Source organism: Geotrypetes seraphini, chromosome 1 (assembly GCF_902459505.1).
Source record: "Geotrypetes seraphini chromosome 1, aGeoSer1.1, whole genome shotgun sequence".
NCBI lineage: Eukaryota > Metazoa > Chordata > Amphibia > Gymnophiona > Dermophiidae > Geotrypetes > Geotrypetes seraphini.
In genome coordinates, this window is record NC_047084.1 from 168,494,528 (window position 1) to 168,721,624 (window position 227,097).

The window sequence follows — 227,097 nt, forward strand, 5'->3', positions numbered from 1 at the left end:
TGATAAATTGTAGCTGCTATCTGGATAATTTAAAGTTTAGGCCTGCTGTACAGATGAGAAAATCCTTTGAGTCACTCCCGTAGTCTTATTTATAACCTACATTTATTTATAACATTTCTATACCGCTTCCAACTAAGCCTGATTTTGCTGACCACTGCTGGTGTTAAGCCAAGTTTCCGGAACTGGCTAATACGTGGAGGGGCATTTTAAATAAATATATCTAAGTCCAACTGGGACGTTTCCAGCTGAAGGTCCAAAGCTGGAGGTACAAAAATGGCCATTTTCGAATGGCAAACTGCTGGACATCCAAATATTATTATTATTATTTTTTATTTTTTTAAATCGTCTACTTAGATGTCTTGGCCACTGGGACGTCTAACTTTATATCCCATTTTCAATCAGAAAAACATCCAGGTTGAAAATGTCCTAATCCATTTGGATTAGGATCCATTTCGACATGGGTGGGGCCATCATAGTAATGGACTGGCCACATAGTCATCCCTACAGAGCAGTGGGACACCTTAGAAGGCACTACTGTGAACTTCACATAAAGGGTGTCATCTGTATATCTCACCATTACCTCCTTATAATTTATAGTGAGCCCCCCCCCCCCAGCCGACTATATCCTCATGTGTATCACCCCAATAGCATTTATGGCTACAGGTGACACCTATATGGCAGTATAGTACGGTTTGGGTGGGCTCACACATTCTACCATAAATGTAGTGGTTCAAGTGGCTTCTGGGCCTGGATCCTCCTCTCTATGGTTCACTAACCTACATACCAGGCTTCTTACGACACCTGTGTGCAGCTCTACTAGGCTCCCCCATACCAGAAGCTGCTGATTTAGAGACAGGGGGAGTGTGGGGATGTCTTACCTTGCATGCATGCAGTGGTCATCTGATTACTGTATTTTCTCGCATATAACGCGCGCGTTATACGTGGTTTTTACAAACCGCGCATACCCTTGCGCGTTATACGCGTGAGCGCGTTGTACAAAATTTTTTTTACATAGTTTCCCCCCCCCCCGACTCCCGATTCATCACCCGGAAGGAGCGCTCGCACTCCCACCCCAAAGGACCGCTTGCACCCCCACCCGAAGGACCGCTCGCACCCCCACAGCCTCCCCCCCTCCCCCTTGGAGAAGCTGTCTACCTTGTTTCCGGATGCCAGCCCAGCTGCTTCCTCTGCCGGCGGTCCTGCCCCTTCTCAGAGCCCTGTGCTGTGCTGCTTCCTCTTCAGGCGGTCCCGCCCTTTCTCTGATGTCAGAGAAAGGGTGGGACCGCCGGAAGAAAAAGCAGCGCAGCAGGGCTCAGAGAAGGGGCGGGACTGCCGGCAGAGGAAACAGCTGGGCTCGCTGGCATCCGGAAACAAGGTAGACAGCTTCTCCATGGGGGAGGGGGGGAGGCTGTGGCGGTGCGAGCGGTCCTTCGGGTGGGGGTGCGAGCGGTCCTTCGGGGTGGGAGTGTGAGCGCTCCTTCGGGGTGGGGGTGCGAGCGGTCCTTCAGGGTGGGGGTGCGGGTGCGTGCGAGCGGTCCTTCGGGGTGGGGGTGCGAGTGGTCCTGCGGGGGGGGTGAATCGGACGTCAGGGGGGGCATCAGGCTTTCAGGGTAGGGACAGGACTTCAAGGAGGAAAGGATAGTCGGGGCGGGCAAAAAGAGAGTCGGGGTCTCCAGAGGAGAGTCGGGGCTGGCGAAAGAAGAGTCGGGCAGCATGCGCGGTATATGGGTGTGCGCGGTATATAAAAATTTCTGTACATAAATTTGTGTTTTTCGCGCGCTATACCCGTGTGTGCATTTTACACGGGTGCGCGTTATCTACGTGAAAATACGGTAGTTTGGGCACTTTTGTGCCACTGAGACCCTTCTAAAAAGGTCTAGTTCTAAACGTATAAATTCCACCTAGGATGTCTTGCAGAATGTTTGATTATATCGCTGCAAGATGTCCATGTCTAACCCGCCCTTGAGACCACCCAAAGCCATGTCCATGTCTAACACGCCTCCACCATGCCCTTCTGGACTTATAGAAGCTGGAACACCTCGCTAAACGTACAGAAAGATTGTTTCGATTATCGGCACTTGGATGCCCGGGCGATTAGGATGCTTTTTGGGCATCTTATGTTTTTTGATTATGAGCCTGATAGCCATTAAGTGCTATTTTCAGCACTTAACCAGCTATGGTTTATCACAGAAAGATTGCACCGACTTTGATGTGGTCCTATTTACATGGTTACCCTGGCTGGGCAAGGCTCTCTTTTACTAAGCCACAGTAGAAGTTTTTACCGCGGCCCGGAGCGCTAAATGCTCCGAAGCTGCTTTAAGACTCATTGGAATTCTATGAGTGTCAGAGCAGCATGAAATCATTTAGCGCTCTAGGCCACAGTAGGAACTTTTACCATGGCTAAGTAAAATGGGGGGATAAGTGCTTTAATATCAGCAATTACTAATTTAGGGGTTCTTTTACTAAGGTGCGCTAACCGATTTAGCACGCGCTAACCGATTTAGCATGTGCTAATTGATTTAGCATGCGCTAAATGCTAAGGCACCCATTATATTCTATGGGTGCCTTAGCACTTAGCGTGCATTAATCTTTAGCGTGCACTAAATTGATTAGCACGCACTAAATCAGTTAACGTGCGCTAAATCGGTTAGCGCACCTTAGTAAAAGGACCCCTTATTTATTTAGTAGGATTTATTAACCGCTTTTATGAAAAGATTCACCCAAGGTGTTTTAATCAACCAAGCGCCGAATCTGCTCCCAGAATGTCCCCAAAATAGCTGGATTATTTTCAGCGACACTAACCAGTTAGGTGCGACTGAAAATTAGCAGTTAGCCCTGAATAGGCAATATGTCCAGCCAGGAACCGTTTCTGGCTGGTTAAATCACATTAAATAGGGAAAGAGGATAGGATTTGATATACCGCCCTTCTGTGGTTACAATCCAAGCAATTTACATTTATTGAACCCATAGAGGTGGGGGGTTTTCTATTAAATATAAAGTAATGTAACAATATTTGCTCATGCCAATACTCTCTGATCCTTGAGTTGTATAATCCATCCAGTCTAAACTTTGTCTCTTATTGTATACCTTCCCCATCAATTTGGGGGGAAAAAAAGTAACTAGAATAATTTGTCCTGTAGTCCATAGTTAATGATAAATTTTGGGTCTCTGAATGCTGACAGCAAGAGCCCAGTTTCAGACCATAAATTTGACTTTTAGTGAGATAAAATCAAAAGTGGCTCATTGGTGTCACCAGAAAATTGTTAAATAGAATTTACAGCAGAATGAAAAGTTCTGGGTTTTATCTGGAATTCTAAACTGAAATGCGCTGCCATGCCTGGAATGGCAGATTAGAGGCAGACGAGTAGCCTAGTAGCTAGAGTGCCAGGCAAACAATCAATAAAAGTCAGGACCAAATCCCACCCTCACTTCTTGCGATCACGGCCAAGTCATTTAACCCTTCATTGCCTCAAGAACCAAATTAGATTGCAACCCTTCTGGGGTTAAGAAAATGCACATTGTCCCTGAATGTAACTCACCTGGAACTAATACTGAAAAAAGGTGCGAGCTAAATCCAAACAAATTGTTAAACGGGCATTTATGAGTCAAGAATGAGGGACCACTGAAAAGTTCTCAGGCCGACCGAGAAGAGAATGATGTGGAGCCATGAAACTTTACAAGTTGTTCCATCCTTTTCTTGACTCTTTTCGTTTCAATGAGATGAAATGAAACAAAAAGTGTCAAGAAAAGTGTGGAATAACTTGCAAGTTTCATAGCTCCACATCATTCTCTTCTAGACTGGGCTGTGATCTTTTCAGCGACCCTTTGTGTTGTGATGTCATAATGCTTCATTCCACCTGAGAGCCAACCTCATTGGTGATGTCACAGTGGCTTGGTTTCCCTATACTTATGCCATTTACTAGATTCATTTCCCTCATTGAAATGAAAAGTGACAAGGAAAGTGTGGAATAACTTGTAAGATTCATGGCTCCACATCATTCCCTTTTTGGTTAGGCTGAGAACTTTTCGATGAGCCTTTGTATTGTGATGTCATAATGTCTCATTCCATCAATGCCTAAGAGCCAACCTCATTGGTGATGTCACAGTGGCTCGGTTTCCCTATATTTGTGTCCATTTACTAGTTGCATTTGCCTCATTGAAATGAAAAGTGTTAAGAGAAATGTGGAATAACTTGCAAGTTTCATGGCTCCGCATCATTCTCTTCTAGACTGGGCTGAGATCTTTTCAGCGGCCCCTCATAGGCAGCTATATTTTTTACATCTTGAACCTTCTCACTGATTAAAATCTTAAAACCATTTTCTATTTTTTATTCATATTCCACTGATTGATCCTTTGCAAACTTTCCTTCCATTAAAGGTATTTTTTTTATTTTGAAACAGGTTCTTAAAGTTTAAGTTTAAGAAATGTCATTATTTTAAATTGATCTGAACCCCATGTTCTATTAGTCACTGAAACGTAAACCACAAGGGGTTTGACTTGATTTGAGCTCCTGAAGTAGTCACAAGAATATTTTAAAAGACTAAATATATTTGTGATACACTATGAAATCCTCTTCAAATTACACTTCCTAACTGCTCCTGTAAATTTCCTCCTTTTAGGCAGCCCAAGGAGCCACTGTGAAAGCCTATTCTAAAACCGCATCTGAGTCCCAGTTTATGTATTTAATTAGTTTGTTTTCTATCCCATTCTCCCCAAGTTCAGAATAACCCGAATCACAGTTACCAGATGCTAGGGTCTACCTTGGGGGTTAGTGCCCAAGAAAAGAATCTGGGTGTCATCATTGACAATACAATGAAACCTACCACCCAATGTGCGGCAGCGGCCAAAAAAGCAGAGGACACTAGGAATTATTAAAAAAGGGATGGTTAACAAGACTAAGAATGCTATAATGCCCCTGTATCGTTCCATGGTGCGACCTCATCTGGAGTATTGCATTCAATTCTGGTCTCCTTGTCTCAAGAAAGATATAGTGGCGCTAGAAAAGGTTTAAAGAAGAGCGACCAAGATGGTAAAGGGGATAGAACTCCTCTCGTATGAGGAAAGACTAAAAAGGTTAGGGCTCTTCAACTTGGAAAAGAGATGGCTGAGAGGAGACATGATTGAAGTCTACAAAATCTTGAGTGGATTAGAACAGATACAAATGGATCGATTTTTCACTCCGTCAAAAATGACAAAGACTAGGAGACACTTGATGAAGTTACAGGGAAATACTTTTAAAACCAATAGAAGAAAATATTTTTTCACTCAGAGAATAGTTTTTTCACTCAGAGATTATCTCTGGAACACATTGCCAGAGGTTGTGGTAAGAGCGGATAACATAGCTGCTTTTAAGAAAGGTTTGGACAATTTCCTGGAGGAAAAGTCCATAGTCTGTTATTGAGAAAGACATGGGGAAGTCACTGCTTGCCCTGGATTAGTAGCATGGAATGTTACTACTCCTTGGGTTTTGGCCAGGTACTAGGGACCTGGATTGGCCACCGTGAGAATGGGCTACTGGGCTTGATGGACCATTGGTCTGACCCAGTAAGGCTATTCTTATGTTCTTATGTTAACATACAAATCGTGCATTCGGGACAGGTTAACTTACATAGACAGACAACAGTGTGATGTGCAGTGCACAAAACGTTTTCAGGTCCTGGCTTTATCACACACAATTTTGGATGCTCTTTTGCAAGGTTCAAAGAAGAGCGACCAAGATGATAAAAGGGATGGAACTCCTCTCATATGAGGAAAGACTAAAAAGATTGGGGCTTTTAAGCTTGGAAAAGAGATGGCTGAGGGGAGATATGATTGAAGTCTACAAAATCCTGAGTGGATTAGAACGGGTACCAGTGAATCGTTTTTTCACTCCGTCAAAAATTACAAAGACTAGGGAACACTTGATGAAGTTACAGTTTGGTGCTAAATAATTGCAATGTAAAACAGTGATCTGACCAGCTAGTTGGAAGTACTCGGTCTATAGTCCACTGACTGACAAGAATAGTAGATATGAATATAAAATCCAAAATATTTCCTAGAAACAGAAATATAATGGCAGATAAATGACCCATCCACTGCATCCAATATTTGGACCCCTGAAGAAAGTATTTACAGCTGAAACACGGACCATGTCGGGTCCGCACCACAATTTTTGTTGTGTGTTATATGTACTGCATCGCATGGATTTATTTTTACCTGTGAAGTATTTCTGTAATTAAAATTTTTATATCAAGAACTTCATTTCCACAATACATAGAATACAGTCAAGATCGTTAACATATTTGGAGTACAGTCAAGTTGGGTTGCAATTGTTCGGTTTGCAAAACAATATGTTTATCCTGGCTTGACTTATACAGAGGATCTAGGGGGCAGAAAGGAAGAGAGACATTGGTGGAAGGACAGGAGTAGAGGCATCGGTGGGAGGTGCCGAGAAGAGGAGAGGCACTGGTGGAGGGAGAAGGAGAGGCACAATTCATCATGGTTTATCACAGCTATCGTGGTGAAGATGATTTATTGCCAGCATTTCATTGCCACCATGATGAAACGTCCTGCAAAGAAACAGCCATAATAAATCATCCATTCCATGGTGCTTCAATATTATGTTTGAATTGCTAGGGTCAAGCAGGTTCCCTGAAGTTCTGCAGAGCTTGCCTGTCCCTCACTATTGAGAATGTGATAGTGAAACAGCGCCTCCCACCTGTAGGTCTGTAGATGGAGGACTCCTGTTCAGCTTAGAGGGAATAGTGGGCCAGGCCCCCTTTTGAGTTAAGCACTGGTAGAGTTAGGTGCCAAGTCTTATGAATAGCATGCAGCCAGATGAATGGGAAATTCTAATTGGTGACAATTAACTTACATAATTTTATTGGTTGTTCATACTTAATTATTGGTAATTAGGGCTTGATTCTCATCTAAGTTGAAAGTGCATTTTGGGCATGCACCCAAATTTTGGCACACACATCTGTGTTGAATAATGGACTTCCAAAAAAAAAAAAAAAACAGAAGAATGCTCAGGATGAAAATATAGCTTATTGTATAATTCCAAGTGTGTGCATACTTGGAAAAGCACATACTTGGAATTATACAATAAAACTATATTTTCACCCTTGTGCATTTTCCTTTATTAGCTATTAAGCTAATCCTCAACTTGAAAAAATTTGACCACTTAACTCCATTTTACCAAAAATTACATTGGCTTCTGGTAGAGGGAAGAGTTCTCTTCAAGCTCGGATCCCTCTTCTTCAAAGCGCCACATAGCCTACTGCCTAACTTCCTAACAGTCCAGTTCCTGTTTTTGTGGCCTAGCTGTTCCACAAGCCACCAATCATTCTTCACCTTCCCCTCCGTCAAAGGCTGTACTCAGAAAAGGTTTAACAGACCCTTATCATACCAAGTCATTTCCAAGGATCCCGAATTGGGTCAAATGGTTAGAATATCTGCCTCATTCATGCACTTTAGAAAGCTTCTAGAAACTCACCTTTTCTCTAAATTCTTGTAACCCCTCCTAAGAAGTGCACAGATGTATATCTATTGTTACCTGATCAATGTTTAAGTTCTATTGTAGCTCACTGAGAATGGTCAGTCCACCTCTTTTGTAAACCACATAGAACTGAAAGGCTTTTGCAGTATCTAAATAAAAATTTATTTTATGTTATATTTGTTTTTGGAAGTCCCTTGTTCAGCCCTACTTTTTTATTGATCTTCTCATCATGGGGCTTCTTCTCTGGACTTCGCTTCTGGCACATATCTGGGTGCCACATATGGAATCCAAGAGTAAGTGGGAGCCCTGCCCATTAGTTAGTTGGTTAGATGACACCAACTCATGTTCAAGTGCTAGCAATTTGATGAATTACAGATCTAAAACCAGATCGGTTTTGTGCTAGTCCAGTAAGATCCTCCAGCGTCATCCCCATGGTTGTTTTCAACATGTCCAGCTATCTGATTGCAGGTTGCCCTCTTCACCTGGTTCCTTTGATCTTCCCAAGCATAATGGCCTTCTCCAGTGATCTTTCTCTTCTGACAATGTGACCAAAATAAGACAGTCGTAACTTCATCATTTGTGCTTTGAGTGACATAGCCAGTCACACAAAGTCATTTATACTCAACCATACAGAATAGCCCATAAGCACCATGATTACAATAGTGCTAGTATTCTGTATATTAACACATACAAAGTACACACAAATACAGTTGCCCAGTATAGAAATGCCCTTCATAGCCATAGTCTTATAATATTAAATAGAAATACTACTGATTATCATGTGCTTACTTCTGGCTTTGATATCTCTGAATTATCAGCCTGGTGGTCATGTAAGTGTCATGGTCTGTTGTCAGATGCTTTCATGGGCACTTCAATGCACAAATACTTGCAAGGCATCTGCATTGATTTCTACTACTGCCACTACCGTCAACAACTGTAAACCTTGTGATGTCTTGTGAATTTGCGGTATATCAAGCTAAATAAACTTGAACAATAAAATGTCACCATTAGTCTGTTACACATGCAGAGCAATATCTGACTAGAAATAGGTAGAAGCTGGGAGTGACATTTTATAACCAGAGAGAAAACCTGGTTGTGGAAGGAAACTCCCCTGTCTGTAAAACCTTGACTCATTGTTGAAACCCTGTCTTATGTTCCTGATCCTCCCCAGCCTTTGACCCTAGTCATAAGGAGAGAGTCTTCAAGTCTAAGCCATAGCCTTATAGCCCAGACATTATAAGAACAAAAACTAGAATGCATTACATTTTGACTGCCAATCATTTGACCAAAGAAGTGCAAAGTGATTCACTTGGGGGTGTAGAAATCCAAAAGAGCAGTATGTACTAAGGGATGCGAGACTGACATGCACAGATCATGAGAAAGATCTCAGGATGATAGTGTTTGAGCATCTCAAGGTGGCAAGAACTTTTATGCACAAAAGAGGAGTGAGACTTGGGTGTGATAGTATGTGATGATCTAAAGGTGTCCAAACAAGTTGAAAAGGCGATGACGAAGGGTACTTGGGTACATAGGGAAAGGAATGGCCAGTAGGAAAAAGGAGGTAATGATGCCCCCTGTATAAGACTCTGGTGAAACATTATTTAGAATATTGTGTATAATTCTGAAGACCACACTTTCAAAAATATATAGACAAGATGAAGTCGGTCCAGAGGAAGGCTACTAAAATGGTCATGGTCTACATTATAAGGCTGATGGGGACAGACTTAAAGATCTCAATATGTATTCTTTGGTTGAAAGGTGGGAGAGGGAAGATATGATAGAGACGTTTGAATACCTATGTGGTATAAATATTCGAATGCATAAGGTAAGTCTCTTTCATTTGAAAGGAAACCAGAGTGAGAGGGCATGGGATGATGTTAAGAGGTGATAGACTGAAGGGTAATCAAATGGAAATACTTTTTTACAGAAAGGGTGGTAGATGCATGGAATAGTCTCCTGGTAGAGATGGTGGAGACAAAGACTGTGTCTGAATTCAATAACATGTGGGATCTCTCAGGAAAGGAGGAGATAGTGGATGCTACAGATGGGCAGACTGGCTGGACCATTTAGCCCAGGCACCTGGGGAGAGGAAGAAGCGATATGGATCGCTCTGAAAAGAGAAGATGGAACTTCTATCTAAGTGGGTGTAGTCTACAGACCTCTGACTCAATCGCAGCAAATTGATAAGGATCTGATTGTGGATATCCAAAAGTTTGGAAGAAAAGAGGAGGTGCTGCTGTTGGGAGATTTCAATCTGCCGGATGCGGACTGGAATGTTCTGTCTGGGGAATCGGAAAGAAGTAGAGAGATTGTGGATGCCTTTCAAGAGGTTCTGCTCAGACACGAGGGAAAAAGCAATATTGGATCTGGTCCTCACAAATAGAGAGAGTATCTCTAATGTTCAAGTGGGTGCTCACCTGGGAAGTAGTGATCGTCAAACGGCTTGGTTTGATATAACGGCTAAAGTGGAGAGCGGCCGCATGATACTTAAAGTCCTAGATTTCAAACGTACAATGGGAGAGTACCTGAAGAAAGAGCTGTTAGGATGGGAGGACATAAGAGAAGTGGAAAGACAGTGGTCTAAGCTGAAAGGAGCGATAAAAATGGCTACGGACCTTTATGTGAAGAAAATAAATAAAAACAAGAGAAAAAGGAAGCCGATATGGTTCTCCAAAATAGTGGCAGAGAAAATAAATGTGAAAGAGTTGGCGTTCGTGAAATATAAAAAAAACCAAGAGGAGTTCAGAAAGGACTACAGGGTGAAACTGAAAGAAGCCAAGAGAGAGATACGTCTGTTGGAAACCCTTCAGTCCGTCCCAGTATGGCACTTCTTATGTTCACCTTTATCTGCTATGTTTCTATGTTAGCTTTTATCTTCTATGTTTCTATGTTTTTGTTTCATTTTATGTTTTATGTTTCTATTTATAGAATCAGGGCCTTAGTGTGTGTTAATTTTTTACCTCTGCTGTGCACTTCTAGGTCTTATCATCACTTAGGGCTCTTTTTACTAAGTTGCGATAGTGGTTTTAGTGCGTGCTAAATTGCTATGTGCGCTGGACGCTTACGCCAGCATTGAGCTGGCGTTAGTTCTAGCCGCATAGCGCGGGTTTAGCGCGTGCTAAAATTCTATGCGTGCTAAAAACGTTATCGCAGTTTAGTAAAAGGAGCCCTTAATGCGCATTAAGGCCCTAATAGTGTTTGAAGAATCCCCCCCCCCTTTGAGAAAATAAAACATGTTTTACAGCCAGCACCTACCCATATCATATTAGTGGTGGGATATTGTGAAAAAGCATGGAGACATGAAACAGGCTGGAGGAAGCCCAGGGCAGTCAAAGCAGCTGGTACGTGGCAGTCAGAGGTACGTGGAGGGACAGCCCAGATGGATAAGGGAATGGGAAGAGCTTGAGCTGCCTGTTTCAAGCCCACTCTGGTAAGTGGAACTAGGGACAAATAAACCACCGCTTTGTAAGAGAAGTGATACAGCCCCAAAATTCCATTCTTTTCCTTGCTGTTGATAAGCATTCCTAGGGATGATAAGACCATAGCAGAGGTATCAAATTCACCAAGGTTTAGCAAGTGTGGCTTGTCTCTGCAAAAACAAAGTCTCTGCTTGGATTTCAATTTCTTTTTTTCTTTTTTAACACTGTGGGAGTAATAGCACAGGCTGGGAAAGCAAGCCTATGAATGATAGGTTTCTGGGCATAAATCCAAGGCTTGGTGTGAGCCCATGCAGCCCACATTAGGGAGCAAAAAGAATTACATTCCCCAGGAAGCTCGTGTTGAGATAAACTTGAATAGCTCTCTAAGAAAGGATCTTTATGATAAATATAGAGAGAGAGTTGAGGAAAGGAGCCTCAGTTGCAATATACTATGAGCAAGCAAGAGGTCCATTGTGCCTGACTATGACGTATTGTTTGTAGAGAAAGTGAGTAATGAGAGGTCTTGAATACCTGGGGAAGCATGAATGTTGGCAGTAAAGAGTTATACAGATTGCTTCCTATTGAAACAATGCAGAAAGGAGAGGTGTTTCCACTGCAGAGATAGCACTTGGAATAAAGGGAAACATGCGCCAAAATTATTACGTAGAGGGTATATACATTTTATTAAAATAAATAGCATGTGGAATAATGAATGGAATAACTAGAGCAATTCTATAGAGGTAATTCTTTTTTTTTTTTTTAGTTCAAACTTTTTTTATTAGTTTTAGTAAGTACAAAAAAATATAACATGTAGAAAATGGATAATTCAGGGTGTACATCAAAGCAAAAAACATACAAGTAATGCAGCTGAAAAGAATAATAAGAGATCATAAAACGTAGTATCCTCATATTATGATCTGCACATATATATACCAGTAACCCAAGGCTTATATATAGTTCGGTATATATTAAAGATTGTCAGATGAAATGTTAATACAAAAAGTCAATCTCCACAATAGTCAATAAGAGGTTTCCATATTTCTTGAAATCTATGCAGTGTATTTGTTTTTACCGCACGTACACGTTCATATTTGCCAATTAGGCATATAGTATTCCACCACGTGTGGTAATCTGCTTTGGAGAGATCCTTCCAGCAATATAACACAGATTGTATTGCTAAAGAAATCATTATCGTGAGTAAGCGTGATATATCTTTATGAACAGGAGTTGAAAGAGCTTGTGTCATACATATAACAATAGGGAATGATAAATCATCTTTGAACCCCAGCACATCACATATGGTGGACCATACCCTGCCCCAGAAGGTTTGAATGAGTGGACATGAGAAGAGAAGGTGTTCAGATGTACCGGTTGCCTGATTACATGACCAGCATAAGGAGGACTTGTTAGGATCTATTCTATTAGACAAGACAGGGGTCCAAATTGCTCTATGTAATACAAAGAAAACTGATTGAAGTAGTGAGGCAGAACGAATAGATTGGAAAAAAGTCAGCCATATGTCTGTCCAGTCTATGGCATCTGAAGGAAGATTAAGATCCTTATGCCATTTCAATTCCAATTCCAGGGGTTCAAGATATGTGGCTTTCTGTAGTATTTTGTACCACACTGAAGCTTTAGTTGTGCTCAAGTTTGTAGCTTGTAGCAATAGGTAAAGACCAGGTTCAGCAGATCTGTGTAGAACATCAGGCAAAGAATGCTTTATGCAATGGAGAAGTTGAATCCATCTATATTGCTGGGAAGCATCCAGATCATGTGAGTGTGAGAGATCTTCAAAGGAAATCCAATCTTCTTTATGGAGGAGATCACGAACCAGCCATATGTCTCTATGTTGCCAGTCATTCCATGACAACCAAGTATCTGAAATTCTGAGTTTGTCATTTTTCCAAATAGGAATTAAGGAGGAGTCATTCCATCTAGATGGAAAAGTATGATCTATGGTGTCAACAGCCGATTTGTAAGCCAGAAGTATTTTATCCTTTTTTTCTGATTTAGAAAGTGTAACACCTGCCAGGAATTTCAAACGTTGCTTCCCATATAATTCGTGTTCGAGAGTAATCCAGGCTGAAGGACTACTCTTGGGATCATCATAATGACCAGTAGACCAATGTTTCAGTATAAAGGCATGATGGTACATGTAAAAACAAGGGAAGTTTACTCCTCCCGCATGTCGGGGAGCCTTCAGTTTGGATAACGCTATGCGGGCTTGTTTATTCTTCCATAAGAATTTCGTGAGTAGTGAGTCAACTTGTTTGTAGAAAGAGGTAGGCAAGTGGAAGGGTAGCATGGATAATATGTAGTTTATTTTGGGAGTTAGTGTCATCTTGATAGTTTCAAGCCTACCCCACCACGTTAAAGACAAAGGGGACCATCTGGAAGTTAACGTTTTTATAATGTTCAGTAGGTACTCTACATTTAGTTGGATAGTATCTTCCAAGGAAGGGCCAAATAAAACTCCCAGGTATTTCAACGTAGTGGGGATCCATTTCACTCCCTGATTAGTTATTTCTGTTTCAGCTGCGGGACAGTTAAGAGGCATCACCTCCGTTTTGCAGGTATTCAACTTGTACCCAGACACAACCGAATACTTAGCAATAGCGGATAAAAGATGTGGAAATGAAGCTGGTGTGATGTATAACAGTATGTCATCAGCATATGCCGAGAGCTTAATTTCTTGATCGTTAAGAGTAAAGCCAACAATATTAATATCATGTTTGATGCGTAAAAGTAAGGGTTCTAATGCAAGATTGAAAAGCAAGGGCGATAATGGGCATCCTTGCCTGGTTCCCCTTGTAGGTCGGAAAATAGGAGATAAGGAACCATTTATAAGTGTTCTGGTGGTGGGAGCAGAATAGAGAACTTTGATTTTTGCAATGAAAGAATCTGAGAAGCCAAACCATTGTAATGCATTAAATAAGAAGGGCCATTCTACCCTGTCGAAGGCTTTCTCAGCATCGAGCCCGACTGCAATCAGTTCACGATCATGACACTGCGCTCTAGTAATAATATGGGAAAAAGTTCTAGTATTATCATTGGAGAAGCGTCCATTAATGAATCCGCATTGATCTGGAGATATTAGTTTGGTGATAACCTGTTGTAAGCGGTTAGAGAGTAGCTTTGCAAAAATTTTAGCGTCTACATTTATCAAAGATAGTGGCCTATAGTTGGCAATATAGCGTGAATCTTTTCCAGGCTTTGGCAGGACAATAATAGTGGCTTCTGTGAAAGAACCATTAATCTCCCCTGTTTCAATTAGATGTTCGATGAACGACAGATAGAATGGTACTAGAACATCTTGAAATTCTCTATAAAATTCTACTGTCAGACCATCCAGCCCTGGTGTTTTTTTGAGTGCCATAGAATGTATTGTCTCAAATATCTCATTAGGTGTGATAGGTTCATTTAGAAAGATATTATCTTCTTCGTCTAATCTAGGATGTGGAAGCCCATCCAGAAAAGTCGGTATTAAGTGCGGTGAACAGGGTTCAGACGTGTATAAGTTCTTGTAAAATTCCATGAACGCATGTGAGATGTCTGAAGTCTCTGAGAGTTCTTCGTCCAATTCTGATTTGATGGAGGAGATATAAGAACGTTCCCCACGTCTCTTAAGATAGTTGGACAACAGATGACCACACTTGTTGTTCTCTGCGAAGTAAGATGCAGATTGTTGAAAAATCGCATTTGACGCTTTATTACTTAAGATAGCGTTATAGCGGAAACGGGCTCTGTTTAGGAGGAGGAGTAAATTAATATCAGATGGCGTTTGTTGATGTTGTGTCTCAAGTCTTCTAATTTCCCCTTCCATCTGTTGTTGTTCTTCTTTCATTTTTTTATGTTTATTGGCCGTGTGAGTGATGATAATTCCTCTGATAAAAGCCTTAAAAGCATCCCAGCAGCATGTCCAGGATGTTTGATTCGGCGTGTTAAACAAGAAATACTCTTGGATTTGGGCTCTAAGAAATTCACAAAATGTCTTATCTTGTAACAGAGTATTGTTGAATCGCCATTGTTTCGGTACCCTATTAGGAGCCTTAGTTTTAATTCGTAAGGTGATTGCAGCATGATCCGAGACAACAATCGGTAGTATTTCTGCTTCCGTGACTGAGGAACACATGGTGTCACTAATGAGAAAAAGATCAATGCGAGAATAGGATGAGTGTGGAGGGGAGTAGAAGGTGTATGCTTTCTCGTCTGTGTGGATGTGTCTCCAAATGTCAATGACCTTAGCGTTGATAATTAGATCCTGTAACGCATACCAAGATCTAGATTTTTTATATACGCAATTTGATTTTCTATCAACGATAGGGTTTAGGACCATATTGAAGTCACCAGCCAAGATGAGATTTGATGCAGCATCATCCAGCAGAGGCTCAGATATGGAATGAAAAAAATCAGGACAATCTTTGTTTGGACCATATACATTAAAGAGGCAATATCTCTCACCGGCATGCGATATAGTAACTTTGACCCATCTTCCATTCAAGTCGCTGGAGGAGGATAATATAGAGATGGTGTTAGATTTCCTTATCAGAGTTATCACTCCCCCTTTCTTCTCGATGGCAGGAGAGAAAAAGGATGGCAAGGCCCAGGATAGGCGGACCTTAGCAGATGCGGTTACGTCCAGGTGTGATTCCTGTAACATAATGACATCAGGGTTTTGGTTGTCTAAATAATCTAAAATTTTCTTCAGCTTGATTTTGTTATTAAGACCTTTTGTATTCAGTGATATTATTTTAAATGACATTGCATTGGGAAAAAAGACACAGATATGTATGTGCAAATGTTGTGAGCAATATGGTATAACATTTCTTTTCACAATGTAGAGATCTCAGCAACATACAAACATGGTTTATGCATTTTCTATCAACGAATATTGTACCCTCTGAATTAAAAAAAGTGACAATAATGTCACAACAGTACAACAGTGTGAGTGCGGCTGAGGGAATCAGGACAGCAATGGGATTCCCAAGCACCCTCATCTATGAACATTATATAACAAGCAAATCATTTTTAAACAGAACACAGAACGCATGTGATATTTAGAGCAAGAAAACATGGAAGGATGTCAGTTACATTTTACTAGGTAATGGCGCTTCCAACAAAACATATATATGTATGCTAATAGACACATATATAAACAGTCCCAGCTTCAGCCTATTCAATCATCAAACCTGATTAATTGGGGTTGGTGCTTGCTGTTCAATGAAAGTGGCCAACTCGTCCGGTTTGGTGAAATCTTTGGTGATGTTGTTCAATGTAACTCTCATACGCGCCGGATACATGAGACCATACTTTGCATTCAGGGATTTGAGCTGTGGCCTGTACGAGAGAAGCTGTTTGCGGCAGAGAGCGGTGGGCTTGCTTAGGTCTGGAACAAACAATATGTAATGTAATGTAATGTAATGTAATGTAATTTATTTCTTATATACCGCTACATCCGTTAGGTTCTAAGCGGTTTACAGAAAATATACATTAAGATTAGAAATAAGAAAGGTACTTGAAAAATTCCCTTACTGTCCCGAAGGCTCACAATCTAACTAAAGTACCTGGAGGGTAATAGAGAAGTGAAAAGTAGAGTTAGAGGAAAAATAAAAATAAAATAAACATTTTAACAAGACAGCATTGATCTAAATACTTTGGAAGGTAGAAGAGAGGAGAGAAAGGAATAGAAGCAGAAGGGGGAGCCGTTGAACAGTAGAATTCTGGAGAAATTTAAATGATAGAAATAGAACAAAACAAAGACAAAAGACAAAACAATAGATAAGATTAAAGATAAATCATAAGCTGGAAAGAAAAATAAAATAAAACTTTGTCTTCAATCCACGGTTTCAGCGTCAGTGATGAAGTGGAGCAAGTAAGTTTAGGAGGAGCGATTGACGTTTCCAGAAAGGGCTTCTTCAGGGAAGAGACTTGGCAGACAGTCCCAGGATGCCTATGTCTCCTCCCCTGCGATGTTCTCCCATCCATGCATTCCCTCCCAGACACACTGCCTGTGCCCCAGCCGCTCCAAGGAGGCTGCCCCAGATGAGGCCCACGGTGAATGCAGGATTCTCTCCTCTGCGTGAAAGCCGCCCGGAGCCGACAGTCGATCTTCTTAGCGGATTGCATGGGGGGAAGAGTTCACACTCTTGGTAGGATCGGGTCTGTGTGCTCTCGGTGGTTGTGGCTGGTCTCGTTGCTGCTTAGGTGTAAAAGCAGTTGATCTCCACTGCTGCTGATATTTAAAAGCAGGCAGATTGATCTCTCCAATGGACTGCAGGGGGAGGAGTTCACACTCCTGGCAGGATCGGGTCTGTGGGCTCTTGGTGGTTGCGGTAGGTCTCGCTGCTGCTTGTATGTAAAAGCAGTTGTTTTTCTACTGCTGCTGATATTTAAAGCAGGTAGATTGATCTCTTAAACGGGATATAGGGGGAGGAGCTCACATGCCTGGTTGGATCGGGGCAAGGGCTCCTATTATAGGCTGCTTAGGTGTAAAAGCAGTTGATCTCCTACTTCTGATAATATGGTGGATCCCTCGTGTTTAATCGGAGCCCGGATCTTTGCTCTCTGCATAATATCAAGGACATGTTGGTATCTTAACACTTTGATCACGACGGGTCTAGGCCTGCGATCTCCCGCTGCATGAAAAGAAGGCACTCTATGCGCCCTCTCTATTTCGAATTCTCTGTGAAAAGTTATTTCCAAAAGTTGTGGGATCAGAGTCTCCAGTTGTGTGATAAGGTCACCATCTCTACCATTCTCGGGCATACCCAAAATGCGGATGTTGCAGCGCCGAGACCTGTCGTTGCTGTCTGCGAGTTCCCTTTCCAATAGGGAAATCCTTCCTGTTTGCCTGCGAAGCTCAGTTAACTGAGTCGTTGTCGCCTCCATTTTGTTTTCCAGCAGACCTACACGTGTCTGCAACTGGGCGAAATCTGCTGACATGCTTGTTATTTTATCATTAATTTCATCTGTGCAGGCTTTCGTCTCCGTGGCTAGTTCTTTTAACTCGCGCAGCTCCGCTAAGATCTCGCGGGAGGAATCGTCAGAGGTAGAGGGGAGCGGCGTCTTTGAAGGGGAAAGCGGCTCAGGCTTATGCCGCTTACCCACTTTTTTTTCCGACATCGCAGCGAGTGTACCAGGTGAGATAATTAGCAAGTACCTTCAAAGTGGTGCTCCAAAGAAGTGAATCGTGTGTTCTGCCGTGTTTTTAATAACGAATTTGGTTATGTTATTGCTCAGGAACGAGGGTAAACGCGGGAGCTCAAAAATCCGCCGCCATCTCGTTCGGGCTCAGCAGCGCCCCCCCGAGGTAATTCTTAATATTTTAAAAAAAAAAAAAAAAAAAGAAAGCTTGCAAGCAGGAATTTTTGGACAAAGTCCCAGGAAAAGTGAAATCATTTATCATCTATCATTTATTTGTAATTTTGTATTATCACCTAAGTCACAATGCAAGTCTAGGTGGATTAACAATAAAATTGATATTCTGGAAGCAGTAAAGAACTCAGTTGTTGGACATCTATATCCTTCTCTGCATTCGTCCACCGTCCACAATAAACAAATATAGAGAATCCTGAATATCTAATATGTTTTATATATCACATAGAGTACTTATGAGTCTCGTTTCAATGTATGACTTTGCTTCTTGTTTATCGTCTCTTTTATTTTTTTTTAGGTACGTATGAGGGCATAATTTTTCTGGCTTATGCCTCCACATACTTCCTTTTGTGTTTATATTTCTAGTGCTATATTCACAGATTATTGTACCTAAATCTGCATTGTTTATGTTGTTTCTAGCGTTTTATTTTGTTGGATAGTTGAAAAACTAATAAAAAGATTTAAAAATGAATGAAATGAAATAGTTTTCTGAATTGTCTCCATTGTAAAAAAAAAAAAAAAATGTGTCTTAAGAATTGTCCATAATTGAGTCAATGAAGTTTCGGACTGTAAGCAAAGGGGTAGATTATTCCAGAAGGCAAGAGACACGAAAAAAGAAAGCTGAATTTCTGCTCTCTTCCTAACTTGCATGCTTTGGACCTGGGAGGACCAATTTATGATCATTTTAATGAGCACAAAAAATATGAGAGCAGAATTCTAGAGGCCCCACCTCCAAAAAGATATAAAAAGGATGGAGTCAGACCAGAGGAAGGCTACTAAAATGGTGTGTGGTCTTCATCATAGCACAATAATAATTTTCAGTCACGCTGCAGGTAAATTTGTGCTAGTGCTAGACCACCCCCTCGAGCAGCATAGCTCGCTGGGGTTCAATTCCTCATTCATCCCAACATGGCAACAACTTTCTTATTTTATAATTTTAAGTCTCGGAGAGAGTGTGAATTCGCAGGCCTTGAGCATGGGCAGATGCTCAAGGCCCAGCAAAGAAGAGGAGGCCGATTTTCGGGCACCGGCACCAACGCACAGGACATGCCGGTGCCGGTGGCCAGATGCAAATAAGAAGCCTGTTCGGGTGGGTCTGGGGGATTTTAGATTGCGGCGGGGGGGTGCCGGATTGCGGGGGGAGGGTGCCGGATTGCGGGGGGGAGGATGCCGGATCACGCAGGGGGGCCTTTGGGGGGAGCAATGCTGGTTCTCGGGGGGGGGGGGTAGAGCAGCGCCGCTGGCCTCGGGGGTTGGGGTGGGTGGGAACGTATCAAGCGAGTTTCCCTTAGTTCCTATGGGGAAACTCGCTTTGATATATGAGTATTTTGGTTTACGAGCATGCTTCTGGAATGAATTATGCTCATAAGCCAAGGTATTTACTTATTTCATAATTTCAATAATTTGTTTGATATATAACTTAGCTTTTCAGCCGTTCAGTAGAAATGTCCCCTTAACCAACACGTTTCGCTTATTCTTTAACAAGGTTGGGGAAACTATATAACTCTAAGGGCTCCTTTTATCAAGCCGCGCTAGTGGTAATACCGCGCGTTAAACTGCCAGCCGCACTAGCCGCTAATGCCTCCCTTGAGCAGATGTTAGTTTTTACACCAGCGCTTGATAAAAGGAGCCCTAAGTTGTGCTAGCAGTTTTAGCGCATGCAGGGTATTACTGCGCGCTATGCAGCTAGAACTAATGCCAGCTCAATGCTGGCATTAGCGTCTAGCACGCTTTGACACGCAGCTCCTGATTGGATAAGGCCCGACTTAGTGCAGGAAGAGGCGGTCAGAGCGTACCGCAAGTGATTTCCTGCACTCACAGCGCTCCGGCTGCTTTCTCCTGCATCTCCCGCTGCCCTCTCCTTGTTGGCGGTTCGCGGTCAGAAAATACCGCGAATGACCGGGACCACGAACCGCCAACCGCGAACCACCGGGGGAACACTGTAATTACTTTTGATACTAGCAGAAATGGGAAAACTACCTGTTCTATAAAGCAGAAGCTAATATGGTTCTTGACAGCAATCCCTTGTTCCCTACAAAACACAGAAGTAGAGGAACCTATATCCTTTTTCGTATTACAGGCTATAAGGGTAATTCTCTATAAATTGCTTAAAGTTAAGTACCGAGATGATGCGTGCTAAATACAAATTCTATATTGGCAATTGTGCATGCAATCATCATTATAGAATGCTAGTGTAAGTCCACAGTTGTGTGCCTAATTTTAAGTATCGACACCTTTGCCAGCTCAATGGCTGGTATAAATGTCTGCACCTAACTCTAAACCATTAGGTATGTAGCAGATAGTACTCTAGAAGAGGTGCACGTAAGTGGTAGGCATGCCCCCCCAAACCTCCCATGCCCTACTTAGATCTACCTCCCCTCCCCCCACCTTTCAGTTGTACGCTATTGTGTCTATCTTATGATTAAGGGCAAATACTCTATGGGCTAGATTCACTAAAGTCCACATATCTATCCGATTCGTGTCCTATCCGTTTCCGAGTCATTCTGGCCAATCGATTCAGTAAAGCTTGTCCATGCAAATGATCAAATCATAAACACGCCCCCATTCGCACACACGTCTCGCTGTAACATCTATCGATGTGCGTGCGCACTGTATCCTCGTTGGTTTTGAAGCACATAATGCATGCGCTAGCTCTTTAGGACTTCACTGCATAGAAATGGGGCAGGGTTTAATCACGGACATTATTGGCGGGCTCCGAATGCGCCTACCGCATAGCATTGTTGTCGTAAAAAATGCAATATAAGAACTGTAGTTTTTACCAACCTGTCTATTTTTCTTAAGTGCTTTTGCAAGCTGTATAAGCTGTGACCGTAGCTTTTTTGGAAAAATTTGTTGGAGAGGTTTAAAGAGAAATATCATTGGAGATTTGTGAGCGAACTGTGGAATTCTTCGAGTTCGTCCTTTTTTTACGGACTGATCTCGAAGTTTATTGCGTGCTTCCAAACAGCTTAATAACTTAATTCCAAACAGCTTAACAACTCAGGAAAAGAACTAAGTTGGTATAAGGCGCAACAGTTAACAGCAGTTGAATGCACTGGAATCACGCACTGTTATATACAGCCTACGAATCCCAGGAGACTGTGCAGCTCTTTCTGCCGTGAAGCACGAAGCAACCAAAGGCGACCCCATGATGTCAGATGCACGCAACAATGTAGCTGGAAGGGGGGAGGGATAGCTGGCCCTTAAAAGTTATTTTTGATATTTGATTTTTTTTTAAAATTTGGCATTGATATATATGAAATGTACAATGTACAAGGAGAGCACGGGATTAATCCGCGATTTTCTCGCCATGCACATTACAAATCCGAGATTCACTCCTGCGCTCGCTATGCGCATTCCCAAAAAATTAAAAAAAATATTTCTAACGCTTATGTACATGAAAGTTTACATATATTTAAAGTTTAGATATATTTTGGATTTTTTGCGGGGTAGATATATATATTTTTAATGAGGTTCTTAACATGCACGCAGCAGTTGCTAGGCAGGAATAGTCGGCGAGGATGTAAAGTGACTGGTTCTTAGCAGTCGAAACTTTTGGGATCGGAAAGGCCAGTCGGTTTGGACGAAATGGTTTCATGAATCGATGCCTTAAGAAATTTACATGCCTTTTTACTCATTTGCATGCGCAGATCGGATCGGGTGCGGATGGGGTCTGGAGGAAGGTTAGTGAATCGAGCCGTTGTCAGAAAGTGATCGCTAACCGATCGGTATACAATCGGTTTGCTTAGTGAATCTAGCCCTATATGCATAACTACTAATTTGTGTCAATTAGCAGCTATTAACACCAATAATAGTCAATTACTGGTTAACACTAATTAGCTGCTCATTAAACAATTAAATTGCACATGCAACTGCCTGGAAGCATCAAGTCACAGCTTTGAGACCAGATGACCCCAGATCGGAAGATCAATGTATTCAGCATTTCTTCCTCACTTACAAGTGTTTGCAGGAAGTGTGCTAACATTGTTAGATCTGTTGTAAGCTTCATAGAAAGCTGCTGACCCAAAGGAAGATGTTTGCATGCTATTTCTTTCCCAGACTGTCACTTCAGAGAGGAAAACTTTCAACTTTTCACACCACGAGTTGGATTGTCTTTTCCAAATCCAAGCTCATGGTGAGTTATATATTCAGATGCAATTGATAGGTCCAAGAAGGCTTACAACACTATGGGCTCCTTTCACGAAGGCGTGTTAGGGCCTTAACGCACGGAATAGCATATGCTAAATTGCCCCATACGCTAGCTGCTACCGCCTCCTTTTGAAGTCTTCCTGCTCTCTCTGCCTTTGGGACATCAGGGACATAAAGGCACACTAACAAATGCAGGACTGGCTACAGGGATCTGAGTTCTCTGCAGGGAGAAATAATGTCAAATGGGAACCACTGGTAGAAACATAGAAACATGATGGTAGATAAAGGCCAAATGGCCCATCCGCAGTAACCATTATCTCTTTCTCTCTCAGAGAGATCCCACATGTCTATCCCAGGCCCTCTTGAATTCAGACACAGTCTTTGTCTCCACCACCTCTTCCAGGAGACTGTTCCACACATCTACCACCCTTTCTGTAAAATAGTATTTCCTTAGATTACTCCGGAGCCTATCACCTCTTAACTTCATCCTATGCCTCTCAATGCAGTTTCCTTTCAAATGAAAGAGACTCAACTCCTGCGCATTTACATTACATAGGTATTTAAACATCGCTATCATATCTCCCCTCTCCTCCAAAATATACAGATTGAGATCTTTAAGTCTGTCCCCATGCGCCTTATGATAAAGACCACATACCATTTTAGTAGCCTTCCTCTGCAAATCAAATTGGGCCTAATGATACAATTTGTCAGAGCCGGCAGCCTTCAAGTACCTTCAAGACATCTTCCCTAATATGTCAGAGGCGAAGGTCAAAACTGGTGTTTTCATTGGACATCAGATAATGAAGATCCTGGTCTCCTTATCTCAAGAAAGATATAGCGGCATGAGGTTCAAAGAAGAGTGATCAAGATGATAAAAGGGATGGAACTCTTCTCGTATGAGGAAAGACTATAAAGGTTAGGGCTCTTCAGCTTGGAAAAGAGATGGCTGAGGGGAGATATGATTGAAGTCTACAAAATCCTGAGTGGAGTAGAATGGGTACAAGTGGATCGATTTTTCACTCCGTCAAAAATTACAAAGACTAGGGAGACACTCGATGAAGTTACAGGGAAATACTTTTAAAACCAATTGGAGGAAATACTTTTTCACTCAGAGAATAGTTAAGCTCTGGAACATGTTTGCCAGAGGTTGTGGTAAGAGTGGATAGCGTAGCTGGTTTTAAGAAAGGTTTGGACAAGTTCCTGGAGGAAAAGTCCATAGTCTGTTATTGAGAAAGACATGGGGGAAGCCACTTTTTATCACAGATATATAAAAGAGCCCCTGTGTTCAGCTAATTTTTGGAGTACACTGCCATAGGTAAATTTCTTCCACAAGTTGATAAATAAATCCTAATAAATAATTATAAGAACATAAGAATTGCTGCTGCTGGGTCAGACCAGTGGTCCATCGTGCCCAGCAGTCCGCTCATGCAGCAGCCCTCTGGTCAAAGACACTAGCCCTACCTGCGTACGTTCCGGTTCAGCAGGAACTTGTCTAACTTTGTCTTGAATCCCTGGAGGGTGTTTTCATCTATGACAGACTCCGGACCCTGGAGGGTGTTTTCCCCTATGACAGATTCCAGACCTGTTTACTTCAAGATAAATATCATATTTCCATTTAAATTGCTAAAAAAAAAAAAAAAATAAGACACCTGTGACTACTTTTATACTGATTTTTACCTGCTGAAAATGCTTCAGTCGTCACCCTTAAAATGCCGGTGTATCACATGAAACTGTTTGCATTCTATCAGACTGCAGAAATGTTCTGATCAAATATTTGCAGTCTTATAAGCCCATGTGCTTTAAAAGATGCCATTCTCGTTCATCCTATTTCCTCCCCTGGTTAGGAGAAAGGGAGATTCTGGGGGCAATATTGCATCTTTGTTGCACATTCTCAATATATGTGTCAATGGTTTTAACCGAGGCACAGGGCAGCTGTTTAAATGTCAACTATCTTGTCTGAGGCACAGCAAACAGGACCTTTCCTGGTGAATGAGATGTGCTCGTATGTCGATATCTGGAACTTCCTAGCTCTTCTTACCATAAACCGTGCAGGGGGGGTGTGCAAGTGGGGAGAGGGAGAGATGCACACACACACACACACGGCGAGGGAGGGTGCTTGCCTTTTAATCTCCAGAAGGCTGCAGTCAGAAGCAACACACACAGTAAGTGCTGTGTGACCCACAAAACGCAGAAGACGTGAAATACATTCCCTTTTGCTAACTACAGATGTTACCTGCCTTCTTCCTCACCTGGATTATTGGAATGAACAGTAAGTACAATGGGCTTTTTTTTTCCTACATATCTGCCGTGTCAGGTTCATATATTCACTTTTGAAAGGCAAATAGTGAAACTCTTCCTAATGACAGGAGAAAAAAAATTGGCTTGTTAAATAAATATGACAGGCGTGCCTGGTAAAGTCTTTGTGATTTCTTGCTGCATATATTGACACTGGGTGTATATGCATTGCTGTAACCCATCACTAGCCTTCCGTAGCAATGTACTGTCTGTGTAGCTGACAGCAATCTGTGTGCATTTCACTAGCCACCTGTAACTTTGGCTAATCTCAGCAACGTGAATAATTAACCGGGGGGCAGAATTTGTGAAGGAAGGGCTGTCCTGGAAAGGAAGATCGTGTACTGCACAGAGCCAACAAACCCGCAGTGAGACTCTCTCTTTAGACAAGCTATCTTTGTCTCGTGGACTGTCAGTTGCTATTCTTCAGAAGACATACAGCAATCATAGTCACGACATTTGCAATAAAAGCCACAGCGATCAGCTGAGACCTCTGCTGCTGCTGAGTTTTGTATCCTGTTCCCGAACCTGAGCGAAACTAGCTTCCTTCATGGCACCTACCTGCTGCAATGTGTATATTTATTCATTCCGTTGTTTATACCATGGGAGCTCAGAACGGTTTACATAAATTTATTCAGGTACTCAAGCATTTTTCCCTGTCTGTCCTAGTGGGCTCACAATCTATCTAATGTACCTGGGGCAATGGGGAGATTAAGTGATTTGCCCAGGGTCTCAAGGAGCAGTTGGGTTTGAACCCACAAACGCAGGGTGCTGAGGTTGTAGCTTTAACCACTGCGCCACTCTGGAAATCAAAATGCAGTAGAACTGAGCCAAGTATAGGACAATGAAGTCATTGTGACATCATTGATGAAGTTGGCTCTTTGGCATTGGTGGAATGAGGCATTATGATGTCACAAGACCAGCTCTGGTTATCAGAGGCTGAAACTTCTCACACTGTTTATTTATTCTTTTTTTTTATATACAATTCTTCCAGGGGAGCTTAAAATGGTTTACATTAATTTATTCAGGTACTCAAGCATTTTTCCCTGTCCAGGTGGGCTCACAATCTATCTAATGTACATGGAGCAATACAGGAGATTAAGTGACTTTCCCAGGGTCACAAGGAGCAGTGTGGGTTTGAACCCACAATCTCTGGGTGCTGAGGCTGTAGCTTTAACCACTGCGCCACTCTAGAAATCAAAATGTAGTAGAAGTGAGCCAAGTATAGGACAATGAAGTCATTGTGACATCACTGATGAGGTTGGCTCTTAGGCATTGGTGGAATGAGGCATTATGATGTCACAATACCAGCGCTGGTTATCAGAGGGTGAAACTCTTCACCCTATTTATTTATTCAATTTTCTATACTGTTCTCTCAGGGGAGCTCAGAACAGTTTACATGAATAGAAGTAGAACATATAAATTCATGTAAACTTTTCTACCACTATTTATTATTTCTATAGTGCTGAAAGGCGTACAGCGCTGCGTATGCCTTTCAGCGCTATAGAAATCCTAAATAGTAGTAGAACAGTTTACATGAATTTATTCCGGTACTCAAGCATTTTCCCTGTCTGTTCCGGGTGAGCTCACAATCTATCTAATGTACCTGGGGCAACAAGGAGATTAAGTGACTTGCCCAGGGTCACAAGGAGCAGTATGGGTTTGAAGCCCCAACCTCAAGGCGCTGAGGCTGTAGCTTTAACCACTGCGCCACACTCTTTCATGTTTATTGATCTCGTATGCTTTATTGCATATTTCAGCATTTCAGCTATAGAAATGGGAATTTTTTTTATCCATATGGGCAGAAAAAAGAAAATATAAAATTAAAAGCATATAATAGTAACATAGTAACATAGTTACTATTATATGCTTTTAATTTTATATTTTATATTTAATTTTATATAATACATCCCTATATTTAATTTTATATAATACATCCCTAATGTTAAAAAGACTCACAATTCAATTGCTAATTCCCGGTTTGTGTAGAGTTAATAGTTTAATTTGGGTACCACGTTGCAAACTTTATTCCATCTTATGTAAAGGAGCAGTACCTTAACTTTTTGCATCTCATTTGACTGGGTGGTTCTGATCTTTATTCTGAAGCTAATGAGAATGACATTATTCTAGGCATCACTTCTGTTTTCAAGCTCTGTGTTCTAATCATATAAATACATCTGCCTAATTGTACTGTACAAATCCGGTCTTACTCCGTCTATGACTCCTAAGACCCAGTAGAGTTTTTGAAACATAAGGACATCTCTTCTAAGTGAAGATGGATTCTGAAGCAATCAACAGGATATTCTGATTTTACATATCTGTTGATTCTTAAAACGATTTCTGTAACAGCCTTAATATTAAGAATGCCATATTCTGTGTATTTCATTGAGAAGGACCTGAGTGCTTCATTTCTATCTAAACATATTTTACCCACAATGACCTGATCGGTGAAATCTGGAAGGGTGCATACATTACACATACATATACTAGCGGACACTCACAAAAAAACTTGCCGTGGCCCCAGCATGTGCCACACTCTCTACCTAGCTGCACTAGTGAAGTTGTGCAGGTGGGACACAGATGCCTTTGGGTGGGGGGCAGCTGCCACAAGGGTCCTGGGTGTGTATATAGGAGCCTTTTCACTGATTTCATCAAAAGGTGCCCTGCATGACAAGCAGTTCCACAGCAGAGGGTGCATTTATGATACTGTACAGGTGCACTCTCAGCAGACATCATCTAAACTAATTTTAGATTATATATATAAAAATAATAATAACTTTATTCTTGTATACCGCCCATCCATAAGGGTTCTGAGCGGTTCACAAAGAAGAAGAACTGTACAATCGGTGAAGTATACATTAAATTCTGTAGAACAAATGATGGAAAAGAAAGTAAAAGTGCAGTTATGTAACAAACTTATCAAACAGGTATGTTTTTAAAAACTTTCTAAAAACATTATAAGAATACAAAATTCATTTTTCCTAATTGAAAGGCAAATGTCTTATTCAAAAATCTCTTGTAACGACAAGCCTTAACAGAATAATAATAATAATTTTATTTCTTATATACCGCTATACCATAAGTTCAAAGCGGTTTACAATGAGAATCGTGCAGTGAGAGAATGCAGTGATTACAGCAAGAGACATATGTTTGGAACAGGATACATAAGATACATATGTTTGGAACAGGATACATCTGAATAGGGCAGCTTGCAAGAAGATACATGCAATGAGAATACAGGATGTTTGCACCATGAAATAAAATGTTTTGGGTCAGGTTACAGTACGAAATGGTTTAGAACATGGTACAAGAGAACAAAGCTGTTTATAGGAAGATATTTACAATGTGAATAAGAGAGGATTACAGCAATATACGTCGGAAGGGGAAGGGTAATGGCAGAGGAAGGGCTTTCAGGGAGGTAAAGGTGACAGAGGGGGATAACTCAGGAAACGTTAAAGAGACGGGTCTTCAGTGATTTTCTGAAGTCAGCGTATGATGTGGCCTCGAGTATTGGTTTTACTAGCCATGTGTTCAGTTTAGCTGCCTGGAATGATAGCATTCTGTCTAGGTACTTCTTGTAGTGACATGATTTCAGTGATGGGTAATTAAAGAGGATTGCTCTGCGAGAGGTCTTATTCGGGCAGTTGGTGAAGAATTGGGAGGCGAGGTAAGTTGGTAGCATCCCGAAGATCGCTTTGTAGCTGATGCAGGCAAACTTGAAGAGTATTCTGGATTCTACTGGCAACCAGTAGAGTATTTGGTAGTATGGGGTGATATGTTCCCATTTTTTTAATCCGAAGATGAAGGATACATAAACATAAAATCGTTACGGGTATTTTTTGATGATCTGTAAAAATTAAATTGGGAGGATAAGTATCCCAGGGCCAGACCAAAAAGAGTTTTAAAGCAAAAACAGCCAAATTTTAAAAGGATGCGTTCTTCGAAAGGTAACCAATGCAATTGCTGGTAAAAAGGGCTGATGTGGTCATATTTCTTTAGGCCAAAAATTAGGCGAACTGTAATAATCGAATACGGTTTAAATTTTTCTTATAGGATGCCAAATAGATAATATTACAGTAGTCAAGAGCAGACAGAATTAAAGACTGTACCAGAAGTCTGAAAGACGCAAAGTCAAAATATCTTTTAATAGTTTGAAGTTTCCAGAGAATCGTAAAACATTTCTTTATCATAAGATCTGTATGAAAGAAAATGCTACAGGCTGATCATCTACTGGTTGTTGACAACTGGTGAGATCGCTGGTTCTGAAAACAAAAGACATGAAACGTTTAGAAATGTACTAAAAAAAAAATCCTTTGTTCCTTTCCTAAAAGCCAAAGGGTATCCTTATTTCTCAATTTATTATATTTTAACCAAATACAGAATGCTAAATACTAAAACTATCCCCTCCCCCTTCCCCCCAAGGATATGACCCTCCAGCTGAGTCCCAAATAGATGCATGCATTTACAATTCACAAAAGGCCTCCATAGGAGTCCACAGTTTTTTAAACTGTCAAGCTCTTTGCATCTTAAGTAGAGAATGACACGGTGTCAAAATTCATCACCGTTCCCGTCCCCGCGGATAACCGCGGGAAATAATCCCATGTCATTTTCTAGTGTCTATTTCAACCTCGGTCCTTCTACACCAGCATTCTTCAAAGCAAAGCTTGCGGGTCAGTGGTTGTGGCCATTCATACTCTGATTCTTATGTGAGCCAAGGATAATGAAGCCATTGTGACATCACTGATGTGATTGGCTCTTAGGCACTGGTGAAATGAGGCATTATGACATCACAATATCTGCTCTGGATACCAGAGACTGTCATTCTGTAGTGTCTGTTTCAACCTCGGTCCTTCAACACCAGCATTCTTCAAAGCAAAGCTTGCAGGTCAGTGGTTGTGCCCAATTATACTCTGATTCTTCCCTCTCTCCTTAAAGAATGACATGAAGATGGTTTCCCGCGGTTATCCGTGGGGACGGGAACGGTGATGAATTTTGCCACCGTGTCATTCTCTAATCTTAAGTGCAAAAACTTCCTCATGCTTTCTAACCAAACAAGTAGCCTTCCACCATGCATTCCTTGACAGAGCCGTTTTATCTTTCCACTCAGACAGGACAAGTTGAAGAGCTACGCCACTAAGCATATCACACAGTTGTGCTCTAGCCTTGTTCGAAAGATAAGAAAGAGCAGCTGAACGCAGAGCAGCAATTTTATAAGCAAGTTCAACCTGAATAGTTAACACATTTGTAATCCTCTCCCAAACTGAACCCCAGACTAGGTTTACCAGACATCCGGGAAAACCTGGACATGTCCTCTTTTTAGAGGACGGTCCGGGTGCCTGGAGGGATTTCCAAAACCTGGCAGTTTGTCCAAGGTTTGGAAGTCCCCGACCTCAGGGCCATATCTGGAGGACGTCTGCACATGCACAAACATCGATGCAATGATGCCATACGCATGCGCGCATGCATGGGATATCATCGCGTCAACGTCCTTGCATGCACAGACACCGTCCCGGTGCGGTCCCGAGCTCAGGGAGGTCTGTGTGGGGCGGAGCTTGGGGCGGAGTTGGAGGTAGAATTGGGCGGGGATGGGGGCAGAATGGGGAGGGGCCAGGTGTCCTCTTTTTTAATAGAGGAAATCTGGCAACCCTACCCCAGACTGCCTTAAATTCAGGCAAGCAAATAACATATGATAAAAGGCTCCCACAGCTGACTGGCAGGACCAGCACAAACTCGATTTTTTCTCAAATAATTTTGACACCTTAAAGGAGTCCATAATGCCCTGTGCATTGCATAAAATAAGTACTGAGTGATCCATGCCGACAGGGAAGGCCTACAAACCCTCACCCAAAAATTCCTCCCACTCCTCCTCCAGAAATCCTTCCTTCAAATTATGCTCCCAAACCTTTTCCAAGCAGCGCACCTATATGTACTCTTGAACTTTTCCTTTCAGTACACTGCCAATGCTTTCCTTAGTCTGCAAGAATCCCTCAACACAGAGTCCACCCAAGCTGCTCATCCTACCAAACCTGAACTCTGCAGACAATGCATCTCTTGCAACCACTGGAGGTAATATTTCAGCCATAATCCATACTCTCTTCCAGTGGCATACCAAGGGTGAGAGGCACCTGGGGCAGTGGCACCCCTCCCCCTCTTCTCTGCCCACCTATCTTCATGCGTTCTTTCCCCACCCCCTCCTGCCGCCCGCGCACCACTTCCCTTCCCCTGTACCTCTGTAACATTGCTGGCATGAGCAGCAATCCCCAAGATGATGTCATGCCAGGGTCAGCTCTTCCTCTGATGTCACTTTCTAGGCACGGGTCCAAGAAGTGACATCAGAGGCAGAGCCGACACTGGCATGACAGCAGGTTGCCAATTATGTGCTTGTTAGCACAAATAATTAAATCATTGGAGCCCATTAACTATTTTGGGTGACGTTTCCAGAATCCAGAGCTGTATGCCCAGACTGTATATTCCAAAAGCTGAAAGAGGAATGAGTTTATAGAAATAGATATAAGTAAATCACTGTGATCAACTTTGTATGACAGAAAAGTATTCACAGTTTCTATATTAGCAGAGCATTGCAAGGATTAGCAGAAGGATCTTAAGAACCTTAGGACTGCCATACTGGGACCGACTGAAGGTCCATCAAGCTCAGCATCCTGTTTCCAACAGTGGCCAACCCAGGCCCCAAGTACCTTGCTAGATCCCAAGTAGCAAAACAGATTCTATGCTGCTTATCCTAGGAATAAGCAGTGGATTTCCCCAAGCCATCTCAGCAATGGCCTGTGGACTTCTCTTTTAGGAAATGATCCAAATCTTTTTTAAACCCTGCTAAGCTAACTGATTTCACCATATTCTCCAGCAACGAATTCCAGAGTTTTATACATTGTGTGAAGAAATATTTTCTCCGGTTTGTTTTAAATCTACTACTTAGTAGCTTCATTGCATGTCCCCTAATCCTAGTATTTTTGGAAAGAGTGAAGAATTGATTCACATAAACCCTTTCCACTCCACTCATTATTTTATAGACCTCTATCATATCATATCTTGTGAGATTATGGCACTTATTTTTGAAGAATATGGATATCCCAAAATGCCAAAACAGACACCCAAGTGCTCGAAATATCCAATTTTGAAACAGCAAGATTTGAACATCTAACACTGTCATATGTCCAAGTAACAAGGGGGAGTGTTGTGGGTATGTTTTGGATGGGACTAGGGAGGACCCAAAATCAGGACGTCCGACAGCGATTGCCAAAGGGAAGAAAATGTCCAAGTCTAAAAAGAAGTCAGCCAAACACATCTACTCAAAACTGTCAAGTAAGCAGATATCAATAAAGGTTTATATGTTGCTGAATGAAAAAGCAATTAAAGATATACCCCCCTTTTACAAAACCGTAGCACAGTTTTAGAATTCCTATGAGCGTCGGAGCTGTTACTGCTGCTGCTGGCGCTAAAAACCGCGCTTCGGTTTTATAAAAGGGGGATGATAATACATTAAACATACTAGCAATCAAACAAACCCACAAACATATACTACCGATGTTAAAGGGAGGAGAAACATGAAGATATCACTTGTGAGGATTGGGAATGCAGGTCAGATCACACCTTGAGGCAGCTAGGATTGCGAAACGTTGGCCACTGACAGTGTGATTGATCTCCAGTATAAGATAGGCACTGTGATCTTCTTTTCTTTGGTTTATTTTGCATTGCACAGAGCTAGCGATTTCATTTTAATACAGGAGGTTTTTTTATATCAATGAGGTTTCCTATCCTGTTCCGCCTGGTCTCAGTAGGGGGAACGTAGGGTTCTGAGGCTTTTTCCTCCAGGCAGCAAGCTGGGAATCAGAAATTCATGCTTTTTTAAATTAAATTCTACATCTTAGCTACAATTTAGACAACTGCTTACAACCTACTTGTTTAAGAAATTTTTAGATGTATTAATTAATTTACTGTATATGAACAGTTTCTTTTATTGTTACTCACCAATCCAATCCTTGGTCTTGTATACCGGTCATCTCATTTAAGGGCTCGATCTGGTTCACAAGAAGTTATTAAAAGAACAAGGAGAGCGAATGATTAGGTAAAGAAGTCCTCAATTGCAATCCCTTATTTGTCAGCTACAATTTTTTGATATAAATAAGTCTTTAATGTTCTCCGAAAGATTATCAGAGAAGGAAGAAGTCTAATTTCAGTCCGAAGATCATTCCAGATTTTTGCCAGGAAGAATGTCAAAGAATGATAGATCCTACCTAATGCTTTGATTCCCTTAATAGAAGGGAAAGCTAGTTAGAATTTATGGATTCCCCCAGCAAGGTATTGCAGGATAGAAATAAAGTTTTATGTTATTATTGTTTTTTGAAAGCTTCTATACTGCTACTAATGACTGGATAGGCAATTCAGAGCGGTTTACATGAGCTTCTACAATGGTGTTTCTATGAATGAGCTTCAGTAATGGTGTTATTATACATGAGGCATAATTTATGAGCTTCTATAATGATGCTACAGTACACGAGCATCAATAATGATGTTACAATACATGAACTATGTTTTATGAGTTTTTATGAGTTATATATGTCTAGCAGCACTATAGAACTAATAGGTAATAGTAGCATTGTTGCTTCTCTCTCTCTGGTTTCCTGGTTTCAAGAGACCTTGAAAGCACTGCGAGAAGGTGCAATGTGAAATCCTGGTTTCTGTTAGGCTTACTTTACATTTGCTATAGAATGATTGTGTTTCCTTCCTGTCTTAAATGAAGTTCTTTTCATTCTCTATATCATTTTAGCATTATGTGAACTGTTTTGACCTGATTGACAGAAAGAGGTAGTATAGCAAATTTCTAATGCACAATAAACAATAGTTTGTTATTGAGACAGCCACATGGGGAAGCAACTGCTTGCCCTGGATCGGAAGCATGGAATCTTGCTACTATTTGGGTTTCTGGCAGGTACTTCTGATCTGGAATTGCCACTGAGGAACAGGATACTAGGCTAGATGGACCATTGGTCTGACCCAGGGGCTATTCTTATGTTAAATCGTTGAGATAAATGGATGGGTGGCTAAACTGTACATACCGTTGAATAAGATACAATAAGACAAATTGGTCTTAATTACAGGGTGTACAGGAAGCTAGTCCAGATGCAGGACAGTGAATAGTCAGTCTCCACGTATATTGGGAGAAACTAATGAGTAGCAAAATGAAAGCAAATCATGCCAAGGGTCTTTTCTTATGCAATGTATAATTAAGCCGTGGAATCTGCTGCCAGAGAACATGGTTAATGCGACCAACAGGGTGAGGTTCCAAAATTTTTGAACAAGTTCCTGGGTAGATATTGGACAGCCGTTGCTTATCCCTTGAAATGGGCTATGAGAAATGTAATCTTCTGTGGTGGTCTCTCCCTCTATGTAATGGGCTTCAGTATTTTTTTACTTGCTAAGTGGAACTGAAGTAGGATATTTAGTTGCTGCCAATTGTGCACCGAAAACAAACAAAAAGATCCACCAAAAAAGTTCCACAGAAAAAGTGGGAAGACAATAGCAAGAAGAACAACTGTGGAACTGATGATCTTGATAAAATCTTTTATTCAAGTCTTATATTCAGTCAATCTTAGCGTACATGGTACAGTCCAGAAAAACCAAAATAAGAATACACAGTAAATGGTATGTGGTATGTTTCGGTCATAAAAGACCTTCTTCCGGGGTCCGGTACTTCTATGAACCACAAGCAATGAAATGCAAATGTGGAAAAAAAAATACTATGTGCTGATAAATCGTTGCCAATCAAGCCCGTGTCAGGTCTATACCACATACCATTTACTGTGTATTCTTATTTTGTTTTTTCTGGACTGCACTATGTACACTAAGGGCTCCTTTTACAAAAGCGCGCTAGGGCCTTAACGCGCGGAATAGCGTGCGCTAAAATGCCGCATGCGCTAGCCACTACCGCCTCCTTTTGAGTAAGCGGTAGATTTTTGGTTAGCGCGTGCTATAGCGCACGCTAATCCGGTGCGTGCGGTAAAACCCATAGCGCACCTTCGTAAAAGGAGCCCTAAGATTGATTGAATATGAAACTTGAATAAAAGATCTTATCAAGATCATCAGTTCCACAGTTGTTCTTCTTGTGACTACCATTTAAGCACCACCATTTAGGGATAAGACAAGGAAGTTGGACTTAATGGCTGTGTTCCAGAAGACTGATTCCAGCTATTTGAGATAAATGGCTTCATACTCTTTTTTTCCTCTGGACAGTATTTCTACCAATTTTTGATAGAGTTGCTAATACATGCTAATTAAGAGCACTTTCAAAACATTGCAATACGCCCACAATTGTAGCTTTCACTTTGAAGTTTATTGGTGTAGAGCCCTGATTTCAACAGACTCACAGCGATAAGGAAGATTTTGATAAATATCAGTGTGTACGATTGAGTTATATTGATGTTGTGGAGTTTTTTCATTCGAGTGACGATACAGGCTCCTTTTGGGTACCTTGCAGCCTGGGAACCACTGTATTTAGGTTTGTTTTCTCCACAATTAATTACTTATTTTTTTATTATTTGCGTTTTTGTTTGAACATCTGTACCAGTACTAACAGCGGGACCTGGAGTGACCCGCTCCTATCTAACACTTTACCCCCCTTCCTACCATACCTTTCCTATCTCAATGAGACAATACACTTTTGTTGGTAGTACCTGGCCGCAGCCCTGTTTATTGAATATTAAACATATTCATATAACATTTTAACATACATAAGTATATATAAATTAACAACCATAAATACACATAAACAATAACCCATAACAATGGTATCACCATTGCGACCTGGATCCCGAGCTACCATTGGATGTAATTGGCCCCCGACCCTGCCATCTAAGCAAGGGTCCGAGGGGTGGCATGTCCCCCACATGCCCCATTATCCAGGGTCATCCGACCCACCAGGCACAGCTCCCAGCCGGCCCACCGCTCATCCATTGATGAGCCCATTAGCCAGTAGCTCGGGATACCGCCACAGGCCTGTAACGAGTTACAGGCCCCCCCCCAAACAAATAAGTAACAGAGCTGCGGCTAGGAAACCAACACACCCTCACAACAGGTGGCGAAGTCGTCCAACAACAGATCACTGCCTATATCCGACAAATGCACTCGATCTCTGTAGAACAGCCCCGAACAAGACACGTCGACCCACTCGTGTCTTATCTGAATACCACCCCGTGCCTCCACCCATCGACCCACTTGTCGATTTACTTTAGCTAGCCCTCTGGTCCACCGCTGAGACGCTAGCCGGCTCGGCCGAGGAATGATATCCGACCAGACCACCCGCGTCTCCGGGAACCATCCCTGAGCTACCCCCAAGTCCCCGATAACTGTGTCTATAAGGTGCTTTCCGCTAAGGGCGTCGACATCGTTGCCCCCCAGGTGAAGGAGCAGTAGATCCGGACGCCGAGAACGCCGCCGAAGGTCGTTCAGCAGATGCATCAACTGGTGCCAGCGCATGCCCCTCTGTCCCCACCAGGACACGAACACTCCGCGATGCCCGAGGCCCAAGTGTTGACCGCCGGGCCAGACTATGGCACGTTCCCCTGCCCAATGGACGAATGAGTGCCCGATAATCCATACCGACAGGACCCGCTGCACCACACCTGCAAAGCAAACCCAGCAATTAAGTTACCATTTTGTAAGAAGGGGGCCAGGCAGCGACCCCTTCCCACCATAAACACTCCCCAATCCCATCCCGTAATGTCCCTACTAAATCAACCCTCCAGACTGAGAATCCCCCCGAGCAGCACCCGGTGGTCGGATATATCCTCGATAAGCATCCGAAGACCACCTACCCAATCGCCGAATGACCGCCTCGGGCACCCCCGCCGCGAAGGCACTTGTAGCCGCCCCAATCCGAAAGGAATGAGTGCCATAACGAGCAGGATCCTCACCGCAGAGTCCCAATGCTAAACGCAACACTGCCAGTAATTGATACCGCGTGAGCCGGGTGCCATTCTCGTGCACCATCAACGCTAAGGCGGACTGAGGACGGACCGCCATGTAGGCAACCAGAGATTGGACGGGGCAAGACGTACATCCCTCCACTTGATGCAGGATTAACGTGCGCCCCCTGCCCAGCTGATCCGTTTTTGAACGCGCAATGAAAACTCGCACCGTGTTCCCGACTATACACACCTGCCTGCCTAGTAGGCCTCGCTGACCCCGCGCGTCCGACGGATGGACGAGCAGCTCGCCCACCCGGAGCGCTCCGAAAAAGGATAACGAGAAAGCTGCCCGAAACAAACATGTCTCGTAACCGGAGTTAGTCACCTGTGGTAAGACATTTGCAAGGGTGACTAGCAAGGCATGCGTGATCGGCAGCCGTGGGTCGGGCCCTTGCGGGGCTACCCTCCCCCAGGCCGCCAACATTCGACGCGGCAAAAATCCCGATGAAGGACAAGTCCACCCGAGGGCCCTACAGAAGAATGCAAAGCCCGCTAGATGACCCGCCGCCGCGCTCCGTGAACAGCCCTGCAGCTGGGACGAGGCTAGGAAATCCGCTAGCAGGATCTCCGACACAGGACCCGGAGTCCATCCCCGAGACTGAAGGAATCTGGACACCAGTGCGAAGCCTCGGTTGTACCGGGCCCACGTAGACGGGGCTATGGAGTTTTGTAGCAATCCCCAGATCCGTTCTCCACCAGGCTCCACAAATGCTCCGGCATCAGCGATCCCACCGTCTTCGCTGCCGGCGCCAGCTGCCGAAACTGCAAAAAGTGGAAACGAGAAAGAGCATCAGCTAGTCTGTTTTGTACTCCGGGAACGTGACGTGCCCGAATGAACAGGTTGAGACGTAGGCAGCGCACGACGAGCTCGCGCATCAACGCCGTCACCCGTAGGCATTTCGCCGCCTGCCGGTTGACCACCTCCACCACCCCCATGTTGTCGCACCAAAACACGACTCGCCTATTCCGTAACCTGTCGGGCCACAACTCACAAGCCACCAGCAAAGGAAAAAGTTCCAGAAGCGTGATATTACGGGTAAGACCGGCCAGCCGCCAGGCCTTGGGCCAAGCAGCTGCGCACCATTCTCCCTGGAAGTAGAGCCCGAAACCAATGCCACCTGCCGCGTCTGACTGCAATTCTAGATCCAAATTAGTCACCTCGGGCTGTTGAATTGGGAGAGACCCGTTGAAGCGTTCAAGAAAAAGTGACCACATCCGCAAGTCTGCCCGGATCCCCGCCGACATCCGCACAAAGTGTCTGCGGTCCCTCACTCCGGCTGTCGCTGCCGCTAGACGACGGGAAAAGGGGCGACCCATAGGTAGAACCCTACAGGCAAAATTAAGAGACCCTAATAGAGACTGAACTAACCGCAAGGTGGGCTTGCGAGCACCCCGTACCAGTGATATTGACTCTAACAACTGCCTGACCTTGCCCTCCGGCAGCCGAGTCACCATCGCTACGGTGTCTATCTCGATCCCCAGGAACGTGAGGCACGTCGTAGGCCCCTCAGATTTTTCTGCCGCCAGCGGCACCCCAAATTCCACCGCTACTTCCTCAAACGTAGTCTTCAACAGCCCGCAATCGCCCGAGTCCTCTCCCCCGACAAACAGAAAATCATCCAAATAATGAACCACCGAGTCCCTTCCTGCACGCCGCACCGTGACCCAGTGCAGAAAGGAACTGAACAATTCAAAGAAGGCGCAGGAGATAGAACACCCCATAGGCAAACATCGATCGTAATAGAAGGCTCCCTCAAACCGGAAACCCAATAATGGATACGAGGCCGGGTGAACCGGCAACAACCGAAACGCGGACTCAATGTCCACCTTCGCCATTAAAGCCGCTGGCCCCGCTCGACGAATGAGACAAAGTGCGCTGTCAAAGGACGCGTATCGCACCGTACAGAGGTCCCGCGGTATGCCTTCGTTCACCGAACGCCCCGCCGGCCTGGATAAGTTGTGTATCAATCGATATTTGCCCGGCTCTTTCTTAGGTATGATCGCCAGGGGAGACACCACCATCACCGGAAATGGTCGATCATGAAAAGGCCCGGCTATCCGCCCTCGTTCAAGTTCCACCGTCAACTTCCGTCGGACCTCCCCCCGCAGGTGCGAAACGGAGGACGCGTTGACCGTCTGCGCATTAGCTAATGGCAACGCGTACGGTATCACAAAACCCTCGCTGAACCCCTTTAACAAAAAGTCCGTTGCTCGTGAATCACGATACTGGTCGAGCCACGGACGCATGGCGCCTATCTCTACAGGGGTAGGCAGCCCGCGGGACCCTCGCTCACTTAGCCGGGGCTGGAGGTAACCCGGCTCCCTTCTTGGGGCACTTGAGAGCTGAGTGACCCTGTCCGCACAGGGAACAAGCGTGTCGGAAACGGCAATCGGTGAAGGAGCAAACTGATTTATTGTATTGCCAGCATAGGCCTGGCCCTCCCCCGGCACCTGGTCCTCCGGGCGTACAAAAGGAGCGCGTCCCCCCTGCCGCTTGCGAGACCGGCTTTCCCGACGGTCCCGTGCTCGCACCTCCTGGCTTCGCCATATGGGTGAGCCAGAGGTTAATGTCCTGTGTGCCCCAGGACATATGCCGGTTCTCCTCCATCTTGTCTCGGAATGCCTCGTCGTAATTCAGCCACGCCCACCCTCCGAACCGCTGACAAGAGTCGAGAATGGTATCTGCATACGCCAACAACAGACCGTAATCCTGTGGGCGCTCCTGTCCCCAGACGCTGGCGAGCCGTAAAAACGCCCGGGTCCAGTTAAGGACGTTACGTGAAATTGCGCCTACTTTAGGTTTTTCTCCCTCTTTTTTGCTCTTCTTTTTACGGCCCCGCGCCCTGCCCTCTAGTAGCTTGAAAATATCCACGCACGCGCGTCTCCGTATCTTGCGCCGCAGTGACCGAGGGACTTTCTCCCACAGTTCTGACAACGCTACGAGCGCAGGGGCGCCCCGATCTGTGCCCTCTCGTGCCTGATCCTCTCCCTCCACCCGCCGACGTGACCCAGAGGAGGAAGACGAAGAAGAGGAAGAAGAGGTTGAAGAGGAGGAAGAGGAAGACGAAGAAGAATCTCTGCCCCCCCGTCTCTTTTTACCCTTACCCTTTTTCTTCCCCCGTTTTCCCCGAACACTAACCCCAGCCCCTAGGGCCATGTTACCCGTGATCCGGTCATCTCCAGGTCTGTGTCTGCCTCCAGCCGCTCCCGAAGTGGCGCCTTCCGCAGCAGCCACCGTAGCTGGACGCTGCTGGTCTCGAGCATGCTCTCCGCCACCAATCTGTGGAGTTGCAGCCGTTCCTCCACCAGACTGTCCAGTATCCGAAGTCCCAGCCAACTCGACAGGTCCCGCAGCGACGTCCTGTGGGAAGAAGTCCAAACAGGGGCCAGCAACCGGCACAGCAGAAGGGTAAGTTAGCCCCGTATAACCAGCCCCAACATGAGGTCCCCCGCTACGCCCCGGCCTCCCAAGCACCCCCGGGCCCCAAGGATAAGGAGGAAACAGAGGAGGGACTGACGCCCAGGGAGTTCCACTCCAGGGCGCGCACCAGGGACCTGTAGACCAGGGAGCCCACCAGCCCGCTGGGCCCGTTGGCCCACCTCCCCCCATTCCTGATGTCGAGGGGGTACCAGGAACAACGGCAGACTCGAGCGCATTCCCCCCCCAGCCCGATCTCATGGGGGACGCGGGCGCCGCCGCAGGCTCTCTCCCCGGCCCTCCTCCCCCCCTGCCGGCCGGCTCCGGGGCCACCGCTCCCGGGTCCCCGACGGCCGTACCCTTCCCGGCCGGCAAGGCACCCGTATTCTGTGCCCCCACTATAGCCGCGCCGCTCCTCCCCCTTCCCGCGGTAGGGTTCCGGCTCCTGCCCCTGCGGGTAGACCCCGCACCGCGACGTGCACCCGGCGCCACCCCCCACTACCTCCAGCGCTATAGCAGCCCGTGCCGATGCACGGGAGCGCCTCGGAGGCAACTGCCTGCCCCTCCCCACCGCCGCACTCACCAAGAGGTCCTCATCGAGGGAGTCGCTTGCCAGTAAGGAGATCTCCGCCGGGTCCGCAGCGGCAGCCTGTGAATTCGCCATGCTCGCCGGCCACGTGGCAGCAGAAAAAATTTTTTTTTTTTTTTATTATACCTTGGCCGCGCGCGCCGGCGAGATGGCTCGCAGGCCCGACACGAAGCGAGCGACGAGGTAGGCCTAACCCGCGCGTTCGAACCCGGCCGGAAAGCTGATCCTTGCAAGCCGCTTTGGAGGACCGAAACTGTTCGGGTCCTCCGAGTGCCGCCTTTTAATCCCTCCCACCCACAATCCCCTCGGCTGCGACGTGGACCGCCCCCCCCTCGGGCACGCTACCTCGCCCCCCTTTCCTGCCTCAGCTAGTCCCACGGGCGACACCGCGGGCCACCCAGTCCCGCGTTAATGCCGCCCGTCGAGACTAGCTCTTGGGCTTTCATTACTAGTAGTTCGTTTTTCATATATTGTGTGATATTGCTTAGAGCAGGGGTGTCCAACCTGCGGCCCAAGGGCCGCATGCAGCCCCATGAAGTATTTTGTGTGGCCCCGGTCGAGGGCGATGCAGTGTTTTCCTTTGCTGCCTCCGGGTATTTACCATCTTGCCAGCTCCCTCCTCTGTCTTGCTGCAGTGTTTGCGCGTTTGTGCGGCCCCAGAAACATTTTTTTTGGGCCAATGCGGCTCAGGGAAGCCAAAAGGTTGGACACCCCTGGCTTAGAGCTTGACCACTACGCCCCCTTTTTTTCAGTTTTCCACTATTTACTGTAGGTGTCAGTATATTTAGGCTTCAGGAAATTTAGGCATCAAATTTCCCTCTCCTTTCTAATGTTTGCGTATACCTATCAAGCGAAGCAAAAAAAAAGTCTCCGATTCAGTCACTGAGCTGTCAGAGTATTGGGTTGTTGTTGTTTTTTTTTAAGACAGCTTTGTGCGGTGAGACACTTTTTTTCGAGTCCCGGTTTGAAAGCTCATGATCGGATTGGTTACACCCTGAGGCAGCTGAATGTGTTCCGACCGAGCTTAAAGATAAATTTGAGTCAATTTCACTTTCATTACTTTGACCACTATTTCATATATGCTTTTATTGCACCGTACAGAGCTTATTAATTTCCCACGGAAGGTTTTTTTAATGCCTATGAGGTTCTCCACCTGAACACCTTAAGCCACTGCTGTGGCGGTGGGAGGGCTTCTGTCTGCGGCTTTTTCCTCCAGTTTGCGGTTTAACTGGCTTGTGTTTTAGTTTTGATCCTTCGATTGGATTGTATGTCTAGCAGCAGTATAGAAATAATAAGAGACCAGTAGAACACTTTTTACTTTTGAGAATGAAGCAAAAACAATTTTTTCTTTAGGGAAAATGTATATTTTGAATCCGCCACTGCAAAAACAGTCCTTCTCAAAGTGTGCACGGTGCAGGAAAGAGAAAAAGTGGATAGTTGCAAGTTATGATCTTACTCAAAATCTAAAAAACCTCATTATGGTGTTCTGAACTTTTTAATTTAAGAGCTCAATATAGTCACTGAATTAGCTTAAACAAAAATGCCAGTACAGAACAAGTGAGTCATGACTAATGCTGGTCAAAAGCTGTCACACCAGCAGGGAACCATATAGAAAGGTCAAGCTCCTAAGTTGTGATAGGAAGAAAAAGAAATACAGAAATAAGTCTTTGGCAGATTTACCTCAACCATATTATTACTTTCCTGATGAGAGAAAAAGAGGATAAAAGTCATGTCCATCTTTCTAAAGCCAGTAACTTATGTACTATTTAAAGCAATATTTGCTGCAGTAATTCTCCAGTTCCTTAAAACACTACCGTATTTTCGCGGATATAACGCGCACCCGTATAAAACGCGCACACGGGTATAGCGTGCAGAAATCACGATGATATGTACAAAAACTTTTGTATACCGCGCTCACGGGTATACCGCACATGATGCCCGACGCTCCTTTCGCCCGCCCTGACTTTCCGTGCGCTGTCCCGACTCTCCGTTCACCTCCCCTGACTTCCGTGCACTGCCCTGACTTTCCGTGCGCTGTCCCGACTCTCCGTTCACCCCCCCTGACTTCCGTGCACTGCCCTGACTTTCCGTGCGCTGTCCCGACTCTCCGTTCACCCCCCCTGACTTTCCGTGCACTGTCCCCCCTTGAAGTCCTGTCCCCCCTTGAAGGTCTGTCCCCATCCTGAAAGCCTGATGCCCCCCCCGACGTCCGATACATCCCCCCCCCCGGCAGGACCACTCGCACCCCCACCCCGAAGGACCGCCGACTCCCCAACAATATCGGGCCAGGAGGGAGCCCAAACCCTCCTGGCCACGGCGACCCCCTAACCCCACCCCGCACTACATTACGGGCAGGAGGGATCCCAGGCCCTCCTGCCCTCGACGCAAACCCCCTCCCCCCAACGACCGCCCCCCCCAAGAACCTCCGCCCGTCCCCCAGCCGACCCGTGACCCCCCTGGCCGACCCCCACGACACCCCCACCCGCCTTCCCCGTACCTTTGTGTAGTTGGGCCAGAAGGGAGCCCAAACCCTCCTGGCCACGGCGACCCCCTAACCCCACCCCGCACTACATTACGGGCAGGAGGGATCCCAGGCCCTCCTGCCCTCGACGCAAACCCCCCTCCCCCCCCAACGACCGCCCCCCCAAGAACCTCCGACCGCCCCCCCAGCCGACCCGCGACCCCACGACCCCCCCCACCCCCCTTCCCCATACCTTTGGTAGTTGGCCGGACAGACGGGAGCCAAACCCGCCTGTCCGGCAGGCAGCCAACGAAGGAATGAAGCCGGATTGGCCCATCCGTCCTAAAGCTCCGCCTACTGGTGGGGCCTAAGGCGCGTGGGCCAATCAGAATAGGCCCTGGAGCCTTAGGTCCCACCTGGGGGCGCGGCCTGAGGCACATGGTCGGGTTGGGCCCATGTGCCTCAGGCCGCGCCCCCAGGTGGGACCTAAGGCTCCAGGGCCTATTCTGATTGGCCCACGCGCCTTAGGCCCCACCAGTAGGCGGAGCTTTAGGACGGATGGGCCAATCCGGCCTCATTCCTTCGTTGGCTGCCTGCCGGACAGGCGGGTTTGGCTCCCGTCTGTCCGGCCAACTACCAAAGGTACGGGGAAGGGGGGTGGGGGGGTCGTGGGGGTCGGCCAGGGGGGTCGCGGGTCGGCTGGGGGGGCGGTCGGAGGTTCTTGGGGGGGCGGTCGTTGGGGGGGGAGGGGGGTTTGCGTCGAGGGCAGGAGGGCCTGGGATCCCTCCTGCCCGTAATGTAGTGCGGGGTGGGGTTAGGGGGTCGCCGTGGCCAGGAGGGTTTGGGCTCCCTTCTGGCCCGATATTGTCGGGAAGTCGGCGGTCCTTCGGGGTGGGGGTGCGAGTGGTCCTGCCGGGGGGGGGATGTATCGGACGTCGGGGAGTCGGCCGGGCAAGAGGGCTTGGGCTCCCTCTTGCTCCGATCGTGGATGCGGGTGGGAGCGCGTGCGAGCGGTCGTTCGGGGTGGGGGTGCGAGCGGTCCTGCTGGGGGGGTGAATCGGGCGTCGGGCGGGGTGGGAACTATGTTTAAAAACTTTTGTATACCGCGCTCAGGCATATAACGCGCGAGGGGTATGCGCGGTAGGTAAAAACGCGTATAACGCGCACGTTATATCCGCGAAAATACGGTAATAGTGCTTAACACACTTGTAATCTTAAAAAGTTGTTTCTCGTACATTTATAAATCTATATATATAAAATCGGAGGTATGTATGTGTGTATGTATGTATGTGTGTGTGTGTGTATGTGCCGCGATCACGCAAAAACGGCTTGACCGATTTGAACGAAACTTGGCATGCAGATCCCTCACTACCTGGGATGATATGTTCTGGGGGTCTCGCGGCCCACCTGCACACGTGGGCGGAGCTACAAACAGAAAATCAGATTTCACCCATTCATGTCAATGGAAAAAATGGAAAAAGCTGCCATTCTCACAGTAATTCAAAAACGGCTTGACCGATTTGAATGAAACTTGGTATGCAGATCCCTCACTACCTGGGGTGATATGTTCTGGGGGTCTCGCGGCCCACCTGCACACGTGGGCGGAGCTACAAACATAAAATCAGATTTCACCCATTCATGTCAATGGAAAAAATGTAAAAAGCTGCCATTCTCACTGTAATTCAAAAACGGCTAGACCGATTTGAACGAAACTTGGTATGCAGATCCCTCACTACCTGGGGTGATATGTTCTGGGGGTCTCGCGGCCCACCTGCACACGTGGGCGGAGCTACAAACAGAAAATCAGATTTCACCCATTCATGTCAATGGAAAAGATGTAAAAAGCTGCCATTCTCACAGTAATTCAAAATCGGCTTGACCGATTTGAACAAAACTTGGTATGCAGATTCCTCACTACCTGGGGTGATATGTTCTGGGGGTCTCGCGGCCCACAACTCTATGTTGCTTGCTCAAGGGTGGGTTCACCCAAGAATTTATATGTTCTTGCTCCAGGAGATGAAACTAAAATTGTTGTTTATAATCACGTTTTGCGTTAGTTGTATTGTATTCATTTTGTCAAATATTTCACATTATAATTTGAATATTGTACTTTTTATTAAGCTGTAAAAAAATAATTTCATTCACCACTATAAAGTATCTTTATTTGAATCCATTTACAGTGTTATTGCTATAATTAAATATCCGTGCAACGCCGGGGCATCAGCTAGTATCTTATAAATTTCTTCAGGGGCCTAAGCGATGTCACCCTTATTGAATCAAAACTTCATTATCGGCAGGGATTCAGACATCATATCGCCACCAGCTCCACTGCTTTACTTATCTCTCTTGAGAGATAAGTAAAAATGTTTTTGGATATAAGATTTTCTGAACAGAATTTGAGATATTTTTTAAATAGAAGATACAAGGAAACCCACCAATTCAGTGGTGAGCTAATAACTATGGCCGATCTGTATGGTATGAGCTGGGATTGGGTGGGTGGGGGGAATGAGAAAAGAAGGGGTTAAATGAGGAAGGAATATGAGCAGGATGAGGTGGTGGCTTGGGATTGGTCAGTGAGGGGTTGCTAGGTGGAGAGAGTTGGGTAATTGGCTGTGCGGGTAGGGATTTGATTGTTACAAGTTAGGCGGGAAGGTGGCGTTGTGTAGGACTGTTTTGTCAGGGGGATAGCTAGGCAGTGGCAGATCATGTGAGATTAATGGGAGGTAATTTGGGGTGATCTTGGGGGTTGGTATTGTGCTGGGGGTTTTGGAGATTTGACCACCCACACCCACCCATTTGCTTTATTAAGTGGTTTGTTTACAGTATTTGGTGAGGGGGAATTGTTTTTGTCATTGGGGAGCATGGGAATATGGTTGGGGTGTTGTTGGGTGGGGGATTTGGGGGTCACAGCACGGGAAAGTGAGGAGCTTCCAGAAGGCCATGATAGTTGGTATAAAGGTGTTTAAAGGATTTATGGGATTAGAATTACTTGTGTGCAACACCGCCACAAGTAGATGAGGCTGGGAGATACCACAGATCTAATGGGGGGGGGGTAGTAGAGGGAAAAGATACTGTGGTATGAATATTGTATAGTCCAACTACTGAGAGTAAACACAATATATACAAATAATACAGCCTCACACGCTGTTTCTACATTTGAACAAGTACAATGGGTCTCATATACTCAAGACACTAATAATAATAATAATAATAATTTTATTTCTTATATACCGCCAAAGCCATAGTAGTTTGAGGCAGTTTACAACGAAGAAGGGCTGGACAATCAGCGAAAATGGTACAATGTTACAATCAGATAAAATTAGGTGGTAGAAAAAAAAATGGTACAACAGAGTTAGGTATTAATCATTACTAGTTAGGTGTACTCATCATTGGTCCTTAATGTACTGTCCAAAATTTTTCAATATTTATTTAGTGTATGCATGTACCTTCAAAGATGACTGAGCGCATGGCATGTAAATAAAGAAACAGCACTTAACTTGCTTAGCCTGACGTAGCTTAACCGTTTCACATCGCTGTTTCCTCAGGGGCAGTGCTGCTTCCTCTGTGCTCAATTCTGTAGCGTAACACTAACAGCCATCTGTTGATTTATCACACCCGGCTTTTTTGTATGAAAATTGTATACATTTATGAATATGAAGGTGCCACTAGGTCATTACCAATTAGTAAGTAGTGAATATTGATTGTAAGGCCAGCCTGGAAGAAGGGTTAGTTTGGGCAGGTTTGTTGCACTATTATTGCTAGAATTATTAAATAAAGCTGCGGCCAAGTAATTTGTTCCAAATATGTGTACTTTGTGAATTCATTGTAGCTCTTTTAAATTAAGGTCATGGTGGATGTGAATTAAATGTATGAGTGCCAAAGTTAAGAGTGGAGCCAGTGATAATATGATGTCTGTATCCCTGCCAATAATGAAGTTTTGAATCGGTAAAGGTGACATTGCTGAGGACCCTGAAGAAATTTATAAGATATTTATATACGTATGTAACATAGTACCGTATTTTCACGCATATAACGTGCGCGTTATACGTGTTTTTACCTACCACGCATACCCCTCGCGCGTTATACGTGTGAGCGCGGTATACAAAAATTTTTTTACATAGTTCCCACCCCGCCCGACGCCCGATTCACCCCCCCCAGCAGGACCGCTCGCACCCCCACCCCGAACGACCGCTCGCACGCGCTCCCACCCGTACCCGCATCCACGATCGGAGCAAGAGGGAGCCCAAGCCCTCTTGCCCGGCCGACTCCCCAACTCCCCGACAATATCGGGCCAGGAGGGAGCCCAAACCCTCCTGGCCATGGCGACCCCCTACCCCCACCCCGCACTACATTACGGGCAGGAGGGATCCCAGGCCCTCCTGCCCTCGATGCAAACCCCCCTCCCTCCAACGACCGCCCCCCCAAGAACCTCCGACCGCCCCCCCAGCCGACCCGCGACCCCCCTGGCCGACCCCGACACCCCCACCCCCCTTCCCCGTACCTTTGGTAGCTGGCCGGACAGACGGGAGCCAAACCCGCCTGTCCGGCAGGCAGCCAACGACGGAATGAGGCCGGATTGGCCCATCCGTCCCAAAGCTCCGCCTACTGGTGGGGCCTATGGCGCGTGGGCCAATCAGAATAGGCCCTGGAGCCTTAGGTCCCACCTGGGGGCGCGGCCTGAGGCACATGGGCCCAACCCGACCATGTGCCTCAGGCCGCGCCCCCAGGTGGGACCTAAGGCTCCAGGGCCTATTCTGATTGGCCCACGCGCCTTAGGCCCCACCAGTAGGCGGAGCTTTGGGACGGATGGGCCAATCCGGCCTCATTCCGTCGTTGGCTGCTTGCCGGACAGGCGGGTTTGGCTCCCGTCTGTCCGGCCAACTACCAAAGGTACCAATGCCCTCTAGTTTTACCAACTTTCCTTCTCTGGAAAACATTTGTTTCTATATTAATACCTTTCAAGTATTTAAACATCTGTATCATATCTCCCAATCCCTCTTCTCCTCTAGAGTAGTTTTGCCTTCATCTGAATCGCAACAGTAGAGACTGATTGATTTTGCTCCCTTCTCGCCAGAATCCACTGCTTCAAGTCATCCTCCAGCTGAGGCCATTTTGGTTTGGCCCCACGATGTGGGCACGAGTAGAATTAATGTAGGCCTGAACATTTTTTTCTTTGTGGGCAGCCATGGCATCCAAAATTAACAAGGATTTTTTTTGCAAAGAATCCACCCGGTCTTGCCCTAAAGCATTTATCTACCCACAATCTCATTACGTCGCAGTCCATCCATCCCTTCTTGTTGCAGTGCACAACCACACTGGTGGGCAGCTTTTCACGGGGCATAATGACCCTTTTGAAAATGAGCATGGGCTTTAACTTAACCCCGCTAGCTGAGCAACCAAGAACGACTGTAAAACACGTTCTTTCATGCCCAGTTGTGGTGATGGCAACAGATTTAGTACCTGTGGGGGCTATGGTTCTTGTTGCTGGAATGTCGAATGCCATTGGAATTTCATCCATGTTGATGACGTCCTTTGCAGTGATGCCAAGTTCAGATATTTCTTTGGCGACAAAGTCACGGAAATCAATCAATTTTTGCTGCCAGTCATCTGGAAGTCGCTGGCCAACAGTTGTTCTCAATCTAACTGATAGTCCGTTCCTTTTCATAAATTTTGAGATCCATGTGAAGCCAGCTTTGAAGTCGGGTATTCCTCTTCCATTGGCAAGTAGTTTTGCCTTCATCTGAATCGCAACAGTAGAGACTGATTGATTTTGCTCCCTTCTCGCCAGAATCCACTGCTTCAAGTCATCCTCCAGCTGAGGCCATTTTGGTTTGGCCCCACGACGTGCCCGTTTGCGCGGATTGCATTTCTCCAGTTCCTTTTCTCCATTCACGCACCGATGTTTCTCCAACATCGAACTCTCTCGCTGCGGCCCGGTTGCCTATTTCCTCAGCTTTCGCAACGACTTGAAGCTTAAAGTCCACTGTATATGACTTTCGTCTTATTCCTGCCATTATGGCGGTACATTTAAATTTAATTGATAAACTCTACTACCGGGTAGATAAATGCAGAATACCAATCTGAAGAGATCAAATTAAAATGTGGGCTCTACATGCAGCATTACTCTTTTATAGGCTTACCCAAAGGCTGAGATGCTGTTGTATAGTCAAAATAGTATTCACTGGGCAAATTACAAGGCCAGATAGAGGGGGGCCACAGCCACGTGGTGAAAAGCACACCACCAGAAAAACAGCCTTGGTGAAAACTAAGCGGCAAGCATGCTCAGACCATTGCGCATGCTTACAGAGCTGGGAGCAGGGCAGGGCGGGCGAAAGGAGAGTCGGGACAGCACACGGAGAGGCGGGGCAGTGCACGGAAAGTCAGGGCGGGTGATCGGAGAGTCGGGACAGCGCACGGAGAGTCAGGGCAGTGCACGGAAAGTCAGGGCGGGTGAACGGAGAGTCGGGACAGCTCATGGAGAGGCGGGGCAGTGCACGGAAAATCAGGAAGGGTGAACGGAGAGTCGGGGCGGGCGAAAGGACAGTCGGGCTGCATGCGTGGTATACCCGTGAGCGCGGTATACAAAAGTTTTTGTACATAAAATCGTGGTTTCTGCGCGCTATACCCGTGTGCGCATTTTACACGGGTGCGCGTTATCTGCGTGAAAATACGGTAAATGACGGCAGATAAAGACCTGAACGGTCCATCCAATATGCCCATTAGTTATACCCATTAAAAATACATGAATAACTCAACTTGTCTCTTCTTTGATATCTCTGGGTCATAGACTGTAAAGTCTACCTAGTATTATCCTAGGTTTCAAATGCTGAAGTTGCCATCCAAGCTCCCTCAGCCTCTCCAACCATCCTGTTTACAGGATATCTACCATAAAGTCTGGCCAGTAAAATCTTCATGTTCTAAGTTAGTGGAGTTTCCATTGATGCTCTCCTTCCAGACCATCATACACCAAATCACCACATATGGGACACAGACCCTGCAAGTCTGTCCAATACCGGCCTTAGTGCTTTAATTTACATCCTTTGTAATTAGAGATCCTCTATGTATATCCCACTGTTTTTTTAATTCCATCACTGTTTTCTTCTCCACCACTTCCCTCGGAAGGGCATTCCAGGTATCTACCTACCTCTCCATGAAAAAGAATTTCCTAACATTGCTCCTGTGTCTTCCTCCCTGCAATCTCAAATTATACCCTCTAGTTTTACCATTTTCTCTTATCTGGAAAAGATTTGGTCCTATATTAATACCTTTCAAGTATTTAAACATCTGTATCATATTTCCCCTATCCCTCCTCTCCTCCAGAGTATACGGTACATATTTAGGTCTTCCAGTCTCTTCTTATACTTCTTTTGGTTCAAACTCCTTATAATTTTTGTTGCCTTCCTCTGGACCACTTCAAGTCTTTTTATATCCTTCACCAGATACAGCCTCCAAAACTGAACACAATACTCCAAGTATGGCCTCACCAATGACCTATACAGAGGCATCAACACCCCCCTTCTTCTTCTGGTAATTCCTCTTTCTATACAGCCTAACATCCTTCTGGCTACATCCACCGCCTTATCACACTGTTTAGATGCCTTTAGATCAGTGGTCTCAAACTTGCGGCCCGCCAGGTCCTATTTTGAGGCCCTCGGTATGTTTATCATAATCACAAAAGTAAAATAAAACAGTTTCTTGATCAGTCTCTTTAGCTATAAATTACAATATTATTATTAAGACTTAGCCAAAAAGAAAGATTTATAAACTATAAAGAGTTTTACCTCATGCAAAACTGTCATTTCTTTAATAAGACATTAACTATTTTTTCTGCGGCCCTTCAAGTACCTACAAATCCAAAATGTGGCCCTGCAAAGGGTTTGAGTTTGAGACCACTGCTTTAGATCCTCAGACATAATCACCCCAAGGTCCCTCTCTCCGTCAGTGCTTATCAGCCTCTTACCTCCCAGCACATACGGTTCCCTCGGATTTCTACCCCCCAAATGCATCACTCTGCACTTCTTCATAGTAAATTTTAGTTGCCAGACGTTAGACCATTCTTCTAACTTTTGAAGATCCTTTTTCATGTTTTCCATTCTCTCCGGGGTGTCCACTCTGTTACAAATCTTGGTATCATCTGCAAAAAGGCTAACCTTACCTTCTAACCCTTCAGCAATGTCACTCACAAACAGAATCAGTCCCAACACCGATCCCTGAGGCACTCCACTAATCACCTTTCCCTCCTCTGAGCAAATTCCATTAACCACCACCCTCTGGCATCTGTCTGTCAATCAGCTTCTAATCCAGTTCACCACTTTGGGCCCTAACTTCAGCCCATGGAGTTTGTTTAAGAGCCTCCTATGAAGAACCGTGTCAAAGGCTTTGCTGAAATCTAAGTAAATTACATCTAGTGCACATCCTTGATCCAGTTCTCTTATCACCCAGTCAAAGAATTCAATCAGATTCTTTTGGCATGATTTATCTTTAGTAAACCCATGTTGCCTCGGATCTTGTAATCCATTAGATTCTAAGAATTTCATTATCCTTTCCTTCAGCAACGTTTTTAAGATTACAAGTGGGTTAAGCAGTATTAGTGTTTTGAGCATCTTTATAAAGCAACATAAATGCACTCCATAAGTAGGTAAAAACAGCATGGTATTACACACTATACTAGGAATTTTAAAAGAATCATGCCGAGGGTTGATTCATAAGTCATGCCAACTATTTTTTTCTCTCAAAAATGTGCCAACACTGGAAATCTAATATATATGTTTGAAAGTGTGTGACATGTACTTCTTAATGTTGCCACCAGATAAGAGATGAGTGCAGGAGTCTCTGGTAGGAGAGAAGCAAAACACATGATATTTGAAATCATCGTTTTATTATGACAGTGTACAAGTACAAACTGTTTAACTGTTAGCATCCTTCACAGTAGTCTCAAATGCATCTGATGGTATTCACCACCTTCCCATTTGATGGCAATGAACCATGGACAACCTGAGAGAGAAATAAGATGGTCAAAAAATGCATACACAAAGAACATGTGAAAAATGTATGTAAAATGTAATGAGTGCATATGTGCTGAGTGAGTGAATGATGTTTGTGAAGAGAAAGAAGCAGGCCAGAGCGACTAGTGAGGCCTGCCACAAAAGGAGAGGCCTCCCTGGTCAGAACAGATAGAGGCGTAGAGGAGAAGGAAGGAGCAGAGGAGCCAATAGGGGAGAAAGGGGGGTGGGGCAAGGTGAGTGGCAGGCCTCCTTTAAAGTGTGTCATCACCCAGCACAGCCATCTTTTCAGCAGCTTGCCAGAAGGAAGAGAATATCCCTTCTCGAGTGAATGGCATTCCAAGATGAGACAGAAGTACCGCTGGTGTGAGGAGGAGGAAAGCAGAGTACACTGCCGGGCAGGCGACTGAGGCAAAACATCGCCGAACATTGGAGACTGATGCTGGAAGGAACAACGCAGGTCGTGTGCCTGCACAGTGGCATAGCACTTAGCATACGGGCAGCTGCATTAAGTGTGCGGGCACATCAGAAGAACGAGTGGGACTGCAACCGGTAGTCGGTCAATGGCCTTATCACAGGTGGAGATTGCCAACAGTGCTATGCATGATTGGCAGTTGGATTTCCAGTGAGGAGGCATGCTGGTTTGCTAAAGCAGGTACTGTTCTGGCTTACCAGATCCTGGAAGGGTTGTTTCCTCGCTGGTTGGGTCCCTTCATGAGCACAAAAGGGGTGCCGGGGTGCTGTACCCTGAGCTGTGCAGCCATGTGTTGGGTTTGAGGTGGACAGTGCATTTCACTTTCATTCAGGGCCCTTCATCTCCGGGCCTCCATGTGATTTTGGTTTCCTTAATTCTGTACCTCGGCAGGCTCTGTATATGTTAATTAGTTAGGTGTATGAGGGAGTTGTGCTGCGAGATATCTTTAGGGCTTGGAAGAGATGGTGCAAGAAACTGACAACAAAATTGGTTAAGATGGATTCATGGGTAATTTGAGGGAAGTTTCTGAAGAACAGATTTGGAGGGTAGCATCTGATGACAATAAAAATTAATTAATTAATTAATTAAAAGTGAACATTTTATGGAGGATGGCAGAGTTAGGAGTTAGTTAATCCCTGCCTTTTTAATTAAATGAAGTAGTTTAATTAAGAGAAAAAAAAATTATGGTATGCATAGGCCTTGTGTAAATTAAGCATAATCGATGGAATTCATTGCTTGATGAAGGACATGGGTCATGGAATTAATCAAGCCAGGCTTGAACTTTAGGCAAGTAATTTAATTCCTCCTCATAAATGTAAATTAATTAGTAAGTCCAGTGTTTTAATTAATGCAGACGTAATTAGTTGTGAGTCAGTGTTATCAAGGTAGTACTGCGGTTTAAATCAGAATGTTCATGTCCTCTGTTCATGATTCAGACTAGGTCGTGATATCTGTTTATGGGTATTTGTTCAGGTATATATATGGCTGTCACTCATTGCAACATATGTGCGAGCCAGCCCCAATTAGTCGAACAGTGCTTAGCGGGCATGGCGTCACCCTCAGCCCAAAGGGCATGGGTAAGCATGATATATAGTACCCTAATACTTGGGAGGCTGTTCCACAACACATGTGACCATGTTTGTTGTCCTTTAGTGCTTTGTATATAGATATGCCACCTGTGAAGAAGCGTTCCATAGATATGCCTAAAGCAGCCACAGAGATGCCACCTCAAGCTCTGATACATCAGTTGCAAACACAAGTAGGGGTGAGTTGGCAATGGCCAGTGGAGGTCATGTATTCCCAAGCTGCTAACAAGAGGAAGCCATCACAGGAAAGGCACCTCACATAAGAGGACGGTGATAAACACGCATGGGATAGGTAATGGTTCGAGTGTCTTTAGAGTATCTTTCCATTACTCCCATTTTTGCATGTTGTGGCAATGGAACATCCCACTTGTTAGCGCTTCAAGAGAGCTTTCTTAATAGGGATCTCCTTTGGATGGTTACTAAAGCCACAAGCCCCAGTGGATCGTACAGACTATTAACTGTGGATAAGATACCTCTGCATGTATATGGTTTCTCTTGGGTAGACACTTGAAATGTGAAATGTCTCCATAGGTCCCAGTGTAGACTAAGACTTCTCTGAAGTGGAATGCATCTGTTCTGAGATCTAAGTCCTTTAAATCCTTGGTATTATACAGTTTACAATAAGAATTAGATCAAGTTTTGGAAGTTACAATTTTAGAGTGGGAGGTGATTGTTGAGAGGAGGAATTCTGGTTCCTCCCAGATGAAAACCTTATTTACCTGCAGAAGGTTTTGGCAAGGTCCATAACAAGGTGGTACATTCATTTGCCATTTCCTCAGCCCATTCAGGCAGACATTGCCTAGGTGTATGGAACATCAACTGGTCCCAACTTTGGCACAAAAGCTCTGACCAGGATTGGTTGGTATCTTCCCAGTAGGAGTAGGATCTTGGTCTTAGGACCTGCTGGCTGCAGATGTTTTGTAGCTGGGGTGATGAGATGCATCCTCAAGTGTAAGGATTCCTTCCCTGTTGTCTGGTATCGGGTTACATTCAATCAGGATTGGTAGATCTCTTTGATGCTGCCATCTATGGCTTCTATCAAGTAGCCATCTGTTTTTCTCCCTTGTCTTTCCTAAACAGTTTGCGAGGTGGCAGGGGTAGCGGTTCCCCTGGACGTTAGCCAAGTCAATGAACTCTGACCTTGCCAGGAACAGATTATTTTGTTTGTCAATGACAACATACATTTTCACTGTTTTCTCTTGGTTCAATGACATTCAGCTGTGGTTTTCCACACACCACATTTACATTGGTGTTCTATGGCAAAACTTGCCCTGTCTCCCTCTCCAGGTCGTGGCCTAACTTGCTTTTGTCACGTAAGGCACTGGCCACTGTCGCTCACTGTGTATGTAGTCCTGAGCCATGTGCCGGGATGAGAAACAACACATGTTGCATACTCCATAGTTTTCTCCACAATTCTTGCTTCTCTCTTAGTGGCTTTTCTCTATGTATCATTTGGATCCTCTATTTCCTCCACAGTAGGAGGACAGTAAATTGATGGAGTCCTGTAGAAGCTTTGATGTAACCCTTTGTATGCCACAAGATGTATCTAGGTAGCTCAGGCCTCGGTTACTTGGATCAGCTTCGAGTGCTCCCATTTCATTGGAGAGAATCACCTAGAGCAGGGGTGTCAAAGTTTCTCCTCAAGGACCGTAATCCAGTCGGGTTTTCAGGATTTCCCCAATGAATATGCATGAGATCTATTTGCATGCACTGCTTTCATTGTATGCTAATAGATCTCATGCATATTCTTGAGGAAATCCTGAAAACCTGACTGGATTGCGGCCCTTGAGGAGGGGCTTTGAAACCCCTGACCTAGATCCAAGCACTTGTCATCATCTCTGCTTGTGATTGTTAGAAATTATTCCCTCATCAAGGCTCATTGGCTTCTGGGTGGCCATATCGTTGCTTGAGCCCCTACCACACTTCTGGCTACTGAAATGCATTTTTAGACTTGTTACCTTCTCTGATGATTCAAGTCCCAACTATTTTGTCATAGGCCCATCTTTTGTTTTGGTGTGGGCTTCATTACCACTAAGACATCTTTAAAGTCGGATTTCCACCCTCAATAACATTTCACCAACTGTGCGTTGTATGTTGCTAGAACTTCCCTCTTCAAAGTCTGTCATACCTGCAGTAAATATCAGGGTTACATAGAAACATGATGGCAGATAAAGGTCAAATGGCCCTTCCAGTCTGCCCAGCCACAGTAATCATTATCTCATAGATCCCACGTGCCTATCCCAGGCTTTCTTGGAATCAGACATAGTCTCCATCTCCACCACCTCTACCAGGAGACTGTTCCAAGCATCCTACCATCTTTTCTGTAAAAAATGTATTTCCTTAGATTACTCCTGAATCTATCACCTCTTAACTTCATCCTATACCCTCTCATTCCAGAGCTTCCTTTCAGACCAAAGAGACTCGACTCAAGCGCATTTACATCACATAGGTATTTAAATGTTTCTGTCATATCTCCCTCTCCCACCTTTCCTCCAAAGTATACAGATTGAGATCTTTAAGTCTGTCCCCATACGCCTTATGACGAAGACCACACACCATTTTAGTAACATTCCTCTGGGCTGACTCTATCCTTTTTATATCTTTTTGAAGGTGTGGCCTCCAGAATTGTACACAATATTGTAAAGAGGTCTCACCAGAGTCTTACAAAGGGCATCAATACCTCCTTTTTCCTACTGGCCACATCTCTCCCTATGCACCCTAGCATCATAAGAACATAAGAACATAAGCAGTGCCTCCGCCGGGTCAGACCATAGGTCCATCCTGCCCGGCAGTCCGCTCCCGCGGCGGCCCAAACAGGTCACGACCTGTCTGAATCACCAGAAGGGGCTCCCTTGCCACCTTGGTTTCTCATTGAAGTCCTATCTTCCCATCGAAGTCCTAACCCTCCGGTCTTGCACATGCACGACCTGGTTGGGTTTCTATACTTATTACCTGGTTAGCTTTCTATACTTGTGTTACATCCCAGCTCCTCCCTCAGTATCCCACGATCCCTTTATCCCTCAGGAATTCGTCCAATCCCTGTTTGAATCCCTGTACCGTACTCTGCCTGATCACTTCCTCCGGTAGCGCATTCCAAGTGTCCACGACCCTTTGGGTGAAAAAAAACTTCCTTGCATTTGTTTTGAACCTATCTCCCTTCAGTTTCTCCGAATGCCCCCTCGTACTTGTTGTCCCCTTCAGTCTGAAGAATCTGTCCCTATCCACCCTCTCTATGCCCCTCATGATCTTGAAGGTCTCTATCATATCTCCCCTGAGCCTCCTTTTTTCCAGAGAGAAGAGCCCCAGCCTATCCAACCTCTCGGCGTATGGGCAGTGTTCCAGCCCTTTTACCAGTTTCGTTGCTCTCCTTTGGACTCTCTCAAGTACCGCCATGTCCTTCTTGAGGTGCGGCGACCAATACTGAACGCAGTATTCCAGATGTGGACGCACCATCGCTCGATACAATGGCATGATGACTTCCCGCGTCCTGGTTGTTATGCCCCTCTTTATGATGCCCAGCATCCTGTTGGCTTTTTTCGAGGCTGCTGCGCACTGTGCAGATGGCTTCAGTGATGCATCCACCAGCACACCCAAGTCTCTCTCAAGTCTGCTGTCTCCCAACAATGCCCCCCCCCCAATTTGTAGTTGAACAACGGGTTCTTTTTCCCTATATGCATGACCTTGCATTTTTCCACGTTAAAGCGCATTTGCCATTTGTTTGCCCAGTCTTCCAGCTTGTCCAGGTCCCTTTGCAGGTCCTCACACTCCTCCCTGGACCTAACTCTGCCGCACAGTTTGGTATCGTCTGCAAATTTTATAACCTCGCACTTTGCCTCCTTTTCCAGGTCATTGATAAATATGTTAAAGAGTAACGGCCCCAGCACCGATCCCTGTGGCACACTGCTTGTGACTCCCCGCCAGTCAGAATATTGGCCCTTCACTCCGACCCTCTGCAGTCTACCCGACAACCAGTGCTTGATCCATCTGTGCACATCCCCTCCCACCTTGTCGAAAGCCTTTTGAAAATCGAGGTAAATGATGTCTATGGGTTCCCCATTGTCCACCCGACTGCTTATTCCCTCAAAGAAGTACAGAAGGTTCGTTAGGCACGACCTTCCCTTACAGAATCCGTGCTGGCTTGTTCTCAGTAGGCCATTCCTCTCGATGTGCTCGCAAATGCCATTCTTGATCATAGCTTCCACCATCTTCCCTATAATTGAAGTCAGGCTCACCGGCCTGTAGTTCTCGGGGTCACCCCTCGATCCCTTCTTGAAGATAGGTGTGACATTCGCCAATTTCCAGTCCTCTGGTACCTCACCAGTTTTCAAGGATAGGTTGCAAACATGCTGGATTGTGCCCGCTATTTCTTGTCTTAGTTCCTTCAGAACCCTTGGGTGGATCCCGTCTGGGCCCGGTGATTTACCGCATTTTAACCTGTCTATCTGTTTGAGGACATCCTCCTTACTTACCTCTATGTGCTCCAATTTTTCGGCCTGTTCCCCACTCATGAGCTCCTCTGAGTCCGGTATATTAGATGTGTCTTCGCTCGTGAAAACCGACGAGAAGAACGTGTTCAACCTCTCAGCTACCTCTTTATCCTCCTTAATCACTCCCTTCCTATCCCCATCATCCAACGGCCCCACCTCCTCTCTCGCTGGTCGCTTCCCCTTTACGTAACTGAAGAATGCCTTGAAGTTTTTTGCCTCCCTGGCCAGCCCCTCTTCGTATTCCCCTTTCGCTTTTCTAACCTCTTGGTGGCATTCCTTTTGGCATTTCCTGTGCGCCTGGTGATTTTCCTCCGTTGGGTCCTTTTTCCATCTCCGGAAGGATACTTTTTTATCACTTATTGCCCTCTTTACTTCAGTTGACATCCAAACCAGGTCCTTTGATCGCTTGTTCTTGCAGCCTTTCCTGAAACTGGGGATGTACATTCTTTGTGCTTCCTGCAGGGTGTCCCTGAATAGGGTCCAGGCGCTTCCCACAGTCTCCATCCTAAAGATGTTTCTGAGCTTCCTCCCCACCATTTCCCTCATAGCAACATAGTTCCCTTTCTTGAAGTTGAGCGCAATTGTTGCGGTCCTCCTTACTATGGGTGTCCCCCTTTCTAATGTGAATCTGATCGCGTTGTGATCACTGTTGCCTAGTGGTCCTCCCACTTCTACCCCTCTTGCAGGCCCCCCTAATCCGTTTAGGATGAGGTCAAGAGTAGCACCCCCTCGCGTCAGTTCTTTGACTAGTTGCTCCATGAAGCAGTCCCTCACAGCTTCTACAAATCCTGTTTCCCTAGTGCAGTTGGAGTGACCCGTACTCCAGTCTATTCCCGGGTAGTTGAAGTCCCCCATCACTGTTACACTTCCAGTCCTGCATTCCTGTCTCAGTTCCGCTTCCAAGTCGTGTCCGACTCCTTCTGGCGTAGTAGATGGTCGATAGTACAGCCCCAGTTTTATGCCTGCACTCTTGTTTCCCGGCAATTTGACCCATAGCGATTCCAGCCCCTCTGCCTTCGTTGCCATATCCATCCCGACCGAGTGGATAGAGTCCTTTATATATAGTGCTATGCCTCGCCCCTTCTTGTGGGTCCTGTCCCTCCTGTAGAGCTTGTACCCCAGCAGCGCCACATCCCATTGATTTTCCTCTGTCCACCAGGTTTCTGCAATTCCAATTATATCTAGGTCCTCCCCCTTGGCCACGACTTCTAGTTCACCCATCTTGGCCATGAGGCTTCTTGCATTTGCGTATAAGCACCGCAGGTCCCGTAGGTCCCGTCGTTTTTTCCTCCACCTCTGCATTTACCTGGGCCGCCTGCCCTTGGATTTCGGGCAGTTCTCCCGTTCCCTGTGCTTCTGCTTTGCCCTCAGCCTTTACCCTCTTAGCTTTCAGCTTCCCTACATTCCCGCCACCCCACTTCCCCGCTTTTCCTCTGGGTTTTCTAGCCCTACCGGCCCCCTCCTGGGCTATCATCCCTTGAGCCTCTGTTTGATCCCCCTCGCCTTGTGGTACCTCTATATTGCCCTCAGCTTTCGCCCTCGTGCCACCCAGTCCCCCTGTGTCTCCATGCCCCTTAGTCTTCTCCCAGCAAGCTCCCTTTACCTGATGTTTCCCTCGCTGTCTGATCATAAGATCCTCCGGTCCCTCTGCTTCCTCCCTGCAGTCAGCCCGTTCAGCATCTGTTCTGGATACTGTTGTCCGAAGCGTCAACATCTGATCAGCTGTCGGCTTTCCCCCTCTCCTCAGTTTAAAGCCCTCTCAATCTCCTTCCTCACATTGGCTGCCAGTAGTCTAGTTCCCGCTGTGCTCAGGTGCAGGCCGTATCGCCGGTAGAGCTTGCTCTTTCCCCAGAAGGACGTCCAGTTCCTCACAAAGTGGAAGCCCTCCTCCTGGCACCATCTCCTCAACCATGCATTCACAGCCTGGAGGTCTGCCTGCCTCTTTGCATCTGCTCTCGGTACAGGCAGGATCTCCGAGAATGCTATCCTCCGTGTGCTCCGCTTCAGCTTTCGTCCCAGGACCCTGAACTGGTCAGTCAGTGTGGCCATGCTGAAGTTCCTCCGGCTCACATCATTCGTTCCGAAGTGGATTATTACCGCAGTCTCCTCTGTCTCTGCTCCGTCCAGGATCCTCTCGATCCTATCAGTGATGTCTCGTGTCTTGGCCCCTGGGAGACAAGTCACTAGCCGGTCCTCCCTTCCTCCAGCTACGTGACTGTCTACCTCTCTCAAGATCGAGTCTCCCACCACAATAGCAGACTTCCCTTTCCTCAGCAACCTCCTCTGCCTCAGGTCCGTGTCCTTGGTGTAGCGCAGTGTCTCTCCCTCGGGGTCCCGGTGAGTCGCGGTCTCCTCCTCTTGCATGGTTCCTCCGCTAGGTCCTTCCCCGGTGTCGCCTTGTGGATCCTGGGTCTCGTCTGCTGACATCCGTCTGTGCAGCTGCTGGTCCCGTTCCTCCACCTTCCTATAGGCCTCCTCGATGAATCTCTCGAGGTCCCTCACCTGGTCCACAATGGGGCCTGCTCCGTCTGTGTTCTGGGTTGACCAGCTCGTCTCCTCTGTGGTGCGCAGTCCCTCCAGTCCCTGGACCCTGACCCTCAATCTGCCGACCTCCATCCTCAGGCTTTCCAGTTCCTGACACCGACTGCATATGTACTCCCGCCTTCCCAAGGGGAGGTAGTCGTACATATTGCACTCTGTGCAGTATACCGGAAAGTACCTCTGGGATCCTGGGTCCTCCTTCGCTCTCGTAAAGTGCTGGTGTGCTCCTGCTGATTGGAGCCTGTTATTTTGTTAGCTTCAGAATCCAACTGTCGTCACTGCAGGCGCTTCACAAAGGCGCGCACTAAGGCGCTGTGGCGCCGTTGGCACTGTGCTCTTTTAAATGTTCCCTTTCGGTCAGGGAGAGGGGCGGAGCAGGGCTCCCACGCTGCCTCTCTTCGGGAACAATCTGGATACGCTGTCTCCCGCTGGTGGCCTGAAAGGGGGCCCGGCTGGCTGCTGTGCTCTTTTAGATGTTCCCTTTCGGTCAGGGAGAGGGGCGGAGCAAGGCTCCCACGCTGCCTCTCTTCGGGAACAATCTGGATACGCTGTCTCCCGCTGGTGGCCTGAAAGGGGGCCCGGCTGGCTGCTGTGCTCTTTTAAATGTTCCCTTTCGGTCAGGGAGAGGGGCGGAGCAGGGCTCCCACGCTGCCTCTCTTCGGGAACAATCTGGATACGCTGTCTCCCGCTGTCTCTCCTTCTAGCTTTCGCTTCTTGGTTGGACTAAAATCTTTTCAAGCACCCCCTTGTATGTAATAAAAGTGGCACAAGTATAGGACAATCAAGCCATTGTGACATCACTGATGAGGTTGGCTCTTATTGATGGAATGAGGCATTATGACATCACAATCTCAGCTCTGGTTACCAGACACTGAAACTCTTCACATTACGAGGGGTGCTTAAAATTTCTCAGCCCAACCAAGGAGAGAATGATGTGGATATGTTCAATCAATGGTCTGAAACAATGTCAAAACATAGAATTCTGTTTCTGCAAATTGGCACTTAACAAAATAAGATAACACCCTTTTCAGCTACAGTGGAAAAATAACGCTCAGAGGGCTCCTTTTACAAAGCTGCACTAGCAGTTTTAGTGCGTGCTATATTGCCATGTGCACTACATGTTAATGCCTCCATAGAGCTGGCATTCGTATTTTCCACATAGCGCAGGGGTTAGCATGCGCTCAAAATGCTAACGCAGCTTAGTAAAAGGAGCCCAGAATTTAGGAAGTTGGTTGGTTGCACTGAGAACCTTTCAGCACCCTCTCATAGAATTCAGTCCTTTATGTCCAAAATACAAGAGGGGCTTAGTACAAGAATTTGTATGTACACAATGGACTGAATTTTATAGATAGTGCATTTAAAAAAAATCAGCACAAAAACAAAACAAAACACTGAGAGCTGTCCTAATTCTCTTCTAATCTGAATCCTCTCTTTCCTTTCTTCCATATTTCTCATTTGCCTCCCTCCACAAACTCTCTATCAAAAAATAATTTTTGAATTTTTCTTGTGGAATGAGTGAATTAAAAAGAGGTGTTGAGGGGTCATCCATTTCCTCCGAATCACTACAGATTCTTTTTCTAGTGCCTTATCTTTCTGAACAGCTTTCCTTAACTGCAAAATTTACTGAGGAACTCTGATTTTTAAATGACACTTCACTTGTAATTGTTACTCTTCTATATATTGCCATGGAAAAAAGACACCCTTGACACAATCATATGTCTGTTTTAAATTTGTCATATTTGACCTTTTATAATTCTTTTTTGAAACATGCTAAGCTATCATTATAATATGTTAATAGCATCTCAAAACAGGAGTTTACCCTTTGCAATGTTTCTAATTCTGAATCAAGTTCCTGTTTGACCTTTTCAGCTTTCTTTTTTGAAAAATCTATATATATAAAATCGGAGGTATGTATGTGTGTATGTGTGTGTGTATGTGCCGCGATCACGCAAAAACGGCTTGACCGATTTGAACGAAACTTGGTATGCAGATCCCTCACTACCTGGGATGATATGTTCTGGGGGTCTCGCGGCCCACCTGCACACGTGGGCGGAGCTACAAACAGTAAATCAGATTTCACCCATTCATGTCAATGGAAAAAATGTAAAAAGCTGCCATTCTCACAGTAATTCAAAAACGGCTTGACCGATTTGAACGAAACTTGGTATGCAGATCCCTCACTACCTGGGGTGATATGTTCTGGGGGTCTCGCGGCCCACCTGCACACGTGGGCGGAGCTACAAACAGTAAATCAGATTTCACCCATTCATGTCAATGGAAAAAATGTAAAAAGCTGCCATTGTCACAGTAATTCAAAAACGGCTGACCGATTTGAACGAAACTTGGTATGCAGATCCCTCACTACCTGGGGTGATATGTTCTGGGGGTCTCGCGGCCCACCTGCACACGTGGGCGGAGCTACAAACATAAATTCAGATTTCACCCATTCATGTCAATGGAAAAAATGTAAAAAGCTGCCATTCTCACAGTTATTCAAAAACGGCTTGACCGATTTGCACGACACTTGGTATGCAGATCCCTCACTACCTGGGGTGATATGTTCTGGGGGTCTCGCGGCCCACCTGCACACATGGGTGGAGCTACAAACAGTAAATCAGATTTCACCCATTCATGTCAATGGAAAAAATGTAAAAAGCTGCCATTGTCACAGTAATTCAAAAACGGCTTGACCGATTTGAACGAAACTTGGTATGCAGATCCCTCACTACCTGGGGTGATATGTTCTGGGGGTCTCGCGGCCCACAACTCTATGTTGCTTGCTCAAGGGTGGATTCACCCAATAATTTATATGTTCTTGCTCCAGGAGGTGAAACTAAAAATGTTGTTTATAATCACGTTTTGCGTTAGTTGTATTGTATTCATTTTGTCAAATATTTCACATTATAATTTGAATATTGTACTTTTTATTTAGCTGTAAAAAAATAATTTCATTCACCACTATAAAGTATCTTTATTTGAATCCATTTACAGTGTTATTGCTATAATTAAATACCCGTGCATCGCCGGGGCATCAGCTAGTGAATTAGTAAAATCATCAAGTCTGAAGAACGTTTGTTAGGAACAGAGCTCCATTTGAAAAGGAAATCTTCATCATCTTCAAACATTTTAAATGAACTCAGCATATGCAGTCCTCTATGGATTCTCTGCACCCTATAGGAGTACTCTAAAAGGATCTAGTAGGGTTGTTCTGTGTGTGTGTGCCTTTCGTTGACATGAACCACCTTCTCTCATTTATCAACATTCTGGTCCAGTTTTCCAGGTCCTTCAAACATGGATTCATTGAAACTAAGGATATTGTTCCATTTTCACCTCATAAGCATCTCAAACATATCATACACTCACTGATCACATAAGCTAAAACTGAACTCCTTATCCAGTGGCGTACCTAGGGTATGTGGCACCCGGGGCCCATCATTTTTTGACACACACCCCCCCCCCATGTAAAAAAATATTTTTTTGTAATGACCATGAAATGGAATAAATGGTCAGAATAGAAACAGGCAGTGAAAATTTTCTTATATTCCAAACATAACATAAATTATGTCTGAATTGTCATGACATCAGAAGTACATATGGAGTAGTTGCAGGTGATGCTTGGGACAGTTCTGATTGTGTTAGTTCGGTTTTATGTGTTTTTTGAATAGAAGGGTTTTTATTTCTTTTTGAAGGTTTTGCAGTCTGTGGTCGATGTCAATTGGTTGTAGAGTTGGGGGTCGAGTGTTGCAGCTCGAATGGCTAGGAGGTTGTCGAACAGTTTTTTCTTTTGACGTTTTTGGTTGGAGGGTGTGTGAATGGTGTGCGAGTTCTCCTATGTCTGTTTGAGGTGGATTGAATTATTTAGCTGAAGAAATTAGTTACCCCCTCATCCCACACACATTAATTCTCTTCCATTTTTGTTCCCATTATAAAAAACACTGATAAGTTCCCAGAAAAAAAATACATTAAAATAAGAAGTAAAAACAAAGGCCCCTACAGAACATAAGAATAGCCTAACTGGGTCAGACCAATGGTCCATCATGCCCAGTAGCCCATTCTCATGGTAGCCAATCCAGGACACTAATACCTGGTCAAAACCCAAAGAGTAGCAACATTCCATGCTACCGATCCAGGGCAAGCAGACACTTCTCCCATGTCTTAATAACAGATTATGGACTTTTCCTCCAGGAATTTGTCCAAATCTTTCTTAAAACCAGCTACACTATCTGCTTTTACCATAACTTCTGGCCACTTCATTTTTAAGTTTAGATCTTTCCTTTCAAACAGAGACCTTGCTAGATGTCAAATACAGCACAAGGTAACTTCACATGGACTTAGCTGTGCAGGAAATGTGAATCTCCTCATACACCCACCATATAGTGCAAAAATGTGCAAAGGTCTGTTTTTTTCTTTCGATCACTACATAGCCTAATGCCACACAAGCAGCACTGTTACAAACATATTCTGTAGGTCAATGCTAAGGATAACAAAGTTTCCTTCCTTGGACCAGAAGGAGATACTGATAAACCACTGGAAGAGATCCCAAAACAACACCCAAAGACCCACTCAGTTGTGAACCAGTTGAGTGGAGTGGACTAACTGGGGGGTGGAAATGGGCCCGGAGTTTGCTCAGCAGAATTTCCCAGACCACCTCTTCCTCTCAACACATTGACACGCTGCCATCATCACCACTAGGAACACCTCACTGAGTAGGCCAGCTATGCTATAAACTTTATAAAACACATTATTATATTTTCTTATAAAGCATATATTTTAACTGAACTCTCTGACATCCTCAGCCTTTCCATTCACAAAAATAGAAGGAAGAAAAGTTCCCATTTCCTGCTGTCTCATGTCCCCGGCCTATACAATATTTTTTTTCTGCAGACCCTTCAAAAGTCTGACCAAATCCTCGTTTCACTTGCATTATAAAGTACTGAGGATGCCATCTCTCTCCAATCCCAGGTCCTAAAGTCTAAGACAGTAGCACAAACTAATGCTGCCAGATTCAGGGAAAAAAATTTCGATTCGATTCAGCCTATTGAATTGGTTTTTCAATTCGATTTTCCTGCCCAGTTGGGTGATTTTTTTCAAAACTCCTGGTGGGTTTTATAGCTTTTTCACCCCCTTTGGCTTTTCCTAACCACACTGGCGCTGTGGTGTAAATAAAATAAAGAAACAAAAAGGACTTTTCCTCTCTCTGTTAAATCCTAGCTCACGTTTGCAGTCCAACACCAGCTCTGGCAGGATACACATTTCAAATCTGACATATTATAATCACAAAACAGAAAATAAAATTAATTTTTCTACCTTTTGTTGTCTGGTTATATTTCAAATCTTGTTGGTCCAAGGCTCTGGTTTTCTTCTGATAACTTGCTTGCCAGGGTCTCCTTCTTTCTTCTTTCTGCGTGCTAACCATCCATCTGCCAACTCTGTCATCCCTTTCCATTTCCCTTCCCTCCCCAGGAAGTCTGGTATCTTTCCTTTTTTTCATCTCCCTCCACAGATCCACCTTTTCTTAACTACCCTTTCATCCGGCATCTCTCCCTCCTTCCCCACCACCCCAGAGTCCACCATCTCTCCCTTTCTTTTCCCAATTACCCTCCTATCCAGTATCTCTATCCCTCCTCCACACCATCCCTTGTGTCCAATTTCTCTCCCTTCCCTCCCTAAATCCCATGGTCCATCATCTCTCTCCCTCTCCTCTATTTTCAGACCCATTATTTCTCCCCCCCCCCCAAAGTTTGGCATATGCACGTCTCTTTGAACACCCCCTTACCTCCGTGTACTTCTAAACCAGGGTCCCCCCCAAAGGCCTGTCCCCCCTTAAAGGTCTGCCTGTCCCCCCTTGAAGGCCTGTCCCACCCCCTTGTAGGCCTGTCCCCCCCCCCTTGTAGGCCTGTCCCCCCCCTTGAAGGCCTGCCTGCCTGTCCCCCCCATTGAAGGCCTGTCCCCCCCTTGAAGGCCTGCACCCCCTTGAAGGCCTGTCCCACCCCCTTGTAGGCCTGTCCCCCCCTTGAAGGCCTGTCCCTTCCTTGTAGGCCAGTCCCCCCCTTATAGGCCTGCCTGCTTGTCCCCCCCTTGAAGGCCTGTCCCCCCCTTGAAAGCCTGCTCCCCCTTGAAGGTCTGCACCCCCCTTGAAGGCCTGTCCCACCCCCTTGTAGCTTGTCCCCCCCCTTGAAGGCCTGCCTGCCTGTCACCCCTTGAAGGCCTGCACCCCCCTCGATGGCCTGCCCCCCCTCGAAGGCCTGCACCTCCCTCGAAGGCCTGCACCCCCTTGAAGGTCTGCACTCCCCCGAAGGCCTGCACCCCCGAAGGCCTGCACCCCCCCCGAAGGCCTGTCCCCCCCTTGAAGGCCTGTCCCACCCCCTTGTAGGCCTGCCTGCCTTTCCCCCCCTTTAAGGCCTGTCCCCCCTTTAAGGCCAGTCCCCCCTTGAAGGCCTGCACCCCCTTGAAGGCCTGCACCCCCCCCAAAGGCCTGCCCCCCCGAAGGCCTGTCCCCCCCTTAAAGGCCTGCCTGCCCCCCCCCTTGAAGGCCTGCACCCCTTGAAGCTCTGCACACCCCCCCGAAGGCCTGTCCCCCCCTTGAAGGCCTGTCCCCCCTTGAAGGCCTGCCTGCCTGCCTGTCACCTCCTCCCCCTTGAAAGCCTGCCTGCCCGCCCACCCCACCCTGAAGGCCTGATGCCCCGACCCACCCCGAAGGACCGCTGGCCTCCCCGCACCACCTATGAAGCAGCCGCAGCAGGATCGCGACGTCAGCGATCCCTGCGCTGCTTAGGCGCTGCTTCCTGCGCCGCGGTCCTGCCCCTCCTCTGACATCAGAGGAGGGGCGGGACCGCGGCACAGGAAGCAGCGCCCAAGCAGCTCAGGGATCACTGACTTCGCGATCCTGCTGCGGGTTGCTTCACAGGTGATGCAGGAAGGTCAGTGGGGCGAGCGGTCCTTCGGGGGTGGGGGAGGACTGAACGGCAAGGCCGGGAGCACCCCCTCAGGTCTGGCACCCGGGGCGCACCGCCCCCCCGCCCCCTCCCTTGGTACGCCACTGTCCTTATCTTTCCGCCTAAACTCAACTCCCCCCTCCCACCGTTCTCTATTTCGGTGGATAATCCTCCTCCCTGTCTCGTTGGCTCGCAATCTTGGGGTGATATTTGACTCTTCTCTCTCCTTCTCTGCTCAGATCCAACAGACTGCCAAATCCTGTCACTTCCTCCTCTATAATATTACCAAAATCCATCCTCTTCTCTCTGAACACACGACCAAAACCATTGTCCATGCTCTCGTCACCTCGCGCTTAGACTACTGCAACGTACTTCTCTTGGGCCTCCCGCGCACCCATCTCTCACCTCTTCAAACCATTCAAAATGCTGCTGTGCGACTCATATTCCATGAGAGCCGCTATTCTCACATTTCCCCTCTCCTCAAGTTGCTTCATTGGCTCCCGGTCCATCTCTGAATACAGTTTAAACTTGCTGACTTACAAGTGCATGCTCTGAAGCATCCCCCCCCCCTCATATCTCTCTTCACTTATCTCCCCCCTATGCTCCTCCCCGTGATCTCCGTTCGTCAGGCAAGCCCCTTTTATCTGTACCCTTCTCTTCCACTGCCAACTTCAGAATCCGTCCCTATTTCTTGAGGCGCTGTATACCTGGAACAGGCTGCCTGAATCAATATGCCGTGGTCCCTCCCTAGCAGCGTTCAAATCCAAGCTAAAAGCCCACTTTTTTGAATCTGTTTTCAACTCCTAACTCCCACTCACGGCTGTCAGATACCTAGACCTACTGTATCATTTCCTCTATCATAATCTCTCAACCCCAAAATGTCCTGTCTAAATTAGATTGTAAGCTCTTCTGAGCAGGGACTGTTAAAATGTACAGGGCTGCGTACGCCTTTCAGCGCTTTAGAAATAATAAATAGTAGTAGTAGTAATATGTGTTTTTTCACACATCAATTGTGCACACATTTTTCAACCACCTTGTCTCGCATTCTTTTGACAGTACTGTGTTTTATTCGACGCTACCTTCTTTGATTTTTTTCCATTTTTTAAAAATATATTTTATTTATTAATAGTATTAATTTCAGGGTCACACAGCATTCCTAGTCATTTTACAGCCGTCTTCTCTGCCAAGCAGAATAGTGACACTCATTTCATAGAGACTTCAGAAAGCATTAAAGATGTTGATATATATTGCTTCAATCTTCTCACTGTGTATTTTTTTTTTTTACATGGTATCTCATAGTGTGTCATTTTTTAACTAACCCTAACCCTCAGTACCCATCTTTAAAATGTGTTATGATAATATATCAATCACTTCTTATATTGGCTTAGAATTTCAAAATATGGCAAAGTTAGCCAATCAATATCCAAGTAAATGTTCTACCATCAGTTATCTTCAAAGTATACTTTTGATTTAAAAGTTCATAGTGTAATTCAAATATTTAAACCAAGACCTCAGGGGCTACACTAAAAAAAAACCCATTAATTTTGTTTTATTTTGAGTTCAACTTAACCAGCCTCCTCATTGGTTTTAAATTATAATAAATTTAACTCCAATTGCATAAATATTTATAATTATATTTATGCAATTGGCGTTATTTCCATGCAACTTCATTGAGTGCCCCTTATTCTTTGTAAATTTTGAAAAAGTGAAAAATTGATTCAATTTTACCCATTCTATACCACTCACAAATTTGTAGACCTCAATCATGTCTCCCCTAGCTGTATTTTTTCCAGACTGAAGAGTTCTAACCTCTTTAGCCTTTCCTTATAAAAGTGGAGTTCCATTCCCTTTATCATTTTGGTCGCTCTTCTTTGAACCTTTTCAAATTCTGCTATATCTTTTTTAAGATATGGCAAATAGAATTGTACATAACATTTTTGCCATAATCTAGTCTGCTATTACTGTATATACTCGAATATAGGATGGTATTTTTGGGCCAATAAAATGGTCCAAAAATGGGGGTCTCGTTCCATATTCGAGTCATCATCTCGACCCCCTCCTGGACGAAACAGTAGGCCAGGACAGGAGGAATGCCTTATGTCTCCCGTCCTAGCCAACTTTTTTTTTAAACCCCCCCCCCCTCCCCTGGCGCATGCTTACCTGCCATTTTTAATCCCTCATGGTCCAATGGTGTATTGGGCAGGAGCGATATTTCCGCACCCTACCCCATGCTGAGCCTCTCCACCCCCATTTCCTTTTCGTGGCCAGCAGCACACCAGATAAGGCCAAGCTTTTCCTGCTTCCTGCTCGGCCCTGTGCTTCTCTCTGAATGGTCGCCACCAGTTCTTGTCCCACGAGAACTGACGGCAGCCATTCAGAGAGCAGCGCGAGGCCGAGCAGAAAGCAGGAAAAGCTTGGCCTTGTCGGGTGCACCGCTGACCGCGAAAAGGAAACCGTGGATGAAGAGGCTCAGCACAGGGCAGGGCGCAGAAAGATCGCTCCTGCCCCATGAACCACTGGACCACCAGGGATTAAAAGTGTCAGGTAAGCGCGTGCTGGGGAAGGGGGGGGGGGTTAAAAAAAAGTTAGTTGGCCAGGACAGGAGACAGGAGGCATCCCTCCTATCCCGGCCTACCATTAGACCACCAATGGGGGTACAGGGTAGGAAGATGAGACAGGGTGGATAGCCTGGTATGGAGCGAGGGGGGTGGGTACAGAGCCTGGGAGGGCATGGAGGGAAGAGGGCTGGGTGCAGAGCCTGGCAGGGAAGAGGGCTGAGTGCAGAGCTTGGCAGGGAAGAGGGCTGAGTGCAGAGCCTGGCAGGGGAGGGCATGAGGGAGGGGACAGTGGGTGCAGATCCTGGCAGGGCATGGCACTTGAATATTAAGCTCCCATCTTACATTCGAGTCAACCATGTTTCCTCCTTTTTGGGGGGGAAATGGGGGGTCTCAACTTATATTCGGATTGACTTATATTCAAATATATACGGTACATTCAGTTTGTCCCAGTCAGAAAAATGGTGGATGGAATGAACTGTCCTTAAAATATATAGGCAATTCTTAACACTTTGACCTTGGTGGTGAGGACCCGAATCCTGAATTGTTGATGGACATTTTAGCCTTCAATTCTCCTGTTATCTTTTGGTGACACTGGTGATCCGGGGAGGGGGGGTGAAGTTGGGTGGGATGGTTTGTCTGGGATACCTTAATGAGCTATGTTCTGGCATTACCTGCAGAGGAAGCAGGAGTCTATATGATTTGGTTGCAATGTTGCATAGTGGAGTACATCTATAGAGGAAGTAGCACAGCCGCTGAAGAAACCAAGATGTGAAACGGTTGAGTAACCATCGGGCTAAAGTTAAGTGCTTCCTCCTTTTTTCTTCTGTCAGATGTGCATATGAGTTGGTACATCAGCCAAATTTGAACATATTTTACAAATGGACCAATGATGAATACCCCAATGTCCCAGTAAGGACGCAAAAGAAATTTCGATTAGTGTCTTTGGTGGTATGAGGTCCTAAAGTTAGGTTTAACATTGTACAAGTTTACTCTCTAAGATTCTATACCTAATCTTTACCCATGACATGCCCCTTCAAAAAAATGAGTACAACAAAATAATACATGCGTAGCACACGCCAACAGAAAAATTACTGCAAGATGCTTTAGAGCATCCTGGAGTAAGCCTTTTAGATATTCTTAAGTCCAAATAAGATCAAGTTCAAGTTTCCAGTTTATTAGGTTTTTATATACCGCCTATCAAGATTATCTAAGTGGTTTTACAATCAGGTACTCAAGTATGTTTCCCTACCTGTCCCGGTGGGCTCACAATCTATCTAACGTACCTGAGGCTATGGAGGACTGAGTGACTTGCCCAGATCTTAGTGTATCTTAGTAAAAGAGTCTCGTTGTAACTTGCCTAGGAGTGGAACAATAGGCAGAAGATAAAATATTAATAAGAATAAATTAGGAAAGGCTACACTAGTAGCAAAAGCTATCTTTTATAGCTTCCTTAAGTGCTTTTTAAAGCGTCATTATTTGTATATTTTTTCTTACATGTTTTTAACAGCACTTCACAGTTCTTCAGAAGGTTATGCTTCAGGAGTCACCTGTCCCCTTGGATATTTCCCCTGTGGCAATATCAGCAAGTGTTTGCATCAGCTTCTGCATTGCAATGGCGTGGATGACTGCGGAAATCAGGCAGATGAGGACAATTGTGGTGAGTCTCCTTATTCATCATAAAGCTTGTACCACTGGGGCATATTCAGTTCATTTCTGCCTTAGTTAATATTATGTAAATAACTATGGCTAATAGAATTATAGATGACTCGTATCAAGATCTTTCCTAGCTTAGGTGGAGCTAACTACAGTATAGTGCTTCTGTGTGCACTACAAGAATGGGAAGAGCACATTGCGTAATGGTAGCAGTCGGCAGGATTTAAAAAAAAAAAAAAAATTTAAATTGAATCAGGTTGGGCAGACTGGATGGACCATTCGGGTCTTTATCTGCCGTCATCTACTACTAAACATCTAAGTTCTGACCGAGTGAGGCGATAGCACACGGCAGCCCAAGAAGTCAAATAGGAGAGGAAAACTGCCCCCCCCGAGAAAGCGAAGAAGCCTCGCCAGTGAGATACATAGCTCAAGTGCTCCAGTCTAACAGAGGTCTGATAGGATTGAATCTCAAAGCGAGCCACTCCCTACATTTTGCGTCGACACCCAGTATTGAAGTATAAGTTTCTTCACAGGAAGTAAATGAGTATAAGTCAGCAGGACTCCACAAAACTGGCTCAACTGATCGGGATTCCCCCTGCCATGATCAGCTGATGACAAGCCTTTTGGACAAGGTCTGCTTGGATATCCGAAAAGCTGGCCTTTGTGCATTTTTCATGTGGATGTCTTCATATTAGGGAATGGACCAAAAAAGGATAAGACGTACTAAGGACCAAAACATCCAGATAGGTCATCCTCGAAAGAAAAAAAAATATATACACCTTGCCGTTTTGCGAATGGTCGTTTTCTCTCCTGTCCTGAAGACAACTTGATCCCCAGAGAACGGAAAAATTAGACCAGGGGGAGTCTACAGGGGCAGAGGGGGATGCTACAAGAGGGGAATGTTAATCATTTGGAAAAGGGGAGGGAGGGGAGAACACAAGCAGTTTCAGGACAATACCTGAAAGTTATACAAATACCGACCAATATTCAATGCCTTTATCTGCATTGCTAAGTGAGTAAAATTAGGACTGCCTAATTGATGGCTCCTGCCCAACTCTACCCCTATAACACCCTTCTCTTGCCCACTTTCAAAATTGCTGATTAGTACCAATACTCAGCAGCACCACCTGGTTAAGTGACACTGAATATCAGAAGCCAGCCCAATGAGTGCAATTTAAGCAGGCATGAATATCGAGACTATAGGGCTGGGAAAAAACCCCCACTCATTCTATGAACAGTGCTTCGAGTTAAACATGGTTTATAGAATAGCGCTTACATCTGGAAATCATACCTTGCTTTAGGGGAGAAATCATGCCAAATGAATAGGATTGATTTCTTTGATTGGGTGACCAGAGATTTGGATATAGGAGGCATGCTAGATGTGGTCTACCTGGACTTCAGCAAAGCCTTTGACATGGTCCCTCATAGAAGGCTAATCAATAAACTTAGCGGGCTGAAATTAGGACCCAAAGTGGTGACCTGGATTAGAAATTGGTTGACTAACAGATGACAGAGAATGGTTGTGAATGGAGGAAAGAAAGGTGAGTAGTAGTGTGCCCCAGGAATCACTGCAGCCCATTCTGTTTAATATATTTGTGAGTGATAAGATGGAAAAGTGTGTCTTTTTGCAGATGACACCAAGATTAGCAAGAGTGGACATGCCGAAAGGAGTAGAAAACATGAGAAGAGATCTGCAAATGTTATAAGAATGGCCTGACATTTGACAGTTAAAATTTAACGTGAAGTAGAGCAGAGTGATGCATTTGGGGAGTAAAAGTCCAAAAGAGCTGTATATATTAAGGGGTAAGAAGCTTATAAGTACAGTCCAGGAGAGGGACTTTGGCACAAGAACATAATTTGAGGTTGAGGGGTGGTAGACTCAACTGTAATGTAAGGAAATTTTTCTTTACGGAGAGGGTGGTTGATGCCTGGAATGCGCTCCCGAGGGAGGTGGTGGAGAAGAAAACGGCAACAGAGTTAAAAAATGCATGGGATGAACACAGAGGATCTTGAATCAGAAAATAATGGTATATATTGAAGAACTAAGGCCAGTACTGAGCAGACTTGCACGGTCTGTGTACGTATAAGGCCATTTGGTTGAGGATAGGCTGGGGAGGGCTCCAATGGCTGAGGTGGTTTAGATGGGCTGGAGTGAGCTTTGACGGAGAATTCAGTAGATGGAACCCAAGCACAGTACCGGGCAGAGCTTTGGGTTCTGGCCCAGAAATAGCTAGGAAGAAGGAAAAATTATTTATTTATTTAAAAATTTAAATAGCGCATATTAACTATGCGGTTTACAAAATAACACAAAAATCAACTTAAGCTCCATATACAGACAATTGCAGATCAGGTTTCAACAAAACTAACACAGGACGGCATTAACAAATAGTTGCATTTTCAACGTTTTCTTGAAATTCAACCTCCCAGCACAAAATCGCTAAATTCCAGGCAGCGCACTCCAAAGCTTAGCACCTGCCACAGACAGCATTGTTGCCCCAATCCGAACATGAGAGGTTGACATCTTACCCTCTAAACTCAATTTCATACTATTTTCTGATCTCAAATATCTTATAGGCTGGTAAATTTTAAAAAACAACAAAAAAAACAGTAGAATTAAATCAGTAATTTAAAGAGAGGGTAAGATTGGGCAGACTGAATGGACCATTCGGGTCTTTATCTGCCGTCGTTCACTATGATACTATGATAGTGTCTAAGGATCTTGGCTACGAAACAATGTGACAAAGCGGTGGTCTTAGCCAGAAGGATGCTGGGTTGCATAGAGAAAGGAATTACCAGCAGAAAAAAGGGAGGTGTTAATGCTCCTGTACAAATCGTTGCTGAGGCCTCACCTGGAATATTGTGTTCAGTTCTGGAGGCCATATCTTGTTAAGAATGAAGAAGACTTGAGGCGGTCCAGAGGAAAGTGACAAACATGATATCTGTATTGTGCTGAGAGACACCTGAATATGTATACCCTACAGGAAAGAAGGGATAGAGGAGATATGATATAGACATTTAAATACATAAAAGGTATTAATCTAAAAACAAATCTCTTCCAGAGACAGTGAAACAGTAGCACTAAAGGACTCAAGATGAGATTGTATGGTGGTAGACTCAAGAGGAACATCAGTAAATACTTTTTCATGGAGAGGGTGGTGGATGCCTGGAATGCCCTCCCTGGACAGGTAGTAAAGGCAAAAACAGTGACAGAGTTCAAATATGTGTTTGTAGACACTAAAGATCCATGAATAAAAAGAGGATAGTATCAACACAGCTCCCTAGATCAAGAGCTATAACTTCATTTATGAAGAGCAGGAGTGGTGCCCAACAATGAAGCCAATTCAGAAAGGACTTCTACAGTCTGGATTCAGTTTGTGGAAAGACTAATCGCGATAGATTGGTGTTAGCTTGGACGGCGACTCCAGTGGTAGGGCTGGATGGTGGGTAGCCTTCTACAGCCTAAGTCCCGTGTGAAACAATATTTATCTGGAGCAAGAATGCACATTTTTTCCACATTCATACAGTCAGAGTGTAGATAAGAACATAAGAATAGCCTTACTGGGTCAGACCAATGGTCCATCAAGCCCAGTAGCCTGTTCTCACAGTGGCTAATCCAGGTCCCTAGTACCTGGCCAAAACCCAAGGAGTAGCAATATTCCATGCTACCAATCCAGGGCAAGCAGTGGCTTCCCCCATGTCTTTCTTAATAATAGACTATGGACTTTTCCTCCAAGAAATTGTCCAAACCTTTCTTAAAACCAGCTACACTACCACTCTTACCACAAGTTCTGGCAATGTGTTCCAGAACTTAACTATTCTCTGAATGAAAAAAAATTTCTTCTTATTGGTTTTAAAAGTATTTCCCTATAACTTCATCGAGTGTCCCCTAGTCTTTGTAATTTTTGATGACATGAAAAATCGATCCATTTGTACCCGTTCTTACCTAGCTCAGGGAAGAGAAGAAAAAACATCTTATACTGAAACTTAACAAGTAAAATAATTACTGGATTGTTGATTTAACATGCCTCAAAAATGAATTTGACTGTTGGGTAGACTGGATAGACCACAAAGGTTTTTAATCTGCCATTATTTACTATGTTACTATATTTGCATTAACTGAAATGGGTACAAATCCTCACACCTAAATTAGGTGTAAATCCTAGGAATGCCCTCTGATCTGCCAATGATCATCCCATGTATGCATCCCCTAGCATTTATACAGTTTCCAGTTCCTTTCTATATGCAGTTCTTCTGACATCAGCTCATCTCAGCCAATCACTTGATGTGTAAGCATTTTCAGTTCTGTTTTGCAGTATCTACATTTGTCTGTTGTCCCATTTTTTCCCCTATGCTGTCTATGAAGCATCTTGTCCTTAGTCCACTGTCCTATGCTACAACTAGAAATCTCTCATCCTTAGGTTTAAATTCATCTCTTCTTGCCCATCCTTGTGCCACTGAGAAACCCTTTTTTATTTATTCAAAATGGCTCTTAGACATATTTGTGGTCTGATAACATTATGAAAATATATTCAGTATCATTCCTTAATATTCAATAAATCATTCCTATTACTATTCAAGCATATAACAGGCCATATTGTATCTAATATATCAAATCCCCTAGAAAGAAAACAGCTTAATTCAACCCTTAGGAACTTGGGAATATGGATATTCCTTCTCATTGAACTAGGGTAACAGCGTGATGAATTTAAAAGACATACAGTAATTATCTTTCCTACAGCTCTTAGTATTAATTTCCCTTGCCTTATATGCCATGAAAATTAATTTGTTGATTTTCTTCATGTGTGACATATTCTAATTCATTGTTTTCAATGTATTAATTAAAGACTTTTAATCCTCTTACCACCAACCCAATTGCTATGATGCCATCTATATATCTAGTTCAATATTTGAATTTATGAAGTTCCTTATTTTTCCATATATCAAAAAACATGTTGGTGTTCCCATATGATGGTGCAAAAAAAACCCCCACCATTGCTCTGTCCCATATTTGAACATAAGACTTGCCAATTCGAAAGTAATTATGTCTCAAAATATACCCAAATTAAAAAAATTTAATCTCAGAATAAACTGAGGCAACAATGGTAATAATTACAAAAAAGGACTGTTATATCATTGAACCAGAATAAATGATATCACTTTACTGTTAACCATTTCACTGTTAACCATTTGTAACCACAGTTTCAGCTTTTTCAAAACAAAACAAAAACCTCTATCAAATTGGACAGGATTTTCATTAGTGTTAATGAGTATTCTCAAGTCAAGTCCTTTAAAATTCTCGTATTTGTGGAATGAAAGACATGTTTTGTTAAATCAATTTAGATTTCTTGCTGAAAATGAGTCAGACTATGACTGAGATAATTATGTGGACAAGAGCAAAACACAATAAATACAATGAAGATTTAAATTTATTAACCCCTGGATTCTCTAACCAGCACCCATGTTGGCGGCCACCTTAAAAGCAGCTGCCGATAGCGTGTCAATCCACTTGACAGTGCTGGTTAGAGATTTGCGTCTGATTGCAAAGATAGACAGCTACATTTCAGCCACCTCTCTTTGCCGCTAGGCCACAGCTTGGCATTAGCTGATCGCGGCAGGGAAATTTCCCCCGATTAGCTGACCAGGCAGGACTCACTGAAACCTGCCGGCTCAGCTGATATTGGGGGAAATTCCCCTGCTGTGATCAGCTCAGCCAGCTGCGGCTGGCAGAAGACCTCCCCAACACTCCCCCCCCCCCCCCACACAGGAAGGATGCCCATTCCCTCCTGCCTGAAGATAAACCCCCCCCAACACCCCCCACCCCCCCAAAATCGGTAGGAGGGGCCTTAGGCACCTGGGCCAATCGGGGCCTTGGGCCCTCACCAGATGTATGCAGTGTCGAAGTTGAATTCCATGTCATGGATTTCTCAAAAGGAAGTTATTATATCCTTGTAGACGGTGTTCAGTAGGAGAAAACCAACACAAAAGGGATGATTAACCTTACTGCCTGTTTAAAGGTAATTTTAAGGAATTAAGTAAGGCATTTAGCCATTTCTCTTATAATTTTTTAAAGAATACTCATGTTTGAAGCACATATTTAGATGTTTCATTTTTAACACACCTTTTGTTTTGGGTTTTATCTGTTCAGGTGATGACAGTGGGTGGTCGCAGCAACTTGATAAACATTATGGAGGCCTCTATGAGAAAAGCTCCAAATATGTCTTTGAGATGAGAGCAGAGTGTGGTAAGCAGATATTATTAGTTCCAATAGACGTACAGTTATAGCAAATTGTACCTGCTAGGTATACAGGCAACATTCATACAAAGACCAAGTTCTCTTATGGCAGTATTTTCTCAGAGATTTTGTGCTGCATATTCTATAAGATATCATTTGTATTTAGATCTATCAAAAGCTTGCTGCAATATGTCCAGTATCCACACTATTGCTGCATGCCCTCACAGGGCTGAATATACTGTATATGAGGAGCTGTTGTAAAGTTCTCAGCATAACCAACATAGTTGGGGCAGTCTCCATTGAGGGCTATATGCTTAGTCTAGCGATTTTCCACTTTTTTCACACTGTCAGAAAAATACAAGATGTAATGCCATTTATCTCGGCATCGCAAAGAACTGCCTTCAAAGACTACAATTGATTCAGAATACCGCTGCAAAGCTGATTTACAGAAAGAGTAAATTCGATCACGTGACTCCTTTGCTTTTAAGTCTCCATTGGCTCCCGGTTTATCTCAGAATCCAGTTTAAATGTTTATGTATTATTTTAAAAATTTTGGATGGTATTTTTGTTCCACTTGTTCCTCTTCTATGGAATGTTTATAGATTTTCATATGCGAGAGGCTCTCATTGATTTAAACTTTCTCTCCCTTCTAGGAAAGGAATTCAAGGAGTTAAGAATTTTAGTATTTCTCTTGCGTTTAAATTTCCCCAATTATGGAATGAACTTCCTCTAATTTTGAGGTGTCCCAGCTCCTTCCAATCTTTTCAAAAATCTTTAAAAACCTTTTTATTCGCTAAACATTTTGAAAAACTAATTCTCTTGTATTTTAGCTTATCTTTTAACTTATTGTTAACCGCATTGAGCTTCCTTTGGTTGAAGACCCGGTATATAAGGTTAAGTTTTTAGTTTAGCTTACAACATCACCAAAATTCACCCCTTCCTTTCTGAGCACACTTCCCAGACCATTGTCCACACCTTCATAACCTCTTGTTCGGACTACTGCAATTTACTTCTAAAAGGTCTCCCACTGAATCACAACTTATCTTCTGCCAACCTCACTACACTCACATTAACCCTCTCCTCAAATTTTCCTATCTGCCTTTGCATACAGTTCAGACTCCTTTTACTAACCTACAATTGTGTTCATTCTTCAGCCCCACTCCATTCCTTAGATAAGTTGCTTTTATCTGTATCCTTCTCCTACCCTGCCAATTCCAGACTTCATTTCTTTCAACTTCTGTCCCATATGCCTAGAATAGACTACCTGAGTCCGAGCATCACACCCCTTCCCTTATTCCAAAGTAGGTTGAAAACCCACCTTTTCGAGATTGCCTTCAACTCATAACCCTACTGCCTTCTGTTCATTATCCTAGCCATCCGTTTAACCATCCCCCGCTAACTGTGACCCCTACCCTAGCATCTTGTTTGTCTTGATTGATTAGATTGTGAATTCATTCGAGCAGGGACTGTCTCCTTCATGACTGTACAGTGCTGCGTACGTCTGGTAGCAATCTAGAAATAATAGTAGTAGTATTGTTAACTGCTAATATGAACTAAAATGATCCACCCAGTCTAATCCCAATAGGAATTGTGGACTGCCACATTATCTCCTTTTTCTGAATAGGATTGCCCTCCCTGCTTTGCACTCTTGCGCTTGAGATTCCAGCAAATTCCAACCCACCATATCTGCAATCTTTGATGCTCCATAGAGAAAAGATGCACTTCCTGGAACCGAGCTATAGAAGCTTGCTGCCTGTTTAGAGCCTGAAGCAGGGGTGCCCACACTTTTTGGGCTTGCGAGCTACTTTTAAAATGACCAAGTCAAAATGATCTACCAACAATAAAAATGCTAAACATACACCCCCTCTTTTACTATGGTGCGCTAGCAAATTTGGCGCACGCTAAGTGCTAATGCGTCCATTATATTCTTTGGATGCGTTAGCATTTAGCGTGCGCTAAATCGGCTAGTGCGCCTTAGTAAAAGACCCCCATATTTATTTATATATAAACCGAGTACACCTCTTTTGTCCTCCAGACCTCATTCCGTTCCCCAACCAGCATCTCTCTCTGTCCTTTCAGGAGTCCAGCTTTTCTTCTCTCTCCTTCACCCCTATTGGCAACATGTCTCTCTCCTCTGTTCTGATCTTGCATCTCTCTGTTCTTCCTCAGGGTCTCTCCCCCCCCTGTCTTTTCTGTCTGCACCTCCCATAGTCCAACATCTGCCCCCCTCTCTTCTGCCTCCCCTTTGTTTCAGGTTTCTCCCTCTCTCTATCTTCCTTCTGCTAACATTTTGAGTCCTCCCACCTTTGGTCCAGGTCTTTGTCTCTCTCTCTTTGTCTTCCCCTCTCCAGGGCCTGGCATTTTTCTCTAGTAGTCCAGGATCCGACTTATCTGCCTTGTTTTCCCACTCCCTTTTGGTTCAAGCCTGCTTTCCCGCCCCTCCTCAAGGTCCTTTTGTCTCTTCTCTCCCTCCCCTCCCCGATCCAGCGTCTCTAAAGCAATCCCCCTCTCACCGGGGCCCTCACAACGGACACAATTTTACCCCGACATGCGGAGCCTTATCTCCACTGCTTCCCTCACCTCTGCTGCTTCCCTCAGACTAGATCATTGAGCTGCTTCCCTTAGACTGGATCCCTCACCTCCGTTCTTCCCTCTGAGCCTACCACAATTGAAAGTTCATTACGGCAGCCTACAGAGCGAACATAGCAGGCTGCCGTTGGCTTCTGTAGCACGTTCCCTCTGCCGTGATCCTGCACATCCTCTGACATTGGGAGCGAGACAGCAGCAGAGGGAACGTGCTACAGAGGCTGACGGCAGTCTGCTACGTTCACTCTGCAGGCTGCCGTAATTCCACTACTTTAAAAGGAATGCTAGGGAGAACATTGGCTCTGCGATCTACCAGTGTTGCCTTTGCGATTGACTTGTACATTGCGATCGACCTTTTGGGCACCCCTGACATATAGTATCAACTCTAGATGCATATTTGTGAGCTGATTGAGGATCCTGCCACATAGGACCAATTATCACTTGTACACACCACTGACAAGTGCCACATATCATATGTCCCACAATGTCTTGTGCAATGTATTCTCTTATAACTCAATTCTCTTATAACTCAATATCTTTCCCAGGTTGTTACTTCTTTGAAATGAAAATATGGGGTGAATCTTAAAACAATAAACTTAAGACATCCCAATACTTCTTATAAGCAGAAATGGCAGAAACAAACTATGAATTAGGAAAATCTGCAGTCAGTAAATCCTCTTGAATTCTTTCTTTATATTGCAATAAATAATCACGGTGCACGTATTTTGCAAGCAAATACACTTTCTGAATGATGTGTAACAATAACACATTACAAAAATAGAATTTTTAAATCTTTTGCAAAAATTTTTAAATCTTCTGTTTAAGTTTTTTTATTGAATTTTTTTTCCATTTAACAACAAGTGTCATAAATTTTCATACAATTATCTTAACAATACACTTGATATTTTTATAATATATTTTATATATAACATTTCTTGTCTTATTTTTCTTATGGTTTTATATATCATATAATTGTAATTATTTTTCTTATAAAGTTATACAATATATATATTGTAATGATTTTATCAATTATTATTTAAATATGAACCTTTTCCCCCTCCCTTTATTACGTTATTTTCATGTAAGAATATCATCTATTATAATATTTTATTTATAATATATGATAAAGAGAATAATTCCCTCCCCTTAACCCCTCCCCCCCTCCTTCTTTATACTATTTTCTTATCATGGGAAAATGAAATTCAAATATTGCAATATTCTGTTAATGGTCCCCAAATCTTCTTGAACTTATTCATATATCCTTTTTGTGTTGCAAATGCATGTTCCATCTTATATATATGGCAAACTGAGTTCCACCAGAAATTATAGTTCAATCTGTCCCAATTTTTCCAATTACGTGTAATTTGCTGTATTGCTATTCCAGTCATTATAAATAAAAGTTTGTTGTTATTTGATGAGATTTGACTATGGGCTCTCATTGTAGTACCAAATAGAATTGTATCATATGTCAAGGCTACTGGATTTTCTAACATCCTATTTATTTGGGGCCAAATTGATTTCCAAAATGTTAATATGAATGGACAATAGAATAAAAGATGATCTAATGTCCCTGCTTCTAGATGACAATGCCAGCATCTATTAGACTTAGAGCTATCAATTCTATGTAAACGTGTAGGGGTCCATAGAGCTCTATGTAAAATAAAAAACCCAAGTTTGTCTCATAGATGCTGACATTGTACATCTTATCCTCCAAGACCAAAGTCGTGGCCATTGAGATGCATTAATTTGATGCTTAATCTCAATGCTCCAAATATCTCTAAGACCATTTTTTTTTTTTTATGTATAAATCCAGATATTAATTTATACCACATTGCGGCCTGGTGTCCCATGGAATCTATCTGAAAACATAAGAATTCCATACTATGATAATTATTAAGATTTTTCCATTCAGAGAACCCTGTCTGAATGGCCTGCTTCAATTGCAACCATCTGAAATATTGTGATTTATTTAAACCAAATTTATTTTGCAATTGTGAAAACTCAAGCAGTTTACCTTTATTTATTACATCTTCTAAAATACGAATTCCAGCCATCATCCAATGTTTCCAGATAATTTTAAAACCGCCAACTTTGATCTTTGGGTTAAGCCATATTGTTTGAGTCGTTGATTTAGTTATTGGAATAGGAGTTAGATTACTTATATATCTTATAGTTTTCCAAGTATCCATTAATATTTTATGATCTTTATATAACCTTGGCATTTGAATACTTATCACATGACTCAGACGTAAAGGAAACATTAATCTCCATTCTAACCAGAACCAATCTGGTATATGTTCAATGGGTTCTGGGAGGATCCAATACATACCATGACGCATAATATAGGCTTGATGGTACCTATAAAAATTTGGAAAATTTACCCCTCCCTCCTCAATTGGTCTTTGTAAAGATACTAGAGCAATTCTGGGGTTTTTTCCAAGCCAAATAAATTTTGTTAATATTTTATCCAATTTTTTGTAAAAAGACCCCTGGAAAAAAATTGGTATCATACCCATTTAATAACAAACTATTGGTAAAATCATCATTTTTACAGTTTGCACTCTCCCCCACCAAGATATGCACAAAGGATTCCATTGCTCACACATTTCTGACACTTTTTGTAATAAATTTTTTTCATTGATTATGATAGTTTCTTCTATAGTTTTTGTAATCCAAATTCCTAAGTATTTTAATCCTTCCTCTTTCCAAATAAAAGAAAATGAGTCAAATAAACTTTTTGTACAATGTACATTGAGTGGAAGTACTTCTGATTTATTCCAGTTTATTTTATATCCTGAAAATTTTCCAAATCTTTCAATCAGTTCGAGTAGCTTTGGAATGGTTGTTTCCGGATTTCTCAAATAAAGTAATATATCATCCGCATATGCTGATAATTTATATTCTTTATCTGAATGTGGAATACCCTGTATCTCCTTTATCTGTTCTATAGCTAATAACAAGGGTTCTAAAACGATATCAAAAAGCAAAAGAGATAGTGGGCATCCTTGTCTAACCCCTCTTTGTAGAATAAATTTTTCTGAAAAATCATTATTAATATATAATCTAGCAACAGGGGAGTTATACAATGCCTTTATTATTTGTATAAAACCGGATCCTATACCAAACCATTCCATTGTCTGAAACATGAAGGACCATTCCACTCTATCAAAAGCTTTTTCCGCATCTAATGAAATAGAGAATGCTGGGTCATTGATGGATTTTGTCAAATATAACATGTGATGTGCCAATCTAGTATTATGAGACGAATGTCTTTGAGCAACAAAACCTGTTTGATGCATATCAATAATGAAAGGGAGAGCTTTAGCCAATCTTAATGCTATTGCCTTAGTTAAAATTTTTCCATCCACATTTATTAAAGAAATAGGTCTATAGTTTGATACCAAAGTAGGATCTTTATTTGGCTTAGGTAAAACTATAGTTATTGATTCAGCCATAGTACCTGTAATACAACCTTTATTTAGTTGTTTCTGATATAATTTTAATAAATAGGGCATTAAGATGTTTTGGAATGATTTATAAAACTCTACTGTAAAACCATCTCCACCTGGAGCGGATCCAACTCTGAGGGACTTCAATGCTGTACCTAACTCTTTTAAGGATATTGGTTCTTCTAAACTTCGTTTTATATGTTCAGGAATCTTTGGTCCATTTATTAATTTTAAAAATTCTATACCATCTTTTTCCTTTTCTGAATAGGGCTCGGAAGAATACAAATCTTTATAGAATTTTAAAAATTGTTTTATTATGGGATTAGTTTGAGATAACATTTCTTTATTTTCATTTTGAATTGCAATTATTTTTGTTTTTTTTCCTTTTTGCTTTGAGATAATTTGCAAGCAATCTTCCCGCCTTATTCGAATTTCCATAATACAGAGCTTGTTGTACAAATAAATCTTTTCTAATGATTTTTGAAGAAATTTCATTATATTTACCTTTAGCTTTTAACAATTCTTGTTGTGTCAAATAATCCCATTTTTCAATTAATTTTGATTCTAGAGACTTTATTAATTTTTCTAATTCTATAAATTGTTGTTTTTCTTTTTTTATTTTCATTGCTGAATAAGAAATAATTTGTCCTCTAGTATATGCTTTAAACGCATCCCATAAAGTCTCTATGGAAATTTCTTCTGTATCATTAATTTGAAAATATTCTATTTTTTTTATAAGATTTGTACAAAAGTCATTATCTGCAAGCAATGTATTATTCAATTTCCATATAGGTCTGTTTATATTTTGATCTATTATTTTAATTTCAATCCACACTCCACCATGATCAGATAATACAATTGGATCAATGACAGCCTGTGTGACTTGATGTACTAATTGATTAGAAACAAAAATATAATCTATTCTAGAAAAAGAATTATGGACTTGTGAACAAAACGAAAATTCCCGACCATCAAAATGAAGTATACGCCAAATATCCTTTAAATCACAAGATTGCACCAAATTGTCAAGACCTAATGATTTTATAAATCTTCTCGGGCTTTTATTTATCAATGGATCCATCACAGCATTGAAATCTCCTGCCACTATTAAATTTGAAGTAGCCAGTGGAAGAATCAACTGTTGCAGAGTTTTAAAAAATTCATTTTGATTTGAATTAGGGGCATATATATTGAAAAGTGTCATGGTGGTATTTCCCATGTCCATTTCTATATATATCCATCTTCCTAAAGGATCAGCTGCCTTAAACTTAAATGAAGCGGAACATTTTTTATTTATTAATATTGCAACTCCAGCTTTTTTTCCTATTGCTGCAGAAAAGTAACATTGCTTGACCCAATCACCTTTTAGCTTTATGGATTCATTATTTGATAAATGGGTCTCTTGTATGCAGCATATATCAGCGTTTTGCCTTTTCAAAAATAATAATGCCTTTTTTCTTTTAATCGGGTGATTTAGACCATTAACATTTAAAGAGATTATTTTAAGATCCATTTAATTTTAATGTAATATGTATTATAACAATCCCATCTGCAATGTTTTTTATGAACTTCATTTTCCCATAAATAAGATAGTTTGAGGAATTATCTATTTTACCCCTACCCTTAAAATTTAATACCCTCCCATTCCCTCCCTTCCCACCCTATTTGTATACGATCACTTGGAAACACAACATAGATCAGGTTTAACATTACTCCATTACAAGCTAAAAAATAAATTATAGTTTTATACTTATTACTCCATGCTAATAACATAGTATAATATATCCTTATACTAATATTTGTTATATTTATTTTCTCTTTTATTCATTTTCAGAAATATATATATATATATATTTATTTTTTTTTCCCTTATAATTCTTACCTTTCTTTATTTTACAAAAATTACTCTAAAACAGAATAGAGCAAAGAAATGATTCTAATCTACAGGATTTTAACAGAGTTTCATATAATTCAATCAAGCCTGACTAAAAGCTTAGTTCCTAAGAACTTAAAGGCATTACTAAAAACTTAAAAGCCTAGAAAGTGTTTATTACATATTTATTATTATTCTGGATTCCTAAAATTGCAATATATCAATTGTCAGGTTAGTCAAAGTATCTATTAACCCATTTTTAAGTAAATAAATAAATTTAAGTATATAGTGAAAGTCATTGGTAAAGTCATTGGTAAATAAATATCCAATAAAATGCAATATCTTTCTTTCAAAATTATGTGTAAAGGATGAGAAGGATGAGAATAAAATAGATGAGAAAAAGATATAGAAGAAATACAACATTTGAAGACAATTTTTTATTTATTTTTTTTTTAAAGTACTTCTATAATAAACTTAACGTTCTTCACTATCTTTGTCAGGGAACATGCAAAAAATGCATAACAGTTAGCTCAGTGTATCAGCTGGGAATGGTTACAAGCTTGTTTGCACATATGGCAAACATAAAGGAAGGGCTCAGCTGTTCTCCTCCAACTGGGTGGGAATTAACTTTCTGCTTCTTTTACTAATATAATTGTAGTCATTATGTTCCACATCTTAGCGTCTGGGTCTTCCGGGATATTCATAGGAGCAGGGCAGATTCAGTTTGTAATTTACTCATGTGTTGGTAGCTTTCTATTCAGGATTTTTTTTTTTTTTTTTTTTAATGAGACACTTCCCAATCGACCACAAGTTTTCACGCAGGTTGCACTACTGTTTGTACTTCTGTTGACACGCAGATCCCTTCCTCTACTCAGTAACTCAGCAAACATAGTATCTCTAGTGTTCCACCTTTCTCCATTTCTCTCCGTGAGCATATAATCCATGCTGCAAGAGGATATCTTTCAAAAAGCTCCTTCATCTCGTCCCTTCAGCTGCATATATATTGAATTCTCCAGGTAGATCAATGTTCTTTTTTTTTTTTTTTTCCCCTCCACAACATTCTGTTACTGACATGTTTGCATTCTTTTCAAGTTGTTCCATTTTCCTGTTATTTGCTTTTTTAAAAAAATTTCTAGCATTCTAAACGGTTTTTACAGTTTTTTAATGTTTAGATTATTTTGTATATAATAAATCAAAGTGAAAAGTTATTAATGTCTTCTTGTTATATTAAATACTTTAAAATATTCCCAAAGTTTCTTTTTAAGATGTCATTGGTTGTTCAAATGTTTCAAGGTATTCTGCTAGTTTTTTAGAATCATTAAAATTTTGTGTTTTATTTCCTAATGTTACCTTCATCACCGCTGGGTAGAGTAATCCATATCTTGCTCCTAGTGCTCGTAGTTGAGGTCTTAAATCAAGGAGTTGTTTTCTTTTTTGAGCAGTTTCTCTAGCAAAGTCTGGCACAATATGTATCCGTGCATCTTGACATCTTAGGTTTTTATTTGCTTTAGCTAGCTGGCATATTTCAACTACATGTTGATATCTTAGTAGTTTAAAAATAAAAGTTCTTGGACCTTTTTGTGTGGTTGTTTTCTGTCCCGGTATTCTGTGTGCCCTCTCTATTTCAAGAGGCACCTTGGATTTTATAGGCAGTATCTTTGGGAGGAATTGTTCTAAGAAATTGATAGGATCATTTTTTTCCACTCCTTCCGGCATCCCAATAATTCTTAAATTATTTCTTTTTTCTCTATTCACACAGTCTTCCAGATCTTTCTTTAATATTTCCATTTCCTTCCAGGCTTGTTTGTTTTGTATAACCTCAGTATGTACTTCCTCTGCTCTTTCCTCTAAGTGTGTCATTTTGTTGTCAATTAGATTAACTCTTTTTGTTAATATAGCAACATCATCTATTGCTTTTTGTAGTTGTTTTTTGATCTCCAGTACTATATCCTTTATCTGTTTTATTTCTGCCATCATATCTTGATCTTCTGCAGGCAGTGGTACTCTTGATGGTGTCCCTGGTTCTGGCTTTGATCTTTTGTTACTGCTGGTTCCTGATCCTCCGGTTCCTGCATCGTTTTTATTTTGTTTGTTTGATGACATTTTCTTCTTATCAATCTTTTTTCCAAATAAAATTGAATTGTTGGAGTTTTAAATTTGAAATAGTAGCTTGTTTAGCCTTGAGCACAGCTCTTAACCGACCATTTCCTTGTGTGTCCAAGTTCTAGAATCAAAAATTTTAAAATCTTCTAATGAAAAACATAACCGGTAGATATGCAAAAAATTGTACAATCGGAATTCTAGTCTTGAGAGTATGAGGATGGAAACTTTTGAAATGCAAGTATGCATTTCTCTCAATTGGTTTACGGAAATAATCTCATCTGTGTAACAGTGCCTTCCTTAAAAATGTGCTCATCTAAAAACTCAATGTAATTTGGATGGAACTGAAGTATAAACTATAAATGTTGGTCACAAGTATTGATCCACTTGACAAATTCATTTAGGGCTCCTTTTACTAAGGTGCGCAAGCATTTTTACACAACTCACAATCAGGACCCAGCCTGTAATATGAAGTTGAGAGAGTATAACCCAACAGGGTTTTTTCTACTAATGTAACATCCCTGGACTCCATAGTGAATTATGTGAAAATGTGCAAAACCACACAAATAATAATTATTCATCAATTATGGTCTATCCAGTGGGTGTCAGGTCAAAAGCGCGCCGGGACAAAGGCGCGCGTAGACAATTGAGCGCAGTACAGAGGCACGCACCACAGAAAATTAATGTTTTTTACGGCTCCGACGGGGGAGGTGGGGGGGAGGTGGGGGGGAACCCCCCCCCCACTTTACTTAATAGAGATCGCTCTGCGTTGTGGGGGCATTGTGGGGGGTGTGGGGGATTGTAACCCCCACATTTTACTGAAAACTTTACTTTTTCCCTGTTTTTAGGGAAAAAGTTAAGTTTACAGTAAAATGGAGGATTACAACCCCCCAAACCCCCCACAACGCCGGTGCGATCTCTATTAAGTAAACTGGGGGGCTCCCCAACAAAAAACCCCGTCGGAGCCCCTAAAAACTGTAATTTTCTTCGGCGCGCGCCTCCGTCTTGCTCTCAGTTGTCGGCGCACGCCTCCGTCTTGCGCTCAGTTGTCGGCGCGCGCCTTTGTCTTTCGCCGAGTTGTCTATGAACCATCCAGTGTACTGTGTGCAATAAAAATTGCTACAAAATCCACAACAATAGTTCAAAGTTATGTCCTCCTTCAATGTTGAAACAAACATAAAGAACTATAATGGAACGAGAGAGTAATTATCTCAGAATCATTAACAATCCATTTGTTCCTGCCACAATATTGTCCATGCCAGTCAAGTTAAAAGCTCCATTTCAGAGGATCTCAGCCTCCTCCATTTGGAGCTGAAGCATAGACTTCTCAAGTTCAAAAGGGAACTACGTTTCTAACAAGTTGAATTCCAAAGGAAAATGGCACTTCGGCGTGGAGTCGCCCAATTGATTAGCAGTGGATTAAGTAACAACGGTGTGACGTCAAAAACGTAAAAGCGTCAAACCGAACCAGCTTAACACCAGCAAAAAATAATTAAACAATGTTCTTTTTCATGGTACTTGAGAATTGAAAAGTTTGAACCTTGAATGACAGCGTGCCACTCAATACCATCATTCAGCCCCGACAGGGTAACAGATTGTAAGTGAAAAATCCAAAATTGTTCCCGTAACGCTAAACGCTGCAATTTATTGCCTCTATAGTCAGCCGGAATTTGTTTGATAACAAGCCATTTAAGATCTGTAAAGGCATGTTGAAATTCTTGACAGTGGGGGACCATAGGTGAAGTAAGAGATCCTGGGCGCTTTACACCTCAATCACTGGCTTAAAAAAAATCCTTCCCTTGGAAGATAATGAAAATGTCACTAGATTTCATATAGTATTGTGGTCTGTCTAACCATATAAAGGAGCAACAGGTTTTGACCAAAACAATTCACTAGTCCACTGATTCTTTAGGGTAAAACAGAATAGTCCATGCTAGCTTCTTCTTACAACTGAATGCACCATTTATTGATAAAAGAAAATAAACAATACATCACCATGAAAATTACATGCATCCTTCAGCCACTATCGGAGACCAGGAAGCAACGGTCTTGGCCGGGAGCTCACGGGAGAAGCCCTAGGGCAGTATGTGCACATTACTCCACAGGTGAACTTCAAACAAAACAGTGCTAAAGGGCTTTTTCTCATTGTAGCATTCTCATGAAATCTTTACCTTCTACACACACTCAGGATGGCACATAATGGTACATGTTCCCAAAATATGGAACAGACACATGTAGGTTACACAGAATAGATAAACCCAATATGTTTATCATAATAAGAAAAACAAATTATATTAGCATGTGAAGAGTTCTGCCTAGGTGCTCTATTTAGTCTCAGCAACAGATGTATTAGCTTCGCTGATAAGAATTCACATTGCAGCAAAGGATTTAGCTCCCAGTAAGTACTAACCGGCACTGATAGTGTTAACAAGTATGCCGATAAGCAGCTAGCAGCAATCGAGGAGGCCAAAGCAATGGCCAGTGAGACTTTGCAGCTTATAATACTCTGTAATGTTAAATGCTATCCTATATAGAATATAGGTCCTAAGATAAGGCCCTAAGCTAGATACTAAAATGGTGCGTGGTCTTCAACATAAAGTGTATGGGGACAGACTTAAAGATCTCAAGATGTCAAAACTCATCCCCTTGTCTATCCCCTCTCTTGTAAACTTCCCTTCAAAGTCTCAATCATGTAAACAGCACCCTAAATTGTAATTTTCCTGGAAATGTCCAGCTATCTTCTTTTGTAATCTGCCTAGAACTGCAAGGTACTGGCGGAATAGAAGTCATTAATGTAATGTAATGTACTTTGGAGGAAAGGCGGGAGAGGGGAGATATGATAGAAATGTTTAAATACCTACGTAGCATAAGTGCGTATGAATCATTTGAAAGGAAACTCTGCAATGAGAGGGCATAGGATGAAGTTGAGAGGTGACAGGCTCCGGACTAATCTAAGGAAATACTTTTTTACAGAAAGGGTGGTAGATGCGTGGAACAGTCTCCTGGAAGAGGTGATGGAGACAGACTGTGTCTGAATTCAAGAAAGCTTGGGATAGGCATATGCGATCTCGTAGATAATGGTTACTGCGGGTGGGTAGACTGGATGGGCCATTTGGCTTTTACTTGCCATCATGTTTCTAACTTATCTGAAATAGTGCACCTATGAAGAAAAAAACAAATACCCAAAACATTCATTACTGCCTCCTAAATAAAAATTTCAGAGATAGTAACTCATATTGATTTACTTTTTGATCTATTTACAGTGTATTAATAAATATATTATGAGCAGCTACTAAAATCTTAGGGCTCCTTTTACGCGCTACATGAAAAATACTAACACAAGCTATATGGAGGCATTAGCGTGTAGCGCGCGGGACAATGTAGCACGCGCTAAGCGCACGCTAAAACCGCTAGCGCACCGTCGTAAAAAGAGCTTTCATTTTTACTTATTATTATTAGACTAGATGAAATCATTATTTTTTTTCAATGCATTGGATATCTTGTAACAAAGTGTTAGTTTAGGGCACAGTGACCTGTGCCCTATTCTAAGACCCATCCATTTCCTAATCTTACAGGAAGTAGCAGCTGGAACAACATCTATTTAAATACTTTAAGCAACACATGCGTGTAATGCTAACCAAGCAATATTATTTTTACTGCAACTCTAAAACATTTCCATAGCTTTATTTTTTATTTATATACTAGTCTTTAAGCCCGTTACATTAACGGGTGCTAGAATAGATGTGTGTGTCTGTCTTTCTTTCTTTCTCTCTCTCTCCTTGGCCGCTGGATATTTGTCTTCCTTTCCTTTCCCAGAGCAAAGCGTGATTGCTGTCTGCCCCCAGCATACCCCTCCCCCCTAAACAGCAGCCCCCTTTCCCTCTCCCCCTGGCCCCCTGTTGTGTCATGCCTGCCAGCTCCGAGGCCCCCTTCTGTTTTCCCCCCTCCCAGAGCAAAGCATGGTTGCTTTCTGGCTCCGCGTGCAGTCACACCCCTCCCCCCTAGGCAGCCCCATTCCCTCTCGCTCTGGCCCCCTGCCTACCTGTATTGCTCCCTCTTCTGGCCCACCGGCACAAACCGCCGCTGCTGCTCCTCTTCAAAGCAGCCTGCTGAGGATCGCTGGCCGGCTGTAGCAAACCTCACAGGCCGCTCTCCACCTCGGTAGCACATTCCCTCTGACGCACAGGATCGCATCAGAGGGAACGTGCTACCGAGATGGAGAGCGGCCTGCAAGGTTCGCTACAGCCAGCCGGTGATCCTCAGCAGGCTGCTTTGAAGAGCAGCAGCGGTTTGTTGTCTGGGTGAGTGGGGCGGGAGGGGGGAGTCGCCGGCGTGTTCCCTGCCTCCATGTTCGAAAATGGAATTTGGCACAGAGGGACACATCACACTGTCAGAGAACACACCGTCCTAAGTGCGCATGCGCGCTTAGGGTTTTATTATAGAGGATACGAGTATATTGGTATCTTTCTCCAGGTATCCCAGGCAAGGGGTATATCATGCTTAATACCATTATTGTCATCAGTGCCCCAAACCTATCCTGCAGACCACATAGTTGAATTGTGGGGATTCCCAATAGATAAATTTGTCTCATGTGTATTCATTATGGTTATCCTGAAAACCCAACTTTATGGTTTGGGAAATTCTGTATTAAACCATTTTATTATATTTTCTCTGTCTCTATTTAGCCATTGGTTCTGTGCCGGTGTATTGCCTATGCCGAGGCCTGGAACTTGATTGTGATGGTGCCAAGTTACAAACAGTCCCTTCAGTTGCTTCAAACGTGACAATGATGTAAGAACAGAGCTCTTTAATTAATGCTATCTATTTACCACGCAGGTCTTTAATGTATGCATCTACAGTTAATGCTTAAAGATAAAGAGCTTTTTAAGTCTCTGCTTTTCACTTGTGTTAAATAAGCAAGTAAGGTATGAAAATATATCATTTAAAATTCAGGTGATTAGGAAAATGTCTTGGTTGGCCTAGACAACTTTTGATTTAAGATCCCCTGGGGAAAAAAGAGGTTAGAATAAGTGTGTCTCTGTTCTTTCTTGATAAGGAAAATATATATACAAGGGTCCCGTGAAATTAAATTTTTTGAGTCATCCTCTGTAAACTTGGGGGTTCTTTTATCAAGCTGCGGTAGGGGTTTAAAGCGTGCAATACCGCACGTTAAACCGTGTGCCGTGCTAGCCGCTAACGCCTGCATTGAACAGGCATTAGTTTTTTAGCCGGCCGCGCGGGTTAGCACGTGATGAAATGTCCGACGCACTAACCCCACTAGCGTAGCTTGATAAAAGGAGCCCTTGGAGTCAACTTCTGTAAACACCGTTTTCAATGTTTCCTCATATGCTTGATTCCCCGTACCGCAGTATGCTGAATCCCATCTAGCAGGAATAATGCTGCTTGCGAGCGACCTCACAAGCAACATTATTCCCTTGGCCCAGCAACATCAGGCCACAAAGTCGCAGCCCGATGCTCCCAGGACTCTAGGTCAGGGCTCTCCCCTGACAGCCCTCCAAATTTAACGCCCCCCCCCCAAGTCCCAAGCTCCCCCTACAGTTTGGAACCCCTCCTTCACCCCTGCACCATACTGTGTCCATTGGTGGTTCAGGTTAGGGGTCTAGGGAGTACTCTGGGATCCATGGGCTCTCAGGCTCAGTCACTCCTGCCTAGTCTTGTCTGTTAGATTTATTTTGTTACTGCACACTTAATGCAGCAAAAAAAACATAGCCTAATGGAGAACACATTAAAGCTTAACACGTTAATTTTGGAATGTCCACGATTTAGCTCCCAGTAAGCACTAACAGGCTCTGATAGTGCCAACAATTATGCCAATAAGCAGCTAGCAACAATCGAGGCGGCCAAAGCAATGGCCTGTGAGACTATGCAGCTTATAACACTCTGTAATGTTAAATGCTATCCTATATAGTATATAGGTCCTAAGATAGGGCCCTAAGCTAGATACTAAAATAGTGCGTGGTCTTCAACATAAAGTGTATGGGGACAGACTTAAAGATCTCAAGATGTATACTTTGGAGGAAAAACGGGAGAGGGGAGAAATATAGGGCTCCTTTTACGAAGCGGCGTTAGCGGTTTAACCCGCGTAATAGCACGTGCTAAACTGCCGGCCGCGCTAGACGCTAATGCCAGCACTGAGCTGGCATTAGTTCTGGCCACGTAGCGCGGGTTTAGCACGCGCTAAAAAGCTGCGTACGCTAAAACCGCTAACGCGGCTTCGTAAAAGGAGCCCATAATTTTTTACATTTTTTTTTAAGAGAGGCTTTGTCAGGGGCAGAGACTGGGTGCCTTTCCAGAGGCTACTGACGGGTTGCAGGAGTAGTTTTTCAGCAATGGTGAAGCAGTGCCTTAGCCCTCTCAGCTCTAACCTCTCCTTTCCTATTTCTTGTGGTCCTTTTACTAAGCTGCGGTAAACACTGGTGTGTGCTTAGCACAGGTTAAAAAGGCGCTACGGTGGGATGCACTTGGTCATCCCGCGGTAGTTGTGGGGTCGGCATATACTGTACTTCTCATGGACTAAAAAAATAGATTGTTTTTTTGTTTTTTAGCATGGGGAGCATATTTGGGAGTGGAGATGTGACGCAATTAGGAAGGGGTGGAAGAGCCCAGCAGTTTTCAACTTTATTTAGTTTTTAATGCCAACAAAAAGTGCAATACAATTTATATACAAATAATGATAATCAACCAAGCACTTATAATCAATCAGTATCTATTCAAAAGATAAAAATTCCCTCCCCCATCAGTACAAGTAATCCGAAAATGACAAGCGACTTAGAGCTCCTGTCCTGCTGAACCACAGTTTGACTCTCCACCGCAGATCTGTTGGATCGTTCTTTTGTTTTTTCTTGGGATCTTTATTGACATGTTTCAGAATAAGAAATTTAGACATTCAGTTTTCCTTAAGTAGGGAAATATAGGAAACTAGGTAAGCAAGGGGTAGACTACCTAAACTTCTGCTTCAAGCTGGAGTAAACAGAAATCTTGGACAGATGAACAAAAGCCCCAGACGGTATCTGTACAGTTGACAAACCCTTTAGTCAAAAGCTCAAGAGGAGTAGAGTTCAAAATGGCGAACACAGGCTGGGTGCAACTTCTACACAATCAAAATATCTTTATTTATGAGCAATGCATAGCTTCCTACTATTCATCTTGTGAAGACCAGAGTTCTGAGGGTGACTTAAAATCTGTAGTTACTGTATGAATTACAAGTCATCTTAATTAAAATCATTACAGTTATTCCTGCATTTGTTTTTGTTTACTTGCAGGTCACTACGGAGAAATATGATACGAAAGCTTTCTGCAGATGACTTCAAAAAATACCCAGACCTTAGAAATCTGTAAGAAATTACTTTTATCTAGGCTAGTGAGCTCCCTAAATTTCAATAGCAATAGTAAAGGCTGAAGGATCTTAGTTCTCATTAATCCACACTTCTAGAAAAGGCAACATTCATTCAGTCCTTCTCTACTTCATATACACTGGCTTTTACAAAGACGCGGTAGCGGTTTCTTCCACGGGCCGGTGAGGTAAATGCTCCGAAGCTCATAGAATTCCTATGTGCACCAGAGAATTTATCTAGAGAATGACACAGTGGCTGTTACCCGCAGGTAACCCGCCGAAACGGTGGGGGGGGAAGTGCTCACTGTGGGTACAGGGACAGGGCCATCCACCGCCCTGTGGAGTGGTGAATGGCCTTGTCCCCACAGTTAAAGGAGGGAATGTGTATAGTTCCCGATCATGCACAGCCCCCTCCCTCCTTCCTACCTACCTGAATCTATCTATCTCCTTCCCTCCCCCTTACCTTCAAGGTGCATTTTAAGTTTGAGTAACTTGTTAAAAGCCGCCGGAGCCTACGTGCAGTCGCGTGCATCTGTGGGCGGAAGCTTCTCCTCTGACGCAACTTCCATGTGACGCAACTTCCATGTGAAGCAGCATTGTCCAAGCAAGAAAGAGGTCTTACAAAACATAAAGTTGAGGAGGATCTATAAAGTAGATTCTCACACTGACACAGCAATTACACACATAAATGATTAGAACACCAGCATATAGGAGTGAATGTGTACCTATATGCACAAATCCAGTGAAGTACTATTCTGTAGATCAGTGTCTCACAAACTATTTCCAGCCGCAGCACACTAAACAGGTGGCTGTGGTTCGAGGGCACCCGGAAGTGTGCAGACGTTGACGTAATGATGTCATGCGCACATGTGACTAAACTAAACCTTAGGTTTGTATACCGCATCTTCTCTGCAATCGTAGAGCTTGGCACGGTTTACAGGGGTTGGGATAGAAAGGAACTCCAATGGAGGGTTATAGGATTAAGTGTAAAGAGGGTTGAGAGGGGTTTAGGGTACCAGAGAGGGAGGAAGTGTTATATTTTTGAGAAAAGCCAAGTTTTCAGATGTTTACGGAAAAGTTGGAGGGAGCTCGAATTTCGTAGCGAGAATGTAAGGTTATTCCAGAGCTCTAAAGGGGAGGGATGTCCCTAGTTTTCCTGCATGGGATATACCTTTTATAGAAAGGAAGGATAGTTTTAATTTATGAGAGGATCTGGTGGAGTTAGGATTTGAGGAATTCCAAGATAGTGGGATAACGGGAGGTAGGATGCCATGTAGGATCTTGAAAGTTAGGCAGGCGCATTTAAAGTGGACCCTGGATATTACTGGAAGCCAGTGAAGCTTGGACAGGAGTGGTGAGACATGGTCAAATTTACTTTTTGTGAAAATAAGCTTACCGCGGCATTCTGAATCTGCTGAAGTCTATGGAGGCTTTTCTTAGTTAGGCTTAAGTAGATAGAGTTGCAATAGTCCAATCTGGAGAGGATAATGGATTGTACAAGGACGGCAAAGTGTTTATGATGGAAGCAGGATCTCACTTTCCTCAGCATATGAAGGCTAAAAAAGCATTTTTTTACCAAGGAGTTGAGGTGGTCATTGAAGGATAGAGAAGAGTCCATGGTGATGTCCAAAACTTTGCTTGAGAACTCAAGCTGTAGTGTGGAGCCGGAGGACAATGGGATGGAGGAGGTCTAAAAGGAGAGGCGCAGAGAGCAAAAGAGGTGCTGGGGAGGAGGAGAGGTGCCGGCTGTCTACAGGACATGCCTCTCTCCGCAAGAGTCACATCCTGTAGGCAGTCAGCCGGTGACTCTCCTCCTCCTCGCCAGTGTCTTGCTGCATACTTCGAATCTCGCCGCGATGCCCAGTTTGCGATTCACTGCTGTAAATATACACATATCTTACATAGTGTATATTTGACTGGAAGGCATACACAAGGCCAGAGAATCGGTAGGAATTGCACACATGTAACTTATAGAAGATCTACAGCTGGTGTGAGTGCTTGTGCCTAAATTATAGGTACATATTTTACATGTCATACTTCTTTCCTTGATAGAATAGGTGACTCTACAGTTTGGTGGATGAAGTGGGCTAGTTTAGGTATTTGGTGCATTGGGGATGTCTATAACTCTACCTTTCAATTATTATCATTTGCGGATCTTCAGGCCAAATTTGGTCTTCCGTCTACTTTTTTCTACCAGTGGTTTCAGCTTTCTAGTGCAATTACGAAGGCAAATTTTTTAAATGAGATTGTCATGGATATTCCATCATTGAAGTCTCTCTTCTCTTTATTGTTTGCTAAAGGTCATATTGAGTCAGTTGTGTATAAGCTATTTATAGATTCGCAGTATAACAAACATTGTACTTTACAGAATTTATGGGAAGCTGAGCTGAATTGCCATAAAACTGAAGTGGCAAACTTTTTGGTCCAAGTCCCTCAGCTAATTCTATGCAGTCTATATTTCTTTTTTTACATCATAAAACAAATTGGACTCCCCAGAGGTTGCATTTGGCTGTTCTTCTGACATCTAATAAGTGTAGGAAACTGTAAATTGTATCCAAGAACTCTTTTACAGCTTTATGAATGTCCTCTTTTATGGTCCTTTTGGACTGAGATTTGGTCTGTCATAAACCTTGTTTTTGATTTGCAGGAAGATATTTCTGCCCAATTGGGTATTCTTAAATCTGAGACGCCTAATCTCAAACTATCTAAGGCATAGCATTCTTTGATTAATACTTTAATTGTACTTGCTTTGAAATTGATTCTGTCCAATTGGAAATCGTTTTATCTTCTTAATGTTCATTTATGGTGCAGTCAGTACTGTTACAAAATAAGTGGGAAGTTTTGTTATCTGAAACCTTTCCACTATGTACTAAAACACATAAGAAGTGGGCCCTTTTGAAGATTATATGTCTCGTATCTCTTCGCCTTCGCTTGACTCTAATTCATTAGACTGAGGTCTTGTGCATTGTTTTCCAAATTGCCTCTGAAGTATGTTTTATTATTATTATTATTTATATTCTTACTTGGTTTTTTTTAGTTTTTATTAATTTTTTTTCTCATGCCCATGTGTTAGTTACTTTTGTGATTAGGATATATAGTTGCTGTTTTTTTAGAATGGTTTTGTGACCATTTTGTATATATTTCCTGAAAGTGGACTATGTTTAACTTTGAAATTTTTAATAAAATTTCATGGAAAAAAAAAAAAAGAAACATAGAAACATGATGACGGATAAAGGCTACCCATTTGCAGCATCCACTATCTTCTCACCCTTTGAGATCCCACGTTTTCTTGAATTCAGACATAGTCTTTGTCGCCACGACCTCTACCAGGAGCCTTTTCTATGCATCTACCACCCTTTCTGTAAAAAAGTATTTTCTTAGATTACACCTGAGCCTATCACATCTTAACATCATCCTATGCGTTCTCATTCTGGAGCTTCCTTTCAAATAAACATAGAAACATAGAAACATAGAAAAAAGCGGCAGAAAAGGGCTATAGCCCACCAAGTCTGCCCATTCCAGGTATCCCCCCCCCCCCTGAATTTACTCCCTTAAAGATCCCACGTGAGTATCCCATTTTTTCTTAAAATCTGTCACGCTGCTGGCCTTTATCACCTGGAGTGGGAGTCTGTTCCAATGATCCACCACTCTTTCGGTGAAGAAGTACTTCCTGGAGTCGCCATGAAACTTCCCTCCCCTGATTTTCAGCGGATGCCCTCTGGTGGTCGAGGGTCCCACAAGCCCGAAGATATCATCTTCTGACTCGATGCGTCCCGTGATGTACTTATACGTTTCAATCATATCTCCCCGTTCTCTTCTTTCCTCAAGTGAGTACAGCCGCAATTTCTTTAGTCTCATGCACATTTATGCCACACAGGTATTTAAACATTTCTATCATATCTCCCCACTCCTGCCTTTCCTCCAAAGTATACATTTTGAGATCTTTAAGTCTGTCCCCATATGCCTTATGTTGAAGACCTCCAACCATTTTAGTAGCCTTCCTCTGGACTAACTCCATCCTATTTATATCTTTTTGAAGGTGTGGCCTCCAGAATTGTATACAATATTCTATATGAAGTCTCACCAGAGTCTTATGCAGAGGCATCAATATCTCCTTTATCCTACTGGTCATACTTCTCCCTATGCACCCTAGCATCCTTTTCAACCTATTTGTCCACCTTAAGATCATCACATACTATCATACCCAAGTCCTGCTCTTCTGTTGTGCACATAAGTTCTTCACTCCATAAACTATACCATTCACTCAGGTTTTTGCAACCCAAATGCATTAAATCATAGCTGCCAAATCACAGACCATTCTTCAAGTTTCGCTAGGTCTTTCCTCATATTATTCACACCATCAGGGGTGTCTACTCTATAGCAGATTTTGGTATCATCCACAATGAGGCAAATCTTACCTGACAGCCCTTCAGCAATATTGCTTACAAAAAAGTTAAAAAGAACAGACCCAAGAACAGAACCTTGAGACACACCACTGATAACATCCCTTTCCTCAGAGCAATCTCCATTGACCACTACACTTTGTTGCCTTCTATCAACTAGTTCCTGACCCAGTGTGTCACTTTGGGGTCCATCCTGAGAGCACTCAGTTTATTTAATAGATGCCTGTATGGAACACTGTAAAAGGCGTTTGCCAAAATCTTCATATACTCCCTCTATCCAATTCTCTGGTTACCCAGTCAAAGTAATTGATCAGATTTGTCTGACAAGACCTACCTCTAGTGAATCCTTGTTGCCTTGGGTCCTATAATCTATTGGATTCCAGAAATATCATTATTCTCTGTTTTAAAAGTGTTTCTTTTAATATACTTACCACAGAAATCAGGCTTACTGGCTTGTAGTTCTGTACTTCTTCCTTACTTCCACTTTTGTGGAGAGGGACCACATCCGCCCTTCTCCAGTCCTTCGGTACCATTCAAAATGTTGGACCCTAATCTAGTCAGGGTCTTTCTTCAGGGCTGTACCCAGTCCTCGGTCCCCAATCCACTCAGCACAATTCTTTTCCTGGCTGGCCCAGGTAAAGCACATGTTCCTTAAAAAACTCACCTCAGTTCAAATAGGTTCTTCAAGCAAAACTCGGTTCAAATTCAAAAGCAAACTTCCAGCCTCTTGGCTGCATGGGGACTCACTCTGTCTTCTCCCTGCGTCTGCCAATTCTGTCCTTCCCCCCTCCCCCTCTCAGGCCCCTTCCAACCTTTTGAATTCCTCGCGTTTTACTCACAAAACACAGGGACTCACCCCCACCTAGAGTGCAGACAACAAAGTGGAATCTGTCAAAAGAAAAAAAAAATCCTTTTGTACTTGACAGAATGTAAGTCAGCATTCAGTCAGTGTCCTCCTTTCACAAAAGAACATACTTTTTTTTTTTTATTAATCTTTATTCATTTTTAAAACTCACAATAAGTGTAAAAAATAATACAATCATTTTATACTCTTACATCACTTAATATATCATCAAATTCTAACTCGCATCAAATATCCCCTCTCCCTTATACCCAACAATTATTCATAAGCAAAAGAAATCATAAAATATTCCCCCTCCCCCTACCCTGGACGTATATGAACAAAAGGGAAAAAGTTAATATGTATTCTATGCAGTAATTTAAATCTTTAAAGTATCTTGTTAATGGCTCCCAAATAACCTGAAATTTCTTAAAATTTCCCTGTTGCATGGCAATTATCCTTTCCATTTTAAATATGTGACACAAAGAGTTCCACCAAAAGCTATAATTCAGCCTTTCCCAATTTTTCCAATTATACTTTTAAGCCAGTCATTTCCTCAGGGCCAACTATGGACTTTTATCAAGCTGTTCTAGAACTATGTAAGTTCCACTCAATTTGTAGCATCTTTCTAATCATTGTAAACTTCACGGTACTGCGGTATATAAACTGTTATTATTATTATTAGCATCGGATTTTGAGCATCGGAGCACTTACCTCACTGGCCCACGCTAAAACCCTCTAGTGCAGCTTGATAAGAGTACAAGTAAATTAGCTATTGCCTAATATACAGTAAATACTTTTTCCAGTACAAAGTGAAAGTATCGTAACTACAATGAATGACTCTATTGTTAACTTTTATATTCCAACAATGTTATTCAATCCACTTTGCTGTTCCAGGTTTTGATGTCTGATTTGGTTTGCTGAGGAATCATCATGTACGTCTTGTTTCTGCTTTTACTTTTACTGCAAGCATCAGATGTAACTAGGTAAAAGCAGTGAAAATTGGTGAAATTATTACTTCATTAAGGGGTCCTTTTACTAAGGCACGTTAACCGATTTAGCGCACGCAAATGATTACCGCACACTGAATGCTAACACGCTTGTGGACGTGTTAGCATTTAGTGTGCACTAATTGTTTGCACGCTAAATCAATTAACGCTCCTTAGTAAAAGGACTCTAAACTAAACTAAACTAAGCCTTAAGTTTATATACCGCATCATCTCCACGGAAGTGGAGCTTGACACGGTTTACAAAGCTTAAAAATATAGGAAGAGAGAGGAGAAAGATTTACAAGAGCATATGAACAGAGGGGATGTAAACAGGAGAAGAGATGTTATATGTTGGAGAAAAGCCAGGTTTTCAGTTGTTTTCGGAATAGTTGGAGGGAGCCTAGGTTCCGCAGCTGGATAGTGAGATCGTTCCAAAGGCCCGTGATTTTGGAGAGGAGGGATCTTCCCAGTTTGCCAGCGTGGAGGATGCCGTGTAGAGAGGGGAAGGATAGTTTATATCTGTGAGCGGATCTGGTGGTAGCAGGCGTCCGGACGAGGAAGGATAGAGGGATTAGGGGCGGAAGGATGCCGTGAATGATCTTGAAAGCCAGGCAGGAGCATTTGAAATGAATTCTGGAAAGTACTGGGAGCCAGTGAAGATTGGTAAGTAGTGGGGAGACGTGATCAAATTTGCATTTAGCAAAAATCAGCTTGGCTGCGGTATTCTGGATAAGCTGGAGTCTGCAAAGACTTTTTTTTTTGTTGACAAAATATGACAAAATGTTATCCATACTTCTTTACAAGTCAGTAAGCGTTAAAAAAAAAAAAACCCTTTACTTACGAACAGTAACTAGTTACATTTACATAGGTACTGTACAGCACTGGTAGTAATAACAGTTCTTTATAGCTTTTATTCTTCAATTTCTGAAATATCAGTTCAGTTTGATGCCCTTTAGCTGCAGGGTAGTGAGATATCTTTCTTGCAGCACCATACAATGAAAGCACCTGATTTCTCACTTCTTTGAATAGTGAAGTTGTCATGTTGGTCCTCAGAGATATGAATAAATAAAAAAAAGTCTTTACCTACAAGCTATTTGTTGACTTTATTCTATCATATCTAACAACAGCTTTCACCATGATGTGGCCAGAAAATCTTTGGGGATTCACATCCACATTTTTCACATTGTTATGTCTAGTTCATGGACATTCCCCCTAGATACAAAAGTAATAGTGTTGCAATGTGCCATCGAATTTTATACACAGAAGTTTGTGGCAGGTCTTTAAAAACAGTTTCTTCTTTGTGTCCTAATGTGTGCTAAATTTTGATCTACAAATAAGAATCTACAGCCTAGAATTCCATAGTTTAGCCCATGGACCGCATTAGATTCACTAGGATCTCCCACATAAGAACATAAGAATAGCCTTACTGGCTCAGACCAATGGTCCATCAAGCCCAGTAGCCCGTTCTCACGGTGGCCAATCCAGGTCACTAGTTCCTGGCCAAAACCCAAAGTGTAGCAACATTCCATACAGAATCTCAAAGAATAGCAAGATTCCAGAATCCCAGAGAGTAACAAGATTCTAAAATCCCAAAAAGTAGCAACATTCCATGCTACCGATCCAGGGCAAGCAGTGGCTTCCCCCAAGTCTTTCTCAATAACAGACTATGGACTTTTCTTCCAGGAACTTGTCCAAACCTTTCTTAAAACCAGCTACGCTATCCGCTCTCTCCACAACCTCTGGCAATGCGTTCCAGAGCTTAACTATTCTCCGAGTGAAAAAAATTTCCTCCTATTGGTTTTAAAAATATTCCCCACCATTTCTATATTCCCCTAAAAGACAAACATAGCATTTTCAAATTCCAATGCAAATGCCATATTAGCAGCCTTCAAAATAATTACCTGTGTATACGTAAACCACTTTGAGTGTGTAACAACAAAAAGGCAGTATACAAGTCCCATTCCCTTTCCCCTTTCATGCAAATAATGGTGTCAGGTCAAAAGCGCGCCAGGACAAAGGTGCGCGCAGACAATTGAGCGCAGCGTGGAGGCGCGCGTCGCAGAAAATTACTGTTTTTAGGGCTCCGACGGGGGGTTGTGGGGGGAACCCTCCCACTTTACTTAATAGAAATCGCGCCGCATTGTGGGGGCGTTGTGGGAGGTTTGGGGGGGTTGTAACCCCCCCACATTTTACTGAAAACTTCACTTTTTCCATGTTTTTAGGGAAAAAGTTAAGTTTACAGTAAAATGTGGAGGGTTACAACCCCCCAAACCCCCCATAATGCCGGCACGATCTCTATTAAGTAAACTGGGGGGGCTCCCCAACAAAAACCCCCGTCGGAGCCCCTAAAAACTGTAATTTTCTTCAGCGCGCGCCTCTGTCTTGCGCTCAGTTGTCGGCGGCGCCTTTGTCTTTCGCGGGGTTGTCTATGAACCCAAATAATGGCACATATATGAATTAAGTTTTTTCCTATAAATTTTGAAGGAGTGAATATGATAGAAGTTATGATATTGACTTGTGCCTTGATCTAGATACTGCTCTAGAACAGTGGTTCTCAACCCTGCCTGGAGGGCCACCAGGAGGTTTTCAGGATAGCCCTCATGAATATGCATAGGGCAGATTTGCGTGCCTGTCACCTTCATTATATGCAAATCTCTCTCATGTATATTCATTAGGGTTATCCCAGAAACCACGACTGGCTGGTGGTAACATGGCAGACTCAAATCAAGAATGAATGCTAAACAGCATTCCAGATCTAGTTTTCCACCTCCCATTCCCTCTTCACAGTTCAATATGTGGTTTTATTATTATTATCATTATTTATTTACTTCATTTGAACCTGCCCATTAAGTAGGCAGTTTACAAAGCATCATTATCTTACATTCACACATTAAACATGAAGTACAAACAATATCATCGGACAAAATAAAAAAGTCAACAAATTCAGCACATACGAGGGGCTGCTGAAACGTTCTCAGCCCAGCCAACAAAGTTGGGGGCAGTCTCTTGAGGGCTATACACTAACCCCCTGTTTTACAAAGGTGCGTTAGCCGTTTTAGCATGCGCTAAATCTACACACGAGCTAAATGCTAATGCATCCATAGACTAACATGCATGCTAAAACGCTTAATGCGCCTTTGTAAAAGGACCCCTTAGTCCAGCGATTTTCCACTTTTTTAGTCCCATTGGAAAAATACAGAATGATTCTTTATAATATTACCCATAAATAAATGTAAATTAAAACTCAGTAAAAAAACGATCAGTTCAGGGTACTATAGACCAGTGGTTCCCAACCCTGTCCTGGAGGAACACCAGGCCAATTGGGTTTTCAGGCTAGCCCTAATGAATATGCATGAAGCAAATTTGCATGCCTATCACTTCCATCATAAGCAAATCTCTCTCATGCATATTCATTAGTGCTAGCCTGAAAACCCGATTGGCCTGGTGTTCCTCCAGGACAGGGTTGGGAATCACTGCTTTAGACCATTCAACCCGAGATAACAAACCGCAACTAGATAGTGCTACAAAATCAAGGGAGTGGCCCTTTTCATGAGTAAGGAAAATGCTTGAGTACCTGATTGTAAAACCGCTTAGAAAACTTTGATAGGCGGTATATAAAATCCTAATAAACTTAATAATAATAACTTAATAATAATAATAATAAGGCCCAAGGGTGGTCGACTTTGGAGTAACATCAGGAAATTTTTTTTTCCCAATATATTTATGGATAACAAAGGCACAAAACAATTCGAGAACAATACAAACACCATCCAGAATAACAAAGCAGACCAGATCATATTAGACAATAGGATTATTATATTTTCTCCCCCTTCCCCACCTCCCCCCATACACCCCTTCCCAAAACCCAAATAAAAGAAAGAAACAGTCGAGCAATTCAAAATGCAGGTTCAAAAAAAATTAGAAATTGAATAAATGACTCGTGAAAAGGGTTCCCAGATAACTCACAAGTGTGTACCTCCCCGAGAGTCCATGTCTGACACCATCTGTTTTTCCATCTGCAAAAGCTGTATCATGGCTGCTCTCCGATGTGCCAAGGACGGAGGAGAAGCCTCCAACCAGCGCACTAAGATGATTTTTTTCCCCAACAAAAGGGCTGTGTGTAGGAAACCTCGCATACCTTTCGGCACCGGGTTCTTCAGGAAATGCTTTTTAATGGAGAGGGTGGTGGATGCCTGGAATGCCCTCCCAGTGGAGGCGGTATAGGCAAAAACTGTGACGGAGTTCTAAAATGCATGCGATAGACACAAAGGTTCCCTAAAATTTGACAGATCAATCACTATAACTTAGGGCCTCTTCTATTAAACTGCGCTAGCAGTTTCTAGCTGAATAGACCGCGCTGCTCCTGACGCTCATAGAGTTCCTATGAGCATCGGGAGAAGTGCGGGCCATTCAGCGCAGCTCTCTGCGCTAAAATCTGCTAGCGCAGTTTAATAGAAGAGGGGGTTAGGAGCGGTGTTTAAACGGCAGCTCTAGCAGTGGTAAAGTGAAACCAATGCCCTACAAACTTCTATGGTCTGTGTCCTGTATAATATATTGGACTGTTGGTTCAACACTGCCTTGGTAATGACTGCAGCTGTTGGGCAGATTGGATAAACATGCAGAACTTTATCTGCTGTCATTCACTATGTTACTATGTAAATGAGCATTCATCCTTGACAAGTCTTAATTCTCGTTCCCCAGCAGCAATGTAAAGCAGGATTACTGGAGATTTGTTTGTGGGAAAGCTACTGTAAAAGAACGCTGTAATCATCTATCACAGGAGGCTGTGATTTTGGAAACAGCACCTGTTTTTTAAAAAAAATCAGCTAGCTTTTCTGAAATGTATTTGCGTTTCTGTGAGAATTGGCTTCTCTTTTAACTGCAATGGGCCTCATTCCCATAGACAGAGCTCATTGATATAAAAAATAAACAACCCAGTAAGGTTATACACTGGGGATCACTTACAAATCTCTAGCATGGCTCCTCTGATTGCTGCACTTAAAGAATAATAATAATAATATAACATTTATATGCCGCAGGATCTTAAAGTTCTATGCGGTTTACAATAATTAAAAGATGTTACAGATTGAATGGATTTAGCAATGTTCTGCCGGTTAACATTGATTGAAAGATGCTACAAATTGAGTGGATTTAACAAAGTTAAAAACTAGTGATTAACAGCTCTAGGGATCAGTTATTGTGGGATGAGGTTAGTTGCCTAAGTACTTTTTAGGAACAGATATGTTTTTAGGCATTTCCTGAATTCCCCATAAGTAGTAGACGTAAGCAATTGTTTTAGATATTTACCCCATAATGCTGCCTGGTGTGAGAGATGTTCGCACATTTGTAGCGTGCGCTAACCCCCATGCGTGCCGAGAAACTACTGCCTGCTCAAGTGGAGGCGGTAGCGGCTAGCGTGGCCAACAGATTAGTGCACACTATTATGCGCATTAAACCGCTAATGCGGCTTCGTAGAAGGAGTCCTTAGTTTTATCATTCTTTAATAATCAGTGGTATTGCTTTGCTACATGAATTTGTTTTGTTAAAGTCCAGACATTTTATAAAAATAATTTATTTTCAAAAAGTAAAATCAAATTTCTGAAAGGACTATTGAAAAAAAAAAAAAAAGATACTCTTTCCATAATTGGAACTCCTTGTGGTTTTCAGGCAAACACTCTGGAAATTATAATATTTTGAGGGTAAATCAAAAGTAAAAGCAAAATACATTTAACGGTTTTAATAGAAGCAACTATGAGCAATTGAACAAATATCACTTTTCCACATTAGTGTTGCCCGATTCAGGGAAAAAAAATTTCTATTCGATTCGATTCAGCCTATTGAATCGATTTTTCGATTCGATTCAATTTTCCTGCCCAATTAGGTAGTTTTTTCCAAACATCCTGGTGGGTTTATTTTATAGCCTCTTCACCCTCTCCTACCCACACTGGTCTTGTGGTGTAAACAAAATAAACAAACAAAAAAGACTTTTCCTCTCTCTATTAAATCCTAGCAGAAGTTATTTTTCACAAAGGTTAAAAAAAAAAAGCATCTAATACTGCACAGCACCATCTTGTGTTCATGTTCTCAAGTGAATCTGAAATCACGGGGCGGTTTTAAAATGTTGGTCCTGTCCCATTCCTCAGCTGTCACTTTATCATGACTTTCTTCTCTTCTCAGGTATCTGCAGCATAACAAAATTCTAACTGTGTCAGTGTATGCCTTCAGGGGACTGTACAACCTGACCAAGTTGTAAGTACTCATATATTTACCCTACTCACTAAGCATTATTAATCACTTAACTACTGTGCTGGCCAAATTATTATGGATTTTATAACTTAAGTTACTTTTTTTTTCTGATTTAAATTGTTTGAAATTTTATCATGTCATATGTTTACATACCAAACTCAACAACAATACAGAATACAACAGCAGACTACGCAAGGACATCTGTGTTAATCCTTCACGGAGACCTAAGAGACCAACCCCACCACTACCACAACAAAAAGACCCTCCCCTCCCGAACCCCCCACCCCACCACTCCCCACCCCAGCACTCCAGTGTCAAAAGAGAACACCTAGCACTATGGGACAGACCCTCCCAAACAGGGGCCCAGATTCTCCTAAATTTCCACCATTGACCGAGGCCACCCCTGCGAACATCCTAATATTCAAATTTTAATAAAGTAAACAGTTCATTTCTCCATATAATAATAGTGGGCACCTCAGCTTGGTGCCACAACATAAGGATAAATTTTCTAGCCAACAAGAACTTAAGTTACTTTTATTAAAAATGGCTCAGATGTTTCATTGCAAAATACAGAAAACTGTAAAATTAACATCCAAACATGTTTAGTACCGTATTTCCCCATATATAAGCCACCCCATTGTATAGGCCTCAGAAATTGCCGATTTCCATTTTAAATTTGTTCGATAAGCCACCCCATTAGATAAACCATGGCGTTACTGGAGGAGCTGAACAGGAGCGATGTTTTCGATCTCAAGCCTGGCCCCGCCCTGCTTCCTGAATGGCTGCCATCGCGAGAAATGACCGCAGCCATTCAGGAATCAGCGCGGGGCCAGGCTTGAGATCGAAAACATCATTCCTGCCCTGCACAGCGAGATTGGAGGAGGCAGCCGTCAGTCGTCCAGCGGGGTAGGTATTTAAGGGCGATGATTTTTTAAAAGTTTTCACCTGCAGCTGGTATTCCTGGAGTTTTCCAAGGGACTCTGTTCAGCAGGCTTTCTACTGACTCGTCTACTGGGACCGTTCAGTGAAGCAGCTTCTAATTAGCGGCCTTGTTTTTTATGTCCCCACTCGCCTCCTGAGAGAGATGTGGGTTGGGTTCTGTTGTAGGCTTTTTGTTGCTGTAAGATTTCTCCCAGAAAGCCTCAGGGACATGGCAAGAAGCTGGCAACTCGCAAATTTTTCAGGTTAACGTGCTGTGTAACGAATACGGTACTTTTCCTTTGTCACATCAGATGTGCTGGAGAAGAGCATTCCTGATTCATTTTTCATGGTCATTCAGACTTCCACCATCCTCTTTGCACTCCTTTTAAGTGGCAGTACCATCTGCACCTCTTTCTTCATGCCCTTATCAAATGGGGGATTTAAAAAGGTACGGGGATGATTTTAAAAGGTGTGGGGGGATGATTTACAGAGGTACAGGGGGGGGGATGATTTAAAGAGGTAGGGGGATGATTTTAAAAGTTTTCATGTCTTTATAAGCTGCCCCATTTATAAGCTGCCCCATTTAAGCAAGCCATACCCAATACACAGGTTTGTAAAATCAATGTATAAGCCGCGGCCTATACATGGGGAAATGCAGTATATTAAATTGAAACTCATAACAATTGTAAGAACATTTCTCAAATTTTATGTAATATTTGGATATCAGTTGGCATAGAGGGCTATAATCAAAAGAAATGTCTAAGTCTGATTTGGACGTAGGGTGCCAGTCACCCAAAATCGGCACCGGTACAATGTTCATGCTCGAAAAGTATGTCTAAATTATTCCATTTTTTAAAAAATCTTCTATCTGTAAGTCTGGGCATTTGATCATCCAGACTGCCACTACATCTATCTTTATACCACATTCTCGACCAAAAATTCATCCAAGGCCCAAATGCCCAGAACAAGACCTTTTGTACGTGGGAGGGGCCAGTATTGTGATGGACTGGTCACCCAGACATGGCAACAAAGCAGTCTTATCAAAGTTGACATCATCAGCCAATCTTGTAATTTTGGCTATATTCTCATTATTGAAGGGAATACATGTCTAATATAGCAGCCATTTTCAGCTTGTAGAACATCAATTGTGGCTGACAACAGTTTCATGACGCTGACCCATTTCCTCAATAACACCATCTCAGTATCAGTTTATGTCCTATTGTCCTATACTTGGCTCATGTAAGAACCTAAGCGATGCCATACTGGGACAGACTGAAGGTCCATCAAGCTCAGCAACCTGTTTCCAACAGTGGCCAACCCAGGTCTCAAGTACCTAGCTAGATCCCAAGTAGTAAAACAGGCTTTATGCTGCTTATCCTAGGCATAAGCAGTGGATTTCCCCAAGCCATCACAATAATGGCCTATGGACTTCTCTTTTAGGAAATTATCCAAACATTTATTAAACCCTGCTAAGCTGATTTTACCACATTCTCTGCCAACAAATTCCAGAGTTTAATTTCATGTCATGTGAAGAAACATTTTTATGGTCTGTTTTATGTCTGTTTTATGGTCTGTTTTATGGTCTGACATGTAAATGGCGCCACTCTTTTTTTATGCACCTACTGATAACAGCGCGGTTACAGAAACCGGCCCTCAATGGACACTTAATTGTTTAACTTGCTCTTTTACCAAACTTTTCAAACCATCCTTCCAAACCGACCAAACTTTTCAAACCATCAACCAGAGGAATTCTTTCTTACAAAGGGTGGGAATACCTTGTTGATCACAAATTAAAAAGAAGCTAGTATATACATTATATATAGCTATACTAGCTTCTTTTTAATTTGTGATCAACAAGGTATTCCCACCCTTTGTAAGAAAGAATTCCTCTCATGTTCTTGTGAAACAACTATCATTTTCATAAGCACTAAATACAGGAAATAAATTTTATAATATAGAGTTGAAATAACCCCAATTATCTATTAATATTGCAGCATTCTTTGGATTTCCTTTTTGTGCAATCTGCCTCATGTCTGTAAAGCAAGAATCAGAGGCCATGTTACAATCCATTGACTTTACTTTATTATTCTTTCTCTTTCAGGTATTTGAGCTATAATAGGATCACCTCTCTGAAGCCAGGAGTCTTTGAAAGTCTCCATAGCCTTCAGTGGCTGTATGTCTTTTTTTTTTCTCATCATAGCTTGCTTCTGTTTGTTTTAAAATGCCAAAAATACAATATGGTGTCAATTCTATATATGTCGCTTAAAAAGTCAGCGCAGAAAAGGCTGGCACTTAGCGTGATTCTATAAACCACCTCTGGAGTTAGACGCGGTTTATAGAATCAGGCATAGCACTTGTCTACCTGACTAATATATAACATAGAAACATGATGGCAGATAAAGGCCAAATGGCCCATCTAGTCTGCCCGTCCACAGTAACCATTATCTCTTTCTCTCTCTGAGAGATCCCATGTGCCTATCACATGCCTTCCTGAAATCAGACACAGTCTTTGTCTCCACCACTTCTTCTGGGACAGGCATTTAAGCCAATAAAAACCAAGCCTACACGCCAGCACCTATGTTGTGGATGGATTGGGAGTGCTGTCCGTTCTCGTTATTCACGGTAGTACAGTTCCAGAAAATGTTCACAAACCTTGAAATCGTGAATAACGAAGCATGGGGTCTATGGGAAAATAGAGCTTCCAGCAGCTCACATTGCACCTCAAAAGCATAGAAAGTGAAAGCAGATCTTGTGGGAAAATAGGGTTTGATGCCTGCATGAAGTACCGTATTTCACCATATATAGGCTGAGGTCTATATATGGGTTTTGCAATCCAAACAGTGGGTGCAGCTTCCTTATATGGGGTGGCCTATCTAACAACATCGTAGATAAGCTGCCCCATTAGTAGACACCCCTCCCCCCGTACCTTTTAAAATAATGCAGCTTCCTCGCTGGCCTGCCTCCTACAATGTCGCGGCCGCGGTACAGGGCAGGAACGATCTTTTCAGTGTCTAGCCACCACCGCGCTGCTTCTCAATGCCTGCGTCAGTTCTCGCGGGACTTGTGGCCGCGACATTGCAGGAGGCAGCCGGCAGAGGTATGATATGTGTATGGGGGAGGGATATATAGGCCGCCCCCATGTGGTTTTAAATCTCTTAGAAATGCCACGGCTTGTAACATGGGGCGGTTTATCTAAGAGTTTTAAAACATGCATAAGCATTTTTTGCGGCCTTTACACTGGGGCGGTCTATATGCAGGGAAATACGGTACTTCTAATTCACACTCCAAATGTTCGGGGGCCATATCTGGAAGCAAAGCCTGTGAAAATGAAAGCAAAAAAGCTTTTATTTTTCAAGCGCCAGTTCACAAATAAACAAACACGGCAGTGCGAATGGGAAACTTAGTTGCAATTGATGCAACCGGATAGGCGAATCCGCAAGACACAAATGTGCAAATAATGAGAACGGACTGTATTGTATATCACTGCTCTTAACTTTTAGGAACACTCCTTCCCTAGCATGTCCCTTTTAAGATCCATGCACTAAAATTTACACGTGCCACTATACAGAATATGCTTAGAAAGTTGTGCACGTAAATAATTGCTTGTTAATTGGCAATTATCGACACCGAGTGGTTTGTTAAACAATTAAGTTGCATTTGCAAATGCACAACTTTGGCCGCAGTGTACAGAGTCTGGCCCTAAAAGAATCATTCTTTTCTACTTACTTTGTGGAAGTTAAAGGAATAGTTATTATGGTGCATTATGGCCCTAGTGCAAATTATTTGCTTCTTAACATGTGTTATAAGGTACTAATGTGCACTGTATCATAGTAACACCATCAGATGCACATGTTTAGATAACCATCAGAGAAACCCTACAACCCTACAACTAAAGCTCACACATCAATCTCATATACCATATTTGCTGGCGAATAGAATGCACTTTTTCCCCTCAAAATACGCTTAAAACATGGGGCATGTCTTATGTGCCGGTAATCAAAATTATGAGTTGAAATTTCAATCAGTTTAAAACGTCTGGTTTATATTAATATACGGTCATGTCGTTTTTGCTCTCTCTCAGACGCTGCGAGGTCTCACAAGTACGCACTGTACACCCGCGTCACGTTGTTTCTGCTCTCTCTCAGACACTGACTTTTCTATCATACAGTACAATTCTTTTTTTTTTTTTAAATCTTTATACATTTTTAAACTTATAATAAGTGTGATAACATATCCATACAAATAACCATAAAAATATCACTTAATAATCAACAATGATCCATATAATATTCTCTTATCTCCCCCCCCCACCCTTATCTATCATATAATCAATACTTATACAACAGTACAATTCTTTGACCTTGGTAGATTTGTCCAGAACATTATCGGTGTTCTGTGACATTTTATGTTGAGATTTCTTGGTAAAGCATGGCTCAAAAACAACACAGATTATTTTTTTTCTCACAAATGTGTATTAAAAAAAGGGGGGGGGGTCTTATATGTCGCTGCGTCCTATACATCTGCAAATATGGTATATTGTATTGTAACTATAACACCAAGGGCTCCTTTTATCAAGGCGCGCTAAGGGGGTTAGCGCGTCGGACATTTCATCACACACTAACCCCTGCGGCAAGCCAAAAAACTAACGCCTCGTCAATGGAGGCGTTAGCGACTAGTGCAGCAGGCGGTTTAACGCACGGTATTCCACGCGTTAAACCCCTACCGCGCCTTGATAAAAGGACCCCCCAAGTCTAAAGCTCACCTATATATAGAAGCTCATGTATGAAAACACCATCGTAGAAGCTCATTTAAACTCCCCCAGTCATTAGTAGCAGTCTAGAAGCTCTCTGTAAACAATAATTATACTGTGACTGTTCATTCTGCAGATGAATCCGTCAGTGATAATGTATGAATTCCTCCACAGAGTCTCCAGGATGTGTGAAGCTTGGGTGTGAAAGCAAATATAGGCCCCCTTTTACAAAGCGTTTTCGAAAAGGCTGGCACAGTACATGCCCCAAAGCCCTTAGAGATGTAGAGCTTCGGGGCTTTTGCCACGCGGCATTTGCTAGTGCTGCTTTGTGAAAGGGGGGGGCCATAGAGAGCTCTTTATTTAATTTAATGAAAAAGAGAGCAGGTTATGATATCTAATCAAGGACCAATGAAAGAGACAAGCATTGTAGGAGCTTTTGAGGGGGGTGAGAGAATAATTACAGGAATTGGGGATGTGGAATTAGAGGTGGTAGGAGGTGCCAAAAATTCATTTCAGATACACGTTTTAATATCATTGTGCCTGAGAAAGAGGAATGGAGATTTTAGAGAAGAAAACAAGTGACTTTGATGAACAACATGACAATATAATTTGTTCTTATAATGTTTCCAGCTGCGTACCTCTCTCACAGCACTTTTTTCCTTAGCTGTTCAAATAACATTAGTTAGCACGTCAAAGGTGCCAATCACAAGGCAAAAATAGTCTTGCAGGTAAGACGTGATATTTTGAATTTCCAAATTGCTATCTTTAAACTAATTGCTGGAATTATCTTCAAAAAAAGATCTAGATCCTTGTAACTAGATATTTTATAGTTAAAAGGATAGCTCCATCAGCTGCGGCACTGTCAAAACCCTTTCTAAATAATTCAGGCAGCAGTTAAAACAAGATACATAACTGTGATTCCCTCGCCCCCGTTTTCTTTCTCTTCTTTATTGTATTCAAAATTTGAGAGGTGTTTGAAGGCTTCTAAAATCTCTTTTTCTCTTGGCATTCCCTGTACTGTTGATCTGAATAAATGCAGCAGTAACTAATTATAACCCTGTGCAAGTATTGCCCTAATGTATCTGCACAGGCCAAAAGTAATCTAAGGTTAGCAGCTAATTCTGTTTTATTATGAGACATTTTTAAGCAGAGAAGAACTTGCATCCGAAGGAGGAGCTTGCATAGTCTTGAAAGTTCATGATTTGCACTGGTTGCCAATTACTGGCATATTGAATTTAAGGTCCTGGAATAACCGACTAACTCAATCCTCCTCATCCAGGCAAAGGAGAACCCACTCACTTTTCACACACCCACCATCCAAAAATGTCAAACAAAAAAAAACTATATGACAACCTAATAGCCACCAAAGCAGCTAAACTGGACAGACAAATCACCATTCTGTTATCATCGACCACAGACTACAAAACCTTCAAGAAAGTTACTAAAACCCTACTCTTCAAAAAATACATAAAACCTAACTCGACCAGTTCCTACCCAAACCCCACCTACCCACTCTATACCCTTAATCTATATATATAAAATCGGAGGTATGTATGTGTGTGTGTATGTGCCGCGATCACGCAAAAATGGCTTGACCGATTTGAACGAAACTTGGTATGCAGATCCCTCACTACCTGGGGTGATATGTTCTGGGGGTCTCGCGGCCCACCTGCACACGTGGGCGGAGCTACAAACAGAAAATCAGATTTCACCCATTCATGTCAATGGAAAATATTTAAAAAGCTGCCATTCTCACAGTAAATCAAAAACGGCTTCACCGATTTGAACGAAACTTGGTATGCAGATCCCTCACTACCTGGGGTGATATGTTCTGGGGGTCTCGCAGCCCACCTGCACACATGGGCGGAGCTACAAACAGAAAATCACATTTCACCCATTCATGTCAATGGAAAAAATGTAAACAGCTGCCATTCTCACATTAATTCAAAAACGGCTTCACCGATTTGAACGAAACTTGGAATGCTGATCCCTCACTACCTGGGGTGATATGTTCTGGGGGTCCCGTGGCCCACAACTCTATGTTGCTTGCTCAAGGGTGGGTTCACCCAAGAATTTATATGTTCTTGCTCCAGGAGGCGAAACTAAAATTGTTGTTTATAATCACGTTTTGTGTTAGTTGTATTGTATTCATTTTGTCAAATATTTCACATTATTATTTGAATATTGTACTTTTTATTAAGCTATAAAAAAATACTTTCATTCACCACTATAAAGTATCTTTATTTGAATCCATTTACAGTGTTATTGCTATAATTAAATACCCGTGCAACGCCGGGGCATCAGCTAGTATACTCTAATATGCCTTTAACTACCCAACTAATGCTAAAATGCCTCTATTTACCCAAGAATTACCACCTTAAGATATTGACAACTCTTTAGTAATTCTTATTACCCAACATTTATCACCTTAAGATCGCGACAACTCTTTGGTAATTCTTATGTCACTCTTATGACATCTCTTATGCTATTCCTGTACACTTTTATGTTATCTCTGAAAACTTTTATGTAATCCGCCTTGAACCGCAAGGTATTGGCGGAATAGAAATCACTAATGTAATGTCATTTTTAAGCTTGTGCATGATAATGGCCCGCTGTTCGTGAGGTCTTTTCTGCACATTTATAGACCATCGTGAGTGCTACGGTCTATGGATAGGATGTGTTCAAATGTGCCATCTTTGTGCGTGGCGATACTTTCTGGCAACCGCAAAGCTACGCTGGCAGCCCAGGGGCCAATGGGGTGGAATACGTCGCCTCTCGAGATAAGGCAGGCGTCGGGTATGGTTAAAGCTTGGCTATTTGAGCGAGTGTTTTCTTTATAAATTGGTTTCTTCAGTTCCTGCCTTTGTAAGTTTGATGAGAATTGATATTCTTAAGTTGTAGTACAATTTAGTATTGCTACCTTATCTCTACATAACAACACTAGGTTTCTAGACCGCATAGCCATAAGTTCTTAAAGGTTTACAAAAGTTTATTAAAATGATACAATGAGAATTATTAGGTCAGAAATGTTGGGAAAAAATGTAAGTTTTCAGTTGTTTTCTAAATTGTTCATACGAACAAGATGTGAGCAATAAGTGTCGAAAGTCTCTATCATGGTAAGCAGCTTGATATGCTAGCGTGTGTTCAAGATAGTTCTTACTTTTGCATCTCTTGGCTCAGGCTAAGGCAGGGATCTCAAAATCCCTCCTTGAGGGCCGCAATCCAGTCGGGTTTTCAGGATTTCCCCAATGAATATGCATGAGATCTATGTGCATGCACTACTTTCAATGCATATTCATTGGGGAAATCCTGAAAACCCGACTGGATTGCGGCCCTCAAGGAGGGACTTTGAGATCCCTGCCTTAGCTGATGGAAAGACGAAAAGAGCATGTGACTTTCTGCTGTTCTTATGAGACGCTATAAGAAATATATCAACTAAGTATGATGGGGCTGATCCAAAAGCAACTTTATAACGCAAACATCCCAACTTAAAAATAATGATGATTCTATTTTGTATGCTTTTAATGTTGTTATGCGGTATGTTTTTGTAAGTTATTTTATTAGGTATGTTATAATGTTACCCGCTTAGAATTGTAGGATATGTGGGCTATACATTTTTAAAATAAATAAATACACTCACCACTCAGAATAATTTTCACATTAGTCAGATGAAAGGCATCACAAGCATTATCAACATATACAAGTTATCCATCCATCAGAGCATAATTCATGCAAACACTCTGCTGACAGTCCAGTACACCCTGAAAAAACTACCATATCTTACTGATGATATCTGAGCTATCAGCTTGTATCTCTCTTTCCAAGTTTGTTTCAACAACTACTCTATTTTTATGAATCTGTTCCTATATTTCTGATCTGCACATTGTGGGGAGGTAGAATATCAACTCCCATATAGCTAATTTTATTATGGTGTGTTAAACTGAGTTTTTCTTTTGCTTTCTTTCTCATTTTGCTCCTTGTTTGAGTATCACATATCTTCTTTGTGTTTTTGCAGTAAAGCAGGTTAAAGCAAGTGTGGCGAGGAACATGGTTCTTTGAGTTGTCTGGCAGGATCTATTGTTTTGCTTTAAACATGAGTGACCTGGGCCTAAAAGGAGTGGTGTATGAGGCTCTGCTGTCATTTACAATTTGTTACAATTTGTTACACCGCCAAATCAAATTTCAAGGCAGTTTGCATCCAAAGGTTAAAAAGTACATCTAATATAATAAAATGCTAGGCCGCGCATGCGCAGTTCCTAAGTGTGTGCCGCTTTTCCGTGAGCTGTAGCGACACATAGGAAGTGCGCATGCGCGGCTTCTGGTCCGTCCTGCTCCTGCGTGTTCGCGCATCACAAAATCTTCCCTGCTCTCCACCTACCGGCCGAAGCATGAGCGAGCTGCGGAAGTGGTGGTGGTGGTGGCCGGCCTCAGGTATCAGTTTGACGTTAGGATGGTGGGGTGGGAAGGCCTGCGGAGCCCAGCAACTTTCCGTTGCCCGGGACACGAGTCATTTGCCACCGCCCCCCCCCCTTCCGTTCCCGCGGGCCCGACTGGCGATTTAAGCAGCGTATGCATCAGTCTTCACACGCTGCTTCGGGCCCATCTACTGCCCTGATTTGCTCCGGACGTGCCTGAGTAAATCAGGGCAGTAGAAGGACCCGAAGCAGCGTGTGAACACTGATGCACACGCTGCTTAAATCGCCAGTCGGGCCCGCGGGAACGGAAGGGGGGGGGCGGCAAATGACTCGGACCCGCGTTTGTAGTCGTCACTGTGGGAAGGGAAAGAGGGTAGAGGAAACGCTAATGCTGCTGTACAGGGAACTGGTGTGGGGGGAGGGAAATGGAAGGGGGAGGGAATGCTGCTTTGCACAGACAGAGGGAGGAAGGGAGACAGAAAGAAAAGAAGAAAGACACAGGGCCAGGGAGATATACAGAAAGTCAAACAGACAAAGGGGGCCAGGGACAGAGACAGACAGATAAAAAGACAGCGGGAGTCGCGTCAGGAGGGGTGCGGGATGGTAGTGGACAGCCAAGGAAAAAGAAAGACAGAAAGAAAGACAGAAATACAGAAAGCTGCTAAGGAGAGAGAGAGAAAGAAATAAAGACAGACACACACACATATATTCTAGCACCCGTTAATGTAACGGGCTATAAGACTAGTATATTTATAAATACAGAATAATAATAATAATAATAACTTTATTCTTGTATACCGCAATACCATGGAAGTTCAATGCGGTTAACAATAGAAGAGACTGTACATTTACAGCGATGATACATATTACAGTGTTGTTACATTTACAGAGATGTTACATAAATAGCAGTAATAAAAAGGCATATACTAAAGAAGAGACAGTATGTATATAGCGATGTTACATGTTATAGCGGTGGTAAATGGAGGCAATGAAAAGGCAGGGCAATTAGGTAAAACAGAAATTGAGAAAGAGAGGCCATAGTGGCTTGGGAGGGGGGCGTAGTCAGAGGGAATGGAGGCATGTCGAGGTCAGGAGGGTGCCTATGGGAGAGGCCTTAGGCGCCTGGGTCAATCATAGCCTTAGACTCCTCCCCGGTGCATCCCAGGATTGGCCTCTCCCATAGGACTCCCTGAAGAGTCTCCCACCTCCTGCTCTGCAGTAGAGGCATTCTTCATATGTGGATGTTGGGAATTTTGCAAGGGATAAAAACTTATTTTCAAATTCCATGACTACAAAACTGTATATTAAATTAATTGTTCTTCTTTTTCTTGCTCACCTTTGTACTCACAGAGTCATCGAGAACAATAGGATCCAGAAAATCTCCCCACAAACATTTTATGGTCTCAACTCCCTTATACTTCTGTAAGTTTTGAAATAAAATGATGAACAATAAGCCTTTATAAATTGCTGGATTCGGACTACCAGCTTAAGAGTCATTTTATAACTGTGTAAAAAGTAAGCATATTCTTTTTTTCTGAGCAGACCTTGCCAGATTTTAAATGTGAAAATGTACGTGTAGAACTCAACTAAAGATGCGCATGTAAATTTAAATAATTATTATTTTATTATTTATAGCATTTATATACCACTTGTAAACTAAAGGCTCCTTTTACGAAGCCGTGTTAGCAGTTTAATGCGCGTAACAGTGTGCGCTAATTTGCCGGCCACGCTAGCCGCTACCACCTCCTCTTGAGCAGGCGGTAGCTTTTTGGCTAAGGCGGGGGTTAGCGCACGCTAAAATGTTGCGCGGCTTCGTAAAAGGAGCACTAAGTGGTGTACATTCAGGTACTCAAGTATTTTTCCCTATCTGTCCTGGCAGGCTCACACTCTATCTAATGTACCTGGAGCAAGGGGGGGGGGGGATTAAGTGACTTGCCCAGGGTCACAAGAAGCAGTGTAGGATTAGTGCAATTATTAGTTCCAATTGGCTTGTCAATTAAATTATGTACACAAATTGGGTACGTGCTCAATTTGCGCTTGCAGTATTTGAACGCTTAGGGAGTTAGTGCCAAGTTTATAACAGATTCCTGGTGCCAAAATTCACTAGTTATAGAATACTAGTATGAATTAGGCACAGACAGCTAGCCAAGTCATTGGCCATTGTAACTGTTGGTGCCTAATTGTGCCCTGAAGTGTGTGTAACGTATAATATTCTTCAAGTGTGAATTTAGAAAATTGCCCTTAACATACTTCTGGTCCAGGGATTTAAAATTACTGGCAAGTTTGAAACTTTGTACAGACCCACCATTAATTTAAGGGGCCCTTTCACTACAGCTTAGCATGCATTTCATGGACATTAGCATGCATTACAGTCTGGAATAATATAGGAATAATATAGGATATGCAGCATTTAGCATACACTAATATCCATTGGTGCATGCTAACCTGTAGTAAAAGGGCCCCTAATTGCAACGTTGATGTTTTTACCCTAAAACACATGGAAAATATAGACTACCCATTACTAAAGGAAAGAAACAGTCTTAATTGAATTCTGTCATTTTTCGCCCTCATAATCATAAACATTGAAAGCAGGTTACAATAAAAAGAAACTAAAATAAAACAAAATAGGTGTGGTGGTTTATATTACTGATGTCTGTCAAAGAACTGGGATCACTTCTGTTAGCCTCCTACTATGAATTTCTTACCCCTTCTATTACACAGGTGCGCTAAGCTTTTTAGCGCGCACTAAATATTAGCGCATGCTAAACACATGCTAAATGCTGACGCGTGCATGTTATCCTATGGACGCGTTAGTGGTTAGCACATGCGTTGATTTAGCGTGTGCTAAATCCACGCTAAGACGCTTAGCACGCCTTTGTAAAAGAGGGCCTTAGTGCTAGCTGTGAACTTATATAAAAGTGCTAAATAAAGAAAAATTTATTATAAAAAAAAAAAAAGCTCTCTAAATACACTATTATCAGTAGAACAACAATATATTAATATGAAGATCTATAAGGGTAATAGAATAATCCATCAGAGCAATGAAATCACCCCAACTCTCTCATCTTTGATTTTCCCCATTAATTTATTTTGTTTCCAGTACTGATCCTTCTGTCTGAAAAGGTCCTTCTTTCTGCCTCCTTCAGGTTATACGAACAGGCTTTTGGACTTTGATAGATGTGGTCCTGAATCACTGCTTTAATGTCGTTTTCCTGGAGCGTTTCCATAGCCTGCATAGCCATCTTGTCTCTATGTGGCCTATATTCTAATTTTTTCTGCTTTTTTTCCCCTCAGAGTTATGCTGAACAATTCTGTTGAACAACTCCCTGATAAATCGTTGTGTCAGTACATGTCTAAATTAAACTGGCTGTAAGTTTATGATTAATTCACATTTAATCACGTTTGCAAGATTCTTTCATTGAACACAGAGGTGGATTTAATCATCATATTTAGTGGCTTCCCTTTGTCCAGAGATTCACAACCCTGTCCTGGAGGTATATTTAACTGTTATGGTTTTCAGGGTATTCACTATGATTTCGTATGAGGCATGTAATGGTCGATATTCAAAATGATTTAACCAGCCAGAAATGGCTCCTAACAGGTCCTAAATGGCTCCTAACAGGTCCTAAATGCTTGTTTGGGACTATCCGCTAATTTTCAGTGGCACTTAACTGGTAAACACTGCTGAAAATTAGTAGTTAGGTCTGGATTTTCTATAGGGCACCAATATCGACGGCTGCCTTCAAAGCGGCCGCCGATCTTGTGTCAATCATGCGTTGGCGCCCTATAAAGAATCACACATTTGCAAAAGATAAGCACCAGAAACATAGAACAATAAGAAAGGCGAGAGGAGGAGTCTGTCCAGCACAAAGGGTCTTTATTCAAAACGTCCCAACAAGGATCCAAGTTTCAGCGCGCAAAGTGACGCCTTCCTCAGGGGACACTGACATAAAATCGGCAAAAAAATGCACGTGCTGTGTGGAGTCTACAGGCACTCTGGAGTGTAGACAGGGCTTATCTTCGTTGCGAATCGCTACTACATAGGTACTTTATGGTGCCTAATGCCACGTCCAGCATTAGCCACACCCACAGTGACATTAAGCACTGTACAGCACCTATGTAGGCGTGATTCCGGTGCCTTTTATTTAGGCGCTGATAGGCATTTTAATTTTACAATTTTTTTTGCTGTTTTAAACGGCATTTCTCAATTAACTTAGGCTCTGAAAGGGCTGGTAGCTCAAAGGGATCCTCTTCAATGGCAAGGAAATAACGCTCCAAACAAAGATCAGACTTGTCCATGCATTCATTTTCTCAGTGGTCAATTATGTATGCAAAAAAGTTGGACACTAGGGAAACAAGACAGAAGATCGACTCATTTGAGCTCTGGTGCTGGAGAAGGATTTTGTGAATGCTGTGAAGTATTTAGGTAACTGACCCATACAATCTTAGTCCACACCTCAACCCCATGTTTCAGCAAGCATTTTCTTGAGGGCTTAATATTAAGAGATAAAACTAACCATTTAAAAAATATCTTCCTACTTTACTAACACTGCAGCAGTTGAAAAGCACAGAAGCCTTCAACATTCTGTAAACTATTAATATCCATGAAACCTCAAAGGCAGAAATATTAATGCAATAAACCACAATGACATCACAATTTGGATGAGAAAACAATGTAGGGCATTTTTTTTTTTAATGCTGTAAATAAATTTGTCCAAACAATCAGTAAAAATTTATATTGTTACCAATCTTCTAAATGTTAATTAACTGATATTCTAGTGGTGAAGCTGCAGATTTCAACTCCCTTTGAACAAAAACTACAGGAATAAAAAGTATCTGTAAAGAAATGGATTTTGGTAATGTTTTCTTTACTGCACTGAAATGTTCTTGTATCTTGTTCTAGAACCTTCTTAATGTCTATTAGGTAAATCAGCTTAAAGATGTATTTAGTAATGCAAGTCACATGATGGGAATTAGTTAATAAAAGAACCGATATTATATTTATCATCATGATGGCTGATGAGTTATTTTAATGGTATAGTAAATTCACAGACTTAACAACTGCCACATCTAAAAAAAAACCAAAACAGAAGGTGTCAATGATCCAAATATATTTTGTTTCCTGCATGTACTCTGTACTGAATATTCTGTAGAGATTTTTGAGCAAGTGAAAGAGAATTTTAGCAAATTTGTTAAATGCTCCTTCAGAATGGAATTCCAGCAACACGCATTCCAGTGCCAAATTAATTATGTTTCTAATCTGTATTGTCTTGAGAAACTAGTGGTTAAAAAAAACAAACAAAAAAAAACCTATTGTTCATGATTCTGTTTCCAATTTTGTCAAAGCCAAACAAAAACCTCTCAAAACCCATTTTTGCACCACATATATTCACATATGCTAAGTGGTTAAAAGACCAGAGAAAAAAGTACCTGGCGAAACTCTGAAGGGCAATGAATCTTTATCCACCACCATCTACATCATCATTTTAAAGCAGCTGTGAGGTGTCTAGTATAGCCTAGAGCAGTGGTTCTTAACCTGGGTTCGACCGAACCCCAGGGGTTCGGTGAGTCAGTCTCGCGGGTTTGGCGGAGGTCAAAACACACCTCCGACTCATATAGCGCTTCGGTCACGTTCAATCATCTATCAGTTATTCAGTGATTTTAATCAAGACTGATCGTGTACTCGGTTTCTTGATCTATCAATCTGTAACTAACGCCTTATATACATCAATCAATTCCTGATCAAAATTTGTGATTTAACTGATAGATGATTGAACGTGACCGAAGCGCTTATGATTCGTGATGATACGCCCCGCTTGTCCATAATTGGCTGCAGGTGATCACGCAACATCGCTTGGCCTATCTGTGCTGCAGGGGATTTGATGCGCACAGTAGTCGAATTGTAACTGTTGTGATGGTACGTCGTGTGATACCTATCTTAATATTTTAATCCCTTACTATGTCGAGCAAAATACGAAAGTGGTCGGACGAATATATACAATATGGATTCACATGTATAACAGAACGTGATGGGAGTCATCGTCCTAATTGCATGATTTGCAATGCCAAGTTGAGTAATTCTAGTCTAGCTCCGGCAAAACTAAGGGAATAAAGAAGGGTTCGGTGAACACGCATATGAAACTGGTGGGATTCAGTACCTCCAACAAGGTTAAGAACCACTGGCCTAGAGGTATGCACGGGAACGGGTATCTCGGGAATCCTGCGGGTCCCAAGGGGGTCCCGCGGGAATCCCCCCCCTAACCCACGGGACTTCCACGGGGACCCCCCTCTAGCCAACGGGATTCCCACGGGGATGGAAGACTTTGGAAGCAGGCTTCATCTATATAATATAATGGACATGTCAGCCTTAGTAAAAGAGGGGGTTTATAAGATAATTACCTGAACAGAAAACAAAAAAAGGGTTTCACCAAAGAGATTCCACAAGGAAAACAGCAGCGCAAACACAAAAGAAACTGTGGAATTGATGATCCTGTCAGAAGTAATTGTTGCTTTTTATGGGGACAGGCGGGGATGGAGGTAATTCCTTGCGGGGACAAGTGGGGACGGAGAGGATCCTGATGGGTGGGATTTCTGTCCCCGCGCAACTCTCTAGTGTAGCCTCAACGAAAGACAAACATCTGGAATTTGAGCCTCAGAGGGGAGAAGACCATGTTACTCAAAGGAATGATTGGTTCTTATCATCCATAATACTGCTGGTGCTTTTCTTGTGAGATTCTCTTATTCTCCCTTCTGTGAGTGCTGTCTGATTATCAAGCTGCTCAAAAGTCCTGCAGATGTTAACATGCTATTAATGCTGGATTGGCGAGCATACCAAATGCTCAAATGGTTTCAGCAGGGGGTATAATCATGTGCTGAAACCATTACCGCAGACTGCATTCAAATGTGGTTATTAATCATCTCACAGCTACGCCCCCCAAAAATGTTTCTCAGGTACCTTTAGCACAGGAAACTTTTTGCCCTGTCCAGGGCAGTGTAGAAGGATTAGTTGAGTGGAGACGTGTCTAGTGCACCCCTTCTCTCCCTCCAAACCCACTACCATGCCCTGGATACAGCTTATAAATCTTGCCCCCTTCCTCCCCTGACTCAACCCGATGCATTCCGACCCCTCATTTTCCCTAAATATTGCAAAACTCCTGCCATAGTGGCTGCAATGTGCTCAGTAGGCTTGTGTGACACGCTGGATCTTTTGGCCATGGTGGTGCCCTCCCCCCTCCCCGCTTCTTTTGGCTAGGGTGGTGTCCCCACCCTGTTTTCCCTTTATTATGCCACTGCATGAGATATTCTGAACATTCTGACAACTGCAGTAACTGGCACCAGCAAAATGAACTTACTGTATGTGACCCTCCCTATATCTGCTGCTTGCACGTTAGTGGTGAGGGGTTCCTGGGAGGCACTGTTTCACATTCATCTTTCTAGGCTGCTCCTTTTTGACCTCCAAGGTGGAGTGGCAGGTAGCGGTGGTGCTTAAAAATCTCTTTTTGGAACAGAAAAATATGGTGGAGTAGAAATAGCACCAAGGGCCTCTCAGATTGGAATAATAATCTATAATAATAAAACCCTAGAGCGCGCATGCGCTCTTGAAAATTCGTGATTCCTGGCGCCGTGAGGTGTGCTTCTGTGGCAGTATTCTAATTTGACACCTCACGGCACTTGCAGGGGCTGGAGGCGCGTGCGGTGGCTGAAGGCGCGCGACTGTGCTCTCTCCCTGCCCGCGTCCTCGGCGCGTCACCGCCCGCCCTCACTCGCCGCCTGCCCTCACTCACGCGACTGTGCTCTCTCCCTGCCCGCGTCCTCGCCATGTCACCTCCCGCCCTCACTCGCCGCCGCTGCCGCCGCTGATCCTCCTCTTCAGAGCAGCCTGCGATCATGGCCGGCTGTAAAGAACCTCGCAGGCCGCTCTCCAACCTCAGTAGCACGCTCCCTCTGACGCACGAGATCGCGTCAGAGGAACGTGCTACCGAGTTGGAGAGCGGCCTGCTAGGTTCGCAGGCTGCTTTGAAGAGGCTGCTTTGAAGAGGAGCAGGCTGCTTTGAAGAGGAGCAGCCAGAAGACGCCGGGATGGAGGGAGGGTAAGAAGGGGATCAATATCGGGAGCTAGGGGGAGAGGGAAAGAGGGCTGCTTTGGGGAGAGGGGTGTGCTGGGGGGAGACAGAAGGGGCCATGGATAGGGAGAGGGTAAGAGGGCTGCTTTGGGGGGGGAGGTGTGCTGGGGACAGACAGCTTTGATCTGGGGGGGGAAGACAGAAGGGGCCCTGGAGAGACAGGGAGAGGGAAAGGGGGCTGCTTTGGGGGGAGGGGTGTGCTTGAGGCAAACAGCTTTGCTCTGGGGGGGAAGACAAAAGGGGCCATGGAGAGACAGGGAGAGGGAAAGGGGGGCTGCTTTGGGGGGGAGGGGTGTGCTGGGGGAGACAGAAGGGGCCATGGAGAGACAGGGACAGGGAAAGGGGGCTACTTTGGGGGGGAGGTGTGCTGGGGACAGACAGCTTTGCTCTGGGGGAAGACAGAAGAGGGCCATGGAGAGACAGTTAGGGAGAGGAAAGGGGGCTGCTTTTGGGGGGGGAGGTGTGTGCTGGGGCAGACATCTTTGCTCGGGGGTGGGGAGACAGAAGGATACAGACAGCGGCCAAGGAGAGAAAGATAAAGAAACACAGACAGACAGACACATCTATTCTAGTACTCGTTAATGTAACGGGCTTAAAGACTAGTAATAATAATAACAGTTTATATACCGCAGGACCGTGAAGTTCTATGCGGTTTACAATGATTAAAAGGTATTACAGATTGAGTGGAATAAACAAAGTTCAGAGTTAGTGAATAACAGTTCTAAAGATCATTTGTTGAGGACTAAGATTGTATAGGTCAGTTACCTAAGTACTTCAGGAACAGATGTGTTTTTAGGTGTTTCCTGAATTCCCTATAAGTAGTAGGCATGAGCAGTTGTTCCAGGTCTTTACCCTATAATGCTGCTTGATGTGAGAAAAGATGTTGGTGATAACTTTTAAATTTACAACCTGTAACCGGTGGAGAAAAAAGTTTGGATGTGAAAGAGAAAAGGTCTGTTATATATTTAGGGGCTAAGCTGTTAAGTGACCCGATACGGGTCAAGTTTTGCCCGCATCGGGGTCTGTACAACTTTAGTCAGATAGTCAAATTAGACAGATTGTGTAAACTCTGAAAACAATCCTCACAAGCTTTTTAAGATGAAAATGTTATATGAACTAGTTTGCGCTACACCTAAAACTTCTATAACATCCTCATACAATGTATGCATGTGATGTCATCACATCGCATCTGCGAATGCTCAGAGGCCCTCCATATGCGACCTGGACTTGAGGCAGGAGAATAAATGAGGCTTGGGTGAGGGCGGGGCTGGGGCGGAACAGAGCAGGGCCTCCTGTCCTCTTTTTTTCTTGAACAAATTTAGTAACCCTACTTTTACATCTTAACCCCTTATTCTTCTCTTAATACCCATCTTGTTTTTAGCATTACCATAACAAATGAAAGCCCTCAAATGTCTTATTTGCCTTGTTTTCTGGTTTGAATGAACTGTAAACGCCATAAATCAGGGGCCATCTCTTTTGTTTATGTGTAATATAGCTCCATAGTAATGCTATAGAAATGATTAATAGTAGTAGTAGTAGCAGCTATGGAATGGAAAACACTGGATTGAAAAAAAAACCATACTGTATATTTATCATGTAACATGATTATCTTTGACTTTCACTTCTAGAGATTTTGAAGGCAACAACATTCGCAGTTTAAAGAATACCACTTTCTCTTCCTGCAGTACTTTAACTGTGCTGTAAGTATTTTTATGCATATTCATTAATATTCCCTAAGCCAGAAAATGCAGAGCAAGACCACAATTCAAAAGGTTTGGTCTTTATCCCTTTATCCAAGATTTTAGCCTCCAATAAACAGATCTGCCACAGGTAACAAGGTATAGCAATGATGACAGGTACTCTTTTGGACTACAGTGTCCTTTCCATTAACTTAATGTAGGCAGGGGTTATGTTGTGGAATCTTTTGGGCGCTGTTACAAGGGCTTTGAATATGCAGCATTTGTTGACAGGTAGCTAGTGTTCTGCTTGGAGTGCCGGTGAGGTGGGGTCGCGGTAGTTGAGAACGTATAATAAGCAGATTGCTGAGTTTTGGATTCGTTGGAGGCATTTAAGTTCTTTTGCAGTTATTCCATTGAACCGGGAGTTGCAGTAGTCTATTCTACAGAGTACACAGGCGTAGATGAGCTGAGTTAGGTTAGGTTTAGAGGTATGGTTTGATCTTGCATAGTTGGCACAGGTAGTAGAAGGAAGTGTAGACTACTTGCGAGATGTGGTTGGAGAGAACAGGTGGCCATCCAGAATCACTCCAAGGCTGCGTACTTGGTCCTTTGCAGTTAGGGGGGTGGATTCCCAGGTTAACGACAGGCAGGTGAAACTGGTGTTTTTCTTTCTGAACCAGAGTTCAGACTTAATGGCATTCAGTTGGAGTTTGTTATCTATCATCCAGTTTTTCATTTCAGAGAAACAGTGTTGGAGATTGTTGAGTTGGGCAGCTTGGTTTTCACTTAGCGGGAGCAATAGTTACAGGTCATCATAAACTTATCATAAAAGATCTGTATCTCATGTGCTTACCTACTTAAGTTGTCAAAGGAGTGGATTTTAATGCTGTATTTATAGGCAATATTGACTGGTCTGATATACAGATTGAATAGGAGTGGGGACAGCAAGGCACCCTAGGGAACTCTATATTTTATGGGTTTGGGTTCAGATTTTTTTGGGGCCTAGTTAGACAGATTGTGTTCTCTGGTGAAGGAAGGAGGTGAACCACTGAAGAGCAGAGTTATTGATTCCGAGTTCAGTGAGTCAATTCAGTAGGAGCTGGTGATCAATGGTGTCAAAAGCAGCGCTTAGGTCTAGTAGAAGTAGTAGGGCATCACTTCCTTTATCGAGCATTGACCAGCTGTCATCGATGATGTCAAGGAGAACTGACTCTGTGCTATGGCCCACCCGGAAGACAGATTGGAAAGGGGAAAGGGCTAGGGCTCCTTGCTCTTCAATGTATGGTGGCAGTCAGTTGAGCACTATCAGTTCCAAAAGTTTGGAGACAAAAGGGAGGTTAGATACCGGTCGGTAGTTGCTGGGATTGTTAGGGTCAAGGGCTGGTTTCTTGAGGGTGGGCCTGATAATGGCCAATTTCCAGCTAAGTGGAACCTTTCCTGTTGATATTTATGATGGGGAGGATGGATTCCACCAAGACATCTTTGGAGGACAGGAGGAGGCTGGATGGGCAGGGGCCAAGGATAGTGTTGTAGGGTCTGAGCTCTTTCAGTTGTTGGTGCAAAGCAAAATGGTAGACTATTATAAAGAACAAAATTACAGAACATATACATAAGCATCGATTAATGAGACAAAGCCAACGTAAATTTAATCAAGGGAAATCTTTCTTCACCACTCTATTATATTTCTTTGAAGAGGTGAATAAACTTGTGGATAAAGGCGAGCTAGTCAATATTGTGTATCTGGATTTTCAAAAGGCATTTGACAAAGTACCTCATGAAAGACTTCTGAGAAAATTAGAAAGTCATGGGATAGGAAGTAATGTCTTATTATGGTTTAAGAACTGGTTAAAAGACAGAGTACAGTTAAATGGTCAATATTCTCAATGGAGAAGGGTAAATAGTGGGATTCACTCTAAAAATAAGAACCAGTAAAATCTCAACATATGTAAATCCAGTTAAATTCTACCCATAACAAAACTCTAAAGGTCACAGCTCAGAGCTCTTGCTCTCACAAGCTCAAAAAGTACCTCCTCTAGGCATATAATCCTCTTCTAATAATGTTTTTTATTTCTTTCAAGCTTAAATTCTTCAATGTTTAGTTATTTTGAAGATACAGTACTTTAAAAATTCAACACTCATATCATTGTAATCATAACTTAAATCCCGTTGCCAGAGTCCCACTGCTGATGATGGCCAACGTTTCGCCAGTTTAAGCTGCTTCAGGGCTGGGGGACTATCATGAAACTGCAAACAAGCAAAATTGTGTATCTTCAATTTTATTCATTACCAAACTTATCATAAAATAGCTGTATTTCAAGTGCTTACCTACTTAAGTTGGCATTGCTGCTCACAAAAACATGGCTGCTGCTACTGTTCAAAGTTCTAAACCAATGTTCTTCAACCGCTGGTCTGCGATCAATGCGGTGTAATCTTTGGGCTGGCTCACTCTTCCTCACTGCTGCATTGCACAAAGCCGCTGAGAGCGGCTCCTATGTGCGTCGTGCATCTGAACTGGAAGCCTTCTCTCCGGTGTCGCAACGTCAGAGGGAAGGCTTCCAGTGCGCGAGAAGCCGCTGCCCGCAGCTTTATGCACTGCGGCAGTGAGGAACAGGGAGCCGGCCCGAAGTTAACACCGGGAGTGGCATAAAACGGCCAGGCGGGAGCAGGCCAAAAGGTAAGGGAAGAAGGGAGGGAGACAACAAAGGTAGGGGGAATGATTTTATTTTTAAATTTAGTGATTGAATTGTGTCAGTTTTGAGAATTTTCATCTGCTGTGTCTGTATTTTGCACTGTTCAGGAAGAAATGCATTTGTTTCTTTTTCTCTGGGGTTGTACTGCATGCAGAGTCTTGCATCTTAGGGTTTGTTTGTATATATTAGTACTTTTAGGTTTTGGTCCCGTATTTGCATGGGGTTATATGTTTTCCAGTAGGAATGAATGTTGAGAAGCATACAGTGTGCTTTGTGTAGTTTAATTTTGTGGTTAACCATTATGTGTTGTTAATAAGATTATATTGCATGTATATATGAAAAATGAATGCAAAAATGGTGTTACAATTAGTACTATTATGGGGGTGGGGTCTGGGGGTGGAGATTGGGTAGTGTCTGGCCCACGACATAGCCCAGTGTTCTGCAACCGCCGGTCCATGGACCGGTGCCAGTCCACAAAATAATTATTTTATTTCCGCCGGTCCATAGGTGTCAAAAGGTTGAAGAACAGTGCTCTAAACCACAGCATGTGATGTTAGATTTATATTGTTCTTGATTTACAAAAATTTAAATGGGCACAGACTCTCCTGTGCTCAATGAGAAAAAGGCTGCCATTTGATCTCAACATTCAATCTCATCAACTCTTCAGCTGCTAATTTAAAATTGGTTTTTCTTCCTGCAAGTCTAAAGAGACACAGACTCTCCTGTGCTCTGTCTTTTCTAAATTGAGCACAGACCTGCAGACTTTAGACCTGCAGGAAGAAAAACATACTGGCACCTTTTTTTTTTTTTTTTTTTTTTAGAAAACCCTGCACTAATGGCAATATCAGCACATGGACATTAATAACAGAAATGGAGAGTCAGTCATTTTACTGCTGTAGCAAAAATGGCCTTAACCTTTGGCAAAACCCCAGGAAAGGATGTGTTAAAGCTCCTTTTTTTAACCACAGTAAAACCATTAGTAAAAGGATCCTAAAATACTCACATTTATGTAGGTTGTTCATGCCTAAAACTAGACACTACCTTGTAGAATTCCCCCTAGATGTATTGCCACCCTTACTCCCACAATGAATGTGAACTGGAGTACACCAAAGTATGGAAGCATCCAGAATTAGAACAGTAGAAAAATGGATGATGGATCACAAACTAAAACTAAACCCAGAAAAAACAAAATTCCTCCTGCTTGAAAAGGCCAAAACCCCTACCATCACAGAACTGATAATCAAAAACACCAAATACCCAATACAACTCGAACTAAAACTACTAGGAATTACCATAGACAGATGTTGCACAATGCACTCCCAAATCAACAAGACAACACAGAAAGCCTTCCTAACTATGAGAAACCTACGCAAAATCAGAAAATTCTTCAACCAAACACAATTTAGACTAATAGTACAATCCTTAGTACTAGGTCTACTGGACTATTGCAACTCCCTATATCTCCCTTGTCCAGCCTCTATGATAAAGCAACTTCAGACCATACAAAACACCGCCCTCAGACTAATCTACTCACTTAGAAAATATGATCACATAACAGCTGCCTTCTTAGACTCCCACTGGCTACCCTTACAAGCACGAATTCAATTCAAATTCTACTGCCTATTATTCAAAGCTTTACACGGCTCTTCCCCATCCTACTTAACCAACCGCTTAAACCAGGTCTCCTCAAAAAGACACAGAAGAACCCCTAACCCTTTCACCTTCCCCCCTTTCAAGGGCACACATCGCAAGAAAATGTTCGATAACCTTCTGGCAACCCAAGCAGCAAAACTCAACCAATCTGTCACCAACCTGCTGACAACATCGGACAACTTCAAGACGTTCCGCAAAGAAATCAAAACCCTGCTCTTCAAAAAATTCATCCAAAAACCCTAACCCCCTTACCTACCACCAACTCACTTCACCAACCTCTCACCTTCATCCAGAAAATTCCAGTTACCCAAAAAAAAATTAAAAAAAAAAAATAATAATAATAAATTGCATCCTCACTGGAAAATGTCCAGTAATCTCCTCTGAAATGTTTACATCTCTGGAAATGTCCAGACAATTCTTTTGTAATCCGCCTTGAACTGCAAGGTATAGGCGGAATAGAAATCCGTAATGTAATGTAATGTAATTATTAGGCATGAGCTAATGTGGCTTTTAGGCCATTTTGCAAGGTAATGCTGATGCAGTGTGGGCGAGTTCTTAGATCCTCAGATCTCTGTTTTCATTGTGGCTCTTTTCAAGCCTTTTGACTCTCACTGAAACCTGTCTCGCAATTTAAAAACTCAGAGGGAAAGAAAACCCTAACTTAGGGATGTCCACACTTTTTGGGCTTGCGAGCTACTTTTAAAATGACCAAGTCAAAATGATGTACCAACAATAAAATTTTTGAAAAACACAAAGCACACTGCCACAGAGAAAACGTTAATTATCATTTATATTCCGGAGGGGGAGTTTCAAAGACTTTATGCACTGTAAACAACTATACAAAAATAGACAAATATATACCCCCTCCCTTTTTACTAAACCGCGATAGCGTTTTTTAGCGCAGGGAGCTACGCTGAATGCCCTGCGCTGCTCTCGAAGCTCATAGGTTCCCTGAGCTAAAAACCGCTATTGCAGATTAATAAAAGTTCAAAATATAGACAGCAGATATAAAAATAGACACATTTTGATCACTAAATCTATATATATAAAATCGGAGGTATGTATGTGTGTATGTACCGCGATCACGCAAAAACGGCTTGACCGATTTGAACGAAACTTGGTATGCAGATCCCTCACTACCTGGGGTGATATGTTCTGGGGGTCTCGCGTCCCACCTGCACACGTGGGCGGAGCTACAAACAGTAAATCAGATTTCACCCATTCATGTCAATGGAAAAAATGTAAAAAGCTGCCTTTCTCCCTGTAATTCAAAAACGGCTTGACCGCTTTGAACGAAACTTGGTATGCAAATCCCTCACTACCTGGGGTGATATGTTCTGGGGGTCTCGCGGCCCACAACTCTATGTTGCTTGCTCAAGGGTGGGTTTACCCAAGAATTTATATGTTCTTGCTCCAGGAGGTGAAACTAAAAATGTTGTTTATAATCACGTTTTGCGTTAGTTGTATTGTATTCATTTTGTCAAATATTTCACATTATAATTTGAATATTGTACTTTTTATTAAGCTGTAAAAAAATAATTTCATTCACCACTATAAAGTATCTTTATTTGAATCCATTTACAGTGTTATTGCTATAATTAAATACCCGTGCAACGCCGGGGCATCAGCTAGTTGAAAATAAAATTATTTTTCCTACCTTTGTTGTCTAGTGATTTCATGAGTCTCTGGTTGCACTTTCTTCTGACTGTTATAACCGGCACTAGAGCCTAGCAACGGGACTCCTCAGTGCCCCTAGTGGTTACAGCTTAAAAACTGCACTGGCGTGTGACCCAGTATGGAGTCACCCTGCAGACACTGCATTAATATGAGTAAAACAAACAAAAACCAGAACCAATGCACACAGCTCCAGGTTCAGTTCCAAAAGAAAATTTAATTGTTAGAATGGCAAAATCCAAAAATCAATGTAACTTTCAAAACAAAAAGAAAACCCCCCAAAAGGAAAACTCTAGGTCAGTTCAGGATTTCTCCTCACAAATGTCAAAAATCTCCTCTGTGGTTTTATTCTCCACAGAGCTTCTTACCATAAGACTTTCAAAGCCTGCTTCTAGCAGGTTTCAGCAAAGTTCAGCTCTCTGCTATCATGCACCAATATTCAAACAGTTTAAATAGTAAAGCCTCCAGCTTGTTTTATAGCACTGCTAGGTCTAGGGGAGTGCCTCAAGTTTGCCTTCAAAAGCATAAAAACAGCTTTCAAAATCCCTCCCAGTTGTTGGCAAACTTCTCCCCACAAAAAGGCACTCTCAGCTTCTTAATCAAAAATGTGCAGAGAACAAAACAGTAAAGTAACAAAACCCCACAGTTCAGTCAATGTCCCAGGCTGACAAAAAACACAACTTCAGCCAAAATAGCAAACACAAAACCCCTCAGTTTTTCAGTTCAGTCCTTCAAAATGATTGCCAAGCCTCTTGCATTTCCTTGCAGCTCCACAACACATGCTGGCCTGTGCTGCAAATGGTGGTGTAGACCCAGCTTCTTCCACATCCAGATCTAAGGCATTACCCTAGCATGCCAGAAATGCTCTACTTGGGAAGAGACCTGTGTTTTCCCTCTCACCTCCCCTGCCAAGTTCAAACTACTGGCTTTTCATGGAAGGAGCCACGCCCTGCTCTAACTGAGCCTGCTCTCACCTGGGCTTCTCTCTGGCTCCCCTGGTGGACACTAGGGAAATCACAGGGTCCAAGGCAGGCACGGAACCTGACTGGTCACACTGTGCATCCAATATTTCTTCCCTTCTTTCACCCTCCTGTATGCTTCCTCTCCTCCAGACCTCAGTCCCTCCCCCAATTTTTTCTTCCTCCCTCCCTGCCCTTTCTGTCTGTCTCCCTGCCCCCCCCTTTCTTTCTGTCTGTCTTTCTTTCTCCATGCCCCCTTTCTTTCTTTCTGTCTCCCTGTCTCCCCTTTCTTTCTTTCTGTTTCCCTTGTTTCTTTCTGTCTCCCTGCCCCCCCTATCTTTCTTTCTTTCTGTCTCCCTGCCGGCCCCTTTTCTTTCTTTGTCTTTCTTTCTCCCTGCCCTCCTCCAAGCCATCGCCGCCGTAATCGGGGAACAGCCCCCCCCCCCCAAGCCACCGTCACTGAGTTCTGAGCTCTCCCTGCTTCCCGACGTGGTAAGTAGACACAGAAGGGCCAGGCTGACCAGCCTTCCACCCTGACATTGGAGAGGAAGTTCCAGGTCAGGCAGGAAGTGATTGGCTGGCCGGGAACTTCCTCTCCGACATCAGAATTGACGTTGGGAGCGAAGGCTGGTTGGCCCAGCGCTTCTGCGTCCTGTTTACCGCGTCGGGAAGCAGGTACAATACGAAGGCAATGCGAGTCTATCACAGAGCCCGGAATGGACTCCGCGATCGACTCGCGTTGCCTTCGCGATCTACTGGTCGATCGCGATCAACCTTTTGGGCACCCCTGCCCTAACTATATTCAATTCTTTCTTGTAATCTATGTAAATGTTCCCTACCACACACTGAAACATAATAAATGATGGCAGATGAAGACCTGCATGGTCCATCCAGTCTGCCCAACATTCACATTCATTATCAAATCATCATTGAACAATCAAAAAGTATTATTGCAACATTTTACTTGCTAAGTTCCACTTTACTATGTCTTCTACTCCCCCACTGATATATAATAATAATAACTTTATTTTTGTATACCACAATACCACAAGAAGTTCAGAGCGGTTTACAGAGGAAGAGACTGTATACAGACAGTGATGTTACAGAAAAAGACTTTCAAATTACATTAGCATGCCAAGAGTAATCAAGATTTATCCGGAAGCATTTCAAAGATACAACAAGGCAGGAAAGGAGTCAGCACATGATCTGATTGTGGTATAAAATATTCACTCTTGATCATGATCTTAGGGTTACCAGATTTGTTTGTGCAAAAATAAGATGGCACATGGCCCTGCTCTAGTCCCATTTCCAGCCCTGCCCCATTTTGGACCCATCCTACCCTGTTCCATCCACAGCCCCGATTCCAAACAAACCTCGTTTCTTCTTCCCTGAGTCCGGGCCATGTCTGGAGGGCCTCTGAGCATGCGCAGATGCAATGTGACAATGCCACACAAATGCACGAATGGGTGAGACTTCATTGTGTCATATCTACGCATGCTCGATGGCTCTCCAGATACGGCCCTGAGCTCAGGAGGACCTTCCAAAACCCGGACAAACTGCCAGGTTTTAGAAATCCATCTGGGCACCCGGACAGTTCTGAATTCTCCCGGACATTTGGTAACCCTACCTGATCCGAACCTTGGTGTACTTTGCAACATTATCTAACAATAAAATAAAATAACACTCAGTATACCTATCTATATGTAGTACAGACTCAAATTTATAATTTATTTATTTATGCAATCTTTCTCTACTGGCAAGACAGGAGCAGCTTTCAGGATTGACTTTGGAGATAATCACTCAGCTTCTGAGGCCCAGATGCACTACAGCCAACGATCATCGCCAAATCTGTTTTAACAGCTTTAGCAACGATCATATTTGCCGACCCAATGCGGAAAACGGCTCCCCCTGTGGTTTTCTGCACGATCGCTCATTCCCCAATCTGACCATGCAAATAACATGCACAGCATATGTGCCCATTTTAAAAAAACGGCTAAACAGGTAAGCAACTGGTCTTGACCAGTTACTTTTTTGGGATAGCTAAAAGCGGTCACTTTATTTAGTGCGTCGGAAGCCATGTTAGAGCATCAATCGCTCTACTAGCTTACATGGCATTTTAATATTAATGTGCGTATTTACATGGTTGGATCAGGGAATGAGCAATTGTGCAGAAAACCAAGTGGTGAGCCGTTTTCTGTGCCGGGTCGGCAAATGTGATCGTCGCTAAAGCTGTCAAAACAGGTTTAGCGATGATCGCTGGCTTTAGTGCATCTGGGCCTGAGTCTTTATATCTCAGCTATCCCTGGAGTCTCCTGCAGCTCTCGCCACTTTCCTCTAACACAGCCTCTCACACCTGATTCATTTTGTCACTCACTGGACTTCACCACCGGACTCTGTGGACACATCTGCAAAGGGCTCACCTTTTCTGACAAAGCTTAGGTTTCCCTTTTCCAGGCTGGAAGCACAGCCCTCATTTCTCTTCTTTCTCTTGGTTTCTGCTTCTTTGCCTCTCCTCAGAAGGGTGGAACCTACATTATAGAATTACATCTATGGAGCCTCCATTACATTTCATTTAATCAAACTTTCCTTCATAATCAAAAACACCTTCTTTCATTTACCAAGTACAGTAAAACCTTGGTTTGTGAGCATAATTCATAGAAACATAGAAAGATGACGGCAGAAAAGGGCTATAGCCCATCAAGTCTGCCCACTCTACTGACCCACCCCATTAAGTCTGAGTACTAATGACCTAGTTCCTTAACTCGACCCTCGTAAGGATCCTACTAGGGCATCCCATTTATTCTTAAAGTCAATAACGCTGGTGGCCTTGATCACCTGCTCTGGAAGCTTGTTCCAGTGATCTACAACCCTTTCTGTGAAGAAATACTTCCTTACATCACTATCGAATTTCCCTCCTCTGAGTTTGAGCGGATGCCTCCTTGTGACTTAGGGTCCCTTGAGAAAGAAGATGTCTTCTTCCACCTCGACACGTCCCGTGATGTATTTAAATGTCTCAATCATGTTCCCCCTCTCCCTGCGTTCCTCTAGAGTGTAGAGCTGCAATTTGTTTAGTCTTTCTTCGTACGAGAGACCCTTGAGCCCCGAGATCATCCTAGTGGCCATCCGCTGAACCGACTCAACTCTAAGCACGTCTTTACGGTAATGTGGCCTCCAGAATTGCACACAATACTCCAGATGAGGTCTCACCATGGTTCTGTACAGTGGCATTATGACTTCAGATTTGCGGCTAACGAAGCTTCTATTGATACATCCCATAAGTTGCCTTGCTTTGGATGAGGCCTTCTCTACTTGTTTGGCGGCCTTCATGTCTGCACTGATGATTACTCCCAAGTCTCTTTCTTCTGAAGTCCTAGCTAGTGTTTCTCCATTTAAGGTGTAAGGTTTGCATGGATTTCTGCTACCGAGATGCATAACCTTACATTTCTTAGCGTTGAAGCCCAGCTGCCATGTCGAGGACCAGTTTTCCAACGTAAGCAGATCCTGCGTCATACTATCCTGCAGATTGCTTTCACTTACTATATTACATAGTTTGGCGTCATCAGCGAATAGAGTTACTTTACGCTGAAGCCCTTGAGTCAAGTCCCTTATGAATATGTTAAAAAGGAGTGGACCCAGGACCGAGCCCTGTGGCACTCCGCTGGTCACCTCCGATGTCTCAGAGAGGGTGCCGTTGACCACCACCCTCTGACGTCTTCCACTCAGCCAATCATTGACCCATGCAATTAGTGTCTCACCTAACCCCATCGATTTCATCTTGTTTAATAGTCTACGGTGTGGGACGCTGTCGAAAGCCTTACTGAAATCCAAGTACACTATGTCCAGAGACTCTCCCGAGTCTAGCTTTCCTGTTACCCAATCAAAGAAGCTGATAAGATTGGATTGGCATGACCTACCCCTAGTGAATCCATGTTGACTAGGATCCCTTAGATTCCCCTCATCCAAAATCGTGTCTAATTTACATTTAAGTAGTGTTTCCATGAGTTTACACACTATTGATGTGAGACTCACTGTTCTGTAATTCGCAGCCTCCGCTCTGCAGCCCTTTTTGTGCAGAGGAACGACGTTAGCTGTTTTCCAGTCCAGGGGGACTCTCCCCGTACTTAGGGAGAGATTGAAGAGCATGGCTAACGGTTCCGCCAGGACATCGCACAGCTCTCTGAGCACTCGTGGGTGCAATTTGTCTGGTCCCATGGCTTTGCTCACCTTGAGTCTTGACAGTTCGCTGTAAACATCAGCTGGTGAGAACCCAAAATTCTGAAATGGGTCTTCCTTGCTTGGCTTTGCTTCCAGCTGTGGCCCGTGTCCAGGTGCCTCGCAGGTAAAGACTGAGCAGAAGTAATCGTTCAGTAGTTTGGCTTTTTCGGAATCTGTTTCCACATAAATCCCGTCTGCTGTTCTAAGGCGTACTATCCCGTTTGTGTTCTTCTGCCTGTCACTAATATACCTGAAGAAGGATTTGTCCCTTTTCTTAATGTTCTTTGCTAGAGTTTCTTCCACTCGAAGTTTGGCCTCCCTGACTGCTGTTTTGACCGCTGCAGACCTTGTCTTGTATTCAATGTTAGCTTCTTTCTCCCCGGTGCGTTTGTATGAAAGAAATGCTCTTTTCTTGTCCTTGACTAGGTGTGAGACCTCATCAGTGAACCAACTGGGTTTCTTCTTTCTTTGTTGTTTATTTACCAATTTTTATGTAGCGGATAGTTGCTTCGTGTAGTGTCCTTTTCAGTGTTGACCAGATAGCTTCCACATCATCCGTTGTTTCTTGAGCCTGTAGCGTCTGATGGACGAAATCACCCATGCTTGCGAAGTCAGTGCCCCGGAAATTGAGTACCTTCGTTTTTGTTTGTGATCTAGGGAAGCCCTTTCTAAGGTTGAACCATACCATGTTATGGTCACTGGTTGCCAGCGTTTCTCCCACTGAGACTTCCGTGACGCTTTCCCCGTTCGTAAGTACCAGGTCCAGGATGGCCTGGGCATGCTTGTAATCCACAGCACTCGTATATCAAAGCAAATTTCCCCATAGGAAATAATGGAAACTCAGACAATTTGTTCCACAACCCAAAAACTGTAATACAAAATATTATATGTACTCGTATTGCAAAACCTCGCTCATTTAGAACAGTCACTACACTCCCGCAGCGTCAGAGAGAAAAGAACCATCGGCTCAGCTGTGATGATGTGACGCGTGTATACTGTATGTACTCGTATTGCAAGACTTTGCTCGTTTAGAACAGTCACTAGACTCCCGAACCATCGGCTCAGTTGTGATGTGTGTATGTACTTGTATTGCAAGACATTGCTTGTATATCAAATTAAAATTTAATAAAATGTTTTGCAATCCAAGATTTTACTGTACTTTGTCTCATAAGATAGCCTAATTACTGAGACCAGTATATAGGGAGCAGAAAGTCTGCATCAGGCAGATTCCACCACTGCCTATTTAGTTCTTTATCCTTCATGAGGAAATTCTATAAATGGCATACAGAATTTGGCACTGAAAAAACTGGTGCTGATCAGTATTCTAGAGCGGGCATTCTGGGATCAGTGCCCTTTATAGAACAGCGCATAGCACCGGGATTTGCACTCAACTGTGGGTGCGAGGAGTTACACCAACTGAAACCAGGTGTAAATCCCAGCCCGCAAATTGGATGCAGATCCCCCGAATTCTATAACACTACGCACATTTTGAGGGAATTCCTCTAGCCTGCCTGTGCCCCTCCCATGGCCATGCTCCCTTTGCAGATCTGTGTGGAACACTTTCACACTCTGCTATGAATGGGTGCACAAGTTTGTTTTCATATAGAACTGCCATTTCTGCCCTGTTTTGTTGTCTTGCATCCATTGGAAATTTTTCTTTTGCACTGAAAATTTGATGTGGAAATAGTGCCTAAAGTTCAGTGCCATATATACCCCCCACCATCACCACCACCACCACCACACACACACAATATGTATGAACCTGTTTTTGCTCTTTCAGGGTCCTAAGGAAAAACCAGATCACCACAATCAGCGAGAATACTTTTTCACCTCTCCTGAAGCTGGATGAACTGTAAGTTTGGTGTTTTTAATCATTGGTAACCTTATTTGCTTTCAGTTAATAGAACTGTGTAGAATTATGAGGATCATATTGTTTTATGAAAGTTTGAACAACACTCGTTTTATACTTCAGATGTCCTTGAAGAATAGGATAACCAGCTCCTTTTGGTTGATTATGAATTAATATTACGAGTAAAGTTGGAGTACTCACTATTTAGAGCTTTTTAATAAACATTTTTCCCACAGACATAAAAATGGGGGAATTACCTGTTGAATACTGCGGGTGAAAATAGGGCTTATTTTATTTGTGAGGGCCAAACCAAACTCTGACCTTGCCCCTCCCCCATCTTGTTTTTGCAAATACTGTGAGGGGAAAATCATTAGTGGAGTCATGGCCCCTGTGACCCACCCCATTCCGCTGCCCATGGCATATAGGATCCTAAGGAGCCCTTTTACTATAGGGTTACCAGATGTACGGATTTTCCTGGACATGTCCTCCTTTTCAAGGACGTGTCCAAGGGTCCGGACAGCTTTTCAAAAGCTGGCACTTTGTCTGGATTTTGAAAAGCTTCCACCTAGCAGTGATGTCGGGATGACATCTGTGCATGCGTGGATACAACGGGGTGATATCATGTCATCGCATCCCACTAGCAGATGTGCAGATACCCTCCTGACAAGCGACCAGGTTGAGGGGGAGGATGGGAATAGGGGCGGAATGGAGCATGACTTAAGCAGAACAAGGTGTGACTCGGACAGAACAGGGTGGACCTAGGGGGTGGGGCCATGGGTCCAGATTTTCATTCCCAAAAATCTGGTAACCCTATTTTACTAAGCTACGGTAAGCATTAATGCATGCCTACTGCAGCTTAAAAAGGGGTTACTATGGGACGCGCTGAGTCATCCTGTGATAAATTTGGCAATCTGTGCATGCACACAGAATGCTAAAGAAATAATTTTTATTTTCTAGGAAGGGGGCGTGTTTGGAGGCAGAGAGTGTGTATGATAGTGCAAATCAGTTTGCATCTGGGTCTTTGCCACACACTAACTGATTACTATATTTCCCCATATATAGGCTGTGGCCTATACATAGGTTTTACAAATCCGTGTATGGGGTGCAGCCTAGTTAAATGGGATGGCCTATACACAACTTTTAAATCATCCTCCCCCACCCCTGGTACCTTTATCGGACCCCCTCGCTGGCACGCGGCTTAGGTCTCCAGCGATGCAAGGCAGCCGCGATTTTGTCAGCATCCGGCCTGCCTTTGCACCGCTTGATGAGTGGCTGAGGTCAGATCTTGCAAGTCCCGCAAGCCTTCCAAATCCCGCAAAAGCTGATGTCGGCCATTCAGTGGGTGGTGCGGGGGCAGGCCGGATGCTGAAGAGATTGCGGCTGGAGACCCAAGCCATGCTCCAGCGAGGGGGGGGTCCAAAAAAGGTACCAAGGGTGGGGCGGGAATGATTTAAAAAGGCAGGGGAGGTACCAGAAGATAAGCCGCATGGGGCGGCTTATCTTCCGTTTTTTAAACATAGGCCGCCCTTTTCTGTAGTCTATACATCGGTGCTGCCTATGCAGGGGGACGGCCTATATGCAGGGAAATATGGTAGTGCAGAATTAGCACAGGAGCCCTTACTTCCTACAAAATTGGTGGCAGTAAGGGCTCATATGGTAATATTTTTAATGGCTGTGTGATAATTGCCCAATTAGGGCATGCCTAGTAATTCTGGAAATAGGACAGAGGAACATAAGAATAGCCTTACTGGGTCAGACCAATGGCCCATCAAGCCCAGTAGCCCGGTCTCACGGTGGCCAATCCAGGTCACTAGTACCTGGCCAAAACCCAAGCAATAGCAACATTCCATGCTACCCATCCAGGGCAAACAGCGGCTTCCCCTATGTCTTTCTCAATAACAGACTATTCCTCCAGGAACTTGTCCAAACCTTTCTTAAAAACAGCTATGCTATCCACTCTTACCACATCCTCTGACAACGCATTCCAGAGCTTAACTATTCTCTGAGTGAAAAAAAAATGTCCTCTTATTGGTTTTAAATGTATTTCCCTGTAACTTCATTGAGTATCCCCTAGTCTTTGTAATTTTTGACGGAGTGAAAAATTGATCCACTTGTACCCGTTTTATGCCTGTTTCTGGCCACAGCACAAGTGACCTTGATGTGCGGGAAAGACTTGCAGTGCGTGTGCGCTAAGGTCACATTTGCCACGACTTTAGTAAATGGGTTCTATAATGTCTTATTTCATCAATATGTTCTTCAGCTCTCATCATATACACCATAAATGCCTGTAAAATATTAAGAACTTCCTTGGTTTAGTTAATTAACTACATAATTGACACTCTCGGCTGAACTGGTAGTTAATTGCAGCTCATTTTCTCCTGCCACAGGGTAAACTTCTCATGGGAATGAAAAATAATGCATACATTTTAATTAAAGCTGAGTTTGAAAAGTGGTTTACATTGCAGGAGTCTGCCTCAGAGTTTCTTCTCCCTAAGCACATCTCTGAGTGAAGACAACAGAGGAAATAAAATTAAACACTATTAAAAGAGAAAAGATGATGCAAAGCAGATGCTATGCAAATATCAATAATAACATTTTCTTCAAAAGTGATTTGCAAAAAAAAAAAAAATTAAAAGGTGTGCACATTTCTCACAAAATAAAAAAAATAAGTAAAGCAGAGTGAGAGTCAGGCTCTATACCCTTAATAATTTGATTACATGTACTTTATGTGGAGTAAATTCTATATAGGTCGCTGTGAGGGAGTCTATAGGACACTACTACTCCCTCTGCTGGATATTCCCTCATATTGCTAGAGCCATCTTAATATAGGTAGCTTCTCCTTAGGGGGAAGTGGCACAGGAAGGAGGAATCTGGGAGACAGGAACCAGGAAGTATAAGAGGTCGGGCCAGAACTAACTAGAAGAGGCCTAGGGAATAAGAAGGAAGAGGTGATTCCTGTATGTGTTTTGATTACAAAACCGAGAGACTCTACTTGGTTGAGATACGCCAAACATTTTATTTGCTGAATTACCTACGAGTCTCATTCTGAGGTCTGGCTGGGACCAGCACATCTTACGTCTTGTCTCAAGCCCTAAGAAATACCAGGAAGTTTGCTTCTTGAATAAAGAGACTGTTACTTATATACCTGTCCCTGTGAAGAAACAGGGTGCAAGATTTTCTTTCTTTTGACCAATAAAGAGTTTTTCTTTACCATTTGTGTCTGGGTCTGGCTGGGTGGGTAGAGGCCCAAACCTAACCCTGCTCGCGCGGTTACAGTCACTAAAAATTAAGTACCGAAAGCCACGGCACTAAACTGGTATTCTATAAAGGCAGAGTTGAGTGCCAAATCCGTTATAGAATACTAGCATGTCTGCAGTTATATTCCAAAGTTATATGTCTATAATTAGAAACATAGAAACATAGAAACATAGAAAAGGGCTACAGCCCATCAAGTCTGCCCACTCTGCTTACCCACCCCCTGTCTATGCCCTAATGACCCAATTTTCTTATCTTGACCCTCGTAGGGATCCCACATGAGTATCCCATTTATTCTTAAAGTCTGGCACACTGTCTGCCTCGATCACCTGCACTGGAAGCTTGTTCCAATGATCAACCACTCTCTCTGTGAAGAAGTACTTTCTGGTGTCGCCATGAAATTTTCCGCCCCTGAGTTTGAGCGGGTGCCCTCTTGTGGCCGAGGGTCCCTTGAGAAAGAAAATATCTTCCACTTCGACACGTCCCGTGAGGTACTTAAATGTTTCGATCATGTCTCCCCTCTCCTTAGGTTCCTCGAGAGTGTAGAGCTGCAATTTGTTCAGTCTCTCTTCGTACGAGAGACCCTTGAGCCCCGAGATTATCCTGGTGGCCGTCCGCTGAACCAATTCAGTTCTGCGCACATCTTTACTGTAATGTGGCCTCCAGAATTGCACACAGTACTCCAGATGAGGTCTCACCATGGCCCTGTACAACGGCATTATGACTTCAGGCTTTCGGCTGACGAAACTTCTATTGATACAACCCAATATCTGCCTTGCCTTAGATGAAGCCTTCTCCACTTGATTGGCAGTTTTCATGTCTGCACTGATGATTACTCCTAAATCTCGCTCTGCTGAAGTCCTAGTTAAAGTTTCTCCGTTCAAGAAGTACGTCCTGCAACTATTTTATAAAGTGCACTCAGGAATAGTCAGAACGCCCCTGACATGCTCCTCCCACATTAACGACCCTTTATATTTGCAAGCGAGAGAAGTTAGGCACACAGTTTACAGAATAGGGGCATAATTCTGTTAAGCATTCAATGCCAAATTAGCACCAGTTAGTGTTTCTTTGTTAAAGCCATGAAAAGATGATAGCTACATACCACAGGCACTTGTGGTACCACCTTCCTTCCCCCCCCCCCCCTCCATGAAGCAAAACCCAAATTTGTCTAAACCCTAATATTGTTGGAAGAAAACAGAGAAGCAGATCTTCAATAAAACAGTCTTGATTTCAGATCTTTAAAATTATCCCAGGTTTCAAAGGAAGCTGCCTGGCATGGCCACTTTTCGCCAGTTAGCTGCTTCAGAGACAAAGATAACTATTAAAACATAAAACATACAAACATATCAATAAATAATCTAAATATTTATACTATATTATTAAAATTATAGAAGCATGATGGCAGATAAAGGCCAAATGGCCCATCCAGTCTGCCCATCCACAGCATTCATTATCTCCTCCTCTCCCTAAGAAATCCCATGCGCCTGTCCCACGCTTTCTTGAATTCAGACACAGTCTTTGTCTTCACCACCTCCACTGGGAGACTATTCCACACATCTACCACCCTTTCTGTATAAAAAAGTATTTCCTTAGATTACTCGTGAGCCTCATGCCCTTTCATTCCGGAGCTTCTTTTCAAATGAAAGCGACTCACCTTTTGCACATTTATGCCATGCAGGTATTTAAATGTCTCTATCATATCTCCCCTCTGCCACATTTCCTCCAAAGTCTGTCCCCATACTCCATGTGACGAAGATCACTGACCATTTTAGTAGCCTTCCTCTGCACCGATTCCATCCTGTTTATAACTTTTTGAAGGTGCAGTCTCCAGAATTGTACACATTATTCTAAATGAGGTCTCACCAGAGTCTAATACAGAAACATAAATAAATATCTACATATCAGTAACTGAATCCATAGCAGATAAGATATATCATTAAATAAAATAGTAAAATGGCACCCTGATAAAAGTAATACAAACACAGCAGTCGTTATAATTAAATAATCCAAGCATACACCTATATCTCAAACATTAAAAAAAAGCATCAATATCAAACCAAACTCATCACAATAAGACAATAGCAATCCAATGATTCACATTGTTACCAAAGCATAATGCAATGCATGCTTCTTCAACCAGTACTCTGAACATAAATGGTTGCACTTCAGAAATAGAATATACATGTATGTATATCCAGTATTTAGATTTATCTATGGGCTCCTTTAACAAAGGTGCGCTAGCATTTTTAGCACATGCACTGCAACACCCCTTTCTCTTGCTCTCTATCTCTGGAACCTGAAGCTTGGAACATCACCCCCCCCCCCCCCACCACCCCCTTTTCTCTCTCTACTTCTCTGTCCTCATAGTAGAGAATGACACGGTGACAAAATTCATCACCGTTCCCATCCCCGCGGATAACCGCGGGAAATAATCCCATGTCATTTTCTAGTGTCTATTTCAACCTCGGTCCTTCTACACCAGCATTCTTCAAAGCAAAGCTTGCGGGTCAGTGGTTGTGGCCATTCATACTCTGATTCTTATGTGAGCCAAGGATAATGAAGCCATTGTGACATCACTGATGTGATTGGCTCTTAGGCACTGGTGGAATGAGGCATTATGACATCACAATATCTGCTCTGGATACCAGAGACTGTCATTCTGTAGTGTCTGTTTCAACCTCGGTCCTTCTACACCAGCATTCTTCAAAGCAAAGCCTGCGGGTCAGTGGTTGTGCCCAATTATACTCTGATTCTTCCCTCTTTCCTTAAAGAATGACATGAAGATGGTTTCCCGCGGTTATCCGCGGGGACGGGAACGGTGATGAATTTTGTCACCGTGTCATTCTCTACCTCATAGCACCCATTCTCTCTCATTCACAAGAGCACAGAAGCAGTCTCTGTAATTGTAAAACTTATATCACTCATTAATTGTAATGCTTAATTGTAACTTTTATGAATCTTGCTTTCTCTGCACAATATATCCATTCTTTATGCAAACACTCTTAGTGGTCTTTGTGAGTGATTTTACTTCCTAATGAAACTTCTGTGAAGGCAATGAACTCGGGACCACGGATTGTAAGGCCGCTTCAACCATAACCCCTCCAAACCTTACATTTTTGGGTGGGGTCTAACCTTACAGAACCGGATTAGCGCGCGCTACCTGAAAAACTACCGCCTGCTCAAGAGGAGGCGGTAGCGGCTAGTGCGTGCAGCATTTTAGCATGCGCTATTCCGCGCGTTAAGGCCCTTAAAAAGAGCCCTATGTCTACCGTTGTAGGTTCAGTTAATGAAATTTAGATATTTATTTATTTTCTATAATTTTAATAATGTAAGTATTTAGATTATTTATCAAAGTGTTTTTATGATTTGTGTTTTAATAGTTATCTTTGACCCTGAAGCAGCCAACTGGCAAAATTAAAGACTGTTTAATTTAATGATCTGCTTCTCTGTCCTCTTCCAACTTGGATATCGCAGATCGATTGCCTTGTTTTCTAAAATCTAATAAAGTGTATTGGAGTTGTTTAAAAAGAAAAGCCACAGGTGAGAAACACATTCGCAGGTAGCCTCAGTTTTCAGGATAGGATCAAGTATCACTCAACAAGTTATGCCTTAATACAATCAAAAGGTCAATTAGACTATAACATAATCTGGGCTTAAGTGTCCTTTGAATTTTATTGGAAACAAAAACACATCATAACATTCAAATTAGTGTAGCCCTGAGCAAGTAGTATTTTAATTTAACTTTAATATGGTGTCTTATCTAAATCTCCCAAAGGATTGGAAGCAGTTTACAAAAGAATTAAATTGACTTACATAATGGCCAACAATCTAATCAGGTACTTTGAATTTGCCTCTCTGGGCTCACAATCTAACTATAGTACCTATGAAAGAAATAATTACTTACATTTATCTATATAAAGAGAAGGAAGAGGGAAAAGATAATACAATAAATTCAATACTATAGGTGCGTAAAAGTCATAATAGAAGGGAAAACTTCAATATCACCCCAAAGAAAAAAATCCTAAAATAAAAGCAGGAAAAAAAATAGCAAAATTAAACAAGCCCAACAAAAAAAAAAGTAAAAAGAAAATTAAAAGTAAAATAAAAAATAATCCCCAGTTGTTCTCACTACCCTGTCTCAGTCAGCTTCTAATTCCATGGCCCCAATCAAGCCAGGCCAGCCTGGGCCGGTACCATAAAAGTGACTCCTCTGCTTCAATTTCCCTGCTTCTGATAGGCTAGAACCAAACACTGCAGCTCCGCCAGCCCACTCCGAAATGGCAGCATGAAGAGAGGTGGACCATCCTCCCATGGAGCTCCAGAAGAAGTCGTGGGCTGGGAGCTGGATGCAAGCGGAGGCTCTGGGCTGAAAGCTGGGTGTAAGAGGCCTTCTCCATGCCATTAGGGCAGTGCCGCTGCAGCACCAGCCATAAATTCTGGTTCATTTTAGATGGTTTGTTAGATCAGTGTTCTTCAATCTTTTTACACCCGTGGACCGGCAGGAAAAAAAAGAATTATTTTGTGGACTGGCAAACTACTAGGACTAAAATTTAAAACCCAAGTTTCCGCCCCATCTCCGCGAGCTCGGTCCCCACAAATCATCTGATCCCATCCACACAAGCCTCAGTTATGATTTTATATTGAATGTATTTTATTAATGTATAAAAAGAAACAATATTCTGTACAATTGTAATTTTATAAATACAAATAATTCAGAGCAAGGATCAACAAAACCCCTGTCTCCCCTCCCCTGTCTCCTTCTCAATCAGGCTGCACTGGTCAGTTGATGTGCTCTGCTCAAAAGACAAAACTTAGATCTCCTCTGCAGTGAGGATACACAGCTTGAAACCACCTTCCAGGAAAACCAAGATCTGATTTGACTTCTATATAGATTTTACTTAGGCTTCTGGAAGCTGCTGGAACTCCTAGCTTCCTGGCAGTTTCAGAGGTGCCTACTTGTCTGCACATAGGCCTAGATTCACGAAACTCTGGATCGTTGTTGAGCGATTCGTGGCCGAGTTCTGCCGGACGACTGATTCACTACAGAGTCCTCATGCAAATTATCTGATCGGATGCACGCCCACAAGCGATCACACGGATTGCCGCAGAGCGATCGCGACACATGCGCAGACCATCCTGGTTGGCTGTAGATGCGATCCACACATGTGCTTGCTCTCTGCACAAGTGAGGTCAAAACAAAGGAGGAGGGGTGGCTGCAGTGGCGTACCTAGGGTATGTGGCACCCGGGGCCCATCATTTTTTGACACACACCCCCCCCCAATGTAAAAAAATATTTTTTTGTAATGAAACGGAATAAATGGTCAGAATAGAAACAGGCAGTGAAAATTTTCTTATATTCCAAACATAACATAACATAAATTATGTCTGAATTGTCATGACATCAGAAGTACATATGGAGTAGTTGCAGGTGATGCTTGGGACAGTTCTGATTGTGTTAGTTCGGTTTTATGTGTTTTTTGAATAGGGTTTTTATTTCTTTTTGAAGGTTTTGCAGTCTGTGGTTGATGTCAATTGGTTGTAGAGTTGGGGGTCGAGTGTTGCAGCTCGAATGGCTAGGAGGTTGTCGAACAGTTTTTTTCTTTTGACGTTTTTGGTTGGAGGGTGTGTGAATGGTGCGTGAGTTCTCCTATGTCTGGGTGAGGTGGATTGAATTATTTAGCTGAAGAAATTAGTTACCCCCTCATCCCACACACATTAATTCTCTTCCATTTTTGTTCCCATTATAAAAAACACTGATAAGTTCCCAGAAAAAAAATACATTAAAATAAGAAGTGAAAACAAAGGCCCCTACAGATGAGAACATAACATAAGAAGAGCCTAACTGGGTCAGACCAATGGTCCATCATGCCCAGTAGCCCATTCTCATGGTAGCCAATCCAGGACACTAATACCTGGTCAAAACCCAAAGAGTAGCAACATTCCATGCTACCAATCCAGGGCAAGCAGACACTTCCTCCATGTCTTAATAACAGATTATGGACTTTTCCTCCAGGAATTTGTCAAAATCTTTCTTAAAACCAGCTACACTATCTGCTTTTACCATAACTTCTGGCCACTTCATTTTTAAGTTTAGATCTTTCCTTTCAAACAGAGACCTTGCTAGATGTCAAATACAGCACAAGGTAACTTCACATGGACTTAGCTGTGCAGGAAATGTGAATCTCCTCATACACCCACCATATAGTGCAAATATGTGCAAAGGTCTGTTTTTTTCTTTCGATCACTACATAGCCTAATGCCACACAAGCAGCGCTGTTTCAAACATATTCTGTAGGTCAATGCTAAGGATAACAAAGTTTCCTTCCTTGGACCAGAAGGAGATACTGATAAACCACTGGAAGAGATCCCAAAACAACACCCAAAGACCCACTCAGTGTGTGATCCAGTTGAGTGGAGTGGACTAACTGGGGGGTGGAAATGGGCCCGGAGTTTGCTCAGCAGAATTTCCCAGACCACCTCTTCCTCTCAACACATTGACATGCTGCCACCACCACCACTAGGAACACCTCACTGGGTAGGGCCAGCTATGCTATAAACTTTATAAAACACATTATTATATTTTCTTATAAAGCACATATTTTGACTGAACTCTCTGACATCCTCAGCCTTTCCATTCACAAAAATAGAAGGAAGAAAAGTTCCCATTTCCTGCTGTCTCATGTCCCCGGCCTATACAATATTTTTTTTCTGCAGACCCTTTAAAAGTCTGACCAAATCCTCGTTTCACTTGCATTATAAAGTACTGAGGATGCCATCTCTCCCCAATCCCAGGTCCTAAAGTCTAAGACAGTAGCGCAAACTAATGCTGCCAGTTTCAGGAAAAAAAATTTTGATTCGATTCAGCCTATTGAATTGGTTTTTCAATTCGATTTTCCTGCCCAGTTGGGTGATTTTTTTCAAAACTCCTGGGGTTTTATAGCTTTTTCACCCCCTTTGGCTTCTCCTAATCAGACTGGCACTGTGGTGTAAATAAAATAAAGAAACAAAAAGGACTTTTCCTCTCTCTGTTAAATCCTAGCTCACGTTTGCAGTCCAACACCAGCTCTGGCAGGATACACATTTCAAATCTGACATATTATAATCACAAAACAGAAAACAAAATTAATTTTTCTACCTTTTGTTGTCTGGTTATATTTCAAATCTTGTTGGTCCAAGGCTCTGGTTTTCTTCTGATAACTTGGGGTCTCCTTCTTTCTTCTTTCTGCATGCTAACCATCCATCTGCCAACTCTGTCCTCCCTTTCCATTTCCCTTCCCTCCCCAGGAAGTCTGGTATCTTTCCTTTTTTTCATCTCCCTCCACAGATCCACCTTTTCTTAACTACCCTTTCATCCGGCATCTCTCCCTCCTTCCCCACCACCCGAGTCCACAATCTCTCCCTTTCTTTTCCCAATTACCCTCCTATCCAGTATCTCTATCCCTCCTCCACACCATCCCTTGTGTCCAATTTCTCTCCCTTTCTGTTCCTTCCCTCCCTAAATCCCATGGTCCATCATCTCTCTCCCTCTCCTCTATTTTCAGACCCATTATTTCTTCCTCCCCCCCAAAGTTTGGCATATGCACGTCTCTTTGAACACCCCCTTCCCTCCGTGTACTTCTAAACCAGGGTCCCCCCCAAAGGCCTGTCCCCCCTTAAAGGTCTGCCTGTCCCCCCTTGAAGGCCTGCACCCCCCTTGAAGGCCTGTCCCACCTCCTTGAAGGCCTGTCCCCCCCCCTTGTAGGCCTGTCCCCCCCTTGAAGGCCTGCCTGCCTGTCCCCCCCTTGAAGGCCTGTCCCCCCCTTGAAGGTCTGCGCACCCCCCGAAGGCCTGTCCTCCCCCCCTTGTAGGCCTGCCTTCCTGTCCCCCCTTGAAGGCTTATCCCCCCCATTGAAGGTCTGCACCCCCCCCGAAGGCCTGCACCCCCCTGAAGGCCTGTCCCCCCTTGGAGGCCTGCACCCCCTTGAAGGTCTGTACCCCCCCCAAAGGCCTGCACCCCCCTTGAAGACCTGCACCCCCCCCGAAGGCCTGTTCCCCCCTTGAAGGCCTGTCCCACCCCCTTGTAGGCCTGTCCCACCCCCTTGTAGACCTGTCCCCCCCCTTGAAGGCCTGCCTGCCCCCCTTGAAGGCCTGTCCCTCCCCCTTGAAGGTCTGCACACACCCCCAAAGGCCTGTCCCCCCCCTTGAAGGCCTGCCTGTCCCCCCCCTTGAAGGCCTGTCCCCCCTTGAAGGCCTTCCAGCCTGTCTGTCACCCCCTCCTCCTTGAAAGCCTGCCTGCCTGCCCGGCCGCCCCACCCCGAAGGACCGCTCGCCCCCTGACCTCCCCCGCACCACTATGAAGCAGCACTACCTATGCTCCCGGCCTTGCCGTTCAGTCCCCCCACCACCACCCCCGAAGGACCGCTCGCCCCACTGACCTTCCTGCACCACCTATGAAGCAGCCGCAGCAGGATCCCGATGTCAGCGATCTCTGCGCTGCTTAGGCCCTGCTTCCTGCGCCGCGTTCCCGCCCCTCCTCTGACGTCAGAGGAGGGGCGGGACCGCGGCGCAGGAAGCAGCGCCCAAGCAGCTCAGGTATCGCTGAAGTCGCGATCCTGCTGCGGGCTGCTTCACAGGTGGTGCAGGAAGGTCAGTGGGGCGAGCGGTCCTTCGGGGGTGGTGGGGGGGGAATGAACGGCAAGGTTGGGAACATCCCCTCATGGCTGGAACCCGGGGCGGACCGCCCCTCCCGCCCCCCCCTTAGTACGCCACTGGGTGGCTGCAGTTTATTTGAGTGGACATATCAATTTAACGGAACAGAACATGCTTTAGCCAGATTATGGAACAGAACATGCTTTTAACCTGCGGGTTAAAACCACAGGCTCGCACTGCACTGTGCTTTTTACAGAATTGGGAAGTAATGTACAGTTTTATTTTTTATTTTGAGGGTTGTTTTGTGACCTCAATACTGAGATTTCAGGGTGGCAGAGAGCAGGAGAATCGGCAAGGACAGAAGCGACAGGTCCTCAGCAATCTCATCATTTTGGACCCGCAAACCCAATCGGTGTTTCTTCTTCTGTTTAGTGAATCGATATCTTCCTACTTATGCATGCAATTTCCCCTCATTTGCATGGACAGATCGGAGAGGGTAGGACATAATAATAATAATAATTTATTTTGGATCGGGCACAAGGTTAGTGAGTTTGCACGGTATTTTACTAGTGCTGACTTTGGGCATCTAACGCTATACGTTCAAATTGGACTTAGGGCTAGATTCACTAAGCAAACCGATCGTGTACTGATCGATTTGCGAGCCCTTTGCGACCATATTTCCCTCCAATCTCATTCACTAACGCCTATAGTGATTCGATCCCGATCCTCCCATGCAAATTAGTATAACCGACAGGTCTGCAGGTTTTTTGACAGGCCTGCCTGTATTTTTATTCATTTTTTTTCCATGGCACAGATATTTTGCGTGTGTTACGCACGCAAAATATCTGCCCCTTAAAAAAAAAATGATGGGATAGGCAGACCTGTTAAACAGCCGAGTGCACCCCTCCCGACAAACACGATGCCCACTCTCTCCTGCCACCATCCGATGCTGTCCTCCTCACGCGAATATGGCAGGAGGGATGCCAACTCTCCTTCCTGCCACCAACCAACACCCCCCGACCGGCACTGCAAGGCACCCCCCCAACTGGCCCACTGCAAACTCCCCCCCCCCCAACTGCCCACCCCGGCCAGAAACTTCCTCTGTACCTAAAAGTTGGGAGCGGGAGGGATGCTCAATCCTTCCTGCTCCTAGGCCTCCAGCGTTGTCTTCCGCTGTCTTCAGGAGCAGGAGGAACCCCAAAGTCCTCCTGCTTCTGTTCCTGGCCATAACACATTGCGAATGTGGGCCTTAGGCCCCGCTCCAGTGCATCATGTGATGCACGGGGAGGAGCCTAAGGCCCTGATTGGCTCAGGCTCCTTCCTTGGGGTTCATCTTGCTCCCGAAAACAGCGGAAGACAGTGCTAGAGGCCTAAGGAGCAAGAGGGATTGAGCACCCCTCCTGCTCTATTTGGTGAGGGGTCCGGGAATGGGGAGGGGCATCCGAGAGGAGTGGCAGGAGGAAGTTGGCATTCTTCCTGCCGTTAGCTTTTGGGTATGACTGATGGCAGGAGGGAATGGGAACTCTCCTGCCATAATTTTAAGTGGCATCAGGGCAAATTTTTTGTGGGGTTCGGGGAGGGGTGTTCGGGGCACTTGTTGGGATGGGGGTTTTAATTTTTTATTTTTTTTTTTAATCAGGCAGATATTTTGCATGTATAAAACACACAAAATATATGCCTGATTATAAAAAAAAAAATTTTAAGCCAGCAGAAGCCCTGACAGCAGTGACAGGAGGCTGTTTCTCCTGTCACTACTGTCAGGACTTTAGCGATCCGTGCAATTGGCTGGGGGAGTGCCAACAATCGTCTTCATTTGCATGCAGGCCTTTAGTGAATTCATCGACCTGCATGCAAATGGAAACGGAAACAGATTGCGCACGGATCGGAGGGTTAGTGAATTCTTTTGATTATGCCCCTGACTCCGCATAAACTTTCATCGGCAGGTGTGGAGGGGCATAATAAAAAAAACCGCCTAAGTCCCCTTTTGGCCTAAGACACTAAACGTTGAAAGAAGCAGGGAAAATGTTCATTTTAAAAAAAACCCAACCCAACCCATGTGCCTAAGGCCCCGCCCACAGGAGGGGCCTAAGGCACCTGGGCCAATTCTGGTTGGCCCAGGTGCCTAAGGCCCCTCCTGTGGACGGGGCCTTAGGCATCTGGCCCAATCAGGCCCTAAGGCCCGCCATTCAGACAATGCCGGGCCTGTGGGATGGATGGGCTTGGGACCTGTCCATTCTACTTTTTCCAGGTACATGGGGGTGTCAGGGGTGGGGGGGTGGGGTCGTGGGGTCGGCAAGGGGTCGTGGGGTTGGGGGGTGGAGGGTTCAGGGGGCCGATCGGGGGTTCGGGGGCGGTCATGGGGGGGTCATCATGGGCAGAAGGGCCTAGGATCCCTCCTGCCTGTATCTTAGTGGGGGTGAGGGAGTCTTTGGGCACAAGGGGTTGGGCTCCCTCTGCCCGGATTGTGCCAGGGGATGGAGGTCTTCGGGCAAGAGGGATTGGGCTCCCTCCTGCCCGATCCGATTGGGGGGCTGCTTTGGGGCAGGAGGGCCTGGGATCGGGGGAGATGGATGGTGGATCGCAGCAAGAGAGACTGGCTATCTCTCCTGCTACGACAGCCGATCACCCCTCTACCCAAACTGCCACAAACCATGGCAGGAGAGATTGGGCTCCTGCCGCAGGTCATGGCAGTTCAGGTAGAGGGGTGATCGGCTATTGTGGCAGGAGAGATAGCCAATCTCTCCTGCTGCGATCGTTGCGGTAGTGGGTAGGAAGATTGCCGGGGCCGCTGAGCTGATCCCGGCAGCCACGATCAGCTCAGCGGCCCCTTTTTCCGCACTTATACCTGTTTTGACTTGGTCTAAGTCAAAATATATAAGTGCCAACTAGGCAACCTGTCTAAACTTTTGGTTATACCTGCTGTATGACCAATAAAAATTTTCTGAACTGAAAAAATGATTGTGAGAGAGGAGCTAGCCAAAAATCTTGTGAAACTAACATTCATATTTTGACATTTTGTGTTGCTTCTGCAGAGACTTGGCTGACAACAGGATTGAAGAATTTCCTCCATCCTTACTGAGGAACCTGAGGGAGCTCTCACAACTGTAAGGTTCAGAGCTGAATGTCCATCTACTCCCATGTTACTGTATCAAGAACATTATGACCTTGAGTCAAAGGTCTAACTAGCATGACCAACTCTCCCTTATTTCCCAGGAACTCCCTTATTAGACAGTTAATGAGCTAATTTTTTTGGATCCTCCTAGCTTAGTTACATTACATTACATTACATTACATTAGTGACTTCTATTCCACCTGTACCTTGCAGTTCTAGGCGGATTACATCAGAAGATAACTGGACATTTCCAGGAAAAATTACAGTTTAGGAAGCTGGTTATATAAATTGAGTCTTTGGGAGAACTTAAGGGAAGGGTAGAAATTTGAGGATTACATCAGAAGAAAAACTGGACATTTACGGGGAAATTACAATTTAAGGGGCTGGTTACATAGTTGAGTCTATGAGGGGGAGATACAAGAGGAGTAAAAATTTGAGGGGGAATTAGTTCTGCAGCATCACTGGAAAAATACATATAGGTTAGAACTAAGAAACATCTGACCTGTATATCCATGCCATGAACATTTGCTGGAGCGAAGCTACACCGCTAAAAATTTGTCGCAAATAAATCTCCCTTATATTTATAACCAACAGTTGGTCACTGTAGGGTTAATCATCAGTGCATAGCTAAGAACATAAGAATAGCCTTACTGAGTCAGATCAGTTTTATGTATTTATTTAAAACATTTTTAATCCGCATTTATCCAAGGCGGCTCACAGTATTACATACATATTTCAGGATTTGCACAACATAAAGATCCCATACATCAGCAAAAATCATAAGATTGTACCATCTCAACCTATAAATTACATTTCAACCGCTCATTTACCACATTACTTCAATAAAGAAGCACAAATCTAATAACCAGCAAAAAAGATGATATTCAGAAAGTAAAATATTACACTTCTCCCTCCGTATTCACGGGGGATGCGGGAGGACCATAAGCGCGAATATGGAAAAACCTTGAATAACTTTTTTAATGTTATTCGCGGTTTTTAGAAAAAGCCTTCCGTTTTTATTGGAACCACAAATAACTTTTCTACAGCGATTTCTGGGCAGGCAGGCAAGCAAGCAGCAATTTCTGGGCAGGCATGCTGGGAAGAAGCCGTTCTCTCTATGGATGCTGGGAAGCAGCGTTTTTCTCAGTGCACACTGGGAAGCAGGGAAGCAGCGAATTTGTGGGAGAAAGCATGGTAGCAGCGATTTTCAGATACACTTTTTTATCAGATACGGAAACCGTGGATACAGAGGAAGAAGTGTAGCTCAAGGAGCAGAATAGTAGCTTAAAAAAGCTCGAACAAACAAATGGGTCTTAAGCAATTGCAATAGATTTCTACAAAACCGTAAGGTACCAGACAATGCATTCCACATAAATGGTCCAGCTATAGAAAAATATGACTTTTTGGTCCATGCATATTGTAAAATATTCCCCTTTGATGTGTCTAACAACCAACAATTCTGTGACCTCAGCGTCCTTGATGGAGTATATAGTGTTAGGCATTTTGCCAAATAATTTGGCAGGATGTCATAAACACCTCGTTGGACAAGTTTCAAAACTTTGAATTGGATACGAAACAAAATCAGCAACCAGTGCAATCTTTTTAAAATAGGTATAATGTGTTTGTATCGAGATACTCCAGCCAGTAGCCATTTGTAACGCTTTAATGCGTCCCCTCTCAATCTCCTCTGTTCGAGGGAGAAAAGGCCCAGTTTCTCTAATCTTTCACTGTACGGCAACTCCTCCAGCCCCTTAACCATCTTAGTCGCTCTTCTCTGGACCCTTTCAAGTAGTACCCTGTCCTTCTTCATGTACGGCGACCAGTGCTGGACGCAGTACTCCAGATGAGGGCGCACTATGGCCCAGTACATGATAACCTTCCAAGGCCTCCCTGTATGCCTCCTCTATGAACTTCTCCAGCTCTTGGACTCTAATTTCTTCACAGATCTTAATCAAGTGTTCACAAATATTCATCTTTTTAGGCCACATATGCTCGTTCACCTCGCCCACAATCAGGATCTCTATTTTTCCAACATTCAGCTCAAAGCCTCTACCTCTCATCCATTTTATAATCTTTTCCATAAATTCATTTAACTCATTTACCAATTGATCACACCATCCCTGTACGTTAAAGAAAAACTGGATGTCATCCACATACATTCTGTAGGAAACAACCATCTCATCCATAAGTGCACCCAGCGGGGACAGATAAATGTTAAACATGGTTGTCGATAGAGCTGAACCCTGTGGAATTCCACAATGCAACTTAAATTCTGAAGATATCTCACCATTGCTATGGACACACAATCTCCTATTGTTAAGAAATGACACAACCACTCATATTCTCGGCCATCCACCCCAATCTCTTTCAATCTTTCCAGTAACCCGCAGTGGTTAAGGAAGTCAAATGCAGATATATCAAGGGACACTACACAAAAGCAATGACCCTGATCAATACCTAAATTTAGCTCATCAACAGTCGCAATAAGTAACGTTTCCATCAAGCCCAGTAGCCCGTTCTCACGGTGACCAATCCAGGTCCTAGTACCAGGCCAAAACCCAAGGAGTAGCAACATTCCATGCTACCGATCCTAAGCAAGCAGTGGCTTCCCCCATGTCTTTCTCAGAATCTTCTATGCTCTGGATAAATCAGAATATGGAGGTAAGCTTCTATCAAATTCAAGAAGGCTAGAAATTCTCCTGGTGTAACTGAGCACACTGTCTCCATACAGAATAGTGATATGATGCTTTCAAGACCTTGGTGACTGACTTAAGGTCCAGGATTGGCCTCCAATCTTTTGAGTCTTTTTAGGGCACTATGGTATGGAGTATATGGAGGAAAGCTGCTGCACAGGGGGATAGGAGGGATGGAAAGCTGCTGCACATGGGAGAAGGAAGGAAGACTTGGTGGAGATGAGATGGAAGAGAGAAAGGGAGGGATGCAACAGAGGTAGAAAGAGATGAGAGAGATATATCCTGCATATGGTAGAGGGTTAGGAGACATGAATGGAGAAGAGAGAGGGAGAAATGTTGGACATAGGGTAGAGGGCAGGGAGAGATTGTGCATGGGGAAAAAGAAATAGTGCACATGATAATGGAAGGGAGGAAGAGAGAGATGCTGCATGGAGAGGAATAGAAAGGTTTGATCCAGGGCACAAGGCAGGGAGAGAATGAGATGAAGACAGTGGGAAAGAAACAGAAATGTTGGATATGGCAGTGGAAGAGACGGTACAGATATGGAAGATGTATGGTGAGCACAAAAAAAGAAGAAAATATCAAATGGGCAGGAGACCCTGTAAGCGAGTTAACAGAAGACGAACAGAAACCAGAGCCTCGGACCAACATGATTTGAATAATAAAATGACCAGACAACAAAAGGTGGAAAAAATAATTTTATTTTTTATTTTGTAATTACAGTGTGTCAGATTTGAAATGTGTATCCTGGCAGAGTTGGTGTTAGACAGTAAGGGGCTCATAATTGAAAGAGAAAAACATCCAAAAACCAGCTTCAGTAGGCACTAGGATGAACATTGTCAAAATACGTCCAAGTGCCCATAATAAAAACGGGTTTTGGACGTATTTCTAAACGACCTAGGCCTTCATAGTGCCGCTGAATGACCAAAGCTAAACGGGGCGTTTCAGGAGGAATGTCGAGGGTGGGAGTTGGGCGGGATGTGGGCCGACTTAGACTTAGTCGTACTGCATGTATAACTGAAAGTTATACAGCACAGGATCGACGGAACTTGGACGTTGTGACTTAGATCATTTAAAACATGGTCTAAGTCACAAAAACCCACCTACAGTCAACAGATAAGCACTGAAAACACATAATACAGACCCCCACACACTACCCCAGTAATCACCGACCCCACTAACCCTATAAAAATCGTAATCACACCTTTAAAATTCAACCAACAGACCATCATCACCTGGCAGCCTGGCATAGGAAAGCCTAGTCATCCTGCACAGAGGCATCTTAAGTCGTCTTGGGGGTGGGTTAGGGACCTATGGAGAGGAGGTCCCATGCCCATAAGTCCCTGTAATCACAACATTGATACTGAAACATGTGCACTCCCCTATACACCCCCAAAACCCTTTTGTACTGGCATATAAGTGGTTCCTGCAGCCATAAGGGCTATTAGGGTGGTAGATAAGTGGGTCTAGGGGATTCTGGAGGTGGTTTGTGGGGCTCACCGTGACCTATAAGGGAGCTGTAGTGAGATGATGACATGGCACCCTTTTTGTGAAGTTCACAGCAGTGCCCTGTAAAGTACCCCACTATTTAAGTGCCATGTCTGGGTGTTCAGTCCATCACTTCGCAGACCCCTCCCATGTCCAACAGGGCTTGTTCTAGGCGTTTTTGACTTGGACAAAAAGTTGGATGAAAATGTAGTATAAAGATGGACTATTTAGCGGCTTGGATGAACAGATCAGCAGGATGTATAGTTAGACGATTTTCAAAACAAAACAAAATTTTGACGTATTTTTTTTTTAAATGTGTCCTAAGCTATTTTTTACTTTGGACGACTTGCTACTTGGACAAAAACGGACTTAGACGTTCCTTTCGATTGTGCCCCTCCACGTGTGAGCTAGGACCTAACAGAGAGAGGAAAAGTCTTTTTTGTTTATTTTGTGTACACTATAGTGCCGGCATGGGGCTGGAGAGGGCAAAGGGGACTGGAGTGGGTGAAGAGGCTACAAAATAAACCCGCCAGGATGTTTGAAAATAACACCCTATTGGGCGGGAAAAGTGAATCTAATCAATAAATCAATTCAATAAGCCATAACGAAAAGAATTGAAAATTTTTTCTCTGAATCGGGCAGGACTAAGCAGACTAAGACTTAGATAACTATGTTCCATTTAAACCCAACGTGCATGTGTGGTTTCTTTAGTGACTGTTGAAGAAAGAACAACTCAAAAGCTAGCCATAGCTATATTTAGTCCAACAAAAGGTATCAGCTACAGTATGCTTGTTGGCCTATATTTCTACAATTATAAATGGTGCAGAATTAGAATCTTGAGGTTAGAAAAATGAGATATAAATCTAAATATCTCTTTCTCTTCCTCTGACCGCTGTACACCCCTATGTCTACTTAGATCCCAGATTGTTCATCTGTAATTGGGCAATAATATTATTCATACTATTCTCTCCTGTTGAAAACTGTGACAGATACCATGCTCTAGAACTGTAAACCAGATTTTCTATTCTCACGCATGGCTAGAGCACACCGATTCTACAACGGTGCAAATAAACGCGACCAATACAAGCTCTCTTGCACCAGTGAATAGATTAGAAATCTCATTACAAATACTCTTAATGCTCCACCTATAGAATATTCCTGCTCTCTTGACTAACCATGTCACATGGGTTTTCTTTCATGCCAAGTACTTTTACTATTATTATAGAGATTATATATATATATATATATATATATATATATATATTTTTTTTTTTTTTTTAGATATGTCAACAATATAATTTATTGAATATTAATAGACTAAATATATATATAATCTCAATAAATTTCAAGATATAATACAAATAATATAATTAAAATATAATATACAGCATATAATTAATATAATATAAATCAAAATTTTTCAAACTAATATATATATAGTAAGTATTTGTTAAATTCATAATAACTAAGCGCAGTAACTATAGAGAGAATATTAATCTATGATCATTATTAATACAGTAAGGTGTTTATGAAATGGTTTTCCATTCAACACTTACCTGTTGTCCAGAAAATTTGTTTCCTGTTTTTGCATGTTATTTCCTTACCATATCTTATTACTGTGTATTTCTGGCTGGCCGTGAGTTCAATGCTATCAAGTGTGGAAAAGAAGAAACATTTGTCTTTCATGTCACCCCCCTACAGGAATCTTTCATATAACCCGATCCAGAAAATACAACTGGACCAGTTTGATTACTTAGCTGAGCTCAAGTCGCTGTAAGCATCTCTCTCAATTCTATGATTTTGTTCTTGAATGCTTTGCTTCAGAGAATGCAATTGCAAAATGTTTCTTATCAAATTCATAACGTACTAGAGCTGAACCAAGCTTAAGGGGCCAGAGTGGCATTTTAGAAAGAACAAATCGAAATTTAGGCGTCCAGGGTGGAACATCTAAGTTTCTCTATTACCTTAGAACAGGGTCTGCTGACATAGAATCTGTTCTACAACGCCTGTTGAAATGGACATTCATGTGCCAGAGGACATGTTCAGGGATCCGGACGGCTTCCAGCTAGCAGTGACGTCAGGACGGCATCTGTGCATGCGCCGATGCAACGCGGTGACATCATGCACATGCACACATGCGTGTGATGTCATCGCATCACACCAGCGCATATGCAGATGCCCTCCCAACGGGGTGTGACTCGGGTGGAACATGGCGAGGCTGGGCAGAAATGGGCGGGCATGGGAGCAGGGCCACGGTTCATAGACAACGGCGCGAAAGACAAAGGCGCGCCCAGACAATTAAGCGCAGCGCTGAGGTGCACGCTGCTCAAAATTACTGTTTTTAGGGGCTCTGACGGGGGTTTTTGTTGGGGAACCCCCCCACTTTACTTAATAGACATTGTGCCGGCGTTATGGGGGGTTTGGGGGATTGTAACCCTCCACATTTTACTGTAAACTTAACTTTTTCCCTAAAAACAGGGAAAAAGTGAAGTTTTCAGAAAAATGTGGGGGGTTACAACCCCCCACAACGCCCCCACAATGCGGCGCGATGTCTATTAAGTAAAGTGGTTGGGTTCCCCACACACACACCCCCGTCGGAGCCCTAAAAACATTAATTTTGAGCGGTGCGCACCTCCGCGCTGCGCTCAATTGTCTGGGCGCGCCTTTGTCCCGGCGTGCTTTTGACCTGACACCCAGGGCCACAGGTCCAGATTTTTGTTCCAGAAAATCTGGTAACCCTAAACAATGAATATCATTTTAGAAAAACAGATATCTAAAATAGCAATTGTGCAATATAGGAACTTAAACCTCTCTGTGGCAGCGCACAATATAAACATCTATATTATGAAATGGCAACACAGATGTTTATGGGCTGGAATGTTAATGGTTATGTCAGCCATTTTACAAACATAGACATCTATTTCTGTCCAAAGCTCTCACAAAGTCCAGTATCCTTTGCCAGTTTAACTTATGGTGGTGGTGGTGGTGGGGTGGAGGTGAATATCAGCAACAGGGGGTTGATGTGTCTTTCATGATGGTACTTTGTCAAATGCCTTTTGAAAATCCAAATACACGAGATCAAATGACTCATCTTTATCCACATGTTCATTCACCCCTTCAAAGAAATGCAGTAGGTTGGTGAGGCAAGATTTCCCTTGACTAAATCAATGTTGGCTTGTGGCACACCTTAATGAGGACATCCAAAGATGTTGCTCCCTCTCAGTTATAATAGGAAAGGAGTCTCCTTCTTCACTCCTGCCATGCAAGATAATTTTAGCTAGTTGCTGTATCGTTCGCATACAATTTACAGCAGACTCAGGTTTGAGGACCTCTTGGAAGTGCAGATTTTTATGCCATAGAATAGATCCTAGAGTTTTTCACTAGTTCAACATTCTGCTGATCAACTGCATCTCTAAGTCCCTACGCAGCTTCTCGTGAATGTCCAGACACCCCTATGTCTCTGTCAAGTAGTCAGCAAAGATTGTTGTTAAGTACCACCATCAAGTTCTTGCCAACTCATGGTGAACCTGTGGATATTTGCCTTGAACTGTGTTTGACTAATCATTGATAAAGTGGCATCCATAGCTGCTACTGTATCGCCAGCTAAATTAATATTAAGTTGCCTGTAGCAGAATCAGTCATAACTAATCAACTAGGTTTGCAACTGAAAATTCACAGTAAAATAGTAATTTAAAAGATTAAGGCCTCCTTTTACAAAACTGCGATAGCAGTTTCTAACACAGGGAGCCAAATTGAATGGCCCATGCTGCTCCCAACACTCAATGAGTTCCTATGAGCATCGGGAGCAGTGCAGGCCATTCAGCGCGGCTCCCCACGCTAGAAACTGCTTACGCAGTTTTGTAAAAGAGGGGGTAAGACCAACATGGTCCATCCAGTCTTCTTAAATTTATCCTGTAACCCATTCTGGGCATTTCTATGAAAAAAAACAGGTAGGAAATTCAATTAAATTATACATAAATTAATCATTAAAGTATGCTTCATGCAAAAAAAGAACAAATAGAGAAATATAGAAAGTTTGGATTTCATGCTAGGATAATAAATCAACTTTGTCAAAACATATTTTCTAGCTATTCTGTTATTTCACATAGCAGCTTTGACATTAGGTAGGCATGTATACTGCAGGGAGTCATGTTAGCCATGTTCCTAGCTTTCTAGATGTAAAAATATCTTAATAAAAATGACATCAAATACTGTAGATAGAAACAAAACAGACTTTCTGGTACACCATGCATTCCTGTTAACATACTATTTTAGGAAACACACTAGAGAAAGGACCACAAACTAAGGGCTCCTTTTATCAAGCCGTGCTAGCGGGGTTAACGCACACGACTTTTCACCATGCGTTAACCCCCGCGCTGGCCAAAAACTACCGCCTGCTCAAGATGAGGCGGTAGCGGCTAGTGCGGCCAGCGGTTTAACACACGCTATTACGCGCGTTAAACCGCTAGCATGGCTTGATAAAAGGAGACCTAAAATTATGGTTCTGCCACCTACTGACAATCAAGCTATACCTCTCCATTTAAATATTTCTGTTGAAATAGAGAAGACACTATAGTGCTTATTTTAGAATTACCATAAACCAGTACTTAGAAATCTATTATGCATAGACATCTAAGTTCCAATTTTAAAAAGCTGTGATATGGATGTCTAAAACTGAGAAATGCTCAAATGGCAAGGGGGCGTAGAGTAGCTGTGCTTTGGGTGGGACTAGGGTGGACCCAAAAATAGACATTAAAATCTAGGTGCACTAAACAGTGTCGGTAATACCATGTGGGTCCACAGGGATCTGATTTTTTGGCCGATTCCAAAAGAGTTATTGGCACACTAACAAGTTTGCACGCAAATGATTTACACGGAGGTTCGCCGTAATCCCCATAGTTTGCACAGGGTTTTAATATTAAATAGCTAATTTGCATGGCCAGATTGGAAAATGGGCGATTGAGGGGAAAAATGCGCGGTGAGCCATTTTGTGCGTTGGGTCGGCAAATGCAATTACATTACATTACATTAGTGATTTCTATTCCGTCATTACCTTGTGGTTCGAGGCGGATTACATCCAAACTAAAACAAAATTACATTCAAAATTTGAAAGAATAGAATAAGCGATGACATAGAATTTTTAAGGTAATATATGTTGGGTAAAGAGTTACCAAAGGGAAGTGGAGGTCTTTAGGAGATAAGAATAGGGTGAATTATGGGGTTTTAGATAACGTTTGGTTGATAAGAGTATTAGAGAGATCTAAGGGTAAATAGAGTGTTGGATATTGGATTGGGATTGGTTGTGCTGGATAGGTTTTATGTGTTTTTTGAAGAGTATGGTTTTAATGTCTCTCCTGAAGGCTTTGTAGTCTGTAGTCGAAGATAACAGAGTGGTGATTTGTCTGTCCAGTTTAGCTGCTTTGGAGGCTATTAGGTTATCATAAAGTTTTTTTCGTTTGACATCTTTGGATGATGGGTGAGTGAATAGTGAGTGGGATCTTCTGTGTCTGGTTGAGGAAGATTGATTTAGTCGGTTATTCCAGTAAGTTGGGCTTTCTCCGTTGAGAGCCTTGTAAAGTAAGCAGTAGAATTTGAAGTTTACTCTCGCTTCTATTGGAAGCCAGTGCGAGTCATGGTTTAGTGATGATCGCTGACTATTTAGTGCATCTGGCTCTAAGTCCTATATCAGAAGGAGAATAACCATCTACAGTGATGCCTTGGAATCCGAACTTAATCCGTTCCAGAACCCCATTCGAGTTCCAAAGCGTTCGAGTTCCAAGACAATTTTTCCCATTGAAAATAATAGAAACTGGATTAATCCGTTCTTGGGTCCCACAAACTCAAATTTTAACAGTATATACACTGGATTTTAAGGTAAAATATTGACAAATATTCCAAAGCAGCATTGAGATTCTGGGGCAGAAACACACACATACAATATGCAGGGCGTTTGGATTGCAAAGCAGAGTTCAGATTCTGAGGCAAAAATTTACTATTAAAAAAAGTTCGGATTCCAAAGCGTTTTAGTTCTGGGGCATTCGGATTCTGAGGCACCACTGTATATCCAAAAGATGGGCCTGCTAATCAGGTTGTTCAGGTTGTCAGAAAAGTGCTCCTATTGGAGGGATTAGAGGAAGATTGGGTGAGCCTGATCCATGCCCCCCCTTAAGCAACGCTCCTGGGGAGAAGCAGGATTTGAGCCCAGCCTTTGTTGGTTTTCAGGTTGTCTGTATACAGTCTCTTCCTCTGTAAACCGCTATGAATTGCTTGTGGTATTGCGGTATATAAAAATAAAGTATATAAAAACCTGGCTCTTCTCTAACATGTAATTTCTTCCACCCTTTCTCATTTTTAAGTTCTTGTAAACCGTGCCGAGCTCTACTTCCGTGGAGATGATGCGGTATATAAACTTAAGGTTTAGTTTAGTTTAGTTTATTATTACTCCTTCTCTCTTTGCCAGCATTATTATGTAAAGATAGCTGGTAGGTTATTTCAAGGAGCCTGGATTTGATGGACTACAGACCTTCTTTTAATCTAGGAAATAATTTAAGAGCTTTTTTTTTTTAATCTTTATTGATTTTTAATCTAAAAGAGTGTCATACAAATGAAAGAAATAGTATGTGTTACATGCATTACACTAATATCTATACAGGTAACATAAATATCATTCAAAATTTTTAGTTTCTTGCATATAATAATAACATATTATAACATAATACAGTATATAATATAAATGAAGAATAGAGTTACCCAAATATCACTATCAATATTTACATCCCTCCCTCCTATCCCCCCACCCCCCATGGATGTGTTAAAGATAAATGAACCAAAGGAAAGATAAGATAAATATACATTATAATATTTTTACAAATTTAGTCAATGGGCTCCAAACTTTATTAAATACATCACTAAATCCCTTACACTCTGCATTAATTCGTTCATATCTGTACATAGTGCACACATTCACCCATCAAAAAGTGTAACTTATTCTATCATGGTTTTTCCAGTTACTCATGATCAGTTGAATGGCTATTCTTGTCAGGATCATAAATAGACGACTCTTATATTTATCTAGAGTGGGTTTCACATGTAATATTGTTCCACAAATTATAGCCTCATATGATAATGGAACATTTGAATCTAAAACTAGATTTATTTGTCCCCAAATTGACTTCCAAAATATAAATATATATAAACGGACAAAAATATAGCAGATGATCCAAAGTCCCTATATCAATATGACAATGCCAGCATCTATTAGGCTTAGAGCTATCTATTTTATTTAATCGAACTGGGGTCCAGAAAATCCTATGTAACAAAAATAACCATGTTTGTCTCATAGATGCTGACACTGTACATTTCAATCTCTAAGTCCAAATTCGTGGCCAACGACACACAGAAATATCCTGTTTTATCTCGATGCTCCAGATGTCTCTATGACTATTTTTTGGCTTTTTATTCAAAAATCCAGAAACCAATTTACACCACTGGGCAGCCTGATGTCCTACTAGATCAGTTTGGTAGCAAAGGATTTGCAGACTAAAATACGTTTTTAAATTTTTCCATTCAGGGAACCCACTCTGAATAGCCTGCTTCAATTGCAACCACCTATATTGATGAGATTTTAGAATTCCAAATGACTGTTGCAATTGTGAAAAATCAAGCTGAAATTTTGACATTTTTTTGGGTAAACACTCCGAACTATACAGTAGTGTGATGTTATCTCCGAGTTTATGCTGAATTACCTGGTATAGCTCAATTTATTCTTTTTGTTTGTTATAGCAGCCTAGAGGGCATTGAAATTCCAAACATCCAAAGACGGATATTCAAACCACTTAGAAATCTCTCTCACATGTAAGTTAATCGCTTTCACGTGTAATCCTTTTAATCTCTCACTACTATTTAATAGAAAGCTGTACCCCACGTGTTTCAGTAATTTAAATTTACATAAAGCAAGCAGTAATGTTATTCATTCCACATCATTTAAAAATGTTTAGATCTGTTTTCAAAACCACTTATGCAGCCAGAATCGACTGCTGGTGGCATAGGTGGTTTTTGCTGTTGTTGGCACAGACAACTTATAACTTTTGGCAATTTAAGTTGGTATATACCAGTGGTCTTAAATTCGCGGCTGGCCAGGTACTATTTTGAGGCCTTCAGAATGTTTACCATAATCACAAAAGTAAAATAAAACAGTTTCTTGATCATGTGTCTCTTTAGCTATAAATGACAATATTATTATTATTAAGACTTAGCCAAAAGGAAAGATTTATAAACTATAAAGAATTTTACCTCATTTCTTTAATAAGACATTAACTATTTTTTCGGAGGCCCTCCAAGTACCTACAAAACCAAAATGTGGCCCTGCAAAGGGTTTGAGTTTGAGACCACTGGTATATATATATATATATATATATATATATAAACTAGGGTGGAAATAGATTATCTGGGGCAGGACCTAAAGTTACACAAAATGCAGCAATATTCAACAGAAACAGGAAGGATAACTTTATGCAAATATCGAAGAAGTGAACACGCATGTACAGTAAGGTGGGTCATGGATTTGATATACTGCCTTTCTGTGGTACAACCAAAATGGTTTTACATATATTATTTACAGACACTTTCTCAGTCCTTCCTGGGCTCACAATCTAAGCCTTATACTTGGGGCAATGGAGGATTAACCCCCCCCCCCCTTTTTTTTTTTTTTTACAAAATCAGGTAAACATTTTTTTGCACCAGCCGACAAACTATATGCTCTGCACTGCTCCAGTGCTCATAGGAACTCTATGAACGTCATAGCAGTACAGAGCATCCAACGTGCCAGATTATTCGGTTTTGTAAAAGGGAGGTGGGGAGGAGGGTAAGTGACTTGCCAGAGTCACAAGTAAGGGTAATGGGATTTAATATACAGTGTTCCCCCGCGAATTCACGGTTCGCGGACTCACTCACTTGGGGTTTTCTCCGACCGCTTCTTCCTGTAGTAAATTCGGGCTACACCAATCAAGAGCTGCATGTCAAAGCAGCTCCTAATTGGTTTAGCCCGACTTTACTACAGGAAGAGGCAGCCAAAGCAGACTGCGAGTGATTTTCTTCACCCACCGGCGCTCCAGCTGCCCTCTCCTACCTCCCCTGCCTTTTGAAAGGTGAAAAACTATATTCGCGGTTTTTTTAAATTCGCAGAGATTCCTGGAACAGAACACCCACGAATATTGGGGGAGTACTGTACTGCCTTTCTGTGGTACAATCAAAGCAGTTTATAATTATTATATGAAGGTACTTTCTCTAATTCCCTGTCCTTGGAGAGCTCTCAAACCGAGTTTGTGCCTGAGGCATTGAGGGTTACATGACTTACCCGAGATCACAAGTTGCTGTATTGGGCTTTAAGCCAGGCTTCCTTCCTTTTCAACCCATTCCATTCACCATTAAGCTACTCCTCCAGTGGTGTAGCAAAGGTAAGAGGCACCCGGGGTGGTGGCACCCCTCCCCCACCCTCTTCTCCACTGCCCCCAGTCCTTACTTTCCCTCGTACCTCTAGTTGTTCACCACCATGACCAACAACTTCAACGTGCTCCTGGCGACCGCGTCCTCTCCCTCTGACGCCACTTCCTATGCGCAGCGCCCAGAAGCGACGTCTGTGGGAGCCAACGTGGTCACAAGGAACACGTTGAAGTTATTATTCATGGCGGTGAGCGTCTATAGGTATGAGGGGGAGGGAAGGGGGGCCGCACCTGCGGCAAGGGGAGGAGTGGGAAGAGGCGGCAGGCAGAGAGGAGGGGTGTTGACGCCCCCACCATGATGATGCCCGGGGCGGACCCCCCCCTCCCCTTTTACTATGCCACTGTCTGTACTCCTTCATTCACTCAGAGGGATACTGAGAGCAGGGATAAATGTGTACATGAGTGTTTGATCATTATTGGAACTGGTTCTAGGAACCTATTTTATAAAGGCACCTAGGAACCTAAATGCTTTTAGACTACTTGGGGATAAGCCTCCTCTTATAAAATTATCCCCTATGAATGTGCTTGTATATTTTTTTGAAAAAATGCTCATTCATCACAACTCCACCCCTGCTCTGTCCCTGGTAACACATACCCATGACACACATTTACGTACATGCATATGGGATCACATTATTTTATGAGACTTTCTCCATGTTAAAACATGATTTTTTACTACTGTAAATGCTTTATATAAAATTATCCACTATGTGCTCTGAGTGAATTACTAAGAAAGGTTCAACATTACAGCTGTTACTCAGAAGGGAGGCATAGAATATGCATCAACACTGTATTTTCTAAACTGTTGAATACGAAATCCCATAAGTGGAGCAAATAGGAGAATACTGTCAGCAAGTATCCCAAAAGCAACCACATCAGTCCCCGGCTAACTTTCTCTCCTTTTTATTTTTTTTTTTGAGTAGATATTTTAAGAAGTTCCAGTACTGTGGCTATGCTCCTCACGTGCGCCACTGTAAGCCCAACACGGATGGCATTTCGTCCCTCGAGAACCTGCTCGCAAGCGTCGTGCAGCGAGTGTTTGTTTGGGTGGTGTCCATTATCACGTGCTTTGGAAACATATTCGTCATCTGCACACGGCCTTACCTGAGATCGGAGAACAAGCTCCACGCCACGTCTATAATTTCACTCTGCTGTGAGTATCTCCCTGCAGAAAGGGAGCACTTTCTGGGATAGAATTAAATGATCTTTTCCCGTCCCAAAGCGAGCTCAGTGGTTCTTAACATTTTGTTCTGCTGTTTTCCATTGGGGAAACCTGGGACATAAAAGACAATTATGTAAGGCGTGCCTAAATTAGACGCCAATTGTGTGCTTCTGTTTACAGAATGCTAGCACTTTCACATAGGAATGGCACCCTTAATTGGCAAAATAGTACAAAAGTGCTAGATGTTATTCTGTAAACACGGCAGCAAGTCGCTTACCCAAAGTTGCACATAATGATCCTTTAACTAGCATTAATTGTTTATTGAGAGATTCTATACCGCTACTAATGACTGGGGAGTCAATTCAGAGCAGTCTAAATGAGCCTCTGTAAAGGTGCTACAATACATGAGCTTCTGTAAAGGTGTTATGAGCTTCTGTAGAGATGTTTACCATAAGGAGTTCAAAGTGCTTTTGTGAGGTGATACAATACATGGGCTTCATACAAAGTAGCATAGAGCTTCTTTGAAGTGTTACAATGGTGAAGGTCAAAAGCGCCGACGACAAAGGCACGCCAACAACCCAGCGCAGACAACTGAGCACAAGGCGGAAGCATGCCGAAGAAAAACAGTATTTTAAAGGGCCCGACGGGGTGTGTGGGGGTGGGAACCCCCCACTTTACTTAACAGAGATCGTGCCGGCATTGTAACCCCCACATTATACTGAAAACTTCACTTTTTCCCTAAAAAAGAGGGAAAAAGTGAAGTTTCCAGTAAATGAGGGGGGTTACAACCCCCCAAACCCCCCACAATGCCGGCGTGATCTCTGTTAAGTAAAGTGGGGGGGGGGTTCCCCACCAACACCCCCCGTCGGAGCCCCTTAAAATACTGTTTTTCTTCGGCGCGCTTCCGCCTTGCACTCAGTTATCTGCGCTGGGTTGTCGGCGTGCCTTTGTCACCGCGCGCTTTTGTCTATGAATCGTTACAATACTATATACAATACAATTATGAACACGACCTGATATTCTGATGGCATTCAAACATCTAAGCAGGATATCATGATCAACCAGATCGAAAGCACTGCTTAGGTCAAATTGCATGATCAGAGCACTCCCACCTAGACTAAACTGCCGAAATAAGTAATCTAGTAAAGAGATCCGTTTTATCTCTGTACTACAGGGGTGTCAAAGTCCCTCCTCGAGGGCTGCAATCCAGTCGGGTTTTCAGGATTTCCACAATGAATATGCATGAGATCTATTTGCATGCACTGCTTTCATTGTATGCTAATAGATCTCAAGCATATTCATTGGGGAAATCCTGAAAACCCGACTGGATTGTGGCCCTCAAGGAGGGACTTTGACATCCCTGCTGTACTATGAAGTGAGCGAAATCCCGATTTCCAGATTTCTAAGCAGTTTTACACTAATAAAATTATAAAAAATGGGGGATATTCTGTACTTAACCTTAAAGACCTTGGATTTCTTTCACATTGCAAATGAATTTAAACTGCTTTGTCACCTCTCTCTGTCTCCTACCCACCCCTCCCTTTTCCTGTGAGACTGTCACTAAAATACTTTCATGTTTCCCTTACATATACTGATATTTGTCAACATTTGCTTATATCTGATAAACTCCCTTCCATGCACAAATCAGCTCAGTAGTATGGAAATGCTTCTTCAAGCTTAAAATGATTTGTTCACTTTCATCACTTCTGGATGCTAAATCCCTTAACATTCTCATCCATTCACTGGTCATGTAATGTAATGTAATGTAATTTATTTCTTATATACCGCTACATCCGTTAGGTTCTAAGCGGTTTACAGAAAATATACATTAAGATTAGAAATAAGAAAGGTACTTGAAAAATTCCCTTACTGTCCCGAAGGCTCACAATCTAACTAAAGTACCTGGAGGGTAATAGAGAAGTGAAAAGTAGAGTTAGAGGAAAAATAAAAATAAAATAAACATTTTAACAAGACAGCATTGATCTAAATACTTTGGAAGGTAGAAGAGAGGAGAGAAAGGAATAGAAGCATAAGGGGGAGCCGTTGAACAGTAGAATTCTGGAGAAATTTAAATGATAGAAATAGAACAAAACAAAGACAAAAGGCAAAACAATAGATAAGATTAAAGATAAGTCATCTCTACTCCAGATTATTGCAATTCTCTATATCAGGGAATCACACAAAAAGAAATCAGGAGACTCCAGATTATTCAAAATACTGCCATAAAAATGATCTTTCAGGCCAAAAAATTTGATCACGTTACCCCACTTCTGAAAAAGGCACACTGGCTACCTATATTGATAGACTACTAATTCCATAAGCAATATCCAGATCACTTTGATCGACCCAACAATCCCTTCTTGCAGTTCCCTCCATTAGGCAATTATTTTATGACATCACTTGAAAAACAATTTTTACAGTGGTAGCCCCACTGCCACTTTTAGGCGAGAATCCAATTTTTCCAAATTCAAATCAATGCTCAAAACCTCTCTCTATAAAGAAGCGTACGAGACCTAGACCTTGAACTTGACTTAAACTTCACAGCATGCCCTTTTGTCCTTTCCTTCCCCACCACCTTTTGATTTCATAGCAATGTAACCCTACCCTCTTCCCTTTTGTATCTGGTGTAGTTGTTTATGAGATTTGTCTAACTATGTACAGTATTTGTGTTTGTACCTCCCACAATTTTATTGGTTTTTAACATTGTAATGTTGTAAACTGCTTTGGAAATGAAAAGCGGTATATCAAGTCATAATAAACATGAAACTTGAAGAAGGGGTTGCCTTTGAAAGCTAATTATAAAATGTATTAAGTTAGTCCAATAAAAAAGGTATCAGCTCTATGTTTTTGTTTTATGTCTATATATTACCTCAACAAAGAAAACCATCCAAAAAGTGGCATTTATTTATTTATTTAGATTTCTATCCCATCCTCCCAAAAGCTCAGAACGGGTTACAAAAGGACATTCACAGTGTAGGAGGAGGACATGAAGTTAAAGACAGGGACTACAGAGGGGATACTATTAGAAGCATACAAGGAGACAGTTTCCTAACTATATAGGGGCTGGAGGATATAGATAGAAGCTTTCAAATGGGTCAGTTTACAAGGAGCCAGTATCATTGGTAAAAAGGAAAGTCTTTGTTGCTCTCCGAAAGGCCATTAGTGAGTCCAGTGACCTGATCTGAGTAGGTAGTTGGTTCCACTGGCGAGGGATAAAGTGGCTGTATGAGCGTTTGCTTGCTGTTTCTAGTTTGAGAGATCTCCCTGCGGGGATACAGAGTTGTCTCTCTGAGTCAGAGCGGAGGGAGCGATTGGGAAAGTATGGTTGTAGTTTGGCTGCTGTGTAGATTGGGGTTTTGTGGTGGAAACTTTTATGTGCTATTACTAGGGCTTTGAAGGCACAATGTTGGTTGACTGGTAACCAGTGCGCATCACAGAGCACTGGAGTAATGAGGTCATGGAAGTTGAGATTGTATAGGAGGTGGATTGCTGAGTTCTGTATCAATTGAAGGCATTTCAGGTCTTTCGAGGTGAGTCCGTTGAAGAGAGCAGTGCAGTAGTCCATCCTCGAGAACACATAGGCATAGAGGAGCTGGCCAGATCTGATTTTGAAAGGTAGCGTTTGATTTTTCGGAGCTGGTGAAAGTAGTAGTAAGAAGTGGAGACCACTTGAGAGATGTAGGTTAAGAGGGATAAGTGGCCATCTAGTATCACTCTGAGGCTGCGAACCTGGTCTTTTGCTGTTAGGGAGGTGGATTCCCAGGACAGCATTGGTCGAGTGAAGCTGGTATTCTTTTTTCTGATCCAGAGGAGTTCTGTCTTTGAGGCGTTTAGTTGTAGTTTATGGTCCATCATCCAATTCTTCATGTTATCAAGACAGTGACGGAGGTTAGTGAGTTGGGTGGATCGGTCTTTACCTAGTGGGATCAACAGTTGTAAATCGTCAGCATAGGAGTGGATAGTAATGTTATATTTGTGGGCGATGATGATGTACAGGTTAAAGAGGAGTGTGGAGAGCAGTGCGCACTGGGGCACTCCGTATTTAAGGAATGTTTTTCTCACTAAACCTTCTAAATTGTTATTTTTGAAACTCATTTTGTAGATAGATTTCTATGTTGTTTGCATGCAGTGCATCTAAATCTCAAGGGGGGGGGGGTGCTGGAGTCATGTTTTGGAAGGGGCAAGGACAGGCTTATGATTTGGACATTTTCTGCAATAATGGAACATTATAGAGTACGTTAGGACCTTTGAGGTCTGTTTTAATAACAGATACATGCCAAAAAGGTACCCAAACTAATCAGATGACCACTGGAGGGATGAAGGCATGACCACCATCTGACTCCCCTAGTGGTCACTGACCCTCTCCCCTCTCCCAAAGATGTGCCTGTACAACAGTTGTAGATGTTATGGTCAGTCCTATTAGAGCAGAAAGTAGGTTGCTGGCGTAGCCTGGTGGATGGTGTAGTCATAGCATAACGAGGGTGAGAGAAACCCGGGTAGTGGCACCCCTCCCCTCTTTTCCGCCTCCCAATCCCACCCCATACGCTCCTTCCCTGCCCCTCCTGCTTTGCACATGCGCCTCTTCCCTTGTACCTTTTTTTATTTATAATATTTCTTTATTGAGCAAACCAGTACATACAGAACATAACAGAGTAAATGGACATCCATCAATCCAGAAAAAACCGCCCTACCGGGCATATAGAGAACAAAGGTCATAAACACAACCAAGATCAGATGTCTCAGGATCAAGAGGTGCTCAATACAATTTTTCATGTAAAACCCTCTGAAAACCCCCCCAGGACAGATCGCAACACCCCAATACTATAACATACATTAGAATACACCGTAGAAAACCGGATCCAAACCACCCCCCAACCCCCCACCCACCCCTACTCCCGACCTGTGAAATATATAGATATACGAAATACACAAAATAGACAAAATAGACAGGCTACGGGCACTCGGGATGAACGAAGGTGGTCTCGATTTCAGGATGTATGGGAGGAGTACTGGCTGTCCCTTCCCCATCGCGAGAGGAGTCTACTATTGAACTGTTAGCATCTACTGGGGTCTTCTGTCCTCTTCTGTACTATCCCTCTTCAGACTCATTCTTACTTGGATTCTCTTATGGGGTTCATTTCTCTTTCTCTTTATTTTTTCCTCTTCTTCTTCCCTTTTTGACCTAGTTTTCCGCCCTTGTACCTTTTTAATGTTCGCAGCACGAGCAGCAACCCCAACCTGCTGCTCGCGCCAGCATCGGCTCTGCCTCTGACATCACTTCCAAGGCACGGATCCAGGAAGTGAAGTCAGAGGAAGAGCTGACGCTGGCGCGAGCAGCAGGTTGGGGTTTCTGCTCATGCTGCGAACATTAATAATAATAACAGTTTATATACCGCAGGACCGTGAAGTTCTATGCGGTTTACAATGATTAAAAAGTTACAGATTGAGTAGTATTAACAGAGTTAAGATTTAGCGGTCAGTTATTGTGGTGAAAGATTGTTCCGTGTAGCTGCCTAAGTAATTTAGGAACAAATATGTTTTTAGGTGTCTCCTAAATTCCCAATAAGTATTTGCAAGCATGAGTAATTGTTTCAGTTCTTTACCCCATAATGCTGCCTGATAAGAGAAGAGATGTTAAAGAGGTACAAGAGAAGGGGCGTATGTGTGCAGTAGTGTGGGTGGGGAGGGTCAGAGAGGAGGACGGGTGCCAGCGCTCCCACCAAAATGGCACCCAGGATGGACTGTCCCTCCCTTACTACACCACTGGGTATAGTGAACCATAGAGAGGGGGATCAGGCCCATATTCCACTGTAACTACTATACTTATGGTGGAATATGTGAGCCTTCCAAACCCCACCCTAACCCCACTGTACCTACATATAGGTGACATCTGCAGGCATACAGATAGGTCAAGTAGGTTTTGGAGGGCTCAGCTAGGGAGTTGTGGTGAAATGTGTACCTGGGACATTTTATGTGTAATTCACTGCAGTGGCCAGTAGGGTGCCCCATTGCTCTGCTGGGATGTCTGTGTAGCCAGTCTGCTAAAAATGCTGGTCCCCCTCCTACATCCCAATGCTTGTTTTGTACAATTTTCCTTAGGATGTAAAATGGCCACATTTGCTATTTGATTTTTGTGCGTGTTCTGCAATAAACTCAGATTCAGACATCATATTAAAAATACCACTCCAATTGACTTTAGCCTAAGTGACACCAATTGTTTTAAGGACAACATATTTCAAATATTTTTACCTCTGGCAAAGAATTATTTTTGCAGTCTTGTATGTCTTCTAAAGTTATTTTTCTGGTCTTAAAAATTCTGAAGATGTGCTCCAACTGGGAAAGGAGCAGAGAGTCACAAAACAGCCAAGCTTTCAAGGTATCTGCGCTGAATATGAATGAGATATTAATGCATTCAGTATATCCATAAGCATCTCATTATGGACATCCCGCCTGGTTTGTATCCCTGTAGAGGACCATAATTGCCAACTCCTGTTATAGGAAATGCCAAGAAAAACCCATCAAGTATGTTAAGCTCACAAGAGCAAAAGAAACCACTATGCTTAAGCAAAAAAAAAAAAAAAAAAGAGTATGCATGTAAAGTGAATTTATTTAAAAGTGGGGGTAGAAGCTACATGTTAGCTCCCTTACTGAGTATTATTTTCAGAAGAGAAATGAATATTATGGTGTATAGTGTGTTAAATCTAAAACAGCTAGGAAAAAAGCAGTGGAAAAATGAATCTGGCTGAGCTGCTACTGAGAAACCAGGTGGGACCTTTTGATATTTTGCTTAGTAAAAGTGGTGGGGGTGGGGGGGTTATATTGTAAGCTCTTTCGAGCAGGGACCATCTCTTACGTGTTTATTGCACAGTGCTGCATGCATCTTGTAGCACTATAGAATAATATATAACAGATTTACTTCTGAAACTATCCCCTAAAGTAAACATTACTCAATTTTTTCCTGGCTGCGATCTAATTGAAAAGACTGAAAAGAAATTAGCATTTTTTTTATTTCAGTCATTTGAATTCTTTTTACCATATAATTGTTCTTGAATCAGTAGTTTATTATCTGTCTGATGGAATATTTTAATTACTGACATGATTATCTAGATTTAAATTTGAATTAGCTTGGAGATATATAACATTCAAATTAATCTCTGATTTTAATTTCCACAGGTTTCTAATGTTATGTAATTAATCATTGTAATTGGACATTACAGTCGACTCTGCTTAAGTGCATGCCCTTCGGACCGGGTCTCCACATGCGCTTAAATGGAGTGTGTGCATAATAGGAGTGGGGGGGGGGGAGGCTGTAGTTAAGCCAGCTTGGTTTAAATATGGCGCGTGGGCTGCTGGAAAGCTATACCCTACAGCTTGAGTGGAAGCGGAGCATTCACTTTCCCAGCTGTCCCAGCACTCACTTTGCCAGCTGTCCCAGTGCTTAAGCTGCTGTGTGAAGCCATTTCCAGTCAGAACGTGATTGTATTTAACTGGAGTGAATGTAACGTGAAAGAATAGAGGTGGGACCTATGACATCAGCGTGCATAAGCGGATTGTGTGCTTATCCGAATTGCAAACATCCGGAATTTACATCCATTGGCTCTAATGTAAATAAAATGGGACCGTGGTGGCAGGCTGCGGATAACCGAAGCATGCGCTTAACCAATGTACACTTAGGTGGAGTCGACTGTATATAAAACTGAATTAAAATATAATTGTATTATGTTTTGCTAATATTGTATCCTGTGTTCTTCCTTGATTAACTGTGATTATACTTTTATTAAGTGATTTTTCTTCTTTTTGGTGAGGTGAAATTAATATGGTAGTAGCAATATTTTCTATATTATATAACAAGAATAATTTTTTTAAAATCACTTTATTGCATGTAGCTCACTGGCAAAATCTCTCACCCCCTCCAGGTGCAGACTGTCTAATGGGAGTGTACTTGTTTGTCATTGGTTATTATGACCTGAAGTACCGTGGGGAATACAACAAACATGCCCAATCATGGATGGACAGCACACAGTGCCAGCTCGTCGGAGCTTTGGCCATATTGTCCACTGAAGTATCTGTATTGCTACTAACCTATCTAACACTGGAAAAATACATCTGCATAGTCTACCCTTTCAGGTGCTGGAAGCCAGGGAAATATCGGGCAGTAGCCATTTTGATTCTTATCTGGATTATCGGTTTCATGGTGGCTTTCATCCCACTGAGCAATGAGGAGTTTTTTCAGAACTACTATGGGACCAATGGCGTCTGCTTCCCTTTGCACTCAGAGCAGTCAGAAAGCACAGCAGCACAAATTTATTCTGTCTTTATTTTCTTGGGTAAGTACTCTGCTTTCTTCTATCTTAAAAAATATGAGCGACACAAAGAAGCTGGAAATTAAAATAGGTATGTGTACTAGCCATAGAAACCAGTTCTGTGGGTGCTTGAGCAAACACCTTGATTGTGTCCAGGGATTGGATAACTTCTATTGGGTTTAGCACCCCCAATCATTGGCTCCTATGGCCATAGGAGCCAGCCTTGTGGGTGCCAGTGTTTCCTGATACCCCTATTTTTGAGGAAGCTTCTTCATCATCCAGGGAGAGGCAATCTGTAGTGTGTCTGAAATCCTCAATCATTCTGAGATGCACATAGCCACTAGCATACCTGTATATGGAGTTGTTAGCTGTATGGTATCATGTTTCCACGAAAATAAGACCTACCCCGAAAATAAGCCCTAGCATCATTTTCAGGGTAGGTCTTAATATAAGCCCTATCCCAAAAATAAGCCCTAGTCCCAGAATTCGCCAGTAACTCTTCAACCTGGCCCTTCCCCTCTGAAGACCATCGAGCCGGCTGGGGGAGGGCGGGATGGTCTTCAGAGATTTGTAATCTTGGGTTCCTGAAGAAGCGATTTTGGTTCCCGAAACCAGGCTTGGTTGGACCTGGTATCCTGCGGATCTCCCTGTTTTTGGGAGACCGTTTTATCATCTGTTTTCATCTTCAGCTAAGTCGACTTTTTGATTCTTGTGGGAGTTTTCTGGGGGAGGTTCTCTGAGAGACTGTTTGATTGACCTCACTTGTGTTTTTTGTGCATTATTTTGCACTTGTTGCACTTCTTTTGATTTATATGACACACCCTGGAAGTACCCCATGATGGTGTGGGGGTAGGGACTGGCTGGTCCTTGTCTCATGATGTGAAGCGCTGGAGCATTGCTCCTTTCGCTGCTCTATCACACTGAGGGTACTCCATTACTAAATGATAACAATTAATATATTGATTGTACACTATCTTCTTGTGTGTTAACAGTTGTTTGGTCAGCAAGCAGCCTCTCCGAGAACCGTGTGATCATTTCTGCCTCCTTTTTGGTATCTTGTTAAGTTTCTCTGGCAGGTTTTTGGAGTCTATTTTTGGTTATTGATCAAGGGTTATGCTGCATGAGGGATGGGAGGGAAGGAAGGATAGAAGCTGGTCAAACTTGTTCGCCGATGACACCAAACTCTGCAACATAGTAGGTAAAAGCACTTTGCCCGACAGTATGACGCAAGACCTACTTCTACTGGAACATTGGTCCTCGACTTGGCAGCTCGGCTTCAATGCAAAAAAATGTAAGGTCATGCACCTTGGCAACAGAAATCCGTGCAGAACTTAAACACTAAATGGTGAGACCTTAGCCAAGACTGTAGCAGAACGGGATTTAAGAGTGATAATCAGTGAAGACATGAAAACTGCCAATCAGGTGGAGAAGGCTTCATCCAAGGCTAGACAAATGATGGGTTGTATCCGCAGAAGCTTTGTCAGCCGGAAGCCCGAAGTCATCATGCCGTTGTACAGATCCATGGTGAGACCTCACCTGAAATATTATTTACAATTCTGGAGGCCACATTACCAAAAAGATGTGCTGAGAATTGAGTCGGTTCAAAGAATGGCCACCAGGATGGTCTCGGGGCTTAGGGATCTCCAATATGAGGAAAGGCTGAATAAATTGCAGCTGTACTCACTCGAGGAACGTAGAGAGAGAGAGGAGACATGATTGAGACATTTAAATATATCACTGGCCGTATCGAGGTGGAAGATGATATCTTCTTTCTTAAAGGACCCTCGGTCACAAGAGGGCATCCGCTAAAAATCAGAGGTGGGAAATTTCATGACGACACCAGGAAGTATTTCTTCACCGAAAGGGTGGTTGATCATTGGAATGAACTTCCACTGCAGGTGATTGTGGCCAGCAGCGTGCCAGATTTTAAAAGTAAATGGGATATGCATGTGGGATCTCTAGGGAGGTAAAGCCAAGGGGGTGGGTCATTAGAGTGGGCAGACTTGATGGGCTATGGCCCTTTTCTGCCGTCATTTTCTATGTTTCTATGTTCTATGTTTCTATGCAACTTGGGATGGGTGGGGAGGGGAGGAAAGATGCTACACATGTGGGGGAGAGAAAGGAAAGAGGAAGAATTGGGATGAAGGAGAGGAAGGGAGATATGATCATGTGCATATCCCAAAAATAAGACCTAGTGCCTTTTTCGGGCCCCAAATGAATATGACACTGTCTTATTTTTGGAGAAACACAGTATATATCTGTGCCACAGCACCGTAGTGATGCATTAAGGGCTCAATTTATTAAGCTTAGTACTGCAATCTAAGGGGATGCAGGGTAAAAAGTTTGTTTTGTTTTGTTTCCCATGACATTTATGGGATGTTTCTTTCACTCAGGGATTTTAAATTTTGTTTTTTCATTTGTGGGGCACTGCTGCTAATATGTGCACTAATGTGCATTATTGTTCAATAGTGCATCTACTGATCACTAGTGTGTACATAACTGAATAATAGTACTCAATAGCGTACACTATCCCCCTCTTCCACGTGATAATGGCCCCGAAGCCCATAGAGATTTAAAGGGCTTTTACTCTGTCTTGCAGGGCTTTGTAGAAGAGGAGGTATGTCTTATCTCCCAGATTCTACATTGGTCCATGTATAAATTAATTAGTTAATGAACTGTTAATCAATTAATGACGCTAAGGAGGGAATTCATCAATGAGCACTAATCATTAACGAACATTAAACACTATTGACAGAAGATAGCCATTCTCTCCCTTTCCCTTCCTCTCTCCCCTCTTTTTCTCTCCCCTTCCTTTCCCTCTTACCTATCCACCTCCTCTCTCTCCCTTCTCTTTCTCTCCCCTCTTACCTCGCTTTACAGTCGCTTTGAGCCTGTATAGGTATGAGCGATGCACAAATAGAAGCTTAGATTAGATAGTGTGTCATAGTGGTTACTGCTACAGCCTCAGCACTCCCGGGGCTGTGTGTCTAAACCCTGCGCTGCTCCTTGCGATGCTGAGCAAGTCACCTAATCCTCCATTGCCTCAGGTACATTAGTTTGTGAGCCCACCAAGACAGACAGGAAAATGCTTGATGTGCCTGTCTGTAAACCACTTTTGAGTGTGGTTGTAAAACTACAAAAAGGCGGTATACAAGTCCAAATCACTTTATCATTTAGTGTGCGCCAATGCAGTACTGCTCATTGATGAATCCCCCCCTAATTGGCACTATCTGGACTTATCCATGGATCTGCCTATATCCATGGATCCATGGATGCCTATATCCATGGATCTGCCAAAGTGTTTTACACGCAACCCAAAAGGGGGCAAGGCTCGGGGAGGGCCATGGACAGAAACGTGACTTCCACTATCTCCTCCTCTCCCTAAGAGATCCCACATGCCTGTCCCACACTGTCTTGAAGTCAGACCCAATCTCTGTCTCCACCACTTCTACCAGCAGACCGTTCCAAGCACCTGTCACCCTTTCTGTAATAAAGTATTTCCTTAGATTACTCCTGAGCCTATCACCTCTTAACTTCATCCTATGCCCTCTCACTCCGGACCTTCCTGCTGAAGACCATAATCAACCTACATAGATATCATATTAAGAATTGCAATGCCAAATAGGAAGTCACCCCTGTCGAACAACACTTTGGACAAAAACTGCCCACTATACCAATGATTTTATGGCGAGAATACTAAAACAGGACTTTAAAACAATCCAAGACTGTAAAACCTTTGAAACCAAAATAAGGTATTTTGACACCTACCAGACAGGACTTTCCCACTATAAAGACATCTAAAACTGCTCTGACACCTCTCTGTCTCCAGCCTGCCCACCCATCCCTCCCTCCCTATTCCTGAAATGCTTTCATGTTTTCCTTATCTATATTGATATTTGTCAAAATTTGCTTTTTTCTGATCTGAAGGTTCATCATAAAATGCATCGAGTTAGTCTAATAAAAAGAGTATCACCTTATTTCCTTTGTTTTTTATTTCTTTATACTGCCTTGGAAAGTGGACTAACACGGCCACCACACCGTTTCACTCACGTCGTGTGAAGAAATATTTTCTCCGGTTTGTTTTAAATCTACCGCTTAGCAGCTTCATCGCATGCCCCCTAGTCGTAGTATTTTTGTTTTAGACCTCTATCATTGACCCCTGAGCAGTCTCTTCTCAAAGCTGAAAAGACCTAGCCGCTTTAGCCTTTCCTCTTAAGGAAGTCGCCCCATCCCTTTTATCATTTTTGTGGCCCTTCTCTGTACCTTTTCTAATTCCGCTATATCTTTTTTGAGATACGGCAACCAGAACTGCACACAGTATTCGAGGTGTGACCATACTATAGAGCGATACAAGGGCATTATAACATTTTTATCTTTGGTTTTCTACTCCCTTCCTGATAATTCCTATCATTCTATTCGCTTTCTTAGCCGCTACCGCACATTGAGCAGAGGGTTTCAACGTATTCTCAACAATGACACCTAGATCCTTTTCCTGGGCAGGGACTCCTAACATAGAACCTAGCATCACATAACTATAGTTCGGGTTCCTCCAGTAGCGTACTAAGGGGGAGGGCGGGAGGGGGCAATCTGCCCTGGGTGCACGCTTCAAGGGGGTGCACAGCCGGCCGGGTCTGGAAGCTCCCATGCTGCTGAAAATGGCACCTCAGCGCGGCTGCCGACTCTGCTCTGAAATATGTATAGCAGCCACGATGAAGTGCAGCAAGGTCCCGCGATGACTACTTCTGCTGCCTCTGCTCCGGAAGAGGTATGTGACGTCAGGGGGTGGGGGGTGGGGTGGACGGAAACTGCAGTCATCGCAGGACCTTGCCACAAATCCCTGCGTCTGCCGGCCCAACCCCCTCCGACGTCACTTACCTCTTCCGGAGCAGAGGAAGCAGAAGTAGTCATCGCGAGACCTTGCTGATTTCGATGGAGAGAGAAAGGAGCATAGTAGGGTGGTAGAAGAAGAAAAAGGGGGTCAGGGTGGTATGGAAGGGTGGTGAAGGGAGAAAAATGGGGTCAGGATGGTAAGGAAGGGTGTGGAGGGTGAGAAAGGGGGTCAGGGTGGTATGGAAGCGTGGTGAAGAGTGAGAAAGGGGGTCAGGATGGTAAGGAAGGGTGTGGAGGGTGAGAAAGGGGGTCAAGATTGTTTGGAAGCGTGGTGAAGGGTGAGAAAGGGGGTCAGGGTGGTATGGAAGCATGGTGAAGGGTGAGAAAGGGGGCAGATGCTGATGGAAGTGGGGGAAGGGAGAGGAGAGAGTGAAATACCAGACCATGGGAGTGTGGGAGAGGGAAGGAGAGGAGAGAGATGCCAGACCATTGGAGGAGGGAAGGGAAGAAGATGGGTGCCAGACCAATGGGGGTGAAGGGAGAGGCATAAAGTTTCTGGAAGGGGAATAGAAGGAGAGAAGATGCCATATAGAAGGGGCAGAGAGAGGGTAGACAGTGGATGAAAGGAAGAGAGTGACAAGAAGATGAGGAAAGCAGAAACCAGAGAAGACAAGGTAGAAAAAAAATTCTTTTTTTTTTTTTTTTTTTTGCTTTAGGGGAGATGCATTGCTATTTCTGTGGTGTTGCATTGTATGCAGAGTCCAGCTTCTTGGTGCTTCAGTTTAACCTTTGTCTACGTATTTTTATTCTATCTCCCCATTTACAAAACCGTAGAGCGTTTTTTAGCGTTGGCATCTGAGCTGTTACCACCATGGCTAAAAACCACACTACAGTTTTGTAAAAGGGGGAGGGGTTAGTTTGTGATTACATACTAGGTGAAGGTGTTTTTCTGTGTTCTATGTGTTCGAAAAGACATGGTTTTCTGTTAGGATTGACTGTGTAGGATTGATCTGTACTAGTCTGACTTGTTTAGTTTTACAATGGGTGTACTGATGTTGTACTGCTCTCTGCAGTATATAAGATGCTGTCTTTTCCTATGTACACTCAAGTGTGACATGTGGATTGTTACTAAAAATCATGTTTTTCATACAGATGGAGGGGGTCAAAAAATGATGGGCCCTGGGTGTCACATATGCTAGGTACGCCACTGGGTTCCTCTATCCCACATGCATCACTTTGCACTTGCTCACATTAACACCCTCTCCTACAAAACTGCGCTAGCCATTTTTAGTGCAGAGAGCCGCGCTGAATGGCCCTCACTGCTCCTGATGCTCACTGAGTTCCTATGAGCGTCAGGAGCAGTGCAGGCCGTTCAGTGTGGCTCCCCGTGCTAGGAACTGCCATCGCAGTTTCGTAGAAGAGGGGATAAATGTCTTCTGCCATTTTGATGCCCAGTCTCATAAGGTCCTCTTGCAGTTTGTCACTATCCTCTTGCGATTTAACAATTTGGAACAACTTTATCATCAGAAAATTTAATTATCTCACTAATTATTCCCATCTCTAGATCATTGATAAATATGTTAAAAAGCAGCGGTTCCTGCATAGACCCCTGAGAATCCTGGTTTACCCTTCTCCATTGAGAATATTGACCATTTAAACTTACTCTGTTTCCTGTCTTTCAACCAGTTCTTAATCCATAGGACATTACCTCCTATCCCATGACTTTCTAATTTCTACTCTATTGCAGACGTATGGACAAGTCAGGGCAGGGGTGTCAAAGTCCCTCCTCAAGGGCTGCAATCCAGTCAGGTTTTCCCCAATGAATATGCATGAGATCTATTAGCATACAATGAAAGCAGTGCAAGCAAATAGATCTCATGCATATTCATTTCGGGAAATCCTGAAAACCTGACTGGATTGTGGCCCTCGAGGAGGGACTTTGACACCCCTGAGTCCAAAAATTTCAGCTGTTATAGAATACCAGGGTTACACACCCAACTTGCAAGCCAGAATTTACACTCGGTTTCAGCAGATGCACGCCCCTTACTGTAACCCAGGCCCAGAAGCCGCAGTATGCCTCAGCAATAATCTCCCTCCCCTCTCCTTCCTTGCTTGCTTTCCAACTTTGATGGGCACAACAGGAAATATGGGGTGAAAGAGCTCTAAGTTTTCGGTCTGGTTCCCTCAAGGAAACATTTTTGGAACCCAGTCTAATCACATTCTATGTGTTTCTTTACACAGGTGTAAACTTGGCAGCTTTCATCATCATTGTGTTTTCGTACAGCAGTATGTTTTACAGTATCTACCGGACTGCCATCACAGCAACAACAATCCAGAACCATATTAAAAAGGAAATGACCCTGGCCAAGCGCTTCTTCTGCATTGTGTTCACTGATGCGCTCTGCTGGATACCCATCTTTATACTAAAACTACTTTCTCTACTTCAAGTGGAAATACCAGGTATGCTCTCTCCACCCATTTCCCATAAAATGTGCACCTTTCATTTTCAGCTTTATAGTTCTGTAAAACAAAACAAAATCACAAATTTTTTAAATCCACAATGTTATTATGTTAATCAGGTTTTCTATTCCGCCTTTACCTATTTAGTTCAAGGTCAGATTACATTACATTACAAGGTCAGATTACATTACAGATTAGTTCAAGGTCAGTTACCAAGGTAGTTGCAATGGACGGTTTAGCTACCTTACCAGATTCTTATCATACTATATAGTTTCTTATATCCCGCAATTTTCAACAAGGAATCATTAATCAATGTTTTACTTTACTATTGGAAAAACACTGGTATAGTAATGAAATAATAGGCTTTTTATATACACCCACCCTTTAACAACCTACCACCACTGTGGAGTCCCAGCAGGCAAGAGCACAAATGGCCCTAGCAGCTTCCCCTACTTTGAGCGAGATGGTGCCTATGCACCAAATGCAGCTCTTAGCACCTGCCACTGGCATATGAGCCAGCTCTGGGAGTGCCAGTGGGTGTTAAAACACCTGCAATGTTGAGCAATCTCCTTGTGTACAGGGAGGAGTAATTTGACATGCTGGTGCCTATGGTCACTGGCTCATGCCTTCCAGAGGATGATAATTGCCACATGGCCTGGTGGCATCATAACAACTGTTCTCCAGTTGGTTGGGGCTTTGTTGCTTATTACATAGCTACAAATAAGGGAAATATATATTTTTTTAATATATATATTGGCATGCTGTTGTTTAATTATTAAGTTTAGCATGTTGTTAAAAGAGAACCTGATATTTAAAGAATTTATGCTCCATTAGTTTTGGGTCCTTTTACTAAGCTATAACAAAAAGTGGTCTTAATGTGCCCTTACAAAGGTCTTTCCCGCCTACTAAGACCAATGGCTGGTATTCTGTTTTTTATATTAATAGCCATGTGCTAATGTTGCCATTAAGGTACACCAAAAAAAAAACCTAGGAGAAACAACCCCACGAGGATCAATAGATTTTATTCATATAAACTCAAGTCTGAAATACATGGATATAAAGTCCTTGGCCTTTGGTGACCCGAGATCCTTCATGATCAGTCAGTGACGTACCAAGGGGGGGGGGGGCGGTCCACCCTGGGTGCAGCCTTAGGGGGGGTGCACAGCCGGCCCGGTCCCTATCGCACTCTCTCCCTCCTTACTGCCACCCTCCGTCGTGGCGCTTTCACACACACACCCTTCCCTTCATGGCGCTTTCACCCCCTCCCTCCCAGGCCTGGTCCAGTCCAACAAACCTCCCTGCCCTGTGGCCGGCGATGTCTAAACTGCCTTCTTAAGGCAGCTGGAATGTTGTAGTTGCATATGGCTGCCATAAAGGTCGTCTCTGACGCAACAGGAAGTTGCATCAGAAACGACCTTTACGGCAGTTTAGATATCGCCGGCCACAGGGCAGGGAGGTTTGTCGGACCGGGCCTGTTGGGGGGGGGAAGCGCCATGAAGGTAAGGGGCAGGGAGGGAGAAAGGGAGGAAAGGTGGGGTGGAGAGGAAAAGACGCTGAAGGGAAATGGGTAAAACAGAGGGGGGAGAAGGACACTGAAAGCACATGGGGAAGACAGAGGGGGAGAAGGACGCTGAAAGCAAATGGGGAAGACAGAGGGTGAGAAGGACGCTGAAAGCACATGGGGAAGACAGAGGGGGAGAAGGACGCTGAAAGCACATGGGGAAGACAGAGGGGGAGAGGGACGCTGAAAGCACATGGGGAAGACAGAGGGGGAAGGATGCTGAAAGTACATGAGGAAGACAGAGGGGGAGGATGCTGATAGCACATGGGGAAGACAGGGGGAGAAGGACGCTGAAGGGAAATGGGGATGACAGAGTGGGAAGAAGACACTGAAGAGAAATGGGGAACAGAGAGTGGGGAGAAGATGCTGGAAGGGAAGAAGACAGAGATGCCAGACTATGGGGGGGGGGGGGAGAGGAGGAAAGAAGATGGGTGCCAGACCAATTTGGAAGGGGGGGAGAAAGGGAGAGGCACAGTAACAGAACAAATGGAAGACGCAGAGAGAAGAGAGACAGTGGATGGAAGGAATTGAATGAGAAGATGAGGAAAGCAGAAACCAGAGAATAAAGATAGAAAAAAAATTATATTTCTTTTTCTTTTTTTGCCCCAAGATAAAGTAGTATATTAGTTGTGTTGATAAAAATTTATAAACAAAGCCCTGCCAGCTGAACATCTCTTTCTCTAGTTCAGCAGCCAGAACTTTGATTTATAAGGAAGGAATAAGCTAAATATTGCAGTACTGAGGCTTGTATGGATGCTGCGGGGACGATGAGGGGGCAATGAAGGGAATGGCGGTGACGGAGCGGTGAAGGGGACGGTGCAGTGACGGGGACTGATTTTTTCCCCGTGTCATTCTCTAGTGCTCATGTCAAAAACCTCCCTCTGACTCAGCTTCCTGTTTCCGCTTTTGACTGAGCACCGCATTCCCGATTTGAAGTTCTGTTAATGCCAGGGGTAGAAGGAAGCCCGTTGCCGATCTTAAGTGTCATTGCGGGGGAGGGGGGGTGTTGACGATCTTGTTGCCAAAATCGGAAAGGTGAGGAAGGGAGAAAGATGGGCCTGTGGTGGATGGAGAGACTGAGAGAAGGGGGCAGATGATGGAAGTGGGGAGAGAGAAGAGGGAAAATGATGGAAGTGGGGAGAAGGGGCAGATGATGGAAGTGGAGAGAAGGGGGAGGGAGAAAGGGCAGATGATGGAAGTGGGAAAAGAGAAGAGGGCAGATGATGGAATTGGGGGAAAAGAGAGAGAAGAGGCAGATGATGGAAGTGGAGAGAAGGGGAAGATGATGGAAGTGGGGAGAGAGAAGAGGGCAGATGATTGAAGTGGGGAGAAGGGAGAGCAAATGCTGAATGGAAGTGAAGAAAGATAACACATACTGGATGGAAGGAGGGATAAAGAAAAAGGACATATGCTGGATGGGGGAAGAAGATAGAGTTAGTGAGATAGTGGAGGGGTGAAGGAAAGGGGTGGCATGCTGGGGGTAGACATAGTGAAAAGAGGGAAACTAAGGACGGCATAGTAAGAAATAATTTAATTTAGATGGAGGCAGAAAATAAAGAAGGAAGACCAGAGAAGGGAAGAGAGAGAGGAGAGAGAGATGCCAGAGAATGGGGAAGGAGACAGAGATATCAGATCTGAGTGGAGGAAATGAGAAGAGAGAGATGCTAAAAACCACAGGGGGGAGGGAAAGAGAGATGAAAGGAGAAAGATGCCAGACCATGAGGGAACAGAGGGAATATGATGGATGCCAGACCAAAGGGGGGGTTAGAGGAGAGAGGGCAGGGGGAGACAGACAGTTTCTGGAAGAGGCAGACAGTGGATGGAATGGGCAGATGCTGGATTGAAGAGACAGGGCAGACGCTGGAAGGAAAAGAGTGAAACAAAGATAAAAGCAGAAACCAGAGACAACAAAAGGTAGAAAAAAATCATTTTATTTCTATTTTGTCATTAGAATATATCAGATTTGAAATATATATCCTGCTAGAGACATAACTGGGGACTGCAAAGCCCAGGCAGTGCTTCTTTAGCTTCTAGCTGGCTTAGGGCTCTCTCGGACCATGGGGCAGTTGCCCTAGTTGCACTCCATAACGCTATTCCTGTCATGTGTGAGTGCAGTATTCTGTTAGCATATTTCTGTGTAGCATTCTATAATAATTTGGCTTGTTCAGTTTTCTTGATAGTAGAGGGAATATATGTGAAATGGAGGGGAGACAGAGGTTTTGTTGGTCCTTGCTCTGTATATTTATATTTATAAAATGACAATTGTACAGAATATTGTTTCTTTTTATACTTTAATAAAATATATTCAATATAAAATCATAACTGAGACTTGTGCGGATGGGATCAGATGGTTTGCAGGGACTGAGCTTGCGGAGACGGGGCAGAAATGTGTTTTTTAAATTTCAGTCTTAGTAGTTTGCCGGTCCACAAAATAATTATTTTATTTCTGCCAGTCCACGGGTGTAGAAAAGTTGAAAAACACTGCTCTAGAGCAGAGTCAGCAGCTGCACTGAGGTGCAGGAAGGTCCCCCGATGACTCGTCTGCCGGCTTTGCTCCAGAAGAAGTAAGTTATGTCGGAGGGGGTGGATCCGGCAGACGCAGTCATCGCGGGTCCTTGCCACAAATCCCTGCGTCTGCCGGGTCAACCCCCTCCGACATAACTTACTTCTTCCGGAGCAAAGCCTGGAGTCATCGCGGGACCTTCCAGCATGTGGCTGCTGACTCTGCTCCAGAGCTAGTATGTCGGAGTGGGGTGGACTGGCAGCCGACAGCTACAGTCATCGCGAGAAAGGAGCAGGACTGCTGGAATGAGAGTGGTACAGAGAGAGAAAGGGGGCAGGGTGGTATGGAAGGGTGGTGCTGATGGAATTGATGTACAGGGAAAGGGGAGAGAGACATAAGGGGGAAGGATACTGGATGGAATTGGATCGGAGGGAAAGAAAGGGGGCAGATGCTGATTGAAGAGGGATGGATGGAGAAAGGGCAGACATTGGATGGTAGTGTGGCAGGTAGAGGAGGAGCCTATGCTGGATGGAAGTGCAGATGGGAGAGATAAGGGAGCAAATGCAGGAAGGAAATGGGAGGAGAGAAAGAGGGGAGCAGATGATGGAAGTGGACAGAGAGAGAAGGTACTAGATGGAAGGGGTAGAGAAAGAGGGCACATGATGGAAGAAGAGGATAAATAAAAGGAGAGCACATGATGGGGGAAAAGGATTGAGTTAGGGAAATTCTGGAGGGGTGAGGGAAAGAGGTGGCGAGCTGTTGGTAGACAGTAAAAAAGAAAATTGATGAGAGGGTAGTAAGAACGTAATCTAGATGAATGCAGAAAATAAATTGAAAAGGAAAATGAGGGAAGAAAGGGATTGCAGAAGAGAGGTGTAGGAGAGGGAAGGAGAGGAGAGAGATGCCAGAGAGATGGAAAGGAGAGATGGAAGGGAGAGGCATACAGTTTCTGGAAGGGGCATAGGAGTGATGATGCCATATAGGGACAGAGAGATGGCAGACAGTGGATGGAAGGAAGAGAGTAACAAGAAGATGAGGAAAGCAGAAACCAGAGAAGACAAAGGTAGAACAAAAATTTTCTATTTATTTATTGCTTTAGGAGACATGTGTCACTGTTTCTGTGGTGTTGCATTGTATGCAGAGTCCAGCTTCTTCCTAGTTCAATTTAACCTTTGTCTATGTATTTCTATTTTATCCTCTCTTTTACAAAACTGTGGAGCATTTTTCAGCGCCAGCCGTGGTGGTAGCAGCTCTGATGCTCAGAGCGTCTGAGCTGTTACCACCGTGGTTAAAATCCACACTACAGTTTTGTAAAAGGGGGAGTGGTTAATTTGTGATGATATTCCATACTAGGTGAAGGTATTTTCTGTGTGTTCAAAAGACATGGTTTTCTGTTAGGATTGATGGTGTAGGATTGATCTGTACTAGTCTGGCTTGTTTAGTTTTACAATGAGTGTATTGCTGTTGTACTGCTCACTGCAGTATGTAAGATGCTGCCTTTTCCTAGGTACTCATGTGTGACGTGTGGCTTGTTACTAAAAATAATGTTTTTTGTACAGATGGGGGGGGTTTCAAAAAATGATTGGCCCCGGGTGTCACATATGCTAGGTACGCCACTGTGATCAGCATTTGACTATTTTGCTTCTCGTGCCTTAAGTACCACTCTCTACAAGTGTATGCATAAGTTTGGAGTTTGTATTTCCAGCGCAATAGCACCATCTAGTGGATCAACTCCCATGCCCTGAGGAAGTCTTCCATTTGGAGGCAAAAAAACAGACCGTGTCGGGTCACCATAGTCAAAGGACTTTATATCCATGTCACCTCTTTGACAATTAACTGTTTTAGTTTCTGTATAGCACCCCCTACTTCTAGGTCCCTCCTCTTGCTTCTCCATGCCCCCTTCCCCTACTACTTTCCCCTTCCTCTTTGATCTGTTGCCTTTGTATAGGTTTGTGCGACTCACAAATGGAAGATTATATTAGATTTCAGACTTGCGCTTATATGAATAAAATCTGTTGATTCCCAGGTTGATATGTTCTATCCCACTCCCCACTTGCTCCTTCCCGCCATTAAGGCACAGCCATATTTAGAAATTACCATGTGAGCACTTACTATCACTACAAATTGGGTGATGGTAACTAGTTAGTGCTCAGTAATGCAGATGTGCTAACTTGTTAGTGCAGGAATGCCCACCTTCTGGCTAGGATATGTCCCCACAAAAAAAATTAGGAATATTTTTTTAGCATGTGATTAATGCATGCACATTTCAGAGTTACCCCAGAACACCATACATTAGCTTTGCATACATTAGCATTTAAGGCCCCTTTTACAAAACGGTGGTAGCACGGTTTGGTGCAGTAAATGTGACATAGGCCGTAGGACTTGAAAGGGCTGTGCCGAATTTGCCACATGGGAATCGCTACTGTGGCTTTGTAAAAGGAACCCTTAATGCAACTCTGTAAAAGAACCACTTTGAGAATTATGCTCATAAATTGGCCTCTTTGAAAATGTACAAATGCATTAAATTCTTACATTTAGGTGCATAAATCATGGGCATTACTGGGGCAGATTCAGAGCAAGGAAAACAGTAACAAGCAGCAAAACACAAAGCAGACCAACAGAAATAGGACTTTTGTGGTTTATTTAAATCCATCACATGCTGTGACCACGTTTTGCCCTAAGGCTGCATCAGGGGTTAGAGCTACAGTATGAACATTAAAATTATGAAAATCATACAAAAACAATAAATACTATCTCCCCCCCCCCCCCTTTTTACTAAGCCGGAGCACTAAATGCTCCAACGCTGCTCCAAATTCTATGACATCAGAGCAGCATCAAAGGCAGTCTGAGACTGTCATCCTGCTGAAGACTTAGCCGGTCCACATACCAAGGTTGGTGAGGCCAGTCCGGAGCCACCAGGATCACAAGGCCCAGAAGAGATGCAATCCGGCGAATGACCCTGCCCACCATGGGCAAGGAGGGAAAACTTAAAGGAGACCGACAGTAGACCAGGGTTGGACTAACACGTCCAACCCCGCGCATGCCGTTGATACGAGGACATAAATTACTAGTACTATGTTCCAGCATATTCACAAATACAGCTTACAAGATGAGCAAATAACTGATCCCAGGATCCACAGCCCTTAAAGTAAGACTCAAGGGAGGCATTTAAACTGAGCTTTTATTTTTATTATTAATATTAGCTCAGGGCTGTAAACATGTCAAATATGAGACAATTTTACTGCAGTGGTAGAAGGGACACTCAGAAAATTGCTCTTATTTTCCAACACAGTTCAATCAGAAAGCAAACTTCCTTTTAAAAACTCATTGTGACCAAAATCATCACTCTCCCCCAATTTTTCAATTAACTCCCCCCAACTTTAGGGAGTTTCATTATTATTGTAAAAGGTTGAGTTTGTTAGGTAGCATAAATTAGATGCTGAAACATCAGCTGAGAGAAATGGCAAGAGAAATCATATAATGCCCCTTCAGAAAGTACTTGAAATGGAGTAGCAAAAGTTCAGGCTCAAGAGCAGAGTCTAGGCCTGCTTGAAACTTTACTTATTTGTATACATATACACATAGCTATTAAATGCTTGATGTATTTCTCTGGATTTATTTATTTTTTTTAGGAAGCATAAGTTCCTGGGTGGTAATTTTCATACTTCCAATAAACAGTGCTTTGAACCCTATTCTCTACACACTGACAACAAGACCCTTTAAAGAAAGAATGTGTCAAATCTGGAATAACTACAAGCATCGTACATCCAAAGACAAGCAGAGAACATATAGCTCCTCTTTATTCTGGGTAGAGATGTGGCCCCTGCAGAATTCATCACAAGTAATAATTAATCCAGAACTTTACACCGACTCCTCTGAAATGTCTGTTGTCATGCATTCGACAAGGCTGAACTCTTATGCATGAGAATGTGTTTCTTGTATAACATTCGTGCTGCATTTTGCACCTCACTGAACCTACTTCTTCGTCAGTGGTATAGGAAGGACAATTATATGGCTCAATCAAACCGATTACTGGCTGACAAACTAAGGGCTCCTTTTACAAAGGTGCGTTAGGGTCTTAACGCACAGAATAGCACGCGCTAAAATGCCCTTCGTGCTAGCCGCTACCGCCTCCTCTTGAGTAGGCGGTAGTTTTTCAGGTAGCGCGCACTAATCTGGTATATGCACTAAAAACGCTAGCGAACCTTTGTAAAAGGAGCCCTAAAAGTTGCTTCTGGCTGATAAAAGATTTAAGGCATTTTTGTTTAAAAAAAAAACAAAAAACTGTTCATCTGTATAGATATTTTGGATTAGATATTTATAGAAGATATCACTAATATTTTGCAAAAGTGGTCATGGTTTATGGTTATCATGGTTAAAATGTAGAGAAATAAAGTGCTTCTTCCTGACCACCAAAAGTAATGGTAGCAGATGGCTCAATACTCTGAAGTGATCTGCCTTCTGCAGACAAGCATTCTGGTTACAAATACATTACATAGAATTATTCACATCACTGCACATTTTTACAGATATAATGTAAATTTTTAAATTAGTGGGAATTACAGATCTAAGAAAAATAGATCAAGAATATATGTAAATTTCAATGCTGTACTGTTTTTCACTTGTAATAAAAGATGTTGTTTCAAAAGAAAAAAATGTTGCTAATGGTGCCCTTTAAAAATAGTAGTTGCATCCTAGACTGCAAGAGTCAAGCTAAGGAAAAACAGGAATATGTCCTTAGTTAGCACACTTTGTAACTTTATTATTGAAATTCTATTTTACAAATACAGTCAAACCTCAGTTTGCTAGTAACGTGGTTTGCGAGTGTTTTGCAAGACAAGCAAAACACTCGAGTAAACTGTAACTCGCAAACCGAGCATTGACTCGATTTGCGAGCCTCCACCCGACCCGAGTCCAGGAACCAGCAGTATTGCACCCCTGAGGCCACAGTACTGCTCCCGCCCTTCACGATCACCTCCTCCCCCTCCACTGACCGGCCCTGTCTTTACCCTTGCGCCGCCGGTTTTAGAAAATGCCTGCCGTCAGTTTTCTGCTGGGCCTTGAGCATGAGAATCTCGGTGAGGGTGAGATCCAGAAGGCCTTGAGCATGCGCAGATGCTCAAGGCCCAGCAGAAAACCGGTGGCAGGCACTTTCTAACACCAGCAGCGCACGGGTATGGACAGGGCCGGTCAGTGGGGGGGCAGGAGGCGATAGCAGCGCCCGTGATCTCGGGGGGAGCATGGGAGTCGGGGTGAGTCCGGCAGGAGCTGCTTTGACATGCAGCTCCTGATTGGTAAGGCCTGACTTAGTGCAGGAAGAGGCGGTCGGAGCATACAGCCAATGATTTCCTGCACTCGCCGGCACTCCGGCTGCTCTCTCCTGCCTTTCCCGCTGCCCTCTCCAGTCTCACCCATGAAAACCCATATTTGCACTTTTACAAGATTCGCGGGGGTTCCTGGAACGGGACCCCCGTGAATATAGGGGGGAATACTGTAAATAAAAAAACTTCAGTAAGAAATTAGCACTTATTTGTGCATTCCAACCACAGTCTATCAATATTAGAGGAAAAAGGTCTCAGAAGCCATGGGAAGCAAACACTTTCCTCTAGGCCAGGGGTAGGCAATTCCGGTCCTTGAGAGCCGGAGCCAGGTCAGGTTTTCAGAAACTAAAAATCATACTATTCAAAAAAAAAAAAAACCTACTACCCAACAATTCCTTGAAATCAACCTAACACCATCACTATTCTCAAAAACAATCTAACACCACAAGAACCTCCTCATCTCTTTGAACCAATCTCACTATTCTCAAATTCCTCTGGAAATGGCCAGATATATCCTTATGTAATCCGCCTTGAACTGCAAGGTAACGGCAGAATAGAAATCACTAATGTAATGTAATATCCACAATGAATATGTATGAGATGGATTTGCATGCACTGCCTCCTTAAGATGCAAATCTATCTCATGCATATTTATTGTGGATATCCTGTAAACCTGACCTGGCTCCAGCTCTCAAGGACCAGAATTGCCTACCCCTGGCCTAGAGGAAAGTGTTTGCTTCCCACGGCTTCTGAGGCCTTTTTCCTCTAATATCGATAGACTGTGGTTAGAATACTCAAATAAATGCTGATTTCTTACTGAAGATTTTTGGATTTATATTTATAACACTGAACAAATACCATCTATGAAATACCATCTATGAAATAATTTCCTCCAAAATGCTGGTTTTACTTCCTTAAAATGATCTAGTGATTATGAACTATCAAAAATCTGTAGCTGTTCCGTTTCATTTAAGTTTACCTGCTCATTGGCCTGGTACTTTCCCTCTCACTTGGGCAAATGAGAAAGTTGTTTATTTGGGAATTACAATTCCGCAAAATATTTCTCAGCTTCTTGATCTTAATATACAGCCCTTGTTGGATAGGACTAAATATCATCTCATGATTTGGTGTCATCTTTCTGTTTCTTTAATAGGCCATATTGCCCTCTATAACATGTTGGTACTACCTCAATGATTATATGTTTATCAGATGTTGCCTTTATCTCTTTCTCGGAAAACAGAACTTCACTTGGATAAATTGGTCTGTGGATTTCTTTGGGTGGGAGGTCGTTTGCGCCTCCCTCTTAGTACGGTGGTTTTACCAATTGACAAGGGAGGTTTGGGTATGTTGTCTCTAAGATGCTTTGTAGAGGCCTCTCATATGCGCCATATTCACGATTGGTTCTTGTCTACATCTTATTTTTTATGGACTATTTATTTAAACATTAATATACCGCATAAAAGCTACAGTAGAATTGCAATTTCATTTTAGTTATCTACTTCATACCCCTAGAGTTGTGGCTGCTGTCCTGGGAAGCCCATATTTTTTTCTTGCTCCCTTAAGATCCACGTAGAGACAAGTCTGTGGACAGATGGGTTTAGACTTTTGCTCTACTCCTTTATTGTCTATTTGTGGCAATGGTTTTTTTCATCCTGGTATGAATGACATCAACTAGATTTCAGATGGTAAGGAGGGGACCTATTTTTTATTTGTATCAGCTCCTTAATGATGATGGTACTTTACCAGTCCTCTCTCAGCTGCGAACTACTTATGGTTAGACTAATTTGGATACTTTTTCTTATATACAACTCAGACATTATGTGAACTCTTTGCCAACTTCAAATTTACTTCTTAAGGTGTATGAGCTTTTGTAAGAAATATATTGGTTAGTAGCTCAACTGATAGTACCATTGAGACACTTCAGACATTCTCTTATGGATTTTTCTCCACCTTTAGATTATACCAAGGTGGCCCAGGCTTGGAGTGTGGAGCTACAAATCACATTGCAGGGTTCTAATATATATCATTTCTTGAAATTATTACCCGATATCTCATTTTTTGAAATGGGATATACCATATATTTATTTGTTGTTTATATACAGTATAGCGCCTTGGCGTGCTTATCATGCAACACTTGTCTCTGAGGGTTCTTGTCATCCTAAAGCCACTTTATCCCATATGTTTTGGATCTGTCCTTGGGTACGTAAATTTTGGTCTATAATTGTTTCTAAAATTGGTAGCATGTGGAACACCAGATGACATTATAATAGTTATAGCTTATTTTGGTTATTTGACTTACAACATCCTATTTCCTGTGGTCTTAAAGGTTTTCTGAAACGGACCAAGCTTTCAGGTTTGAAAGTAATCCATTCTCTTTTGATAGGATTAGTACATCCAACTTATGGTCATTGGCGTTCCAATATGCTACATCTCTTAATTATGGAAAGCTTGTCTCTTTCTGAATGGGAAACTCGGAAGGGACAGGTGTAGCTCACGCTTTGGCAGCCTTTTTTTAAATACGTTAACTCCTACAGCAAGAAATCATGTTTTGATTGTTCGTTCTTTAATCAATTTTTTTTTCAGCTCTAGAAAGGGGAGGGAAGATGGGAAGATGAAGAGGGGGGTTAGTTGTAATTCTGTAAGTTTCATTTGACATTGTATTATATTGTTTGTATTTATATTGGACATTGTGATGTATGGTTTGTATTTGATTTTACATTTGAAATTTAATAAACATAAAATCTGGGGAAAAAATATAATTTCCCACTGACTGTATCACATATGAATTTTGAGAAACAGCATGTTTTAATGCACAAAATTTCTGATACGCTGTGAAAGTTCACCATAGCAAAGTGTTTTCCTGTTGATTTTCATTTGGACTCTGTCTGGTGCATCTCATTACAGTGTCCAACAATAGTCAGCCAGCATCGATGGATTCCAGTTGCCCTGATATCTTTTTTTCCATAGTGGCAATGTCCTGCTGAAACTTTTTGTCATGTTCATCGCTGACTGCACCAAGACTTACAGGGAAGAAGTCCAAAGTGTGAATGTAGAAAGTGCATCTTCAGTGACACGTTGCACTTCATGCTCCAATAAGTTTGTCAACTAGTTGACAATAATTTGGTGCTCTGTAACTGCCAAGAAAATTCTCAATGACATCCTTGAATGCTTTCTGGCCATTTTCTCTAACAGATCTTCAAATCTCTCATCATTGGTGATGTGTCTGATCTGTGGACCGACAAAAATGCCTTCCTTAATCATGGCATCAGTTATTCTTGGAAACATCTTAGATAAAGAAAACCTTTGCCTTCCTTGTTTATCGCTTTTATGAGATTTTTTATCAGTCCAAGTTTTATGTGAAGAGGAGACAAAAATATCTTTGTCAGGTCTACAAACGGTTCATGTATCACATTTTTCTGTCCTAGAACCAAATTCTTATAGAATGACCAGTTCTTTTGAATGTAATGCAACTCCTTAGAATGCCTGTCCCATTCACAAATAAAACAACAGTACTTGGTATATCCAAGCTGCATTCCAAGTAGCAGAGCTACTACTTTAAGACTACTACAGATGTTCCAGTTGCAAGTGATCCTTCTGTTCTTAGACACGACGGAATGGATAAGTCCAAGAAAGAGACTGGTGAACTCTAAATATTCCATGAAATCCTTTATTTCTTTAATATATCATGCATTGACTTGACATGCGCATGCTTTGGCCCAAATGGCCTGCCTCAGGAGTCTCACGTTTCACAAGCTGTGGCGTTATTTTGCAGCATGGATTATGTGATGCTTTACTAAACTTTGGATGTCTTTTTGATTCACATACAAACCTGTGAGACTCCTGAGGCAGGCCATTTGGGCCGAAACATGCGCATGTCGAGTCAATGCATGATGTATTAAAGAAATAAAGGGTTTTGTGGAATATCTAGAGTTCACCAGTCTCTTTCTTGGACTTATCCACTCCGTCGTGTCTGGGTGTTGTTACTGTGGATTTGATTCTCCTGTGTTTTCCTGCTTCATCCTTCTGTTCTCGCCATATCATTGGGATAGCAAATGGCACTGACTTTCGAGTACCTCGGAGCCAAGCTCTAAGATCAACAGCACATCTTGCACAACAAATGTGAGGAGCCCATGGTTTGTCTTGATCACCAATCTTGCAAACGAAGTACAGCTCATATGCTTTCTTGACAAGTTGAGTCATGGTGCGTCTTTGAGGCTTAAGCATGTATGCACCACAAATGTAGCAGAATGTATCAAAGCTGTTGCGACATCGGTGAGACATTTCTGCTGTCACAAATTGTCCTATAGCAATTAATTATTAACTGACTTACTAATTAAGTTACTTACATAGACAATACTATGCCTTGAAGCATCAAAATACACCTATGCCATGAAGCATCAAAATACACCCAAACTGACAGACACGTAATGAAGATTATCCCTGTATGCGAACTGCTTTTACGAGTATATAGCCATTTCAGGCAGCATCCATCAAGCCCATGTACAAGCATGCCCAGACTGCATCATTTCCATGGATGTTATGGAACCTGCCCTTAATGTATGCCTGGACATGCCCACACTATATCCAGTAAGGTATAACATGAATAGGCCTATATTAAGAATTAGGCTAAGAATTAATTGAATTAGCCTGCAAATATAATTGAAAATTGTACTTTTTTTTTTATTAAATTGGTATGCAATATGTAATTTTAAACGTGATTTTTGTGATCATCAGCCGAAAGTCTGTAAGATAACCCAAAAGTGCTGAAGAAGCAAAAACTGTTGTCCAGTGATGTTGATCCTATCAATTCTGCTGCTGGGCTTCAAGGACTCATATCCCGCTTTCAGAAGGTCTCGACGTATTTTAAGGAACTGTGCATTATCTGTGCATTCTGAGGCAAGGTCTTCCACTCGGGTTGAAACTACTGTAGTAGCCTCTAGGAGCTTTGTTAAAGAATATGCAGCCTGAAAAAAAAAAAAAAGAAAGTTATTGACAAATCTTAATTGACTATCTTTAGTTAATGTGCAAACTATGGGGCCCTTTTGCTAAAACTTAGCACATGCTAACGGAAATTAGTGTGTGATAAGTAGCATATGGCCCATAGGTATAAAACAGAACATGGAGCATTTGGGCCTTGATTCTGCAAAGTGTGTCCCAATTGTAGGCAGCTGTAGGCATCCTACAGCTATCTAATCAGCCAATTGGGAGGCACGTTTTCTAAAAAAAAAAATGCTCCCTAGGCAGGCCGCCTATATTGAAGGCACGTCCAGGAGCCTAGGGAGGCCCACAAACCCGCCTTAGCTCGCCTAAGGCTAGGCAGTAGTCTTAGGCGAACCTAGGCGGCTATATGCGTCTCCCTAGCAGAGCGGGAGACGCTTGCAATGTAGGCTAGCAAAATGCTGGCCTACATGGTAAGTAGATGCGGCCGCTATACTTTATCGCGGCATGGGATCTCCCTGCCGCGATTAGTATAGCGGCCGCGGCTACGGCCGCCAGCCTCCCCAACCCCCTGACGTTCACGGCAGGAGAGAAATCCCTTGCCGCGATAAAAGTATAGAGGCCGCATCTAAACTCTAAACAAAAACCCGATTCTGTAACCGGCGTCTGCCACATGGACGTCAGTTATAGAATCGGGTTTACTTTGGGCAGGTTTTGTTCCGATTCTGTATAGGACGCCCGGGACGGACGTCCTCTACAGAATCCGGGCCTTAGTGTACACTAATATCAGTTGGCAAGTGCAAAACTTTAGTAAAAGGGCCCCCTATTTTAGTTATCAGCATTCAGACATCCCAGCTGGCTGCTACACTGCTAGATCTTTGTTTACAGAGAACATTTTACAACAGTACCCCAACACTTCAGGTATCAGAAGCTACATTGTATTACCGTATGTATTTTCAATAAAAAGTTCAGAAAGCACATTATATTTACACTCTGGAGCTTGTTTACAAAGCTGTGCTAAAATCTAATCTAATGCTTAGTTTTACATACCGAGACTTCATTCCAGGAGAGCTCGACTCGGTTTACAGTAATTAGGATAGGCTAAAAAAAAAAAAAGGAAACGAAAGATAGCGAGGAAGTTAATTACCAAAATGTTTAGTGAACAGAATAGTTTTCTAGTATTTACGAAAGAAGAAAAGGGAGTTAGAGCTTCACAAAAAAAGTGGAAGATCATTCCAAAGCTGGGTAAACTTGAAAGACAGAGATTGGCCAAAGACCTTGGTTCTTTACTAGATGGGCAGGATACCTTAAGTTGTTGGTCGCCCCTTGCAAAAGAGAATCTATAAAAGGTTCCAAGACAGAGAAACTAAGGGAGTAAAAATACCAAAGACAATTTTGAAAATGACACAAGCACATTTGAACTGGACTCTAAAATACACGGGGAGCCAATGAAGGTTAAAAAGCAATGGTGTGACATGATCAAACTTAGATTTCCCAAAAATCAATCTAGCAGCAGTATTCTGGACCAATTGTAGTCTAGAAAGACAGGTTTATGTAATACCAAGATAAAGGGCATTTACAATAGTCGAGATGGGATAAAATAATCGACTGAACCCGAATGGAAAAATGGTATTGATGAAAAAACATTTCTTAATCACTATGATTAGTGAGTGGGTTTCTCATGCACTGAGGCCACATTAGCCCGTGAGTTCTTAATAACTTCAAGATAGTATGATTAAGGGCTCACGTGAGAATGGGAATTTGCTTCTGGCCACGATTGCACAAATGGAAAATATAGCCATTTTACAGTCGCGCTAAAAAGTGACCTGCGTTATGATTAGCACGTAGGTTTCCAATGCGCAGTGGCCACTTTTAAGCATAACTGTAAACAGCTGTATTTTCCATTGTTGCAATAATGGCCATAAGCTGATTTTTCCATTAGCGCATCAGCCCTTACCACTACCTATTTTGTAGGCATTAAAGGGCTGATTCTGTAAGCAGTGACTGCTGCTTGTCAATCACGAACAGTCACTGATTACAGAATTGCGACTAGCAAGGACCCCAAGCATCGGAAATGTTGGCCATGGTTTTACAGGTCTACATTTACAGTGCCTAGGGTCCTTGCAGAATCGCAGCCAGCGGTGCTTAATGACACTAAAGTCCAGCACTGCCTTTAAACCTGCCTACATGTCCAGCACTGCCCCTAGACCTGCCTACATGTCCTAGACCTGCCTACATGTCCAGGCCTGAGCCTAAACCTGCCTACATGTCCAGCCCTGCCCCTAGACCTGCCTACATGTCCAGCCCTGCCCCTAGACCTGCCTACATGTCCAGCCCTGAGCCTAAACCTGCCTACATGTCCAACCCTACCCTTAAACCTGCCTACATGTCCAACCCTACCCTTAAACCTGCCTACATGTCCAGCCCTGAGCCTAAACCTGCCTACATGTCCAGCCCTGCCCCTAAACCTGCCTACATGTCCAGCCCTGCCCCTAAACCTGCCTACATGTCCAGCCCTGAGCCTAAACCAGCCTACATGTCCAGCCCTGAGCCTAAACCTGCCTAATGTCCAGCCCTGCCCCTAAACCTGCCTACATGTCCAGCCCTACCCTTAAACCTGCCTACATGTCCAGCCCTGCCCCTAAACCTGCCTACATGTCAAGCCCTGCCCCTAAACCTGCCTACATGTCCAGCCCTGCCCCTAAACCTACCTACATTGTCCAGCCCTGCCCCTAAACCTACCTACATTGTCCAGCCCTGCCCCTAAACCTACCTACATTGTCCAGCCCTGTCCCTAAACCTGCATACATGTCCAGCCCTGCCCTTAAACCTACCTACATTGTCCAGCCCTGCCCTTAAACCTACCTACATTGTCCAGCCCTGTCCCTAAATCTGCATACATGTCCAGCCCTGCCCCTAAAACTGCCTATATGTCCAGCCCTGCCCCTAAACCTGCCTACATGTCCAGCCCTGCCCTTAAACCTACCTACATTGTCCAGCCCTGTCCCTAAACCTGCCTACATGTCCAGCCCTGCCCCCCCTCCCTGGATTTGGAAATCAAATAGGAAATAAAGGCATACTCCAACTAATCAGTTAACAAAATTTGTCAATGGACCCCATGTTAATTTAAATAATTTATTATGACACAATATTTCTGAATTCATTTTTTCATACTTATATTATAAACATAAAGTTTTCCACCAAAAGGAAAAATTAAGTCTGTCCCAATTTTTCCAGTTCTTGGTAATCATTTGCATGGCTATCCCAGACTTAATGATAAAGAGTCCTTTCTAATGGAGGTTTAGTCATCAACAATGTCCCACAGATTACTATCTCACAGGACAACGGAATTGAAGATTCCAGTATCAAATTAATTTGTCCCCATATTGATCTCCAAAAATTGAGTTATCAAGAGACAATAGAACAAATGATCCAGTGTCCCTACTTCAAGTTGACAATGCCAGCATCTATTAGACTTTGAACTGTCTAACGTTTGCAAATGAACTGGGGTCCAAAAAAATTCTATGTAACAAAAAGAACCATGTTTGTCTCATAGATGCTGACGCTGTACATCTCATCCTCTAAATCCAAATCCGTGGCCACTGAGTAGCAGAAATCTGCTGCTTTATTTCAATGCTCCAAATGTCTTTTATTTTTTTTTTTTATATATAAATTTTTATTGAAAAGTTTTCAATATATTGTACAATAGTAGCAAACCGCAAGAACATGTAACACCAGATACAAATCCAATACAGGTAAGGCAGTAGGTAAAACTAGAGTACCACAACCCAAAATCAAAAACAATAGCAAACAACCATTTCTAATCTTCCCCATCCCCCCCCCCCCCAAGCTCATGTTCCCCATCCCAAATTACCCCCTAATCCCCCCCCTTCCCCATCCATGTAGCAGGCAACAGAACATCCAGTACAGGGAGATCCCCTAGAGTGCATCCAGCAGATCTTCCAACTTACTCCAAGTGTGGAAATAAGTAATATAGGTGTGGCGTCTTTTAGCCACAGCTATCTCCATCCTCCCCAAGGATAACAATCGGTTAACCCATGCAGTATAAGAGGGGGCCTCTGTGTTCTTCCAATGATTGGCAATGAGACATTTCGCAGCTGCCAACCCCCAGCGAAGGAACTTAGTTTGCCAGGTATGCTCCCTAATATTATATAATCCTAAAAGGCAACTCAGCGGGGAAAACACAACACATTCACCCAGACACTCAGATACAGTATCAATCACCGCCTTCCAATAGGAATTGAGAACCCCACAGTCCCACCAGATATGTAAAAAGGACCCCACATGGGAGCCACATCTCCAACATTGATCAGAGGCTCCTGGAAACATTCTATGCAGGCGTTCCGGAGTATAGTACCACCTCGTAAGAACCTTATAAGCGTTTTCTTGAATCAAAGCACAGGAGGAGGCCTTATATACCTCCCTACATATTACCTCCCAATCTTTAGCTGTTAACCGGGAGTTTAAATCCCTCTCCCAGTGCTGACGAAACAAAGGAATAATAGGGGAGTATCCCCTCCTATATTGATACAGCACCGATAATGATTTAGGAATTTTCTGAAGTATCAGCCAGAGATTTTCCAACGTTTCCCTCTCAAGCGGCAATCTAGAGTCCCAACCCTGAGCATGCATGAAATGTCTAATTTGAAAGTAAGCGAAACAATCACCATCCGGTAAGTCATATTTCTGTTGGAGTGCTTGAAAAGAAACAATCCCAGTCGCCCCATTAAATCTCTAAATATTTGAATCCCCTTTTGAGACCAACGATGAAAAACCCGATTGTCACGACCTGCCAAAAATTGAGGTTCAGCCGTGATAGTAGCCAGGGAAGATACCAATGCCCCCCCTCCCAAGGTAGTACGCACCTGGTTCCATACCCTTGCCAAATGTTGTACAAAGGGGTTTGATATGCTCTGAATCCATGCACGCTGCGGGCCAGACGTCCACAACCTAAATTTCAAAGGCTCCAAACCACTATATCGCTGTTCCAGCTGTACCCCACTTTTGTGTTCTCCCAGTTCCCAATCAAGCACTAGCTTCAGCTGTGCCGCTTGATAATACCACACCAGATTAGGTAACCCTCTTCCCCCCTCTTCCCGAGGAGCCCACAACAAAGATTGGGCAAGTCGTGGGGATTTACGATGCCAAATAAAGGTGCGGATTTCCCTGCTTAATCTTCTCAGTTCCCCTAAAGGAACCGATATTGGCAAAGTCTGAAATAGGAACAACAATCTAGGAAGTACATTCATTTTAATGATCGCAATTCTCCCCCACCAAGATAACCATAGGCCATTCCAGCGCTGTAAGTCAGCCCTTATACGGCTATAATAGGCAAATATTTTTCTCATATATCCTCCCAATATCCGATGGAATAAAAATGCCCAAGTATTTAATCCCATGGCTAGCCCATTTAAAGGGAAAAGTCCCCTTCAACCCATCCACCTCCCCCTGTGTCAAGGTCAGATTCAAGATTTCCGTTTTAGCTAAGTTTATTTTAAACCCAGAGATCTGTCCATAGGTGTCAAATAGCTGCAATAAGTGGGGTATAGAATTCTCAGGTTGTCCCACGTATAATAGAATATCATCCGCAAACATCGCTATTCGGTGATCCACCCCCCCACTAACGACCCCAACTAGCGATAGGTGATGTCTAATGGCCAATGCAAGGGGTTCAAGGTACACTGCAAACAATAATGGCGAAAGGGGACATCCCTGCCGAGTTCCCCGAAAGATGGGAAAAAAGTCAGTATAAGATTGATTAATCCGCAAGCATGCCCGCGGAGCAACATACAGAGCCCGAACCCAATCTCCAAACAAACCCCCTAGTCCCATCCTATCCATGACATCCCATAGAAATTCCCAGAGAACCCGATCGAATGCCTTCTCGGCATCAACCGAGATCAAAACCACCTTTTCCCTACCAGTACTCGCTTCCCAAAGTAAATTAAGGGTTCTCCTAATATTATCGCTCACCTGTCTCCGTTGTATAAACCCCGCTTGATCTTGATGGATCAGGGAAGGCAGTACCCTCCCCAAACCGCTGGGCCAGGACCTTAGCCAAAATTTTTGCATCTAAGTTCAACAATGATATGGGCCGATAAGACCCACATAATAAAGGATCTCTACCCGGTTTGGGCAATATAACCACCCCAGCCTCACCCATCGTAGACGGCAACTTGCCACCAGTAGAAATTCCGTTAGCCACCCGGACCAAAAGTGGCCCCAATTGTGCCGAGAATTGTTTATAATAACGACTAGTATACCCATCCAACCCTGGGGATTTACCATTCTTCAACCCCTCAATCACCCCAAGATCTCAGAGAGTTGTATCTGTTCTCTTAAATACTCCTGATCCGCCTCTGCCAGCTTGGGTATTTGTAGTGAGTCCAGAAATCCAGTCTGCACTCCAGCGGCTAGCGGCCCCGGCTGACCATAAAGCCCAGAATAGAAGTCCCGGAACTCACGTTGGATAGCAGAGTCCGTAACTTGTAGATCCCCCCCTGATTCTCCCTTAATACAAGTGATAGTTAACCGATTTTGTTTGATACGGATATATCTAGCCAGTTGAGCGCTAGCCTTATTGCTATGCTCATAAATATTGAGACGAAATCTCTCGCGCATACGCTCTGTTTCCTCTACCTGGAGCTGATACAATTCATCCCGGACTCTTTGCAGTTGAACCAGAGTCTGGGGGTCTCTCGTGTTCTGGTGGTTCAACTCCAGCTGAGTCAATCGGGTTCTCAATTGAAGAAAGGTCCGGGCTCTCTTGTTTTTTAAATCTAGCCCCCACTTAATAAGCTCTCCCGGATTACTGCTTTCAGGGCATCCCACAGAATGGCGTCTGATACCTCCCCATTGTCATTCATCTCCAAATATTCTCTCATAGTGTTTTCCACCGCAGTAACCACCTGGGGGGAACTCAGCAGGGATTCATTAAGCCTCCAATATGTACCTCCCCCCGGATCTAACATGCCAGTGCAAGATATCCACACCGGTGCATGATCTGAGACATGCATCGGTTCTATCTCCGCAACTCGCAGCCCCCCTGCTTGATTCCTATGAATCCATATCCCATCTAGTCTAGTATAGGTGTTCTGTGCATGGGAATAGAAGGTATATGATCTCTGAGCACCATGAAGCAATCGCCAGCCATCAACTAGGCCAAGCGAACCCATCAGATCGCGAAATGCAGCGGCTGGCTTTCTCGTTGATTTACGCCCTCCCCCTGAATGATCTACAGTCGGGTCTGGAGGGACATTAAAGTCGCCTCCCAAATATACCGCTCCCTGCGTAAAGGTATGTAGAGCCCCCTTCAAATTCCGATAGTATGCTGCTTGTCCCGCATTAGGACCATAAAGATTAATAATAGTCAGAGGGCGACCTTGAAGCATACCTTTCACCGCTAGACACCTACCCTCTCTGTCCCTATAGACATGTTCCACCTGTAATCCCAGTCCCTTTGCGTGCCAGAATAGCCAATCCTCCTGCCCTTTTTGTAGCCCCCTCCCTTGATGGGTCCAGAGCATATCAAACTGTGGTCTTTGAAGCAAAGATACATCCCTAGGTCTCAAGTGCGTTTCTTGCAAGAGACATATGTCCCACTTCATACGATGGAGGTCTCGGAAAACTATACTCCTTTTACCCGGACTATTGAGCCCATTAACATTCCAGGAGCCTATGATCAACCCTGGATCTTTCCCTGGGGACCTCCCAACACCCAAGCTCCGCCGCCCGCTAGACCCCATGCAAACAGCTCCCCCCCCCCCCCCCTCCAATTAGCTGATTCTCCAAGTTTCGAATCAGCCATACGAAGAAAATGAGTCATACTGAAAAGGCCCAGAATAAGCACCTATTATTGCTTTCCCTCCCCTTCCATCCCCCCTATTCCTCAGACATACATATAAAACACACACTCAAGCCAGCACTCCATCCAAGCCCGTATTGTTAAATAACCAACCCTTCTACCTAAAGCAAGCACACAGAACAAGCAGAATAACCATTCCCTAGGGAACAAGCATGTCATTTTCAACCAACAGAATTACAAAATCTCTTTCAGCTGTAGTCCAAAGATACTGAGGACAGGTTTCCCTCTGGAGAACCGGATCAGGTAACTGAGGTAGAAGGTTGGCCATCCTCAATAGTGTTCTGGGAGACACCAGCTCTGGTCTCCGATACTGTTCCCGATATATCTCGAACAGGGGTGTCGTGCTGCATCCGACATCCAAGGTCCTTCATCGCCATCCATGCGTCAGCCACATTGTCCACTTTCCGGTGAGTCCCATTGATAGTGAAATGTAATCCAAAAGGAAAGAGCCATCTGTAGCGGTAGCCTTCAGCTCGCAGTATCTGGGTGACTTCCCTAAACGATCTACGTTTCTGGAGTGTAGCAAGGGCCAGATCTTGATAGACCCCCACTTTCAACCCCTGCCACACAAATTCAGGGCGACGACGTGCAGCCTGTAAAACTTTTTCCTTCATTGAAAGTCACCAAAGCAGGCTATAATGTCACGGTTGCCAGGACCTCTCGTCTGCCCCAGACTTCTGTGAGCCCTCTGTAAGTCTATCACAAGTGGTATCATCTGAGACTCCTCAGCAAGGAGGGCTTTGCAAAAGTCTGACACCACTTCCCTGGCGTCCTTATATCGATCCGAGTCTGGCACCCCCTTAAACGCAGATTATTTTCGCCTTGAGCGATTCTCCAAGTCCTCGACCTGCCTTTTCAAGTCATCCAGTTGTGCCACTACTGTGTCCATAGCAGCAGATTCGTTCCTCCGCCAGGCCCTCCACGTGGCCCAATCGCTCTTCAGCGACAAGGACCTCTGCCGCTCAGGTCTCCCACTTCTGCCCGAATCTCTCCCAGCGCAGTCTTCATGTCTGACCTCATCCCTACCATTTCTACTTTCAGTTCCTTAAACCACATCTCGATCTTCCCTTCCATCGGTCGATCGTTCGACGCGGAGTTGGACTGGGAGGACACTGTCTGCAGCGGCGTGGTCGGCTCCGCCATCTTGAGTAGCGCCGCCGGGGAGCCAGGAACGTGCGATCGGGTTTTCACACTCGTTGCGCCAGGAAAATGAAATTTCTCCAGTTTCTTCCGACTCGCCATACATTCAGCGAGCTCAGGCACCAAAAAAGATTGCGCTCAGACCACCACTGGAAGCAATTATTAAACTTGCAACCACGAGCCCCGACAGAGCTCTAAGATTAAGCGGCCATATTCCGTGATGACGTCACTTCCTCCCTTCTCCAAATGTCTTTTAGGCTAGTTTTAGGTTTCTTATTCAAATATCTTTTCCTGAAATCATATTAACATAGAGCCATCTACCCAATGGATCAGCTCTAAAATTATCACAGTTAGCAGAGACAGTCTTGTTAATCAGGATTGCCACACCTGCCTTTTTATTTACTATTAACTGAATTAAATATCCTGACAGGACCATGCATTCATAAAAATTAAATTCATTAAACCATCTCATAAATAATAGATGTCAATACTAGTTAAAAATACATTAGAAAGAAACTAGGATGAGTAATACTAATAAAATAATTACTGCTTTAAATATATTAAACATAGCAGAATTCCAAATATTCTATTGCTATTATTATAATGAATACAAATTTGTGCTACCTACTATTAAAAGATATACAGTAACATTCAATTAATTATTCCTTTATTAATATATTCAATCCCACAGAAACCGATCACACTACCATACCCATTCACTCTTTTACTTTCCATTTATAACTATCCTAAAAAAACTCCCATCCCAAATAACTCTATACCTATTTGTCCATTCATACAACTAATTACCACTATATTCCATCCATGCATCCCACAGCATTATAAACCAAAGCCCTATTTACGTATAACCCTTTTCCCCCCATGTACAGCCTGTCAACAAATCTACAACTTGCCTCTCTGGACAACAGACACCACTCAATCTTGAAAACCACAATAACCCTTAATGTCATAGGAAGCTAACGCATCGAAGTTGCAGGTCTCCTCAGTGAAGTGACATGACAAAGAGAAGGAAGCCCAGAGGACTGCTGATGCTTCTCCAATTCTAGATTCTCTGGAAGAAAGCTACAGGCATTCTCCCTGTCATAACATGTAATAGGGGATGCTTAGAGCAGTACAAAGTTGAGCAGCAATGGCCCTCTGACTGCTGAAGGGAAGATACATACATCCTCAGTTAACAGGTAATCAGGAAAAGAGCAAAGGACATCACTGGGAGAAGAGACGAGTAGAGCAGTAGTATTGATGGCCCTCAAGACTGCAAATTTCATCTCTGAGGTGCTGTCACTGGAAGAGGTACTCAAGATGGTATACATGTCTGAAATGGTGTCTGGACTTCAAACTGGAAGACAGAGGCTGCACATGTCCTCGCTGCAGTCAGACTGCAAAAAGAAGTTAAGCCTGTCCTGATGGGGTGGCAGGGACTGGTACTCCCAGAGCATTTAGAGAAGAGATGATGGGTGATCCAGAGGCAGGCATGGATGGGATACCTGTTAACATCCTGGAGGAGCTAACAGGGTTATTACCAGCTAGCATGCCTGTGTTGGGACCGGTCCTTTGCTGATCTTTTGATATTGGATAAAAATACGAGTGCTCCATTGCTTCACAAGCTGCTAGTTGTGCTTGATGATCATAACGCAAGAGTTTGTCAAGGAAATCTAATGCCTTTTTGCTCACAAGGTGCTGGTTCTCACTGTGAACAAAATGCTCCCATCGCTTCCATGAATGTCTGCCCAAAATATCATTACAGCATGGATCTAGTTCAATGTTATATTTATCAATGTAGTCATACAAGGTTTAAAGACAGTGGCAAGCCTGGAGGAGTCAGAACGGGCCTGGCCCTTGCAGATACTGCTACAACGGAGATGTCCATATCCAGGGCGGTACTGAAGGGGATAGGAAAAGTGGCCAAGAAAGCAGGAGCGGATTAGTAAAGAATAGGGAAAGCCTAGACTCGTCTTTGATATTGCTGATGGAAACCATTAGCTTCGGCTCTTCCATATTCCGTCCTCTTCCTCGTGACTTCCGATTGTCAGACAATATTCTCATTCCACCTCTAAAGCGTTCCAAGCCTCAGTCTGATGATCCATTGCTTTATTTTTACCGGCGTTCAAATTAACCGTTAGAATTAAATAGAATGTTATTGCTTCTCGGCCTTTTGGCTAAGATCAAATGTAGAATTAAATAGAATTTAATCCAACTCGTTTTCCAATGAATTTTCCAAACGAGTCTAAGGCCAAACTCAGGAAAAAAAAAAACCCAAAAAACTGCCCTTGCAAACGAAATACAAATTTCCCAAAAACAAAAGTGTACTCACCAAGATGAGCCTTAACATGAAATAAATAAAACTGAAGTCCAAAAATAAAAATTCAAACCTCATACATTGTCATCATGTCCAGGAATTGATTTAGTTATTCCTGGAGCTTGCCTGGGTCCTCATAGTGGGAGGTTTTATTATTATAGGTAATCTTCAAACTAGCTGGGTAAAACAACCCATATCTGGCTCCCAATTGTCTCAACTGTGGGCAGAGCTGAAGAAACTGCTTCCTGGCTATTGCTGTGGCCTTTGCAAAGTCCAGTAAAAATAAAATCCTTGACTCCTGCCATTTCAGATTCCTAGACTCCTTAGCAGCCCTAAGTATCTCCAATGCTTGAGGAAATCTAAGCATCCTAAAAATTAAAGGTCTTGGGCCACTCTGCCTGCTATTTCCCTGTGATGGTATCCAACGTGCTCTTTCCAAATCCAACGGTTGCCTGAGGTTTAAGGGTAAGCAATTTAGGGATAAAGTCTTCTAGAAACTTAATAGGGTCAGACAGCACCCTCCGGAAGGCCCAGCAATCTGATGTTCTTCCCCTGTTATTCAAATCTTCCAGATCCCTAGTCAGACACCAGTGGCATGTGTGACACCCGGGGCCCATCATTTTTGGGCACCCCCACCCCCATCTGTACGAAAAACATGATTTTTAGTAACAAGCCACACGTCACACATGAGTACCTAGGAAAAGGCAGCATCTTACATACTGCAGTGAGAAGTACAACAGCAATACACCTATTGTAAAACTAAACAAGCCAGACTAGTACAGATCAATCCTGCAGTCAATCCTAACAGAAAACCATGTCTTTTGAACACACAGAACACATAAAACACCTTCGCCTAGTATGGAATGTCATCACAAACTAATCCCTTCCCCTTTTACAAAACTGTAGTGTGGATTTTAGCCACGGTGATAACAGCTCTGATGCTCATAGAATTCTGAGCATCAGAGCTGCTACCACCACGGCTGGCGCTAAAATACGCTCCACAGTTTTGTAAAAGGGGGGATAAAATAGAAATATATAGACAAAGGTTAAATTGAACCAACAAGAAGTTGGACTCTGCATACAATGCAACACCACAGAAACAGTGACACATGTCTCCTAAAGCAATAAATAAATAGAAAATTTTTGTTCTACCTTTGTCTTCTCTGGTTTCTGCTTTCCTCATCTTCTTGTTACTCTCTTCCTTCCATCCACTGTCTGCCATCTCTCTGCCCCTATATGGCTTCTTCTCTCCTTCTATGGCCGTTCCAGAAACTGTATGCCTCCCCCTTCCATCTCTCCTTTCACCCCCATTGGTCTGGTATCTGTCTCCTCTCCTTTCCCCCTGCTCTGGCATCTCTCTCTCTCTCCGCTCCCTTCCTCCTGTTCTTCCCTGGTCGTCCTTCTCAATTTATTTTCTGCCTCTGTCTAAATTCTTTTTTACTATTCAGTCCTCAATTTCCCTCTTTCACTGTTTCTACCTATAGCTTGCCACCTCTTTCCCTCACCCTTTCCAGTAACTAACTCTATCCTCTTCCCACAATCCTGCATGTGCCCTTTTTTTCTTTCTCCTACTCACTTCCTTCCAGCATCTACTCCCCCTTTCCCTCACACTTCCATTCAGCAGCTGTCCCTCCTCTCCTCCACACTTCCATTCAGTGTCTGTTTCCCTCTCTCTACCCCTTCCATCTGTTCACCCTCTATCTCACCCCTTCCATTCACTGCCCTCTGTGCTCTTTCCATCCAGTGTCCACCCTCTCTCTCTCTCTCTCTTCCATATGGCATCTTCCCTCTTTCTATTCTCCTTCCATAAACTATCTATTCCGTGCCCCTTCTCTCCTTTGTACATGATTGATTTCAACTCTTTGTCACCTCTCTGTTTTTCTCTCTCTGTCACCACCCCCTCCCCTATGCTCTGGCATCTCTCTCTTCTCCTTTCTTTCCTTCCAACCTCACGGTCTGGCATCATCCCTTCCCTGATTCCCAGCATCTCTCTCCTTTCCTTTTCTTCCATCTGTCCCTCCCCCTCCATGCTCTGACATCTCCTCCTTCCTTTCCTCCTTCCTTTTCCCTTGATCTGGCATACCTTCCTCCTTCCCTCCATGCCCTGGCGTCTCTTCTTCACTCCAAGCCCTGGCATCTCCTTTCATTCCCTCCAGTTGGGTACAGCAATACTCTCCCCAATTCTCTCCCCCTCTGCTCCCTTTCCTCCTTCTGTCACCCAAGACCTGGTGTCCTGAACTTCATCGGGCAGCAGCAGCATTCACAATTCATTGCTGTTGCCGACTTCAGGCCTTCCTCTCTGTTGGGTCCTGTCTTCATGAAAACAGGAAGTAGGCAGGACCCGGCAGAGAGGAAGGCCTGAAGCCGGCAACTGCAGCGAATTGTAAAAGCTGCTGCTGCCCGAAGAAGGTATTGACGCCAGGCCTTGGAGTATCGAGGCAGACCGCTTCTCCCCCCTCCCAGCCGAACCCCTGCTGACCCTATCTCTCCCCCCAAAGTGTACCCTTCCGACCCTCCCAGCGAGAGCAGCAAACCTCCCTCCAGTAGCGTCGGCAACCGCAGCGCTAAACAGGCTGCTTCGCAACTTTTTCCTGCCGGTGAAGCATCACTGATGACATCATCAGTGGTGACTAATGAGCCAATAATACCAAAAATGATAGTACTCTTTGCAGGATGCTTACACAATATGTCAACACTTCTTTGGCAGAATCAAACTTATGTTTTAACACCTGATATAGGACTTAGAACAAATCTACTCTGGGAAAACAACTTTTCCGTTCCAAATTGGGATTTGAAGTTGGAAAAGTTAAAAGCAATAATACAAAGGTCCCGTATGATAAATCAGTCCATAAGGAATTCCAACTCTGTATAATAGAGCACCAGATTAGTACCACCATTGTAGCAGAACAAATTATTAATATTGGATCCACAATTGCGGATGCGACATCGTATCACTGGTGGGATGTGTTTCTGGGATATTCACCATCAGCCACTACCACTTTGAATTGGTTAATTCACCCTTTACTTATTCTGACCACAGTAGTACTTGTTCTGTCCTTGTGGAATTGTTATGTGGTTTATGGACTATGCTGTAAACCAACCAGGCCTACGATGGTATCCTATGGCAATATCACTCAATAAGGACCGAATGTGATACAAATGAGAAACGAATGGAATGTGAGGAATATTGATATTGAGTGAGATTGCCTTGGATACGTGGCAGTTGTTACAGGGAAAATACAAGCACTATGAAAACAAGTCGTAAACACATACTGATTGGTGATCACAGAAGCACATCAGCTCAGCATGCGATTAGCACGAACCAGGCTAGGTGTTTTTAACACATACTGATTGGTAAACATCAGATCAGCATGCGTTTAGCACGCATCTGATTATCCAATCCACAAGGAGGGGATGGGTAAAAAGTACAATATAAATGGTGCTTTCCCTGAAAAAAGGTAGGGACTTTTCCACTGCTGACGAGCTGTGTGATGACATATTGAATAAGCCTCCTGATCGCGGTCCCCCGACGGAGTGATGATGCAATAACCGGTAACGTATTGATTCAAACTCTGTACTTAATTAATGATTATGGCTAGAAATACTATATTTATGTAACAAAACTTAATTTGTATACTATTTTGAACTCCTGGTATTCTTCCCAGTGAGGACAGTGACCGAAGGTCTTTGATAAACCCTTTTAAATAGTAATACACTGGGTCAGACCAGCGGTCCATCCTGCCCAGCAGTCCGCTCATGCGGCGGCTCCAAGGTCAAGACCAGTTCTCCAAATGAGTTTAGTCTCACCAGTTTAGCATGAACTTGTCCAACTTTGTCTTGAAACCCTGGAGGGTGTCTTCCCCTATAACAGACTCCGGAAGAGGGTTCCAGTTCTCTACCACTCTCTGGGTGAAGAAGAACTTCCTTACGTTTGTGCGGAATCTATCCCCTTTCAACTTTAGAGAGTGCCCTCTTGTTCCCCCTACCTTGGAGAGGGTGAATAGTCTGTCTTTCTCTACTAATTCTATTCCCTTCAGTATTTTGAATGTTTCGATCATGTCCCCTCGCAGTCTCCTCTTCTCAAGGGAGAAGAGGCCCAGTTTCTCTAATCTCTTGCTGTACAGCAACTCCTCCAGCCCCTTAACCATTTTAGTCGCTCTTCTCTGGACCCTTTCGAGTAGTACCGTGTCCTTCTTCATGTACGGCGACTATATCTGAATCTTAAAATAATAAATATGGCATTCCACAAGGATCCATTCTTTCACCACTCCTCTTTAATATCTTTTTATCACCACTTATGACCCTTTGCCAATCCATCAGATTCTCTGCTTTTGCTTATGCGGATGACTTCCAGTTTCTACATACCTTAGACTCCGAAGATGATAGTGAATTAGCCATTATTAATCAAAAACTTGAAGACATTAGTCTCTGGTTAAACATGATGTTAGCTCTCAACATAAACAAAACCAAAACCATGCGTTTTCCCTGGAAAGAAGGAATAACATTACTCACCCCCATCAACCTTGCTGACAGCTTCTTATAATTAGTTTCTACGATCAAAATTCTAGGAGTCATCTTTGATCAAAAACTCAAAAACTAGTATTTGCTAAAAAATCTGATCATAAAATGCTGCTTTTACACACAGAATAACATATAAAATAATTATTCTATCATTCAAAACACTATCATCCAAAGCACCGCTATTTATAGACAATCTCCGGATTCTATACACACCTTTACGCACACTAAGATCCATTGATCAACATCTACTACTTGTATGTATACCATCGCTGAGAATAATTAATACAAAATGCCAACACATTTTTTCAGTTACAGCACTACAGCTTTGGAGTGCCCTCCTTCCACCCCATACCAGAGAGGAAAAAACCTTGGACCGATTCAAAGGCAAACTCAAAAGCTTCTTATTCAAAGATGCCTTTAATCTATAGATAAAACGCACCCAATCAGGCCACAACCTTCCATATTCCCAAACCTCCAGTTCTTACTTTTAATTGTTCTTTTATCCTGTTATAATTGTATTTCTCCCCCTCTCCTCCTGGTTTCAACTTGTCTAGTCTGTCTTTGCAATGTATTGGTTTGTTTTAACCTATATTTTACTTTATTGTATATCGCCTAGAAATTTGATAAGCGACTAAGGGCTCCTTTTACGAAGCCGCGTTAGTGGCTTTAGTGCACACACCTTTTTATCGCACGCTAACCCCCGTGCTAGCTGAAAAACTACCGTCTGCTCACAGGACCAGGACGTGATGTCAGAAGGGATTTGGCACTAGCACGAGCAGCAGGTAGAAGACTCACGCCAACAAACACTTCAAGAGATACGCAGGGGGGAACGATCAAGAGGAGTGAAAGAGGTGGGGGTGCGCATGGCACAGCGATGCCAGGCGCCACTGCCAGAGGCACGAACCTCCCTCACTCCCCACTGTCCATATATGAAAAATGAATGTAAGTAATGGCATTACAATGAGTACTATTATTATGGGGGTGGAGCGTAGGCAAGGTCTAAGGGCCCCCGCAAACAAAAAAGCATTCTACTGCATAGGCATTGGGCTGTTTTGGATTGCTTTTTCAAGGTAAACGGGCGGGATTTTAGAAAAGTATCTGGCAACCCTGAATACAATGTTCACAGTTTAATCCCAACACTGGCAGCCCATTCTATCTGTGCTCATCTCCCACATTATCCATTTCTCCCTCCGTATTCAAAGGGTTAGGGGCAAAGCTAGGCCGCAAATAAAAAAAAGCGAATAATTTTGTTAAATCCCTCGTGAATATCATGAAATCGTGAATAATATAGAAAAAATTATTCGCATTTTTTTTTTTTTGAAAACCATGTTTATTGCAGTTTTTGCATTATAATGTACAGTAACTGTACAGTATTAAAGCATAGCTGATATACAGTACAGTAACACGTACCTTTCTCTTATTCAGGCGGTGTCTTCATCCTCATCGTCCTGTACATGTGCTGCAGTGTAGGAGGAGGAGGAAGAGGAAGAGACGAAGGGGATGCCTCTTCATGGGTGGTTGATGTGGAAGAGGTAGATGGAGAGGCAGTGACTCTTGGTATCTTTTGGCAATACCTTGTGATTTCCATCTGGCTCTTCTGCTTCTTCATTTCTTTATATATATTCATGTATGTAGACATTGCTGCTTCTGCTAACTCCTTCACTTTCAACGCACGTACCATGGATGGGTCGATGTCATAAAAAAAGTCCATTAAAGCATTGAACCTGCGTAGGCCCTCTGCAATATTGTCCAATGTAAACTTGTCCTCTAGCACTTCTTCTTTTTTGACTTTAACTCCATCCTCCTCTTCATCCTCCACTTCTTCTTTTTTGACTTTAACTCCATCCTCCTCTCCTTCGGGAGCAGTCAGGTGAATTAGGTCATCTTCTGTTAGTTTGTTGGATCTGGTGTTTGTTAAGTCTTCAATATCCCTTGCAGCCTTGAAACCTGGTGCTCGCTTAATCTCTTTGCTAATGAAAGTCCTCTGTGGCATTCTCTTCCAAAATGGAGCAGTTTCATCGGCATTGAATGCCTGCTCAGTTTCATATCTCTTCTCTTCAATAATTTCCTTAAAGGTAGCATGGAACTCTCTAGCTTGGTTGGCAGATGCTGCTTCTCCTGTCATTTTCACATTATGTAGGCCATACCTATGCCGGAATTTATCAAACCACCCTTTACTGGCCAGAAAGTCCATGGATTGTGACAATCCATCTTCCCTTTTCTTCAAGCTATCATACAAAGATTTTGCCTTTCCTCTTATCAACACAGAGTCTACTGGAATTCTTTTATTGTAGCAATCCTGCACCCACATAAATGTTGCAGTTTCCACACGAGAAAGAATGGTATCTCGCACAACATGTAATGTCTTCGCACCTGCTGGCGTACCTGCAGCAACAGCTTCACGGATTGGAATTTCCTTCTTCTTTATGTACCTAACAGTAGATTCATTAATGCCATAATACCGAGCAACAGCAGAGGCTGACTTTACTCTATGAAGCATATCCAGTAATTCAACCTTTTCTGGTAAGGTCTTCACTTTTTTTTCCCTCTTGGGAGCACTTTCGGTAGCACTTGAAGTCTTTCGCTTTGTAGCCATACTGCGAATATGGTGGGAGACCTGACCTGTTCCTGAAGGAGAGGTAATACTGAAAGAATTGCTGGAAACAAAAGTTAATATCTCTCTCTGCACCCTGAACCAAGTGCTGGGAAAAAGCAAATTTCTCTCTGCACCCTGAAGCAAGTGCTGGAAAAAACGCGCCAAACTTTTTATCGGCGCTCTGGGATGACGTCATTTGGGGGAGGAGCCAGCAAAATAAAAACGCGAATAATCGATCGTGTGTAACATACCCGCGAATACGGAGGGAGAGGTGTCGGACACTGCAGGAACCCTGATTTCAGAAAGCAACAGCTACCATTATGTACCATGTATTTGTCTCCCAAACTTTGCGTGGCCGCGGCTCGAGGGCATCGGGAAATGCACAAAGGCCCTCCAGATGGAGCCCTGAGCCAATGGGGGGAGGCGCTGGCGCCGGCTGACTGCCTACATGAGGTGCCTCCCAGCTGGCGCCAGCCACTCATTAAAGGTTTCAGAAACCGCCAGCCCCAGCCCCCGCTTCACTTACGTCATCGATCTGTACCTCCAACTCTTCGAGGATCTCCTGCGCCTGCATAAACTGCAGCTGCGCTTCGCGGGACGCCACGCTCCCACTCTTCTGCCGTAGCTCGCGCTTTGCTATATTACAACAAACCCAATACAAATACAGCGCTACTATGAAAAGGTCAATAAACCCCGCCCTCCTTTTTTTCCTGCGCACGGTAAAGGCCAATGATAGAAAAAAAAGAAAACTACCACCTCCCCAAGTAAACACTTCATTGGAAGGAAAAAGGAGCTGGTTGACTAAGGCCCGCCCCCTTCCCATACCTCGAAAGTTGATGGGCGATAAAATGGCTTCGGGTTCAGAACGCGGGGAGGCAATCACAAATTTAGCAGTGTAAAGAGCGCTGAATCAGATTAAGGATGGCAGTCAAGATCCCCTTTCCTGTGTACCGGGGAGGGAGAGGGGGGGCGGGGAAGGGAAGTGAGGGAGAGTCTGCTGCACGGGCTGGAGAGGGTGAGAAGGAAGAGAGAGAATCTGATACAAGGGATGGTAAGAGCAATGCCCACCCGCTTTGGGCTGTCTGGGTAGGCCAGTGAAAGTGTCTAATTATCTGGAATTTTTGTTCTCTTCAGACCAGTCTTAAGTGGTAGAATATCTGACTTTCAGGGGAAAACATAATGCCATGAAAACATAGCAGAGCGGGACTTGGCACATAATTTAGCAGGTGAGGGACTAATTCACTCCAGGTTAGAGAATTGTGCAGGGACAGAAATCCCACCCGTCCCCGCCAAAATCCCACCCATCCCCAAGAGAAATCCCTCCGTCCCCACGAGGAATCCCCTCCGTCCCCGCCCATCCCTATAAACTACAGAAATAGTTATTTCATTTAATTATGCTACTGAATTAAAGGCTCTGGTAGATACCCATTTACAAATAAGCAAAGAGACTTTATTAATTTGGAAATATTAATTGGGAAGAATACATACTTTGTAAACGGGTTTCTACCAGAGCCTCTAATGTAAATATAAACTATAATACTCAGCTGATGAGAACTCCCAAGATGTCAGCTGAGGACTTCCTTTGCAGTTGGCCGGGGGTCCCTTTTGCCAAGCTTGGCAGGCAGCAGTAGCATCCCTGAGTCACAGATGCTGGCACCTCAGTGGCTCATGGATGCTGCCAGTGACTGCTGTGATTGGTGGAGGGGAGTTCTGGCCATCTCTAGAGGAGGTCCTCTGCTGGCAGTGCTTGGGGATCCCCAGCAATCACAGCAAGGGTCAACAAGTACTTCAACACTGTAGAAATAAAACCAGAAATGCATTTCCTTTTCTTTTGAACACAATACAAAGACATCTGCTATATACATTTCCCAAAGCTAACATATTTTAGTCAATAAATTCCGTTTTTTACCTTTGTTGTCTGGAGACTTATTTTTCCATAAAGTTGGTCCCAGTTTCTTTTTTCTGCTTTCCTATCTTCTGTAAATTCTTCTGTTGCTGTCCATTGGTTCCTCCTACCATGGTCCAGCATTTATCCCTTTCTCATCTTTCGTGCCTGCCCAACAGCCCCATGCCCAACATTTCTCCTATCACCACTCTCCAGCACCAAGCCTCATCTCCCTCCATTCGCTTCACCACTATGTCCAACATTCCTCCCTCTTGCATCCATTTCAATCTGTCCCACTGTTCCCTTTCCACCACAATATTTCTCCCTCTCATCTGTATCTCACTCCCTCCCTATGACCAAAAATTATTTCTTCCATTCCCCGTGTACACAACCATCTCTTTCTCTCTCTTCCTCTCTCCCAAGTTAATGCCTCTGTGTCCAAAAATGCATTCCCTCCCCCACCTCAGCATCTTTCCCTCCCTTCCTCTCTCCCAAGTTCATGCCTTCTGTGTCCAAAAACGCATTCCCTCCCCCACCTCAGCATCTCTTTCCTTCCCTTCCTCTCTCCCAAGTTCATGCCTTCTGTGTCCAAAATCACACTCTCTCCCCTACCTCAGCATCTCTTTCCCTCCCTTCTTCCATCTTTTCCCAAGTTCATGCCTTGTGTCCAAAAACGCACTCCCTCCCCTTTTGTGTTCCACCTCCCAGTCCTCATCTGCAAGCAAATTACCAGCAAAATGGAGCTCGAGCCACGAGGCTCGTCTTCTATTTCCTGCCTGCACTGCCCCAGCACACATAACCGACCGGAAGTCTTCCCCAAGTCAGCGCTGACGTCGGAGGGAGGGCTTTGCTTAAGCCCATCAGGGAAGACCTCCGGTCGGCTGTGTGCTGTGGCAGGGCAGGTAGGAAAAAGAAGACGAGCCTTGCGGCTCGAGTTGTATCGAACCCTGCAGGATCCCCGCGACCCTAGGAGACATCCTCACGGGATCCCCATGACCTGAAGGGGGAACACACGGGATTCCCATCGTCCACGTTCCCGTGCAACTCTCTACTCCAGGTGAGGTGGGGACCAATTCACTCCAGCCCAAATTTTCAAACAGAAGCTCTATTTATATGAAACTGTCTATTATACCCCTAGAGACACAAATACTGTACATACACATGCGTGCATGTTCATTCTTCACATGGTATATACTCTCATGGTATATACTCACATGGTATATACTCTCGTCTCGCTGTTGGACTGCTCTTCAGCTATGACAAAAATTTCCAAAATATGCAGTCTTGAAGGAAACGCCTTCCTTCACTAGTGCTTAGGCATCACCAGTGGATCAGATAAGAAATTCCACTGTCAGCACTCTAGTTTTTTCTGTCACTAATTTCAAACAACCACCTGAACTACCCAGTTGCTCAGCTCTATGACGAACCTAGGGCTGATCTATTCTGGAACAATTTTACCATCCCCACCTGGCAACAATTCTGCAAGTTTTACGCAAGATACGCCAACTCCCACTGCAAACTATACTATTGCCCACCAAATGTAATGAAAGTAGCCCCGGTCACCTTCAAAGCCAAGCTACACACTTGGATCTCCTCCCTTCTATAGTCTGGCACCTTCCCGGAGTTCCTAGGCCAGATCCTAATCACTCCGATTGTAAAAAAAAGCCAAAGAATCCATCAGCCTGACATCTAACTACAGACCCATTGCGAACATTCCCCTCTTTACAAAGTTGATGGAAGGTCTGGTCAACCAAGATTTAGTAACCTACCTGGACAAATTCAACATTCTAAATGATAATCAATCAGGCTTTTTTCCGGTCACAGCACTAAAATTGTTATTGCTTCTCTACTAGACTCCCTCCATAGCCTGTTTAGTCAGGGCACAAGTGCTTTAGTCCTTGAATGGTCAAATCTTTCCTATCACAGATACCATAAAAATTCTGGGAGTGACCCTAGACCGCAACCTTACCCTTGAGGCACACACCGACCTACTGGTCAGTAAAGGCTTCTCCGCCTTATGGAAACTAAGAACCATCCAAAAATACTTTGATGCTACCTCATTCTGCTTACTGGTGCAATCCTCCATTCTAAGCTTACTTGACTACTGTAATATCATCTATCTGGGGTCTTTCAAAAAAACCATTCAAAGACTCCGAATCATCCAAAATTCGGCAATACATCTGATATATGGGCTAAAAAATGGGAACACATAATCCCTTACTACCAAAAACTCCACTGGCTACCCTTGGAAGCAAGAATATAATTCAAGTTTGCCTGTTTCTGTTTCAAATCAATCCTTGGTTCGGCCCCCTTATACTTGGTTCCCCACTTTATTTTAAATCGCCCTTCCAGACCCACTCATAAAACCCATCTGTTCAGCCACCCAACTCTAAAAAGCTGCCATTACAAAAGATACCTTCCAAGCAGGTCAACTAAACAATTGGCTGGGCAATATTATCTCGCACTCCTCATCCTACCTAGGCTTCATAAAATTACTAAAAACCAACCTATTTAACCGATTCATAACCTAATCCCCCTATGCCTGTCCTCTTGTTCCCTAGTTCCCTTAGCCTCCCCCCGCTCCCTGCTCCCCTTACTTATGGTCCCTTTTATTATATTGTACCTGTATCCTGCTTCCCTTTAATTGTATCTTCTTCGCAGATTGTACCAATATTAGCTGATTGCCCAGTACCTCACATATTATATTTTACCTGTATCCTGTCCCACTATGCGCTGATCGTATCTTCCCTTTAATTGTATCTTCAATCGCTGATTGTACCAATATTAGCTGACTGTCCAGTCCTTCTTATATTACACTGTACCTGCATCCTGTCTCAATATGCACTGATTGTCAAGCCCTCTTAATTGTATCTTCTTTCTCTGATTGTACCAACTTTCGCTGTTTGTCCAGCCTTTCTTTATTGTAAACCACCTCAAACTACTACGGCTTTAGCGGTATATAAGAAATAAATTATTATTAAATTAATCTGCCTGTAAAGTAAAACTACTTGAGCTGGAAGACATACAAATGTCTAGGAGTAGGTCGAACAATCCTGCTCAAATTGGAGAGAAAATGTCAAAAGAGGTATTACCGAGGACAGATTGAAAAGTGCTTTAAAGACATCAACCAATCCTGTTCTCTCATTCATATTTGCAAACATAGGGCTTTTTGCGATTGTGTACCGACTCGATTTTCCTCCAACCCGATTAACTAACATCTGTGCCGATCATCATCCAATCCGCGCATGCAAATGAGGGAGAACGGCATGCAAATGTAGGCAGGCAGCAATTCACTAAAAAAAAACTAGGAACACCGATGGCTGGCCAATCCCAAAACAAGTGACTGCTGAGGACCAGTCATACACATCCCTGCTGATTCTCCTGCTCCATGCCGCCCTGAAATTCCAGCCAACTTCCACTAGCCCTGCTCTCTGCCCCGAGTAAAGCATCTTCTGTTCTCTGCCGCGATTCTCCTGCTATAAACTGTAGTGATGGAGTATGGGGTCCTGATAGGGACCTTTGCTGAGCAAGTTTCAGGAGCCTGGGTTGAGGGTTATGCTACTGCCTGTTCATTACAAAAGTAACCTGTTCATTACAAAAGTAGAAACCAGAAAGGCCTAACAAGGAGATGTACGATGTGGGATTATAAACTCTCAGCTTCCTGCCCTAATTCTCCTGCTTGCTGCCCCGACTCTTGCTGGATGCCCCGCTCCCCAACTCTCCTGCTTGCCGCCCTTCCCTGCAGCGCGAGCCTGTGGTTTTAACCTGCTTTAAGCCCGCAGGTTAAAACCATGGGCTCGCAAGTAAAAAAGTAAATTAAAAAAGCACAGACATAAAATACATGCGCAGACCATCTACAGGCAAAGAAGAACGTCACTGCAGGGAACGGCGGCAGAGAGCATTAAAGTCCGGGAGCAAACAAGAGAGATCTGGGCAGAGCAGGCAGGAGAGATCGGGCTGAGCCCTGACAGCAGTGACAGGAGGCTGCTTCTCCTGTCACTACTGTCAGGGTGTGTGTAAGAGCAGGGATCACACTGGCTGTGGATAGGGGGCGTGTTAACGATCGTCCGCATTTGCATGCCGGCCTTTACTGAATTTGTTGGCCAGCATGCAAATGGAAATGGATCGTGCACGATTTGGAGGTTTAGTGAATCCTGGCCACTGTTTCTTTGCCTTTAGATCTTCGGATACTATCACCCCAAGGTCCCTCTCCCCATCTGTGCAAATCAGCCTCTCACTTCCTAGCACAGGGGTAGGGAACTCTGGTCCTCGAGAGCCATATTCCAGTCGGGTTTTCCCCAATGAATATGCATTGAAAGCAGTGCATGCAAATAGATCTCATGCATATTCATTGGGGAAATCCTGAAAACCCGACTGGAATATGGCTCTCGAGGACCGGAGTTCCCTACCCCTGTCCCTAGCATATAATGGCTCCTTCCAATTTCTCATCCCCAAATGCATTACTCTGCATTTCTTTGCATTGTGAACAGAATCTGGCAACCTTCAAGAGTTTATTGAAACAGCATTTGTTTCAAGTGGCATTCAATTTATCTTAATGTAAATGTTGACTTTGGTTTGGCCTTCTATTTTATTTATCTATTTGGATTTATTAACTGCCTTTCTGTTACATAAACACAGGAGGCTGTATGATAGGTGATCAACCCATGCTCACAAACTGCTTGCAGAAGGGTGTCAATCGTTCAGCTCCTCCTTCACCAGTGGAGTATAGTGCCCTCTTGAGTTTTTCCCTCTGCGAGCGAAATGAGAAGTTGTGTTTTGATCTGCTCCATTTGATTTTTATTATTTTGGGGTATTTTTCTTCTGTTTATGGAGGTTTTGGTGTCCAGAAGACCCCAATTATGGGAAGACACAGACTCCGCAAGGGCTGGCTGCAAATCACAGTGCAACCCCCAGGGGTACCTGTGGAGCTGGCCTACTTTATGCTTCGAGGCTTGGGGTCCATGCTCCTGGAAGCCAGCTCACCTTCTGATTTATCAGAGACTTGAGAAACAGAAGAGGAGGTTAGAAGGAGAGAAAGAAAGACGCACCCACAGGAGAGGGGTTGGAATGAAAGAGAGAGAAACACCTTTGGGGGAGGAGGGTTGGAGAAAGGGAGAGAAGCACTAAAAGGGTACAGAGGATGGGAAAAGGAACCAAGCAAATGGATGGGGTCATGTGTCTTTTTTTTTTTTGTCTTCACAGATATGTTAATTCTATCTCAGAGGGCATTCTAGGCATCCACCCAAATTGTATATAAAGTATTTACTGATGTTTTTATATGTACCTCTTTGTAGCTTTATTTCACATCCACTAGAGTTTCCCTGTCTTTCTGCTATCTGCCTGTCTCCTAATATTCGAGTGGTTTGGGAAAGTCAATGGAAAAACAGGATGACATTAAAGTAAAATCACAGGGTGGCCAAGATGGCGGCGCTAAGCTAGGTACTTTGAGAACGCTCTTGTTCGCGGTGCAGTTTTTCTTCCATTTTACTATGCCGCACACTAAAAGAAAGGGCAGTGTAAAGGTGCCTACCTTCTCAACACTTCGGCTGCCCTAAACCAGCGCACAATCGAGCAGTGCCTATCAACATTTGCTTTGAGAACGGGCAAGCTAAGCCCCGCTGCGAGAGAGAATCAGGGGTGCTCCCTCCTGCTGGGACATGAGATCTCGCTCTTGCCCGCACTGGATGTCCTGCCTCCCTGTGGAGAGCACAGTGACCAGAGATGCACCCGAGGTTCCCGCAGAGGCAGGATCCACGGAAGATGAGCTTCTGCCGATGTTTACCAGCTCTGTTCCCCAACAGAGAGTACACTTTGGTTGCCATCCTCAAGACGCTCCAGACAGTGGATACAGCGACCAGAAAGACATCAGAAGAGGTAAAGGCTTTGGGGATAAAATTGGATAGCTTTACAAAGGTGTTTGAACAAATACTGAAACAAAAAAATGCAATAATGAAAATACAAAATGAAGTCCAATTTCTAAAAGCCCATAGAACCATTGCGGTAAAAGACAGTGCCTTGTTATATTGGAAAATAGAAAATATAGAACATTTTAACCATGTAAGGATTTTGAACTTTCCTAAAACCCCTGGGATTTCTTCATATGAA

At 43.3% G+C, this 227,097-nt stretch overlaps 2 protein-coding genes across 4 annotated transcripts; one reads left to right on the top strand and one right to left on the bottom strand.

Annotated features, from left to right (window-relative positions):
- Positions 1 to 39,847: 39,847 nt before the first annotated feature.
- RXFP1 (relaxin family peptide receptor 1) lies at positions 39,848 to 194,421 on the top strand. The gene is made up of 19 exons (XM_033958681.1): positions 39,848 to 40,101; positions 53,610 to 53,713; positions 71,751 to 71,900; positions 78,042 to 78,137; positions 92,822 to 92,927; positions 95,420 to 95,491; positions 107,901 to 107,972; positions 110,992 to 111,063; positions 119,406 to 119,477; positions 121,350 to 121,424; positions 127,807 to 127,878; positions 140,829 to 140,900; positions 155,813 to 155,884; positions 161,775 to 161,846; positions 167,856 to 167,927; positions 170,497 to 170,726; positions 178,652 to 179,062; positions 186,110 to 186,328; positions 194,025 to 194,421. Exons 1-19 carry the CDS (start codon positions 39,848 to 39,850, stop codon positions 194,315 to 194,317), a joined length of 2,586 nt encoding a protein of 861 aa, XP_033814572.1. The 3' UTR covers positions 194,318 to 194,421.
- Positions 194,422 to 199,668: 5,247 nt separating this feature from the next.
- C1H4orf46 (chromosome 1 C4orf46 homolog) lies at positions 199,669 to 219,880 on the bottom strand. Of its 3 annotated transcripts, XR_004539167.1 has the most exons (3): positions 217,922 to 219,610; positions 201,702 to 201,752; positions 200,598 to 200,677 (listed from the first exon to the last, which is right to left on the bottom strand). XR_004539167.1 is itself a non-coding variant. In XM_033941407.1 (2 exons), exons 1-2 carry the CDS (start codon positions 219,679 to 219,681, stop codon positions 200,444 to 200,446), a joined length of 282 nt encoding a protein of 93 aa, XP_033797298.1. In that variant the 5' UTR covers positions 219,682 to 219,880; the 3' UTR covers positions 199,669 to 200,443. The 3 variants fall into 3 exon arrangements, 2 of the variants coding, with proteins under 2 accessions (XP_033797298.1, XP_033797283.1); XM_033941407.1 differs by lacking the exons at positions 201,702 to 201,752; positions 217,922 to 219,610 and adding an exon at positions 219,634 to 219,880 and having other exon boundaries at positions 199,669 to 200,677; XM_033941392.1 differs by lacking the exon at positions 201,702 to 201,752 and having other exon boundaries at positions 200,544 to 200,677.
- Between the last annotated feature and the right edge of the window lie 7,217 nt (positions 219,881 to 227,097).

Excerpts from the sequence above, each read along its gene's own strand:
- RXFP1 (XM_033958681.1), top strand. The coding sequence starts at position 39,848 with ATGTTACCCGTGATCCGGTCATCTCCAGGTCTGTGTCTGCCTCCAGCC. Across the intron at positions 111,064-119,405 it reads CTCCATAGCCTTCAGTGGCT|AGTCATCGAGAACAATAGGA; the intron begins GTATGTCTTTTT and ends TTGTACTCACAG. Across the intron at positions 179,063-186,109 it reads TTCTGTCTTTATTTTCTTGG|GTGTAAACTTGGCAGCTTTC; the intron begins GTAAGTACTCTG and ends TTCTTTACACAG.
- C1H4orf46 (XM_033941392.1), bottom strand. The coding sequence starts at position 219,107 with ATGGCTACAAAGCGAAAGACTTCAAGTGCTACCGAAAGTGCTCCCAAG.